This window comes from Marmota monax, unplaced genomic scaffold, assembly GCF_021218885.2.
Source record: "Marmota monax isolate L192 unplaced genomic scaffold, Marmota_monax_Labrador192_F-V1.1 WCK01_AAM20220418_F8-fsc00271, whole genome shotgun sequence".
Taxonomy (NCBI): Eukaryota; Metazoa; Chordata; class Mammalia; order Rodentia; family Sciuridae; genus Marmota; species Marmota monax.
The window spans coordinates 219,422-507,779 of record NW_026694659.1 but is presented as its reverse complement, the minus strand read 5'-3'; the positions used below and the strand labels follow the sequence as shown (position 1 = coordinate 507,779).

Here is a 288,358-nt window from a genome sequence, read left to right as displayed (position 1 = left end):
CAGAGGCTGGAAACTTTATAAAGCAGTTTATGTAACTGACTGTTCTGGATTCGAGAGCATGACACCAGAAATCTTCTTAGTGAAGGCCTCATGGTTACAGCATCATAATGATGGAAGCATGTGCAGAAGATATCTCAGGGCAAGATAGGAAGCAAGAGAGATTTCGAGGAGGAGTCAGACTCCATTGTATCAACCACACTTTTGGGAAGCATGGAGCAGGAATGCACTCCAGGAGGAAATAATTAATACCCTTTTATAGTTTTGGAGCCAGTTGTCAAGCATTAACCAGCAGCATGCCATTGTTTATGATATACACAGGAAAACTATAGTGCAAAGATGGAAAGATGGTTACAATGGATGTGTATGATTGCAACTTCCCCACCCTGTTCAGGAACTGATACAGCCTTCACTCTAAGTGCACAATGAAAGATAAAGGATGACTATTTTGATCCTACAATAATGGATAAAAGAATAATGCAAAGGGAAAAAGCTAAAGAATCAGTAAAACTGGTTAAGAATGTCCAATTCTGACCAAAAAAAAAAAAGAGGGAACAAAATGATAAAATGGCATTTTCACTACAAACAATGACAAAGCATTAATCCCTCTTAGAGATCCAACCACCTCCTCCAAAACCCTGTCTCTTAAGGGCTCTGCCAACTCAACAGCACCACACCAGGGACCAAGTTCAACACACAAGATTTTGGGGGACAAACTCAAACCATATGCAAACTGTAGCACAGTCATTCCCTTGTTCTTTTCCTTCCTCTAAAGTATATTGGAATGAGCTGCTATAAACAGCTCAATTTACAATAGCTAAGCTATGGAGCCAACCTAGGTGCCCTTTAACAGATGAATGGATAAAGAAAATGTGCTCTATATACACAATGGACTATTAGTCAGCCTTGAAGAAGAATGAAATTACAGTATTTGCTGGTAAATGGTTGGAGCTGGAGACTATCATGCTAAGTAAAATAAGCTAATCCCCAAAAACCAAAGCCCAGATATTCTCTTTGATATGTAGATCCTAACACATAATAAGGGTAGGGGAGGGAAGAATAGAAGTTCTTTGAGTTAGACAAAGAGGAATGAAAGGAAGTGGGGATTGGAATAGGAAAGAGAGTAGAATGAATTGGACATCACTTTCCTAGTTCATATGTGAATACACAAGCAGTGTAACTCCACCTCATATACAACCAGAAGATGGGATACTAATTAAAATAAGTTATACCCCATAAAATATGTCAACATACACTCTATTGTCATGTGTAACTAAAAAGAATAAATTGCAATTATAAAAAAAAACAAAGTGTACTGGAAATGTCTGCATACAATTATTCTTAACTAAGCAACTTTTTTTCTTGCAAAAGCTTGAAGCAGGTCAAGCGCCCTTAACAACTCCCTCTCCACCCCATGACATCAGTTTTTGTCTCTGTTTAGAAATGACACACAAGTATGTCTCTCCTCAAAAGTCAGGGACCCAACCAGCCACTTTCCCACACATCAGTTCAAAACTCTTCCATTAAATGTGAGTTTCCAGGAATTAATCAAGGAGTCTTCTCCCCTTCTGTCTATGTGGGGTCCCTTTAGAGTAACCCTTGGATTAGTCTTGTCTTCACACTGCTCAACTTTATATATTTATATTCCTGTGGACACATCACTTGGGTCATTCTTGGCTACACATCTCTGCACTAGACTAAGCTGACAGGTCCCCTGTGAAGGCAGAGCTCCCTTCTACCTTTGCACCAGCTCACAGATGCTCCACGAACAGCCAGTCAGCCCTTCTGTCACTCTCTATTTATCACATGTTCTGGATGTGTCAGGCACAGTGCTGGGCCCTGGGGCTGGACAAATAAAATCTAATCCTTAACTTCAGGGGAGCTAGTCCAGGAGAGAAGACTGAGGAGCCATTAAAGGTCACGGTAGATTATAGAATTATTGCAAGTTGGCATTGTACGTATGGAGGCCGGGGGAGTGTCCCCACTGGGTGTGGTGGTAATCCCAGCACCTTGGGAGGCTGAGGCAAGAGGATAAGCAAGTTCAAAGCCAGCTTCAGCAACTTAGGGAGGCCCAAAGCAACTTAGTGAGAATTTGTCTCAAAATTAAAAATAAGAAAGGGCTGGTATGTGAATCAGTGGTTAAGTAACCCTGGGTTCAATCCCTGGCACAAAAAAAAAGAAAGAAAGGAAAGAAAAGAAAAGAGAGAGAGAGAGAGAGGGAGGGAGAGAAGTGAGGGAGGAAGAAAGGGGTGTCCTCGGCTCCACAGCAGAGCCCCCGGGCAGACCTGCAGAGTTGGCCAGGACGTCATACACGGTGACTTTGGTGTTACCTAGGAGACTTATTATTGTGATTGGGATGAGGGGAGGAAGGAGCTCCCTAGATTCCTTCCTCACTGCAGGCTGCTTAGCAGGAAAGGAGCCCTCTGTCCTGCAGAGTCCCACGGACTGTTCCAGAAGAACAAGAGCAACCCTGCCTGGTGTTGCAGAAGCCTGGCCATGTGACAGGCACCGTGGAAAGACCACTGGCCCCCTGAGGTGGGGCGGCCTCTGTTGAGGTTGCACAGTCTCCTGAGGCCCAGGCTACCACTGCCTGGGCCTCCCACCCACCACCCAGGCCTGGAGCCTGCCTCTTCCCTCCCCGTCCTCCTCCCAGCCGGCTCTGACCAGGCAGCTGCCTCTCCAAGTGCCTGTGACAGTAAACCCCAACGAGGGCTGGAAAGAGGATGTTGGAAACAGGCGAGGGGTGAAGTTCGGGAGAGGCCGGGGGACTGGGAAGCGGCCAGATTTCTGTGTGAGTGGACGCTCTTGGCTGATGGGCCACTTGACCTTTGACCTGAGCCCTGGGAAAGCTCGGCTTCCTCTCTTTCATTTTACTTATGGCTCCGTGCAAGCTTCCTATTTATGTGAACGGTCTGACAGAAGAGGGCTTTCATTTGGCCAGATCCCCAAACTGGAGGGTTGTTGTTTTGTTTTTCCTTCTGTGTGACCAGCTGCCTCTCTCAAGGGCCTGTCCTTCCGCCCACATCTCAAGTGGGTTTCCAGGTCCCCTGCGGGCTTTTCCCTGTGGGCGTGCTGAGACATTCCATACCTGAAACCTTCTGTGGTGTGGTTCTGGAAATCCCTGCTGTGCCCTTCTCTGTTTCCCTATTGTTACTTGGGGGCCACCTTTCCTGTGGGTGGGGAGCCAGTGCCCATCTACTTCTGTGGCAATATGGCACAGAATGACACAACAGCAGATGAATGGGGTGGGCCCTGCGCATGTCTACCTACAGCAAATCCTGCAACCGGGTGAGATGAAACACCCACGGTTTCACTTGGGGTTAGATTTTTTTTTTTGAAGGAGGAGAGGCCCAGGAGGTCAACATGAAGAGCAGTATCTTCCATGACAAAGAATGGCAAAAAGAAACCAAAATCACGCAGCAGGGCTCATCAAGGCCTCTGTCTGAAACTGAGGGATAACCCAGCCCCCTTCTCTGCTCCAGTCACGTGAACCAGAAGGAGCTATAGACAACAAGCCTGGACCTTCCACAAGCAGGAGGACCAGCTTGGCTTCCAACCCCAGCGAACACAGAGCCACCCCCAGGACCCCTCCGCTGACTACCTGGCCCAGAGCACCAAACCAGACATTCCCATGTTTAGTTTGCGAGAGGAACAAGTGAGCTCCCCTAAGCAGGAGCTTGCAAACATAAATCAGGCCTTTGTAAAAGGGCTGAAATCAACCTCGGAGATGGAAGGCACCGGAAATATTTGCTGTGGTCAGTGGGAGAAGACATTCCACAGACAAAGCTATACCCCCCCACCCCTGCAGTGAAGCGGCCCCTTCACTAGCCAGATGTTGGAGGGGTGCCTTTTTTATTTGCAGAAAGGATTTGCCTCATTTTGTTTTGTTAGTTTGCCTTCCATTCAGGAAGCCCTGGGCAGTCTGTTGGGTAATCGCTAATTACTCCTTTACTCTTTGTACCTGTGAGGCTGACACACCCCATGTTTCGAAGGAAATTGGCACGAGGGATGAAGGAATTTGCCCAAGCATGAATCACCTGGAATAGTAAAGTAGAATCAAGACATAAAGGATCTGTTGCAACTGGTGTCCTTTACTGGTCATTACTGGCTCTGGGCCCCATCTCTTTCTGTCCCCTCAGCCTCTGTCCTCTCTTCCATGCTTGGAGACGGCACCGTGAAAGTGTGTTCAACACAGAGGATGCTATTTGGAATCAACCCTCTGAGATCAAAAAAAAGCAACTTGTCTGAATCAACCTGCTAGATCTAGTTCATTCTATCACCCATGTTTCCCAAGAAAAAAATCAGAGATAAAGAGAAATTTGGAAATTTGAAATAAAGGAAGATGATAGAAGAGAAAAACAGTGTCTTCAGCGATGACAAGAAAGGAATGCAGTTTAATGTAGCACAATCTAGTTCCTGAGTCAAAGAAAACTACAAAGAAATGTGAAGAAGCTAATGTGTCTCAAAAATTACAGAAAAATACTATTTCTGTAACCAAATGAATGACACATTAGATAGAATGAGCAACATCTTCAGAGGTTAAAAGGTCGTGAATTATCAAAGAATTTAAAACAATATTTCTTTACTGCTCAAAAATATTTATAGTTTTAAAAATGTTTCCAAGTCTCATTAGGGAAGGAAATACTCAAATTTTCAGCCTAGATGCTGTTTTTTTTTTTAAACACAGAATATACAAGCTGTCCTTTTAAAAGAAAAAAGAATGCCTTTCATGTTTGACTTGTATGATTTCCATATGTTTTAGCAATAATGTAATAATAAATCCCTTGAAGTATAGGGGGAATCAAGGTTAAAGCCAATACATATTCAGAGTTTTAAATAAATATACAATTTTTTGGAAAACTGTAGGTTGGTGGTTAATTTTTCAGTCAGTCATTGGGATGGGCACTTCTGCTTGTTACAGCTGGATGCCACCAGGAACTTGCAGGCGACGAATCCTGGCTTATTCCATGACCCCAAACACTGGCAAGGAAGAAACCCAAACAGCCTTCGTCACTCACTTAGAGATACTTGGTCACTCATACAAATGATTCAGACTCTGACTCCAAGAGCTGGGGTCTCATAGGAACCCAACTCCAAGTCAGGTTTTTCAAATCTGATTTCAGATTATGACACATTGCTCTCCTGCCTCTGTGGGTTTGCTTATGAGGCAATTGCACATAAAGAAGTAGGAGTAGGAATCAAGATTGGACACACACCTATTCTTAAACTGGTCAAACTCTTCTACTTCTCAATCCTAGGGTGGAGTGTCTATGGGGAAAACTGGAAGGTGAGCCACAGTGATAGGGCCCCATTGGATAGGCCGGTCATGACTTCCTATATGGCAGACACTGGACATGCAACCCCCACTTCCCACAGCTAGCTTTCTCTTCTCCCTCAAACTACTCAGCTCACAGCTTTAAAAAGATGGGCAGTAATTTGGAACTCTAGATCTTTAGCCAATAACCATGTTTATAGGTACAGAGCTCCTGCCTAGTCAGCCACAAATCCCAGGTAGTAACGGTAGCCATCAGGGATGAGATGGGTTTACCTATTCCATGCCTGATTTTCTTCTGGAAAATGCAAGCATAAACGCTCACAAATGAAGGTTTATATTTTTAAGTAATATTTGCAAAAATATAAAGATGGAGTAACGCAGTTGTTCCATTGATGAGCAAGGCCATCTTGGAGCAGACACATGAGATTTCTAAGATGACGTTTTCAGGCCATGAATAACCTTGCCCTTGAACATGGAAAGGAAGCCCAGGCAAGGCTTTTTACATTCAGGGCTTATGTCTCGTTGTCCTTCATTCTGGAGCTTAGCACAGTGACAGGCCCAAAGCTAGTGTCCAGTGATTGTTCACACAACCTACTGAGAAGCTTCCTGCCTGGTGGAACTTGCTCCCTGTTCACTCTATACATCACTGTTATATTAACTGTCCTGATAACAATGCAAATGAGAAGGACAGGGACCCATCCATCTGGCCTCCCAAGGCCCTATCTCAGGACTTAGAACCTACTATTCTTTCGTTATTTCCACAGTGTTTTCTGTGAACTTTTCACATACAAGCAGTAGCATCTATTGAGCAGTAGGAAAGACAGAATCTACCCACCATAGAGGGGAACCCACCGCAGATCCGTAAATGAACAGTACAGCATAGAAGGCAAAGTTAACGCAGGAGGAGAGGAATGGGTCAAAAGGCCAGTGGCTGATCCCTCTTTCACCCAACTCTTCTGCTCTCCTCACCCACGGGCTGCCCTAGATTCTCAATTCCTGGCCTTCCACAGGATAATTCTGAGGTTAAAAATAGTATTTGGATATTCACAAATAGCAAAGAAGTGCCCGGATTTGACCAACGCAGAAGTCAAGTAGCCGGTTTCCTCCAGTCATTTGCCACAGTGTGGAGGTAGCTGGAGGACACTAAGCTCAGTGAAGGAAGCCAGGCACAGAAACACAGATCCTGCGTGATCTCGCCTGGGTGTGAGAACAAAAGCAGTCCAGCTTCCAGCAGCAGAGAGTACAACGGGGCTACCAGAGGCCGCAGTGCAGGGGGAAGGAGTCGGAGGCTGGGGAGATGTTGGGTGAAGGATACAGAATTTCAGTTAGACAAGAGGAAAAAGTTCAAAAGGTCCATTGTACAGCCTGACAATTATCATTAATAACAATGTGTTAGGTATGGAAAAACAGGCAAGAAAGTAGCTTTTAAGTGTTCTCAGATTGAAAAAAAAAATTGGCAGCAATATGACTTGTTAATTGATATGTATATTAATATGTATGTATTTCAGAATTTTGCATTGTGTGCCATAAATACATGCAGGGATCTCAGGCTCTGCTTTCAACAAATAGTGTCTATGTCTTGTCCTTTATTCTGAGCCCAGCACAGTGCAAAGTCCAAAGCTAGTTAGTGTTCAATTGTTCGTACAACCAAGTTGGAGAGCCCAATAAACTCTAATATGTAGTCATTAAAACTTTTATTTTGCCCATTAAATAATAATCGAAGAAAAATAATCATTCAAAATTAATTAAAGAAAAAATGAGGGAAAATGAACAGAACCAAAGAATTCACTTTAACTTGAAATAGTACATGCAGTGTGTAAGTTAATGTGCAAAAAATATATACTACTTGAATATCTAAATAAATCAGTAATAAATAATATTTTTAAAAAATTGAAAAAAGATGAATGGTTCCCTGAGGGGAGCTGGAGGAGTAAAGACAAGATCTGTGTTGGTAATGATCTGTTATGGTTTAGATGTGAGGTGTCCCCAAAGGCTCATGTGTGAGACAATGCAAGGTTTACAGGGGAAATGATTGTGCTGTGAGGGCCTTCACCCAATCAGTGAATTAATCTCCTGACAGGGGTTAACTGAGTGGTAACTGAAGGTGGGTGGGGTGTGGCTGGAAGAGGTGGGACACTGGGGGTATGCCTTTGGGGTGCATATTTTATCCCTGGAAAGTGGCAAATGGACTCTCTCTCTCTCTCTCTCTCTCTGTGTGTGTGTGTGTGTGTGTGTGTGTGTGTGTTTCTCGGTGGCCATGCTTTCCTCTGTCACATTATTCTGCTATGATGTTCTAACTCACTTCAAGCCCCAAGGAATGGAGCTGATTATCTATGGCCTGAGACCTCTGAAATCATTAACTCCCAAATACACTTTTCCTCCTTCAATTACTCTTGTCAGGTCTTTTGGTCACAGCAAAGAAAAATCTGACTAAAACAATGTCTATGGGTTCCATGTCCGTGAATTCAACCAAGCATGGATTTAAAATATTTGAGAACCGTAAACATTGAAACTGCTCGACGAAAACATAGGGTCAACACTCCAACATATTGATCCAGACACTGACTTTTAAAATAAGATTCCCAGAGTTCAAGAAATAAAACCAAGAATCAACAGGTAGAATGGCATCTAATTAAAAAGCTTCTACACAGCAAAGGTAACAGAGTGTGAAGAAAGAGCCTACAGATGGGAGAAGATCTTTGCCAGCTACCCTTCCAACATGAGGTTAATGTCAAGAATACATATAGAACTCAAAAAACTTAACTCCACAGAAACAAAGAACCCAATCAATAAATAAGCAAATGAAATAAACAGACATTTCTCAAAAGAAGAAACACAAATGGCCAACAAATATTTGAAAAAAATGTTCATCATCCTTAGCAATCAGGGAAATGCAAATCAAAACTACACTGAGGTTTCAATCTCACTCCAGTCAGAATGGCAATCATCAAGAGTACAAATAATTATGAATGATGGTGAGGATATAAGGATAAAAGTACATTGATACATTGTTGGTGGAACTGCAAATTGCTATAGCCACTCTGGAAAATAGTATGGAGTTTCCTCAAAGACTAGGAATGGAACCACCATATGACCCAGCTATCTTACTTCTTGGTATTTATCCAAAAATCTAGAATCAGCATACTCTAGTGACATGCACACCAATGTTTATAGAAGGGCAATTCATGATAGTCAAGTTATGGAACCAACCCAGGTGCCTGTCAATAGACAAATGGATAAAGAAAACGTGGTATATGTACACAGTGGAGTTTTACTTAACCATAAAGAATGAAATTATATCATTTATTGGGAAAAGGATGGAACTGGAGAACATCACGTTAAGTGAAATAAGCCAGACTCAGAAAGTCAAGGCCAAATGTTTTCTGTCATATGTGGAAGCTAGAGAGAAATAATGAATTTTTAAAAGGTGGGTAATCTCATGAAATAAAGAAGGAAGAAGAGTGGAGTAGATGAAGGAGAACCACAGGCGGGAGGAGGAATGGGAATTCCTCACCAAAGTGTCATGTGCATGTGTGAACATAGTACAATGAATTCTACTTTTATGTATCACTATCATGCACCAAATTAAAAACAAAATGAAATATCTGAGGAAAAAAAATTGCATCTGTACTGAAAATTTCTTGTCATTATTTCCCAAACAATACAGTAAAATAGATACTTATATAGCAATTATATTGTATTAGGTACTATAAGTAATCTAGAGTGATTGAAAGTGTACAGTAGGGTGAATGTGGGTTATGTGCAAATAGTACATCATTTTACATTAGGGACTTGATCATCTATGGGTTTGGTATCTGCAGATGGCTCCTGGAATAAGTGACGTACAGATATTGAGGGATGACTATATTTTTTAACTTATTGGTAGGTACACAGGGGCACATTATTCCTTATATCATGTTTGGGTCTCAGATTTTTTCCAAAAACATATTTTCTAAAAACTAAATCATCTTTCTTTTAACCTCTCTAGGCTCTGTGTTCTGGAGTTGCTGCTGCCTCTCTTGGCTGCTGCTAACACAGACTTCCTTCCTCCTGAAATCCAAGCCATCTCCACGCCGCCAGGTGATGATGCTCTGCATCTGCTTATGCTGTGAGTGCTTTTGCCCCACTGTTATGGTTTGGGCGTGTGGTGTCCCCCAAAAGCTCAAGTGTAAGAAAATGCAAGAATGTTCGGAAGTAAATGATTAGATTGTAAGAGATGTGACCTAATCAGTGGATTAATCCACAAATAGGGATTCACTGGGTAGTAAGTGTAGGCAGGTAGGGAGTGACAGGTAGGTCATGTGCCTTTGGGGTTTATATTTTGTCCCTGGTGAGCACAGCTCTCTCTGTTTCTCGGATGCCATGTCCTGAGATTCTTTCCTTCTACCATGATGTTCTGCCTCACCTCAGAACAATGGAGTCAGATGTCTATAGATGAAACCTCTGAAACTGTGAGCCTCAAATAAACTTTTCCTCCTATAATTATTCTTATCAGGCCTTTTGGTCACAATGACACAAAAAGCTAACTAAAACACCTACACAATACTCTTTCAGCAAATGGAGAGAAACAGCTGTTAAGATGTCTGTATTCTCTTCTGACTTTGTCTAGAAAGATTGTCTCATGGCCCAGACCCTGGTTTCTTCAGAAGTTTATAGTCCCCAAACTGCACTACACACTCCCAAGAACACCAATGCTGGGTCTTCCTTGTATCCCAAGAGCCTTTGCACACTCAAACAAACACAAATCTTGTCTGTGCCACTGAGTCTTGCTTTTGTTTTGGTGATAGGGGAAGAGGAGGGCTAATCTACCTTCTGGTGGCAGTTCCTCTACTTATTGAATAATATTTAAACTATTTGCATCTCCACACCTTCCCAGAGACTCAGCAAAACTCCTACAGGGCATCAGCAGGGATCAAGCTTGGGTAAGGGTATGCCAGGCGGAGCCCCTAACAGCATCTTCTCCTGCACCCATCATGCTGATGCCTTCTGAGGCAGGTTCACAGTCAGAAAAAAGTCTTTGCTTTTCATTTCCCATTTTCTTTGAACCCGTCATTATCAAGAGCACCATGCTGAATAGACCCCAAGATCCCTTTTGGATTGCTCTTTTTAGCACAGAATCCTTTCGCCACAAAACTTTCTCTTCTGACTTTCTGGACATCCACACAGCCCTGTAAATGCCTTTTTCTTGGAGTTCCATTTTGCCTCTTTGCTGTGGTATTTCTTGGCTTGGAAAGGCTGATGTCATCTCGGAGCTTTACAACCTCAGTTCGCCAGCTGGGTGCGGTGGTGCATGTCTATAATCCAAGCTACCTGGGAGGCTTAGGCAGGAGAATCCCAAGCTTGAGTTCGGCTTCTGCAATTTAGTGAAACCGTGTCTTAGAATAAAATTTTTTTGAAAAAGAAAGAAAAGAAAAGGGCTGAAGATGTGACTCAGTGATAGAGAGACCCTGAGTGCCATCCTGAGCATCACCAAAATCAAAACAAAACAAAACCCTTCGTGCTTATGCATTCATCCGTCCTCCATTCACAGCTTCGACATTGAGATGGTCTCTTCCAGGAGGAAGCTGGATTGTCCTTGCAGGGTGCTGCTCATGGTCCCAAGAGACAATCAATGCCTGCTTCTTAGGCCTGCACGTCAGGTGCCAGAATTCATTTTGGCCCCTGCTGTGTGCCAGGGCAGCATTTTCCAAAATCATTTTAGCCGCCGGGACTTCTATACAAATGACATAAGTTAACTACAAACCCGATAAACTGGAAATACAGGGGCGACTGTATCTCCCAGACAGGACCTCAGGGTGCCCACCCATCATCCTGTGCCTTGTCACTTGCTGGCCCCAGTATTGCCATTGTAGCTGACCTTGAAAGAGCTCAGGGACCTTTATCTCCTGCTCGAAGGAGCCTTCCCAGGATGGATCCCTCACTGAACAAGCACCCACTGTGAGACAAGAGGGATTCTTTGGCTACTGTTTGAAGTACTCCATTCCGTTCTCAGACACAGGTGACTCCTGCACCTGGAACCTAGAAATTGACCCTGATATCTGGAACCTGGACCCCTGCACCTGAGACCTGGACCCCTGCACCTGGACACTGACGTCAGGCACCAGGATGCGGGCAGGGTCTTCCAACCTCCAACCTTGCATCCCTGGGACTCCAACTCAAGGATTTTTCCACCGAGCTGTTCTTTTAAATCTACAAGACACAAAGAGCCCTGCTGCCCTCACCTCCTTCCCTCAGCCATGGGGCTCTCCCCACCTTCAGAGGTCAGCCTTCTCCTTGGCTCCTTCTGGGTGACGTTGCCTTCAGTGATTCCATAACAACTGAGTAAAGGACAGCTCAGGAGCAGAACCTGTGCAGAGAGGCCTCCCCACTGCACCAAAGAAGACACACACACACACACACACACACATAAATAAATAAAATAAAAATAAACAAAGCCAGGCAGATTGGGGGTGGCCAGCAGCCACCTGGGAGCCAGGGGGCTTCCTAAAGCAATGTGGAAACCCTTGCCCTAATGGCCGCCCGTGTTTCTTGAGCTGTCGGAGTCTTGCCCTCAATGGGCTTCTGAAGATCTGTACAGTCATCAGCTGCCAATCCCTCAAAATTGCTACTCATCACAGACACGGACATTGGGAATTTGTTCAGGGGGTGCTGTTGTAAAGAGAACAGCTCCAGCTCCTTGGGGTCGGCTCTGCTGATAGACTGGTTGCAACCCCCATGAGAAGCCGAAGCCGTGTTCGTGCCCTCATCGGCTCCCACACCTGGGACTCAGGATGCACCACCTTGCTCAGTCATTCTGCCACTTCAGTCATTGGGCCCTTTTGTGTCTTTCAGCCTCTGTCTCTTTTTCCATTCTGCCGCATGGTATTAGCACAAATGTTCAAGCCACCATAGGCTGAAAATACCCACCCTACATGGCAGAGCATCGGTTGTTCACCTCATGATTGCAGGGCTGATGGAGCTGCAGGCCACTGCTGCTGCCCAGAATCAAGAGAGAGGATCACATCATGTTCCACTGGCCCAAGAAAAGGTCAAAGTTCAGAATTCAAAGCATGGCTTCTGTTGCATGCAGTTCTCTCTATTTTGCACCATTTTAAATTTGAAAAATCATTAAGTTGGACTCTCATAAGCCAGAGACTGTATGTACTTACTTATTGTCTCCTTCCCAAGCCAGTGGATCCCTTTGAGGACTTGAGAATTTTCCTCACCCATCCATTCAAAAGACGTTTGTTTTTTGGACACCTTCCATGTGCCAGACACTCATGGTTCTGATTCCTAGATCTCATTGTCATTCAGCTTTGCACACCTAGAGAATCATCTATTGAAATCTAAGTCCTGCCAAGGGCCAAAATTGTCTTTATTCTATAAAATGGAGCTGCAATCATCAGTATTACAGATAACAATAATTTCTGGTGAGCATGGGAGAATAGAATGCACCAACTCATTGTTGGTATGTGATTAGTATTCCTTCAGAAAGCTGTACGGAGATTCCTCAAAAGACTACGAACAGAACCACCATATGACCCAGTTATCCCATTCCTTGGTATTTATCTAGAAGAATTACAATCAGCCTTTTATAGTGATATGTGCACATCTATTCACCATAGTCAAGTTATGGAACTAGCCCAGGTGCTCATCAACAGATAAATGGATAAAGAAAATGTGCCAATATATTCACAATAAAGTTTTATTCAACCTTTACGGTTCATTCTTTATGAATGAAATTACATCATTTGCAGTTGAAAGGATGGAACTGGGGAACATCGTGTTAAGTGAAATAAGCCAGGCTTGAAAAGTCAAGAATCAAATGTCTTCTCTCATATGTGGAGCTGGAGAGAGAGAGAGAGAGAGAGGAATTAAAAAAAAAAAAAAAAAAAAAAAAAAACCTCAAGAAAATAGAAGGGAGACCAATAGAGTAGAGGAAGAGGGTAGAGAAGGAGGGACATTTTGGAACAAAGTCTACCAAATAATGTTATATCTGCATACAAATATACCATAAATGGAGTCCCATTTATATATTATAATTATAATGCACAAATTAAAATAATAATAGAAGGGAGATCAATGGAGTACAAGCAGATCAGAGGGTACAATTATGGCATAATGAATCATACTGGTATATATAATTATAATGCTCCAATAAAAAATAAATTAATTAAATAAACAAGAAAAACAAAAAATGATGATACTAGTAATAGCCACTGCATGAGGTGAGAACTGAATTAATACAAATAAGGCACACTTGAAATAACGCCTGGCATTTTAGCAGTCCTGATGATCCCAGTATGGACGGTATATGGAAAGAAGGGGACGGCTAGTGTGGAGCATGGCACAGTGCAGCACCCACGTCCTCTTGGGATGAGGCACACATTCCTCCAGGGCCCAGGGGATAGCCAGAGTAGGGGTACAAGGTCCGGACCCCTTCACCTGGATTTGGGATAGTTCTAAAGGGCTTCCTGGTCCAGGGCTCACTATGGAATATGAGCCTTTGGTGCAAATGCATTACAGCCCATTGTCCCCCTCTGCCCAGTCCCACGTCCACTCCCAATGGCCACCAAGCTTCCTTATGCTAATCCCAGGAATCTCAGAACCTATTTCCAGGGACCTACATCCCAGCCCCAACATGGTCACTGTCACCTTCTACAATCAAAATTTCAAAACAAGCCTCCTCCCAGCCAGAGAGGGCCATGACAAAATAAGACACACTTGAACAGGATTTTAAGGAATTTGCAGTTCGAGTTAGGAAGAAGTATTTGGACTAAGATGGTTCTAGAAGGTAGGGTGAACTCTTGTGTTTTGTCTCCTCTCCTTCAAGACCCCCCAATAATTAGTCATAGGGAAGAAATAAACAATATGTAAACACACATTTAATGATAATCACGAACAGACAAGACATTTCTATGAGACTCTGAGAGAAGGAAGGCAGAGATGGTGAGGTGTGGCAGTTGCAGGTTTACCCAATTTGTGGGGGAATCTGAGAAAGATGGGGTGCCCGTGGGCCCAGTAGAGATGCTGAGGCTGGGGCACGGAGCTAAAAACAGAAGAGTCTCCGGGAGTGATAGATTTGTCAACCACCTTTTCTTTCCGGGATCTTACAGACTTTTACTATTTCACTGTTTAACCACCTGCATGTACGCCGCAGTTGATTAACAATTAAAAAGCATTTTATGTCGAACAAGACAACTGTTTTGAAGAGAATTATTTAAAAATTCTCCCTACTCCCTCTTCAGATCAAGTAGAATCTCAAACGAAGGCCAAACACTAGTGTCATCACAGTGACGTGGTCAACGGGCAGGAAGGGGACAGGGTTCTCTCCCCTGCTAGCCTCTCTCCCATCTCCTGTGGGGACCCCAAGCCAGCTCCATGTGGACAAGAGTTTGAAAACCATGGCGTAAACCTAAGAACTAGAGAATTCCTCTACTCCTAAGCAGTGTGCTTAGTCTAGAGGGAGTGTGGGTTATCAATTCTCAGCACTTTGGTGGGGTATCATATGTAGAATTAGTTCTCTAGTCACTTTCCTATCAGAAACCAGAGTCACTGGGGACTCAGAGGTAAGAGAAAAATAACATCCTGAAACAATTCACAGAAACGGAGAGCCCTGAGAGTCCTGTGGGGTTTGCCACAGTCACGTGCCTTCTTCAAAGCCAAGAAGAGGAGAAATATTCTTCCCAGGAGGAAGTGCTCAGGATGCTTTGGAAGGAAATTGTTGGCAGGAATGTTCATCCTAAACCTCCTGCCACTTGAGCTGTGCCCCCGCAAAGGAGCTGGTGCAAAAGTGGCGCAGGAAGGAAGGCATTTCAAAGAGGAGGTAAGAAGTGATGGAGTGTGTGCCAAGCTACAGATGATCTGGGATGATGATTTGGAATGTGATCAGGGAGACTGGGGAGCTGGGAGAAGAAGGTCTGTGTTTTACCCAGGAGAGCTGGTGGGAAAGCAAGTGGGGTCCCTGCCCCATGTGTGATCTGCTGCCCCCAGACATTGGTGGAGAAATACAGTCGTGTGTGCCCTTCAGCAAACAGGGAAATCCATTCCCTTGGCACACGGGACAGCATGTCACGTCAAGGTCATGCATGGATTGCTCACAGCATTATTTTAAAGAAATTACAAAGGTTTGTCAAAGCAAGCTTCAAGTGACCACTCAGGGACAGGAGAAATCAGTGATCCAGGCTCTGACAGTGGTGACAGTTTGTGTCCTGCTGGTACTAATGACTTCTGCATGCTGAGCTCCATCTGTACCTCCCTGTCCTGGGCTCCCACACTGTAGGTTTTATTTGGGTTCATGGCAATGCAGGAAGGTAGAATGGCAGGTCAGGTCTTCACGTTGCATGGATAATCAGAGACGCCCAGGGCCAGAGGGCTTTGCTAGTCAATGATAGCTGCAGATAGCTGAGGTTCCTTTTCCTGCTGCATGGTCCAGGAGCCTACTGAGGCTGGGCCAGGAGGGGTGCATCCTCCCCCAATTTGCCAGTGATACAATTCCCTACCCTTCCCTATGTTATCTAACCGCCAAACTGCCTCTCTTCCACTTGGTTAGCCTCCTCCCTCCACCGTCCACCATGGCTCTGCCACTAGGCCAGGCTTCCAATCCTCTCTGACTTTTCTACCATCTGTCTCCTTGCCTAGCCCCAGCCCTGACCTGAAAACTTACCTATTCTCAGTCCTTCCCCTTCATCTACTGCTGATGGATTAATGGAACCTGATGGATTAATGGTGTGAAAGTGCCCCTCCCCCAGAATGAAGGCGAGTTCATTCTGGCCGATATTTTGTGTGGACAGTGCGTCAGGTCAGGGGTAAAGCTCACAGTGGCAGAAGAGACTTCTGTGCAAGGAGTCATTCCTTGTGTTTCTCAATCCATTCCTCGGGAATGTCCAGAGGTGGCTTCCTGAAATGTGCCTCTTATTTGTGGATGGTTTGGAGGCCGCTAGAACTTGGGTTAATCCAGAAAACCATAGGGCTAGTGGCAGCCACCATTTCTGAAGGAGATCCCCAGAGTGATTCGTGCTGCTAGTTGGTTACCAACATCTTCATGGCTGCTTGTTGTTTTGGTAGCACCTCTTACTTGAATTGCTCTCAGGGTTTTCAGAGGTCAGGAGACAAGGAGTGGTGCACTAGACACTTGTCCCTTCTTTCTCCTCCAGCTATTGGATCCCTATAATTTTCACATTGTCTTCTTAGATGCTCAGAGTTTCGTTGATGAGTTAATCATAGTCCATCTTCCTCTGATGCTGGATCAAGAATGCACTTAAAGCCATCACTCCCTGAGTACTCCATGCTGCAGGCTTTATGTAATAAAGAGGGCTGTAATTATCCTCATGACGGTATGTCAGGCCTCACCACACTCACGGCTTGCTGGGTGGCTATAATGCTGCTGCAGACATGCCTGCCCAGGCCTGGCCACATGCTTATTTAATAAAGCATGACCATTTCCTCTCCTGTTACGGGTGACAGCTGGGTCTTCCCCTCACTTCATCTGCAGGCATCAAGAAGCATGCAACACCTGGTACTGGAAAAGCCTGGTGTTTGTGCCCAAGATTATTCATCTAAAATGGGGAGGTATAGGAGATACCATCGAGAGCATGCCAGGGGATTCCACTGACTTCTGGAAACACATAATCTTTGTCAGATCAATTGCTGCAGATCACTTGTGACTCAAGTTGATAATATTCTTTTTTTTAATTGAAAGAATAAGAAACAGAAGGTTTATTGAACACCATCATTTTAAATTATATGTTGCCAGGCGCGCTAGCACAGGCCTGTAATCCCAGCAGCTCAGGAGGCTGAGGCAGGAGGATGGCAAGTTCAAAGCCAGCCTCATTAAAAGCGAGACACTAAGCAACTCAGTGAGACCCTGTCTCTAAATAAAATACAGAATAGGGCTGAGGATGTGGCTCAGTGGGTGAGTGCCTCTGAGGTCAATCCCCAGTACACCCCCCCAAAAAAGTGAAATTATATGTTTTGGTCCCATAAAACACTATTACGTTTCACATATAAATCTATATGCAACTCAACCCTTGGAAGTTTGGTTAAAAGGACTAAATAAATGGGGTTGGAAACAGCAGATGAAGACATGATAAGAAATACAGAACTGCAGAGACCTCAAAAGGACTGTAATTATCATGACAGTTGGAACAGTAATAAAATGACTGAATTTCTTCAAAAATAAATTAAAGGAAGGAATAAAAGAAAAATGAAAAGCAGGGAAAAGACAGGTTGAAAGAACTCTGTTAGAAGGAAGAATAACACTTAAAATATTAAAGTGGTGAGAATGAGTGCTGAGTCCAAATTTTCCATCCATAATTTCCAGCAGATAGACTTTCTGTTTTGGTCCCTACCGTTTCCTCTGCCCTGGATGGATAGGATAGTGAAGAGGAAGATCCAGATGATGGATTTATGATCGTGACTCTTTGTGGGTATGTGTGTGTATCTCTAGCAATAACGCAGAGTCAATTTACTATCCTGGAGCTGTGTAGGTGGAGTCTCACTGGACTTGCCTTTGGTTTCTTATAAGCAGGCTAGAGTGCTCTCTAATCTGCACCTCCTCAGCCGCTGTTTATCACAGTGTTTGTAATTTTGTATCTTTGAATTATTTCTATGGAAGAACAATGTAGGAACACCTAGGTACTAAAACTAATAGGAGAATTACAGAATTTAGCCAACTCCTGATAATAGTGAGCACTGACCGAAAAATATTCCATGGAAGTAATTTCAGTTGATAATATTCTCCATGCGAATTTATTCTAGGTCAGTGGTTCTCATCACTGAGTTCCCCTGAGAATTACCTAGACTTCTTTTAACACTCTGCTTTAGCCCAGTCATTTACTTTCCCCTGCTGCAGATTGAGCCCAGGCCCTCACACGTGCCAGATGAGAGCTCCAATGCTAAGCCGTGTCCCCACCTCTAGCCTAGCCCTCTCATCACCCGGGAACTTGTCACATACAAACTCTCAGGCCCCACCCCTCAGGTACCGATTTAGAAACTGTGGTGATGACGCCCCGGCAATCCACTTTAACAAACTTTTTAGGTGATTCTAATGCCCACTTAAATTTCCAGATCGTAGCCCCACCTCAGAACAATGAATTCAGAATGGCTGGGGTGGGGACTTGGGTGGAGACAGCATTTGCTAAAAGTCCCCCTGGTGAGCCCCATGTGCAATGAAGTTTGAGCTGTCAAGCATATAATAAATGTGAGTTATAATAGAAATGAACAATAAAATAATGACCCTGGAACCTGAATTGAGGTAAGAAACAGTGAGTCAAATATGACTTAAGCTTTTAAGTTTCAGAAAATCATAGAGCCACCAAGAGAAAAGTAGCAGATGAGTGGATGGGGTGGGCAGGTTACTCTGGGGCAAAACAGTCTGTTGGAGCAGCAAAGGCCCCCCACCGAGGCTGGACGGCATTTGGTGGAGGGAGAAAGAGATGTTAGTGGCAAGGAGACCAGCCATGTCTAGAGACAGTATTTGGATCAAACAGCTTGTAAAGACCATAAAAAGATGAACTTCTGGATGACAAGTAGAAAATTCTCCAGAGAAGTCAAGGAGATCAAAGCAGTCGTATCGCTTTGTTCTGTGATCACCTGAGTAATAAGACCAGGATAACGCCTCCTCTTTTTAATGCACCTGGAGGATCTGCTTGGGGTGGAGACCACCTTGCACATTTCTACTGTTATAGAGCTGACGTGATGTTTAAGGCAATAAAGCACTTTTCCACTGAAGCATTGTATAGGTACATATGTAGGTAGATGTTACCCACCTAGAGAAAGAATCTCAGGATTTCCCCTGCTGGGTGTTTTCATCCCACTTCTTCATGGTCCATGACGCCCGCTGAGGTTGTCAGTATAATGAAATTAAACTGAGAGGATGGGAGCAGATTCCTCTGCCAATTTTTCTAGGTAGTTGGGTTCTAGATATCCAACCTGGACGTGATCACCCCACGCTTGTTTCACCTCCCAGCTCTGTGGACCTCTGAGATCTCAGAGATCTCACACTCACCAGGCTTCAGCATCAAAGTCAGAAAGCAACAGTGACTTTGGAGCGCAGCCTAATAAAATCCTGGCACTTGCCTCTCTTTTTGGCACAGTTGATGCTCTCGAGAGCGTCAGCCAGGACTTCCCTGCGCTCCATTGTGGCCGTGGAAAGATGGCGGAAGAGCTCAGTGGAGAGCTGAATAAGGCATTCCCACCTGAATTGCACTGAAACGCAGAGATAATGTAGGAGGGCCTGTGGCTCTGCCGGGCAGTCCTTGGGGAGAAAGACGGGCTCAGGTCCTTCTGCCTTGTGTGTTTGGACCCCTGGCTTCTGTTGTACATGTGTCACTCTTACTGTAACACCCTCCCCCGCCCCCACTACACACTCACACACACACGCACACACACACACACCCCACAAGTGAAGGGGAAAGAAACTTAATATTGTTCCCCAAGGTTAAATCGCTTTTCTGAACAGAATGGTGCCTACATTTCTTCAAAGCCTGCCCTATCGGGTCGGTTTCTCAGGTTCCCATTTTTCGGGTTCTGGACTCCCCTTGTCTCATCCCTCTCCCTGACTCTGACCTCCTGCCTCCTTTCTTCCCTTATCAGGACTCTTGGGGTGACATTAGGCCTAAGCAGAATCATCTTCCCATCTCAGTGTCACTCGATTGCAACTACAAAGTCCCTCATTAGGGCATATAGTCATGGCTCTGGGAATCAGAACGTCAGCATCTTTGAGGGTGGAATTGGAGACGCCAAGACCACCCACCATTTCTCCATGGGCAATGATACACACACAGGCCAGGCTTATAGGGGAGTCTGCGCTTTTATTAAGGTAGGCAGAGACGTGCAAAGATGGTGTCTATCCTTGCGATTCCTGACTGATATCGTGGAAATGTGGGGACAACTGCTTTTTTACTGGTGGCTCACTCTAGTTTCCTAGTGAGTGAGTATTGATGGTCAGTGACAGTCAGTGTGATAAAAATGTGGTAATTTTGGTTTGTGCGCTTCTGCCAACAGGGAAAGTGACCTTTACCTGAGCTTGGGCGACTTTCTAATCTTCTTATGAATCCGTGAGGGTCAAGAAAAGTCATTAGCTCAAGAATGCACCTTACAGAATGCTCAATCTTCAGATACAGTCTAAGGACCATAAATCAAACAGCCCTGGGACCCAAGACAAACTGTAAGTCCCAGGCTCACCACCTCCTTTGTGAAAACTGAGATGGAAAGAGGTGACAGAAGCTTCCTGGAGCTGGGAAATGGCTTTGAGTATGTTTGACTTAAGTCTGGAGGGTGGGGCTTTGTGTCAAGAGTGGTGGTAGATATAACTGTTCTAGTTAGAAGCATCTAGGAAGAATGAGAAGAAATGAAATTCCATGTTCATTTCATTCTGTTGCAATATGCCATTTTCCCTTGTACATTCATTTGTTTGTATTATTATGACGAAATACCAGAGGAAGGCTACTGCGTTAAGAAAAGAGGTTTAGTTTGACTTACAGTTCTGGAAGTCTAAGGTTGAGGGCCTGCATCTGGTGATGGCCTTCTTGCCGGCAGAGTCCTGAGGCAGTACCAGGCATCTCATGGCAAGAGACAAAAGGTGTGCACACACCTGTGTATTTTCTGGTCTCTCTCTCCTTCTTTTGGTAAAGCCCCCAGTATTCAGTTATGGAGGCTATACTCTGATGGCCTTATTTTATCCTAATGACCTCCTCTAAACACCATGGATTGTTTCCACTCTTTAAATGCCTCACAATGGGGGTTGATTTTAAACACATGAATTTTGGGGGACTACCTTAAAACACATTCAAACTATATCACCCAGGAAGACGGTGTTGTTGGAAAATCCCCAGGACATGTGCATTTCCTCCCAAGGAGTGCTGGATTTGCCACCACGGACCATGTCCAGCCCCCCTTTGATCTCTGCCCAACAAGCTAGGGATATGCATGTCCTCTGTACGGTGCTAAATGGGAGCAAGAAACCACCCAGGGATGTCCTCCAAACTGGGTCTCTGCTCCTCCAGCCCAGGGTCCTCTGCTCTCTGAGATTCTGCACCCAAAGCTCCACCATGGCGCTTGCTCTCCTTTGGGCTAAGCATTGCCCTCTCTGGGTGCACGGTGAACGCTCACCTTCTCTGGGTAGGAAAGATCAGAACCAACTCCTATCTTCATTTACAGCTCTACCTGGATAATAAGGTGGGCTGGTAACAGAAGAAATGCTGAAATCTAGACACGGAAGACCCAGGAAACTCCTTCATTCTAGATCTTGGATCCACTTGGTGCTGTGTTTAGCACACTCATTGAGTCCTTTGGACAACCCTATATTCTTGGGTATTGTTATCCCCATTTTATAGACAAGACAACTGAGGCTCATGAGTCCCCCAGCCCTCCATTAACTGGTCTACCTATGTGGAGAGTTGACCTGAGATGTGGCTCTTCTCAGAAAAGTCTGTAATTCATGAGTCCAAAATATTTGTCAGGACCTAATGCTTCTGAGCAGAGGTCAGTAGACTCCTAGGGTTTATTAGATCTCATGGAACAGGTTGTTTCGCTTTTGAAATGCTGGGAAAAAAATCCCTTTGGTAGAAAATGCAAAAATGAACCTGATTCACATACACACTGTGTGTGGTGTAAGCTCCTTCTGCTATTTGAATGTTATTCAAATAAAGGATTATTCAGCAGCTTACATTACCATTTTCAAATGCAAAAACAAAAACAAAAAAATCCAGTGTTGTGAACAAGGGGTTTGTTATTTGACCATAAGAAAGAAAGGCATCTTTCTGTTTAACTCAAAATAATGGAAACCTAGGTAGGAAAAGCACAGAAAAGAACATTCTAGACTAATCCCTTCTCTTTGCCCTGCCTCCCACCCATACAGAAGCAGGATCTCTTCCCAAATCCCTGACAAGTGATGCTGAACTCCTGCTCCAGCGATTGGGAATTGCCCTCTCTCCTGAGGCCTTTAGCTCCTCTTGGTTTGATGGTAGGATAAGTCTATGATGAATATTTTAACAATGCAGTGAGAAGCAGAGTGGTGGGTTTGGTGCCCTAGTTCTTACACTCTGCCCCTCCCCCAAGAAAAGAGACCTCTCTTCCGCTCCTAGTGCTGACATGACAAGTTCAATGGCTTAAAACAACTGAAACTTAGAATCTTACAGATCCAGAGGCCCGGAGTCTGCAATGAGTCTCTCTTGGCTAGGAACGAGGTGTCGGCAGGGCTCTGTATCCATTTGTAGGCTCCAGGGGATAATATTTCCTGGCCTTTTTAGCTTCTAGAGACCACTTGCCTTCCTTGGTTCATGGCCCTTCCCTTGGCATCAATGACAGCAGCGCAGCATCTTCAGACCTCTCACTATGTCATCTGTAGGGACTCCTGTGACTTCATGTGGCCCACCCAGAAAATTCAGCATACGATAACCATCTCAAAATCCTTGATCGCTTCTGCAAAGTCCCTTTTGTCATATAAAGTCACATACTCATAGGATCCAGGGCTAAGAAGGTGAACACCTCTGGGGGACATTCTTCAACCTATCACTGAAGCCTCACCTGGGTTTTAAAAGCAAGCAGAGAAATTCCAGGTGGAACGCTCCTAGGGGGGAAGGAGATAGTGACAGGCTTGGAAGGGTAGAGGAGGAAGCTGAAGTGGCACCTCAGTACCCCGGGAAGAGGCGGGACCTTGGTGGGAGATGCTGGTTATGCCTCCCTCTGGTGCAGAGGAACCCCAAACCAGCAGTTCTCAACCTAATCCCAAACAGTCCTAATCCCTAATTTAGCATGGAAGCAACAGAGACTCCTTTTAAAGGATTCTAGAACTTAGATGATAAAGACGCCCACAGGGAGAGGAAACCTGCTATCAGGTCCCTTCTTGCACCGCAAACATTTATTCTTCAAAATTCCTACTTTTAACATTCACTGAAAAAAAAAAAAAGGAAAAAGATATCCATAGGGAACAACATAGACTGGAGAACAGGGAACACTTCTGAGGAAAATTCCAGGGCCTTTGCGTGGCTTGGAATGGTGAAGGAGGAGCCTCCTTTAGGGCTAGGCCTGGATTTCTTTGCAACTGAGACTTGAGCATGATTTTACACTGAATAAAAAAAATTTTAAAAAAAGCAAGTACTGTGACATTTCTCCACTCCAGCGCAGACATCCCTCATCTATAAACGCTCCTCACTGATTGCTCTGCACCAAGAATGCTTCTCAGTGGGCAGCTAAGAATCAATCAGCCAGAACATTTCCTTCTACTGACAGGAGTGGAGAAACAACTCAAGACCCACCTGCAGCTGCACATCACCTCCTCTAAAATTCCTTCCCAACTCCTCTAGCTAGAGGGACACATCCCTCTTCCCACAGCACTTACTTACCTTGGCTTTTATTTGGCATGTGGCACGCAGGCCCTGACAGTATAATCACGCTTTAGAGCACACAAGTTTTCCACCTTCACAGTGCAATTGGAAACAACCAGAAGGGCCAATTTTCAAGTTTTTACTCTTGAGCACCCTTGAGAACCTGGTGCCACAGCTAGCACAAAAGTTTCTAGAAAAATATTTGTAAGAAAATATAAATGATGATTCCAAAGAAGCCCAAGAGGATCCCATCTGGAAAGTACAGGTCTGTGCTATGGAAACAGGAAAGCCACAGGAAACTCAGGGTTAATGGCATTGGTCTCCATACCTTTTATTCAGTTTGCAGTTTTCCTGTCACCCCAGATTTCTCCACTGCAGTCCATGTTTGTCCACTCTTGCCTGGCTAGTGTGACCCGTACTTTGCATCACCCCCATTTTTCCCATCCTCTTCCTGCTTCACCTCCCCAAAGTTCCTTCTGCCCTCCCTCACAACTTTTTGCACTCCCACACTTTTGCATTCATCATTTTTCTTAGCAAGCCCTTAAGGGTCATTCAAGACCCTCTCCAGGAGTTGTGCAGCCCCTCCTAAAGCTAGTTACCAGTTCTATCCCCATGCTTCTCAGGCCTCAGAGTGTGCAAATCCCCAAGGGGCCACTTGCTAAAATGCAGGTTCTGATCTAGGAGATCAAGGAACCACACAGAATCTGCATTCCTTTTTTTATAATTTTTTAATTTGTTCTTTTTATATATACAATAGACGAATGGATTGAGAAAATGTGGCATATGCACACAATGGAGACTCTGCATTTCTAACAAGAGACTCAGTGCACCAAGTTCAAGGCACACTCTGAGGAATCAGGGTTTATAGAACAGGCAAGACCTTCACACATTTTACTATCATTTATTTATATGTAAACCTCTTCTACAGAAGGAAAGAGGCCTGAGGCAGAAACTTGAGCTAACTAAGCATCCACCGATATTTATAAATAAAAGAATGAATCTCTGGGTTTATCTACTGTTTATCTCAGTGCATGAAACGCAGCAGGTGTTCATTAGATGTTTATTAAGTGGAAGAATAAATGGATTCCACAGGTTTTTAACAACAGCTGCCTTTAAAATCCTTGGGTTAATTCCATCATCAGTTTTCAAATAAGAATATCTGGGAGTATACATGTATGTTTTAATATAAATCAACTTTCCATTGTTACAACAATAAAAAGTCAATTATTTTACAGAAGAAACCTAAGATGTGTTGAGCTTAGCCTTCATTTGAGTGATAAGTAAAATCAAGCCCTTTCCTCATTCACTGAGATTAGGGCATTAGCAAGGAAGAAGACAGTGTTCCTTGCTTTCCAGACCCTTCTATTCTCCCCCAGTACCATCTAATGCTCTTATTAGATGGGTATCTTATAATTCTAAAACCTCCATGTGCCAAGCAGGCACACTAAAAAAATGTATGGAAATTTCTCATAGTTTTATTTGACAGTCACATTCTTTGACTCTAAAATATGTGGAAGATAGGATCCGTGAGCAGAACATACCACAGTTGGGAAGAAGGAACCCAAATGTGACTGCTGTAGGGTGGACCTGGAGTGTCCCCAAAAACCCGTGTGGTAAAGGCATGGTACCCAGGGTGGCATTATTGGGAAGTGGTGGTATCTTAAGAGGTGGGGCCTAGTGGAAGGTCTTTAAGTTATTGGGGCTGTGCCCTTAGAAGGGATGATGTAAATTGCCCCCAGCCTCTTCTTCTCCCTGCCTTTTACTTCCTGGCCATGAACTGAACAATTTCCTCTGTCACGTACTCCTGCTAGATATCATACGTTGCTTCACCCAAAGTAACAGAGCTAACCTATCATGAACTTCAATGTCTAAAATTGTGAGCTAAAACAAACCTTTTTGCTTTACAAGTTGATCATCTCAGGATTTTTTTTTTATAGTAATGGAAAGCTAACAGAGACACTCACTGAAGAACAGGTACATGCCCATGTCCCTCCTTAGGATGTGTTAGTCATTGATACTTTGGTCAAAATCCATAAAAACTTATTTTGTCTCACTTAATCAGAAAGGACAATTGAATGAAAAATTGGGAAGTAGCTGATAATCAGAGAAGCTGAAAGGACATGACCCTGAGCAGATGTGGGACGGAAGGTGTGGGAACCAAAGGATCAACCGCTGTAGGTGTGCTGTTTGGATCATTCAGCTATGTTCCATCCTTCCATGACTCATCTCAAGAGTCACATTCCCTGGGAGAAAATTCAAGGGGTCCAGCTTATGTCACATATGCCTCCTTTCATCTTTAACTGAAATGCCATCAACCATGCCCCCTGCAAGATACGTATGTAGCGGGGGCGGTTCTCAAGAAAAACCAAGCAGTGACATCAGAAAAAGGAAGAATGAAGGCTGAGACGCTACACACCTCCCTCCATGAACAAAGCTTGGCTTCACTCCTAGAGCCCTGGAAAATGCAATGCCAAATGGGGGCATTCAAAATACAATCAGTCCCCTTTATTTGTAGATTCTGTATTTGTGAATTCATCTACTCACTAAGATGTGTTTGCAACCCCAACTCAATGTTCTTTCAAGATCAAAAATCAACGTGCTCTTGAGGTCATTCACAGACACAGGCAGAGCAGTGAAAAATGTGAGCTGTCTGGCATGCAGGTTCCCAGCTGAGATGGAAGCCGGAGAATCTCTGCCTTCTTGCAGTGCTCATGCTAGAAAAAGTGTCCTCTTCCAAGTCTCGTTAATGCCACTAAACTCGGCAGGTTGTGCTGTTGGGTGTGATTTCACTGTCTACAAGGACCCCCAGGTATAGGCCTGAAGTGCTGTCTAGTGTCTCTAAGTGCAAGACTGTGATTATGCAGAAAGGACATGTGTTAGATAGGCTTCACAAAGGCAAGAGTATGATGCTCTCGTCTGCAGATCCAATGTTAGAGAATTAACAATTTATATGAAATTAGGTGTCTTCAAGCAGCAACACAGGTAAAACAAGGTTTCAGTTGACAGAAATGTCACCAGAAGCACACAAAAAACTAATCCCCTGTGTTTAATAGTTCCGTGTTTGCTAGTTCAGTGTGGAACGTGGCTTTTTGGAATGCAATGTAAGTACTGCAAATAATGAAAACCAATGGGAGATATGTTTGGATTCTTGGTCTTTGGTCTTTTGATGTCTAAACTACATTTTCCTCAGCATTGTGACTATTTCACTGCACTTCAAACCAGCTATTTCTCATAACTCTTACATATTTATGAATTTATTGCCTTTTAATTTAATGCCAAGTTAATAACTGAAGCCTCCTCAGCCCAGTGCAGGGAGGGGAAGCATTGATCAGAGAGACAGGCATCAGGCATGGCCTTCCCATCAGGTTTAGAAGACAGAAATCTTTTTCCCATTTAAGGAAAGCAATCAGCTCAGCTTGCAGAAATGCTCTATTTCCCTTGCAAATGAGCTCCATTACCAGCTTGTATTATGACTCTTCTCTTAGCTAGAGTGAGCTTCGTATGGCTTTGTATCATAGAAAATTGTCCCAGCCCTGAATTATGTTCCCATCTATACCTACATTTAATTATGAACTTCACCGTGAGGGTGTACTGAGAATGCTTTTATGTAAGAGCATTTTAGAAGGAGCTTCTCTGATCCAGAGGGATTTCTCTCAATTAAATATTTATCCAGGGTTTATCAAAAATCTTCATTTTATATGTATTATTTATCTTCAATATTAAACGGATTAATGCAAAACTTAGCCTTATTAAGGAAGATTATCAAGTGACAACTCGAGCTAAAACCAAAACCAAATTCAGGCCAAGAGTTTGGATTCCTGTTATTCCCTACTGGTCTCATGTGACTTCATTATTAGTTTTCTTCTCTGGACATAGAATATTATACAAATATCTTGTTTGTTTTTTTGGGGGGGATTGTCTTGCAATTGTACTCATAGAAGTTTTATTTTAAATAACAATGTATTCACGTTCAAGCTATCTTACTCTATGGATACTCACATAAAAAACCTGTAACAAGAAAGAGTTAGCAATGTACAAAATACAAGATGCAAAGGATCAATAAACATAAGACATGAATGGGTTCACCTAATAAGGACGTAACATCAGAAATCAGACACATCATAATTGCTCACCTATTTGATAGATGCCATTTATTAAATAATTTAAAACCAGGGTGTATGTAAGTATTTTTTCAGTGCATGATGGCTTGGCCTTATTGTTTAAGGCCTGTGGTGATACAGTACATCATAGCAGCAGCACCTGGTGGAAGAGACCAGCTAACCTCACCGAAGCTGAGAAGCAGTAGACTCCCAGAAGTTGCTAGGCAGTGAGTTAATGGGTATGTGCACCTGAGGGGGACATGTGGCAACCTGTCTAAGCACTTTAAGTGATGTACACCTCCATAAGTTTATCTCAAGGAATTGTCATCCATCATTTGGTTAAAAAATTTTGTTCAAGGATATTCAATGAAGCATTGTTTTCACAGTAAAAACTTAGAAACACACTACATGTACAATATTTGAGTCAATAAACCGTGATCTTTTCTTATCATAGAATATTATGGGCTGGGGATGTGGCTCAAGCGGTAGCGCGCTCGCCTGGCATGCGTGCGGCCCGGGTTTGATCCTCTGCACCACATACAAACAAAGATGTTGTGTCTGCCGAGAACTAAAAAATAAATATTAAAAAAAAATTCTCTCTCTCTCTCTCCCTTTTAAAAAAAGAGAATATTATGATGTATTTATTAAAATTGTGTTTTTTATGAAATGGGTCAATGATAATTAAAATCACAGATATGTACCATTTTACAGCCATAAGACTGGTAGGTACAAGTCTGCTGATCTGGGTTTTACTCTAAGTGTTATGGTTTGTACACGTGGGGCCTCCAAAAACTCATGTGTGAGAAATTGCAAGAATATTCAGAGATGAAACGATTGGGTTATGAGAGCCTTAACCTGACCAGTGTATTAACTAACTATAGACAGGTAGTTTGTGGCTGGGGGAGTTAGGTCACTGTAGGGATGCCTTTGGGGTTTATATTTTAGCCCTGGTGAGTAGAGGAGTAGAGTCTGTCTCTCTCCTCTCTTCTCTCTCCGTGTCTCCCCCCTCTGCCCCTCTCTGTCCACTTCCTGGTGGCTGAGCTGCCCATGCACCCCGACTCTCTGCCTCGCCTCAGACCCAGAGCAAAGAAGCCCGCCATTTGTGAATGGAGACTTCTGAAATCACGAGTGCCAAATAAACTTCCCGTCTCTAAAATTGTTTTTGTCAGGTCTTTTGCTCACAGCAGTGAAAAAGCTGGCTGAACCACCAAACAATGTGAATTTTATGCACTGGTTGTCAGAATAAAACCGTTACAACCACTTGGAGATCAATTTAACGATGTCTAGTGAGATGGAACGTGTATATGCCCAGTGATTCCACCACAGGTATATCCCTTAGAGAAACTGGCTCATTTATGTGAAAAAAGAAAATATGTCCAAGAATACCAGAACAGTGGTATTTGTATCAGGAAAAAGAAAAGAAAAGAAAACCTTGGAAACAACAAGCCTATTCATTACAGGACAGAGGAGTGGATACATACAAAGGAAAAATATAAAAAAAAAAAAAACGTTTAGGATAATTACCCCAATCCAAAAAGAAGTGGAGAGCTTGGAGGGACAGACAATCTTTAGCTGTACTGGGATTTTTTTTGGCGGGGAGGGGCTGGGGATAGGGGAGCATGAGCATCATATTCCTATTTTTTTGTAAATGTTAAATAATATATAATATTTTTTAAAAGAATATGATGTTATGAGAAGATATAGTATCAACTAAGAAAGGAATGATATGAAAGTGCATTCCACACAATTTCATATATATGTGCATAAATGTGCAAATATATTTATAATTTATATGTAATATACACACACACACCACATATCAAAATGCCCATAGTTATTATCTCTAGGTATTGGAATTACTAGTAGTATTCATGTTCTTCTCACATTATTTTAGTCAGCGTTCTGTTACTGTAACAAATGCCTGAGATAAATCAACTTAAAAATAGCAAAGGTTTGTTTTGGATTGTGTTTTCAGTGCATGAGTACTTGGCCTTATTGTTTAAGGCCTGTGGTGATACTGTATATCACAGCAGGAGCACCTGGTGGAAGAGACCAGCTAACCTCACTGAACCTGAGAAGCAAAAAGAGAGGGACAGAAAGGGGTCAGGGTCCCAATATTCCCTTCAAGGGCAAACTCCCAGTTACTTAGCTCCCTTACAGAGGCCCCACCTCCTTAAGTTTCACCACCTTCCAATAATAGCACCAAGCTGAGGACCAAGCTTTTAGCACGTGGGCCTCTGGGAGATATATCAGATGCAAAGAATCGCATATGCATTTCTATTAAATATTTTCTCTCTGTCATCAGAACTTCTAGATAGCTTTTATTTGAATTTCTTAAATTTAAAACTCACATCCTATTGGGTCTCTGGTGTTTGCCTTAATCAATTTCAGTTGCCAATTTTCCAGAAGCTTTCAGCAAATATCACTTAAAGTAAAACTCTAATTCCAAGGAAATATCTACGGAACTTCTTAATTATGAGTAATAGTCCCCTTTGAGATAAAAATCATCATAGTGGTCAGAACTGAGGAAAGACACTTAGCAGTCTTGGAAAGCTACTTATTAGAGAGGGACCCAGTGCCGCAGGGTAGAGGGGGGAGTGCTGGCTTCAGTCCCTCTGAATCCCTGTCCACTTCTAAGGAAAGCAGAGGGGAGACAGCTTCTAGGAATGCTCAGGAATACTTCCCAGCAGGCACCTCATTAGCGGAAGGAAAGGAGGCTTTCCTCCTGTATTCTGTTTTTCTGTAGGACCTCTTCACAAAGCTTTCATACCAATCAAAGATTTTAGGAGAGGAAGCAGAGTTTGGTTGATGAGAGGTCTTGAACCCCACCTCTTGAGCATCGTTAGAATTGAGGAGTTTGGGGGAGTTTTACACTCAGACAGATGTACTGATTCTTCACATCTCCTTGCTCAACATACACTCTTTTTTTTTTTCAGAATTGTTTCAGAATATGTAGGTCACACAAACAAGCAGAATAATAGTATTCAGTTAGCTTTGCTTATCAACTGAGGAAGATTTCCAGCAGGCTAAAAATGTTTTACGCATCATTGAATGAGCATTACTTTGTATCCAAAGCCAGTGCAGTAATATCATGAGACTCAGTGTTGGAGAACCGAGAGCATTTTCCCTGCTTTTGTCTGAGGTTGCCTCTTCTTTCCGCCAGGTACACCAAATTGTGTCTGCTAGGAACATGGCAAACCACCTCTCCAGACTCGCTTGGTGACGTGGTGGCCTGAGTGAGCCCAAGAGCATCAGTGTGAACATCAAGGGTGCGACAAAATCAGCCACCTTGCCCTATCCAGGAAGCCCCAAGAGTCCAGTTTAAGCAAGGAAAGAAAAAACGACTTTCCTGAAAGCTGGTGATGCTCTGAGTTGTGTAATATGACCCTGGGTCTATTTTTATCATTTGACTGCAATATAACAATCACAAAAACATTAATATGTACCCCGATTGCACAAGATGGCCCTAGGTTTTAAATGGAATAATATATGCAGAGAAGGACGTACTCATCTTTCCTTTTGTCCTTGAGTGAACATGCCCACTCGTGAAAATCACCGCCACGAAGTCTAAGCCAGAGCTGAGGCAAAGGAAACCAGAGGACACTGCATTTCCACCCAGCAGGCCAGTGGAGCCTATCCAATAGGTACCTGTGAAACTGAGAAGTCTCAGCATGAAATACAAAGCCAGCTGGAGTGGCCACAGGCCCCAGGAAGACCCCACAGCTCCTGCGTGCCAGCCCCAGCCCCCCGCCCGCCTCCCATTTCTCTGCTATCTCCCTCCTTTGCCCTCCCCCACCCCCGCTTGGAAACACACTAGAGAGAGAAATGTGGTAAGAGGATGTGACTGGTGCGCAGCCTCAGCCCAGGAGAGGCGAAGGAGTTGCGGGTAGAGGAACACTCTGCAAGGTGTCACTGGCGGCCTCTTTCCTCCCTGTTGCTCTGATACGAGGTTCTTCCTCCTCCTTCCCTAGGGGCCTGGGTGAGGAGAACCAAATGATGTGGCTTTCAAGTCTGTATTGATGTATTGATGTATTGCTGGGGAGATGTGGGAGGTGGCAACTATTTCACTGCTTTTTAATTCCCTAACTCGGGCTCTGGGTCAATAGAAGTGATGGGAAGTGGGGAGGGTAGCAGGAAGCTAGAGCCATCTGAATGAATGAATGAATGAATGAAGGCAGCACCCAGCACGTGGGCCTGAGAATGGTATGGAGAATGCCATCTGAGATGTGAGTTAACCTTACGATGTCATCTGGCAGATAATGTAAATGCTTCATGTTTATCCTCTCAACCCTGGTCCCCAAAGGCTTTCTCCTGGCAGGGCCACCGTGAAGTGCCACTAAGAACCACGGCCAGCAGCCCTGAGAGTATAAATACTTGAGCTTTCTTACCTTCTCATCAGGGCACTTTTAAGTGAGCCTCACTCTCCAGAGCCCCTTGGGGGACAGAGGGGACTTTGCTTTATCTTGCCACACTGCTTGGCCTTCTTCCTCCCCACTCCCCAATTACACAGAGGTTTCCTGGGAATGCCAAGAGACCCCTCTGACGTCTTGTTTCATGGTCGGCTTCTGGGGAATCTAAACCAAGACTATTTGGACTCAAAAAATAATTTGGATAATCTGACTTTTCATGGAACTCAGAAAATTAATCTTAAACGAATTTCCAATATTGCTGGGTGGCAGACGATTTCCAGCCACAGTTTAATCTGAGGACATCTGTGAGTTTTACCGGCTTAATGATGTTCGTGGAAATCCTGCTCTGAGGCACAATGTAAAAGATGTCTGATGTTTAAAAGGATAAAATCTTTTGCCCTCAAAATCGTTTTAACCAAATTCCCTTCTGATGTGTGACTCAGGGTCCATCAAAATTTAAGACAGAATTTGAGGTCTCTGGAATCTCCATTAGCTCAGCGGGGATGAATCCCCAAAGGATAAGGGTTAGAGCGTGTGTACAGAGATAAGGTTTATCTCTGAGCCTCATGAGGGCTGCATCTGCCCTGCACTAAAGGACCCCTTGCCAGACTCTGCCTCCCAGGCCCCACAATAATCTAGGGTATCCACTCTGCCACCTGCATGCCCATGTGGGACACACCTGACCTTTCACCAGATAGAAAAGTGAAGATGCAGTGGAGGGGGACAGGCCCTCCCCCTGCCACCGCTCTTCTCTGTCCTCTTTGATTTCATCTCCTGTGCCACCTGGGAGCTCCAAGGGAGCCAGGAGCAATTCATCTTCATAGACGGGTGGCGTTTTGCTACAATGGTCCATGCCACCTGTAAAATTCATGATTTTTTTTAAAAGGAGGGCTAAATGGATGAGACATTTTAATCTAAATATCTAGTTCTTTTTTGGGGGGTACTGAGGATTGAACCCTGAGGCGCTTAACCACTGAGCCACATCCCTAGCCCTTTTTTTGAATTTTATTTAGAGACAGGGTCTCGCCGAGTTGCTTAGGGCCTCGATAAGTTAGTTGCTGAGGCTGGCTTTGAACTCAGATCCCCCTGCCTCGGCCTCCCGAGTTGCTGGGATTACAGGGGTGTGCCACCGCGCCCTGCAATATCTCCTTCTTAAAGGGTATTTTTTGTTGTTGTTGCCAGGGAAGCTGTTTGACTTAGGCTTTGTGGGGATCTTATGGAGATGGGAGGGTCGGCTCCGAGAAGGTAAAAGCCAAGGCGCTCTGCTGACCCAAGCAGATCCACTGCTCAGAAGAAAGAGCAGCTGAGCCAGAGCCCTCCAATTTTAGAATAAGTAGGAAATCTTCTTTTACAGTCGCCTCAGCATTGAATGTTTTGTATGAAAGAGTAAAAAAGCAAAGGACAAGCATGGATGGGCCCCTTCAACCCAGGGCCAGGGATTGATGGAAAAGAACAACCTGTGTCCTCGCTCCTTCTTCCCTCTGTTTAGATAAACCACTTGGGAGGTCAATAGCAAGCAGGAGATGGGGTTCCATAAGCATCTAGAATCGAGTTACCACAGGGAAGTCACTACTGCCTGGTTATACCCCATATGCTGTGTTAGGTGGCAATATTCACTGCCTAACTACTGACATTTTGGGACCTATTTATTCTATTTACAATGGCTAGCTCCCCCCCCCCCCCCCCCCGCACACACACAAGTGAAATGATGCCAAAGGTGGAAACATTCCTGCGGAACAACACGACAACGGCAGGACAGTAAAGACACGGGAAAGGAGCAGAGTCCCCTGGTGAAGGGGGACAGTCAGGGCTCCCCTCTCACTGGGTTGAGCTCTGCTGGGACGTGTCTATTTCTTTTACATCAGGAGAGGTTGTGGGACTAGTGCTTGCCAATGGAGTTCAAAGAAGCAAGGTATGTCACTTCTAAGCCAGCCAATGTGACTGTCCTGGGCTCTTTCTCCCCAGCTGCCAACCAGTTGTCAGGGCCCAGGGTTGATTAGAAAGCCGTGCTGAAGGCAGAAGAGATTTCATCAGCCTGGGTCCCTGAGTGACTAAATGGATTCCAGCCCCACAGCACTGCTGATTGGACTACCTGATAAGGAGGCTTCTATTGTGTTAAGCCAGTGAGACTTGGGGTTCACCTGGTATAGTTCACCAGTTTTCCTTTAATACTCGAGCATTTTTGACTTCTTAGATTTTAGCTTCCATGTATTAGAACCACCTCAGCAAGAGAGATACCTCTGGACTTCTGTTCTGAATCTAGTCTACAGTCTTGCTCTGTGAAGATGGATAAAGATACTTCCCTAGAGCTTTGCTACTCAATGTGTGTTCCACAGATCAGCAGTGTCAGCATCACCTGACCTTTTAGGAAAGCTGAGTACCAAGCACTATTGAATCAGAACCTGCCTTTTTATAAGACCCCCCAGATGATTGATATGCACTTTAAAGCTAGCAAAGAGCTATAACCAACACTGAGGTTGTCCTTACCAGCTGGAACATATTCTAGTTATTCAAACCTTTTCACCATATTGAGTGGCCCCCCCAGTATCTGGAGGAATTGGTTCTAGCACCCCCACAGATGCCCAAATCCCCAGATGCTCAAGACCCTAACAAACAATGGTGTAGTGTTTGTATAAAACCTATGCACCTCCCCCTACATACCTTAAATCATCTCTAGATGACTTATAATGCCTAATATCATGTAAATGCTTTGGAAATAGTTGTATTATTTTATTATATAGGAATAATGACATTAAAAACATTCTATATATGTTCAGTACAGAGGCAGCTTTTTCCCTCTCAAATATTTTCAATCTTCTGTTGTTTCAATGAATGGATCCAGAACCTTCCCACATGGAATCTGTATACAGAGAGCTGACTGCATCCTGAAGTGAGCTGATGTACTACTTGCAGAAGTCGGAGGTGATGTCTCTGTGGATAAGGAGGTCTTGTGGGCTTTGGGCATTACTAGGATCCTAGAGAGAAGTGGTGAATTGGCTGGTTGGGGAAAGTAGGATTTCAGAGGCCAGTAAACAAATCAACAAATTAGACCTCCTGTTGTGACTTTAGGTTTGTAAACTTTCTGTTGGATTTTTATACCTAGGCTTTGTGATATAACTACCTGTGGCAAAGTCACTGTTTTTCTTTGGAGAATGTGACACACTCCCTGACACCTCTTAAAAGTTGATTTCTTTCAGAGTAAAAAATTTTGGGAGGGAGTGTGGGACACTGTGTAGATTGTATCCTTGACACACACACTGCTTTGAAGTGTGGGTTCTAGCTGATTGCCAAAGTAGCCTGGGACTTGACTTAAGATAACTGATGATATATTATGCTCTGGAGGTATTTGTTTTGCTTTTCAATGTGTCCCTGTTTTATAAGGCAAAAAAAAAAATTTCCTTTAGTACTGCCACTAAATGTCCTGAACATTTAAGGACAAGCAAGGTACTTGTCCTTAACATCTCATAACTTGCTTTCACATTATGCCAATCAACAAATAAGAATATAAAAGTGAAAAGAATGATTGTTTGAATGGAAAGTAGGTCAAATGCTTTGGAGAGAACTGCTAGCCTTAATTTTCCATAGCCCACAATTAACTTACCTTTACAAGAACAGTATATAACAAATACATGCAGTCATTTTTTTAAAAAAGGTCAACTGTTAAACTCTTTCAAATAGGGGTTAGAGTAATGGTTAGTAAAGTCACAACATAGGCATATGACAAAAAGGGCCAGTTTGTAAAAGAAGCTTCTCTAAACACACAGAATAGTCAACCCCAAGTATTTATCAGAGAGGCAAATTTACTGTTCAACGTAGAATTTACTGGTGGAGAACACGTAAGACTCAATTCTGCTAAGGAAAAAAAAGTGTAACTCTACTCTTGAAATGGGTCTGTACTCAAAAGGTTTCTTAAAAGAGGTTGATCCACACCTATTAAAAGCGCTAAGCTTCATTAATTCCTTTAAACTCAATGTTCCCACTTTGAGTGATTTATTCTAATAAATCATCAAATATTTGGTCAAAGAGGTATGCAAAGACATTCCAGCAAAAGATTTGGCATTACCCAAACATACTAAATAAGGACTGATATACCTGGGGTCCACAGATCCAGTCTGCACAAGCACTCTAGTCTGAAATACAGCCCTGATAGTTAAAAGTGTCAGGTGTCAGAGAAAAGGCTCATTGTGTGCTGGGAAGAACGCAGGGTGGCTCTAATGTCAGTGAACTCATGATCTCACAATATTTCCAAGTGTCTTTTTCCAGATTAACTTCACTTTCTATAAAGAAAAACACCTAGGACTGGGTTTACAGAGCAATTGAAGCCAACTCTTAGATGGGTGAATAATTGACACTACCTTGTCATGGGCTCTGCAGGCTTAAATTCCTCCAGATTCTCCTGGTTGGATCCTCTCAGTATCTCCCTAGCGTAAAACTACCCACCTCTGGTTCTAATGACTTTAGCAAATCAAAACTAAAAGGTCTCAGTGTGCTGCCCAAAATTAAATTCAGCCTGGAGTTAATAATATAGTGCGAGGGTGATTTCTTTCTACTTAAAACCAACAATTCCCCAAACAAGGAATTACCAAAAAAACTACAGATGGATTTCAAAATGTCTCCAAATACAGTAACTACAAAACTTCATCTGTGAGTTTCATAATTAATTTTGTTTCCAATTAAGCAACCCAGAAAGCAGCTGAGTGCTCATTCCAATCAACATCACTTAATTACCAATAGTTGTTTGTTCAGTTATCCTGGTTTTTCCAAACATGACAGCCTGATATATTTGGAATGATCTGTACACTAGAGAAGAAGAAATGAATGAATAGAAGTTCATATTACATTCAGAGTCCCAAAGATCACAACTTCCACTTATTCATGGAGAAGAAACATGAGTGTAGAAATGGAAGTATTCCAAATTGTTCTCTTCCTTACTAAGTTAAAGTATTATTCAAGTAACATAATATTCAATGTTTTTTTAAATTTTTCAGAATTTTCCACTACAAAATAACCACCATTTTAAATTTAAAAAGATCAATAAATTTTATTTAATAAAAAAATTAAATTAGAAAAAATAATGCCTGTTGATGAAACTGGGGAGACAACTTGTCTTTTCTTCTGAAAAAAAGCCCTGCAGGCTTTAGTTAACCATATGCTTATTTGGAGGCAAAAACGGGCCATGACTGCCAAAGAAAGCCTGGGCGATTTTAGGCTGTATTAATGAGTCCAGTGTCCATTACAAGGGGGACAATAGGCCCATTGTTCTGGGTACTTGTTGGAGGACAGCCCATCTGGGGTGCTGTGACCAGCTCTGACAAATGAGGCCTGCCAGGGCAGAGGACCTGGCGTCCCCGGCATCCTGGAAGGACTTCAAATGATGAGCAGATGCAAGGGCTGAGAGGGGTGAGTGGCAGATGACATCCATAATCTAACCTGTGAAAACTTGTCACAGCAGAGGCAGAGACCACTGGATGTGTCCTTCAAAAGACAGCAAAGAGCCAAATGTGGTGGTGCACATCTGTAATCCCAGCAGCTCTGGAGGCTGAGGCAGGAGGATCATGAGTTCAGAGCCAGTCTCAGCAATTTAGTGAGGTCCTAAGCAATTCAGCAAGACCTTGTCTCTTAAAATATATATATATATATATATATATATAAAATATTATATATTATATATATAACATATAAAAAATGTTTTATTATATATATAAATAAAACCCTGGGTATGAGGTTCAGTTAAGCACCTCTGGGTTCAATCCCCAGTATTAAAACAAAGAGCTAAGAACCAAAGAATGGAACTAACCGGTGGGGAATTTGGGGGATCGATGACACAGAGAGCTTAGAGACAGCTAACAGTACAGGCGTGTCATTAACTAGGAGGAATAACTTCCATATTCTCCAGCACAGTACAGGAACCTTGGTGGACAGCAATCAATCACATCTCTCAAAATAGCTCCTAGAGGATTGGGGGTGATCCCAACACAAAGGAATGATAATCGTCCAAAGTGATAGAAATGCCAGTCACCCATTGTAAACATGTATTGAAATGGCATATGTACCCCATAAATACACACAATTAATATTTTGTCAGTTAAATTTTTTCTTTGATTTTTAAAGGCAAGAATTTCAGCTCTACGTGACCAGGCCTTCCAGACAGTAGAGTAAATGGAAGAGCAGAGCCCCCAGTGGCCACAGGGTGGGCAATGATAGGGCAACCACGACAACTTTGAGGCATTCTGATTCTATCATTTCATCTTTTCTTACAAGAAAGAATATTCTCGATATCTTCAGAGGATTGATTCCAGGACTTCCCGGAGATACCAAGATCTGGGATGCTTAAGTCCCTTATATAAAATGAAGCAGAATTTGCATAGACCCTACACTAGGGACCCAACTCTGCACATTGCTGAGGCAGAGTCCTTACGATAGCTTTATGCCTAGCTGGGCACAGTGGTGCAATCCCAGTGGCTCAGGGGTCTGAGGCAAGAGGATCACGAGTTCAAGGCCAGCCTCAGCAACTTAGCAAGGCCCTAAGCAACTCAGCGAGACCTCATCTCTAAATGAAATATTAAAAAGTGCTGAGGATGAGACTCAGTGGTTAAGCACCTCTGGGTTCAATTTTTGGTACCAAGAAAAAAAAAAAAAGAGGTGTGTGGTTTTATTTTCACTGAAAACAAAAAATATCTGTATCTCTGCCATGCATGTACCTGCGGGGTGTGGGATGACTTGAGAATGAGCAAATTCTATCAGGTCCTTAATATTTGCAAAGCATAATGCAAATATTAAGGACCTGATAGAATAAAATGATAAAACATGAACAAACAATAAATTATATTAGTGGTTGAAACTGTTTATTTCAGCATATTGTTGTCATTCTATTTTTCTGTTGTCATGATGATGTCTTAGTGTGCCCAACTTATCAATTAAACTTTGTCTAGATGTGTCTGTACATGAAAAAAAAAAACATAATACATATCAGGTTTGGTACTACATGTGGTTTCAGGCATCCCCTGGAAAGTCTTGGGATTTATCGCCCATGGATCGGAAGACTAGTATACAAGTGAAAATAATCCCTTTGCAAAATAATCTGTTGATTTGGATCTGATTTGCCCTAGGAATTTCAAGGAGGGGAGGCTGGCTGGGGTGAGGGAACACTTAATGACTGAGTAAGATGTAAAGTGTGAGAGAGAAGATTGGAATGGAGTGAGGAGGCAGCCCAGTCAGCCCCATGGCAAATAACACCTTCGATGATCATCACACAGTCCTGAGGTCATTGGGTAGAAAGGTTTATTAGAAAGGAGTTGACCCACAGTGTGGGTAACTGGGAAGGTGTACCTCACGGCACACTTTCACGTCTACCCCTCCTAAGGACTTGCTCTGGTGTGACCTGGGCAGGGGCTCTCAAGCTCCCGGAACTAGATGGGTTTTTTTGCTAGGATGGTTTGGATTTCATACTATGACATGCAAGGACCTACATGCAACACTGTGCAATTGAAGAAAGGAACTGGAAGATGGAAATATATAGTTATCCGTCACTTAACAACAGAGATCCTACTGCGAAATGGGTCAACAGGGGTCAGCTTTTCATCACTGTGACCAAAATGCCTGACACGAAAACTTAAAGGAGGAAAAGTTCATTCGGAGCTCACAGTTTTAAAGGTTCAGTCTGTGGTTGGCTTCCTTCATGGTTCTGAGACCCAAATGGGGCAGGACACAATGGTGGCAAGGTGTGGCAGAGGGAAACTGCTGTGCTCATCGTGGCTGGGGGACAGAGAATGAATCCAGGGACAAGATAGAGTCCAAGACCACATCCCAATGACCTACTTCCCTCATCCCTACCCCACCTGCCTATAGTATCCACCCAGTAATCCATTCAAATTATTAATCCACCAAATGGATTAATCCACTGATGAGGCTACAGTTCTCGTAACCTAAATCATCACACCTCTGAACCTTGCTGTTTTGAGGACCACATTTTCAAAATAGGAGCTTTTCAGGGACCTTAAAAGTCCAAGCCATACAAGGGGGTTTTGTTGTATAATACATACTTACCTGTTTTAATCAGCTTTTTCGCCACTGTGACTTAAAAATCTAACCAGAACAATTGTAGAGGAGGAAAAGTTTATTTAAGGGCTCCAAGTTTCAGAGGTCTTAGTCTGTAGAAGGGTGGCTCCATTCCTTGGGGCTCAAGGTGAGGCAGAACACCTCAGGGAGAGAGTGTGGCAGAGGGAACTGGCTCACATGATGATCAGGAAGTGGAGAGACAGGGATTTGACTCTCCAGACACAACATATATACCCAAAGCCACGCCCCCAAGTCCTGCCTCCTCCTACCACACCCTACCACCTCTGTTACTACTCAATTAATCCCTATCAGGGGATTAATTCACTGATTGGGTTAAGACTCTTATAACCCAATCAGTTCTCCTCTGAACCTTCTTACATTGTCTAATATGTGAGCTTTTAGAGGACACCTCACATCCAAACCATAACATTACCCAAACCTAGATGGTATAGCCTGCCACACAACCTATTGATCATAAGCTTCAAACCTGTACAGCACAATACTTTATTGGGCACTATAGGAAATTGCAACACAGTGGTATTTTTGTATAGTAAAAATACTAGGTGATAGGAATTTTTTCAGCTCTACCTTGGTTTTATGGGATCATTATCATGCGTGTGGCCCTGAATTGATGGCAACATCATGGTGGGTCATGATCATATTCACTTCACCCAAACGCAAACAGGCTGGAGATAATCGTTTGGGTTCATCTTGGAAAGCATCTCCAAAGGACTTTCGTGGGACCTCAGAAACTCAAATTGACAACTTTGAGTACTCCTAGCAAAAATGAGGAGCATATCAAGACATGATATCCAATTACCAGGCGTAGTCAAAGAAAGGCAAGCTGGACGCCTCATTTAGTTAAAAAGAGATTTTTCTTACTGCCAAGCCAAGTCACGAATAAATGACACACTCTGAAAGTCAAGGCAGATGGAATGACTGACAGCAGCCATTAGATTCCCTCAAGGCCAGAGCTTTTCTCTTTCTACAGATAATTCGAATGAAAACAAGACAGAACAGGACAGTAAGTTCGGATTTTACAAGATGCATCTCTTACATGTACTGTCTTTTTTCCCCCAAACTGAGTGATCACCCACACCCTTCATCATGAAGTAATCGCGGAAGCACAGCTCTGTGTAAACGGTCCAGCCGATTTTCACAGCAGAGCACCCGGGGTGTCTATTAAATAGCTGTGAGCTAGGAAGAAATTTTTGAACTGAATTAAACAGCTCCAGGTGTTCAAACGAGGAACATTCCCTCAGATGCTTCTGCCCAGAAGGACTTGGGTGTTTCTCCAGGGAAAAGATTTTTAGTCCAGGGAACAATTTTCTTTTTCTTTCTTTCTTTCTTTTTTAATGAAAGTCTTATTTATCCTCTACTTGGTTGTTTTCTAGCTCTTGGAAGTGGGGTTGTGTGGGAGCTGTACTTTTAGGCATCCTTGAGATGACACTTTTCTTCCTATTTCAAAGCACTTGTTTGTATTTATCCCCCAACAACACAGTAGCAGTTTATTCAGTGACAATCAAATTGCAGTTTCTAAAGGGTCCTGATTCCAGGGAGAGAGAGAGAGCCCTATTGTAGTCCCCTGTCCACATGCCTGTCTGTGGGAGAGGAAATTAATGACTTTGGAGACAGACATTTCGGCAACCCTTGAGAGTGGGGCAATTCCCTGGGTTTTTTGTTTTTGTTTGTTTGTTTGGTTTGGTTTCTTTGTTTGTTTGTTTGTTGTTTTTTGATTGTTTGTTTGTTTGCTGATCAGAAAACCTGGTGTGAGGTATCTATATTGCATATTAAACTGTTCTGCCTCAGGGATGCTATTTTACCAAGCATGGGAGGAGGAGGAGGGAAACTTCTCCCCACTTTTTTGTTGCGATGATGACCCATCCCTGGTATGGTTTCCAGAATCCTGAAGACACGTGTCACCTGTTCATGCCTAAGGACCTCCAACAAACTGCACGTCCTTTATGGCCCAGACTGCGCTCCAGCATGAAAACCCAGAGGGAGAGACATGAGCCAGGCAGTGGGTTCAGGCAGCTGCGCCTAAATGAAAAATTCACTAGACTTGGCGCCTGAGAACTTGAGTGCGAGACAGTGCCTTGCACACAGCAGATGTTTAATTCAAACAAAATCATGTCAGTAATGAAGGCATGAAGCTCACGGTTAGAGAAACATAAACAAAATACCAAACAGGATGACTGAAAGGTTCAACGTCCTTCCTAGTGTACGTTTCCTTCTAGTTCAGCGTTTCTCAATTTTGAAATCCACAGCAGCTCTCCCTCTTTTCGGGCTCACTGGTGTGCACTGTCTGTTCTCCACTGGTTGCATTAGAAATAAACCTGTATTCAAAGCCGGGCTCTGCCATCTTCCAGCTGTGCCACTCAGGATGGCTAATTTCCATCTTTGCCAAAACATGGATAACAGACACCTCCTGGGCAGGTTGGAGAGCCACTGTGACAACAGGGGAAGGGGTGCTTTCTAACTAGGATGTGCTGTGCCCATGAAAGGAAGACTTCTATAAAATTATGTGATGTGGGAAGAGAAGGAGGGGACAAAGAACTCCCTTATACTGTTGAGCACTGGTGGCAGATAAGCCACAAAGATCAGCCCCCTGCCCAGATCTCCCTGAAGGTGTCTATCTGTAGTGGTTCATCATGACCCCAATTTGCTAGCAGGATCCAGTGCGTGCATTTTGTACTTCCCCAGAGGCCATTGCAAACAGAGATCTCTCCTAGGTGCTCTCAAGGTCTCTGAATCCTGCATCCACCAGGATCCCAGAGGATCTGAGCTAAGCCCCTGGCTCCCTCCACTCCCCTCCCAGGCTCAGAGGAAATGTTCACTCCCTTTTCCTCTTTGCACACCCCTCTTCTCTGGCAGTGGCCCTGACATTACTGTTGAGTCCGACAGCTCTTAGCACGCTTAGTGGCCCACATGAGAGAACACACTTGACACCAATCAACATCTTCGGGGACCTACTCTTTAGTAGGTGGCTCTGGGGAAGAGGGCACAGAATTTGTTCAGACAGCAAAATTGTCACAGCCCGTGAAAGCTGCTGGAGAAGTGTTAGTTGGAGAAGTTGTCTTCAAATCAGGGAATCTTCCATCTTTCCTCATATTTCAAATTGCGTCGCAGTCTTGCCTGCCGGCCTGCTTCACAAGATGTCATCTGTATCAATACCAAACAGGATGACTGTTTGGTATCGATGAAACGAGAACGTTCTCAGAGCCTGCGAGGCACTAGGCAGATGGCCCCTGTTACTCTCTTGCCCCACGGTGCCAGGCTTCCTGGCTGGCCTCCATCTCCACACGATCACTTCCTGGAAGGCAAGGGGGGCATGGGAGATTCTTACGCATCTTTTAGTTTCTGTTTTCTAGCACAGGCCTGCTTTACATGAATAAATAATAAATGAATAAGTACTGAAACACACGAATGAATAGGGCTGTTGTTACAAGGACAGGATCCAAACAGCTAGCAAGCTGGAGTCCTTGTCAATCAAAATAACAGGAGGAGTTACAGCAGTCAATGCACCTCTTTAAATGGGCACCTACTGTGTGCAGAAAATACGGTGAAAAGAAAAAGTCCTTCACTAGGTTCCCCTCACATAGTTCAGACACATTTTTCCTTTATTATTGATGCATATTACAGAATAGTGGGTTGCATCATGGCAAACTCTATGTGTATGTACCATAGTTTGATCAAGGTCACTCCCCAATACCTCCCCTTACCCTCTTATTCTCTCTCCACAGACCCCCACCTTCACCCTAATGACCTCCCTTTCACTGTCATCAGATACACATTTTTCCAAAATGAGTATTCTAAAGCATTTCTCTCACATCAGTTTCTCCCTGTGGCCTTGGAGAGAGGCGATAAGAGAGGAATTTACCCATCTGATGAAAAATTTATTTTAAGACTCCCTTGGACTAAATGAGGCTGCCTCTCATCAAATCCCTGGCACACCTGTTTATGATGTGGAACGAACACTGCCTGCTCCTTGGCTCTGGTCTCCAGTGTGTTAGGACTATTCTGCCAGGAGCTGCATCCCCCCGCAGGTATGCAAACTGATCGATGGCATGACAAATGTCCCAATAGATTTTAATATCTTCAAGCCGGGCTACTCGGGGCAACAGTAAACTCCACCGTCTCTCCACACAAGAGATCATTTATTTCTAGTGCCCAGATGGTGGATAAGAACTAGACTGTTTAAGATGGGGCAGAGAAGATTCCACAGCCTTGCTAAAATAAGTACTGACGGGGATCTGTTCCCTGTCTGCGGAGAAGGTCCATGCCAGAGTGGAGAACATTATTGATCTATCTGAAGAGAGTGTGCCTCTCATTTATTTTAGGACTTTGGCTATTTATCTTCAGATGTGGCCCAGGAGAGACTAGGTACCTAATAAGGAGAAAGAATTGCTTACAGTGAAGCCTGCTGGGGTCAGCCCTGGCTCAGTCTCTCCATGTTCTATTTGCATGTTCTATTTGTTGGAAGGTCTCCCAAGGGTTTATCATTGTAAAATAGAGTAAAGTGCTTTTCACGCCGTGGAGATTTATTCAACTGATTCAGTGCAATGATTCTAGGGGCATTGAGTACCCCCGAAGAGACAGTCACATAGTCTTGCACCTTGGCTCTCGGGCTTTAGCAGGCATGAGAATCACATGGGGAGGGAACTTAGAGACCCGCAGTGTGCAAGCCCCTAAAGCAGCCCCCTCACCAGTTTCTGATTCAGTAGATCTGGGGGTACGGCTGATAATCTGCATTTCTAAAGTTCCCAGGTAACACTGAGGTGGCTGGTATGGGACAATGCTTTAGGACTGGAGATGTAGCTTAGTGATAGGGTACATGCCTAGTATGCACAAGGTGATATCCATTGATTCCTAGCACTCTGCATGTGCGTGTGCACACACACGAAGAACAAGGAGAGGGAGGAGAGGAGAAAGGAAGGGAAGGGAAGAGAAGAGAAGAGAAGAGAAGAGAGAATTAGTACCTCGAGTTTCACGGTACTAGAGCGGGTTGTCAGGGGTTGAACTCCTGGTTCCTCTTCTTCCTGGGTTTGTCTTGGCCAACTTCCGCCTACCCTTCAAGGTTCAATTTCTTCATCTGTAAAATAAGGACAGCTTCCCACCTCCTTCACAGATGGTTGTGAGAATTAAGTGAGAAATTGCAAGTAAGGTGCAGCAACCAGCACCTCTTCAGAGATCAACCTGGTTGGTGACACCTGTCTATCATTCTGATAAATAATAGGAAGGTGGAGAATTTCACAACTTTTATGCCTACAGGAGAATTCAAGTACTGCTCCAGAATTTGATGCTTGAGAAGCGAGTGAGAAAGCACCAAAGTCAGAATTTCTGACTCATGAGGCTTAGGGGAGCAGAAGATCAGATGTCCCGCAGGGTGACCAAAACAGGAAAGACGGAATTCCCCAGGAGTAGGAGGACAGAATCTCATGTTGGCTGAGGTCATCGCCTCAAGGGTCAGGAGGTTGGCATCTGGTCCCAGCCTCAGTGCTGATTAGCTTTGTGACCTTGGCTTCCCTTAGTGTCTTAGGACTCCATTTTCTTATTTGCTAAATGAGGAAGTTAAATTGGATGACTTCATTCAACCTTTAAAGTTCTAAGCATCCAACATGGAGAGTCTCCAGCTTGAGTGGCAGGGGTGATGAGCAATTCCTGAGAAAGAGAAGGGTTGCAGCTCTAGGAGGATAGAAGATGTGCCCTAGGGATGGAGGAGGGAAAGTGACACAGGAAGAGATGGCAGGAAACGGAAATTTCCTTCATAATTGTCCCAGTCTCCCTTGATAAATTCCATGGGGGAAGGAGCAGGTTGTCTTGTCTCAAGTCTAAATTAGACTGAATTCCGCAAATGGCTCCCAAGTCTGGTGGGGAAAAAAAAGAGAGGGGACGTGGGAACCATGCATCAAGGCCAATATCAGAGAGACAGTTATTTTTGTACCAAAAGGACTGAGAAAAAGCACCCAGTTTCAGGTATCCCTTAGGGACCTGTGTTCTCCACAGAGCCTGCACCTTCTCAGGAGTCCCTGAGGACCTGGTTTAGAAGCCATAATGATGGAGATGTCGCTAGTCTTGAAAGAAAAATTGTGGGTTTTAAAAATATTCCTCTTATGTTCCAATCTTGCCTTTTCTTCCTGGAGCAAGAGGGTGAGCTATGTGAGGCAAAGCCACGGTTTTCCAATGGCTTAAGTTCCAACGGGCTCTGATTTTGAGGTCAGCAGTTCTTTGCCCTTCAGTCATTCAAAGTAAGTCACAGATAGATGATAATAAGGGGTCTTTGAGGATGGAAAGGGTTCCTTCCATTTCAAGTGGAAACCAGTCTTAGGTTGGGAGGAGTGAGAAGGGCTTCCCGATGGACAGTCTTAGCTGGAAGGGGAGAAAGGTGAAGGAGACGGGGAGGCAGCTGATGGTACTTCTAAGAGGCCACTGATGGACACAGGATCAGAAGCCAGGAAACCAGAGCTTCAGGTAAAAAGGAAATACCTGGGGCAGGAGGGAGGAGAGGTTGCTTGCCCTAACCCTTGGCAATCACAATTGACCCCAGAGTGAGCCTCCTGGAGGTCAACAGCTCTTCTGTGACATTGCATAGCTCATTAGATCCTCAGAATGGCCCCATCTTTATGGTCCCTTCTTCACAGAAAAGGAGCTGGAGGAACAAAGGAGCTTGGAGACTTATCTTAGACACACGGCTGGGGAGGGCCACCTCTGCTCCAGGACCTTTGCCTTGAGCCACCAAGCTGGACTCTTGTCCTTTGAAGCAGAACAAAGGAGAGCAGAGGATCAGAGCTGGTCACTAGGTGGGGTGGGTGGTCAGAGAAGAGAGAAATGCTCGTAGCTGTGAAGGGGAAGCCCCCTGCAAGGGCTTAATTGACAAGCTGGAGAATATTCAGTCTGCATTATCCAGAGAGGAAGGTGTGATACCCATCCCCAACATGCAGGCACTTCTCAAGTCCTAAACCACGTCAGCCTCAGTCTGCATTGGGCACATTATCAGGAATATAAAGCTGGGAGAGACTTTCTCCCTGGGATTCTTCTGATAGCCCTGATTTCTCACGGTTCCCTATGACATGCTCCCATCTCCAGTGCAACAATTGATGGACCAGCCTCCTCCGTGAACTGGTTGCAATTTCAGGGAGCTACAGTGGTACAATCCGATAGAGGGGAAGTGATGGGACCTGGAGAGAGAGGGGAGGCCAAGATTAAGAAGTCAAATGAAAGCAGGCTTTGTCTTGGCTTCATCTGCTACTTTGTCTTTTTCTCTTGCTGGTCCTGTGGCGTGATCATTGGAACCAAGGGTGGAGACCAGGGTGGAGGTGGAGGAGGACTCACTGTCCTGCTGGTTTAGACCTCACCAGAGCTAGAGTCAGGAAGGGTGAGTGTCCCCCAGGAAAGATGTTGACACGAGGTGAGGCCATGTGTGCTACAGTCCCACCCCATACCAGGGCTCCTTGCACTTCATTCCAAGCCTGCAAATAGGCCAAGCATTTGCTCTCCCCGTGCTGGGCTTTAAAGTCAGCCTTCCTTCTCTTCTGGTAGGATGGGTGGCTACTCCTTCTGTGGGTGTTTCCTGGGTGTTGATGTCTTACCTGGTCAGCGGGCTCACCAGTTCCTCCTGGGTGTTACTTCCCAAGAGCCAGCCCAAGGTGAAAAATAATCATAAGAAAAGTAATACATCCGCTGGATAAAGAAGCTTCAGTGCGCCAGACCCTGGAATATTATTTGGTGCTAAAAAGAAAGGAGCTATCAAGCTATGAAAAGAAATGGAGGAAATTTAAATGCATATTACTAAGTAAAAAAGAAAAATGTCCAACTGGAAAAGGCCACACTATGGAGACAGTGCAGAGATAGTGGATGTCAGGGGAAAGACGGAAGGAGGGACTCACAGGTGGAGCAGAGGATTTTGAGGGCTGTGAGACAACTCCCCGGGACACGACAGTGTTGGATACGTGCCATTTTATAGTAGTCCAAACCACAGATCGAATCCCAACTAGAGGGAACTCTACTGTAGACCATGGACTCCAGGTGGTTCTGATAGAACAGACAGACGTTGATAACGGGGGAGGCTGGGCACATGCGGAGGCAGGAGATTTGTGGGCAATCTGCACCTCTTGTTCAGTTTTGTTGAGAACCAAAACCTCTCTAGAAGATAACGCCTACTCAAAAGTGTATATTTATGTAATAGCTATATTAAGGACCCTCCTGTGTCCTCATATAAAGCACTTTGTATCTCATTTAATTGTAACAACCCTTTGAGGTAAATATCATTGTTTTATGACTTATTTTATGTATGGAAAATGGGGATCAGAGAGGTTTAGAAATTTGTTCAGGGTCACCCAGAAAGCACTGGCTCCACAGATTAGAAAAAAAAAAATGTCTTTCTTTTCAAACCTGGGCCAAGCCTGAGTTTTCAAAAGATCCTGGGAGGGTCAGCCTCTGCTCTGCATGTGTGTTAAGTACCTGACTGTGCTGACTGTGCATCTCTGTGTGGATGCAACTGAGGTTTATTACAGAAAACTGGAAGTATCTGTCAGTCAGCAACTGGACAAGATGGAAATGAGATCACCAGGCACTTCGTAAACAAACACTCTCTTCTCCCTGTGCCCGTGATTCACGTCAAGCAGAGAGCTAGAATGTCTAATCTCATCAGACCTAGCCTGTATTTTTTTGTGGGCTGTCTGTTTGCTTCTCCTCTTTTGTTTAGGGTAAACAGCTCCTTAGATAATTTGGTCCACTCTAACTGATGTTTTTCTTTGGTATCTTCGATTTTCTTTTCAGTTTTTTTCTGGAAAGTTCTTTGCCAGCATCTCAATGATTAAAGCGTGGTCTGTAAAGTTTATCGTCCTTGTTTACTCTTTTGATTTCATTCAACTGAATATACAGCCAGGTCAGGTCCAGAGAAGACACAGGCAGGAATGCCAGGTGGGGAGGTTCAGCGGCCTCCCAACCCCAGGTTGGAAGGCTCCCAGGCCTGACTGGTGTGAGCGTCACATTCCTCAGCGGGGACCCAGGCTCTCAGGGAGGTTTTCTGACTTGCACGGGCCTCCTCAGCCAGGGACAGAGACAGAATCAAACCCAGGGCTTCTGACTCTTTCCCCTACATCAGGTCCTGAATCTCTCCCACCTTTTCTCACTCTGAGCCTTATAGCCACCCCTGAGCATATGCCTCCTGGTCCAGCCCAGGGCGTGCCCCTCCCTGCCTCAAACTGATTGGTTTGAGAGTGAACATTTCACATTCCTCAACACAGAGAACTGAGGTCTCACCCAAACTAGCTCACCTAAGAGGAACCTAAGTTCTTTGTAGACAAATGAATTGATCAGTGGAAATGGTCTTAGCTAACCATGCAGGATATTTGCTCCAGATCTTCTTTTCCACCACAAACCCAAGGACAGAGGAAATTGGGGGGCGGGGGGACTTGTAGAAAGTATCAGCAGAAGATGTATGCCTTAAATAGTGTGTTCCCTTGATTGAAAGCTACTGTTTTCCTTTGAGAAATAAAGCAACATCAGTGAGAAAACCTCTAAAGATGTGGGCTGAGCCAGCTGCCACTCAGAGAACTGGTAAGGACTAATGGAGATGCCTCTTTGAAGTATCAGCTAAGCAGACCAGCGTTGCCCGGATGGGGAGGACTGGGAGTGATTCTATATTGGTCCATTTTGTTTACTATGACAAAAACCCTGAGGCTGGAAACTTTATAAGTAATGAGGTTTATTTGGTTCACAACTGTGATAGTTGGTCCAAACAGCACAGACCCTTTGGCTACATGACAACATGGTGGAGAAATAAAAAGGGAAATGACCATATGCAGGAGGGGCCAAATGTTTGGGGTGCCCTTGCTTTTTAACAACCTGCGCTCACAAGAATTAATTCACACCTTCAGAATACAATCCAGTCCGCAAGATCAACATTAAAAAACATTAATCCGTTCACTAGGGTGGAACCCCCATGACTTAATTACCTTCTAGAAAGCTCACCCCTTTTTTGCTTTTCTTCCTTTTTAAACATTTTTGATTCATTATTCTATTTATTTATTTATTGGCAGTTTTAGGGATCAAATCCAGGTCTTCTAGCACATGCTAAGCAAGCACTATACCACTGAACTGCATCCCTCTGATCCCCATTTTCCATACAAATGTATTGTGAAATATATATTTGTAGTTGCATAAGGAGTAAAATAGGTCCTTCCACCTCAACATCACACAATGGGGTCCAAGCTTCCCATACTTGAATCTTTGGGAGACAAACCGTATCCAGATCATAGCAGATCTCTGGCTCCCAGGAGCGGCTTTTTCTTAGACGAATCTAAAAGAAGCTTCCGCTCTCTACAGGAAACGTGAGCTCTCCCTTAAGACCAGCTGGAAGATTCTGCTCATCCCCTTGAAGGGACTTGGTTTGGCTTGGATTCTCCAGCTGGCCCCTTTCCCAACTCCTCAAGTGTGGGGTCCCCACTGACCCTCCATGGCAGAAACACACACCCTTCAAGCCTCCCCCTGCCCATGTCCCTGCTCCTTTATCACCAAAGCTTTGTCGTTCAGCTGCTGTTGCCACCTCCCACCCTCTGTGGACACCAGTGTGGATTCCCTCAGGGCTCTCCCACCTCCTGCTCGGCCAGCAAGCCCTTCACCCTCTTTGTCCGGGTTTCTGTTTTTTGAAGATGCACGTTGTAGAACTAAGTGCTGCAGCAAGTTTTATGGTTCAATGAATTAGTCACTACAAATTCATGATCCGTATCCACACTGAGTTACCCCTACACACTATTTTTATTATAAGGGGTCCAGATGTGCAATTCTAACTCACATCCCAGGGGTGACTTGAGGTTAAATTGTGACTATAGAACTTCAGAAGAGTCTTACAGTTCGGTTTTGGTTTCCTATGACACAGCACTGTGTGTATGTCATGGTTTTGACTGTAAATATCCCCCAAAGGTTCATGTGCTAAAGGTCTGGTCACCAGCCTCTGGCACACAACTGGGAGGCAGTGGAAACTTTAGGAAGTGGGGCCCTGTGGAAGAAGTGAGGTCATTGGGGGCGTGCCCTTGAAGGGAAGAGTGGGATCCTGGCCCCTTCCAGTTTATCTGTTTGTTTCCGGGTCAACACGTGGTGAGTAATTTCTTGCACCATAAACTCCCTACACTGACAATTCTGCCTTACCACAGGCCCAAAGACAATAGTGCCAAGTAACTATGGACTGAAACCTCTGAAACCATGAGCCAAAAATGAACATTTCCTTTTTATAAGTTGACTTTTCTAGGTACATTGTCACAGCAACAGAAATAGGACATTAAGAGTGCCTGCACTGTGTAGTACCTATGGTTGGATAGTAGGTAATTGCATAAGGGGTAAAAGATTAATATACAGACTCCTGGAAGCTGGCTGTCGTGACCAGAGCAGATTCCATGCAGGAACTTGAGACTTTTGTCGGCCAGAAAGTTGCAATGGCCTAAGGCCTGGAAAGATAAGAAACTTGTATTGAATATACTCCTGGGGTAGCCAGTTACATGGCAGCAGATGAGGTTTCTATGGATAAAGGAAACTAGACCCTGACAAGATGACCTCCATGAGATAATCTGCAGAGAGGGAAAATTAATTGTTTTAAAGAAGCAAAGATGTTTTGAGTTTTCAACACCCCGCCAAAGCAAGAATAATTATTAAGACCTTTTCTTTTTTTCTTCCTTTTAAAGTCAATTTTTAGGTGGAAATCTCATTATCCAAAAATACAACCTTATCAAAAACAGGATTCCAGAATTAAGTTGCAAGAATATCCCTGTAATGATAGAAAGTCACGTGATATTTTATTACTGTTTACTTGGTTATTGTTTTCTTTCGCGAAATATATATTTGTAGAGATTCCTCTTGATTTCCAAATTGAAGGTCCATAAACGACAAATATGTTCTTAGTAACTAATATCAGAAAAATCTGGCTGCTGAAACTAGTTCATGCATTATAGGGTCAAAGGACAAGCTTTGAGGAAGACCCTGGTAAAACTTCACTTTCTTTATACAAATCCAACTGGTTTATAAGATAATTTTATGACATTTTAACCACAAGCTGCAGATTCAATCTTTGAGATATTTCCTTTTGTACAAATCTTAGCATTTAGGAAAAGGTTTTATATAATCAAAGAAGAAAAGCCCTTTATTTTTATTATGACTGACAAGACTAATTTGGCATAAAAATTTCCATTGCTTTCTAGTGTGATTTTAAGTGAGAGGGAAGGGGACTCAACTTAATCTAACTTCTATATTCTCTGACTTAATGAATTTAGCTTTTGTTCTAAAGTTGTATTGCTTTTTAGCTAAATATTCAGTAAATATTATTCTCTCTAGCATGTCTCATTTATTATCTGAAAATTTTAGCATTTGCTCCTTAAAAGTCAATTAAATATTTTTGTATAAGCATATAATTAAATATTTGGACATATGCATATCTCATAAAAATATCCAAAAATAATTGTCTTCATAAATTTTCTTCCACATTTTCCATCAAGAACACTTCAAAAAGTTTTAATTCAACTAGGGAATAAATACAGAATGCATTTTAATAAAATAAATCTGTGATCCATAATTTAATGTGTTTTTAGAAGCAAGCTTCTCAAATCTATTTTACATGAATTTCATGCTAGAAACATATTGTAATGACATGGATATTCTAGTACTTTCTCCTCATTTAAAAAAAAAAATTACCTTAACATTGTAATTAAAACTCCAAGGAGGCATAAACCTTATAATTATAGCAAATCATGATCATAGAAAGAATAACTCACACTTTTAAGGAAAAAAAAAATTTGAGTGAATCAACAAATTTCATAAAATATTATATTCTGAGTTGCCAAGCCAGTCCTCGACCTGCTAGTTCCTGTCCCAAAGCTTCACCCATTACACCGGCCAATGAGCGGTCCCTGTCGCCCCCTTCCTGCCTCAGGTCTTGCTCTTCCCTTGAGATCAGTTTGTTGGGAGTGTGAAAGGAGAAGGCCCAGGGATGCCCTGACCCCTTTTTCTGCCCATCTCAATGCCACTATCGCCATGGGCCTCACCATCTCTTCTCTGTTCTCCCGCCTCTTTGGCAAGAAGCAGATGCATATTTCGATGGTTGGATTGGATGCTGCTGGCAAGACGACCATTCTGTATAAACTGAAGTTAGGGGAGATAGTTCCCACCATTCCTAACATTGGTTTTAACATGGAAACAATAGAGTATAAGAACATTTGTTTCACTGTATGGGATGTTGGGGGTCAAGATAAAATCAGGCCTCTCTGGAGGCATTACTTCCAGAATAGCCAGGGTCTTATTTTTGTGCTAGATAGCAATGATCGTGAAAGAATTCAGGAAGGAGCCCAAGTACTGCAGAAAATGCTTGAGGAAGATGAGCTGCAAGATGCAGTGCTGTTGCTTTTTGCAAACAAACATGATTTCCCAAATGCTATGGCTATCAGCGAAATGACAGATAAATTAGGCCTTCAGTCTCTCCTCAACAGAACATGGTATGTTCAAGCCACTTGGGCTACACAAGGAACTGGTCTGTATGAGGGACTTGATTGGCTGTCAAAGGAGCTTTCAAAATGTCAAATGAAACTGGATATCTAACTAAGGACACATTTTGATAGAATTGGTCTAGGCTTGTTACAACAAAATTAGTTTGCATCTTGGATATTAAACTGTATCTGGGACTGGTTTGGGCAGAATATTACAGCGTTTAAACTTATTTTGTTGCCAGTTATTGTTTACCAAGTATAATGTTGCTCTTTACCAATATGCTTGGTTTTAAAGAAATTCTCCTTGGGGGAAAAAAGTATCCTCTTTTAATTTTGACTTCCTTTAAACCTAAATGCCTGGACATAGCTATTGTGACACCTTTAAATAAATCAGTTTTGAATGTTTTTTGAGCCTACAACAAATAATGTTTTAAAGTTATTATCCCCTTGCTACTTTATTGATACCTGTATCATTCCTGGGACAGTCTGCTGATTTGAACATGTAGCATTGCATTTGTATTTATTTCTATCCCTTGCCAAAAGGATTTTCTAATACTGCTTGTACCAGCCAGGGAAATGCTCCAAAACACTATTCAGCTCTCTTGCACTGAGGAACTTAATATTTTTTCCCTATTATTGACTCCTGACTTCCATCAGCCAAACTTAACCTTGGTGTGGTTTGGATTTGATAGCTAATTCTGTGCTGATTGCAAAGAGTTCATATTGAGATGGCTTTTAATACTCAGCAGATTGTCTTTCTTTATATTATTATCTTCTTTATGTTGCATGTTGCTTTTGGTATCAGCCTGACTCTTTGCCCAGTATATGATAGTTCTGCTGGTGTTTTGTTTATTGATGAACATATTTTCATTAAGAGTTTTTTTAAAAACTCAGCAAACACAATGAATAAGTTTTCTTCATAACCCATTTGAAAGTATTCCTAAAAAAAAAAAAAAAAACATTATATTCTAATGGCACATTTTCATGTCATGCACACAGAGGTGAATGGTAAGTGTGTTGGCAGTTGCGTTGGGAGATAAGAGAAGTCCAAGTCCATTCTCTTTGGAGTTGCTTGTTTAAGATAGTTTTCTATTTTCAGAAACGATTAGGGAATTACCTTGTGCAGAATGGCATCAGATGGCATTAGCCCCCCTCTCTCCCTTCCTAGATACAGAGCCAGGAGTTTTCTGTAGTGGGATGGAGAAACACAACAATCAACATGGCCTTGCCTGTGTGTGTGTCATCCTTGGGCCTGGAGTTAGGCACAGCATGTAGATGAAATGTAGGTTTTCTTTTTCAATATATATTTGTAATATGTATGTTTTTAATTTCTATTTTACTCAAATGTTTTTCAATATTAACTGCTATAGAAAAATATAGCTTAATTTATAATAGTTTTTTCAAAATGGAACAGGGTTGAAATAATTGAGAAAAAACAACCTTCTATCTTACTGGTTATCATGAAACTTTAAGAGAAAATGAAGGCATTGCTATAACAGAATGATATGCTCAATGGTATTGAAGGTACACTCATACATTGCTGGTGGGACAGCAAATTGATTCAACCACTCTGTAAAGCAGTATGGAGATTCCTTAGAAAACTTGGAATGGAACCACAATTTGATCCAGCTATCCCACTCCTCCTTTTATACCCAAAGAACTTAAAATCAGCATACTACAGTGAAGCAGCCACCTCAATGTTTATAGCAGCTCAATTCCATAGCTGAACTATGGAACCAACCTAGGTGCCTTTCAAAGGATGAATGGATAAAGAAATTGTGGTACATATACACAATGGAATATTACTCAGTTTTAAAGAACAGTGAAATTATGGCATTTGCTGGTAAATGGATGGAACTGAAGAATATCGTGCTAAACCAAATAAGCCAATCCCCAAAATCTAAAGGCCAAATGTTTTCTCTGATATGAGGATGCTGCTCCATAATTGGATAAGCAGTGGCTAGGAAATAATGAGGAACTTTGTATTGGGCAGAGGGAAATGTGGATTTTTCTATTCCCAAATATAGAGGGCTGGGAGAAGCCTCTGAAAGCTGATTCAACTAGGGTCCCAAGTCTCCACAAATTAGTGGAGGTCTTAGCCAACTTCTTCTGCAGAAGGTAGAAGCTGATCCTGCACCAACACTATATACGGAAAGTGGCCAACTGGAAATGGAAATTCAGTAGGAGTCTGAAGACCTCATTTCTCCCTTTTCCAGTATTTACACATCCACATGATTTAGGGTAAGAATTTACTCTGGGAGTTTTGGGGATTTTTTTTAATCTGTAAAATGAGGGCTAGATGGTCCATGAGGTTCTCCATCCTATTCTACTTTAAAATAACCAGTGTCTGGAATTATGCATCAACTAGAGGAGACCCAGTTGCAAACCAATCTCTGGGTGATAATTCTAAGCTGTTATTTTATTTCTATGTTAAACTTGTTAAACGTTAAGTTTCCTAAATTCAAGTGAAAATTGGAAGACTTGGAGTCAATGCAAGGAAGCATGAGTTGTAAAATAAAAGCTAAAGGAGACAGTCATACCAAATGATAGGAGTGGCTACATGGCATTTTGTATTAGATATATAGAGATATATAGAGTATGTATTTTCATTGTATAAATCATTGGAGCCTGTTAAATAAGAAGGAAAATAATTTTTTTCTTATTGTTTCCAGAGTTTTTTCAGTAACCACAAGAATCTTCAAGAAAGTATTTCTCACTTTAAAAAAAAATGCAACTTTAAAGGGATTATACACCATGATTAAGTGGAATTTATTCCTGGTATGCAAAATGGAGCTCAATATAATATAGTCATTGATGGATTAAAGGAAAAACCCACATGATCATCTCAGTTGGTAAAGAAAAAGAAATGGACCAAATTCAACACCCTTTTATGTTTACAAAAAAGCAAACAATAGGCTACCTCAATACAATAAAGGCCAGATACGAAAAGTCCCACAGTTTACATCATACTGAAAGTTGAAAAATTGAAACCTTTTCCTCTAAGAACAGGAATAAAATAGGATGCCCACTCTCCACTCTTCTTTAAGGTTCTATCCAGTGCAATTAAGCAAGAAAAAAGTGAAAGAACTCATTCTTGCCGTTGAACATCTTTCCTCCAACAACCCGAGCTACCCTGGTCATCTTCCCTAGCACTGGGTCCTAGCCATTGGTGGACTGTAAAACAATTTTTGAAGGTTTGTTCCAATTTTAGTATTATTAACACTAGGAAATAATCAATTACATAATTATATATAATATATGTGGATGATATGTATAGATATAATTAATAATAATATATCAGTAGCATAATTCAGCTGATATTTTGGGTCAGCAAGCATCATAAATGTGCAAAAATTACTTCAGAGAAATCAGAACCAAAGGAACTTTGAGGTGTGGGGAAGCTTGAAGCTATGGTAGGCTTAGGTGGGGGTGTGGAGGGTTCAGAACATCCAGTGGTTACTGAGAGGTTGAAAAACACAGAAACGAGCAGGAGAGAATGTTTTCTAAAAACAGTTTCATTCCTTCCATTCGTCTGTTCTGTGGAGTTGCACTCCCCAACATTCAAACTACCAGCTCAGTCCACCTCTGATTCAGTGATATCATATGTTCAACAGAGTTCTTGTAATTTACTATAGCATCTTTCCTCTAAATCTTAAAATATGATGAAAGAATGTAGATCTGTCATTGACAATTTATAGATTTGTTGTTCCTGTTCTTGAATTTCATATAGATGGAAGCATACAGTATATAAACTTTCATGTCTAGCTTCTTTTCATCAAAATCATTATTTTGAGATTCATCCTTCTTGTTGTATGAATCAGTAATTTATTGCATAATATTTCTGAACATGAACACACCACAATTTGCTTAGCCATTCATCTGTCCATGTATATTTGTGTCTTTGCAAATTCTTAGTAGCTATGTATAAATCTGTACAACATGTAAACATTTTTTTTTCTTTTTTTTTTATTGTTGGTTGTTCAAAACATTACATAGTTCTTGATATATCATCTTTCACACTTTGCTTCAAGTGGGTTATGAACTCCCATTTTTAGCCCATATACAGATTGCAGAATCACATCAATTACACATCCATTGATTTACATATTGCCATACTAGTGACTGTCATGTTCTGCTACCTTTCCTATCCTCTACTATCCCCCCTCCCCTCCCCTCCCCACCGCTCTTCTCTCTCTACCCCCTCTACTGACCTTCATTTCTCCCCCTTGTATTATTTTTCCCTTTCCCCTCACTTCCTCTTGTATGTTCTTTTGTATAACCCTGAGGGTCTCCTTCCATTTCCATGCAATTTCCCTTTTCTCTCCCTTTCCCTCCCACCTCTCATCTCTGTTTAATGTTAATCTTCTTCTCATGCTCTTCGTCCCTACTCTGTTCTTAGTTACTCTCCTTATATCAAAGAAGACATTTGGCATTTGTTTTTTAGGGATTGGCTAGCTTCACTTAGCATAATCTGCTCTAGTGCCATCCATTTCCCTGTAAATTCTATGATTTTGTCATTTTTTAATGCAGAGTAATACTCCATTGTGTATAAATGCCACATTTTTTTAATCCATTCGTCTATTGAAGGGCATCTGGGTTGGTTCCACAGTCTTGCTATTGTGAATTGAGCTGCTATGAACATCGATGTAGCAGTGTCCCTGTAGCATGCTCTTTTTAGGTCTTTAGGGAATAGACCAAGAAGGGGAATAGCTGGGTCAAATGGTAGCTCCATTCCCAGCTTTCCAAGAAATCTCCATACTGCTTTCCAAATTGGCTGCACCAATCTGCAGTCCCACCAGCAATGTACAAGTGTACCCTTTTCCCCACATCCTCGCCAGCACTTGTTGTTGCTTGACTTCATAATGGCTGCCAATCTTACTGGAGTGAGATGGTATCTTAGGGTGGTTTTGATTTGCACTTCTCTGACTGCTAGAGATGGTGAGCATTTTTTCATGTACTTGTTGATTGATTGTATGTCCTCCTCTGAGAAGTGTCTGTTCAGGTCCTTGGCCCATTTGTTGATTGGGTTGTTTGTTATCTTATTGTCTAATTTTTGGAGTTCTTTGTATACTCTGGATATTTTTTATACAAGTATTTTGTGGAATTTTTTTTCCATTTCTCTTAGGCAGATACCCCGGAGTAAAGTTGTTACATGATGTAGTAAGTGCATTTTATCAGAAACTGCCAAAGACTTTTAGAAAATGGTTGTACAATTTTACCCCGACACCAACAAAGTATGGAGGTTACAGCAGCCCCATATTTTCATTGATATTTGGTATTGCCAATCTTTTCAGTGGTAGCCATCCTAACGGATGTGAACTGGTGATTTTTAGCTTGCATTTCACCTTTTCATAGACTGTCCACATATCTTCTTTTGTGAGATGTGTATTCAAATCATTTTCTTTGTTGTTGTTGTTGTTTGAGTTGTTAGTGTTTTATTTATAATCTGGAGGCATTCTTTATATGTTCTAGTTATGAATCTTTTGTCAAATGTATAGATAGTTAATAGTCTCTGCCAGTCTGTGTTCACATTTGTATTTTCTTAATGGTCTTGTAAAGAATAGGTCTTTAATTTTATGAAGTTCAGTTTTTCAATTGTTCTTCTTTTGTGGTTAGGGCTTTCAATGGCCTTTCTAAGAAACTTTTACCTACTCAAGATCATGATGATATTTTCCTGTATTCTTCCAGGAGGTTTAGAGCTTCATACATTAAGTTCAGACTTATTATTGCTCTCAAAGTAAACTGAATATGGTGTGAGATAGGGATTAGCTCTCCTCTGCCTATGTGCACACATAACACATGCACATTTATCTAGTTGCTCCCACATCATCATTTTATTTTTTAATTAATTGCTCTTATTTTTTAAATACATGACAGCAGAATGCATCACAATTCTTATTTCACATATCGAACACAATTTTTCATACATAGAGTATGTTCACACCAATTCATGTCTTCATACATGTACTTTGGATAATGATGTCCATCACATTCCACCATCATTGCTAACCCCCTGCCCGCTCCCTTCCCCTCCCACCCCTCTGCCCTATCTAGAGTTTGTCTATTCCTCCCATGCACCCCCTCCCTACCCCATTATGAATCAGTCACCTCATTTCAGAGAAAATATTCGCCATTTGTTTTTTTGGGATTGGCTAACTTCACTTAGCATTATCTTCTCCATCTGCATCCATTTACCTGCAAATGCCATGATTTTATTCTCTTTTATTGCTGAGTAATATTCCATTGTGTTTATATGCCACATTTTTTAAAATCCATTCATCTCCTGAAGGGCATTTAGGTTGGTTCCATAGTTTAGCTATGGTGAATTGTGCTGCTACAAACATTGACCCACACCATTATTTTAAAAGTCTATTTTTTTCCCGATAAATTGTTTTGGCACATTTGTTAAAATTCAGTTGACTACATGAGTGTGTCTAATTATGTCCCACTGATCTGTTTGTCTATCATTATGTCAATATCACACTAATTTAATCAAGTAGCTTTACAGAAAGTCTTGGAATCAGATATATTAGTCCTCCAACATTACTTACTTTTCAAGAATTTGGCTACTCTAACCCCTATGTCTAGAATCAACTTATAAATTTTAGAGTGAAGTTTAAGGGATTTTGATGAATATTGATTTGAATTTATAGATTTAAAATGCAGAGAATAGACATGGTATCCTTAATGAATCTTCCAATCCATGAGCATGAACTATTTCTCTATTTAACTAATAATTTACTTATATAATTAAAGTGTTTTAGCAACATTTCTGTGTAGAAGTCTTACATGTCTTCTGTTAAATTGTCTAAAGCACTTTTTATCTTTTAGTAGGAAAATAAAATGAAACATATGTAGAAAATAAAATTGTATAGAACTTTTACTAAAATTGTTTTTTGTATATTAGCCTTGTATGTTATGATCTTGTTAAATTTATTGGCTTCTTCTGGTAATTGTTTTGGGTCTCATGGGGTTTTTCTACAGGAACAGTCACATCATCTGTGATTCACATTGGTTTCATACTTCCTTTTAATCTTGGTTTCTCATTTCTTTTTCTCACCCCCCACATACTAGCTAGGCCTTACAGCACATGGTAGCTTGTTTCTGAACATTTAATGTTCACTATTAAATAGACTAAATAGCTATTGGATTTTTCTAGATGCCATTTATAAATTTAAGGAAGTTCTTTTCAATTTTAGTTTGCTGATAATTTTTGCAATGAATGGTGTTAGGTGTTGTTAACTGCTTTTCTTTTTCTTCCTCTCTCTCTCTCTCTCTCTCTCTCCCCCCGCCCCTTTTTGTCTCCACCAGGATGACTACTGGTTTTTCTCTACTTCCCTGTAATATGACAAATTATGCTGACTGATTTTCTTATGTTAAACACAAATACCCATTTAAGCATGTTTTTTTAAGAGAGAGAGAGAATTTTTTAATATTTATTTTTTAGTTCTTGGCGGACACAACATCTTTGTTTGTATGTGGTGCTGAGGATCGAACCCGGGCCGCATGCATGCCAGGCGAGCGTGCTACCGCTTGAGCCACATCCCCAGCCCAATTTAAGCATGCTGATTTTCTCTTTATATATTAATGAATTTGATTCTCTTTTGTTGATGAATTTTTGCATCTGTATTCATAATGAATATTGGTCTACAAGTTTCTCTTCATATAATCGTTATGTCAAACTTTCTTACTAGTGTTATACTGATCCACAGAAGAGTTGGGAAATCTTTCTTCTTTTCCATTTTCTAAAATTTTGTAAGATGAACTACATTTTTCATTAATTGTTTGATAGAAGTCCTGAGTAAAATTATCTGAGCCTGGAAAGGATTTTGCAGGGGAAAGTTTGTTTTGTCTTTTGTTTTTGTGAGCAAGTGTTTTTTTGGTGGGTTTTTTTTTGTTTGTTTTTTTTTTTTTTTTTTGTTGTTTGTTTGTTTGTTTGCTTGTTTTGGAGGGGTACTGGAGATTGAACTCAGGGGCAGTTGGCTACTGAGCCACATCTCCAGCCCTATTTTATATTTTATTTAGAGACAGGGTCTCACTGAGTTGCTTAGAACCTTGCTGTTGCTGAGCCTGGCTTTGAACTCGCCATCCTCCTGACTCAACCTCCAGAACTGCTGGGATTTCAGGCGTGCACCACTGTGCCTGGTTGCAAGTTTTTGATTATGAATTCAAATTCTTGACTTATTGAATTAATAGTCACAAAACCAATCAGAGTTTTCTTTTGCTTTACACATCAGTTAAGTTGCATTTTTCAAGGAATTTGACCATTTCATCCAAGTTATCAAATTTATTGGCATAGTTATTTATAATATTCCCTTATTTTCCTTGCAATGCCCACAGTCTGTAAGGATAGCATTCTTGATATGCACAATTGTGTTTTGTATCATTTTCTCATGGTTAGTGTTGCTAGGGACTGACCAATCTTACTAAACTTTTAAAGGAACTAACTCATGACTTTATTTTCACTACCATATTAATCTTGTTTGTTTCACCGATTTCTGTTTCAATCATTGTCATTTCCTTCCTTCCAATGACTTTGACTTTAATCTGGTCTCCTTGTTCTGGTTTTGTAAAGCTTAAAAAGTTGATATTGGGCCTCTCTTGTTTTCCTAATGCTATAGACATTCAGGCTATGCATTTCTCTCGAAGCACTGCATTAGCTGCTTCCCCACAATTCACTCTCTCATGATTTCATCATTATTAAGCTTAAAACATGTTCTAATTTTAATTTCCCTTGTGATTTCTTTGACACGTGGGTTATCTTGAAAAGTGTCATTTAATTTCCAAGTACTGGGGTTTTTTTATTTCTAATTTAATTCTGTTGTGATTAGAGAAAATAATTTTAACCTTTAGAAATTTTGGTGGCCTTGGTTGATAGTGCAGCATATTTCATGAGCATTCTGTGTGCACTTGAATAAAGGTGTATGTTCTGTGGTTATCAATCTAAGTCAACATTGACAGTGTTCAAATTTGCTACATCTGTATTGATTTTGCATAGTTATATTAGTTTCTGAGAAAAGGATGTAAAAATCTCCAAATTGAGTTGTACATTTTCTATTTCTCCATCAAATATTTCAGCACTACATTATCATCAAATTCATAAAAATAAATAAAATATACTCTTATCTCTGATAATACACCTAGTGTTGAGGTGTTCTTTGACTACTGTATTTTTCTGGTACCAGGGATTGAACCCAGGGGCTCTTAACCACTGAGCCACATCTTCAGCCCTTTTTTATGTTTCATTTCGAGACAGGATCTTGCTGAGTTGCTTAGCAGCCTTGCTGAATTGCTGAGGCTCTGAACATGCAATCTCCCTGCCTCAGCCCCCAGAGCCTGGGATTTCATCTGCTGTTTTTATAGCCACACAGCTTCCTCCTGCCTGTCATTTGCATGCATATCTTCTTCCAGTCTCATTTTTTTGACCTTATTGATTCCTGAGGTGTTTACCATAGAGCTATACCTTGTTTATCCAGACTGACAATCTCTAGTGTTTGGAATGTTTCATTTCATTAGATTAAATTCAGTCAGTTACATGGTAGTATTTAAATTTTTCATTTCGCTGCTTATGTTCTATCTATCCCAAGTGATTTTTGTCTGTTTTTCCATCCTTGCCTTTTTTTGGTTTAATAGGATATTTTTCACCCTAGATTTTAATTTCTCTGTCAGTTTTTAATTTATGTCTCCCTCTATTGTGTTTTATCAGTTTCTTTAGAAAATCTGATATACGACTTTAGCTTATTATATTCTACACAGATCTAATATTGTACCACTTACAGAAAAACATTTTTAAAAATTGCAGTGTAATTCCACGTGCCCCCTCCTCTGTGCCAATGCTCTCATGTACTCTGCATCAGCATACAATAAAAACCTCACAAAGCAGTGCTACGAATTTTGTTTTACACAATTTTCTTTTAAAGAAGTCCTGAGGGACCAGGTGTGGTGGCACACGCCTGTAATCCCAACAGCTCAGAAGGCTGAGGCAGGAGGATTGTGAGTTCAAAGCCAGTCTCAGTAACTTAATGAGGCCCTAAGCAACTCAGCAAGACACTGTCTCTAAAGAAAATATAAAAATGGCTGGGAATGTGGCTCAGGGGTTAATTGGCCTTGGGTTTAATTCCCAGTGTAGAAAAATAAAAGTTAAGAGGGAAAAACGTAGAGGTTGTTGTTGTTGTTTAACATACCAACACATTTGCATTTTGTGTTTCTCTTTCTTTCCTGTAGATGCAACACCAATTTCATCTGGAATCATTTCCCTCCACCCCAAAGAACTTCTTTTGACATCTCTTGTAGCAACAAATTCTCTCAGCTTTCCTTTATCTGGAAATATTGCTTATTTCGCTCTAATGTGTAAAAGATATTTTCCCTGGATGTAGAATGTAGCCTTCACAGTTACCATTTTCTTTTGGCTTTTGGAAGATGTTGTTCCCTGGTCTTCTGGTCATCGTTATTTCGGGTGAAAAGTCATCTGCTTGTAAGGAATCTTTGTCGCTGGCTGTTTCCAAGGTTTTCTCTCTGTTTTTGGCTTTCTGTGGTTTGACTACAGTGTATCTACATACAGTTTGTTTGGTCTTTACTGTAGTCTGTTTTTTTGATGTTTATTCTGCGTAGTTTTCAGTAAGAGTCTTAGAACCCTAAGTGGATGTTTTTCATCAAAACTGATATGTTCTTCCATAATTTCTTGACATATTGTTTCTGCCCCATTTCCTTTTTTTCTCTCCAATTATGTGCACGTTAGTTTGCTCAGTCATGTCCCACTGGTCACTGAGATTGTGTACATTTCTTATGTTATCTTTCTTCTTTCTGTTATTTAGATTGGATACTTTGTTTGTTTGTTTTTTTGTTTTTAATCCGTCATTCATTTGCCACTAAGTGTATCCACTGGACTTTTCAATTTAGACACTGTACTTCTCAATTCCAGAATTTCCTTTTTGTTTCTTTTTAATTTCCTTTTTCTGCTGAGACTTTTTCCATCTGTTCATTCATGAAGTTCATCTCCGTTAGTACCTTGACCATCTTTAGACTGACAGCTTCCAAGTTCTTAACTGCTAACTCCAGGGTCAGATTCATCTTGGGCTCACTTCTTACTGACAGTTTTTATTCTTGGTTCACATTTTCTGTATCTTCATATACTTATGATTTTTTTAAAGATATTACACTAAGCACTATGGATGATGCATTATAGAAAACCTACATTTTTTGCCTGGCTCTAATCAGTGCAACTTTTGTTCTAGCAGGCAATTAAATTACTGGATGGTCACCTTGAACTTGCGGAGTCTTAGTTTGATGCTCTGCTAGGGTAAGTCTGTTATGGTTTTGCTGTCAGTACTAGAATGAATCCTAAAGGGGCACAATATTTAGCTCAAGTTCAATCTTTCCAACTAAGATTCCAAACTCTGTCTCCCTTGATGAGGCTACCAGATAACATCTGGTGACTTCTTTCAGCCTTCCAACTGTTGTTTTCTGACAGACTTTTCAGAGCCTCCTGTAAACATGAACAGCTCCGTGGTCAGCCAGGGATTTGAGACACATGTATGTATAAAATTAGGTCTCCCCCTCTTGCGGGTCTTTCCTTTCTAGGTTTCTCCCTTACAGCACAGGCAGAATTGATACAATAAGCTAATATAAAGTCTGCAAATCCTAGCTCATGGACTAGGAATACTCTTGGGAAGAAGCTTTAAACATGGACCTCTTCAAACATAGTTCCCCTTTGCAAAACCCAAATCCCTTACCATTTCGCCCCGTTATTTATTGCTTTAATGCCTTCAAATAATTATTTTCTTTAATACCTTATTCAGATTTTAGGGTTGTCCTCTGCAGGAAAGTTAGTGCAATATGAGTTATTTTACCATTTACCAGATCACTGAATTTTTATAGCACATCACTATGCTGATGTTCATGGTAGAAATCCTCATAATACAAAATTGCATGTAAAAAACCAAATCAGTCTGCTTACACATTTCAAAAACAATTACATATTTTCAAAATTTAGATGTACAGCTTATCGCTTGAAAATTAGTTTGGATTTTTAATAAAATTATCTGAGCTTGCAGTCAAAGACAGATAAAAAGCTAAAAAAAATGGCTTGAAAGTAGAACAGTGATCACTAGAGACTGGGAAAACGGTGAGGAGGTAGGGGGAGGGTTGGGTCTGATCAGCGCACACTCTATGCATATATGGAAATATCCAATGGAATCCTATTAACATGCATAATTAATGTGTGTTAGTTTAAAAAAAGATACATGAAGATGTTTGCATTTTTTTTCTATTACCGCATGATAAATGGCCACAAATTGAGTGACTTAATGCAACACCCACTTGTTACCTTACAGATTTAGTAATGGCAAGAGTCTGAGTTTAATGCAACCAGTCCCATTGCTTAGGGTCTCCTTAACCAGGCAAGGATTCTCCCTGGAGCTCAGGAGCCCTCCTAAGCTGATTTGGGCCATTGAAAAAATTTAGTTCCTCACAGTACAGAACTAATGGCAGATTTCTTCTTTGAGGCCAGCAAAAAAGTGTCCCTTCAATGCTTCATATTCTTTTAAAGGGTTAATCTAATTAGGTCCAACTCACTCCAGATGATTTCCTTATGATTAACTCAAAGTCAGCTGATTAATGACCCCATCATAGCTCCTGCCAACATTCAATGGGAGGGGTTAGATGCAACTTTTATGATGGGGATGAGAAGCTTGGAATCATTAGAACTCTGCTCCACCACAACGTTCACTGCAATGTTGCCTGTGGTAGCAAAACATGAGAAAATACCAAAGTGTCAATCAGTGGGAGATGATCAAATAAATTATAACAATTTTATACTAAAGTTACTAAGTGAAAAGGATGTTTAGGATATTTCAAGTGAAAAAAAAATACATTCACAGATGACTGTGGTTTGTGTAATTACATTTGTGTAAAAATATATACATATATGCATGAGATGTGATATACGTCTTGTGCTGCTGTTCACTATATGGAGCCCAGAATGATATCTTGCATTTCTCCAAGACTGAACCAAATTTGGCTCACAAATGCTTAGGTCTGCTAGCAGCAGAAGGCAAACCTGCTTATTTTAAATGTGGGAAATGCACATTTAAATTTAAGTCAAGTCATGAGTCTCCCTCTGCCCTGTTTTCTCCTTTGTTCTTCTCGGGTAGCCGCCACCCCTAGAGGGCTGTGTGCACTTAGGTAGCAGAAGGCCTTCCTTGCTACAGCCATCACTGCTGCCCTTGGTATTATCCACACTGATATCTGTGTCCCCCAGAGCCCACCATACACCTACGCAGGCCCGCAGGAAGTGTCCCTCCACCTTTCCATTGTCCCCACCAAGGAAAGAGGCTTCCTAGAGAACTCACACCCAGACTGAACCTTAGCAGGCGCCATATTGGATATGAACTTCACTCTGACACTCACAGCCTCCCAGGATACACCCTGGGAAAATCAGACAGTAGTCCCCAAACTTCCCCGGGCACTTTCATCGCCTTCTCCCAACAGCTTTGCCTTAGGACAGACAAAGTGAAGAGGCTTTTCACAAATGACCCCACAGCCGGCTGCCTACAAACTTCACCCCATCCTGCTCTACATACAGCCCCATAGAAATTCTCACTTTCTTTTCAGAGATAAATGCCCCAATCCACATTCTTTTCTGCTCCATGGATTTGGCCATAAATTACATGGTTTCAGCTATGGAAACAAAGACCACTCTAATGAGAAGAAGCAAAAGCTGTTTATTCAGAGATTGTAGAGCAAGGGAGTCTGCCACCATCTCTTGCATTTTGGCAGAGGCTGAAAAGCAGGCAGAGGAAGGGGAGAACTTGTAGCAGAGGAAAGGGAAGGTACCGGGTCTGCCCTGGTTGGAAGCTGTTGGGGTGCAGGAGCTGCAGTCAGGCTGACTCCGAATAGGGGAGCCTGTCAGGCTTTTTTCCAGCTAGCCCTAAGGTGGAAGTAGGAGGGAAAAATTAGGGAAGGCTGTAGTTATTAACCATGTCTTGCTTGCTTGAATCAATTTATCTGAGAATTGTTTTCTGGCTGTCTGGATTGTTGCTGAGTAGTGGTCTGAATTCCAATGAATGAGATTTATAGATAGTAGGGAGGATTCCTGGACAGGTTACTGTAGAAGCAAGTTGGCTTCCTCTGCCGGTTGGGCGGATGGCGGGTCAAGGACCATTTTTATATAAGCTCTGGCCATTGTGTGCTTATATATTCAGGCTTTCACAGTTTTTAGCTCCTTATGTCTGAAGGCTTATCCCTCCGAATAAAGCCTGGCTTGTGCAAAATCAATCTACTTCTCAGCATCAGTCAGAACCCACTTAGGAAGATACAAACAAACCTAGATCATTTAAACCCAAGGAATGTAATACAGGGAGTCAGTCACGTGGGTGACAGAGGGATGAAGGCACAAGCAGAAGATGCTGAGGTAACAGAATACTAACCTCAGAAGCAGCATCTGCCCTAATACCAAAGGAAGGTGGGGGAAGGCATGGTGTTACCAGGAGTTAGAGCCAGGGCTTTGGCAGGGGCAGCTTTAGGCCCCTGGTGCTCAGGACTCTCAGGCAGGGCTGTGACCCAGGACATGAGGGAACATGGCACAGCTTGTCTTGGGGGACCCAGTGAAGTTGTTACTGGCAGTGAGGTTACTGGCAGTGTTGAGAGAAGCCCAAGTCTCCAGACACATCTGCTACTGCTGGGCAAGGCCAGCATCAAAAAGAGAACAAGTCTGGGTATACACCTGCAATCTCAGAGTCTCAGGAGGCTGAGGCAGGAGGATCACGAGTTCAAAGCCAGCCTCAGCAAAAGTGAGGTGCTAAGCAACTCAGTGAGACAAAACAGGGCTGGGGGTTCTGGCTCAGTGGCCAAGTGCCCCTGAATTCAATCCCTGGTTGGTACCAAAAAAAAAGAAAGAGAACAAAAGTGTTTTCTCCCTCCTTTCATATGCATGCTTCTTTCTAGTGCCCTCTCACCAGCAGAAACCAATTGGAAGCCTGATGGAAAGAGGTTCTGGAAAACAGAGGTTTCAGAGTCCCAGCCTCTGGACTACAGAGCAGAGGCTAGGCTTGGACTCAGCGCCTGTGGTAAAGGAACCAGCACGGTGGCCCAAGAGGGCAGCTCATAACGGGGTTGCTGTGACTAATTCCCTGAGAATATATGTGCAAGGAGAGAGGAAGGACAAACCTTCTCTTAAATAGCACCAAAACCATCCTGTCACATGAGCATATGCAAATTAACATGATCACACATGATGTGTATAGTGCACATTAACATATGCATGAGCTGGCACAAATTTCCGTATACATAGGAAACAACCAGAAGGATATGCACATCATGCTAATAGTTTCCTCTATTGATGAGAGCGAAGAAGAAAAGACAGGGATGTGACACAGTTAATATCAATCTATAGAACTTGGGTTTTCAAAAAGTATATTAATACTACAACTTTCAAAAATCAATGTCCTAAGAGTGCCTGTTGAAGCTCCCTCTGAAATGTGCTGGCGGCTCACTGTCACAGGTTGCTGCAGGAAGGCGTGTGGCAGAATTCCTGTATTTTGTGTTTGGGAGCCAGCGTCTGCCCAAGGTTTCCATTGCACACATCTCAGTGGCAAGAAGGGAGCAAGGAAGATCTCAGATAGATGTTCTGCACAAAGTGCCTGCAGTACACTAAAACAGAACCCTCCAGAACATCTGCAGGAACTATGCATCTGCTGAAAGTCAGGTGAAACATTGATTGTGCAAGAGGGTATATATTTTTTAAAAATTTTATTCAAAGAAAATGTGGTGTGCATATATGAATACATAACAATGAAATGCCACTGTTATGTATAATTATAATGCACAAATAAAAAGGAAAAATATTGTAAGAAATATGATGTTTTTCTTCATTTGGTTTTGCTCATTTTCCAATTTTTCCCATCCCTGCCCTCTCTCTTCTGGCCATCCTAACCTCCCCCAGTACTTTTGTTTTGTGTCCCTAAGTGAACTTGAGATCCATGAAATATGCAGCTAGAGAAGTGGGACTCCTTGTTTATAAATGTATACTCATTTATAAGTCCATATTCCTGAATCTTCACCAGAGATCCCATAAGGAGAGGGTAACCTGTGCTGCAAGTGTCCTGAGTGGCTACAAGGGCAATGCTCAAGGACCACAATTTGCAAAAACCACTTCAGAGAGAAAATTAAAAAATCTAATTCAGGGATTACCAGAATCTATTCCAACATACGGCAACACTATTAGAGGGAACACACTATTTTGGCTCCACTTCTATGGGGCATGTATTAAAAAAAAATAGAGGATATTTAATGTATTTTTGCCCTAAAACTTATGGCTTTGTCAATCCATTTGAGCTCTCTAAAACAGTGCTGGGTTGGGGCTGTAGCTCAGTGATAGAGTGCTTGCTTAGCATGTCCTGGATTCAACTCAAGCACTGCAAAATATAAAATAAAATATTGTTTTAAAAAAGAATTTCCCAGGTGGTTTATGGTAGCTAATGTTCACTTGGTCACATTGACCTTTCCAGGACAGGTTGCATGGTCTCCACACGTCAGGCAGGACAGCAGTTGTAGAAACGGGCAGCTAGGAGGTGATACTTCATGTGAAAAAGCCACTGCAAACATGTCATCACCTGTCAGCTGCGCGTTCATGCTGCTTTCCCTCCTCTTGTATTCATAGGAGTTGATCTTCTAAATTAGAGCTTTTTATCCTGCAGCTAATTCGCTCCTTTCATCCCAGATGGAAGTCATATCCCTGGGAGTGCATCACTGAAATATTGCTGCTTTCATCTCAGCTATCCATAATGGCAGATGCACAGAACGGTAATTTTCCTTGAAGGTGACGTGGAGGTACCATCGTCCATCATCCCCACGGATGCATGGAGTACTACTTTTTAGCACGGTCTGCATGCGTGTGGCCTGCTGGGCAGTAAGGAGACCTAGCAGAACCGTGTTTTATCTCAAGGCAGTTTCCATTTGTAGTGGCACTAGTGAGAAGAAGCAAAGATTTTAGCAAAGAGGATGTGTTGGTTAAGTCTATTACAGCTGTGCATGGCTTAATGGCAGGGATACATTTCAATAAATGCATGATTCATCATTGTCTGAATGAGACAGAGTGCACTTATATGAACCCAGATGGCAGAGGTCAATCATTTGGCACAGCCTCTTAATGCAATCAGGAGACACCATAAGAACAAGAATGAGGCCGCTCCTGGGGTAAGACATCATACCATTTTCCAGTAAAGATTTTTTATAAGGAGATGAGTACAGGCTAAAATAACATTACCATTATCAATTATTATATGTTTCACATAATTGTATTGCTCTACTTTCTTGTGGCGGGTGGCAGAGTTTGGTCACCCCAGGGTCACCATAAACACATGAGGAATGCATTGTGCTGGGACACTAGATGGGACAGTTATGACATCACCAGGAAATAAGCATTTTTCAGCCCCAGTATATCTTAGGGATCGAAGTCAACTGAAATGTCCTTATGTGGCACGAGTGAACCATTTGCCCTTGGTTTCAATTCTGATCATTTTGTTGATCAGTTGCTAATGAGGAAGCCCCAAGCCAATAGTTTCATGGCAACTTTTCACTGAAAAGACTGCACAGTTGGCAGGGGAGCATCATGAAGGACACACTATGTGCGTCCATGTGAAACCTTCATTCAAGAATACAGAACTCATAGACACAGTCTTTGTGAGAACAAATATAGACTCTGCCATCTATCTATCCATCCTCTGTCAATCAATCTCTCTGTCCTCTATTGTCTGTCACCTATCATGTATAGTCTACCTACCGGAAACCAAGTTGTTCATATATAAAAATAATTAAGTGTGGACAACAGGGTTGGAAGTGCTACAGGAATCCAGAGTGGCAAAGGTGTCTGTGAGCTAGAGAGGAGAGACATGGTGAAAATGAAGGGAATTCAAGGCAGAAACCATGAAATGATAGTGGTCTATGTACAAATTGACCACAGACCAATACAAAGAAGAGGCATGGTGGGGGGTGGTTAAAAAGATAGTGAATTTAGCTTGAGCCACAGTGGATCTGAGATGCTACACAGATGTTCCCTGAGGAACAAAATTGACCTCCGCCCATGCAGACCACTGAGTTAGACATAAAAGAAATCCACAAGCAGCGGCTTAAATGAGAAGGCCCCCCCACCCCGACACAAAACAGAGAATCCAAGTGTCAGAAGCCCAGAACTACTGGTTAAAACTGTCTCCATTCTCAAGACAGTTAATACTTAATTTTAAACAAGAAATAGAAATTAAAAGAGAGGGAAGTTCAGAAAATTTTTCTTAATAAAGAGAAAAAAATCATGAAAATTATTTATACAGAAAATTACAAATTCATCAGGTTATATTATTACAAACATCTCAGAAGACTGACTGACTGACTGCTCAACTTGTGCCAGTCATTTTTTGGTTTGGTTAAAACTTTTAACTACACTATTGTAATTGTAAAATTTTTACTACTCATATTTTGTATAAAACCACTTATAATACACAGTATTTTCAAATGCAAAAACATGTATCAAACTACATTTATATTCAATGTTCACAGGCCATTATAAAGCTGTATCTTTAAAATACTTTCAGGAAAATAAAGATTCAACCAGTTTACTCAGCTTTAAAAATAAAATTAAAATATAAATGGGCATTTTAGTGAAAAAAATCAAAAAAGTAATAAAATGCTTATTAATTTAAAAAAAAAAAAAACCTGTCTCCATTCTTGCTCCACCAATCCTCTCTCACAGTCGCAAAGGGGCTGCTTGATCTCAGGCACCACATCCACAGAGCAGGCAGAAACAGAAGGAAAACAAAAACAAAAGGTATGTGGCAATCAATTATATTTACTTTGACAGGGGAAAGCACATAGTTTTTCCATGGAGTCCCAATCTGGGGTCACCTATGTCATCAGTACTACATGCCCCTGCCACCCCAGCTATAGCAAAACTAGGGAAAGAAGAGTTGTCACTTGACTACTCAGAAGAAACACAGACTCTGTTAGGGAAGAAGGGGAAATGATGTTGGGTGGTGATATGGTTTGGATATGAGGTGTCTCCCCAAACTCCTGTGTTAATGCAGGAGGTAAAATAATTAGATTATGAGAGCTGTAACTTAACCTGTGGATTAATCCATTTGACAGATTAATAATTTGAGTGGATTAGCTGTTAGCAAACAGAATCTACTCCTAGCCTGCTAGAGAGGGCTCCTGGGGGAGTATCCTGGGGATGTTGCAGCCCTCTGACTCTGTGCCATGGTTGGCTGTGTTTTCAGTACCTATGCTATGGGGGAGAATCTAGGTAAGTGGATCTGGCCATTCAGCATGAGGTACTGGGCTGCACTGATGTCTAGCCCCTGCTGGAATGAAGGAAGACTTTGTCTACAGGCAGAGGACTAACATGCGGCCATATTTTGTTACATTTGCTACCATCAATTTTCCATCCAATGGGAAAATACCTGTGTCTTGATTGAAAAAGACTCTGGTTTCCTACAAAAGAAACCAGAGCAGGACCAAGAAGATGAGGCCTATAGATGTGGTTTTCAGAGTTGCCATCACTCTGAGCGGGGCAGGTTCTGGAAGCTCTGAAAATGGAGCCCACTAGTCTCTCCCTTCTTGGGAAATTAGGCTCATGTGCATCAATTCTAAACCAGATGTATTTTCTGAGCCCATGTGTGCCCCCCCCCCCATCTGTTGGCCAGGGGCATGGCTGCTGTGGATGGAGGAGCCCTGAGCACCCAGTAGGAAGCCAATCTTCTGCTGTGCACCCTCTCCTTGGACAGACAATCCAGGCCCCTGTTAAGCACTTCCTCTACTCACTGTCCTGCAAATTTAGTTAATTCATAGGTACTGGGCCTTCACCCCATTCATTCTTTTGAAATCTGGATCCATTGCTAAGGAAGAGGAAAGCATTGAACTAAAACATGACCTTTGACACTTGAACACTTTTCTAGGATCCTTGATCTTGTAAATGGAAATCTGAAGCCAGCCTCGCTACTCTTTTCGGGGGGTGGGGGGGGGTGGGGGCGGAGGTTCCCCAGCAACACCCTCAGATAGGAGTCTAGGGCAAGTAGGCAAGTAGTTTATCTGAAAGGAGAGGAGAGAAGTCCCCAAAGAGGAGAAGGAAAGGATAGGGAAGAGAAGGAGCTAACTAAGGGTATGTGCTAGGGAGTGAATGTGTGTGTGTGTGTCCCCCCCCCCCCCCCCCCCCCCCCCCGGCTTCAAATGATGAAGCCCTAACCCTCCAGGTGATGGTTTTAGGGAGGTGGGAGGTGAGTAGGTCTTTGGGGTAGAGACCTTGAGAGTAAGATTAGTGCCCTCAATAATACAGACATGACTCAATAATGCTTGCTTCTCTCTGTTCAGAGCAGCAAGCTGCCATCTTTAAATGAAAAATGCGCTGTCTCCAGGAACCAACTCAGCCAGCACCTTGACCATGGACTTTCCAGCATCCCCAGCTGTGAGAAAGAAATGGGTGCTGTTTGAGTCTCCCAGTCTATAGTATTTTTGTTACAACAGTCCTAGCCGACTATTAAGAACCTATCCTTGAAGGCAACTGGTGCTCAGTCCATCTCTGGGAGACCTGAGAGACCTTCTGGAATTCGTGCCTCTCCAAGGACAGGAAAAGGAGCTGCAGTATTTATTTATCAACTCAGTCGGTGTTTGCAGTTTGCTGGAGGTGGGCAAAGTGTTCATTTGCTGGTCCTTCCAACTTGACAGGGCTCTGGAGATCAGAGAATGTCCTCAGGCTAAGTGCTGTAGCTTTCATCTTGAGTACCCACCAAAGGCTCATGCGTTAAAGGCTGGGTCCCCAGGGTGGTATAACTGGGAGATGGTGGAACCTGTAAGATGTAAAGCCTAGTGGGAAGATTCCGTGTCCCTGGAGACGTGCTCTTGGAGAGGATTGTGGAACCCTGGCTCCATTTTCTTTCCTAGGATAGAAGATAGCCAAGAGTGATGAGAAAGAGTGCTGAAAATTTAAAGGAATGAAGGAGTCAATGCAAGCAGGAGGAAATTGCTTCATCCAACTGATTAGGGTGGTGATGATTTCTACAATAATTAAGTCGGCAACAAACAAGTCCACTTCACAATGCGATGCCATACCGTGGCACTCAGGAGACCATGTTATAATAGTTAGCTGAGAATTTATACTGCATGTGCCATACACTGCTTATGTGATAAAGGCAACAGACAAATATGTAAATACATGGATGAGTATACCCATCAGTCATCCCCTGTTTTTTCTATACCATGCTCATCACTAGCTTCTTCTACCAAAAACCAATAAAGGAAAGGAAAAAAAAAAGTCTCCCTGTCTCCAGACACTAAGGGCTACCTGTCTTGCAACCATCTGAGGAACATAAAAATAAAACTCACAATTCCCATAAGTAATGCAAAGGCTAGATATATGGTACAATTCGAGCATATATTAGCAGGAATGAGCCCAGCCAGGGAGGTTAGGCAAGAGTTCCCCAAGGAAGTGAGGATGCAGCTAAGATTAGAAGAAAGAGTAGGAGGAACCAGGGTAAAAATGGAGGGAGGAGCCTTTAGGAAGAGGGAACATTCCAGACAAAAGGCCGTGAGATGATATTTTCCTGACTTATGTTGTGCAATCACTGCATATGTAATAAAGATAACAGACATATGTTGCACACACATATAGACACACACACCCACCAGCCAGTCTCAGTTGGGAGATGATACTGCAGAATGAGAATGGGGCATTGGGAAAGTTTTCCTTCTAAATATCTTGAAAATATTTAGAAAGGAAAATCAAGTAGACTCAATGATGAGCCGATTAAGGAGAGTACAGCACATATGGCAATTGGCCTGCTGCATCCTTTCAGGCCTGACCCTGTAGCCAGAGCTGTGGACAGCAAACTTCCACATTAGCCTCTCTCAGTGTGATAGTCAGCTGTCTGTAACTAAAACAAAATACCTGAGACAATCAACTTATAAAGAGATGATGTAAAAAGCTATGGCAGATTAGGAAACTTGCTTTTCTATTATAATCAGATAAACACACGGTTGGCTTTCAGAGAACCAAGCTTCCTATCTTCCTGTGGAAGACAATGGCCGCAGATGGTGCCCACTCAACACCTCACATCACTCCCCACTCTCTGGCACCCTGGCTGCAAGCTTCTGGGCATTTAACCCAAGGGCTCCTCCCCCTGCCAGAATCCATGCCACCCATCCCAAAACAGGCCAGAATTTCCTAAGAGTCGATCCCACCTGGGAATAGCCCCTGGCCAATGCCTAAGGGGTCAGGGTAGATTGAGTCCTTGGCCCCTGCACTATGAAGGGCAATAGCGAGGGACCCACAGGGTCACTTGCGTCACAGTGCACCTTGTATTGGCTCCATTCCTGCTCTCTCTCCCCTTCAAAGCCCTGCCAATGTTCCCAGAGAATCCCCTTCCAAATATGGCTAAATCTGAATCTTTGCTTCTGGAAAAAACCCAGGAAGGGGAAAGCAATCTGAGAAGTTTCACATTCACCTAGCACGAGTTCTTTAGTGAGTGTGGCACCGTCTCAAAAACTAGAACCGTCCTGGCTCCTGTTCATTGCCCACCTACTACTTCATTGTTATTATGAATGATTGACAGTGTACAGAATGATTGACAGTGTCCGGAACGCATGGAAGGAAACTGCCTTTCCCCTAAAGGGAATTAAAATCAGGCTTCCCACTTGAGACATCCCAGACTCACCTCTATCCTCTGAGCTTCCATTTCTGCTTGGGGATTTCCCACCACTCATTCCTGTGGCCTCCCCCTGGCTTCTAGGAAGCAGCTTCTCTCTGTATCACTCTCGTCCTGTCCTGAATCCCCAGTGCCCAGCAGAAGCCAAGTGGGAGTGTACTTACAGGACTGCACTCTGCAGATGGCTGCTCATTGGCTGGGTGAGCCTGACCTGTGCCTCCGTGGTCCTTCAATCCCTTAGCACACGCAGCTACCCTCCTCGTCCACGAGTTCCACATCTGTGCATTCAACCAACCGCAGATTGAAAGTATCTTGAAAAAAATTGTATGTATACTGAACATGTGAGATTTTTTTTCTTGTTATTATTCCCTAAACAATACCATGGCAGGACAAAGACTGACTTACATAACACTTACATTGTTTTAGGCAGTATAAGTAACACCGTCCCAATGAATTTTTTTTTTACTAATCAAAATTTAAACTTATTTGGAAAGCATTCAGAATGTCCTCAAACAGCTGCAACTTTTTACTTTTTGCAATAACAGGATTGCACTTGGTTAACAGAAAATTATTTTGTACAAGCTGCATTAGAGACAGCTAAACATGAAAAACTCATATACATCTAATTTGTGCTGTGCACCAACAAGACCTCACTTTAAGTTTCCATGCCAATTTACAACCCCTAGTCTGCACCGGGCAAGGTTAGTGGCTTTTGAAAATACCAGCAAAGCCGGTATTACACCCTGTAATCCCAGTGGCTCAGGAGGCTGAGGCAGGAGGAACAAAAGTTCAAAGCCAGTCTCAGAAACTTAGTGAGGCCCTAATGCAACCAAGCGAGATCCTGTCTCTAAATAAAATACAAAAATGACTGAGGATGTGGCTCAGTGGTTAAATGCCCCTGAGTTCAATCCCTGGTACAAAAAAAAAAAAATAGAAGAGAAGAAGGAGGAGGAGGAGGAGGAGGAGGAGGAGGAGGAGGAGAAGAAAAGAAGAAATAAAACACCACTAGGACAAGGCTATCTAGAGACACATTTGGTCATGTGTTAACTAGACAGAAAGGAAGGAAGGAAGGAAGGAAGGAAGGAAGGGAGAAAAAGAGAGAGAGGAAAGAAAGAAAGAAAGAAAGAAACTCGCTATACAGTTTAACAACAAATTTTATGCAACTTTATATTTCAATTTTTCTTTAAAAGAAGTAAGTTGGGTATAGGGGACTGAAGAGCTTTATATACCCATCCCCCAAAAAATGCATGCACTGGAACCACCTTAGTCATCATCTTCCTGCTCTTCCTTCTTTTTCTTGCCTTCTTCAGCCTTGACACCTCACTCTTTTGCCACACCAGGGAAAGGCAGCAACATCCTCCCCGTGCTTTTCTTTCAATTCCCCCTTCTTTTAGTGAGGCTGCTCGACACCTGCCGCGGTTATTCCGTATCTCTCCCAGTTTCTTTGCAGCATCACTGTTGGGTAAGTCGGGATATTTTCCTCTGATTTGGGGGTGGATCTCAGAACAGAAAGAGAAATGGGCCAAAGGAGGCCTCTCGAATGCATTGGGATCCTGGACCTTCTTTCCTTCATGTGTGTGTGTGTGTGTGTGTGTGTGTGTGTGTGTGTGTCCTTTGGCAAGGAAACAGGTTTTCATTTCTCTCTCCTGATGGGCCTTGTCCACCTTTGCCTTGTCTTCCAAGTTCCCTGTCTCCTTAGCAGACATGGCCTTCCCCTTCTCTGAGCACTTCTTAGAAGTTCTGAGAAACTCACTGAAGCATCTGGGTGCTTCTTATGCTCCGACTGGCAAGTTTTCACTATGAGCCTGTGAGGACATTTCCCCCTCTCCTTTTTTAGTGTCTCCTCTGCCTATGTTTAGTTAGTTTTCCTCAGTGGGACCCAGGATCACTCAGTGCCCATCTGGTTCCCACTTGCCCTGGTGCTATCTCTAAGGAGTGCAATGTACAGCCTAGAGATGATTTAAAGTCCAGATGCTCTTTGACTTATCATGGGGTTGTATCATGACAAGCCCATTGTAAGCCGAAAACATTGTAAGTCAAAAAATACATTTAATATTCTTACCTTCTTCACATCCTAGCTTAACCCAGCCTATTTGCTCATAACACTTCCTTTAGCCAACAGTTGGGCAAAGGCATCTAACACAAAGCCTATTTTATAATACAGTGTTGAACATTTCATGTAATTTATTGGATACTGTACTGAAAGTGAAAATTGGAATGGTTATATGGGCGCTCTTTAGTACCACCATAAATCCTAAATTGAACTATTTTAAGTTGGTAACTGTGTACAGAAGGATGTATGTAGGTTCTATGCAAATACTTCACCATTTTTATATAAGACACTTGAGCACCTGCAGATTTTGGTTTAATGAAATGTTTTGAAACTAACCCCCTTTGATACCAAGGAATAACTGTATTTAATGGGAACCACTCTTTCAAACACTATTCTAGGTGCTGAGATTGAGCAGTGAGCAAAATATATATAAAAACCCTCGCCTTCTAGGAGCTCACAGGAGAGGCAGAGAAGGAGATTAGGGACTGGGGGTGGTGTAGTGCTAAATCAGACGACAGGGAACTCTCACCAAGGACATAACTCTGAAGAGGGGTTCTGCAGGCAGTGAGAGCATACAGGTGTCTGAGGACAGAGCATCACAAAGAGGGGTTTCAGCAAGTGCAAAGGCTCTGTGCAAAGGTGCCTGGTATATTCTGGGCCCTCAAGGATGTCGTTGCTGGTGGAGTAGTCCAAGAGTCCAGGAAAACATGGTTGAGTGACAATGGGAGGTCAGATTATTAGTGCCGTGCAGGACACGGGAATGACTCCGTAGGTTCTTGAAGAGAAGTCATTGTAGGACTTAAGCAGAGCAGTGTGTCCTGATGCTTGGTATACACAGCCCATCCACCCTGAGACTGTACCAGAGGGAGGAAGGAAGGGTGGAGGCAAGGAGACCTCCCTCCGAGGAAGCTACTGCAGGGAGATTCTGGACCAAGAGTATTGCCAGAAGGTTCATCAAAAGTTGTCCCAGTCTCTTTGTGGATATATTTAGAGGACAATTGCATTACAGACATGCATGCAGAATATTCCTGAATATTCTAAGTAAGAGCTGTTTCTGCTGCAAGGAAGGGAAGAGATGAGACTGAAGTTTATTATAACAACTGACCTTCGGGAGGCACGAGATCCAGCCCCAGCTCTGCTATTACCAAATATTTTAGTTATGCAATTTTGGGGCAAATCAATTGATTGCTTTAACTTTCAGTTTTCTCATCTACAAGATGAGAGAGATCACTCTAACTTCAAAAACCCCAGGTTCTTTTTCGTTGGTATCCTCACTGATAACGGGATTTGTCACTGCTGCTGGGATTACCCACAGGGGCAGAAGCCCGCTGTGCCTGCAGCCCTTCATCATGATTCCTGATTCTCTACATCATGTACACTTACTGGTGTCTTGTTTTCATTCTGATGTAGCAACAGTTAAAAATTACATTCGTGCTGCCTGGTTAAGAGGTAAAGCCTGAGGCAGTCACACAGAGCCCATGATGAGCCTCAGCTACCTTTTAATGTTTTTATCAGTGCATTATACGTAATACTTACAAGACTTACCTAATTTTAAAGACCCCAGGTTTGGGGGAGGTAAAAATCTGGAGAAAAAGTAATGGGAACATAGAAGTAGGGGCATCAAAAATACCACGTCTTACAAAGTGGGCTCTAGATTTGAATATGCCACCTTCAAAAACACAGGTGTTGAAACTGAATGGCCAACATGATGGTAATATAAGGTAGAGTTTTAAGCAGTGATTAGTTCATGAGGGTTCCTCCCCTTATGAACAGGATTAAGACTGTTCATGTAGCCTGAAGACTCCATCCAACAGTGGGCTCTCTTGTCCTGTGAAGACACAGCGTTCCTTCCCTCCAGAGGATGCAACAAGGCACCATCTTGGAAGCAGACAACAGCTCGCATTAGACAATGAGACCTGCTGGTTCCTTAAGCCTGGCTTCCCAACCTTCAGAACTATGAGAAATAAATTTCTGTCCTTTATAAATTACCCAGTCTCAGGTGTTTTGTGATAGCAGCACAAGTAGACTGAGTCAGTGGGAGAAAAACAATGGTGTCTGGTAGATAAAACAAGAAATAGAGATTTGAAGTTACAAAGCTTACCAAGGATGCAGAGAGGGGAGGAGGAAGACAGGTGTGAAGTAAGGGAGCAAAATCCTTGTCCATCATAGCTGTCATCAATAATTCAGTCTAAAGTGCTAAAGAAAGAAATCTTGAGACTTGTGTTAGGTGGCCACATGCATAATCCCAAACAGAAGAGTTCAACGTTATTGCCTCTGGGGAGTAGCACTGGGGAAAGGAGGAGAAGAAGTGTTGGGCTTTGGGCCTCTGGGAAACTGCACAAAGCTCTGAGACCTGGGAGCAACATTAAAGAAGATCTCCTTGACTACCATCTCTGAACTCTTGCTAGGTGCTAGGAATAGCGCCAGCAATTCTGTGAGCTCACTTCCTTCCTACTCTTCTGGCCCATGAGGGAGGTATCACAGAGTTATTGGAAACTCTTCCAGGCATGGTAGGTCACAGAATCCAAATTTTTTCTAATTTTTTTTCCCCTGGGGAAGGTGGGTGGAACTGGCGGTTGAACTCAGGAGCACTTGTCCACTGAGCCACATCCCCAGCCCTTTTTTGTATTTTATTTACAGACAAGGCCTCACTGAGTTGTTTAGCACCTCACTGTTGCTGAGGCTGGCTTTGAACTAGCGATCCTCCTGCCTCAGCCTCCTCAGCCACTGGGATGACAGGCATGCTCCACAGTGCCCAGCCAGAATTTTTCTGATTTTAAAATGGAAACAGGATACAAATATTGTATATTTTCCCAAGCCCTGTGTGGAGGCTGGTGCAGCCCCTCAACTCCTCATAACAGGTTGGGATTGAAATCTAGGATGTATTCACTGGGATCAATAAAGATAATAAATAGCCCCTGTCTGGGTCTAGCCAAGTTTTGGCTGGACTTTTTTCAAACTTTCCAGATTTCAAAATTGAAGATGTGGGACTAAGAGTAGTGGTAGCTGAATTTTAAAGATTATGAAAATGGAACAGCAGAGAGTGTCTACAAACTGCCCAAGGTCACAACCACAGTGGGTTCGGAAAGGGGATATGGGTCCAGGCAGCCCAGATCCACTGTTCTCACTCCTTCAGCTATTGATTTCAGACATAACAAAACAAACAAAAAGCAGCCAAATTAGCATTCATGAACATTTTGTTAAATGTCTATAAAATGTATCGTGATGTCACCTTCACCAGTTATTAAATTCAGCAGGCACAAAAAAATTTAATTAACTTGAAAACAACTTATAGATGTTTTACTTGGCAAAAATCCCCTACAAGGTACCATGTTTGCTGAGTCACTTAAAGAGAAATAATTTTGAAAGTAGAACTAAAAATTATTTTAATTTTTTAGAGCCAAAGAATGCATTTAACAGGGAGGTAGGTACACTTTAATATTTTTAATATTTCATATGTAATTTAAAAATAATTAATAAATAATTAATTGTATCTAAAATATTTAATATCTTAAATATCTTACAACTTATTTTGGAAGAAGTAGGGAAATATTTCCTTGTATGATACACTCTTTTTTTTTTTTTGGTATCAGGAATTGAACCCAGGGGCACTTAACCACTGGAGCCATATCCCCACTCCATCTTTATATTTTATTTAAAGACAGGGTCTCACTGAATTACTCAGGGCCTTGCTAAGTTGCTGAGGCTGGCTTTGAACTCGCAGTCCTCCTGCCTCAGCCTCCCAATCCCCTGAGATTAGAAGCATGCACCCCTGTGCCTGGTGATAAACTCTTTATTCTATTTTATTTTGACATTATGTCTGATGTTGAGGGTTTTCTTAAATATAGGAGAACTCTCAAGCAGAGTAGAAAGGTGGTTTCCAGTGGCTGTGTGGTGGGGAAATTAGGAAGTCCTGGACAAGTGTACAAAGTCAGTTATGTGGGATTAATATGCAGCCTGGTGACGATAGTTATCAATACTATTTCGAATACTTGATATTTGCTAAGAGGGTAGATCTTAAGTGTTCTCACCATACACACACAAAAATAGTAACTATGTGTTTTAATCAGCTTTTTCATTGCTGTGACCAAAAGACCTGATAAGAACAACTTAGAGGAGGAAAAGTTTATTTTGATTGACCCACAGTTTCAGAGGTTCAGTCCATGGTTGGCCAACCCCATAGCTCTGGCCTGAGGTGAGGCAGCACATCAGGGCAGCTTAGGACATGACAGCCAGGAAGAGAGAGAGCTCTGCTCAACGGGGACAAAATATAACCCCCAAGGTCACACCCCAGTGAATTACTTCCTCCAGGCGCACACCCTATCTGCCTAGTTACTGCCTGGTCATACCGGTCATAACCCAATCATTTCACTTCTAAAAATTCTTGCATTGTCTCACTGAGCTGTTGGAGGACACCTCATATCTAAACCGCAACACTATGTGAGGTAACGGATATGCCAGTAATCTCCACTGTAGTGATCATTTCACAATGTTTACATATTTAAAACCATCACCACGTTGTACGTGGCACGTCTTAAATTTATGCAATTTTCTTCAGTTATACCTCAACACAGCTGGGAGGAAAGGATAGAAGGAGTTACAAACTTAGAAAATCAGAAATTTCTAAGTTTCCTATATTCTATGATGGCTTATAAGTACAAAACTATGCAATTAGAATATTTTATGATATATTTTTGATAAAATGTGTTTTAACAAGTCTTACCGAATAACTCACATTGAATCTTAATGAAATTATATCAAAGATGATCTGTGCTCTTCGTGGAAAAATGAGTTGAGATTTAAAAAAAAAAAATTTAGAACCATCCTAGACACAGCAGTAACAGTGTTGTTATGGACTTATATCATCACTCATATCTCTAATCAGTCTTAACTTGAGACCTGCAATGAATGGAATGTATTATAATGTTGGATGATAAACTAGTACATCACTATTAAATTAACTCTATAAATAATGGAAAAATCAAATGTTTGTTCCCTGATAGAATATACTGACTGGTTTCTTTACAGTGGAACTTGACTATTATTACCATAGTTTGAACAGGTCACTAACAGGCTCAGAGTATTTGAAGTAATTTGAAGTGCACACACAAAAGCAATCCAATTGGTAATAACATAGAAACCACCTGAATATTAACTCAGGACAGAAATTTGGGGGCCTTCCTGGGCATCTCCCCCCACATTCAGTATATCTAACCATCATACGTTCCTTCCCATGTTTAGACATATCACGTCCCTGCTCCAAACAACATGGCTTCCCACTGTGCCTGGAAGAAAGCTGACTGTCACAGCAAGGCCCACAGAAACCCCACAGTCTTGACCTTGGACTTCCCCCTGTGCCTAGAGCATGCGGCCACTTTGCCTCCCCAACTCGCACCGCCCCATGCAGACCTCAGTTTAAAATGGTGCCCTCCCCCCTCATCAAAGTCAGGTAGCGCCCTACTCTCCCTTCTAAACTACATACTGGAAAGCCACATACACTTCCTGCAGTGTAAATATCTCATTTGGAAATGCATTTCTAATGAAATATTACTGTTTCTAATTAACAAAAAATGCATATCAAAATCTATAATATACTTACGTGATTCAAACAACTGTGTGCAATCTTGTGCCACATAACAACATTCTGGTCAATGACAGATGGCATACAGTTTGGTGGTCTCATAAGATTATGAAAGAGCTGAAAAGCTCCTGTGCTCAGTGACAACCTAGTGCAATGGGTGCTTGAGTATTTGTGATGTTGCTGGTGAAATTACCCTACTGCTGTGCCAGTCAGATAAAAGTATAGCACAGACAATTATGTGCAGTACATTGGAGTTGATAATGATAATAGATGATTCTGCTATTGGCTTATGTATTTACTATATGATGGTTCTTATGGTTATTTAGAGTATGATCCTTCTACTTACAAAAGAATATTTACTATAAAACAGGATGCCATGTGCCAGCAGCAGCCTCAGGCATCCTCTGGTTGTGGGTCCATAGGCCACACTGAGTGAGTGCCCTGTACCGTCTAGGTTTGTCTAAGTGCGCTGCATGGTGCATGTACATGGAGAAAACCACCTAAGGGCGCATTTTTCAGAACGTGTCCGGTGGCTCAGTGATGTACCACTGTTCCAGCAATCCAGTGACAGCAACAAAACTTGTTAACACATGCATGCAATCAAATTTAATTTCCAAATATCGTTTTTGCAGAGAAGTCTACTAGACATACAATGACAGACTCTAAGCATAAAATAGAATACATTAGGATACAATCTATGGGGAAAGTTCTTTGGGTATTCGAGGGCAGAAGGGAAAGGCATCGAATTTCTGTGTATTAAGAGCTTGTCTGTATATTGTGGTTTGTAATGGACGAAGTAGGTATCAAATCTCAGAGCGTTTAGATTCCCAATTGGTACGTTTGAGAGAGAGAAGCGACGGCTCATTTTAAAAGTCAATATTTACAAATGCCGGGGACTTTTTCAACATGATAACATTTTTCAACGTGATAAAAAAATGAAACAGGGAGATGGAAGAACGAACGTACCTGACAGGCAAATGAGGTGTGAGGCTTCACTCAGGGGTGGTTCCAGCTTCATCTCACCTCTCTGCTGATGGCAACGCTCTCAGGCCGGCTGGGCCTGCCCTGAGCTTGCTCAGGTACCCCTGCCTCAGGGCTGCAGTGAGGCAGGCACCCCTTCCCGTGGCTTGGTCACCCACTACAGCTCTGTCCCCTGCTCAGACCTCCCTGTTCCTTTCTCAGGAGCTGAGGGAACCTCTGAGTCCTCTCCCACCTCCTGCACCCCACGGGCAGTCGTGGAACAACTTATAGCTGGTGGCACCCCTTGGATGATGTTGTTGTCCATATGGTCATCCTAGACACACCATGACCACAGGGGACACACACCAGACTCTGCAGCACTGTAAGCACCCCACATGGACACCTAGATGCCAGGGCCCTTCTTCCTTACCGAAGATTTTCTAGAAGCTCTCCTCCACAGGGAGACAAAGGAAAATCTCTCGTGGCACACCAGCCTCCCCAAAAGCTAGAGTGTGCGTGTTTTATGTATGTGTTTATATGTGTGTGTGTGTGTGCTTTGTGTATGCATGTGTGTTGGTGTCTTGCATGTATTTGTATATGATTTGCATATGTGTTGACAATAGATGCTTTTGTATGTGTGTGCTCCATGTGTGAACGTTTATGTGTGTGTCCAGGTGCATGCCTATGTTCATGTGTGTTGTGTTTGTTTTGTGTGTGCATGTGTGTGTTGAGAGGAACTGGGGTGCCCTGCCTCCCATGATGCTTTCAGCTCTAAGTGCTAGTTTCTAACTCTGACTCTGGGCAGCTCACATCCCTTGGAGCACCTCCACTCTTTATCACAATTGGAAATCGTGTGTGATTTATTTACGTGTCAGTTTATTTAGCTCATGTCCCCCAACCGCTGTAAGAGGACAAGGACGGCAGGCACTTGTTCTCTACTGCACGCTTCCTGCTCCACCTGAAGAGCCCAGCCCTGAATGGATGGATGGGTGGCTGGGTAACTGAAGTCTTCATAGGCCTTTGTATGTATGTAGATACCATGTTTTTATGCTTCTTTATTTTTTTTAAATTAGTCATTGTTGAGAAAAATTTTAATATCATTTAATATTCTATTAACAAATATTAAATGCCACTCATTCAAGGAGAATTTTCTAACATTTTTTTGACTCAGCATTAGTGCACTTGCCTAGCATGTGTGAGGCACTGGGTTCAGTTCTCAGCACCACATATAAATAAATAAATTAATTAAATAAAAGGTCCGTTGACAATTAAAAATGTATATTAAAAAAAGAAAATGATGGCTTTCACTTCAATGTCTCTGGTGTGGAAAATGAAATGAAAAGGGTCAGTTATCATTCTCACTTCAAAAAGGAACTTTAAAGTGATATGTCCAAATGAACATAATGCTGCATAGTGAGAATTGTGTGTCATTTTCTACAAGGCTTCTTATTTCTTGTACTTGTCTTTTTTACCCTGCATCTGCAAAATAAATTTAGATCCATTCTTCTCAGACCGCATACACCCGCCTATTGTGAGTGGCCTCCAAATCTGCAAATAAGAGAAAAATGAGGGTGAATTTTCTTAGAGAGTTTTTTCCCCCTTCCTATCAAGAAGATAATGGGGATTGGGGATGAGGCTCAGTGATGGAGGTGATGGTGTGCACTGAGGAAAAAAAGAAAAGAAAAAAAGAAACCATCCCATTTATTGATTCTTGATTTTACTTCTTTTGCTTGATAAGTGGTACTAACATGCAATAAAGGGGGGATAGAAGTTCACTGGATTAAATAAAGGGGAATGAAGGGAATGATGTGAATAGGAAAGACAATAGAATGAATAGGACATAATTTTACTATGTTCCTATGTGAATACTCCACCAGTGAAACTGCACATCATGTAAAACCACAAGAATGGGATCCTAGTTAGGATAAGTTATACTCCATGTATGTATGTCAGAATACACTCTACTGTCATATATACCTGAAAAGAACAAATAATAATAATAATAGCCAAAAACTGACAAAACCTACAAGGATAAACTGGCCTATTCAAGGGAACTAAGCAAATATAAAATCATCAGTTGCATAGTTAACTTATTTCATGCCCCCAAAACTATAACATAAAAGACAGATATCAAGCAACTCTTGTGGGAATTGCACACATCCTGTACAACCGATATTTACATGCTAAGACAATCAGGTCTTCAGTGGAAGGGGGGAAATGACGAACTCTGAGTCACCCCCTGGATTCAATTTTGCTTGTAACAAAACAGACTTAAAATGATGAGATTGGCGATCTGAACTAGAACTAGGGAAGCCCACTGTGTGCGCCCTAAGAAGTCGACGCATGCGCACTGATTTCCCAGAGCAGAGCCAGAGGGAACCGCACTCTGCTCTATTCCCACCGTAGAGCGGCAGTTAGTTCCTCTCCGCGGGATTCGTCTAGCATTCCGTTTGGCGAATGCTGGCTGAATATCCAGCCCATACACAATCACGTTCCAGACATTTGGAATCTGTCAGAGCAGACAGCAAATCCCTGCTCTTCGTGGAGATTTCATTTTAGCTGGGAGAGAATGACAAACAACCACTCCAAACAGAACAAATAGAAAATGCGTTTGAGGTGCTAGGTGAGAAGGAAACGAGTGTATTTGTAAACGGTTTTTTGTTTGTTTGTTTGTTTTGTTTTGTTTTTTGTAAACTTTTTTTAGAAATATGTCAGAGAAGGAAGGTAGGCATGGGTGGGGGCGGGGAGTGTGAGTGTAGCTGTAACAGATTTTTTTTTTTAACTTAATTTTATTTGAGACAGGTCTCACTATATTGCTCAGACTGGTCTCAAACTCCTGGGCTCAAGCAATCCTCCAGCCTCAGCCTCCCAAGTAGCTGGGACTACAAGGTGTGCTCTATCATTCCTGGCTGGTTACAGTTATTGAAAGGGCGGGTAAGGATGGGCTTCAAGGTGACCTTTGAACAGTGGCTTGAATGTGGTAAGCCACATAGGCATCTGAGAGAAGAATCATCTAGGCAGAGGGAACAGCCAGACAAAAGCCCTAAAATTGAAAGTGAGAAGTATCATGGGATTCCCGGATAGACGAGGGTGTGGGAATCAGTGGATTGCAGGTCCTGATGGGGTCAAGGGGTTTCTGGAATGTTTGAGGAAGTTTGTGCACCTGATCTCCATGTGGGAGGAAAGCCAGCCTCTGATCAGGATGTGACTCCATGCTGTTCACCTCCTTAGCCTGGGCAGGGGAGGCTGGTTGCTGAACTCCCTTCAGGGCACCTTAACTGCTTGTGCAAGAGCCCACAGAATGGCTACCACTTCTTCTCTTGGGAGGGAACAGTGCTTTCCTGCTACCCCAGAAGTCTGTCTCTGGGCATCTCAGAGAAGGTTCTACTGGCTCTGAGGACCAGCTTACCCTGACACAAAAACAGTGTGCTTCATTGACAAAAATAAGCACGTGGTTTAAACTGGAATCAATCCCTGGGAACTTGAAGACTTGGAATTTCCCTCAGCTGTATGTTTACTTGCTGATCAAAACAAAATAAATCCTTAGTGTGAGCAGCAGAAAGGTGAAACCAATACAGTAGCCTCCTGTTTCAACAGTTTTGCTTTCCGTGGTCAGCTGAGGTTCAAAACTACTGAATGGAAAGTTCCAAAAATAAACAATGCATAAGTTTTTCATAGCTTTACCACAGTATATTGTTATGGTTGTCCATTTTATTATAAGTTACCATTATTAGTCTCTTATTGTGCCTAATTTATAAATGCAACTTTATCACAGGTATGCATGTATAGAAAAAAAGAATATCTAAAGTTTGGCCCTATCTGAGGCTTTGAGCTGTCACTGGAGGGTCTCAGAACATATGCCCTATGGGTACAGGGGGACCCCTCTATCTACTTTGTTTATTAGGAAACTTCTGAATGAATGCATGACTTTCTGGAATATATTTTACTTGTATTTCCAGATTCTAGATGTGGATGCAGAGGGTATCAGCCACTCCTTGCTTTTAGGCAATATGTCTCACCAAAAATGCTGTAGGCCCTGCTCCATGCAAAAAGAATTACTTGTAATTATTACAAATGATTACATTAAGTCATATTTTTCAATGCAATTTAATCAGGAATCTCTTTAAATTTTTGCTATGGACTCAGGTGTTCATTTAAAATTATGACACAGGGCCTCAAATTCTACATCTCAGAGGTCCCATGGTGTCAGTTGTGCAAGTTTCTGATGTTCTTTAAAATCCTCTACTAGGCAGACAAAATGTCATTCCTGGGGACCATTTGTCTTCACTTGGTCAGAAAAGACAGAGCCAGCCATAATCTCATTATCTGCGCTTCAAGGATTTTTCCCCCTTACCAGAATCTGCAGATTTTGGAGACAATTTTTAATCTAATTTAAAATTCTCCACTCTATAGACCTTTCACTATCTGAGAATCTGCTTGGAGTTTTGATGCTATTTTAGGAAGAAATTTCCAAATTTCCTAATTTGTTCTCTAATTTGAGTGCTGACATCCCCAAATCAAGAACTTTGTTCCCATTTCTCCTGTTAAATCGACCCTCTTTTTGAGGAGGCACTTAGTCCTTAACAACAAAAGACATAAGTTCATGGGTCAACATAGCTCCTGGGCTGATGCTCGGTCAGACTAACCTTGGAAATATTTCTATGAGGATAGAGGTGAAATGGTCTTTACCTTTCTGATAATCCCACCTGATATTTTTTAACCTTCAAAGAGGGTGTCCAGATTCGAGGATTCTGAGTTAATTTTGACCTTCAAATTTTTGATCAAATCAGCATAACATAGAGTGGGGATTTTTCCATCATCTGTGGAATTGTTGAAGAGTAGAAAGTAATCCTTCTAGCTTATCTGGACTAAAATGCCATCCAGTAAGAACTGTTTTCTATATAAAAAGCAACTCAAAGCTACACACTAGGTTTGGTTCAAAAAGAAGTTTCTATTTTTAAAAAAATGAAAGAAAAGGAAAATTATTTAGTATGTTAAGAAATCCATTAATTTTTCCTGTGCAATTTGTTCAAAGGGAAGCATTGGTGCTTCATGGGCGAGTGAACATAAAATGGTGGAACATTGGTGTTGGAAGAGATGATAAATGCTCACAGCCTAAGACCCCACCACCAATGAAGAAAGAAAAGCCCAGTGGAGTGCCCATTGTTGACCCTTTCTAAAACCCCTCATTGGTGGGCTCATCCATCCTTCCACTCAGATCCAACATGGAATCTGTGCACAGAGAATCAATATTCACGAAGAGACCCCCACCCTACTTCCATACTCAAATATGCTTGCAAACTTTAACCCTTTCCATGTCAAAGACTTCTTGCCATAGCTCACTGTTTTTCCTTCTGGTAGATTCTGCCAGAGAGATTGCACCATAAGCCTCCTTCTCTTGTTCAGTAGCCACCCATGTGGGACTCTCACGAGCTTTTCTGAGGCCCCCACCCATGTTCTTTTCAAACTATCATTCTGCTGAGAAAAAAACAATAGGCAGACCTGAAGTCATGGAGTGGGAAGACCTTGCACAACTAAAGGCCATCTTCCCACAGCAGCTCTGGGCTCTCCAACCTTGACGATGCCTCTGAATTCAAAAGGCAGGGTAGGATCTGCTGCTGCTGCTGCTGCTGCTGCAAAGACGTGCCTCCCCCTGCACCTCCACAGTTCACCAGTCTTGTGCCTTTGCAGAACAGAAGCATGTTTTCCCCTAGAAACCAGAAACTTAATTTTGAACAAAACAATCCCAAATACTCAAAAACACTTGACATTGCCCCCAGATTGGTTTCAGAGTATTTTTGTCTTTCCCGCACCCTTGACATCCACTTTTGCAATTCATTTTCACATCTATTCTGATTTCCTTAGTCAGAACAGCTGTTAACACATCAGGTGCCATCTATTATGCTTGACAGAGCATCTTTTTTCCCCATATATTATCCAATAAATTTGGAGTTTGGCTCTGTGTCTGATTTTGACTGTTGCATCCTGAGTATCTGAGTACTGCTAACCCACCCACACTGGGAGGAAGAGAGGTTTTGATCTTCATCATTTGATCTATGCAAGATTTCAAGGGTGCATTCTCACCAGAGTATCTATCCTTGAAGAAAACAAGAGTTTGTCTGTGAAAGGCAAGTGACTCACCGGAGACAGAGATTCAACCAAGAGATTTTATTGGGGGGGGCTGCCTGAAGGGGAAGAAAAGGAGAGGCAGAGAGACCAGAGAGAGGAAAGGAAGAGGGCAGAGAGAAAGAGAAAGAAAGCAGAGAGAGGAGAGAAAGAAGAGGAAGAGGGCAGAGAGCGTGAGCTTGCAAACTTCAGCTTAGGAAGGGTTGTGTAAGTGACATGGCAGGTGCTGATTGACAGGTTGACTCAGGAACCAACCGCAAGCGGACACTGTCCTGTGGGGATTGGTCAAGAAAACTTTTGAATTCGGCGCTCATTGGCTTGGCGCCCTTTGGAGAGGAGGGGGAAAGAGAAGGGATTCCGTGATGTTCTCTAAACTTCACTTCAGTGGGGAGTCTCCCACACACCCAACAGTCTGGATCTCAGACTTAAGAGCCATAGGGAAAACACATATTTCATGGAAGACCTTTTTTTTAAAATTATTTTTTGAAAGTTTCCAAATAATATTTTTTTAATATTTATTTTATTTTTTCCACATTTTAATTGGTGCATTGTAGTCATTCATATTGATGGGATTTTTTTGTTACATATTCTTACATGGACACCGATATAACAATGTAATTTGGCTATGGGCTTGTTAGACATGTCTGTGTAGACTTTATCTTACAACACCTTTATGAGGACATAGGTTGAAGTTGGCTCACCTACCCTCCCCACCCTTCTGCATCATCCTATCTTGGCCCTAAGTAAAATAAAAACATGCTGAGAGCCATAGCCAAGTAGGAATGATGCACAGCATTTTTGGTTGAAAGGTGACCTCAGCAAGCCATTGAGATGATAATGATTATGTTAAGATGCCCATTCAATTGGAGATTAGACCCTTTAGGTCCGCCTAGACCTGCTACTTTGGAGCCCTCGAGGGAGGAGGGATTTCCTGTTGAGTAGTGTGTCCCGGGAGGAGCCACGTGGCGTGGCGTTCGGCATTTTTCCCGGGAGCGTGTGTGGAGTGTGCTGGTGGAGTTCAGAAATAAAGTTTGTTTCTACTTCAGTGGCTCGTGATTTGTGCCCAGCCAGACTGCGGCAAAAACAAGTGGGGGTTTGGCCAAGGTCCAGCTAATTTTATCAATAGGGACGGGTTACCTGAATAATTCCGACTGCAAAGTGGATTTTTTTCTTAGACACTAAGCCATTCCACCTTGCTGGTAGTGCACATTCATCAATTAAGTGGAACAGTGTCAAGCTCCACTTCAGGGCAATGCTGTAAAGTTACAGCCCACGGCACTGACCAGGTGGTCCTGGGTTACTTGAGGTCTGTGATACAGACTGAATGAGAGTTTCAGTTTTTGATCCCATCATTAAAATCAGGGCATATTTCTTTTTGCCAGAGGTTTCAAACTGAGTCTTAGCTGTGACATCTGTTGGGAAAAGTATAAACGGCAGCCATACCCCAGAGAAAAAACCCCAACATGGCGCCTAAGGACCTCTTCTTCCTACCTTCTTCTTTTCTGCAGTGGCGCTAAAAGTTCCCGCCCGAGTTCCCGCCTGTGTGAACTCTCCCGCCGGCGCCAATTTCAAATCTCGCTGGCGGGGAACCTTAGCCCCAATGAGAACTAATTCCTGGGCTCCGGAGCTGATATCTGGAAGAACTTGCCAATAAACGGGTTGCCTGCCATTTATCTAAGCCCTACCATCTCCCCCTTAGTTCTATATAAGCACACAGCTTTTTGCAATAAAATTGGAATTCTCCCGGCGAAGTGTCTTTGCATGGGGAATTCTTTCAACATCCTTCTATGAATGGAATTTTAGGGAGAAGTCCAAAAAGTAAATGGAGCTGCTTTGACTGGCCACACAACCAGCACCCCACTCAGCTTAAAGAGTGTTTTGAAATGCACTAATTTCCAGAAAAATGTATCGTTGACAAATCCAGTGAGAAAATTTGCATGGGCTGGGGGGAAAAGGATAGAAATAGGTGACACACTCAACTAGGGATACATGTAGGAAGTTTCATTTACAAATAGACCCTCTATTAAGATGTGGCACAGTATAGGAGAGCCTCCTGGGTGGTGCAGGGATTCTGACTGGCAGCAGTGGGATTGTCACCATCCCTGTACCTAGAGGAAGCTGGGAAGGGAGAGGTTATCAGAGCCTAGAGGGGAGTCATACAGAGCAGGCCACTTTGAGAGGATCAGTATCATTTTTGGAGGTATAAAGGAGACATAAAGGGAAACCAGGTAATAAATACTGGGATCCCACTCCTTCTAATCTCCCCACTGGTTAAAGCAACCCAGATGCCAGAAGGCCAATGGTGGAGGCCATGTAGATCAGCCTGGCAGAGAAGCCAGCAGGTTGGCTGTACAGAGGGGATCCGGCAGCCTGCTTGTCTTCACGGTCTAGCTCTTCCTTCCCACTCCCCTGACACAGTCTGACAAAGACGGACAGCCTCTCAGATTATCTCAGATTATCTCAATGTCAACTTAACAGCGCTTCCCACTATCGTCTTTTTCATGCAAAGTTGAAATTAATTGTCCTTGACTATCATGGAAGGACAAGGTTGGAAAACTGCATGGGAATGTCCTTGTTTATCACATTTATGTCACTTGGAATGTGCCAGAGCAGTCCAACAAGTGACAATGAAAGGACAAAGAAATTGAAATGTAAAGGATAAGGTTTGTAAAGTTTTTAAGTTGCATTCAGAACCTGAAATTCATGTGGCAGTGAAACAATTCCCAGAACTGCCCATTAGATGTGTGTCGAAATCACCCCTGACCACCTAGTTGCTTAACAACCCCCTCCCAGAAACCGTGCAGTCCAGCACGTATACACCTCAGGGCTTAACCCAATCAGTTTGAATGTATACCCCTTCTTAGTACTGACCAATCACCCCCACCCAACCTGTTCCCGCCAGTGAATGTGCTAATCATGTTTTAGAGTTGTTATTTGATTTTCCCGCGGTATGTGATGATTTGCTAAGGGATGCTATGATGTATGTAAAGTCCCTGCCCTCTCCAAAGAATGTATATAATCTCTGCTTAAGTTGTTCTCGGGGCTCTTTGTTCTTTGCTCCTCTGAAGTGAGCTCTGAGCCCCAGCATGCTGGACCCCCAATAAACCCTTTACTGTTGCATGAGACAGTCTCTTGGTGGTCTTTTCCTCCGACGTTCGCCCGACCTTTACAACAATAAGCTATGGCTTATTTTTGTCTTCACTCCTAACAGAAGCCTAAAGTGGCACCCCCCTTTCTCCACAGAAAAGCCTTCTTCACCATGGCTGATTTTAAGACTGTCAGCAAAAGAGTCCATTGTAGATAAACTTCCTATGTTCATGTCACCCTGTTTACTTGGCCACTGGCTGAGAAGATACCAGCACTCCAGGTGCTGGACACCCCCTTACTAGTTTTTCACAAACATATCAGTATAGTACTTTGAAGAAATGTGCAAACAAGGCCTCTGGCTTTAAACTGAACTTCACAGAGATGTGTACATTTTTTTTTAAGATAAGTTACAAATGGGCTCCATGGTAACAGCTGGCAGGGGGAGGAAAGAAAGGGTAGAAGAAGCTCTCCCCTTCTCAGGTGTTGTCCTTGAAGATTTAACTTGCCCACAACAGTGAAAGAAAAAGCTGCTTTTATGTGAACTTGTGCAGACTGTGAACTTCTGAGCCCCTCCCCTTACATGCTGGGTATAAAACCCTGAAACTCTCTGAACTCGGGGTTCAGGGGATTGATTGATTACAGCAAAGGCTGTACCCTCTGAACCTGGCTGCAGCCAAATAAAACTGTTTCCTGCTGTCTTCGGTGCCTTGCCTCCTTTGTCCCTACAACAAGCCCATTTCAGTTTTCTGACTTTGAGAATTTGATAGGTCCCTAGTGTTGAGCTAAAACCCTCTTCTCAAAAACCTGTGCCCACTGGTTTTAGTTATAGGCAATGTAGAGAAGAGGAAATTCTCTCTTTCACACAGAGCCATTCTCTCAGTAGCGACCTGCTCAGACACTCCTACCTTCCCTTCTGTTGGGTGATCCCTGTCACCTCCCTGCGGTTGCCCTACATTCTGCAAACTGGCCAGCTCACTGCTTGTGGCTTTGCTCTGATGCTCCTGTCACACAGAAATCCCATCACAGGTATCGCTAATGAAGCAATGCAAGTAATTTCTTCTCAGTGTTTTCCTACTATTTAAATTATATAAGGAGTTAAGTAATGTGCAACTGCAGCCGGAGACTCCTGATGTGTTATTAAATGCTAAGACTTGTTATGCTCAGCGTTATTCTGGACCCCAGCAAACAAGCTTTGGTGTTTTGTTTTGTTCAAACTGAATAGTGGAATCTTTTTTTTTTTAATTGGTTGTTCAAAACATTACAAAGCTCTTGACATATCATATTTCATACATGTAGATTCAAGTGGGTTATGAACTCCCATTTTTACCCAGTATACAGATTGCAGTATCACATCAGTTACACATCCACGTTTTTACATATTGCCATACTAGTGACTGTTGTATTCTACTACCTTTCCTATGCTCTACTCTCCCCCCTCCCCTCCCCTCCCCTCCCTTCCCATCTTCTCTCTCTACCCCATCTACTGTAATTCATTTCTCTCCCTTGTTTTGTTTTGTTTTGTTTTTCCCTTTCCCCTCATATCCTCTTATATGTAATTTTGTATAAAAATGAATAGTAGAATCTTATAAAAGAGACAAGTGTATTTGCCAGACAGGTGGCTTAAACAACAGAAATGTATTGTCTCACAGTTTTGCCGTTTTGGAGATTTCCTAGACATCAGATCCAGACATCAACAGGGTTGGTTTCTTCTAGGAGCCTCTCCTTAGCATATAGATGGCCATCTCCGCCCTGTGTCCCTACAGGGTCCTCCCTCTGCCTGCTGCTGTTGTCCTAATTTCCTGTCCTTACAAGGATACCAATCATGTTGGATTAGGACTCACCCTAAAGACCATGTTATCACTGAATTACCTCTTTAAAGATATTATCTCTGGGGGAAGGGAGGGAAGAAGAGCATTTCATTGGATTAGACAAAGGGGAATGAAGGAAAGGGAGGGGGGATGGAAATAGGAAAGACAGTAGAATGAATCAGACATCACTTTCCTATGTTCATATGTGAATACACGACCAGTGAAACGCCACATCATGTACAACTGCAAGAATGGGATCCTAATTAGTATAAGTAATACTCCATTTACACATAATATGTCACAATGCACTTTACTGCCATGTATACCGATAAAGAAAAAAATAAAACAAGAAGAAGAAGAAAAAAATGCTATCTCCATAGAAGGTCACATTCTGAGCTACTAGGTGCTCCCCAAACTTCAACATATGAATTGCGGGAGTAGGGGACATATTAGCATATAGCAAAGAGTCACCTAATCTTCTCATTTGCTCTGGTTCCTTTGCAGGAATGCCTTCCAAAATATCAGACATCTGCTTGGGTTCCTGGGAGGACAGAGAGCCTACCACCTCACCAGGTAGCCCACTCCTTTGTTGGGCAAGTTTTTGCACTTGTTGAACTAAAGGATGCCTCTCTACAATATTCCCCTTTGGCCTTAGTTCTTGCTCCAGGAATAGCAAAAAAGTCTCTTCTCCTCTCCCTGTGTCAGCTCTTCATTGATGGAAGGACTCAGTAGTGAGGCAAAGGAAATGCTTGATTAGATCCTCCACGGAGATCTGACAACTTTATTCCCCAATTCACAACTGCTTAGCTGGAAAAGTCTGAAGAGGTCTCTTTTCTCTTGTGAAAGTAGAAAATCAAGTTATAGAATCAATGCTGGATGTGTGTAATAAGAATTGTAATGCATTCCACTGTCATTTGTTGTTTAAAAAATAAACATTTTATTCTTTCTTAAAAAAAAAAAAAGTTACAGAATCAGGATTCTCTTCCTACCCCTGAATTTTCCCAGGGGGCCACAGTTGTAAATAACCCCCTTCCCTCCCACTCATCTACCAATGATTGGTCCATTCCTGAGTCCCACACAGGAATTCAGAATCTGCAGATCCCTATAAGTTCACCTACATTTTTGTAGGGCTTTGATGTAGACACAGAGTAAACCAATCCATAAACGTTGGTTTATTCCCTCCACAACTCCACTAATAATTAAGACCGAGCTGTTTTCCGCAGTGGACGACTGCAGCTAGCTAACAATGTCAGGGAAGTTGGGGGCAGATCACCCACCGCTCTGCATTTCATGGTCAGGGAGGCAGTGCCTCAGCTCTAGAGCCAAGACCAAAGGGCATGCAAAAAATCTACTTTCTTCTGGCTTTAATCAACTACATATCAATATTTTCTTCCACTTACATTAATTTTTAACATGTGATGGTTTAAAACTTTTTAAAGTATGGCTCTAACCTTGACTTTCTTGCTCAAAAACCACCAGTGGTTCACCATTGCCTCCTGAATCCAAACAAAACTCCTCACAATACCTCTACCCTCCCTGACTATGCAGCTGACCCTCTGCCCCTGCGGTTCTGCATCCATGGATGGAAAAATACCTGGGGGGAAAAACTGCATCTGAACTGAACATGTACAGAACCTTGTCTTGTCATTATTTCCTAAATACACAAGGTGATCTAATAATTTTAGCCTAGCATTTACATTGTATCAGGTATGATAAGTAATCTAGAGATGATTTAAACTATATGGGAGCTATATTTAGGTTATATGCAAATACCATGCCACATTATATAAGAGATTTGAACATCCGAGGATTTGGGTATCCATGGGGGTCCTGGAACCACTCCCCGTGGATCTCTGTGACAGTATTCTATTTGCTCTCCCTCCCTGCCATCTCTCAGGTCCCCTCCTTTGCCTTGTTCCTACCTCTGCTCTTTGGGAGGCTGACTCCTGTGGACTATATTGTAGTCTTTCTCATTCTGTGGCTTCTGACTGCATTTAACCAACTGAAAGAAGCAGAAAGAGATTGACAGATGGGAAGAGAGAGCAGTCATATTTTCTTTCTCTGTTTCCTCCCTGCTCAAAACCAGGGTTCTGGGGCTGGGGATGTGGCTCAAGCGGTAGCGCGCTCGCCTGGCATGCGTGCGGCCTGGGTTCGATCCTCAGCACCACATACAAACAAAGATGTTGTATCCGCCAAAAACTAAAAAAATAAATAAATATTTAAAAAATTCTCTCTCACTCTCTCTTTAAAAAAAAACAACAACCAGGGTTCTGGCAATGGCTTTGTTCTTTGAAGACTGCAGCCCCCACTGTCTGGATCTTCTTCCTGGATCCTGCATTTTCTGGGTTCCCACATCTCTTTCCTTCCCTTTCCTCTTTCTCCTCCAGAGTCACGGACAAGGGGCTTCCCTCTGACTACATCATCTGGATGCCTTAGTGTCTCTTGTTGAATTCTTTAATGCTGCCCACAGCTTCTGCTAAATGATGTGTGTGGGGGGGGAGTGGCTCTTGAAATGCCTGGCTGGGACTCCGTTTCCTTCCAGGACATGTACAAATGAGAATACGATCTGTTTCTCCATTCTTCTCTCTGACCCTGACTCCCACCTTGAACTTTAGTGACCTTGAACTCTTGCACCTGCTGCCCCAAAATGAGAGGTCTTCGACTCTACTCAGATTTACTGGGGAAAAAATTTACTGTCACTCTGTTGGCCCCACCCTCAGATATTGGGGGACTCAGTGGCCCCAGGGCGGGACAGGGGTGGAGAAGAACTGTGTGAGCTTGAACCAGCAGAGTGTGTACAAGCCATGAGGTCTGCCTTGGTCTTCCAAGTTTTCCAGGTGATTCTGATATGTAGCCAAGACTAAGCCACTGTCCTAAATATCTCTTTCCCTTAGGACACAGTTGTCCTTCTGTATGCAGTATGTCCCTTTTTTCATCCTATCATGCAATCCTACTTTCAAGAATATTTCAAATGAGCTTCCCCATGGAGCTTTTCAAATCTCCTTCTCCCCCCATCCCAAACGGACCTGAAATTCTAGTCCATTGAAGACTCTTGGTATTTATTACCCCCTTGTGACATTTTCTTCCATTCACCTCACATGACAGTAGTGGGCCAGGTGGCTTCATTGCACAAGGACCACGTGAGACGCTGTGGTGTGTTTTTTTGGAAAGAACCTCAGAGTCCTGTCATCCAGCTTCCCATTTAACCGCAGGAAGCGCAGGCTCCGGCAGTATTGGGTCTCATGTCTCTGTCTCTGCTTCTCCAAATTAAAAAGCCTGGCATTGATTCCAGTTCAGATTCTAGGCCTACTCTCCTTACATCTCCCTGGCTGTGCAACTGCACATCTCTGTGAAACGTTTTTGTAGAAAATCAATTCTATAATCATGTTGTAGGACAGAGGTGTTTTGTTTAGTTGTTACATGTGAGTATTTATTAATTGTAACAAATCACAATCAATAGATACAAATGCTGTATTCAAAACCATCCAGTTTTTCCTATAAAACCCTGATTTACTGGGGCTGGGGTTGTGGCTCAGTGGTAGAGCGCTTGCCTAGCATGTGTGAGGCACTGGGTTCAATTCTCAGCACCACATATAAATAAATAAAATAAAAATAAAGATCCATTGACAACTAAAAAGTATTTTTTTAAAAAACCCTGATTTACTTGGATTTCTGGCTCTAAGCACACGTACAAGATTGTGCGTGTTTTCTAACCTGCTTCTTTGCTTCTGGGAGGTGAAGTACTGTGACAGTTTTCCACACTGGTCTAGAGCGATAGCTCTCCCCAGATTAACAATGAAAAAGACAGCCTGTCTTCCTTCTTAGCCTTCCTGCTCCCCACACATTGCTATTCATTTAACCTTGTCTAGAAACCTGTGTGTTGGACTCTCATGCTTCCATGATGGGGATCTGACAGCCGTGAGTGAATGACAGCCACCTACTCTTCTATAATGGTCTCCATGTTCTGTTCACTCCTAAGGACTCATCCTTCCATCCAGGACACCAGCAATTGGAACATGCACCATGATTTTTTGTATCATTATAGAAGGAAAAAATCTCCAATAAATGCACTGTGCAAAGCTGTCCACAAGTGTCATCTATTCCAGCACACATCACAGTGTCAGAGATGTTAATATATGACACAATGTGTCTTAAAATCTGAGGACACCACTGATTCCTCCCCGTGCTCTGCACATTGATCCCATTTCTACCTCCAGTGATTCTCCAGGGTGGAGTCTGGGTACCAGAGCAGTGGTCCTTAATCATGGCTGCGCCACTCTCTTCTTGCTCTGATGAGGTTACTTTGCGCCCAAGGAGACATTTCTTTTCTTTATAAGGCGAGTTTTTATTGGCACAAGAAGCTTTTATCTTCTATGGTTATAGCATAGAAAAGAGCAGAAGACATTGTCTTTGAAACAGTCAAGTTCATTGGCAACATCTATCAGTCCCTCTGGGAGTCTTCTCTGACATACTCAATTACTACAGTGATGGGAGCTAAAGCTATTTGCTGTGTCGGAAAAGTTCACATAGTTGATAGCATTTTGAAGTGCCACATTGTTTCTCAGTTGAAAAAGAGTCATAAATAATAGTGCATATTTATTCTCATGTTACCCACAAACTCAAATCTCTTTTTTTTTAGTTTTGACCATTCTCAACTAAACTTTTTCTATGAAATGGAACAGAATATAATTTTTAAAAAGGTATTTTTTCCAATGCCCAATTTTTTTTCTTATAAGATTTCCCACCAGTTCAAAAATGTTCAGAGACATTAAAGCAAATACTGAGTACTTTGGAATGTATTTTCTGCCATTTGACATAGAGGGGCCATCCCCTAAAAATAGAGCTTGATGCCTATTCTAGGCAACGTGTTTCATGAGATGCTGAGAGCACTGTTTAATGCTGAGCCACTCCATAGCAGTCAGTCCTGATTTTCCTTTTTTAACACTCATCATGCTTTCTTTTGATGTTATTTTTTTTAAATCTATTTAATTTGATCTTGTTCTAAAAGGCTAATTTCTGGTCAAAGAAAGACTTGAGAACTTGCAAATGGAGGACCCAGCCTCCCGTCACTTTTTTTTTCCCCCTTGCAGAATATACCAGAGGGACAGTATAGTTCATGAATAAGAGTCAGAGATCTGAATCCATTCAGAGATCATCCAGTTACTAGCTGTGTGCTATTGAGATCCTCAGTTTCCTTGTCTATGAAATGGTGACAGTAATAGTTATTTCATTGTGTTGTTGCAAGCATAAAACAGGATATATATATATATATATATATATATATATATATATATATATATATATATATATATAATTAGTAACAGCTCTCAACCTTTCAAATGCACCTACTCTTTCACCCAGTAATTCCACTTATGGGAATTTGCATCGCAGATATACTGGTTCAATGGCACAAACGTGTGTGCGGAGAGGTTGGATATACTTCTGTATGTGAAAAAAAGTACCAGAAAGAAAATTAACAGGCTAACTATAATGTGAAGAAAATGTGGAAAAGGATAAATACTCTTCATGTATGAGAACTCAACTTAAAAAAAAAATCCTATTAGAAAAATGGACAAAAACAATATGTATAATTGTTTGGATAACAGGACAAATTTAGATGACTACCAAACATGTGAAAATATGTTAACATTCACCAGCAATTAAAACATACACAAACAAGTGCAATATAAAAATTACATCAGTTGGTTTCCAGCTTTTGTCTACCTCCAGAATATAAGCTCTTGGAGGTCAGAAAGAAGTAGGTTCTGTTTCCATCCTAAGGAAGCCCAGTGTCCATAGCAGTATGAGCACAGAGAAGGGGAACTTTTTCTTTAGAAGAAATTTTGGATATTTTATTTTTTTATAGTTAACTCTACATTTATTTGAGTTTTTAATCCATATTCACTATAAGTACAAAGAAACTATAATTAAAGATCATTTTAATTTAATTAATTTATTTATTTTTATATAATTCTAACCCCTGCTTTTGGCAGGGGGCACATTCAAACCATAGCTATTATTTTCTCTGCTGTCATGTGGGGGTAACTTTGCCAAGTCTACATTTTCTAGTGTATAAAATATGATAAAAGGGCCTAATCTTCCATGACCATTGTGAAGAGATAATTTTGAAGTACATTTAACCAAGTAGATAATTGATACATTTGTTGTTATCCTTGGGTATCCTTTCAATGTTTAATTTTTGTTGGTTTTAATTTTTTTTCTACATGGGGCTTCCTAATTTATCATATTTTCTTAACAATGCTATCTGATTACATGTTCACTCCTTGAAAGCTAGGATCCTTTTTTCTCTCAGTAATGGCTAGATCTTCAGTGCCATTCAACTGCGTAGAGTAAGTAATTGACTTTTATTCCTTCCCTTCTGAGAAAAACCTGTAAGACCTCAAGTATGATATTTTCTATTATATTTCAGCTTTCTGATTTTGTTTAGAAAAGCATTTTTCTATATTTTCATATGCATTTTTTCTAACAGTATTAAAGTATTTCTAATCCACATTTTGGTCTTTGATCCTTTAGGAATTGATTTCTGTGTGTAACATGGGAAAGGAATTCAAATTTATCTCTTTCCAAATTGATACCCAATTAATAATTATCATTTATTCAATAGCCCCAGGCACACTGCCTATGTTTATAAATAGGCTTGTATTGAAACACAATCTCATCTAATCTTTCATATATTATTTATGATTGCTTTTCCACCACAGTAACAGAGTTGAAAAGTTGTAGCAGAGGCTATATGACCCACCAAGTCTAAAATATTTATTATATGACCCTTTACATAAAGCTTGACAGTCCCTGGAGTGTTCTATTTTTCCTCCATTAACCTGTAATTCTGTATCTACCATATATCGAGTAACTCATTTATTTCCTACTTTTTTTTGACTGATCTTTCTATTCTATTTAGTTGATCTGATTATCTATACTTGCACTTATTTTATATTTTGTCACTCAATTTAGCATTATTTTAAGTATTGATGTCTAGAATGTAGTTCTTCAAAAATGAATTTAAGTCGGGTACATGATTGTGTGTGTGTGTGTGTGTGTGTGTAAATCAACTAGTCAAGTTATGTGAAAATATTTTGGGATTTTTATTGGAATTTCATGGAATTTATTGAATAATTTGTAGGTAATTTGTATGTTTACAAGATTAATTCTTCCTACGCATAAACATGGTGTATTTATATAGTTCATTTGTCTTCCATAAAATATTTCAATAAAAATTTGGGTTTTTTTCTGTAGAGTTCTTTCACTTTTTTGTTTGATTTATTCCTAGGGATGTTAATTTTTTGTTTCTGCCATTTTAAGTAGTATTTTTCTTAAATTATATTTTCTGTTTGTTGTTATATAGCAATGAAATATTTTCAAAATATGTCAACTATGATGTACCCTTTTTCTAGTTGGATTCCCATATTACACGTGAACAATAATTTTTTTTCTTTTGCATGCTGTTACTTGGTACATATTATTTCAACATCAGCTAGGATTTTTAGTACAATATAAATTAGAAAATGTTATAATGAACATTCTTGATCTTTCATGATTGTAAAGACAAATTCATATAATCTTAACAACAAATATGACATTTATTACAGGTTTTTAATAGCAACAATTTTCATTTTAGCTAAGAATCAATATGATAAACAGCTTTTGATTTATAAACTACACTTTTGAACTAACATATTGAAATGATTACTTTTTCTTCTTAATCTGTAATGCAGTAAAATAATAACATCTCTGTTAATAAATGAGTTTGACCTACAGTTCTCCTGTCTTATAATGTTCTTATCAAATTTTATTATCCATCTTATGACTTCAAAAATGATTTTATGGGGTTCCTGATTTTCACTTTTCTTGCATAAGATTAGAATTTCTTGAATATGGGGTAGAGCTTGCCTGTAGAACCATATAGATTAGTGTTTATTTTGTGGGGAGATTCATAATACTGATTCAACTTCTTATGATACACCCCAGTTTTCTTCTTGAGTCAGTTTTTGTGATTTTATATTTTTACTACCTTTATCTCTTTTATTATATTTTATGAATTATTTACAGATTATCGTGGGACAGAGAGCATGATATTCAAAACTAGCAAACCTTGTAATCAAAATGAAGTTCTTAGTAGTGCACAGCTATGTGTGTGCATGTGTGCGTGAATGTGTATATGTTTGTGAGAGAGAAAGCAATCATTTTAATCTCTACTTTTTCAGCCACAGAAATTAGCAGCTACAGCAATTTGACTAGCTGTGATTCAGACTCTCTTCTTCACCCTGCCTCACTAACAGACTGCTTCTTACAAAGATGGCATATTAATGTGCTTTCTCTGTCACCACTTCCATCTGGGGAAGAGGAATGCCTTCTGAAGGGTTATAAGCTTCTTTCCCCTCACTTAAACCACTTTGAAGCATTCTGTACCACTGACTATGTCTAAATTCAGAACAGCAGGCATCATATCTCTGTGTCTGATCCAATATGCTTGTAGCTCTTGATCATAAATTTTAAGTGGGATTTACTGATTTCTCTATTTTATTTTTAGAAGGATCTTAACCTGTTTGTGATTTTTTTTTTATTTGTAGACATTTCCAAAGAAAGAATGTAGTAAAGATATCTTCAGAACACCAACTTAAAACTGGGTGTCTGGGCTGGGGATGTGGCTCAAGCGGTAGCGCTCTCGCCTGGCATGCGTGTGGCCCGGGTTCGATCCTCAGCACCACATACAAAGATGTTGTGTCTGCCGATAACTAAAAAATAAATATTAAAAATTCTCTGTCTCTCTCTCTCTGTCTCTCTCTTTGAAAAATAAATAAAAAATAAATAAAACTGGGTGTCTACTCTGACTTGAATATGGTTGTTCCCCCAAACTCATGCATGAGTTTAATCTCCAAAGTCTTATATCAGTGATACTGAAAGGGTGAAAACTTAATTCTACTATGGTGTATAAAGGTAGGGCCTTTGGAAAATGATGAGATTAGACTAGATTTTTAGGGGGCATCCCCCAAGATTGAATCCTCATGATTTTATAAGGAGAGGGAAAAAAACCACAGGACATAGAAGTATTCACACACTCCTTCCACGATGTAATGAAGCCCAGGGGCACCCTCACCAGAGCTTAAAAATGCTATTTTGACTTTCAGCTTCCAAATCTGTGAGCTAAAAAAAAATCATCTTTTATTTATAAAGTAGACTGCCTTGGGTTTTTCATTATAGTAATGAAAACTGACAGATTCAGCATCATTCTGTGTTCTTAAAAGGAAAAATATGTCTAAAAAGCATGTCTTAGTCTTTATATCACTTTCCTACACTGTCCCTTCTAATATTTGTTACCATTTCTCCTTTTGCACTATATAGTTGTTATACATTTGTAATGATGCGTTGGTTCCCATTCACTGTTTCACATTTTGCCTATTCTGAACATCATAAATTTTACAACAAATTCTCTCTACCTTTTTTGCTTGCTTTGTTACATTTAATAACAAACACTGAAGTGTCTTCTGTGATGATAAATCCATTCTTTTCAATCACTCAGATACTCAGAGGTCATCAAAGATGATAAGGGGAAGCAAAAGACCAATGGTTTCCTCCATTAGCTGTAATGAGAAATGCAAACGATTTGAGTCCTAAAGATTCTGGTCTCAAATTCTACTTTATCCACTCACTAGCCCTGGGAACCTATTCAGTTATTTATTTTTTTAATTTATTTTAAAGCTCTCTGAACCTTAATTTACTTCGTTGCCAAGTAAGGATAACATTGATGTACAGATGTTGCGAGGATTAAACGATTAAAAATCTCCATCTAGTACCTAGCACGCAGGGCTCGTAAATTCTCCCTTTCATGCTCATCATCACACGTCTGCAATTCTTCAAGTGCTGATGCCACCTTTTTCGAGTCATGTGATTTAGAATCTCCCTGTGTTTTCCTGTGCACTTCTGTTTGTATAAGTTAGAAAGAGCACACATGAAAGAAAGAGTGTGCAGATGGGTTGTGCCAAAGGCAAACCAAGGCTGGGATGTATAGGACGGATTCTTAAGTTCCCACTGCCTCTGCCCGAGAGCTCCTTCTGCCTGAAGGGCTACAGGGGAAGGTTGGGAGCAGACCCTTCTGCAGCTCTTTCAAATTGAATTTGTCAGTAAAAGTCATTTTATAGAACAGCCAAAGACTCCCCATAGATTCAATTATACGGAACAGAATCTGCTGGTGAATGCAAGAAAAATGTTGCTGAATTGAATAGAGGAAATCAGTGATTTGATTCTCACCACCTCTCAACAGCTGCCTTCTGTTTTGGAGACACTGGAAGAAACTTCTGGCACATCTATATTATATTACGTACCTATTGGTTTCATCAGAACAATATGCTTCCCTCGTTCTAGTTATTTTCCTCTGTTATTTTATTATGGTATGGATTTAAAGAGGCATCTGGGCAGGCTCCAGACACTAAGATGGATTAACTCACAGATCAGCCAGTAACTTAGAAGGGGACAGAAACAGTCTCCCTTCATTCTCTGAATTTATCAGAAATCTCCATGGATTGAATTTAATTTTAATTTTTATTTTTTTATTGTAGTAGAAAACACATAACAAAATCTAGTTTTCTAACCATTTTAAGTGTGCAGATCAATACCATTGAGGACATTCATCCTGCTGTGCAACCATCACCACCATCCACCTCAGAACTTTTTTAATCTTCCATATCGGAACTCTGTGCCCATTAAACACTAACTTCCTGTTTGTCTCCCTCCAGCCCCATGGCAACCACCATTCTACTTCCTGTCTCTATGGATTTAACTCTCCTAGGGACCCTGCATAAGTGGACCCAGTGTTGTCCTTTCCCAACAGGCTTATTTCACTTAGCATAATGCCTTCGAGGTCCATCCATGTTGTAGCATACGCCAATCTTTCCTTTCTTTCAAAGCCTAAATATTTCACTGTGTGTGTATCACTTTTGTTTATCCATTTATCCATCAAAGGACATTGGGGTTGCTTCCACTATTTGGCTATTGTGAATACAGCTTTTATGAAATGTCATCTAACTTTTGAGAAAAGATTGGTAAGAACCTGAATAACATTTTAAAAGCTCATTGGGGATATAGCTGAGTGGTAGAGCACTTGCCTATCATGCAAAAGGTCTTGGTTTAACCATAAATTTAAAAAAAAAAAAAAACCTCATTGGGGTGACTGGTTTTTAATCTAATAGAACAAAATAACAGCGCTCACAGGACTACTGGAAAAGGACACAGTTGCATTTCTGGTCTCTGTTCTTAGTCACTGCATTGACTCATCGTTGGCCTTGTCCCAGTTTTCTCCCAGAAATTTTAGGAGGAAATTATCTAGGGGAGGCTTTGTGGAAGCTCTGCTCACCAGCTTCCACATAGCTTTGTGTGACACTAGCAAATACCAGGATCATTTGGAAACAAATTGCACAGGCATTGACACAGCTGTCACCCATGGGACACTGAGAACTTCCAGACACAACTTTCACAGGTGACATGTTTAATATGAAACTCTCAGTGTGTGTATCTTGATTTAGGCCATTTGCCATTGTGGTTTGGGTAGACATTCTCTTTTAAAAGGCACAATCGATACTGAACCTAGCCTTTCATGCTATGGTCTGGTAAAATAGTAACCAAAGCCAAAACGCAACACCAATTTAGATCAGAAGGTTGGCATTTTGGAAGACTTAGTGAATATTATGCAAGAAAGGTGTCACTATGGCAATATTATGCAGACCAAGGACTGGTGTGGCAGAGATCCTATTAACATCTGTAGAATCTATGCAGCCCTCATAGTCTTATAACAATGCTACCGGGTAGGTTGTGTTACCCATACCTTGCAGGTAAGGAAATTGAAGATTTTGGAAGTAATTTCCTCAAGTCCACAAGCTGGTAGTTGGCAGAGCTGGGGGTGTCTAGCCTACATTTGTCTTATTCTAAAGCAATTTTTTTTAATCCAGCTCAACTGGGTTTGTAAAAAGTAGAAGAGATTCACAGTCCATGATCAGTGGTTTTCAAAGTGTGGTCCACAGACCAGCAGCATCAGATTGCCTGGAAATGTTGTAACTGTAAATCCCTGGGGCCCAGGTCTTTGATTTCCAAGCTGTGGGGTGCACTGAGCATCTGTCTTTAGTAAGTCTCCCTATGGAATCTTACACCCACTGGATAGGTGATCCCCTCGGCTGTGAGCAGTGGAGCATCTATTGTTTCACTGTGACCAGGTAAAAGAACAGAGAGGGCATGGGAATCCTGAGAACTGGAACTTGAATGGTGTAATGCAAATGAGGGGCCAGGCAGTATTTTGATCCCCAAAAGATTTGAGCTTATTTAAGATTGCACTGTGAGTTTCACAGGGGAGGGGGAAAGTTTTAACTCTGATCTAAAGTTTAATGTAGCCAATTATCCTCCTCCTCCTTGCCTGCCCCCGCTGCCACTTCCTGTAGTGAGTGACCTCAGGCATCTGGCATTTATTGAATAGATCCTACCTTCCGTTTTTTTGAGGAAGGAATGTAATTCTCATCAGCCAGCACTGTGCTGTGGTCTTTTTTCTGCACTCCCACGTGCTGGAATTTCTGGACAACAGTTTTGGTTCTGTCTATGCATAAAAATTCTGGAGGCTTCTGAGCTTCGGGAATTGCTGATAGAGCCATCTGATTGGAGCTATTTGTTGACAACCTCTAGAGCACCAGAAACAATAAGACAGAGGAGTCCAAATGTTTGAACAAGATTCAAAGGCAGTTTTCAGTGGGTCAGATGTCAACAGCGCTGAAAGAGATGAATCTGGGGCCTTCGCATTTCAAAGCCTCACAGAGCCTAGGGAAGTCCTTGCAGAAGTGCTCTGAGATTTAACACCTTCCAGCATGAGGTACCTGTGACATATGTCTGCTGGCCTAAGGACTCTGACATGCTGACATGCCTCTGGAATGCTTCAAGGCATTGACTTGCTCTGGCTGCGAGCCAGGGGACAGGATGTGACTGGGCGGGATGGTTGGCAGAGCATAAGCGATGGAACTGAAGGAAGCTGTTTCCTAGAGTCACTCTTGCGGGGCTGGGGCACCATAGGACAAGAAGGAAGGACCACTGAATACAACCGTTTGTCCGGGCAGTCCTGCTGCAAATCTAGCTTCCAGGAATGCTTTGCTTCTTCTAGGCCACTTGTTTGCCAATGTCATCATAAGTATAATCATCACACCGGAAGGGTGAAAAATAGACATGTCAGAGTCACTGTGAATTAAGGTCTCTGCATGTGCCTAGTCCACAGGGATGACTAAGCCGGGGCTACTTGTGTATTTGTGATATGAATATCCTTTGATAGGGTCGTCCCTGTCCCCAAGGAGGGAGTGTGCTGAGTAGATAAGCAGTCACAGAAAGGCAGGGTGGTGTAGTGGGCACCAGGCTGTGAGTCAGAACCCTGCGGTGAGGCCCGGGGGTTACATTTCTGACATTTTGGGATCCAGTGCTCAAAACCTGCCATGTTGGTCAGATTTCCATCACTGGGACAAAATACCTGAGAAAAACAACTTTAAGAAGGAAAAATTTATTTTGACTCACGGTTTCAGAGACCTCCATCCATGGTCGGCTGGCTCCACTTCTTCAGGCCTAAGGTGAGGCAGAACATCACAGCAAAAGGGCTTGGTGGAGGAAAGCCGCTCAGCTCATGGTAGCCAGAAAGCTGAGACAGGAACAGGACAAAAATACAGTCCCCAAGGGCATGTCCCGAAAGACCCACTTTCTTCCACTAGGTCTCACTTCCTACAGCTTTCACCCCCCCCCCCAAAAAAAATCCATTCAAAAGTCATCAATGGATTCATGCACTCGTGAGGTTAGATTCCTCCTGATCCAATCATCTCCGAACCTCACTTGGGATGACCAAGCCTTCATCCCATGAGCCTGGGTAGTACCAGTCCAGACTCACCCATAACATCTTGCCTCTCCCGGGTCCTGTCTGCTCCATCACAGGGGCACTAACTTCCTTCCCTGTGACTCTTGATTCTCACTGTTAGCAGAGCAGTGATTCTCTCTTCCCACCTCTGAAGCCTGCTGTGTAAATAGACATCAAGCCTGTGCCCTGGGCTGGAACTATGTAACTGTCGACTGTCGTCACATATATATTCAGCCTGGTTATTTGAGAACCAGGATGAGAGTATAAGGTCTATTTGATATCGACAAAATCTTTTGCAAGCCACTTCCATGGGGGATTTATCATATCAGTAACACCTCCAATGTTATAATATCAAAAGAGGGAAACTAATATTCACTGAGCATGTAATGTGTCACTGACCCACGCATATGTTCCACACACACACACACACACACACACACACACACACTCACTTGAACCCTGTAGGTAGTTTTTATCATTCCAGTTCATAAATAAAGACACAGTGATGTCAAACATTAAGAAATTTGTTTTGTGTCACAGGGGACAAGGACTTGAGGCCAAGATGACTTGTGCTAGATCCCCTGGGTACTGGCACACTCCCTCAGACCCCCCTCTACCACTCTTGTCCCAACCCACCACCAGCAGGTAAAGATCCTGGGCTGACACTTCTCTTCCCACCACCATCTCTTGAGCGCCACTTGAGCTTCTTGTCTAAGAGCTCAAAGTTTCAGATGTCAGGAAACATACAATGAGTGATTCTGATTTATTCGTGACCTGACTCATCTTGGTGGAGGAAAGGAGAGAATCCAGCCGTACTTTGTGAAGCATCACTAGCAACTGTAGGCAAAACAAAAGCCACGCAGTTGTGGTTTAGATATGATGTCCCCAATAAACTCACGTGTGAGACAATGTAAGAAAGTTGAGAGGTGGAATTATTAGGTTCTGAGAGCCTTAACCTCATCAGTGCATTGGTCCCCTGATGGGGATTAACGTGGTAACTGTAGGCCCGTAGGTGGTGGCTGGGGGAGGTAGGTCATTGGGGACGTGCCTTTGGGGTGTACATCTTGTCCTTGTTGAGTGGAGCTCTGTCTCGGATTCCTGGTGCCATGGGCCCAGCTGCTTCCCTCTGGCCCCCCCCCCACCTTCCACCATGATGTTCTGCCTCACCTCAGCCCCCAAGGAACGGAGTCAGCCATCTATGGACTGAGACCTCTGAAACTGTAAACCCCCAAATCAATTTTTCCTCCTCTAAAGTTATTCTTATCGGGTCTTTTGGTCAAAGTAGCAAAAAAGCTGACTAAAATACAGTCCCAGGTCAGACTCTTACAACCAATATATCTGCAGTTAATTTTGAAGGTAAGAAAAATAATGGATTTCTGAAATTTAAGAGTTGTTCAAGCAATGTAAGCCAACCATGGACTTTCTTAAAAATGTAGAAGAGGACTATCTGAAGCCCCCCTGCACAGCTTCTGCCATTTGGGGATATTTGCTTTCTCAAGTTTTTGGAAATTTCACCAAAAAAAAAAAAACATGTAATAAAAAGAGGGAGGTGGGACACAGAAATTGGAGGGCCCGGACAGTCTGAATAAGTTATCAAATTGTGGAATACCATGGCTATTTAGAGGAAGTACAGGGACATGGGTCAACACTGTGGTTTGCATGTGTCCCCCCAAAATCCATGTGCTAGAAACTGAATTCCTCAGTGCAGCAGTGTTGGGAGGCAGGGCCTGGGAGTAAGTTTATAGCTTCCGGAGCTGGATTGATTACTACAAGATCAGGTTGTTATAGAGCAAGACTACCTCTCATGTTCTCTCTCTTCTACACATCCCTTTTGCTTTCCCCATGAGGAAATAGTACGAGTTCCTCATCAGAAGGCAGCAGTTAATGACTCCATGCTCTTGGATTTCCCAACCTCCAAAGCCAAAATAAACTTCTTGTCTTTACAAATTACCCAGTCTCAATATTTTGTTATAGCCACAGAAAAATAGGTAAAGACAATCTGGATGAGTTGCAAAGGGTAGGAGAGGGACAATGGTAGAGATTGGGCCAAAAAGGTAGCCCAGGCCTCATGGAGAATGGGTATTGTCTCCTGTTGCAGTCCACTGGCTATATCATAGAAACAGCACCCAGACTCTTCAAAGATTTTAAGACCTGAAAAGTTGACTTTAAAACAAGGGGAGAACTGCAGTGGAAGTGAAGAACATAACATAGTTCTAACTAGTCAATAAGAAATGACCCTTCGAAGGCTAAGGATCCATATTAACCTCCCGTGCTTCAGAGTCTCCATGCACCCATCTACACCAGACCACTCAAAGGTCTAGCAGGCATCTCAAGCTTCACATGCACACCACAGCTCCGGACAACTGCATCCTTCGTTTGCTCAAGTCATGAAGTTAAAGTCATCCTAGCTTTCTCCTCGTCACTCACATATCTCATTAGGACCTCTGCAGCTCTACTTCAGGAGAGTCAGAACCCGCTCACTTCATTCCACCCCAGCATGAGTCACTGTCTTTAACCTAGACAGCCACCTCCCAACTTGTACTCTGACCCTTTCACTCCATTCTTAGCTACCAGCCCCATCTTATGGACTGCAGCTTACTGGCACCTGTTTCCTGTCCCTCTCTCCGACTGTGACACAAGCCCTGTGAGATCAGAGATCTTGGTTTCATGCAATGAAGCAGACCACACCTCTGTAACTCTTCCTGGTGAAAGATTAGGACTCAATAAATATTTGTTGAATAAACAGTGAATGAATTAATTTGTCAGAAGTGTAGAAGATTCACGGGACAAGGGTAAGGTGTGCCCAGGTGGAAATAGCCATCCTAAATCCAGGAATATGTTGCAAAGACAGAATGGGGCTCAGGATTCAGAATGGACAAGGGAAGCACAAGAACTGTGACAGCAAAATTAATGTTCACATGCGTTTTCTACCTAAAAAAACACATCAATCTTCTTGTCATTTGTTGCAGTTTTGAGAAGTATCATTTTAAATGATTGCTCCATATTCCACTGAATGGATACATAATAACCATTTCTCTTTCCTTGGGCCTCTTGATTCTAACTTTTTTGCTATTAGCAAGGGTATTGGTGTGGATATCTTCATGTGTATAAACTTTTGCTGTATTTTGGACCATTTCATTATAAAAGATTGACAAAGGCTAGCAAAAAACAATTTTACAGTTCTCCAAAAGAGTTGTACTCAAATTCATTTCAACTTCTCTTCTTCACCATAATATTGGCAACACTGCAGATTAACATACAGAAATGCTAGCACTTTTTTTTTTTTGGTGGCACATGTGTTTCCTTTTCTCTATAATCTTTGTGTCTTTTTCTCATTTACTTCCTGAAACGGTTTTTGTATTATCAGTTTGTATTATTTGCCAATCTGAGAGGAAAAAAAAAAATTGTCATTCTATTTTTTTTTTTTTGAGAGAGAGAGAGAGAGAATTTTTAATATTTATTTTTAGTTTTCGGCGGACACAACATCTTTGTATGTGGTGCTAAGGATTGAACCCAGGCCGCATGTATGCCAGGCGAGCGCACTACCGCTTGAGCCACATCCCCAGCAATTTTTTTTCTTATTAAGAGTAAATTAGCCTTCTTGAATATGTTCAAGAGCTACTCTGATTTTCTTTTCTATGAACTGTTTATGTCTTTTGTCTGTGGTCTTTGTTTTTTTATTTTCAACTATTTATTCAATTCCATAATACATTCTTATGGGATAGACAACACTTCAGGGAATGATAACAGGTCAGGATAGGCTGTGGTCCAAAAGATTACCCAGGGATCCAAGCTCCTTCCTCCAATGGCTCTGCCAACCCCTCGGTGTGGTCCTCATACTCATGGACACTGCTGATTCACCACTAGAAAGTCTGAATTCTAAACTATCAGAAGACAGAAAGGAGCATGCAGTTTCCTTTTGTAAAAAAATCTCAGGAAGTTGCACGATTGACTTACCTGCCAGGGAGCTGGGGGAATGTAGCTGGGCATCGAGGTTCCCCACTAAACCCCAAGGATTTATTATTAAGGAAGAATGCAAGATTGAATCTCAGGAAAACTATCAGTTTTTACTACAAGGTCTAAGTGGAATCTGCTCCTTCCAATTGTCAAACCTTCATCCTAATCTCACTTATTAAAGAACACATGACTTTTCCCATTGTTTATGGATAATTCTCTCTTAATATAATATGGATTCTCATAGAGGTGTTGTTTTCTTTGACAATATTCTTATTACACTGCTCTCATTAGTTGTTAATATTTATCAAGGGGATATAGAGTTTTTGAACTTATCAAATTTCACATAAACATATCACCATTAAATCATTTAATTTGAATTATTAAATTTTCCAGGAAAAATCATTTACTTCTTTTTACAGATGCATCAACCAAAGTAAAACATGATTTAATTTCAATGGATAATAACACAGACTCAAAAGACATTTTAAAATTCCTAACTTGTCTTATCAAGGAAAGAACACCATTAATGAAATGTATGTAGGCCTTGTTTAGGGTAGGTATTAGATCCTCTACCCAAGTCCTGATAGAAATTTAATTTATTGGAATCTTGACAAAGACATGATATAAGTAGGCTAAATTAGCTTTTGTAATGTGAAAGAATAGAAGTGCCATCTCCCTGTACACTGAAATGGTACCAAGTGAATGGTGAAGGACAGATAAGATTTAAAATTTGCATAGCAAGGGTGGTAAGGGATGATTTTTTAAAATTAATACAAAATGGGAAAAAACAAAAACCTAAATAAGAAAAGCAATTTGCACTGTCTTAAAACATCTCTACAAAAATGAAGAGTTCTATGTGCTTCTAATTCAAAAATGGCTGCTATAGAGAAGAAAAAGAACAATTTGGTTTGTATTGTAGATCTTTCTGAGAACAGTACATTTTCACTTCTGGGTGCTACTTGCTGTACTAATAACTAGGGCATTTCTTTTTTTTTCACATTGGGCAAAAAGTTAGCTTTTCGTGTTTTCGTATTTTAAATATTTCATCTGTTTTGATAGAATCCACTCTGCTTGCATACACCACTCAATATATTAGCACTATTGTATTCTACTGTTACATATCAAAATCCAGCCCTTCGAAATGCTTAGGGAATGACAATAGTAATTGGCTAAAATAACAAAATTTTATATTACAAAAATAAATGAAGTTGGGAGAGAGGAGGTTTAATGGACACAGCGGTGCAGGAATAGCTTCTCATGTTCTACAGCACAGTGGGGTAACTATGGTTGACAACCATTAATTGTATATTTCAAAATAATAGAGAAGATTCTTTTTTTATTAGTTGCTCATGACAATACAATGATCTTGACATATCACACATGTGATTCAAATGGGGTATGAATTCTCATTAATATTTCCGATACAGAGAAATAATCATGTCCAAGGCATTGGATATGCCAGTTGCCCTGATACATGACACATTGCATATATGTATTGAAATAGTACAGTGTATAAATGTGTACAATTACTATGTGTCAATTAAAAATAAAGACATATATTTTAAAAAATGAAGTCATGTTTCTCCTGAGTTCCCAAGGGTTCAGATCTGTGGCTAGTGGTGGCTATTTTCATACATCATGGAAAACTTCATCTCGTCATCTTGGTCCTAGGAGGAAGCAAGAGGGTAGATATATCATTGCTGGGAATTCATTAAGTATTTAAACATTGGCCGGTAATGCCAGGGGACTGAGACTGGAGATTTTTCAGCACTTTAAAAATAAGAAAAAAAAATATCTTGGAGAAATAATCTCCTAAACAAAGTAAAATTTTGAAAAATGGACCTCTGTGGACTTTTCTCAAAAGTTCGCCATTTAGGACTTTTCCTCCCCTCCTCCAGTGTGGACAAATGACTTGACATCCTACAGTCCCTTTTTCAGCAAGACTTTTTAAGATGTCCTCCAGTTCATCTGGCTGCCATAGGGCAGGGCAGTAATTAAAGTCTCTCATAGAAATGGGAATCTATATTCTTTATCAAACTCTTCCGGAGTTTGTGAGACTTTGATCGACTGGCAGAGGTGTTCTCACTTAGGGATGCATGATGTTCTGGGCAGTTAGAATGAGACACAGAGACAGTAAAGAGTCCTAAAGGGCAAGTTCTGAGGGCCTGAAGGCCTACCGGACATTGCAGGCATAAGAGCTATGGGCCACTCAGCACAATTCCCACACTCCCACAGCGGGGAGTGTGCGGGGTGGGGGGGTGATTTTTTCACAACACCAAATCAGAATGCAATTTCCAGGCTTGACACGTGGCAGCTGCTCCAGCTGCCAGCACCTGTCCCTTCCTAAACTAGAGAGATGCCCAGCATTGACCCACAGTCAATGAATGACTGAGCCAGAAAGTTCTGGTAGATTCTGGCAAAGTAAGCCAAGGTGAGCAATTCTTTAAGAGAACACAAAGTAGGCCATGGGACGAGGTGGTCGGCCCACAAGCCCTTTCCTTCCTTCACCTGTCACAGGATTGACCTAGTGTCTGTCCTCAGAATCAAATGGAACATAGACTCACTTGGCTGGTGGAGGCCCAGTAGTCAGGGCGAGGGAGGGAACCGGCCCAGTGATGAGGTCAGAGTCAGAGAAAGGTGGTGTTTTCATTTACTTTTTATCTTATTTGAAATTCTAGAAAATGTAACAGCTAAACACAGGAGAACCTTAAATAAATGAATCTAATATTCATTAAGATCCTGAGGGAGGAATAAGTTCCTAAAGCACAGAGGTAATGCAGTGTATATATCATAAAAGAAAGTTTTGAATATATAAACATTTAGGGCTCTTTATGGAAAACCCAGAACAAGAAAGTAAATGATTGATTAGAACAAACTCAATAGCAAAATGTTTCTATGTTTATTAGAAAATGTGGTCATAGGTATAAATGATATTATAACCTTGATAGTTCAGTGCAGAAGAACACAAATAGATCATTCACGGACAGTGTGATAGCTTTTTACGACAAAGACCTGAGAAATTCAACTTATAAGGGGGAAGAGTTTATTTTGACTGATGGTTTTAGAGGTTTCTGTCTGAGGTCACTTGGCCCGTTGCTTTGGGACTGTGGTACCACAGTGCACTGTGATGGGAGCATATGGTGGGAAATGCTGCTCACCTTCCCAGGAAGCAGAAGAGAAAGACAGGAAGAGGATGGTTTCCGGTGTCCCCTCAAGGACACGTCCCTAGTGACCCAATTTCCTTCCATTAGGCCCCTCCTCTTAAACGTATTACCCCCTCCCAATAGCACCATGGACTGGGCACCAAGCCTTTTAGACTTCAGGGGAACATTCCAGATCCAAGCCACAAAAGACAGGGAAAAAATGGATTCATAATACAAATTTGAGGGAAAACCCAGTGATTCTAATTTGTACTCAGAGTCAGGTAATAAAAACACCAAAGTAATATTTTTCACTCTTTATGTTGAATTTCGACATTTATATATCATTACTCAGTTCTAAACAGAGCGTAGTAAAATCTTTAAATTCATTGCTACCGGAATTTGGAAATGTGCATAATGAGTAAAAAAAAAAAACAAAACTTCATATCCTTGTTTTAATAATCTCACTTAAAAAATTTTAGTTTGAGAATATTTCCAAATATGGAAAAACAGAGCGAGGAAGACAATTACTAAATAATTTACATATGTCATTGTTTGAATATGAGATATCCTCCCAAAAGCTCATGTGGCAGGAATGTTCAGAGGTAAAATGATTTGATTATAAAAGTTGTATTCTCCATTTGATAGGTTAATAATCTGAATGGATCTCTACTGTGTGGTGCCTGTAGGTAGGTGGGGCATGAATGGAGGAGTAGGTCACTGTGGGCATGATGTTCTTCTTCATCTGGGCACAGAGCAACAGAGTCAGCCAGTCAAGGACGGAAACTCTGAAACCAGGAACCCAAGAGAAACTTTGTCTTCGCTAAGTTGTTCAGGTCAGGTTTTTCAGTCACAGCAACAAAAAGCTGCTGAACACCATGTCCAAAAGTCAGCTGGAATCTGACTTTTGTGCAATGAATGGCACAATGCATAAAGCAAGTGGTAATAAAAATATCAATATGATTTTATTAAAAATTATAATGCAACATGGGGAAAATATGTGAAGTAAAATTATGAGGCATTGTATGGACAATAAAAAGTACGACGCTTTTGTCTTTGGGGACTATAGCAGAAATACCATAAATGGGGAGACCTGTAAGTCCTGGCAAATTCTGTGTGAGGCAAAGGCCCATTCTCTACAGGATAGAAGGGAGAATGAGGCTCCCTTGAACCTCTTTTACAAGAGCATTACAGTGGTTTGGATATGATTTGATTGTGTGTCCCCCAGAGTTTCATTTGATGGAAGCTTGGTCCCCAGTTTGGCAAGGTTGATATAGGTGGGGCCTCGTGGGAGGCAATGGGGGTACCACCCTCATGAATGGATTACTGCTGTCTTTGGGGATTTCTAGCTCTCATGGGACTAGATTAGTTCTCAGGAGTGGGCTGTTGTAGATGGAGCAAGAGCACCCATGTGCTTCAGTTCTTCTGCACATCGCTGTTTCCCTTTCTGTTTCTGTGCCATGTTTTCACATAGCTGGGGGTGGGGGGAGGGGGCTCATCAGAGCTGCTGCCATATAGCTTGGACTTTCAGCCTGAAGTATTTTGTTATGGCAATATAAAATAATCTAATGCATACACTAATCTTGCCCAAGAGGGCTCTCCCTTCATGACCTAACCACCTGCCAAAGGTCCCACCCACCTCTTAATGACATCGCTTTGAGGGATAGGTTTCAACATAAGAATTTGAAGAGTACGCATTCAGCCCACAGCATAAATCAACTATGAAAGTAATATCCAATTGAGGGGAAAAAAAGTAAAAAGAGAACGCCTGGGAGGGAAATAAGCCAGAAAGATAATACGACTGGGTTGTGGCCACTGGATGATCTGAGATTACTCTACTTTCAAAAATTTTGGTGTGAAGCTTATAAAACATTAAATTAAAAAAAAAAAACAACAGATTTACATAGCAGACTTCTTAAAAGTTGGAATTAGGGGATGCTGGTTATTTAAATCATGAGAGTATACTGGGCTGAGAGAGACCATCCCTACTTGGTTGAACATCTCAAGTGACCCTAAGTCCATGTCTTTGGACCATTCTGTCTTTGAACCCAATATAATTGCTATAAAATTATTATTCTGAATCAATCAAAATTCAAGATAGTAATATTGTATTAATTTCCCATGGCTGATGCAATAAATTATTGAAAGTTTAATGGCTTAAAAACAACAGAAGGGCTGAGGCTGTAGCTCAGCGGCAGAGTGCTTGCTGAGCATGTGGGAGGCACTGGGGTTGAACTTTAGCACCACATAAAAATGAACAAATAGAAACGGCATTCTCAGGGCTGAGGCTGTGGCTCAGTGGTAAAGAGCTGGCCTAGCATGCATGAGGCGCTGGGTTCTATCCTCAGCACCACATAAATATAAAATGAAGATATTGTGTCCACCTATAACTAAAAAATAAATATTAAAAAAAGGCATTCTGTCCATCTACAAAAAAAGTTAAATAAAATTTAACAATAAAATAAAAACCAGAAATATATACTCTGCTCTGGAGGTCAGAAGGCCAAAACGAGTCTCATGGGGTTTAGAACCCTGAAGTCAGCAGGGCTGAGTTCCTTCTGGAGGCCCCAAGGGAAAATCTGTTTCCTTGTCCTTTCCAAAGTTTAGAGCGTCATTGCCTGCATATCTTGGTTCCTGGTTCCTGCTTCCATCTTCAAAACCAGCATGTAGCAACCTGTCTCCGACTCTGCTTTCCTCGGCCTGCATGGTCACGTGGACTTTCCTTGTCTCTGATCAAATCTCCCTCTTTTTCCCTCCTTTTTTTTTTTTTTGTGTGTGTGGGGGGGGGTACCAGGGATTGAACTCAGGGACACTCGATCACTGAGCCACATCTCCAGCCCTATTTTGTACTTTATTTAAAGACAGGGTCTCACTGAGTTGCTTAGTGCCTCACCTCTGCTGAGGCTGGCTTCACAATCCAGATCCTGCCTCAGCCCCCCAAACTCTGGTTCCCTCTTTTAAAGGCACCTGTGATCGCATTTAGGGCCCCAAATCCAAGATAATCTCCCATCTAGAGATTCTTAACTTAATCACTTCTGCAAAGACCCTTTCTCCGTATGTGGGAATAGTCACAGGCTCCAGGGTTTAGGACCATAGTGTCCCTGGGGGCCATCACTCATCCTAGCTTCCTATATCTTGTTGACTACAAGCCTTCTGTGCACGGTAGATATGTTTATTTCTCTTGATGGTGATGATCGTTTCTTGAGTGTACAAATGCATCAAAACTACCAAATTGCATAGTTTAAAAAGGTGCAATTTGTCAGGCATGGTGGCACATGCCTGTAATCCCAGCAGTTTGGGAGGCTGAGGCAGTAAGATCAAAAGTTCAAAGCCAGTTTCAGCAAATTAGTGAGACCCTGTGTCTAATAAAATATATTTTTTAAAAAGTCTGGGGATGTGGTTCAGTGGTTAAGTGCCACTAGGTTCAACCCCCAGTACCCAAAAAAAAAAAAAATGGTGCAATTTATGAAATGTCAAGTATATATGAACATAACATAAAAATATAGGCTAGTTTTATGTTACATGGTAAACATTCTCTGAGCCAACATGACAATGTTCCTCTGGAATCAGTTTTGTATGATTTTAGGGAGTTGGGGAACTTGTCACATAGGGGTCTTTATAATAGCCAATGAAACCTGAAACTCGGGCAAGTCTAATTAGTTTGTAACTGATCTGAGTTCTCTTTGGAGGGTGCAGTCTCCAGTGACAGAAATGTAACCTTGATGACTTCAGTGTGCCCCCACACACATGCAAACACATTTATAAACATACAGCCACACTCACATGCATTTACATGCATGCACTGGTGTATGCACATACTCACACATGTGCACACAATTGTACTTGTGCAAGTTCAGGCGTGCACACTCACACATCCACACATGCACTTTTCCTCAGGTTGATCTTCACATACAGGTCAGGGGATGGCACCAGGGACTGTCTGGGGGAGTGGCACCTATCCCGTGGGATGTCCATCCTCCTCAGGTGACATGGGAGTCCCTCTGGAGCTTTCCAAGTCTCATAGCGTCAGGCATCTATTACCAGCACCCATGTCACCACCCTCCACTAATTATGCAAATCTGATCTTACACCCTGTGGAACACAGGGAGACTCCAGAAGCAATCAAAGGCTTCATCAGGCCTCCACCGAAGGCTGCAGAGGAAGGGTTTTGCAGCTTCCTGCGGCTCTCCCTCAGAAGGTGAGCTCCAGAGTTCTCCACTGGGAACCCTCAAACCTCCTCAAGGTTTTCTTCTTCCTTCTGGGCCAAGCTCAAGAAAACCTTGGTCCAGGGCATCCCTGGGTCATTCTCTTCTTATACTCCTCCAACTTGCTGGGAACAGGAAACCACCCTAGAAACTTCCAGATCTGCTGGGTTTGTCCAGAGTAGCCTGAGGTTTCTGCAGTTTACCATGGGTTCAGAAGCAAAATCCTTCCCGTGGGTTTTAAGGGTGGGGTTTTCTACATTCACAGACTGGGGGCGCAAGGTTATGTGGGGAAGTCAGGAAGAGATGGGGAGCTGTGGTTAGTACCTGTCATCATTCGGCCATGTGAGCCTGCTTGTCCATTACTTTCCTCTTACTCTATGGAACAAACTGACTTCACCTCAATAGCTTGTTGAGCACATGGCTATCAATTGCAAATTCTCTATCCATTGGTCTCCATTATGCAGTTTTTCATGGAAAGAAGATTTTCAGGTGCTGAGAAGAAGACATTGATGAGAAAAAGGACACATCGTAGACTACACCCTCAAAAGTATTCCAGTTATTAAAAAAAAAAAAAAACTTAATTCCCTATTTTGTCAGTCCTGAATGTTTGAAATTTGTCCTGTCTTATCACATTGACTTAAAAAGGAACAGTTATTTTAAATGGAAAAAAATTTAATGCTATAAGTATTTTGCAATCTGGAAACAGAAAATGGAGATGCTTAATAATTATTGGAGGCACACAAGGGACATTCCATCTAAATTCTGCCCTCTACCTTCAGAATGTGCTGGCTTCACTTAGCATGTTCTGCCTTTTAATTCTCTCTTTGGTTTTCCTTCTGATCTCTTTCCTTGAATCTGTGGCCACCAGACTTCATTCTCAGTAGAGTGATAGATCCCTGGTGTTTATGGCAAGAGACTAGGAGTGTTGGGTGTCTCCTAGGTTCTGACAAACTTGAAAAGTCAAAAATAATGCAAATTGGAGGAGCTGGTTGAAGAACTCTAATAGCACCAGGGCTTCAGAGTGGGGATCTGGTTGAGGACATGCCACCAGCTGTTGGCATTATGAACAGCTAATTTTCATTTTCCAGAATTTATCTCCTACTTGGTCGAGAAGGTTTTCTAAGACTCAAAAAAATGCTCAGAATGGATGACAAGGACCCATCAGTTCTCCCTGATCTTCAGTCTTAGGTTGAAGATACAAGTTTATACTTTGGGGCTAAGAATAGTTATGCCTCTCGAGTTAATGCACGTAACCTTAAAATAGCTCTTGACAGAACTCTTCCTCCCCCTACAATCTGTGCTGAGGAGAGGCGGAGGAGCTCACATCTCATTCAGGGAGTCAAATTGCTCCTGCCACTGCAATCCCCTGCATTGCTACAGAACTCACAGACTTCTGGCAGGTCGGCCTCACAAAGGCTAGCGAAATCTGAAATTGCAACTTAGCTTTAAGGGGGAAAAAAAATTGATCTTCACTCAGATTGAGTCTGGATCCACATACATGTTTTGAGTTATTATGTTACTTGATGAAATCCAAAGTTCTTCCTTGTTTAGTGATGCTATACCACCCTCCTTGGGTGGTTCTTCACAGGAGTGACATTCCATCTTGTCCCCAGATGGAGACCCTCCCCTCCTCTTTGATGACTCTGCATATCAGGACATGAGTCAACATATGACCCGGGCATTTCTATGTAAATACACATGTTTTTCATGCACACATATCCAGTACTCTGCCTGACCCCATCGTGCAGATGCTATTTTTATTAGCAGTGGTCACTGTCAAGTAATCGAGCTTTGCCCAGGTGGCTCATTGTGCAGCTGCAGTAAACCGGAGGCAGGGACTTAGGCCATCCAGAGATCTTGGCACTTTCAGGTGCTGCTTTCAGTAGCAGCTTGTTTGAGTCAGCTTTTTCACTGCTGTGACTAAAGGATCTGACCAGCAAAACTGCAGGGGAGGGAGAGTTTATTTGAGGGCTCACTGTTTCAGAGGTCTTAGTCCACAGAAGGCCGGCTCCATTCCTCGGGGCTGGAGGTGAGGCCGAACATCATGGTGGGAGAGCATGCAGAGGGAAGCAGTTCACAACAGGAAGCCAAGAAAGAGAGACTCTAGCTCCAGATACAAAATATATACCCCATAGCCATGCCCCCAATTAACCACTTCCTCCAGCCCCACCCCACTTGCCTCTAGTTACCAGTCAGTTAATACCATCAAGGGTTAATTCACTGATCAGGTTAAGACTCTTGCAATCCAATCATTTCTCCTCCAAACTTCCTGCATTGTCTCACACATGGACTTTTAGAGGACACCTCATATCCAAACCATAACACAGTTGAAGCAAGCATGGACTGAAACCTGGGTGCACATCAATTCATAAACTCCAGAAACCACCAAGACAGCTAGTCAGCTCAGCAAAGGTTTGGCTGCTGTGTACCTGCAATCTGTCAACCTCAATTTGGGGAAAGAATTCTTTTAACCTTAAAAAGTCACCTTATATGCAATGAGGCATGGTAACAATCTGACAGCTGGGGACAAGATGGGATTACAGAGGAAGAGAGGAACTCTGGGACTCTTTCAGCAGGCCCTGCAGTTTCACTGAGTGGCTCATCTCTTCAGGTTTGGCATGAGTTTAGCTTATGATTTCCAGTTATGGTGAGGCATCCCATAAAACTCTTTGGTGTCTGGTGACAGGAGCACTGGGTCCTCGAACACCACTACCACCATCCCCGTGTTTGACTTAGATGGCTACAAAATGCTGCCATGGTTTCCATGTCATTACAGGCACAGATGGATGTAAGCCACCTGCACCTATTTCTTAGTCTATTTTCTGTTACTATAATTGAATGCCACAGACTGGGTAACATATAAAGGCTAGAGGTTTATTTAGATCATGGTTCTGGAGGCTGGGAAGTCCAAGAGCATGGTGCCAGATGCTCAGTATATATATATATATATATATATATATATATATATATATATATATATATATATATATATTCTTTTTTTTGAGGGGGTAGAGAGAGAGAGAGAATTTTTTTTAATATTTATTTTTTAGTTTTCGGCGGATACAACATCTTTGTTTGTATGTGGTGCTGAGGATTGAACCCGGGCCGCACGCATGCCAGGCGAGCCCGCTACCGCTTGAGCCACATCCCCAGCCCAGATGCTCAGCATATAGAAAGGTTCTTCACCTTACCTCATTTTCTCCCACTGGTTATCTTGTGATACTTGATTAGAATATTTTCCAATCCCTCCCCGCATTTGTCACTTTAGAAAACCTAATGAGAATATTTCCCACTTCACTTCCATTTGTCACTTCAAAATCTGGACCTGTGGTGGGAGTTGTCATGGTGATGGGATTTATTGCAAACAGGGTCAGGACTCCTCTCCCCATCTTGTCCTCCTTTCTAATACCCTGTCTCCTCCAGCTTGGTGTCTCTGAACTCCTACCTAACAAGTTCACCTGATAACAAAGTCACTCCAAAGATGACCCACTAATCCACAAATGGAGTCATCCATTCATTAGGGCAAGGCCCTCATGGCCCCATCACTTATCCAAAGTCCCACTTCTCCATGGCTTTTTTTCTTTTTTTCCTTTTTCTGCACTGGGAATTGAACCCAGGGGAGTTCTCACACTCAACTACACCTCGAGCACTTTTCATTTTTGGTTTTGAGACAGAGTCCCACTAAGGTTCCCTGGGTAGGCTCCAGTTTGCAATCTTCCTGCCTCAGTCTCCTAAGGAGGTAACATACCCATCGGGGCCCACTTCTTAATACCCTCCAAAGGGGGTTAAATTCCAACAGGAGTTTTGGAGGGGACATTCAAACCAGAGCCACCCACTACGTGATTTGGGACTTCCTTAGTTTGCTCTCGGCTGAGGAGGAAGCTGGATTGTCTGGGAGAGTCGGGACTGTGGGAGAGGCCAGACGTTTCTTCAGAAATCCCTGTGGTCAGGGGTCTCTAAGGCGACCAACAGTGATCCACGCCTCCTGGGGGTAACGCCTTTGTGTCACGCCTTCCCCTGGTTTGGACCCATGACTTGCTTCTAACAGGTGATAGATGTCACTTCTGCTATTAGATTACAAAATGTCTCTGACGAGCCAGGTGCAGTGGCTCACACCTGTAATCCCAGTCTCTAGAGAGGCTGAGGCAGGAAGATTGTGAGTTCAAAGCCAGCCTCAGCAACTTTATGAGACCATAAGCAACTGGGGTTGTGGCTCAGTGGTAGAGCAGTCGCCTGGCATGCGTGAGGCCCTGGGTTCCATCCTCAGCACCATGTATAAATAAAAATAAAGATACTGTGTCCATTTAAAACTAGAGAATATTTTTTTTAAAAAAAAAACCTTTCTATTAGAATCAACAAAATACCAAAATTACCTGATTTCCATTTTTGTTGTTGTTACATATAAATTATTACATTCATATTTCAGCAAAAGTATGGATGAACAGTGAACCCAGGCCAGAGGCCCTAAACAACTGGCTGGAGGGAAAACAGAAGGATCATTCCAAACTGGACAATCAGAACAGTTGGCGCCTCAAATTTAGTCAGTGACTCAAGAATGAAATTGGATTGCATCAGGGAAGGTAAAGCTAAGGCAACAAGGCAAAAACGTGTGTGTGTGTGTGTGTGCGTGTGTGAGAGAGAGAGAGAGAGAGAGAGAGAGAGAGAGAAGTGTTTCAGATTTTGAATTTTGGGGATTTTGGAATATTTGCACTTAATATTCTTGGGAATGGAACCCAAGACTATACACAAAATTAATATATTTTTCATAGACACCTTATCCACACAGCCTGGAGGTGATGTCTATATCTATTATCCTTCTTGTGCATCTGTGTTTGGGCTGTGTGTCATCACAAGAGGTCCCCTGTGGACTTTTCCCTTTTTGGTATCATGTCAATGCTCAGAAAGTTTTGGATTTTGAAGAACTTGGATTTTGAATCTGTGGTTAAAGATGTTCAACCTGTACATCTAATTTGAATAACAAACATCTCAGTCTTTCCGAAAATATAGACGTTTGATTCAAATTCCAATTAGAGGAACAAAGTCTTTAGAAATGAGAGAACCTTAAAAATTAACTAGTTTAGAGATTTTCAAAATCTTCTTTTCCCATAGAAGCTTTTAAAACAATAAAATCTTAAAGTCTAGCTTCAACATGCATAATAGAAAATATGATATTTTGTTAGCACAAATATATTTTATACATTAAAATTCACAAAACTTACTTATAAGGCAATTCTTTCTGAGCACTAATATGAATACAAAATTTAGGAACTTGGGACTTAAGGACATTAGCTGTGGTCTTTTTCGATGTAGTTGTACAATATTGGAACAATTGTAATTCACAAAAAGAAGTAGTTCTAAATGGTTAAGAGATTGAAAATCAGCTTATCTTGTAATTTATTATGCATATCAGTTAAGCCAATACAGAAACTTGATAGAGAAATAGTAAGGCAAATTGTATTTAACAATATCATATAAAATGCTATTCTTCCTTAATTGGTAGTTGTTAAGTTTGAGGTAAAATGCCTTAGTCTATGTTAGTTATCTTTGGGCAGAAAATACTTTTCAAGTGTTTCTTTGAATGATATAAAATATAAAACCTTGTAAAATTTTCAAAAATCAGACACAGTGATATAGTGTAGAGTAAGATCATAATTCCAAGTTTCTAAGAAGTCTAATTTTCTTTGTTTTGCACGTTGACTCCGAACTTAATCTTTCAGTTTCATTGCTGACATTTTAATTGTCATGGCAGACCTGATAACATAGTGGCCTTACACAGCCAAATTTAAAAATATCACCAAGATATGCAAAACAATGAGGTCATGCTGTATTTGAGAGTTTTCACTAAAGAGGCTTTTATTAACAACAGTTATATTTGGTCTCATTTGAAGTAGCCATGCCTGAGTAGGACCAGAGAACTTCAATACCAAAAGTAAATTCTAGAAATCACCACATTTATTTTTGTAAATAGCTGAAAAGTTTGCAATGTGAAGAAGACAGTCCTTTAATAAAGTTGTCAATTTGTATGACATTACCCAACACTTAAAAATTAAAGTTGCCTTTTTTTTGTATTTTGCAGCTAGAACTTGTTATGCAAATGCACTGCTTGTGCACATACTGGTAATGATTTTTATGTGAATATATATTTTTAAACTACTGCTGTTGCTCATTATGTAGACCTTGCTACATTTTAGTACAATTATTTGTGGTGTCTTATTTGTGCCCTAAGCATTTGAAATTTTCATCTTCTTAATAGGTCTGGGGGTGACTGTTTTCTACTGTGATAAATTTCCCTTTTCCTTCAAGAACATATACAAAAACAATCAAAATGGGAAAATCATCAACATCCACACACTTGCCTATTTGAAATGTAAAGATTTTCTTACTCTCAAACTTCAAGCCAATTATATAAGAATCTTGGGCGGGGCACGGTGGTGCATACCTGTAATCCCAGCAGCTCAGGAGGCTGAGGCAGGAGGATCACAAGTTCAAAGTTCAGCAGCTAAGCAAGGCCCTAAACAACTTGGCTAGATTCTGACTCAAATAAAAAAATAAAGAGGGCTGAGATATGGCTCATTGGTGAAGTGCCCTAAGTTCAATTTCTGGTACACACACACACACACACACACCACCTGGGATCTGCACTCCGACTCTAATTTAAACCATCTTGATGGACAATAGTGATCATCGTATGATACAGACCTCCTCTCAGACTACATTTTATTGGCAGTACCAATGGCAGAATTCCTTTTACTGCCTAAAAGAATTCAGTAATATTTTCTGAACACGAAATACCAAGACACCTCTTGACTTCAGAATAGTATCTCATAGTATCATGAATATTGAGAAGAAGACACGAGATCCCCAAATCAGAGGCAAAGAGCTTTAGTACTCACAGTGCAGCAAAGAGTGTAAGCATCACACCTGCTTTGGTTCTCGCTGCCTCCTGAGTCCCATGGGGGTAACACTGAGTGACCCTGGTAGATGCTTGTGCACCCAGAGGGTTTATATCACCACTAAGGGACCCAGGACTCAGGGAAAATTGGATTTTCTTATAATGGACCACAAGCAAATAAACTTGCCCAACAATTGTACTGGAGAGAAACATCATTACATCATACAGCGCACAAATCTACCAGCAGACTTTTGGGAGACACTACCTCTATTTTCCAAGGCTCTTTACTATACAACATTTTTGAAAAGAAAGTAGGAAAAAAAAAAGTTTGCCTGTTTGCCTGCTAATAAGACTTGCAGAAACATAAGAGATCTATGGAGAATTTCCTCTCATCACCCAATGGAGTGTTCTTTCCCTTTATCTGCAATTTTGTAATTTAATTTGAATGATTTTATAAATGCCTTTCATTTTCACATTTTGCTTTTGTCTAGAGAATTCTTCAAGAGTACGACAGGAACTCTACATTGTGAAAATCACTGCTCTAGTTCAAACCTTTATTTTTTTTTTAATAAGGAAACTGAGGCACAAAAACGGCCTATCCAAGTCCCAGCTATTTACATATCAACTCCAAATAATCGAATTATATATCCAAGCAGCGCTAGGCAACCGCCAAAATACATTCTCCTTTGTATTTTTTATTTCTAGATTTAGAAATAAATTGTGTAAAGTACACAAGGGCAGAGAACTTTCCAGGGCATCTTAATGGGGATTTTTCCCTTCAGCAACTTCTGAGAAAAAAATCTGAAGTTGAACAGGGTCATTTGGGAAGGAATCTCAGGAAAGGTCATTAGTGGAGAGGTGAAAGAGAAGCGAGACAACTGAAGGTTTGTCACGAAGCAGATGAGTTCCAGGGACACCTGGATCTTAACCCCTGATGGGGTTAAGTTACCTCTGGGGCCAGCTAGTGGAAAATCTGCATTTCAGAGGTACCTGAAGGAGGAGAGAGCTGAGTGTCCGTCTACATCAGTTCCCATCAGTCTTTGGTAGCCATGGTACTGGGAGGTTAAAAATTCTATACTCTGCCCTGCATTCAGGTAGATGAAACTACAGTGGCCAGAGAGTGGTTCAGGTGGGGACAATTAGAAGATAGGCTGGTGTGCAGGAAATGGCACATGGGGAGGGATATGGTGGCACAAGAGTCACCTGCTACAGTAGGACAGCTATCCATTAAGAATCAGTATACAAGCTGGGCACAATGGGACACACCTGTAATCTCAGTGGCTCAGGAGGCTGAGGCAGGAGGATCACAAGTTCAAAGCCAGCCTCAGCAAAAGGGAGGTGCTAAGCAACTCAGCAAGACCCTGTCTCTAAATAAAAAACACAAAATAGGGCTGGGGATGTGGCTCAGTGGTTGAGTGCCCCTGAATTCAATCCCTGGTATCCCCCCCAAAAAATCAATACACATTCGAGTGAATCCTCCTCGTCTCATTCTTCATCTCTGTGTTTAAATGAAGGTCTTCAACCCTGACAGGGACACATGTGGATGGAGTTCAGACAGCTTTTTAATGAAATGGTGATTACAGGAAGGGGTAAAGAATATAGAAAAGTGTCGATCAAGGAAAGGAGGGGAAAATGTGCCTGAATAGAATGAAAACTATTGTCTGGAGAATAGAGCAAGGCAGAGAAGAGGAAGTAGGGGACAAGGGAGGCTAGGACAGAAGAGCCATGGGCTCAGGCAAATTCCAAGGGAGGACACTGCTCTGGAGGGGCTGTAACAGGAAGCAGGTCACAGATTCTGGTCCTCGTTCCTGCCCACGGAGAGTCATATGAATTAGACTCATCTCTGGGTTACAGAGAACAATGATTCCAAAGTTTCGTAGGAGGATCTCTTTTTACATGAGCAACTCCAAAAACTTGAGTAAAAGCTACAATGAATTCCGTCACCTGCAAAATGAAATGTGTGTTTTATTCATCACCACAGCATGACATATATTTCAAAAATAGCAGCTGGTATGTGTACAAGAGGTGAGGTATGTTCAGAACCCAGGCTGGGAGATGTACTGGTTCTGGTACCACCATAGTGACTCTTGGGGGAAGATGAGAGCTGGTCTGAAGGTGCTCATGTTGGGAGGAACCTGAAAGGTCTAACACTGAACTGGTTTAGATAATGTGTCAACCAAGCACCATGTTGGGTGCAGTGGCGCATGCCTGTAATCCCAGCGGCTCCAGAGGCTGGGGCAGGAGGATCTCGAGTCCAAAGCCAGCTTCAGCAAAAGTGAGGCACTAAACAACTCAGTGGGATCCTGTCACTAAATAAAATACAAAATAGGGCTGGGGATGTGGCTTAGTGATTGAGTGCAATCCCTAGTACCCCCTCAAAAAGAAGAAAAAAGAACCATCATAGGAGGCCTCTTGCTGGATAATCTCCTGAATTTCTTCCCATCAGTCAAGATTAGTTGTACACCCAACTGCTTTAGTGTAGAACAGTGCTAACGGGGAAGCAAGCAGAGAAAGCAAAACCTTTGAATCCATCCTTGCATTCTTTTAAGGAGAAAGCCTCTCCCTCATACCCCTGCCCTGCTTTTATTCCTAGGTTATGCAATTTGAAGCTGCAGGGAAGCTGGCTTGGGATATCAATGACACTTTCTGATGCAGAGAAGAACATCTGTGTCAAACCGAATGTGTGTGTGTATGCATTCTTTATAACAACTTTGGATTGCTGTATGGCCATATGAATTTGAGTTCTAACCCCTGAAGTAAGAATTTGGTGAGAGCAATTCATTTGGAACTAAATTGGTCCTCCCCTACTATGATTTGGATAAATGTCCCCCAAAGACCCATGTGTTGGTCCCCAGCCATGACACTATTGGGAAATAGGAGGTAGAGAGCAGTGGGAGGTCTTCGGGGGCATGTCCTCTAAGTGGGTACTGGGGGACTCAGTCCCTTTCTCTTCCTCTCTCTTTCACCTGCTTGTCATGAGGTAAATTGTGATTCTGACATTATGTGCAGGCCCCAAAGCAATGGTGGTCAAAAGATCATGGACTCAAATTTCTAAAACAGTGAGACAAAAATATACTTTTCCTCTGTTTAGATTGATTGTTTCAGGTATTTGGTTGCAATCATGGAAAATTGACTAACACACCTACCCAAACGCATATGTTGAAGCCGCTAACCTCTAATCTGACTGTATTTGGAGACAGCTCCTTTAAATAAGTAATTAAAGTTAAAGACTGGCATCCTCATAAGAAGAGGAAGAGACATCAGGGAGGTGTATGCACAGAGGAAAGGTCGTGGGAGGACACAGCAGGATGTCCATCTGCAAATCAAGGAGAAAGACTTGGGAAGGAACCAACCCTGCCAACACCTTGACCTTGGACTTCCAACCTCCAGAACCTCAAGATAATAACTGTAAGAAACTGTCTGTTTTCTAAGCCCCCCAGTCTGTGGTAGTTGGTCTTGGAAGCCATGGGCGTGGAAGGAGTGGGAGGCTTGTCTAATAGCACTGCTGGTGACCCTTAGGGAGGATGTGGGGCTGCACTGACAGCATCTGCTATAATAATCTGAGTTAAACAATGATATCTACTTTTAGACCACTTAGGCGTTTATTCAATCAGCGTAGGTTTTTAGACCAGTTTCTTCAACAGCAGTGTTATTTCCTCCACTCTGCTCAGACTAACTGGAGAGGAAAGGTAATTTGTTCAAGTGCCACCTGCTAGGTTCTATTTTATTTGGGGAATGCCTCTATAAACAACACAGGGATTCAGAGGTTTCGGGGTGTAAGGCAAAGCATACCGGGGATTTGTGCGTCTTGTGGAAAGCAGGTTTAAAGGACACTCAGGAGTAGCTTGGAAGAGAAGGGCAGCTTCAGTTACAAAGGTATACAGAGACAAGGTGGAATAAGGCAGGGGAGAGGGCTGGGAAAGACCACTGAGTTTCAATATGGGGGCTCCAACTGGCGGTTCACTTCCAGACCGTGTCACAGTTCAGCATCAGCAGGATGGGGCACACAGATGTGGTATGAGCGCCTCAAATAAGCAGTCCCAAGGCAGCCTCTGCAGGATCTCCACGAGAGATAGGGGAACCAATTTCATCCTCCTCTCTTCCATAACTTTGAGCAGTTACCAAAGATTCACCTGCCAATTTGATAGCCACGGGAACTGTGAAGATGAAGATGCAATATCTCTTCATCTCCAAACTGATGCTCAGATTGTTCCTGAACTCACATCCTAACGAGAAAAATTAGGAAAAACCAAACAAAAATATTGGCGCTCCTCTCTAAGGCTTCAGGAGCAACGCTGTCAGTGTCCAGAGAGAATGTTCTTTTTTTTTTTTTTTTTTTTTTTTTTAAGGAGAGAGAGAGAATTTTAATATTATTTTTTAGTTCTTGGCGGACACAACATCTTTGTTTGTATGTGGTGCTGAGAATCGAACCCGGGCCATACGCATGCCAGGCGAGTGCACTACCGCTTGAGCCACATCCCCAGCCCCGAGAATGTTCTTAAAATGTCTTTTGATCCTTGCACATTCTGTCCTTCATTTCTCTCTGGGCGACCCCTCACATAAACTGCTCATATGCAAGGCTTCTGTCTTGGTTTCTCCAGTCTCGGGGAGCTCAGGTCAGGCTGTCTGAGAAAGCTGCTGTGGAGACAGAGCAAGACCTGAGTGGCAAAGCAAGGGGCCAGGTCTCAGGAGGTCTTCATGTTGGATGCTTCCTCTGGAACAACAGAACACACACCCTCCCCCCCCCCCCCCCCCCCCCCCGGTTTGGATCCAACACGTAGCCAAGTCACTTCCTCCTGTCAAGTGTTATCTACACAAGTCACATCCCTTTTTCTGCCAGTTTCTACTGTGACGTGGGCACTGTTCATCAGTCACATCTGACCCCACCCCAACCCATGGCCTCTTGGTGTCCCCCCATCTGCCCGTATTCTACCGCCTGACCAATTTTCCCAACACATCAACATTTAATACTTCTATTGAGGCATACAGCATACCTACAGGAAGCCACATTAAAATAAATGTGTGTTTTAATGAAGGCCAACACCCTGCTGTGGCTTGGATATGGTTTGAAGATAACCCTCAAGTTTCATGTGTTGAAATTTAATCCACATTATGAAATATTAAGAGGGTGAAAACTTAACCTGACTATGGTGTTTAGGGGCCACTGGGAGAATTAAAGTAATTAGGATGGAGTCCCCATGATTAAGTCTTGGTAGCTTTATAAGAAGAGGGACAAGGATCAGATGGCACACATGCATGCTCCTTGTCTTTTGCCATGGGATACTCTGACCAGCTTGGAACTCTGACAGAAAGAAGGCGTAGCCCCTCATCTTGGACTGGAACCATGAACCAAAATAAAACTCCTCTTTTTGTAAGTACTTAGCCTCCAATATTTCAACAGTAATGAAAAAAAAAATGGACAAATACATACACTTATAGCCACAAACTTTGCCCAGTGTCTCAAAAGTCACTTCTCAAACTCTCTTCTCCTTCCCATCAAGTTAACTCTCTTTTCTTTTACTTTTGGCAAAACATATGAGCACACACCCTGTGATATTCAGCTTTCCATAACTATGACAAAATACCTGAGAAAATCAACTTAAAGGAGGAAAGAATTACTTTGACTCATGGTGTCAGAAGTTGCAGTCCATGGTCAGCTGGACTCCATTTTTTCTGGGCCTGAGGTGAGACAGTATGTCATGATGGAAGGGTATGGTAGGGCAAATCTGTTCATCTCAGGGCAGCCAGGAAGTGGATGGGGGAAGAAGCAGGGACAAGATATACCCTTCCAAGGCATGCTGCCAGTGACCTACTTTCTCTAACTAGGCCTGTCCATCTCCTACAGTTTCGTCCACCACCCAGGAATGCCATCAGCTATGAACCCCTCAATTGCCTGATCCATTATAGAGATCAGAGCCCTCGTGATCCAATCACCTTCCAGAGCCCCACCTCTGAACATTGCTGCATTGGGGACCAAGCCTTCAACACCTGAGCCCCTGGGGTACATTCCAGATCCAAACCATAACACATCCCTAATTACCTTGTTTACTTTGGCCTGTTTTTTTTTTAATGCATTTTGGGTCTTTTATTTTTCCCCAACTGTAGCTAACGTAAGTGTTCACCTCTTTTAAACTTGTAGATTCCACGTCCATCTCTTCTTCACTTTGGTTAGCAGTATTACTGGAAGGAGTCAGATCTTTTATCCTTTAGGGTCCTCACAGTCTGGATTTTGCTAATTGTATTCTTAATATAGTTGGGCATGTACTCTGTCCTATGTATTTCCTGTAATTTTGTGGTTGAATCCAAAATATCTTTTTAATTGTGTCACTTCCTTGCTCAAGAAACCAAGAGCTTCCCGAACTCCTCTGAGTGGTTCTTAAGTGGGGTAAGTCCTGAGTGGAGGTGGGCTTTGCCCAAGAGGGCAAAGAAAATGTCCTCAGTTCTCCTAAACCAAGATGCTTGTTTGGGGCCAGGAGGTGCAGAAAGCCCTCATTTCCATGTACACAGCACACACATTCCCTCCCCCATGGCCCTGAGGCCAGCAGATTTTCCCTTCTGTCTACCCTCAGCATGTGACATCCTGTCACGACCCAAATCCTCCTCAAAATTCCTTCAGGATTTAGAGCCTGTTCCATGAGTAATGTCCCAGAAACACAGTCCTTCAAAGGTGCTCCCACCCTAAACCCCAGACCTCTGACTAGGTCACCATACACAGCTAAGGGCATTTGTAGAGGTAAGTTAGGGTATGAGCCTTGAGACAAGGGGGCAATTCTGGATCCTCCAGGTGTGCCCACTGGAATCCCATGAGTCTGGAGGGAGGAAAACCTTTCCCAGCTGGAGGGAGAGAGACTGCAGAATGGAAGCAGAGTGACCCAACCCTGCTGACCACTTGATTCTAGTCCTGGGAATCTGTGTTGATTTCTGACTTACAGAACTGAAGAATCATGCTCTTTGTGATCCAGGCCCTCATTCTGAGTTCTTATTTTGCTAAGCTGCTGGAGGAGACTAACATTCTACCCAAACAGTGTGCTTTACTCTGGTTAAAGTCCATGCAGGTGAAAGCACCTGCCACATCTGTCTCTTTCCTCCTCCCATAGTCCCTGGCCCAGTATGAGCACCAGATGCATTTAACAAAAGCAGTGAGAAATGGGGGAGAATCAGTAACATTGTTAAGAATTCAACATAAAAGTGATTTAAGTAGGATAATAAAATAAGCGCAATTTATTTTTCTTGGCTGTAGTCATCAGACATCTTGTAAACTAAATATTACATATGCAAGATCATGGGAAAAAGAAAAAGAAAAAAACCCAAAGCACTTGCTAACTTTATGACCTTAAGCAAGTTTCAAGTTTTTAACCTGTTTTCTTATCTATAAAATGGGAATTATTATGCATCCTTCACTGGGCTGCAATGATTTGACAATGTACTTGGCGAGTGGAAGAACACAATGAGTGATGGCTATTAATAACCAGAGTGTTAATTATAACTAACAACACATGTTGAGCATCCCTTATCCAAAATGCTTGAGACCAGAGTGTTTAGGAATTCAGATTTTCAAATTTTGGGATATTTGCACATATATGATGAGTTATCTTAGGGATGGGATCTAAATCAAAACACAAAATTCATTTGTGCTTCATTTACATCTTATATACAGATAATTTTATACTATATTTTTAATGCACCTGGATTTTGACTGTGACTCCACATGAGGTCAGGTATGGAATTTTCTACTTGTGACATCAGGTTGGTGCTGAAAAGTTTTGGATTTGGGGGCCTTTTAGATTGGAGGTTTTTCAGATTCAAGATGCTCAACTCATAGTACTAAACATGTTTGCATTTAAAATTGATGATTCTAACTAGTTGCTATTACTCCACACCTTTCCTTCAAAAACAATGATTAGCTTCTAACTTTATATATGATGTCAGCAAGTTACTCTGGGGAATTCAAAGAAATCATTCTCACCCTGAATCAGTGCGTCATCTTGGAATATCATCAACATATAAATTACTAGAAAACGGGGCATTTTTGGTCACTTGCCCCATGGATATTCAGAGAATAAGAGGAACTCTGAGGAAAGAGAGTTTGGGGACATGTATGTGGGGAATGCTATCTAGTAGGGAGGGCCTAGACCACCAGGTATTAAACTGCATAGCATTAGGACTTAAACCAGCCAATTTCCAGTTTGAAATTTTCCATCAAATATGCAGAAGCTTGCTCTGAGCAGGGAACCCCCTACCCCTGCAGCAGAGTAGAAAGGGGTCATGCCACGGATCTGCAAACCTTGCCTTCCTATTATTTATTCTTCAGTGACAAATGCACCATCCTATTCCCTAGTGCTCTAGTTGGGAACTGCTTTATAGTTTGGAAGTTTTGCCTTTTAAAACATGCATGTAAAGGCTGGATAACTAGATTTGGAATCATTAGAAACCTCATTCAATGGAAATGTCTCTATGCAACACTTCACTATTTTATGGGTGTGTGTGTGAGGGGGAGTAGCAAATGCAGAGAAACAAGTAATTTTTGTTCTTTTTAAAAAGTAATCTTAGGCTGGGCTTGGTGGTGTATACCTGTAATCCCAGCTGCTCAGGAGACTTAGGCAGGAGGATTGAGAGTTCAAAGCCAGCCTTAGCCACTTAGTGAGGCCCTAAGCAACTTAGGGAGACCCTGTCTCAAAAGCAATCAATCAATCAATCAATGGATCGAATTGAAGCTGTATCTCTGTGGTAAAGTACCCCTGGGTACAATCCCTGGTACCAAATAAATAAATAAATAAATAATCTCAGCATATGGCTTGGACTTCATGTAAATTCCCCCCAATCTGCTATACATTTCAATAAGATAAGTATGCATGTTCAGTGTGATGATTCTGAGGCATTAAAAGCCCCCAACCTCAAAAAAGGACTCGTTTCATACTATACTGCGCTTTATAAGTCGTCAGTTTGCAATATATATATTTTTAAAATTTTGCTTTACATTCCAGTGGAAGGGACTTTCTGGTTAATCCTTAACTAATATGAAAATGTCGTTTAGCAGAACAGCTCCTTCCTAAGGCCTTCTGATTAATCAGGAGTTCATTGCAGCTAACAGAAATGTCTCAAACATGATGTACACCTAAAGGGATTTCAAAAGAAATTTGAGTAAAATCCTCTTAGCTTTTCTAAAGTTATAGAGCTCTCTTAAAGTTGCTTTTATCTGAAATAAATTCTTCCCTGCTGCCAACAATCAAAAACAATTTAAGTTGTGATCATTTTTATTTTTCAGAGAAAGCAAGCCTTCAAGTTTTAGAGTTATGATGTATATCATCTACTACCATCAGAAATGTTTTGGAAAAAAACATACTGAAAGATCCATTAATGTCTGAGTACACTTACATTCCTTTTCACCCTGTTACATTCAATTTTTTGATGCAACTTTGTCTTTTCCCCCTTTATTTAAACAAATAGTGCATAATTGTGAGGGCCTGATCATAATTCAGAGCTGGAAGCAGGAGAATTTTATCAATGATAAACAAAAGACATTTCACTTTTGGGGTGGGAAAGCCTTGAGTGAACTTAACCCTTTGCAAGTGTTTTTTTGGCCAAGGCCTCAGGCATGCTAGGCAAACACTCTAACATTGAGCTACACCCCCAATCCTACAGTGTGATTTTTTAAAAAAATGTTACCCTGCGAGTCACTGAGGGATGGATGTTATGATCCGGAATGTTCTTCAAAGTCTCATGTGTTCAGAGGTGGGGCTTTTAGGAAATGATTGGATCATGAAGTCTCTGACCTTATTAGTGGATTAATCCATTGACAGCTGAATGTCCATGCTGGGAATGGGACCTAGTTGGTGGAAGTAGGTCATTGGGGGAATAACTCAAGTGGGTTTATCTTCTTCCCAGCCCCCTCCCTCCCTCCCTCTTCCTCCTCCTCCTCCTCCTCCTCCTCCTTCTTCTTCTTCTTCTCTCTCTCTCTCTCTCTCTCTCTCTCTCTCTCTCTATCTCTATCTCTCTCCCCTTCCTGCCTGCCATGAGTTGAATAGCTTTCCTCCTTCATGCCTTCTGCCATGATGATGTACCTCACCTCAGTCCTGGATCAATGGAGTTTCCCTACTATAGACTGGAACCTCTGAAACCATGAGCCAAAAGACATCTTTCCTCCTCTAAGGTGTCAGATTTTTTGATCAAAGAGATGAAAAGCTAACACAATGGGTTCATAGATTTTGAACCTGCTCCCTCTTAAGTATGAAGAGGTAATAAGAAGGTCAAAGTAGTTTGGGTAAGAAATCACTGTGCCATCCTAATTGCCATTCTTGTGACTCTTCCACTCCCCCTTTGCTAATGTGGATGAAAGGAAGTAGCAACATCCGCAAGTCTACCAATATTTATTTTGAAAATCTTCTTAGTGAGTTCACAAAGTCCTCTCTTTAGGTCACTCCACTAATGCTCACAAGCCCCTATTGGCAAACTTTTAAGAAGAGAGTGGAATTTTCATCCACCAGGAAAGATTTATAGTGCCTCTGCTCGGTCCTGGGTAGACAAGAAAGGGATTTGAGGTTGTACATGAAAATCAGATGTGGTCCCTGCCCTCAGGGTGTTTATATTGATGCAAAGATGGATGAGACAATTAAAGAGCAAGAGGGCTCATTACTCCAATAGAATATTTACAACAGTAACAGCTAATTTTCTTGCAAAAAGTCACCTGAGGGCAGGAGCTGTGGCTTGCTCATTTGTGTACCTCCCATAGAGTTCTCTCTGCATAGGGACTTGGTATTGAATAGTAAATTCAGCACATATCCAAGAGCAAAATATGCTCATTTTTCACCAACTAATTTCTGATATTGGCACTATTAGCTTTACAGTTACCCACATCCAAAGTCTTGGGTTATATTTAACTTCCTGTTTTTCTTCTCTTTCGTCCACCATATCCAATTTTCTGTCAAATCCTTTGAATTCTTCCTCTCCATTTCTCCTAAACCATTTTCCCATCCATTCCCTCTGTCTTAGTTTGGCTTATCTCTCACTAAGTGTTGCAAACTTACACCTGTTCTTCCTACCTCCAGTCATTTTCAGGTGCATGCACCAGAGTTTTCCTGACTGCCAACTGAGCCTGGAATATGTGCACACTTGGCTGCTTCTACTCAGGATCCTCTCCCTGAATCCCCTGCTCCATGAAGGCAAAGTGCCATTCATTCCCTTTCCCATGAAATCCTCACTTATTTCCTCCCTTTGCAGAGTTCTAAAGTCCCTTCATTGGGAATTTCCCTCCTGCCCCCACCTTCCAAAATCCTACACTCTGTATCATTCTGGGTTTGGGGCTATAAGAAGAGAAAGTGACCCTGAGCAGAACAGAAGAGTTTCGGGGAAGGATATCAAGGAGCTCCAATGAAGTAGAAGAGATTAGAACCAAACAGACCATTTAGTTAATGCAGGCATCTTAGGGCTTAAATTCCTCAGCCTTCCTGGGAACAAATGCTCCATGCTTCTGCCATAAAAGGACTTTTGAGGTGGACAATGGGGAGTCATGGAAAGTTCTTGAGCAAGTATGTGTGAGAGGCAAGATAGAAGTGATTTTAGGAAGCTTAGGATGACATTCACCTCCAGCATAAGTTGAGGTGTGGGAAGAAGTGAGTGATTAATGGGAGACCAGTGGATGCAAGGAAGAGACGGAGGCAGGGACAAGGTGTTGTGCCCCAGCGCTTTCATTTCCTGTCCTGTTTTTCTTCATCTGTAAAATGGGGATAATAATATTGTGAGTGGATTAAAGCTGACAGCTACTAGGAACTCAACAAAGCTTCATCATCAGTATTGCTAGGAATGAGGTTACATGTTAGGATGTTGCATGGGAGTCAAAAAGGAAGGTATGGTTAACGATGTTTAAGAATCACAAGGAATCAGAATCATGAAAGTGGATTGAAAGGGGTTCTGTAGTCATCTAGTGTCTACTCCTGCCTTCACTCGGGTAGAAGTGAGAGAGGGAAGGAAGAGGTCTGGTGGCCAATAGGTTTCTCCTGGGAGCAGAAGTGGACTTTGGGTCAAGTCAGAGACTACGGAATGAAAAGATGGATTGGGAAGGAGATTAAAATTTCCTTTTGACTGTGATGATCTAGAAGAGATGATCTGCAGGGAGTGTAGGTAAGCTGGATACTTGCCAAGTCAACAATACTGCGAGGTTCTAGGGAAGTCCAGAGTAGGAGCCTATAACAGATGATCAAGTCACACACACACACACACACACACAGTGCATATCAGAAAAAAAGTAAAGGGCCACAACTTATTCCTTATGAGGAAACAGACAGGTAAGTGAAAATATAAGAGAATCAGAGCCTGGCATGGTGACACATGCTTACAATCACAGCTCCTCAGGGAGGCCCTAATTCAATCCCTAGCCACCCCCCCCCCCCCCCCCCCCCCCCCCCCCACAGAATCAGAATGAAATGTCAGGGTAGGATAGACATTGAGCAAGGACCAGAGTTTAGACAGAGGATGACAATTGGTAACTTTACAAAGAATCAAAGAAGGAAGAGGATTTCAAGAACCTTGACTCCATGAAAGTTTGACAAAGTAAACAAGTTAAAAACGGGGTCAGTGTTATTCTGCCTATATTGAGCAAACGAATTTAAAACCTGTTCAGACTATGGATTAGAATCCTGCTTTCCTTATCAAAAAGCAAGATATTAGCATGATATTGCACAAAAGGATGAATAGAGGTACCCCACCATCCCCAAGGTCAAAACAGAGAAAGAGGCTGTCAGATTTCCTGATCTAGTAGGACCTGATTCTCTCAATGTCCTGTACCTCCTTCCACCTACTGAGCCATGGAGGATGAGCTACTACCAGGCAGCATGCCAGGTACTTTACATAGGAGACAGGCAAATATTATGTCCTCATTTGATAAATTTTAGAAAGGTTAAGAAACACCTGTGTGAGGTTACACAGTTCAGGAAGCCCATAGTCAAACACTTCACGGTCTGACTACAAAGACACACTAACTCTGGTTACCCTTTCTTGGGTACTTCCTTTTGGAAGGTGGCAGGTAATGAGTCAATCAAATAACACTGCTTGGTCACCTTGGGTGAATTATTACTGCCTTAATAATAAGAAGCAGCTAGGAGCCTAGGAAGGATTTTCACTAACATGGATGCAGCCTATCCTACCAGGAAATCAGAATCATTTGAGTATTAGGATTTCCTTTGGGAAACCACATGGGAAGGAGATTGGAGAAAAAAAAAAAAAACATCTGGATTCATGTGCTTGTGAAAGGGAGACGTGTCTTTCCCCTTCCTCCCGGGTTTAATCTTTCAAGTTTATTTACAGGTTGGCCACCACTCCAGGCTGCATGAGCAGGCGGCCCCACTATTAGAGAGGACTCCTAACTGCCTTCCCACCCTGCCTTGAGTAGGCAACAAGAATCAAGGATCCCACTGGCTGGAGGGGGCACTGGAGGTCGGGTTTCCTCTCTTCTTAGGAAGTGCCCCCATCAGGGAGGATGGGGTAAAAACGTGTCTGGTTGGGAAAGTAAATAGATGCAAGGCAGATAAATAAAAATACCCAGAAGCAATTACAGAGAGGAAGTGACATTTTTATGTAAGTCACTTTTCTGATGGACAACAGGCCTGCTTTGCTCAAAGTGCCGTGGGAATGCTTCCAGGAGGGGGACCGTGGCCAAACAACTAGCGCGTCATGATAAGAAAATCAAACAAACAAACAAAAAAGAGGATGGAAAGATCTCCGGGTAGTCGTCTCAGGCTGCAAGCTGCCGCCTGCATTTTCACTCTCGTCCCCACCACCCTGCCCCCACTCCCCGCGCGAGCAGGTTCAGGAGTGGGGACCGTTTTCTCCCTAGGCGCTCGAATCGCGCTGTGCCGCTGGAGCCGAGCGGTTCCAGGGCTGGTGCTGTTTGGGTGCGCGTTCCGGGGCCCGGCCGTGGGGCTCGGCGGCGCCGGGGTGCGCCCCCAGGTAGGTCCAGCCCCCGCCCCCTGCGCGGCGCCGGGCCCGGCCCCTGGGCGGCGTCACGGCGCGGCCGGGGAGGAGCGCGGGAGGAGGAGGAAGCGCGCGGAGGGGGCGGGCGCTGCGCCGGGGGAGGGTCGCCGCCGCCGCCGCCGCCGCCGCCGGGATCGTCAGGCCGGAGCCGCGCGGCCGAGCGAGCGGCGGGCGGCGGGGAGGGCTCGGCGGTGGAGAGGCTCGCGGCGCCCGGGCCGGCGGGGTCCGCCCGGGCCGGCAGCGTCCGCCCGGCGGCGGGAGGAGGGAGCCGCGCAAGACAAAGAGCGGCGCCTGGGCGGGCGCAGCGCGGCCGCCGCCCCGGGACCCGCGCCGCTGCCCTCCGGCCTCGGCGGGCGGCCCGCGGCGAGGTAAGCGTGGCTGGAAGGCGCGGGGCGGGGGCCGCAAACTTGGGGCGGTTCGGCAGAGTTGGGAGCGCGGCGGGGCTCGCGGGCCGGGGCGCACCCGGGAAGAGGTTGGGGGAGCCGGTCCTCTCGTGCCCCACTGGTGCCCTCGGCCCCGTCGCGGCCTGGGCGTCCCTGGCTGCAGATGGCCGGGTACCTCCAGCTGCACACCTTCCTGCCCGCCCCTCCAGGCTCCCCACTCTCCCAGATGGCACGGGGGCGGGGGCGCCCACCCAGGGCGCGGGCGGGGACCTGGGCAGGGGTGCGGGCTGCGGGGCCCAAGACTGGAGACCCCCAGGGACGCAGGCAACGTCTGGCCTGAGGCCGGGCGGCGGACACCGAGCCCGGGGTGGGCGTGGGGCCGTGTGGTGGCCGGGGTCGTCCGGGCGCGTGTGCCTGGGAAGAATAGCCGAGGATCCCAGGGCCCCAGCGCCGGGACTCCGGAGGCCGGTGTGGGCCGGGAGAACTTACTGTGTTTATTAGAACTATTTATGATCCCGCACAAAGCTACCGTCACATCACATAAAGGAGGTTGTTGCCTTGGCGGGCCAAGCCAAGGGCGCTTTTGTGCCCGGTTTCAGCCTCTGCGTCCTGCCTCGGATTTCCAAGACTCTTAAGTCACCTGAACCAAAGTTTCTCCCAATCGCTCTGTCCTCCTGGTTTATTCAGGGCGATTTAACCACCAGGTATTCCTGGAAGCGTTTGTTGTGTGGTTTTTAAATCATCCAGGGTGACTCCCTTTTGAGCGTGGTTAGCTTGGCGTTGTGTGGAGGGGTTTAATTTGCAGAACGTTTTTAATTTGTAGACAATAACGATTCGATTCGTCCGCCCGGGATGCTGGGGGTCATTGGTTAATGGACACCAGGCACCTGACTTAAAACTATTGTAAATAGCTTCAGGGACAAAGCAGGACCGCGTTTGGAGTTGGCTCTGGCCACTTCAGACCATTGAGGCTGCCCCTCGTTTGGTTTTGTTTATTTTGCCAACAGGTTTGAAGCTGATTCTGCCAAATTTGTGTTTAGTGGGGTGAGCAGGCGCCTGTCGGGGTTGGAGGGGCCTCAAACATCTCAGGCCCGCTCCTGCAATGACCCAACAAGAAACCAAACCCAAAGGCCAGAGGGCGTGGATTGCCAGGGCCCCACAGGTAGGGGAGTCCCTTCCTTGTCTCAGTTCAGCGCAAGCTTCTGGAAGGGATTTTGTGTAGAAATGAAAGTAATTCTGGGTGTGTTTCATGTCCCTGCTTTTGATACGTTTATCAACAGTGGTTTTCAACTCTAGAAGTGACTGGAAAAAAAAACAAAAACAAACCTGGGCTGCTTTGACTTATCAAAACAGATCTTAACTGTGCTTCTGAACACACCCTTAATTCACTTACAGAATGTTCAGAGATAAAACGGGTGAATTGATAACAGGATTTTGAAGCATGTATGGCGTTTATAGAAGGAGAATGGTAGTCAGTGGACACATTGGAGAAAGAGGATATTTAACCCAGTTTGGGCTCTGGGTGTAGGATTTACAAGTTGGCAATAGGAATTCCCTAAGAAGCAGGTGGTTATCCTTGTTTGTGAGCGAGAGATTGTGAACGAAAATCCTTTCTTTATATTTCTCTCCTTGAAGTTGAATGTAGTTTTGATCAAAGAAAGTGGCCGGATCTGTGGCCATCCGAGACTGAAATTGAGACCTCTAAGCAGCGGGAAGCCGGTGGAGATGCCCACTCACTTCCTCTCCCTGGCACTTAGTTTCTTAGCTGCTCTATTCTGTCAACAGTGGGGTTGATCATGACACACAGGATGAAACTGAGCCACAAACTGCCACCTGGAAAATTGTCTACTCTAACTCCCTCTGCCCACTTGTGGAGAAACTGATCCTTTTTAAATGGGTGGGGCTTGTGAAGTGTGCATTTGAAGCAGCTGTGGTCAGTTTTTAAGGCTTTGGATTTTGTATTATTAAATGCTACATCCTTACATTTTCCTCATCCTTGCTCCATTTGGCCTTGTCATATTTTCACCTTCTGTCATTTACATTGGGGGTTGCTGTGGTTTTCCAACAAACAGCAGATCTTATGTACACAGTATTTGAGAAATGTGCTGTCATCCATATTAAATGCACCCGAAATCATCTTGCGTGTGCACAGACGAGATAACCTTTCGGACTGCCCTAAGACTCCTTGATTGCCCAGAATGACCTGGAGTTCTTGACTGCTTGCATTAGCGGAGTGTGCCCTGGCTAGACCAGTCTGTGATACTCTGTGGGACGAAAATGCTTCTAAAGGCTCCACCTGGCTTGCAGTGTGCCCTGAGAAAGACAGGGTTTGTGAAAATGGCTTTTGGACATTAAAAATGAAGCTTCATGACTGAAGAACCCAAGATTGCTCTCAAGAACGGCAGGAGAGGGTGGTGAGTGATGTTTGGGAAAAAGTAGTAAGCTAACTTCTTTTCTCAAATGAAGTAGAAACTCCCTGACAGCTCCCCCAGAGGCTTAGGAAATTAGTTTTCTCATCCGGAGGGACTGCAGATGGCACTTCCAAATTCTTTCTCATTCCTAAAATGAGTGATGGAAACACTTCAAAGGGCCTAAGCTAAAAATGATAAGGTGTGTGTTAAATGCTTGAGTTAAGGCAACTCAGAAGGAGGTCAAGGCAGGTTTTCAACAGGTTATCAAAGGTATGTGGTTATAGTTAAAATAATTTGTCACTTCTTTAGGCCATTTTAGTTGTGCAGTTTAAAAGTTTAGTTATTTTTCTTTTACTGCATTTCGCCTGAACATAATGTTTTTTTCCTGAAGGTGCCACATAGGCAAGTTAATCTACTGCCTGATAACACACCAACGACACAGTGGCACAACGGTTCCTATCTCCAGATTCTCAGTCTGGAGCCATGGAAATGAAAGGGTTCTTCTGATTGGCATGGCAGTCTCAAGGTGGTGTCACAGTGGTGACCCTGTCCCAGACTGGCCTTTGTGTTCCCTGGGGGTTCCTTTGCTCCACCCACCCTGGGTGTCTCCAGTTCTCCTTCTTCCAGTGGTCACTTCTTCCCCATATCTTACCAAATCTTCCCCAGCTAGAGGTGATGACTTTGTCCTTGAAGCTTCACAGCACTTTGTGTCTGATTTGACATTTGTGACTTTCTTCTATGGGTTGCTTGGCTTTGTATTTTCTTTAGGAAGTTCCAAGCCCTCTGAGAGCCACAGGTGTTCCCACTTAGTGTAATACCTTATGCACAGTTTATGTGCAACATGTACTTATTGAATCTGAGCCTGGATCACTGGGGCGATGTGTTCCCAGCACGCCAATAAAGTTTGTAATAACAGATCTCCAAAATCCTTGTACCTTAGAACCTCCGTTACACCACTGATGTCTTGGTCCCCAGAATATGCAGACAGTGGGACAATTTGGTCCAGTGGTTTCTCTGTTTGGTAAAATCCCTGTCAAATGAGTCATTTGTAGTCTTGAAGCTAAACATAACAAAAACAAGACAGAACCCTGAAATTCATTTATTTTTCATATGCACCTTACGCACATAGCCTGAAGGTAATTTTATATAATCTTTTTGTGCACCTGCATTTTTTGTTTTCTTGTTTTGGGGCACCAGGGATTGAACTCAGGGGCACTTGACCACTGAGCCACATCCCCAGCCCTGTTTTGTATTTTATTTAGAGATAGGGTCTCACTGAGTTGCTTAGTGTCTCGCTTTTGCTGAGGTTGGCTTTGAACACATGATCCTCCTACCTCAGTCGCTTGGGTCCCTGGGATTATGCACCTGCATTTTGTCTGCAACAAACCAAACCGATCCAACTACATAACCACCTGGTGGGCTGGCAAAGTGTGCAGTTTTTCAGTAGATTAGTCTGTGCATGTCAGCCTGGACTGGAAACTGAGCAAAGCATTGCTAGTTGTTGTCTCCCCACTTCATTTGCTGTTGTAATGCTTTTAAGAAAAGAAGCCGAAGATACACTTAAAATTTCAATAGAGGTTGAACATCCCTAGTTTGAAAGTCTGAAATCTGAAATGCCCCCAAACCCAAAACTTTCTGAAATGCCTAAATGTGGACAGGATGCCACAAGTGGAAAATTCCACATCTGACCTCATGTGATAGGTTGTGGTCAAAATGCAGGAACACTAACAATGCGGTATAAAATTACCTTCATACTGTATATATAAAGTGTATGTGAAACAATTGAATTTCATGTTTAGACTTGGGTCACATCTCCAAGGTATGAATATGCATATATTCTAAAATTAGGAAAAAGAAAAACAAAACAAAAAACAAAATAGAAACACTTCTGGTCACCAGCATTTTGCATAAGGGATGCTCAACCTGTATTACAGTTTCTTCTTTTGAGACAGTTTTGGAAAACAAAATGCTTTTTATGGCTAATGGTTAATGAAGATCTAAAATGCCATAGTGAGATAAAAATAATGTATACTAATGTTTGTGTGATAATTTATAGTTTACAAAATACTCTGCACATCCACCACCATATTTAATATTCTAGATAACATGGCAAAATTGGCTCCAGTCTTTATTTCTAGATCAGGATACTGGGGCTCAAGGACAGCGCCAGGGATTACAGGACTTAAATTTAGATTTAAGTCCTTCCCCTTGGAGTTCTGTCACTGCCAAGCAGGTAGTAGAAGAGGAGAGCAGAATGTAGCTGGGTAGAGTTGTTTTCTTATGAGGCACTAGACAGAGCAGAGCGTCATAGCCCTTGGGTGTGTACCTTAGCCTTATTGCTGATGTGTGCAGGTATTGATGGGAGCAGATCCTATGTGTGAGTTGAATCATCTGAAGGTGAGCCATTGGAGGGGAGGCAGACAGACACTTTCAGTGAACTTGTGTCCTTGCTTCATTGTTGTAAGCTGGAGTTACCCTGGAAAACTTCCTGTTGAAGAGTGCTTATTCCTGTTGGGTGGGTGTATTATCCATAATGGAATACCACAGACTAGGGGGCTGAAGAATTTATTTTCTTACAGTTCTGGAGGCTGGAAGTCCAAGATCAAGGTACCAGCAGGTTGGTGTCTGATGTGGGCTCTTATTCTGGCTCCTCTTCTTGCCTTGTCCATACAAGGCTTTTCTTCTCTGTGTGACCTCATTTAACCTTAATTACCTTCTTTTATTTTTTTATGTAATGGGGATTGAACCCAGGGGCTCTTAACTACCAAGGCACATCCCCAGCCCTTTTTATGTTTTATTTTGAGACAGAGTCTCACTAAGTTGCTGAGGCTGGCTTTGAACTTGTAATCTTCCGGCCTCAGCCTCCTGAGCTGCTGGGATTACAGGCACCTGCCACTGTGCCTTGCCGCAGTCCGGCTGGCTGCAGCAAAATAACCGGGGGGTGACGAATAACTTGTGTACATTGATACAGCAGGAGTAGGAGCCATTTATTGCAGGACAGGAGCAGTATTTATACATTCCACACAGCTTATCTAATTAGCATAAACTAGATACATCAGTCAACCAATAAGGAATCTCCACACTTAATGGCTCGCTTTTGTTACTTCTCAAACCACTCCCTCTGGCATTTTGCCAGGCACCATCCAGACTTGTTTACGAACTCTAACATTCCCCTGGCAAAATGCCAGGTGTTATTTTGACTTGTTTACAGACTCTAACAGTGCCTGGCCTTAATTACCTTCTTAAGTGTTCTATCCCTAAATATGATTGACCCTTTGTATTGTGGGTCCTGCATCTGAGGATTAACTCTCTACAGATCAAAATTGCAGATTTTGTGAATGTGCTGAATATGTACAGGCTTTTTTGGGTCATTATTCCCATAATCTCCCTAGAGATGATTAGAGTATATGGGAGGGTGTGTGTAGGTGACATGCGATTACTGTATGCCATTTTATATAAGGAACTTGAGCATCTGAAGATTTTGGTACCCTCGGGGGTCCTCCATGAAACTGAGGGACCTCTGCATTGTTTTCTGGAGGCAGGGTTTCAGCATTTGAATTTGGAGGGGAACTCTGCATTCCTACACCTGGCTGATTTTAGGATGTACTATTGCTTTCATCACCCGGGTGTGGAATCTGTATATCTGGGAACACCTGCCAGGGATGGTTTCAGAGTAGCAGAAGAAGGAGGTCCTGTCCACTCTTTAAGAGTCAGGCATAGAACCCCATGACAGGCAGGGAGCCTTGGCGCTCCAGGTTTTAAGCAGAATGATTAGAGAAAAAGCCTTGACTGAGTTCCACTTACAGATGCTTCTCCCAACACTCATTTTGTTTGTTTTTTTCCTTCATGAGGACCATGATACAATATCTGAACTGTTGGATAATGTATTGGATTTTGTGTGGAAAGGAAGGGGTTCCCCTGGCTCCTGGAGGAAGGGCACAGTGAGAAGATGGAGCCTGGGGTGGACTGAGCAGCCTTTGTCCCCAGAGTGTCCCATCCTGGAGTGTGCATGAAGGTGTTTGATGAGACGCCCAGGAGCTCTGTGTGGGTGTTTCTGACCCAGGTCAGTTGGCTGCTCCGTGAAGTAGAGGTGCCTCCTGCCTGCTCTCTCTCAAGCTCTAAGTAGTCTGTGTATCCATGGTTTGTTATCCATCCATCCATCAATCAATCAATCAATCAATCAATTCATGTGAATGGACCAGCTTCTCACTGATCAGTTGGTTCCACTGAAACTTTGTCCCAAACTGTATCATTTCCTAGCCTGTCTGTTCTCTGGTTATTTTTTCTCATCATTGATTGACTCATTCATCCTTGAATTCCCCCTTATCTCCAAATCCGGTTATCATCCCCTATTGATTCTACCTCTGAAAGATCTCTTATATCTGAGCCTGGCTCTTCTTTCTCTTTTTGACTTGGACATCAAAACAACTTTCTAATCACTCCTGCCAATCTGTCTGCTCACTCCACCCTCACAATGTAGCCTGACCACCACCTGCACTTGGTGGCTCTCTGTCATCCTCAACTCACTATTCCAAGTCCCCAGCAGGGCAGGTGTGGGCCTGTAGACTGGACTCCCTCACTGGTTCCTAGCCTTTAAATACACCCCAACCCCCAGCCCTTTAAGCTACAAAGTTATCTGTGGTCACATACTGAGCAGCAGTTTGCTAACAATGGTTACAAAACAACAAAGTTTATAATCAGTTTGCTTTTAGAGACTTCTATCTATTGGGGCTGGTTCAGGGTTATCCCTTGTAACAATAGCTTGTCTGCACAGGGACCCAGCATGAGCCTGGCTTTCCCTAAGGGCAGGAGAGATCAGAAGCAGAAAATGAGGTGTGTGCATCTTTTGTTTGCAGTGTCTCCCTGCAAATGCCCCTTGAAGTGATTGTCAGGAGCAACTTGGTCCCAGTGAAATATCCTATGAGCTTCAAATGTGAGCCCTACATGTAATTTGAAATGTTGTTATAATCACATTAAAAATGTAAAAATTAAGTACTTTTCTTTTATCCAACACATCTGAAATATTTTATTTCTGCAGATAATCAATATAAATCCTAATCAGTGCACTAATTCACATTCTTTTAGTTGTGTGAAGCCTTAAAAATCTGATGCTTGGGCTGGGGATGTGGCTCAAGCGGTAGCGCGCTCTCCTGGCATGCGTGCGGCCCGGATTCGATCCTCAGCACCACATACAAACAAAGATGTTGTGTCTGCCAATAACTGAAAAATAAATATTAAAATTCTCAAAAAAAAATCTTATCACTCAATCTTCAAAAAAAAAATCTGATGCTTAGTGTACGTTTACTGTACTTCTTGCTATATTTTGGGTGGTCGGTGGACTACATGTGACTGGGGCTGTCACACCCAGAGAGTTCAGGGCTATAAGCTTTTCATGGCTTAGGGTTCATTTATTCTGAATTTTCCAAAGTTGAGATAGCTAAAAGGACACAGTAAAAAACCCTTTAGAATAATAATTGTGGTAATCATGATAGTATTTTACTGAGAAAGGCATGACCCACGTAGTTATAAGGAATAATGTGATATTTCATATACTCAGTTTTAGAGTTCTAAAATCAGACTTGGTTAAAAGTCAATGCATATAACCAGAATACTTCGTGCACCTTACACATATTTTCAAACGTGTTTTGAATTGTAGAGGTTAAATTGCCAATGTAAAATAGCTTTTTGGGGGGAATCAGTGTTCAACATATTTCTGACACATGTTACGTTTTTAATTTGTAAGTATAGAAGCTAAAATCAAACCTCTTTTTAGTGACTTTTAGCTCTCCCTCCTCACACTTTACACATAACTCATTGATTTCTCACCAGGATTGAGTACGGTGCGTTCTGTTTTTAACCTTGTGGAAAGGAGGAGAAGAACTGTAGGTTGCCTGGTCGTGGGCCCCGTGACTAGGAAAGGTCAGGTCTGGTGTTCACTTTCTGGCTACCTCATTCTCCAAGTCTGGCTACCATCTTTTCATTCAGCGGTATCTGAAAATTCATAAAACAGAACCATAAATTTTATGATGGTATGAGATTTGAGAAACATTGTTGGAAAATCAGTGATAGGGAGTGGAGTGTGGGTAGAGGCTCATTCGGGAATCTCTTATCAGCTGCGTTGTGGAGGAGGCCCTGGACTTTGGAAGGACATGATGAACAATTGGTAACTGTGGAGGGGTAACTGTGAAGGTCACAGAAGAGCATTATTGGGCACTGTGTTGGCCTGGCTGCTCCTCTTCCCTGGTGTGCTGTAGACCTGTGGTCCTCAGACTCTGAAATGAGCATTAGCACAATGTGGAGGGATGGTCCCACCTGGAGAGTCTGATGCAGAGATTTGGGGTAGGGCCTGAGAATTTGCTCTTCTAATACATTCTCAGGAGATCCCTGTTGGAACAACTGAAAACTACTGCTAGAGAGACTTGCAGTACCCCTGGGTGAGTGGGGGGTTGGGGTGGTGGTGGGGTGGTGGTTCTGTTCAGTGCACATTGAGCATCCCTTACCCAAAATGGCTTGGGACCACAAGTGTTTCAGATTTTGGAACTTTTGCATTTGTACAATGAGATATCTTGGGGATGGGATTCAAGTCTAACCACGAAATTTGTTTGCTTCATGTACACCTTATATACATGTAGCTTGAAGGTAATTTTTTACAATATTTTTAGTGAACCTGTGTTTTGACTGTGATCCATCTCATGAGATCAGGTGTAGGATTTTCCACTTGTGGAATTACATGGGTGCTCAAAAAGTTTCCAGTTTTGGTGGCTTTTGGATTTCATACTTTCAAGATGAGAGATGCTCAACCTGTAACTGCATCTTAATTCCAGCATGGCCTGCAGTGTGGATACTATTGCACGGGCCTATGTGATGTACCTCTTCATAAATAGCTGTATGCTGGGCTCTACCCCATCTTCACCACAGTGGCGACTGTGGAAGCAGGAGCATTTTTTCATTCTTCAGTTGGCCTCTAACTGTGGTATGTTGGTCAGAATTGAGAGTAAATTTTTTTCTGCTTTTGGAGTGACAGAAGCCATCTTGGGGACATCAGCATAAAAAACGCAAACTCCTTGAGTTTTTTTTTTTTTTTTTAATTTTTAATTAAAAGTTTTAAAGAGAGTGGAAAAATAGCAAGGGACGTGAGTTATTTCAAAGACAGTTTTTAGAAATTTGCAAAGGATGAATAGTGAATTTCCATCAAATGACTTTTTAAAAAATATTTATTCTTAAGTTTTAGGCGGACACAATATCTTTATTTTACATTTATCTGGTGCTGAGGATCAAACCCAGTGCCTCGTGCATGCTAGGCGAGCGCTCTGCCACTGAGCCACAACCCCAGCCCAACTTTTTTTTTTTTTTTTGCTCTAAGAAACACACTCAGTGGAATCTACCAAGATAAAGAAAACCGACTTTTCTTTCCATTCATTTCTGTTCTTTCTTTCCTTGCCTTTGGTCCCCACCCCTCCACCCCCAATTTCTCAGGTTTGTACGTATCTCGAGGTAGTCTCCATGCCTTTATCTTAAAGCTGGTCTGTATATTACATTCTTGGGTTTTCCTTTAAGTGTTTCTGTTGCCATCTTCTTAGAACCTTCGTGGAGTGGATTTCGAAGATGCTTTTCCCTTCAGTGAAGTCCTCTGTCTTGCCTCAGTTCCGTTTTCATAGTGTCCTTACTAGGTCTTTTGTGTAGGGTGCAGTAGATAAGACCCAGTGGACTATGAAGAAATGATGACCTTATGGTCTAAAACAGAGGACAAAAGTGTCAATCATAATCTCTCTCTCATCATGATCTTCATTTTGAAGTGTTCCTGGGTAGAGCTAACGCTCTACTGATTGACCACCTACAGATGAAGGGTCTAGTGTTTTACTGTTTTGCTTCTTACACTTGACCATGCCCTGAATCCGATGTATCTCAGCCATCCTGGTCAGAGATGCTGAGTTTTTTCCTACAGAAGTAGCTTCTCTTTCTCTGCATGAATACCTCTGGTGGGTCAGGGTTCCATGTCTAAGAAAGAAAATGTATTTTGAACATACTACACTTTATTCCATGTAGCGTCTCATTCATTTTTGGATCTAATTAGCTATTAGATTTGAATTGGGGAAGTAGAAACCAACTCACTTTTGCAAATCCACAGATTTTAGGGCTAGGATTTTTAAAAGCTTAGCTGAGACTTGAACTCCCTCACCCATGTATATAAATTAGTGATTCCCAACTGGGGCAGTTTTGCCCAAATGGACATTTGGCAGTGTCTTGAGGCATTTGCAAAATATTGGGTCTAGGGGGGGATCCTGGCATTTAGTGAGCACAGATCAGGGATGCTATTTGGCATCCTGTAGCACACAGCCCCCACACAAGAGTGAACTGGCTCAAAAATAGGTCAACTTGCTCTGTTTTGCTGAAATATTTACATTAATGATGTAGATTCTTTTACACGTATCCTTTTGGAGATCCGTTTCTTCATTTGAATCAATATAGTGAAAAGTTTTAGATCTTTATAGATGTAAACACTGTTTATACATCTGTACATTGTAAGAAACTTCCTTTAGTTCAATTGACTTAATTGTGGCTTTTCTTCATCTGTAATGATGTTAAAGTATAGCATATACTGCTTTTAAAATTTTAATTCACCGTATTTGTACCTTATACTTAGGTAAAGCTGATTTTTACAGGAAGCATCTTGATATAACTGAGATGGGACTAAACAGCACTTTCTGCTTCCACTGACGTGGAAGTAATGGAGGGGACCTTTATCAGCTACTTTTAACAAGCAATGGATTTACAGAGTTTGGTCTAATCGAAGACATCTGTTTTCTTAGCTCAGAAGTCCTACATTGCTGATTATCTCTAGAAAAAAATTGTGTTTTATTATTTCTGAAGTTCATAGGATTCTGGGTTCAGCCTGATAAATTTTGAACTGGTCACATACATTAGCTTTTGGATGTTTTCTTTCTTTCTTTGTATAGTTCTAAAACCCTGGGGGAGAGAGAACAAAAATACCACAAATTAGACCTTATGAAGGGAAGGGAAAGGGAAAATTCTAATTTGGAAGTTAGTTGCTGACTCTCAGTGTCTACAGAGCTACCTCTGAGCTGGCTAGAGTATGATGTTACTGTCTGAACATTTTTTTTTTTTTTCTTTTTCCTTATAATTAGACTCTTACTTGATCAGTAGGAAAAACCTAGAAATGCAGAGACCTGACAGTTGGGAGTTTCCTTGGCTTTATTGTGATCTATCTGTTTTGTGTAAATTGTTTCCTGTTCTATTGCTCTTCTTTCTACTTTGTTGTTTCTTATCTCCTCTCTTCCTGTTCTGTTGCTAGGATAAACACAAAGTCAGCACTTTGTAAATTTTTGAACTTCCCTTGGTAGAGATCGTTAAAAGTGCAATCCATCTTTATTTTCTTCCATCGCCACGTCTCATGTGGACTGCGAACTGATCTCTGAATATTTAATAGTGACTCTTTGGATAGACTGGAAAGTTCTCAGTTACTACAGAACCATGTAGGTATCTCTTTGTTACGTGTGTGTGTGTGTGTGTGTGTGTGTGTGTATCATTTGCTTTTTACAGCCAGGGTGGAGGGAGACCAATGTTGTGAATCCGGCTGTTTTGAAGATGAGCAGAGTGTGGGTCGTGGGGACTGAGCTTTGGTCCTCAGAGGTCCTGTTGTGAGTGGTTTCAGGAGACCTCAGCAGCAGGTCCAGGCTTGAATTTGGGCACCCCAAGTGTAAAAAAAGGCACACCCTGGACTTTTTTTAAGGCGGTATATTGACTTTATTGTAGTCTCCCCCACCTTTCAGGAAATCAGCTGATTTTATGCAGTAACTTCTTGACTTTTCTTTATGATGGTTCTGGATTGAATCTCTTTCAATCTCTTTTCTGAACTTGAATAATTGCTCCTCTAAACTTCAGCTTCAAAAAGGAGTGGGGATGTGGACTCTCAGGAGGAGTAGAGATGTAGATTCTCCTTTTCCTCTGCTACTGGTTCGGCTCAAGTTGCAAAACTAATTTTCACCCTCTCTCGACTTCTCTCCTGCTTTCCATGCGACAAGGGGTTGCTGCTGATGTTCTCTAAAGCCACTTAGAGCTCCTCCCTACCCTCGTTTTACATGTAATGGTACAGTTTCATAGTTATTAAAACTTTTTTCTTTTTTTCCCTTGAAAGCACGAAACAAGTCAATTTAAGTGGCAAATGTGTTCCTCTGTTACTTTTGAGTGCAGTTCCGGACGGGAGGAGGACGGATGTGGACATGTAGACAGAGTTGCATTCATCTCCATCCCTCCCACAGATTGGCCTGCTGTCCAGATGGTATTTTAACTAAGTTGTATTCATACAATTAATTTTTAAGTGATAACCAGCTCTGTCCTGAGGCTGTGGGGGTACATCCCAGAATCAGAGACCTGCCTTCAGGGAGCCCATAAACCAGTGCAGAGATTTTACAATCTGTAGTCAACTTTAATCTTCATTAACAAGTACATAGTATGACTGTTCATTACCTTTATGTGGGGGGAGACACCATGGGAAAAGGTTAATGTTTCCTTCAAGTTCCTCAGAAACTTAGGCACGCAGGCAGCCCCTGGAGACTGGCTAGTGTCCCCTGAGCAGAGACATTGCCATGCCAGTTGTATACCCTTGTTATTGTCGTGACTGGGGCATCTGTCTTTCCTTCTCTTACTCCAGAGCCACTTCTACTGTAGGGCCCAGGTGAGGGTCAGACCATCTGTGGACATGCCATGAGCCCTTGATTTTTTTAGTCAACTAGTCTGTGCTTTCCAGATAATGGAAGTTCCCTGTATACGTTTCTTCTTTCCTTAAGATCTTTAACTCTTAGAAATCAACAGAGCTACTTGTTGCTGCTTTTAATGGAATGCTGGTATCAGATATACAGAATACTCCCTTATCAGGAGTGGCTTGAATGCATTATGCCATCACATTTACATCTTAAAAAGACTGACTTAATCAGATGACTTCTTCTGGAGTAGTAATGAATTGTGCAAACTAGTCCTATGCAGACGTTTTAAAAGTTGGCTTCCTAGCCTGCTGATGGTCTAATTTGGAGTGTGTTTTCTTTAAAATTTAAAACTATTTCTCACTCTGTTGTAGTGATTTTTTTTTTTTTTTTTTTTTTTTTTAATGCTGAGGATGGAAGCCTGGGCCTTGTGCATGTCTTTTTTTTTTTTTTTAATGTATTTTTTAAACACCGTGTTTCTGATTATTGAGTTCTGTTCAGTCTAGTACTTTGGTCACAGGGCTGTTTTGACAACAAGTCATTAAAAAACAGTTTTTCAAGGTGGACATATTTTAGTGTTTATGTTTAAGCTCTATTTAGCATCTGAAAATAAGTTAACACTACCTTTCAAAATAGAATTATAACTAGCAACTCTCCCTCTGATTCACTCTGAATCAGTCGGTGTTGCCTTTAGATTTTGTTGATGTGGATTAGGATAAAGTGGTTTTCGCGAAATACTATATTAATGATAGACTAGAATTAGTGCTTGGTGTTTCTTATGGAACTTAGTTTGAAAATAACACAAGTTAAACTTAGTTCTTGGGCTTTTTGAAAGGAAAAAATTTATTGTATGTTAAATAAGTCTTTGTTGGGTCTCATTGAAGGGAGCAGTTTTTTTTTTTAAATTTATGAACTCGAAATGTATTTTATGTATTTATTTTACGTATTCAAGTATATATAATATGCTCTTTGTTCAAAGAACAGCAAACAATTGTATTGGGTTTCAACCTCCCCGTGTTGTGTTAAGCTAATCAGCAAGGAGTATTTATCTCATGTTGTTTTTCTTCCCTTTATTTTCCAGGGGATGGAACCCAGGGCCTGCACATGCTAGGCAAGTGCTCTATCACTGGACCCCACCTCAAACCCCCCCTTTTCTTGAGTTCACTAATTTACTAACTTTTGCGAAGTTCAGTTTGTTGTGGTAGCAAGTCAACCATGACACACTATGCATATGTGTATTTTATTAATAATTATATAGATACATGTGTTTTAAAATAGTCTTTAATTTTAGAATGTTTTTGAGATTTACAGAAAAGTTCCAAAGGTAACCAGAGAATTTCCATGTACCCAGCATCTTACTTTCCCCTGATTTTGTTATTTAATGCTACCACTCACCAATCAGTATGGGTGCATTATTATTAGCTAAGCTTCTACTTTATTTGGATGTACTTAATTTTTACCTAATGTCATTTTTCTGTCTCAAGATCCATCCGGGATCCTGCATTTCACTTAGTACTCACATGTTCTTAGCTCCTCTGGTCTCTTACAGTTTCGATGGTGTTGAGGAGCACTGTCAGGTGTGTGATAAGAGTCTCTTAATTGGGAGTTGTCAGGTGTTTTTCTCATGATCAGCGTGGGGTTTTGGCAACAGGGAAAGAGCCATTCTCACCACATCACATCACATCAAGGGTACACTATCAACATGACTTGTCACTGCGATGTTGACCTTGACCATCTGGCAGAGGTACTGAAAGTTACATTGTCTCTCTTACCACCCTGTGATCTTTAGAAGAGGTCACTTATTGATCCACCTCTTAAGGTGGTTGTATCTGTGATAGTTATTTGAAATGCTGTGTGGGAGATTTACCTGTTCTAAGGGAGGAAGATTTAGTGGAGGTGTTGCCGACAGCCCCTCGGCCCCGTTGGGGAGGAGGAGACAGGATGGTGCTCCAGCACCATCTTTCTAGAACACGGTCCTGGGGTATGGAGAAATGCAAGTTCCTGGGACCTGTTGTGCACTACTGACTCAGTCTCCTGGGATGGGTTGATCTGGAATTCTTCATGTTGAACAAGTTCCTCTAGTGATTCTGATGCTTGTTCAAGGTTGAGAACCTCTGCTGCGAATTAGCATTGGAACCATTCTAATTCTTTTTCCTGTATGTGTAAATGTACCACCCTGTAGTCCTTGCTGTACATACCTCTTCTCTGCTGGTGGCATCCAGTCTCCAGGCTCCTCTGCCAAGAGCTGTTGACTGTTCCTCTCGTGATTTTAACCACCTCTTGGAACGTGCTCCAAGTGAGTGGTTTGTTCTTGGCATGAACCTGAGGTCTTCTTTTGCTTCCTGGATAACCTCATCAAACCTTGGTTTGATGTTCTTAGAGTTCTAGATAGAAGCTGGGGATCTAGCTGAGTGATAGAGTGTGTGGCCCTGGGTTCTGTCATTGAGAACTCCGCCCTGGAAAGATTAGTTTTGGCCAGAGTAGGGAGGTCCTTAAATGTGAGGCTTGTCTGAAAGTGGTTTTGTTATGTGAAAGAGAGAGATGGACAGACAGACAGATGGATATCCAGACACTGTGTGAACTGTGCTCAAGTTTGAGCAGATCCAGAACCACTGGTAAATTTTCATAGTTTCCAAAAGCTTCTGATGCCTTGTGCAATCGGGCAGCTCTTGGGCAAATCCCCTGGTCAAAGTGGGAGGGCAGTGGCCTGAAGTGGTTTCTACAGTCTTGGGGTATGGGCAGCCCTTGCCTTGGGCACGATTGGAAGCCTGGTGTGGCCGTAGGGCTGGGACAGTCCCCCCAGCCCAGGGCTCAGGGGCCTGGCACTTGGGACACAGTCCTACTATCTGTAGATTGCGGGGCCAGAGTCTCTCCTGAGCCTGTTCTGGTGACCCTGAGCCTGTTCTGGTTATCCCTGACCTTTGTGCTGTGAGAGTCTTCATGCTTGGTTGGGGTCGGAGCTGGCTTGGGGGAGGGGCTTGAAGGTCCCTTTTTTCTCCATTGACTGACCGAAGGTTTTGGTAGGGATAAGAGGTTAACCATTCTCTTGGGTACATACATCAAGGGTCGTTAAGGCTGGTAGCCTGTTTCCATTTCCTATCATCCTTGCCACCCTCAATAAGGATATCATTTGGGGATGGGGGGGTTATTTCCCCCCCAAAAAAACTACCTAGGCCACAGAGACTTACTTGCCTTTGTTCACATGAATATAATTTATAATTTATATCAATACATTTGGTTTATTAAAAATTACCAAATACAAATGTGCAGTGACTTTTCTGAGCACTATTTCCCTTTACTCCATGCCTCTGTTAGCCTATTGTTTGTGATTTCTATTTCGAACTTCAGATTTCTGGGGGGTGGAACGAAAAATAGATAGATAAATAAATAAATAAATAAATTGTGTGTGTGTGTGTGTGTGTATAAAACTTAAAAAAAATTATTTAAAGTCTTGTCCTTTCTTTGGCTTTTTGCTTTGACCAGTTTGAGGTTGTAAAGTGGGTTTGGGGGCTTGGTATGGACTTGACCCAAGGATGTCCCCTTGGCTGGAGACTAACCAAGGACAGTGTTTCTGGAATCGGCTGTTCTTGGCCTTTTCCTTAGTGTAAGACCGCTGAGAGGCTGGTTTCCATATGTCAGAGTGGGGTCGGACCTGGTGCTCTCTGATGATCTCCCCTAGCTCTCAAGTTGAGCGAGGCCTGGCCAGAGAAAACAGGCAGCTCAAGTGGAGAGAGCCTCAGACAGGGCCTGTGTCCAGGCTGGCTCTTCTGTGCGCAGTTGTCCTCACATAGAGTAGCCATTCCTGATAGTCACAGCACCCGGAGAGCCCTCCTGCTCAGGCTCTCCTGCTGGAGCCTAGGGATTTGGGAAATCATGGCCCAGGTCTTTAAGTTCTGAGTGATTCCATGGAGTAGGGGTCCTCAACCCCCCGGCCCTGGTGGGGAGAGGATGGACTTCAAAGGGGGTCCATGAACTTGGGCTGGGAAAAAGCTGACATTTTACTTTTCTTCACCTTGTAACCCAAATTCAGCATTTCCTTCCAGGCCCAATCCATGGTCTTCTCAGTCACCAGAGAAATGGCAGTGATTTTCCTATCCTGTCACAGTGCTGCTCCGTTAAGGTGCAGACCACACTGATCATTCCTGGGACATTATGGTAGTTCAGACCTGCCGCTTCACCCTCTGGTTTACTGTGTCAATAAAGAAGCACAGAGATGTCCAGATAACAAATTTACTTTTTAAAATAATACACAATAACTGTGTTTTAGTATTTAAATTGTCAAATGCAAACCACGTAAAAGCACCCTGAGAAGTTCCCAGTCCCTGCCATTGTGCCCTGGGAGAAGGGGTGCACAGCACCTGAGGGCTGGACCTGGTTAAGCACCAAATGTCATCTTGGCCTCTGATGACAGAGCTTCTAAGACCTAGGCCACTGGCCAGAGACGTCCCTCACAGGCCCTGTGGACAAGTAATTCAATTTTGTGGTCAAACAGAACTCTTTCCAGCCCTGCAAGCAAGGACACAGTATCCCCCAAGTAGATGAAACCTCCTCTCTAAAGGAACATCCTAAAAGAATCTTATTTAAATTGAATAAAAAGCCTAGTTATTATTTTTGTAAATTTTTAACTCACCATTTAAGTTATCATAGTGGGGAGATACATATTCATTTTGTTAGCTAAAAGAAATGCTAATATAAATTTGTGTTCTGGGATCCGTGGTTATTTAATGTTAGAGCAGTTGGGTCAGGTTGTGGGTTGGGGACTTAGGGGCTTGTAATGACTTCTAGTACCAGGCAAATGTCAAGTGGCTTTAAAAAAATCTCATGCTTAAAAGAATGTGACTTTCTAGTTCTCGTGGGTATTGTGGCAAAGTGTCCCTTTGAGTTTTTGACCCCCTATTTAAAGAAATATGCTATAAAACAAAAATAATTGAGAAACAGAATAGGTTGTGAATTGTGCCTCTCTGCATGCGCAGCTATAAATACCAGCTGCTCAGAATTCCCTTGAAATGATGGACTGCATGAAGGTGCATTCTTAAAGTATTAGTGTGGCAGTGGTAATAGTGGGTATTTATTGAGCACTTAACACGGTTGAGCATTTCATGTGTGTTGTCTAATTCAATTCTCTCTGCAACCCTGGGAGGCTGCCCTTAGCTACATTTAACAGATGAAGTGGCCAACTTGGAGAAGCGAAGCCATCTATCCAAGTGCCTGTCTTGGCAGCTTGGCTTTGGAGAGTTTTCATGTGGGTGTGCTACATTTGCACGCCTGAGCAGTGAGGCTCCGTGTCAGACACAGCCACGACCCTTTGACGGGCTTTGCATCTGTGTTCTGCAGGCTAATAGGAGCATGTGGGCAGACATCCACTCCTTAATTATTTTAGTGATGCAGCTTGAATGAACATGGGTGACTCTTTCTCTTCCACCCATTCATCAGTGGCCACGCCCCAAGTACAGCATTTCCACAGGACCCCGGAGCTTGCAATTTGGTGTTTTCTGGTGGGGTATTCAGGAATACTGGTTAAAAAGATCTTCAAGTGTGAACTGAACACCTAAGTACTTTATCACAAAGACTTCAATTTATGAGATATATTTTTGGCATTGCTTTTTTTTTTTTTTTTTTTTTAAATTTTTTTGTAAGGGGTGGGGGGTACCAGGGATTGAACTCAGGGGCACTGGATTGCTGAGCCACATCCCCAACCCTATTTTGTATTCATTTAGAGACAGGGTCTCCCTGAATGGCTTAGAGCCTCGATTTTGCTGAGGCTGGCTTTGAACTTGGGATCCTCCTGCCTCAGCCTTCTGAGCTGCTGGAATTAAAGGTGTGTGCCACCATGCTTGTCTTGGTACTACTTTTTGTTTTGGTGGGGGAATGTGGATTTTCTTTTAATGATAAGAACAACACACCAACTCTTGAAGATAGTGTTTGAAAAGGGAGGCACCTTTTGTAATCTTACCATCCTCAAAAGAGACTTTTCGTAACCACATCGTCTTTGTTTTTGTAACCGTTTTGTAGCATTTCGTATTCATTTCTTCTCCATGTGAACATTTTCTACTCTCTAAGTTTTATAATTTTTGTTCCTGCCGGTGCATCATGTCCCATGGGGTTGAAAGTTCTATCCCTTGTGTGAGCTTGACTACTGAGTTGGACATTTAAATTTTTGCTCCAGCAGATAAGGTGTTTGCACATGTTTGACTGGGTTTTCCTTCTCCAACAGAATGATTTCCTTGCTATAAGTTCCTTGGTAGAGCGTTCCAGAATGACACGGTATGGACATCATTACGACTCTTGATTCATCTTGCCATAATGTGACTCCAAAGGGTTGCACCGATTTCCAGGAGCGTACAAGTATCAATTTCACCCAAACTCTGCTGCCTTTGAACGTCAGAGTGCAAAGGCCCCTCCCTCGAGGCCTTTTGAGTCTATCTGTTGTAGAGGACCCTGTCTCAGCGTGATGATAAAACAGTGTTACTGCTCTGTAGAAACAAAGCCACTAGAATTTGTACACACTGTGACTACTGCATCCTTTAAAATCCGCTGCGTCTAGAACAGCCCTTGAGTTTTTACGGCTCACTTACTTTGCACTGCCACATGGTCACCCTGAGGCTGGCCCCCCTGCCAACTCTTGGCATTTACTTTTTGAGCAGGTGGCCCATTCTTTGAAGGGACTCCCTGACAGCAGATGGAATGTCCTTAGACATGGCATGGGTTCTCCCTTTAAGGATGACTTTAGTTCTTAGTAGCAGGCTGTTCTCTGGAGCCTTGTTTGGTGCATAAAATCTGCAATTGGAATTGGGTTATCGTGTTTTTAGCCACTGGCCAAACGAGACAGAGGGACACCCCATTCTTTAAATCCATAGTCTGTTCTCTAAAGACCCTGTTAGAGTTGCATCACTTACTGACGGAGATACATTGTGAGAAATTTGCTATTAGGCAAATGTTGTTGTTGGAACATCCTAGTGTGTACTTCCATGAACTTAGAATGTATAGCCATCGACGTCTGCCAGATAGCCACAGTACACACCTAGGCTATGTGCAATATATATGTGGGCAGCCTGGTGCTCCTGGGGCCATGAGAGACAAAATAACCCAAGATTTAATTAAGCGCAAGAGAAAACAAGGCAATCGAGATATAGTAAACACAAGATGGATGAGGCAGCTGCTGCTGTGTAACAACTAATATCCTGCTTTACAGTCAACTTTTTCTTTAAGTAAGTAGCAGTACACTAAAATAATGACAAAAGTACAATATGTAAACCAGTAGCAGTAGTTCGTTATCATTGTCAAGTGTTATGTACTGTACTTAATTATATGTGCTCTGTTTTTATAAGATTGGGGCTCAGTGGGGTTTTTTTTTTTTTTTTTTACCAGTGTCACTGTAGGCATGTGGGCAGTGAATCATGCTGTGACATTGTGATGGCTGTGACGTCTCTGGGTGACAGGGCATTTTCAACTCCATTATAATCTTTCAAGACCACCATTGGATATGTTATCTGTTGCTGACTGATACTTTGTTTTGTGGTACATGACTATTTTTAGTCAATTTGTCATGCCTGTAACAGATGGGGTGTGTGTGTGTGTGTTTCTGTGTTGGCACATGGATTACTTGTTTCTTACATTATAAATTAGGAACTCAGGTGAGCTGTGCCCACACTCCAGCTACTAACTTTTCTGTGATTTGTTACTCAGCAGGAGGTGACTAATACACAATATGAGAGAAACCTGTTCCTATTGCTCCTGGGTCAGGTTTTACTTGCTACTGAGCAGGAATTCCTGAAATGCTCCTCTACTTCTTCATACACTTGTTTTGCTTTGTTTTTGCAATGCTGGGGTTGAAACCCAGGGCCTTGCCCGTGCCAGGCAAGTGCCCACACTCTCTTTTAGGTCTTCATGGCATTTCTCCTAATTGGCCCAAGAAATAGTGGGAATCACTTCAGAGCGTACTCTTGCCATGTTTTTTAAGGAGACAAGAGAATGAAGAGGGCAGGGCATCTGTGGGAGCCAGTGAGGAAGAAAGGTGGGTGTGAAAAGCCCCAGCAGCATCAGGAAGCCTGCCGATGGTGGGTGCCCCCTTCCTGACCATGAAGCGCCCGGGTTGCGGATGATCCTGGAAACAGTGGAAAGATGGGAGGAAGAACTTGATGCATTTCTTTCTCCCTCTGATCTGATTTGGATTTCTTTTTCTCTAACAGGCGTGCCCCTTCGTGTGGTCTGCTAGGAGAGCCTCTGTCTCCTCGGAGGGCACGTGCAGGTTCACTGCCTTCCAAACTGTTTCCACCGGGTAATATGGAGTAGTGGCAGTTAGATTTAGGAACTGGTACCTTGTAAGGCCTTCAGGTTAGTGTAACAAGAATGCTCCCTTTGCCTGCTGCCTAGGATGTTGGTCAAACTCGGGTGTGGAGAGAAGAAAAGAGAGAGAAGTTGGTCTTAGACCCTTGACGTGCTTGAGTGTAACTCTGGCCACCTGACAGACACCTGTCCAGGTGTGTAACACCCACACAGGGTGGTCAGCCAGGTTGGGTATGTGTACACACACACACACACACACACACACACACACGAGACCAGCCTGTCGCACTTTCCCCTTTGCTCTGTGGTAACACAGCTGGCCCAGGCCTGGAAGCCTCAGTTCTTTTCTGCGTTTGATCATGGATGGATTTTACTCTATTCCCTTGGTACACATTTTTAATTTTATTTATGTCACATACATCATTGAACCAAATATAATGTGCTGTTCACTTAATCGCTCTAGTGACAGTACCTAAGTGGCCAACTTGTGAGGTCCAGTAAAAGCTTAGAAGCTGAATGGCAAGTAAGTGTGCAGAATTTCACATCCCTTGTTCAACAGGAATAACCCAGTTAGGACTGTGTGGAAGGTGTCTTCTGTAGATGATGTTGTATCTGTAAATTGATTCGGAATATCTGTTTCTCTTCATGGTGTTTCAGAATAGGTTGGCAAACTGTGGCCCTGGGCCAAATCCAGCTTCAGTTTTATTAAAACATGGCCAGACTCACTCATTTACATATCAGCTGTGGCTGTCCCTGTGGCACAGTAGTGGAGTTGAGTAATCGCAGTGATGTGGCCCACAAAGCCAAAAATGCTGTATTAATCAGGCCCTTTCCAGAAGGAGCCTGTTGACCCTGGCGTGCAGGAAGGAACAGGAGTGAAGTCGGAAGCCGCTGTGTTTGAATCCCTGCTCTGTCCCATTTGGTGCCTGACCCCTTTTCTGGGACAGAATGGAGAGGAGGATGCCTTTATCAGAGGGGTTGGAAGGGGAGGTGCTGGGTGGTTCCTGGCTTGGAATAAACACTTAATAATTCTTTTCCCTCGGTTCACATCCCTTGCTGTCATCCCCAGGCTTGATTTCTTTCTAAATGTGAAAATTCAAGATAAAAAAATTACTTCAGTGTCTAAATTTTCAGAAATGAAAGCCTCTGAAAACATTTTCTAGTAGAAACAGAATGCAAGCTACAGAGGTGAACTGGATATATAACTCTCAATTTCCTAGTAACTGTATCTTAAAAAGTTAGAGAAAAAAGCTTTACTTTAATAACTCTTGGCCCAATAGAACCACAATACTGTGCCAACATGCCTTCACTGTAAGAACTGACTATATAGATGTTGTTCCCCTCCAGGAGTCCAGAGGCCAGTATTTTGCCTTGTAGCACAACACAGCTTAACTTGCCACCTCTCGAGTGTTGGGTCGCTTTGTGTGAGCAGTGGCCACCAGGGTGGACCGTCTCTGATTCTCTGACACCCGCTGGGTGTCCTATACAGCCGTGACACTGACTACCCAGAGCTAGTGCAGACCTCACGGGATTAAAGACTGAGCCCCACAGGACAATTCCCGTTTAAGATTCCAGTGGCAGGTCATGGGAGTCACCTGTATTTTTGAGTGGTAGCTGTAAAATGATTATGAAATTACTGAACAACTTCCTCTTTGCGTTCAATAATTTGCTCTGATAACTCTCAGAACTCGGGAAAGCACTTCATTACCTGTTGCTGATTTATTATAAAGGATACTATTTAGGAATAACCAAAGGAACAGATAGATGCATAGGGCAGGGTTGGGGCAGGGGTGGCTGAGCTTTGGTCCCTTCTAGTACTCCACCTGCCAGCACGCGACCCCCTGGGTTCACCAACTCAGAAACTCCTGGAGTCCCACGGTTCAAGAGTTTCTGGAACCCCCGTCTCCAACTCTCCTTCCTCTCCCGGTTGAGAAGCTGGGGCGCAGTTCCCACTCTCCAATCACGTGTTTCGACTTTGTGGTGTCTGGCTCCCATTCTAAGACCTTCTAGGCCTTGTGTCCCTGTATGAGCATAGTCAGTGGCGGCACACTGGTGAGGGCTGATTATGAACAGCAAAAGACGCTGCTATCATTCAGGAAATTCCAAGAGATTTAAGGAGCTCAGAGTCAGAAACCAGGAACAAAGTCCAGAGATGCTTTGTATCACGCTGAGCAGGGTAGCCTTAGCGTGCCACCCTTCCTTGTGTCCCCAGCTGGCTTTGTGCTATTTAAAACTCCTCTCCTGGAAGCAGCTGATGCCTCCTTATTTTACATTCTTTCCCTGCTCTGACTAATCATGACTCTCACGGTGCTGATAGCTCCCCCAGTTCTTGGTTCTCAGGAAGCGAATGTAGGAAAAATATAGTAACATTTCTAGGGAAGCTTAGAGCCACAGAGTGTTTAGATGGGGGCAGACACTGTGACTCTGCTTGGAGAAGCTTACAGAAGAATCACTGAGCCCAGAAGATAGGCCACTCTTTGCTATGGGTTTTCTAAGAAATGGGGGCTGTGGATGAACCCAGGGCTGCCGTCTGGAACCCCCTGCCCAGGCGCGGTCAGTCATGAGCGATGGAGGTGGGGGCTGCGCCATGGCATGGGATGTGTGCCTTGAACATTGTTAGTAAAATTACCTAGGAGGAAAACCAGAGAAAAACTAGAATTTTTAATCTCCACGGTAGTCTTTGGCCTGTTTTCCCATCTTTGCGTTATGTGTCTGCATTTTTTCTTCTTCTTCAGTTCCTGGGGATCAAAGTCAAGGATTTGCACATGCTAGACCATTTTCTGCCACTGAGCTATACCCTCAGCCCTTGGAATTTTAATGTTTACTCTTTTCTGTGATTTTTGTATTTGGGATTCTGGAGTTTGAGCTCCTGGGTTGAGGTCTTGGCTTTGCCATCTGGTCTGCCAAATGGCAGGGTTGGTTACTATACCTCTTGGTGCCTCAGTTGCCTTCATTGGAAAGTGAGCCATTATGTAAATGGAAATGAGTTAAAACCTGGAGAGGGCTGGAGGTGTAGCCCAGCAATCGAGCCCTTGCCTAGCTAGCATGGGCAAGGCCCTGGTTCACAAAAACAAAACAAGACAAAAAGTATGTGGTGTTATTTAAGCATTTTTTGGCCTTTGTTTGATTTTATAATGCAGAATATTGATAGGTAAAGAAAAGGAATATTCAAGAATAAGATGATGAAATAAGGGACTTGAATGTCCTTGGATTTTGGTATGGAGCTGTGTAAGTAGAACATGGTCACTCAAGGAATTTCTGCTTCAGAATTTTAAAAAATTTATTAATCTGGACATGGCTTTGTACAAAATGCTTTAAAGTTGAAGGAGAGGATTGCAATTTCTGTTACAGTATGACCTCAGTTAGAGGTACTTAGTGGCTCTATCTAATGCAAAGATCTTTTTAAAGGATGGTTTTCACATCTCGATTTTAACTTTCTTGAGAGGTAAGGTCCGTGTCCGCGATAAGGGAGCATTTCTCTGTAACTGGGAAACTTATGGCATTTGTTTGCATAAGTGATCATTTAACATCGTTTCCTTAGACGGGGAGGGCGGCAGCGTCTGATTTTCACAGTGTGTAGATGTGCTGTAGTGGGAGCATCACTCTGAAAAATGGTCATGGCAGGATTCAGAATTTGATCTGCATGTGGCATCACGGCAGGCAGTAGTGCCTACCACGTAGACCCGGAGAGTCGTTCAAAATATTTTTCCTTATTTTTAAATTTTGGGGTTGAGGACAATAACATTTTTGTAAATGTGCCTTTTTAAAATCTTTCTGATATTTCCAAGGAGTCATTTTGGGTAGTAAACCAAGCAGCATATAATATTTGGTGCTTGAGATCGTTTGTTCTTTAAGTTTTCAGTGTTGCGATTCTGATTCTAGACTCAAAGCCTTCTTTGCTTTGTCAGGCTTGCCTGTCATTCATTCAGTGCTATATTTCCCCCTACAGCTGTTCCCAGAGGCTACCAGACCCAGGGACAGGCTTCTGACTTAGCTCTAAGTTGATGGTCTCAAGGAGGTGGGAAGAGTGGTGTTTGCAGCACAGGGAGGGAGTGGGTCAGTGATATTTTCTGTTGTCTTTCAGTAGCTTCTCATTGCTTGGTAGGAATTCTTGATCCCTTTGGTTCTGAGTTTGAGAATCACGTATTGATTTAGTCTGTTGAATTTGACTTTCTCAGGGCTTAGCTCAGATGCTTAATTCAGTCAGTAGCCCTCAGTGTTCGTAGATGAACCAACCTCAAATTGGGAATGTTAGATTGTAGCTATCACCTACTGTGTAATGAGGCCTCTGAATTCCCTGACACCCCCACCCCCTTTTTCACCATTATTCCTTACACAATGTAGTAAACAACCATTTACATAGCATTTAAGTAGGTATTTAGTGCATAACACTGTATTATGTATTATAAGTGATTTAGACTTTATAGGTTATATGCAAATACTGCACTGTTTTATATAAGGGACTTGAATGTCCTTGGATTTTGGTATGTTGGGGTTCTCCTGGAACCAATCTCCTGTAGATATCAAGGGGCCATTGTAGGTATAGTCTATAAAGCTTTCTTTCCTTCTTCTTCTTTTTTTTTTTTTTTTGAGTTGTGTGTTTAGTTAAAGTAGTATGGCCTAAAAAGTTTCATAATGGAGTAGTACAGTTGGAAAAATGCTTTCTAGAATCACTAACAGATGGAGTCACTTAGAAATCAAGTCATGCCATACTGTTTAAGTACCTTGTCATCTGAGGATAGCTTAAATTGATTTTGTAGAAAATAATAACTAATGACAGTTGTTGAGGGATGATGTTTACATGCCCGTCCCGTGCTAGGTAATTTGCCCTGTGTGTGGCATGTGGATGCTTCTTGGATGTGAATTTGCCTGTTCTTTTGTGGATTTCACTTTTTTAAATAATTTTTTTTTAGCTGTAGATGGACACAATATATATATTTATTTTTATGTGGTGCTGAGGATTGAATCCAGTACCTCACATATGCGAGGCAAGTGTTCTACCACCGAGCCACAACTCTAGTCTAGATTTCACGTTTAAAAAAAATTTTTTTTTAGTTGTAGATGGACATAATATCTTTGTTTATTTTTATGTGGCTTGCCCAGTGCCTCAAGCATACTGGGCAAGTGCTCTACCACCGAGCTACAACCCCAGCCCAGAATTCACATTTTTCATGATGGGAAATTTTAAAATCCCAGGTATTGAAGTTTTGGGCATCCCCATCACTGAACTCATCCACCAAGTCTTAGTCTTGTGTGGTCTTCACCTTCACTCCCTGCCCCATTTCTGTGTTCCCTGCAGGGTTAATTAAAGCACATTCCAGATTTATATGGTACATAATTTCTTGATATTATTTTTAACTAGAATGTTCTTTTTAAAACTAATTTTCACATTGGTTTTGTTTGCATTGTAATTATTTTCCCTCTTGCTTATTTTTCTCAATTGTCATTGTAGCACCTTTGATAAGCTCTTTAAATTTTTTTTTTTAAATTTTACTTTAAAATTTTAAATGTTTTAATTAATGCATTATAGTCATCCATAATAGTAGGGTTCATTTTGACATAATCATACGTGCAGGGAGTTTACTTTGGTCCATTTCAGTCCCTAGTGCCCCATCTTTTCCTCTCCTTTTCCCTCCCCCGTTTCCTCTTCCTCTGCTCTACCAGTCTCCCTTCTATTCGTTTATTGTTTTTTAATTGGTGCTTTCTAGGTGCACATAGAGGTGGAATTCACTGTTATATTTATACATGCACATAGCACCATTATGTCAGATTCATTCTGCATGTCCTCCCCTCCCTTTCCTGTTCCTCTTCCCTCCTCCTCAATCTCCTTCTTCTGCCCCACTGATCTTCCCTCGGTCCTTATCAGATCCGATGGCTAGGTTCTTTCTTGTCTCCTTTTGTGTTTTAAACATTACTTATGATTTCATAGCTTAACTGAAGTAGCTTCTGCTATAGACAGAGGATCTGTCTCGTGCTCCTTTCAAGTGAAGAAGCAGCAGCTAATTATAACTGCTTGAAAATCAACTCTGTCCTTTTCTTTTCTCTTCCTCGCCTCAGAGCCTGGCTTTCCTAACTGGGAGTATCTTGAACCTCCCAGGGCACAGGTGTCCAGGGCTTGCCTGAGTCACTTGGGTTCTTCTATTGTGAGTTTTGTTTTCTTTGTATATGAATCATGTTCATTGTCTCCTCATCTGTAGATGAGAGGGCTGGACAAGCCAGTTGTCAAAGTTCTGTTTTGGTTACCGTCTCCTCTCTCCACCCCTGTACATCTAATAGAAGCCATATCACTGATTCCCAGTTGCATGTGAGGTTAACACTTCCACCTAGGAAATAACTTGGAAAAGATGTACCCATCATGTTTTGGTGTGGCCCTTTTGGGGGAGGCGCTGCATGTGTCCTGAATTGCAGGGAGAAGTGCTTGGGCCCCTCCTTGGGGCCCTGCTGTTCAGGCTTACCATCAGCTCCCATGTCCTATGTCTTGTTCAGTGCCGGGGGGGTGGGGGTGGGGGACACCCCAACTTCTGTTCCTGCTGTGGCAACCACACATCTTGGGTTTTCTTACCTTTTGCTCTCCAGATACCTTGAAATTTCAAGATCTCCTGGAAGCAGCCAAAGAAGGTTTTGGGAAACGACAGGACTCTTGATCATTGCACCCATGATGGTGCAGGGTAGCTACCCTCCAGGATCTGCTGTCCCCTGGCTATGGTCAGGGGCTATCTCCTGTGCCTTGCCATCTGCCTGTAGATGGCTGCTGCACTCTGACTGTCCTGGGTTGTCCCCTAGCCCACCTGGGGACCACTGTGACATTTTATATATGAACAGCAAAAGGAATATGTGAATTTGTTGAGGCTAGCCAGCTGCCCTCCTCCTCCTCCTCTGACTGACCTGGCTGGTTTTGGCTCACCCACCCCAGTAGGGCTGATAATCCACCCAGGCTCCGGGGATCATACCACAGGTGACTCTGAGGAATGACACAGCCCTCAGGTCTGTTTCTGTTTTGATTGAATTGTGAGTCATCACTTCTGGCTCTTGTGTTCAGATGATCTCTGCCCTACTCTGCTGCCCACCCCCACCCTGCTCCCTGGGAGTGCCCAGAAACGTCTCCTGTGTTTCACACTAGCAGACTCTAGTGCAGGGAATGGTTGTGAACGAGTGTGAAGGGCTGGAGGAGCAAAGATCAAAAACTAAAAAGCTGTCCCTGTTCCTAGGCTGGATGGAGATCAGATCAAGGACAAGAGAGTTTCCCAGAGTCCATGAGCAGTTACGCCCCACTGCCCCCGCCCCCCCACCGTTCCCCACTGCTGCTGTTCCCGGAGCCGTGAGCAGATATGGGGTGCAAGGAGAAGGTTTTGCCTTTCCTCCTGCCTTTTAGTGTCGCACCGGACCCTCCTTAGCAGACTCTAACCGGAATCCAGTTGGCAGGGGTCTGGGAATTGTAGCTGTCAGGTTCCCAGCCCTGGCCAGACGGAGGAGGGCCTGGGCGGTCCTGACACCAGCAAGGCACATCTGGCCCATGGACTCCCGGGAGTGTGGGCAGGATTAATGAACCAGTGTTTGGCCACCTGGCATGGTGTGGGTAGATGGTGATGGCTGCCATTCATCCTCTCTCTATTGGTCGGTGGAAGCAGGCTGTCACAAATATGCTAATGATGCAGAGTGTATTCACCCTCCAAGACTGGACAATGTAGAAGTTGAAACGGCCCACTTTGACCTGTGAGAATGTCTACAAATGATTAGTTGCAGCTGACTTCAGGGACTAGTTAGCACACCCACCTACGTGCGCCTCTTCCACCAAGGGCTCGTGTGCAAAGCATGAGACACAGTGGTCCCCTCTGGGACAAGCATCGCAGGTGGAGGGACAGCATCACTCTTTGGAGCCCTGGTTCAGGCTTTCACTCCTGCTTGGGGGAAGCAAACGTGATCTTGGGAATGCTGAATGCTCCTTCTCTGTTTGCTTTGGACCTGGCCTTTGCGAGTCTCTCCAGCTGGTTTGTGTCTCTGTCTCTTCTCCCTGTCTTCTTCAGCCACCCACAGGAGCTGCTGGGGTAGCAGGTAGCAACCTCCCTTGAGCTTCCTGGGCAGAAGAGGAATTTGGCCTAAGGATAAGGTGTCTCATGGAGGGGAGGGATGTCGGCAGGCCTCCAGGACAGGGACCAGGGCTTGAAGAGGGGTTTCGGAACCTAAAGAGCCCCTCGCCCCTCAGCACTTCAGTCTCTTTGCTTTGCACATGGACTGCTCCTCTCCTAGTACATGGGGAGGCAGCAGCCTCCACCAGCAGCGTGGAGGCAGTGTCCAGCAGAGCCTGGAATCCTTCTGGTCTGCTCAGTCTCCCAGCCCTCAGGAAGGGGCTTCTTGGGCCCAGTTTGGTCAGCTGCCCACTTCAAGGCAGTCACTGACCACCCTTCATGGGGACGGGTGGTGTTGTGTAAGAACACACCTGCCCTTGTTACCACTGTGTGCACGGGGACCCGGAGAAGGGCTGCAATGGCTGAGGGGGGAGCCGTCAGTTTGGGGCAGAGTGTGCTGGGGTTCTCCAGCAGAGCACGCTTTCACAAGTAACGTAGGAGGTTGCCACTGCGACAGTTCAGCCTTCATTACCTGGAGTTTCTACGCCTTTCTTAGACAGGAAATAATGCCCTCGTTACTGCACTGGTTGTGTGTGTACATCAAGATCAGAGTTGCCAAAAGAGAGCTTTAAGAATGTGCTCTGAGAATACGTTCTTTCCAGCTCAAATTCAGTTTCCTTAAGATATTAACATCGAGTTGTAATCTGAGAATAACTTTTTATTAAGAATCAATAGTAAAGTGTGTTTCTTAGAATCACTCCTGAAGAAAAAATAAAGATACAAACTCCAGGTGTTTAATCTTTCTGTATATAATTGATTAAAGGATGTCTTGGCTTGTTTTCTGTTGCTAATAACAGGGTAAGTTACAAAGAATGCATGTTTATTTTGGCTGGTGGTTCTGAAGGTGCAAGGTCAAGGGACTGCATCCGGTGATGGCTTCTTGCTGGCAGAGTGCTAGCACGGTGCAGGGTATGGCATGATGAGGCAGAGTGGGTGTTTGTGCGTGTTTGTCTTCTGGTCTTTCTCCCTATTCTTGGAAAGTCACCAGTACTCAGTCATGGGACTCCACCCTGGTGACCTTATCCAATCCTAATCACCTCCTGAAGGCCCCCTAAATGTCATCATTTCCCAACCTCAGTACCTCACAATGGTGATTAAATTTTAACTCATGAAGTCTTGGGGGTATTCAGACCATATCTAAATCATAGCAAAGGAGGTGCTTTGACTTGATTGCCATTTGATTGTCTTGCAGAACTTTAGAATACAGCAGCATCCCCAGTCACCCTCATCAAACCATATACATTGCAGGATTCTCTTTTTTTTCTTTTAGATGGATCCCTTATTTAATTAATTTACTTATATGTGGTGCTAAGGATGGAATCTAGTGCCTCATATGTGCTAGGGAGGCACTCTACCACTGAATACAACCCCAGCCATACTCTGTGCTTCATACTTGACTTTGGGGCCTGCAAGATTAGAGAAAGATCCTACTCTTCACCACCCTAAGAGTGGTATAGGTGGAGGAGGGGCGCAAAGCGCACTAATTTTATTCCATGAACAATGCAGCTTTTGAATAGGGTATCTTGTAGCCCCTGGTTGGAGACACACTTTCATGCACCTGTATACAGCAGTTCCTTGTAGATTCCGTGGTGTTCTGTACGATGGGATTCATTTCCTTAGCTGTTGAGGAGGAGGAACCAACTTAGGACAAACAGTATGAGGCCACCACTGGCTATGGTGCTGACATGTGGCCAGCCCCCTACCTCATCCCCCCCCCCCCCCACCGCAGTAGGATGTCACATACGAATCCTGCCTTTCACCACAGAGTGGATTGCTGCAGCTCACTTGCGCGCCCTTCCCCGACTCAGTGCTTCTCTTTTCATAAACCACCTCTCTTCCCATTTGTTCAGCTCTGCCTTTTTCTTACTGGATGGCATTATTTTAGCATATCTTGGATGTATTGGAGCCAAAGTTTCTGGTTGCAAGATTAATCAAGAATAATAATTATTTATTGTAGAATTTTTGAACAGTTTTCAAAGTGAAGATTTTAGTATTAAAACCCTTGCTTTTCGGCATCTAGATTAAGTTGGAGACTGAGAGTCATAAGTAGTTAGATATCTATGCATTTATTTCCATAATGCCATTTTCACATATCTATATTTATCCACAAGAGACAGACTGACACACACACCATTTTTGCATTTAGTGTCTGGATTTAAATTCTAATGTTCATCCTCAATTCTTTTTCACCTTCATGCCCTATGTCATGTCCAAATGGGCATAGAATAGGGATAGGGCGGATTTTTGTCATCTTTGCCTGGGTTCCATTTACAGTGGTGAACACAGTGGTAGATCACAACACATGGTCACTTCCTGGCCCGAGTGCTTGTGTCCCTCTGACCTTCAGTTGTTGTGATTCTCCTCCACAGTGACGGGGTTTGAAGGTGGAGCTTTGGGGAGGTGTTTAGGTCATGTGTGTGGAGCCCTCATGAATGGGAGCAGCACCCTTGTGAAAGAGGCCCACGTGAGGACAAGGACAGGAAGAGGGCACTGTCTATGTCCTTGAAGTGGGTGCTTACCAGGCATGACTTCCAGCCCTCAGAGCTGTGAAGTCCAGTCTGTGGTGTTTTTTTGTAGCAGCCCAAATGGGCTAAGATGGTGGTGCCCCTGCATTTTACAAGTGGCTCCTGACACAGGTGTCTCTGTGTTGCCTGCAGGGATGTAGTTGTGGAACCAGGTAGATGGACAGACTGCCTTCTGGGGCCGCTGAGCAAGTGCCAGCTACAGAAGGTGAGAGCTCTGAGTGGTGGTTTCAGATTCTGTCCAGTTTTACTTTGCTTTCTGCTAGTGAGCATCCGGACAAGCAGAATGCGGCTGCTCTGGTATTAGCGCTCTAGAGGTGGCAAGCCCTAAATCTGGGTGTTCTTTGAAGTTATGTCTGTCTTTCTGCCTCCCTACCTATCTCTATCCACATACCTATCTACACCTATATATGTATTATCATTATTACTAATTCTATTTTTACTGTTGTTGCTGTTGTACTGGGATTGAACCCAGGGGGTTCTTTACCAATGAACCGTACCCCTAGTCCTTTTTATTTTGAGCTGGTTTCACTAAATTTCTGAGGCTGGTCTTGAACTTGTGATCCCTCCTGCCTCAGCCTCCTGAGTAGCTGGGATTGCAGGTGTGCTCCACCATACCCGGCAATATGTAACAATTTAAAAATGGAAAGTAATGTCCATGCAGTTGTTCTAAATGCTGATTTTAGCCCAGCTTGAGCTTCGGTGTTCCCTGTTTCCCTGGGGAACCTCTTAGCTTGTCACTGGAAGAGACTGCCTGGGCTTGCTTTCTTGCTGCTGTGTGGGTCGGGGTGTGTGTGTGTGTGTGTGTGTGTGTGTGTGTGTGTGTTTATGTCTGTCTGTTTTGAAGGACCTGGTTATCCCAGATCCAGGAAGATAGATGGCATCTCCACAGACCGGAGCTGGCAATCCAGTCTTGCTCCACATGGAATGTGCTCAGAAACGCTGATAGCAACTTTAGGATTATCTGGTGGGGATTCTTAGTCCATTTTCTGTTACTATAATGAAATACCTGAGGGTGGGACTTTGTAAAAATGGAGGCTTATTTATCTCCCGGTTCTGGAAACTGAAAGTCAGAGACCTGGTGGTTCCTTTGTTCGGCCTCTGGTCAGGATGTCCTGGTGCACAGCATCATGGCAGGTGAGCGCATGTGCAAAAAAAAAAGGAGAGCGGACATCGTGAGACAGGAGTCCAGAGACCGGGCAGATGCCAGCTTCTCTCTTTCACGACAGCTCGCTCTTGCAGAACAAACCAGGATCTCATGCGAGTTATTTCATTCCTTCTAAGGGCGGCACCTCCCATGACCCAGTTCCCTCTCACTAAACCCTCCTCTTAATGATCCGGCCACCTCCCAAGATAGACACACGGAGGACCAACCTTTCAATACACAAACCCCTGAAGGGAAGGACCCACTCACACCATATCTAGATCATAGCAAGGACTGTCATAGAGCCTTTGAAACCAAGATCCTTGGTTTGTGCTTTATACAACACTTCACTACAATTTTATGTACTTGTGCTGGGTACTTTATGTGCTGGGTACTTTTGAGGATAAATATCAAAATGAAGATATGGATCATTCCAGGACATCAGCCACCCCACTGAGACCCCCTCTCCCCACAGGTGGCAGGGGTAGCCTGGGATATAGTTCAGGACAGAATCTAACATGAAGATGGGGTAGCCTGGGATAGAGCAGGGTAGAATCTGACATGAAGGTGGGGGTAGCTTGGGACTGTGCAGGGCAGAATCTACCATGAAGCTCCCATTGGCAGCTCTTTGCTGCCAGTATTTCCTAGTAAGAATTTAGGACCTATTAGGATGTGAATTGGCTTTAATCCCCAACCATTTCTGAATAGTTCTTGGGATTTGTAATGTGCTTCCTGTTATATATAAGATTATACATACTAGTAGTTATTGATGCTGGCACTGTTCATTTTATCAGTGCTGATATTTGTTGACCAAACTCGAGACCTTGCACATGATAGCCAGGTCTCTGTCACTGCTGCAGGTCCATCCCAGTATTTCGCTTTAAAAAAAAAAAAAAAAAATATATATATATATATATGTTTCAGAATAGTTTTGCATTTACAGAAAAGTTGCAACAGCAGCCCAGGAGTTTCCACATACGCCACACCTGGCTTTTCCCTGTTGTCCACGTCTGCTTGATGTTGGATCTGAACTGTTCCCTCCAGGCCATGTCTTAAGGCTTGATCCCCAGCGTGGCTCTCTTGAGAGGTGGAGGGAATGTAAGAGGTGGGGCCTAGTCTTAGGTCCTGGGGGTGGACATGGCAGGACCCCAACCCTTCTCCTCTTGTGTTCCCATCCTGGCTGAGAGGTGATTCGTTTTGCTTTTTTGTGCTTCCGCCTTGACAGGCTGCCAGAGGCCCAGAGCCAGGAGACCAGCCAGTGACACACTGGAACCGTGAAAGCAACCCTTTTCTCTTAGAAGTTCTTATCTGGGGGCCCGTCCCAGTGACGGGAAGCCTGACACAGCTTCTCACATCGTCTCAAGTACGTTTCTCTCAATGAAGCAGCCCGTGATGTTTGCATTCTCTACTTACCCATGGAAGTGATCTTCCATCTATCGATTTCCCCCCTTTTAAAGCTTTTAATTTTATGTACATGATTGAGTTGTTCCTTTTGGTGTTTCTTAAGAGCTTCATAAGCTCCAAAGAGCATTGTTTTGTGGTCAGTGAGTCTAGCGTAGATATTGATTGCAATATCTTCCTTTCCCCAGAGATGGAAAAGCTCTTGTCTGATCACAGATGTTTTAATTTCGTTGAGCTTACGCTAAAAATATACTTCTTTATGCTTTGTGTATGACCATGGGATCCTTTTTAAAGCCCTCCCCCGAATGTTAAAAACGAAGTGAAAATTGACGGGTTCTTTGGCCTCCATTTGACTTCTGTGTGTGTGTGTGTGTGTGTGTATTTAGTTGTTGATGGGCCTTTATTTTATTTATATGCGGTGCCGAGAATCGAACCCAGTGCTTTCCACATGCTAGGCAAGCGCTTTACCACTGAGCTACAACCACCGCCCGCCCCTCCTTTGACTTCATGATGGCTTTTGAACCTTCTGAAAAGCGGCTGAAGTGAGGAGGCGCAGTTTGGGCAGGAGTCCCATTCATTTGGCACAATGGTCAAAGTCTCTTGCCTTGGAAGCAGTCCTTGTGTTCCCAGAAGCCAAGGTTCCTGGTGACAGCACCACCAGCTGGGGAGCTTCAGCCAAAGACTGGTTTGTCAAATCACCATCCTGGTACTGGAAGGCTGAGGCTGAGGTGAAGGTGTGGGGAGGCTGCCCTGCCTCTTCCCCCTTCTGGTGTTTGGGACAGTCTCTGCTGTCCCTTGGCTTGCAGCTGTTCACGCCAGTCTCAGCCTTAGTCATGCTCTGGTGTCCCCCCTGTGTGTCTGCGTCTTCCTGCAAGGCTCCATGTGAGGGCTCCAGGCATACTGGAGGGAGGGCCCTACTCCAGCATAAGGACATCTTAACTGGGTAACAACTCTCGTTTCCAGGTAAAGTCACATTCTGGGGCAGTCCAGCTTAAACATCTTTAGGGGAGAACACATTTCAACCCGTAGTAGTCCACCCTGTCTCCCCCAAATTCATTTCCTCCCCACATGCAAAATATACTTTGTGACATTCCCAGAAGTAACCCATTCTGGCAGCAGCTCTGAAGTCCCAAATCTCATCCGAGTCTGTTGAGAGCCACAGCGGCCCCAGCAACATCTAGCTGATTGGCTCCTCTGCGGTGATGCTCATTGGGCTGTTTCCCTGCCCTTTCAGACCACGGAGCTGCTCATTGGGGGACTTTTTTGGCTCCGCCCACGTGACCCAGCCAATCGGCCTCAAGAGCAGGAGGATTGTGGGAGGTGGAGAGAAGCTTGTGTGGGAGAGAGAGGCTTGTGGGAAGCTGGTGGTGGCAGTTGAGGCTCTGAGGGTTTTTCCTGAGAGGCTGTTTTGTTTGGCGTGTGTGGTTCTAAAAATAAAGTTAGTTTCTTTTGACAAGTGGCTCCTGATTGTGCCCAGCTAGACTGCGGCACGAGTCTCGTCTAAATCAGGGATGGGTGAGACTTGGTGGATGATGCATCCTTGAACACAGTTCCCCTCCATCTGTGAACAGCTTGGCCTGCTAGAGTGAGCACAGCCACGTTTCCTCTGAAACTTGTAGGGAGAATCCTTTCTTGTCTGTTCCTGGCCAGTGGTAGTTTGCTGGCCACCCGTGGCCTTCTTTGGCTTGTGGATGGACCACCATGTGGCTGTGGTCACGTGCTCCCCCTCTTATAAGAATAGCAGCCATGGGGTCAGGAGCCTGCCCCTTGTGCTCTGGCTGTGACGGGTTGAGTTAAAATATGAAAAAGAGCATTTATTGAATCTCCTTCTCATTTTGGCCTTACCTTGGCTTACCTGTGAGGAGCTGCTTATTCCTCCGCTGGGCAACTCCAGCTTCTCTGTGGCAGATAGGAAACCGTGAAGGAGTCCATCACTGTGCTGAGCCACTTTAGGTCTGTGAGGAGGACCAGCTTCCTGTCAGTTAGAAGAGAGAATGCTGGAGAAATTCATGACTCTGTTGCAAATTTCTTTTTTTGTAAATAAAACTAGCATAAGTAGCAAAAGGTAGCGTTTGAGTGTTTCACTTTCTTGGTTTAAGAGTTAACGTGTGTCCCTTTACTCCCAGCCTTGGGTGGTGTGTCCTGTGGTCCTGATCATTGGTTCCCGAGGTTTATGTGGACCTTACAGGCCACATAGTCAACATATCAGCTACGTTGCATCTTTAGCAAGTAACAGAAGTATATGTTCTTGTCCAGGCATGAAAAGAGCTGAAGACATGCTTGTTCCAGGTTTTGAAAAGAGCAATGACGTGTGAACTAGGGCTTTGGTAATTGGTGGGTTGGAAAGGGTCGAGACTGTTCTTAAGGAAAACACATCTTTTCTCAGACTTCTTGTGTGATGTCAGAACTTCCTGCCCAGAGGCCTGGATCTAGTGAGCTAAAGGGGACCCTGGGGATCATTTAATTGTTTGGTTGTTTTTCCATTTTCACTTAGTGAGGGTTATGTCTTAATTACAGAAGTCACCCAGGGCACAGGGCCGAGCTGCCGGGCTGCCAGGCCGGGAGATTGCCTCTGCTCACACTGTGTTCCCACACGCCTGCCTGTGGCTTCCTGCCTCCTCCGCCTTCTCGCTGTGCAGCCCCTCCTCTCTTCCTGACGGCCTTTCCTGGTCTGCAGCTGATGTGTGCAGCCCCTTCCTCCCTCTGGCTGCGTGGGACCATGCAGGGACCTGAAGAGGGGTGGGTGTATTTACCAAGGTTCCTGGCAGGGCCCTGGGCGTGTGCAGACCCCTAGTCCTCTCTGGGCCCCTCTGATGATGCTCCATTCTGGCCGGGCAGGCTGCCCTGGCGCGAGTTGTGTGAAGTGTGCCCGCGATCAGCTGGAGTTGGACTCCTGCTCTTGTCTGTTCTGTCAGGGGCAGTGCTGTGGCTCCTCTTGCCCCTTTTAATTTCTTGAGGTTGAGCCCATAAAGACATTGGGGTTTATCTGCTTCTGTCTGCTGGGCCCTAAGTCTGGTGATAATGATCCTGGACAGCTGGTCACATGGGGACACTGCCCTCACCGTACTTTATGTGCATGGTCACGTTCACTTCTTAGGGTGGCTCCCAGAGGGCCAGCCCCTCAGCCAGGAGCATGCAGGGCCCAGCTAGGGAAGCTCTGGGTTGTCTGAGTCCTCAGTTCTTCAGAGCGACCTTCTTACAAGGTGAGGTGGGGTTTGGAGCATTCTCATTAAGGAACACTTCAGCCATCAAGGTTTGCTCACCATGTGGAACCCAGAGTCATCTGGGTCACAGGCTGGCCTGTCTCTGTCACCGCTGTCACCACTCCTGCTCAGGTGTTGCTGAGTCTGGGTGGAAGGGAAGCGATGGTGAGAGGGTGGGGCGAGGAAAGCCACCGCCTTCCTCAGAGACAGAAGGGAAGAGGTGCAGACCCTTGGAGGGTGTCCTAGGAAGGCCGTGACAGCTCTGCTGGGGTGTCCCACTGAGGTACATTACTAGCATCCCAGGCCTGCTGGGGTTCCAGGTGACTGGTTTTGGTCCGATGCAGTCAGAAGCAAGAGGAAAGGATGTATGTAGGAAAAATGGATTTAGTCACAGTTTGGTCAAAACTGGGAAAGGCAGCTAATCTGCCTCAATTAGTCCTGTGGAAATATTGCTATTTATAACAACAAAAGCCAGGAAATACATATCTGTAGATTTAGCCAGGCCAAGCTAGCCAGAGGTCTGCTAAAGTTCCACTCTCATTGACGTCCTCAGGCCAGGGAACAGCCTCCCAGTTCCCATTCTCAGTATGAGGAAGCAGGGGTGGAGAAATACAGGTGACCAGGAAATGAAGGGGCTTATAAACAAACAAAATAAAAAAACAGCCTGGGGTTTTTAATCCAGAGGGGCCCTGTTAAATACAGAGGGGCGATTCCAGCTCCTGGGGTCTGGGGGTCTTCCTTGCGGTGCACAGCCACCCTGTCGCCTGGAGTTGACCCTCAGGTTCCAAATCAGTGGATAGGAAAAAATTAACGTCTGTGTAGAACATGTATAGACTGCTTTTTTCTTGTCGTTTTGCCCTAAACAACACATAGTATCATAGTATGACAACGAACAGTATAACAACTATTTATGGAAATTCGCACTGCATCCAGTATCATAAGCAATCTGGAGATCATTTAAAGCATAATGGGAAACTGTGTAGGTTCTTGTAGGTACTGCATGTTGATCGATGGCACTACTGGGACTCCTGTAGGTCAGTTCTGTGCAAATGCTACACCATTTCATATAAGGGGCTTGAGCATCTGCTGATTTTAGAACACAGGGGAGTCCCGGAACCTTCCCCGTGTGGCTACTGAGGGGTGACGCTACTGCACGATCCCCACGTGGCCTGGTTGCTCAGCGTGTGGACACCATTTGTCTTTCCTCAATGTCTGTCTAGCTCAGAGCACTTGGCCTTGAGCATTACGTCATGTAGGACTCTGTCCGCAAACATCCAGGGCAGGCGGCAGAGTCAGCAGAGGGTTCTGGGGAGCAGAGGCCTGCATCCAGCTGGGGTGTTTGGACCGGGTTGGGGATCAGGGGAAGAGCCAAAGTGGTCTGGGTGAGTTGGCAGGCGCCTATAGGCTTTGAGTAGGGATTGAGTCACGTGGCTTTAGGCTGAAGGCCTTAGGCCCAGACCTCCTTCCCGGACCTCGCTTACTCTGTACCATGTGCCTCCATTCAGACCCAGGTTCCTTGTCAAGAAATTGGGTGAGTGGGAGTCATGGGTAAATGTGGCATATACTGTGCCTTCTTGGGGGTCTGGCCTCAGCTCCTGGGGGAATTTTGTAAATTAGGTTAACAGTAGGAATAGAGGGAAAGGGCAAATCACCCAGAAGTATTTGAAAGAATTAAGAATGAGGGATTATAGGGTAGGTGGGCTAAGGAAGCAGGGTAGGGTTTTCGTCCCATGAATATTTTTTCTGTTAAGTTTTATTGGTGTGTTATACAAAATAGTGGGATTTGTTATCACATTGTCATACATGCACACCATGTACGTGACAATATAATTTGGTCAGTATTGTTTCCTGTTATTTTTTTCTCCCTTCCCCTGTTTCCTTTCTTCTATGGGTCTCCCTTAGATTTTCATGAGTCTAACCCCAACCCCCTTAATTTCCTTTTTGCCTCTAGCTTCCACATATAAGAAAAAAAAAAAATTAAAATGACTGACCCTTGACTTTCTGAGTTTGGCTTATTTTACTTAATATAATTCTCTTGAGTTCCATCCATTTTCCTGTAAAAGACGTAATTTCATTTTTCTTTATGGTTGAATAAAGCTCCATTGTGTGCATATACCATGTTTCTTTATCCATTTAGCCATTGACAGGCACATGGGCTGTTCCATAATTTGGCTATTGTGCTGCTATAGGCATGAGTATGCATGTGTCACTGTATGTGCTGACTTTCATTTTTTAGGATAAATACAGAGGAGTGGTATAGCTGGGTCCTACGGCGGTTCTGTTCCTGGTCTTGAGGAGCCTCCACACTGATGTCCTCAGTGGTCGTACTAATTTACAGTCCCACCAGCGGTGTGAAGGGTGTTCCTTTCCCCTCACATCCTCTCCAGCATCCATTGTTTGTGTTCTTGATGATTGCTATTCTAACTGGAGAGGGAGGGACCACGATTTAGCTTTGAGTTGCTTTTCCCTAATTGCCAAAGATGCTGAACATTTTTCACATTGTTGTTGGCCATTTGTATTTTTTTTTCTTCTGAGACGTGTCTGTTTAATTCATTTGCCCATTCATTAATTGGGTTATTTGTTTTTGTTTTGTTCTTTATATATTTTTGAGGTTTTTTTTTTGAGTTATGAATATATTCTGGTTGTTAATCCTCTGTCAGAAGAGTAGCTAGGTATTTTTTCCCCCATTCCTTAGGTCCTCTCCACGTTTTTGCTTCAGTTGCTGTGCTGAATCTTTTTGATTCGATGCCATCCCATTTCCTGAGCTTTGTGAGTTCTGTTGAGGAAGTCATAGACTGTGTCGACATGCTGGAGTGCTGACCCTACATTTTCCTCTTTGATCCATTTTGAATTGACTTTTGTACAGGGTGAGACATAAGGATCTAGTCTTATTCTCCTGCATATGGCTAACCAGATTTCCCGGCATCGTTTGTTAAAAAAGGTTGTTTTTCTCCAGTCTATGCTTTTTGGCACCTTTGTCAAGGATTGGATGACTGTGTCTGGATTTCTGACTTCCATTCTGTACCATGGGTCTGTGATCTGTTTTTATGCCAGTACCCTGCTGTTTTTGTTGCTGTAACTATGTAGTGTAATTTGAAGTTAGGTATTTTGATGTCTCCTTTTTTTCTTATGACTTAGAATTCCTTTGGCTATTTTGGGTCTTTTATTCTTCAAATGAATTTTAGGACTGCCCCCCTCCCCCCCAGTTCTGTGAAGACTGTCTTTCGTATTTTAATGGGGATTGCATTGAATCTATATTTTACTTTGGGTAGTTTGGCCATTTTGACAATATTAATTCTGCCCATCCATGAACATGGAAGGTTTTCTTCAACTTCTTTCTTCAGTGTTCTATAATTTTCATTGTAGAGGTCTTTGACTTCCTTGGATAGATTTAATTCTAGCTTTTTTTTTTTTTTTTTTTGAGGTTATTGTGAATGGAATTGTTTTCTTAGTTTCTTTCTTATTAGATTCATTATTGGTACATAGGAAAATTGATTTTTGTATGTTGATTTTGGGTTCTGAGAAGAGTAAATTTTAAGTGAATTTCTCTTTTAGTCTGGGAGATGCAAAGGGCCAGAGGCAGGGTGGGAGAGCCTTGAGGGTTGTTTGTTCCCAGTGAGATGTCATCTCTGTGTGTCCTGCAGGTAGATTTGAGTTACCTATGATACGCTTCAGAGTAAAAGGCAGAGCTTTTCACTGTGCCCAAGGAGCTCAGGCAGCCCATACTTTTTATTTAGGGTAAAGATTGCTCCAGGCCAGGTTGGCTTTGAACCCCCTCACCTGTCCACATTCACACACTGATTTACCACTAAACTTTGTACACCTGTGGCTCGTGGTTATTTATATTAGTTCCCTTTGTGGGTGCAATTACTGGGAAATAGCCATTGGTGGGGAATAATGGTGGATTTTATCCAACTTGTTCCTTTGAGGATTATAAAATGTGTTAATGTGAAGAAACCCAATAAATAGGCCAGGTAATAAATAGCCCTACATAAATGCGTCAGATTAAGTGTCTTTTTTCCCCCCAGAAAAAGACTAAAGATGAAGACCTCCACACCTTTCAAGAGGGAAATAGGAAGGTGGTCTGTTCTCAGATGACACACTTGGGGACTCACCTCTGGAAGTCCTAGAAAGTGGGGTCCTTTCTCTTTTCCCTTTTTACTGTTGCATTGTAATGGAAATGTTGATGTGTTTGGAATTTGCAGGACAAAAGGAAACACCTCCTCCTCTGCAGAAGGTAGTCCACCATTGTCTCTTTGGGTTACCTCATTGCTTTACCCCATTGCATTTCCCTTTTGGGGTCTGTGACATGGCACCGGCAACCGTGCTGCAACTCAGTGCATGGCATTTGGCCATGATGTAATTCATTTTTTTGTCAGGGAAGTGTCGATTTGTGCTGTTTTGAGTGGAAACGTGCCATCCCAGGTCTCACCCCAGTGGTGTCCTCCTGGGGCAGTGTTCCCACTTGGTGAGTGGACTTGGGCTTGGGCTGACCCTGGAGGCGAGGGATTAGTTCTATGCACACCGTGCTGCATAGCAAGCTTTTCAGGCCCATAGTGTTGGTGCTGGTTTTAGTGAAGCAAAGGGACAGGTTAAATTCAAGAAGCATTCGTGTTTCTACTGTGGGCCAGAAACCGTGCTCAGAATACACAAAGGCGTGACGCGCCATCCTGGCCTTTCCATCCCGCTGAGAAAGGGCTAAGGGGTGCACAACCTGAAGAGGTTTGGGGGTCTTTACAGTGTAGGTGAGCACAAATGTATTTGTTATCATTATAATATAATGATCACTGTCATTTAAATCAAGCATGCCTATAGGTCTTGCCGCTGTGAGTGTGTGAGGGAGGATGCTGTGTGTCCCTGCGAGGGGCCTGATGTGTAGTCGCTGTTTGGGACCCTGAGTGATCCCAGGTTACTGTGTCTTGACATTTCCCATTTCAACATTCTTTTTTGGGGGGCCTGGGGGTGGTTCGGGGCGGGGTACCAGGGATTGAACTCGGGGGCATTCAACCACTGAGCCACATCCCAGCCCTATTTTGTGTTTTATTTAGGGTCTCACTGAGTTGCTTAGTGCCTCACTTTTGCTGAGGCTGGTTTTGAGATTGTGATCCTCCTGTCTCAGCCTCCTGAGCTTCTGGGATTACAGGCGTGCGCCACTGCTCCCAGCTTCAACATTCTTACAGTGTACAGAAATTGTGCAACCGTGAATCCTGAAATACCCATCCTGTGGGAGACGTGGGTGAAGTTAGGACCATGGGGAGATTAGGGAGCCTCACAGTTCAGAAGGTTTTCTGAAGTAGGCGGTTGGTTTTATGCAGTGTCACTTGGGGTCCCAAGTATCTGTGATGATTGAGTGGGAAAAGAGCCAGAGGATGGTCTCCTTCCCATGCGCCGAGGAGCTTTGTTGAACCGTGTCTCCTCTGAGATGTCTGTGGATGTAGAAGGAAATAGTTCCAATGCTGTCACGTGGAGAGACCTGTTATCCAAAAAAATGAAATTGAAATATAAGTGATTTGAACAAATGATAGACTATAGGAGATCTTATTTTCACTCTGCCTGGAGAGTTCTCATGAGCCAGGTGCATCCACAGACAGATTCTGCTACCATCAGCCAGTGGGGAGGGTCCATCTCAAAGAACATTGGGGAGTGGAGGTGCTTGGGTGTCCTGGGTCTGCCCAGCAGTGGGTCTGGGGTGGTCCTGTGTGTGGTCATGTTTGCCTTTGTGCTCTGTAAGCAAACGCCTGGGAGAACTTGGTTGTACACAGAATGTCACTCTCGGGGTTAGCGGGAGGCTGGACGCAGGATGCATGATTCCTAGTAAGTGCTATGTCTGTTTATTTATCTGTTCTTATCTGGTGTACTGAAGAAAATAAATGTTACAGCTGGCAGTGGTGCAGTGTTTGGTCTCGATGACGCCTTGGGGAGACACAAACTACTTAACCTTGGATATCCCTTTCCTTTCACTTACTGCATGTTTTTGGAGGGGGTATGTCTTTGTAGATGGGGTATGTGTCTACTCTGGGCCCATCTGTCGATTTTCTCATTTCCCTTCTGCCTTGTTTACCTTATTCTCACACCCCTTCCACTGCACGTCTACCAGTTAATTAATCCGTTCATCAGCCAGCCTTTTATTGATCATCTGTTCTGTTGAGGCACCGTGATCAGTGTTGTGGACAGAGCGGTCAGTTACAAACAGTTCCAGGACCCAGTAGAGGGAAGAAGGAAGTGTATGACCAGATGGCTCTGAGAACAAGTACGCTCTGCTGTCAGTATGTGCCACAGTGGTCACCATGACTGAGCTCTTGCTGTGTGCCAGGCTCAGCCCTGGCTCATTTCATCAGCCCAGGAAGCAGCCATGGGCCAGTTGGGTGCAGGGCAGGGGTTCAGGGACACTGGGCTGATGTGGAAAGGTCTCTGCATTGGAGATTCAGCCCCCAGCCTTGGAATTGGTCCTGGCCTCTGCTTGGGGGTCTCCTCCTTGCTAGACATGGACACTAGGTGGGCCCTTCAGCTCACATCGTGGTCCATACGTTAAGGCAATGGAGGGAAAGCTGGGCTCAGTGCACTGATTCCAGGAGGCTGGGTACGTGGTCGTGGCTTGGCCTGCTGTCCATCTCCACAGTTGTTGTGTTCCCTGATTCTCCAGATCTGGCCTCGCCTGGCCTCTTCTCCCTCCCTCGCCCTCCTGGGTTCCTTCCCTTCCCTCCTTTGGAGGCCCAGCTGCCTCCTCTCACTCCTGCCCCCATCTTTGGGGTTGCTGGCCTGGGCAGGTCCCTGACTTGCTCTGCACAGCTCCTTATGTCTGGAGATGACAGCACCATGCCCTTAGGACTGACATCACACTCAAAGGAGGTGACATGTGGCCAGCCTCGGTGTCTTGGTGCCCTCCAGGGGTTCAGTAGACCCCACAGTTCTCCTGGTTGTGGAGTCTGTTCCCTGCTTTTCTTGTCTCTGCCCTTTGCCTGGACCTTTCCTTGGTCCTGCTCCTGCTGTAGGTGGTGGCACCAGACAGCCATCTTACTCCTGCTCTCCTCACCTCCAGCCCTCGACTTTGTCTTTTGGGCTGGTCCTGCCTCACCTCACAGTGAAGGAACCTCAGTTTGGTGCAGTGGAGGGTGTAGACCCGGCCTCAACTGTGACGAGGTTGCACCTGGAGCCTCGGCTGTCTTCTCTATACTGAATGTCTGTGTCCATATGGCAAAACAGTGTGGATGTATCTGGAGATGGGCCTCTAAGGAAGAAGTTAAGGTTAAAGAAGGGTGGAGTCCTCTTGACTGCAATTAGTGCCCTTGTAAGACACACCTGGCGGATCATCTCTTTCTCTGTGCCCTGTGAAGATACTGTGAGTGGGTCGCTGTGAGCCAGGAAGAGAGCCCTTACCAGAATCTGCTGGCACCTTAATCTAGGACTTGGAGCCTCTGGGACTATGAGAATAAAAACCTAGTTGAGCCCCTAGTCTGTGGCATTTTGTTACAGCAGCATGTGCTGCTCAAGTCAGTGAGCCTTATTCCCTCCATTGCTGTGTGGAGACACTGCCTCTCCAGGTGTCCTGGCATTGGTTACCTCCCAGCCCACACTGGTGTCCCCATTGGCCAGGCTCCTTCTTATCAGAAAACAAGATCTTGCTCTCTTTCCTCTGGACAGTCAGGGGTGGGAGGGGAAAGCTGAGACTGTGGCTTTTTTGCTGTGGTTTTGACTCCCGCCCACATTGTAAGCCGAACGCCTGCTGTGAGGAACACAGGTAGGCCCCACCTGGGACTTTGGGTCACTTACTGTTCCTTCTCTGGTCTCTGCTTTCCTAAAGGAGCAGTGACAAATTGCCTTTGGGGTGCGCCCACTTCCTAGGTCTCACCTGCTGTGTCAAAAATGGTGGTGTTCACCATGGAAATACTCACTACATTTTTTGACTTTCTTGTTTCATTTTTTTTCTTATCTGAGTTACTGTAAAGAGTTAAAAGTGGGGTTCTGGGAAGAAGGAAGGTCAATACTGAATAAAAGGGTTTTTTTTTTGGGGGGGGGTCAGTTATTGATTGCTTCCCTACGGTTCTAAAGTTAAAAAAAAAGTAAGTCAGCCCATCAAACCATTATTGAGATGGGACTATCTGTGCTTGTAGTCGTTAATAGGGACAGATTCTGAAATTACCATTGTCTCCAACTCCTCTTGACAAATACACATGCATGTTTCTGCTGCTCATGTCTGCCTGGAGCTGCACTGTATCATCACAGTCACTGTACTGTGTGTTATTATTATAGGTCATTTGAAACATTTCTGTTGGCTCATGAAGAATTTACCAACCTCAGGTGCTTCCTCCTAGGATTTTCTGGGGTTTTTGTTTGCTTTATATTCTGTCTTAAGACAAAAGCCATCTGCACTCATTCTGTTGTGGTTTCGACAGAGGAAGAAGATAGGCAGGGCTGTGGATCTCTTGATTTGCCGGTTTGAGTTCTTAAACATGTATTTCAGTGGTATTGATTTTTTTCAAAATCTAAACTGATACAGCTTGTGATTTAAAATATATAATGACTGTCATATCTATTCAGTGCACTTCTCTGCCTGGGTCCCCAGCCTCACCTGCACAGACTGCCCCAGGCACAGAATACTCCCCCCCTCCTCAGATGATAGACCAGGAGGAGCAGTTACTCTTGAACCCAGGTGTTTTAGCAACTTTTATTTAATGGAGGAAGTTTCCCAGCAGCTTCTGATGAAAAGGATCGCCCTGCTAGATAACATCTTCATAGGGGCAGTAAAACCTGCCAGGGGCAAGTTGTGAAGTGTTTTATTGTCTGTCCTATCTGCCTGTGAGGATCTGCCCTGTGGTTTGAGCTTCTCAGACTTGGGTTTGCTCCAGATTAAATGGAGGGCTTTTAAAGACACTGAGACTGCCCCACTGGTCTCCCCCACTTTCTGCTTCAATAGTCTGGAATGGGCCCCAATAATTTGCATTTCTCAGATGTCCCCAGGTGGTGATCAGAGCAGGGCTCACCACTGCCTTCTCTCGCCAGATAGGATCCGAGCGGTCATTAACTAACTCAGTTGCCAAAAAAGGGATTTTGAATTTTGCGTTTACCAACTAGAGGAGTAGAGGAGGAGAATGAGCGTCGGAGTCTAAACGGAGTAGTGTGTTCACATATTGAATGCAAAGGAGCAGAACTGGCTCATCTTCAACACATCTTGGTTTTTATTGCTCCACTATGCAGAATGTTGTTTCTTATTTGTAGAGCGGGAGGAATTAGAAGTTGATTTGTGAACTAAAAATACCGTCAACGATTTCTTCTTCCTCACAGTCCATAAATAGACCTGAACGCGTAGACATAAAAGTAATCCATTAAGAAACAGTGCTCTTGTTATTAGAATTTGTTGATAGGATGAAAATGACAGACTGTCTCATTACCTGACTTCCTGCAGTGGGGGTAATTGCTTACCGCCTATTTTCAGCCCATCTTGTCTGGTCCAGTCGAAGGGGGAACAGTAGTGAGCTCTGGGCTTTTCGATGCTGCAGGCTGGCAGGTGGCCAGGCTGTCAGGCTGGGTCATGTTCAACCCGATGGTCCTGTAAGAGGTGGGGTGTGTGTGTGTGTGTGTGGTAACCCAGGCACCTCTGCTTACCCTAGAGGAGCTATAGCTGGAGTCTCCGTTTCCCCAACCCCTTGAGAAATGTACCAGGCAGAAGTCCTGCACGCCATAGGATGTCTTAATGCATTTCAGGTGGAGGTGCTTCATGTCAGGTGGACTGTTGGAGTCCCTGGCCTCTGGCCTCCATTTTCTGCACACCCTGGAGGAGAAGTGTGCATGGATGGAGCTTGTCTTTCTCCAGCTCCTCCTCTTTCTTTGAAGCTGGTGGCTAAGTGAGTCTCTTGCCTCCAGGTGATGCACGTGAGGAACAGATGGCTGGAATATTTGGCCTCTGAGTTGTGCCAGAGGAAGGTCTGGCTGGTCAGCTCCTCCCCTCCCCCACGGCTGGCCAGGAGTGCCCTTGCTCTCAGGGCTTGGGAAAAAAGCCAGCGAGAACTCTGCCCGATTTTCCATCACCCGTGATAGAAAGCTCCAGGATTGTGTTCTTGGCGTTTGAACTTGATGAGGATCAGACAGGACCACCACATGGGGTTTGTTGGCTCCAACTTAGGGAACTGGGGCTCTGGAACAGAAAGTGGCCGATGCATGAGGGTGTCACCCTGAGCCCTGGGTAGCCTGGCCTCCACATTTCTGTGCCCTCCTTTTCCTCCTCTGTTAAATAAAGGGGTTGGATCTGAAGATCTGTCATCCTTCCCTTTGGGATTTAAATTCTAATAGTTTCTCAGAGAATGTTGGTTTCATCTAGAGAAGTGATGTGAATTACAGCTGTACTGATAAGACACTCATCTTTTTTTTTTTTCTCTCTCTCTCCCGTGTAACCTTGGGTGCCTTCATTTTGTTCTTGCCTGGGCGGAGAAGGGCCCTGGTGTGAAGGAAAGCTCCGGAACTCCAAGATGGCTGCTCTTTGGGGCAGGCAGGAGCAGTGTGTGTGTGTGTGTGTGTGTGTGTGTGTGTGTGTGTGTTCTCATGGTCTGGCTGACAGTTTTATCTTTGCTTCCTTTTCTTGGGATGTCCTTGTTCTTTGGGTGGATTTCAGCATAGAGAAGCCCATTGTGTTTTTATGCAGCACTCTGATGTGTTAATTTGTTTCTTGGTAAACTTCTCTAGAACAAGGAGCGTTTCCCATTGCCTCATTTACAGTAGCTCTCTGAGACCTCTATGAGTAAGTGCTTGATACAGGCTTTAATTTTTCTACTTTGATAATTCAGGCAAATCAGTGGCACACATTTGGCTTCCAGCCCGAGTCGTGTTTGTTGTTGGATCCATGTAAAAATGATCCAGAACTGTGTTTTGATAGGCCACTGTGCGTTTACAGATCTGTTACATGTTTAGCGTCTGAATAATCCTCAAGATTTTATGGAATGAACTGATTTTTACCCCCCTCCTGGGTGATTGGAATTCAGATTACCAAAAAAAAAAAAAACCTAAACCTATTTTTTTTATTTTTGGAAGTAAATTCACAAGCAAAAGAAGAGCCCTGATATAATATTGCCTTGGCAAGTCAGTTCTAAAAAGCAAGCTGACGAGTTCCCAGTGTGTGACAGGCGCTGTACAGCAGGTCTGAAACCTCTGTCCTCTGTCCCAGTTGTGCCTTGGTGATTGGAGAGGAGTGAGACTTTAAATTCCCTTTAGCCTCACCACTCACTGACCCTGAGTCCAGGTGGGGCATTGCTTTGCTGATCATCCTGTGTACACCAGCTGGTTTGCATTCTACAGAGGGAAGAGGGAATGGTGTATATTTGTTTTTAAGCACAAATATACAAAGTGCCTTTGATAGAGTGCCCTTTAAAGGTCCTTCAAGATGCCACATTGTGCTGTGACCTTGACTCTCACTGTAAGATGTGATTTCTTAGCAGGATAATCTCATTCAGTGTCAGTACCCAGAGAGAATCATAGAAGGAATCTCCCAGCGTCCACAGTTATCAGTTAATGGCGTTTTCGTTTCATCTAAGCCTCCCTATGATTATTTTATAAGTGAATCCCAGACATCGATTAATATCATCTATAAATATTCTGGTATTTCAGTAACAATACTTCCTTACTATTATCAAATATCCAGTGTTCAGATTATCCCAGTGGTCTTTCAAAAATGTTTATTTATAGCTTAGTGCAAATGAATATCCACATGACATCCAACTATTGCAATAGGATGATCTATTGATTTGTTCACCCTCCTTTCCCTCCCTTCTTTTGTAGAATGATTTTTTGGGGGAGGAATTGGGTCTTTTTTTCCTTCTGGCTTCCCACAGTGTGGAGTCTGCTCACTGGAGCCCTGTGCTTCCTGTAAACCGCAGGTCAGATCTAGACCTAATGTTTTGGCAAGACTGCTTGTTGGATGGTGTATGTGCTTTTCTCTGCACGAGCAGCCTGAATGGGCACTGCTTCAAGTGACATTCATGAGACATGAGAAGCAATGACTGTCAGATCCCACCCTTCCCTCTGCCCTTTGTAGGCCAATCAGGAGAGCACTCCTCAGCCTTCACCCTGAAGCACACTCTACTTAGGAAGGTCTTCCCTTTATCTGGAAGTTTCCAGATAAGTCATTCTGGTTCTCCAGCATTTTTTTTTTTTTTTTGTATCGGGGATTGAACTCAGAGTCACTCAATCACTGAGCCACATCCTCAGCCCTGTTTTGTAGTTAATTTAGAGACAGGGTCTCACTGAGTTGCTTAGCGCCCTGCTTTTGCAGAGGCTGGCCTTGAACTCATGATGCTCCTGCCTCAACCTCCCGAGCCTCCAGCATTTTGTGAGAGCAATCAGTATATTTGTTTTTGAGCACATAGACAGTCCCTGACTTAGGATACTTTGATTTAATGATTTTTTTTTTTTTTTAAATGTGAGGATGGTGAGAAAGTGATAGGCATTCAGTAGAAACTAGGTTTTGAAGTTTTGAGTTTGTTTCTTTCTGGGGCAAGTGCTGTGAGGTCCAGTCCCCTTGGGATGCTGGGTGGTGACCACAGCTGCCAGTCAGCCCCTGCTCGTGGGCCACAGGGGCGCTAGTGTGCTGGGTTGCTGAGCTAGGATGTGCAGGTAGGTTAGCAGTAGTGGGCGTGTTTTTGCTCACAGAACTCTGAACTCAGGATGGGTTTATTGGCATGCAGCCTCATCACAAATCAAGAAGATCTGTAATTGCGAATTGTGATTTAAGTTATGTCTGAAGTGTCTGCACTTGACACTCACCCTTATTGCTGCTCAGGTCGCCTCGGCTCTGGCCCGCGAGCTCTGGCCTTCCATGTGCTTCTGCCTCATGCCCACATCTCTGATGTCACACGAGAGACAGGGAGCTGTGCGCTGTGGGTTCCTCCAGACAAATCCTGTGGTGGGTTGGGGACTGTATTTCTTCAGGTGATCATGGTCCATTTAGTAGGAGATAGAATCTGGGATCCACAGTTTGGGATGAAGGATGCTCGTGGCTCCTTGATTGATTACTCTTTCTGGGCTTTTTCAGCAGGTTCGGTTGTTGTTGCTTATTCAACACAATTTATTATAAATGCCTACTGATATTTCTAACTCAAAATTAAAATTAGAAAATATTTAATTCTTTGATTTTGTTTGCATTTATTTTCTCTTGTGAGAAATCTTTGTCCCTAGGTATGTCTCATTTGCTTGCTTATTCTATTTTATGTGTACGTAGCACACAGAAAGCAATGATATTGGTAGCTATTTTAAACCTAACAGCGAGTACAGAAAATGTCTTGTCCTTTGGTTACCCACTAGGGAAAACAGTCAAATTATTATTTCAAGTCCTGTCTTGTTTTTGCCATCAACTCAGTATGTAATTTAGTTTGTTTGATTCTGCTTTTCATATTTTGAATGTTAAAAAAGTTAATGTTAGGTTATAATTTTGTAAACTGTAATTCCAGAGCCAAAAAAGGTGTAGTCAGTTTGATTTTGTATTCCAGTCAGCCTTGGAGATCCACAGGTCAGAATCACCTAGCAACCAGCCTTAGAGGGAAAAGGTTACATTGTTACTTACGTGTTCTGTGTAGTTAGTCCCTGTGATGGTTGTGTCTGTACTGAACAGGGATAGACTTTTTCTTGTCTTTACTCCTTAAACAATGCAGTGTAACAACAATTGCCATAGAATTGATGTCATATTAGCTATTATAAGTAATCTAGAGTGATTTAAAGTAAATGGGAGGGTGTGCATAGCTAATTGTTGGGCTGTGTGTGGGCTGGAGCCCCACGTGGTCAGCCTCCCCTGTTATCCACAGCTCCCACCACAGTGAAGCCCATGCTGATACCTTATCACCCAGAGTACAGGATCTACCTTAGAGTTCCCTGTTAGTTTCATGGGTTTGGACAAACATGGGATAATTTCTAATCATAATTTCGAATGTCAGCAAATCCATGTATTCATAGACTTGTTTTTCCTCATTTCCAATAGCATACTCTACACACTTTTTCCCAAGCTAGAGTTCCAAGGTTGTCTCCTAATTATATGGCTTTTATAACTTGGTTAATCATGACGTTGGGTCATATTGAAGGTGCCTGTTTATTCAGTTATTTTGGAAGAGGTAATTATAGCTATTGCTGTCTAAATATTTAAATCATATGCCAAGATAGTTGGAAAATACATGAATATTCCTACCGAATTTCTGCTGTTGGTGTCATTTACCTGTATTCTGGTTCGGTGGTTCTCAGTCAGGGTGCTTTTGACCCTCAGGGATGTTTGGCTGGTCTGGAGACATTTTTTCCTTGCCCTGCCTTGAGGCAGGGTGGAGATAGCTGCTGAACGTCTTGCAGTGCTTGGACAGCCTCTGAACCAAGAGTGGCCCCTCCCCAGGTGACAGCTTGTCATTGGTGAGGAACCCAGCCCCAGACCAGCCAGGCATTTGAGAGTTTGGGTTCCTCCCTTCCTGTCCCCTTCCCTGCCCCTCTCCCTTCCTCTTCCACCACTTCTTTAGTAAAACTGGATATTTACATCTAGGACTTTAGGAAAACATTAATCATTTGAAATGACAAGACACAAGAACATCAATTGTGTATTCTTTACCAGGCTTGTATACAGAAAAACGTAATTTTAGCATCTGCGAGCTCTGTTGTCATTTACCATGGTATAAATCATATGTGAAACTAAGTATATTTTTGAAAGCCAGTTCTCCTTTATTACAGGTCTCAGGAAAACAGACTTCCTTGTTAGGTGCATGCTCGTGAAGTAGCAGCTGCAGGGTTCAAAGTGACTCAGGTCTGTTGTTTCCCGAGCTGGTAGCACTCTAGGCACTGTGGCTTCAGGGTTGATGTTGGCACATTTTCTCTTTCTTGTGAAATATGGTGATCTAAAGGCACGTGTGAGTGTAGGTAATAGGTGGCAGCTCTGCTGCCGCTCTTGCGAAATTGCTTTGTTATTAATGACATACTGGAGAACTCTGGGGGTCAGTGTCAATACTTCCTGAACCTTCCCCTCCCTTTACTGTCCTGTGCAATGCAGCCATGTACTATGTAAAGACATTCCAGCCAACAAGGGGCCACGTATGTGGTGGCGAACCCTTATGATTCATCATGGTGACATTGTAGCCATCTTAGATGGTGTGAATATATTGTGATGTTGACACTCTGAAATCACCTAAGGACACATTTCTTAGATCCTATCCCTGTTGTTAAGAGACATGTGACTATATTCAGTCTTAGCTACACTGAGATGTGAATAATTCAACCTCTTTGCCTTTCTTAGGGCCACATAATGTGAACATGAACATGGGCATGCTCCTTTCTTCTTTTGGAGAGTCTGAGGGGGTATCAGCTATGTGCTTGGTTGGTTGCAGAGAGCATGCCTGGGAATGGGAGTGCTTGGCATGGAATGCAGGCCACTGGGTGGGTGTATCGGGTCTTTGGGAGCTAGATGGCTTCAGTGTGGACCCTCCCTTTTGCATTTGGTCAGGAGGAACATATCCAGGAGTTCTCAGTCTCACCCCGCCTCCCGCCCCCACCACATTCTTGCATTTAATCTGGCATAATAAATGACCTGGGGGAAGAACACTCCTCAGTTTTTCTCTTGGACACAAGTTAATACCCTGCAAGTTTGCTTCCATGGAAGGCCAGTGTTTATAATTACAGTAGTTACAGACTTGGATGGTGACCGTTCATAGGCTTGTCCACTCTCAGGAGTTGGTTTTATAGAATATATTTTATGAAGCATTTGAGTTGGGATCTTTAGCACTTCTGGCCGGTTCAGTGCCCCCAGTCGGGGTGAGTGTGTGCTACGATGGTGGCTACAAGGGCAGTCTTTCAGAGGTAGACTTAGTCATCAGAATCCCTCTTTGACATTAACTTTATGTCTCTGAGACATTAAACTTTATTACTGTCTTTAGGCCTTTGACTCACAGCTTGTACCAGTGACCTTTATCTGTCAGCAATTCCCCTCAAACCCCAAGAAAAATATTGACCATTGATTTCTAAGTCTTCCTCTCTGGTCAAAGTCAGGATCTTGAGAAAGACTCATTTTGAACTCTTTACTAGTTTTTTTTAATGACGTGTGTAAATGTTGACTGACTGGATTACAAGACTTCAACTGATTTTTTCTATCTAGACAGTGGGGAAAACATTTTCTGTTCTTTCTGGGTGGTGAGGGTCCATGTCATGGTTCTAGGAAGGGAAGGAACTGCCAGCCATAGAGTTCCATGCTCCAATGTAAGGGCAAAAGTGGTTTCCAGGCCTGACAGAGGACAAAGAGTTGGCATGACCAAGCCGGGAGTTGCCCACTGTGTGGGCTAGCAGAGGGTGGTCCTTCAGTGCTCTTGCCCCTGACAATACCGTGGGGTCAGGATGGATGGGAAGGAGCCTGGGCCCCCCTGGGCCTTCCTGAGTGGCTCTTGGGAGAGAAGTTTGCTACCAGTGAGGTAAGAAGTCACTGGGTGGCCAGATTCCTGATCAGAGGGGATTCACGTGATTCTTCATTGAGGCTTGGGGAGCAGATGCAAAGTCTTCCCTCACCACAGCCAGTTTAGACAGAGCACCCACCTGGTGGCTTCCTCCTTGCCTGCCCATAGACTTGAAGGGCTCCTAGTAAAGGAAACCAGTTGGCAATCGACTGGCACTCAGAAATGCCTTCTGTCATTTGGTGTGGACTCTGCTACTTAACTTTTTAAGCTTCTGGTACCACCTGCAGATCTTTAGGACATTGCATCTTTCTGAGTGAGGTCTGACTGTTGGATGAAGGGAGGGTATTGATTGGATTCAGTTCATTGCCCAGGAGAAAAAAAAAATTATAACTCTACTTTCTTTCCTTTATGGATTCAATCCATCTATTTTAGAACCAATATTAAATGATCTCCTTCCTTTAGAATATATGTTTTTTGAACATATGTGTCTAGGATTTACTATCCTGTGCAAGGAATAGCAACTAATGTTATCTTGTTTTAATAACTATTTTCTTCTCTCCATTATGATTATTTTGTTGAAAAAAATTTATTTGAAAGATTAACACATAGTTTAAGAAAAGAAGAAAAGATCCTTCTTCAAGGGAAGCCTTCCTCCCATTCCTGGCACTCAGATGGCTTCATGAGAGGCAAGGATCATGGTTTCTTCTGTGTATGTCCAGAATGTTCTAGAAACATCTAACTACTGTGTTATCTGAGCCATTTCCCCTTTTTCCAAGGGCACTCCCTTTTTTATAAAATAAAGATATCTATCCATCAAAGTCTAGCTTTTGAAAATAGTAAAATTACTGAATTGTACACTTTTTTAAACACCAAATTTTTAATGGTGTGTGAATTATACTTCGATTTAATAGAAAGCAACCTTAAAGCTTAGGGACTGGTTTAGATAGAAGAAATAAATGTATAAAGAAATTTCATCTTTATATCATCAGCTATGAAGAATGAAGCTCCCCAAAGATCTGTGTGGTTGGAGTGAGAAAAAAAATTTTTTTCTTTTTTTGATTCCTTAGATGGGGAACCTGGGGTTACACACTAAGATTTTGGTAATTAAATTCATGTGGGTAATGAGTCTTAGCATAATGAGAATAAACTGCAGGTATAGCCTTTGAAGCCCCTTAACCAGGCAGCAAAGTAGTAGTTACGTTTCTTCCTAGATAAATATATTTGGGGATAAGAATATGAGTATTCTTACCTTATTTCTCTGAGTTAATATCTTTGGATTATTTCCAACTGGGAGCATAGAAAGATTCTTCCTGTTCTGCAAGTGAAGAGTGTTTCAGTGTTCAGGTGAAATGCTTCACTCTTACCTATTGGTGCACACTTAGGGTATTTTCATTTTCACGTGTCCTACCAGTTGCCCTCTCTGCAGTCGGCCAGTTGTGCTCGCCCATCCCCAGGTAGGAAATGGGCCTCTCACAGCTTTGACAATACAATGTTCTAATCACTCTTTAAGATTTTCTTGCTTGTTTATTTAGCTTCTTTTTTCCTTTTGGGTACCAGGGATTGAACTTGGGTGCACTCAATCACTGAGCCACATCCTCAGCCCTATTTTGTATTTTATTTAGAGACAGGGCCTCACCTAGTTGCTCAGTGCCTCGCTTGTTGCTGGGGCTATCTTTGAACTCGTGATCCTCCTGCCTCAGCTCCTGAGCCACTGGGATTCCAGGTGTGCACCACCATGCCTGGCTGTTTGTTTCTCTTTTAATTTCGCAATAAATTTAGACATACAAAAAGTTGCAAGGACGAACAAAGAATGCCTGTCTGCCCCTCACCTGGCTTTTTCTCAGTGTGAACATCTTAAATTAACACAGTCCAGCTTTTAACATCAGGAGGTTCACCTTGATCCAGGGTGTCCTTTATCATCTCACTGTCTACCTCTGCCAGTCTGATAGGGGAGAAGTGATATCTGAGTGTCCATCCTGTTTTAGTTTTCATTTCTTTTATGGTGAGTGAGGTCCAGCGCTGTCTCATGTTTGAAAGCCGGCTATTTCCTTTCCCTGATTTCCTTTGCCCATTGTTTCCTTATAATCAGTTGTAATTATAATTAAGACTTTCTTTGCATCAGCATTCCACAGCGCTCCTTACCTGTTTTCTCCTCAGCACATGCTCCGTGGACAGGAAGGGTCAGTGCAGCAGATCAGCGTTCATCCCTGCCATGCTGCGTGGTCTGGGCCTTCTTGGTCTCCCGGGAGCACAAGGGCCAGTCAGCACAGGTCAGGGTCGGGGACCCTCAAGTCAGCGGGCTCTGCATTCTGATTGTGAGGCCTGCTCTCTGTCTGCCCTGTTCACATTACCTGGCTTCTCTGCTGTTCCTGGAGGTGATAAGGTATCACCTGTTGGTTAGGACCTAGTGGATAAAGTGTGGCAAGTGCCTGATCCCACTTGTGGAACCCAGGATCCACTCAACAAGTGGTTGACATTGCCATCGGTCAGTTTTCTTTCCTTTAGCTTGTGAAACTTGGAGGCATGCAGTTCCAGAAATTTAAACACGAGTGCTTAGACCAAAAGAAAATAGGGTATACTGTAGTAGCCCTCCTTTTCCACAGGGGTTATGGTCCAAGACCCCCAGTGTATTCCTAAAACCATGGGTAATACCAAATCCTGTATGTACTATGCTTTTTCCCCCATATATATGTATGGTCAAGTTTAATTTATAAATTAGGCCCAGTAAGAGATTAACAAAATGACCATTAATATAATGGAGCAGTTATAGTCATATACTGTAATAGAAGTTATGCAGATGTAGTCTCTGGGAAAGAGTCAAGACACATATTACGGTGTTCACACTGTGGTCAGTTGCAAGTCACCACAGCAGGTGAGACCATAGATGAGGGGGGACTACCATAGATCAGGATGGTACAAGAGAGTGGCATGTACACATGTGATATGCCACAGAAGGCTGAGACCCAGCTGAGGTGGGGTTAGTTTCAAAGTTCTCAGGTCTAAGGGGAAAAAAAAAAGTTCTTTCTATTTCTGATCTGTTTGAGACAGATGAACCGGGAGAGTAGGCCTGGCACTTGGGTATGATGTGACTGGGTGCAGGAGAATGATTGATCAACTTTCATGTACACTTGGTTTTTGTTGTTGGTTTTTGTCAAAAGGAGTAGTCTTCAAAGTGGAGCATCAGAGCAGGTGTCATGAAGGAGTCCAAGTTCCCAGAGGGATGGAGGTCGGGAGGAGGGCGCCCTGCTCCTCTGCATTCAAAGCTCAGGGTCCGGATGCTCTATGTGCGTTTGCAGGTGGGGAGCAGCGTCCCTGTTGGTGATCCGAGTGGCCTTGAGAGAAACGCTAGAAAATTGGAGCTCCGCAGATGTTCTAAGTTGCTAAGTGGAAAGGGGGCAGAATTGTGAAAGAGCCACCTAAAGAGATTATGAATGGGGACTGACACAGGGAGCTTCAAGCCTCTTAGCACGTCTTCCTATCCCAGTGTGGCTGTCGTGTGGCTTGGTCCTAGCAGGTATCTGCATGAAGTAGGACCAGCCTCTGCACATGTCCCTCCATCTGTAGTACGAATGTGCCTTCTTACCCGGTCCCCTCTTCTCATTTTGGTCACTCTTCTAGACCATCTTCTCCTTAGGGGCAAGCATGGGGATCATCTCCCACTCATCTTGGTCACATGTCACGCTGAGAACTTTCCTGCCTTACATCTGTTGACCGGCTCTCTGGGCTTGCCTCCCCTTCCCCCACATCATCCTGTTGTCAGAGGGACAGACAGTTGACTGAGGGACATCATCTTCCTTTTTGAATGTTCATTATGTGTACAAAAACAGCATTAAGACAACAGAAAAAGAGACAAGAGTGGGGGACAAAGTATGGAGAGACCTTCGTCAGGGCTGTTGTAGCAGAGTGGAGGGAGGGTAGCCATGGCACAAAGGAAAGGGGGGGCCATCCAGCCACAGGGAGGGAAAAGGTGCCTCTGACTACCACCACTGCCCACTTGTCTCCCGGGGATTATTCCTGTGGAGGCCCAAGTTTGGAGGCAGGGTGGCCCTCAACTGAGTCCCCCATTATAAAAGGGAAGCATTTCTGCATCCAGGTAAGAGAGAGAACAAGGGAATGTTTTCTTGGAGTACCTACTATGTTGGAAGAAGCACTTTGCTGGATGCTTTTTAATGTCATTTATTGTGTTCCCCAAACATGCAAGGTAGTCTGTTCTCTTGATCCTCCATATGACAGGTGAGAAAACTCAATCATAAACAGAATTCAGACAGTAGCTCAATGGTACCCATAAGTCTGGAGCTGGCACTTAATCCCAAGGCCAGTGTTGGTTCACTGTATCACCTAAGAGGCCCGTCTCTCTGTGGACAGGACTGTCGTGTGGACTAGTAGTGGTGCGTGGCTCCTCTTTGAGGAAGGTCTCAAAGAGGCCGTGACTTGGACAGCCACTTGGACGAAGATGTGTTTGTCAGATGTGCAAGTGGTGAATGTGTGGACACCAGCGTCATGCAGGAGCGAGTCAGAACCTAGAACTCTGGAGAAGCGAAACATGGGCAGAACCAGCATGATGAAGGGGAGTGGGGAGGTGGGATAGCACCTGCCTTCTGCCTCTGCTTGGAGATTGCTTCACCAGGGCAGGCTGAGAGGTCGGGCCTGCCGTGGGCATGGGGCTGCCTGCCTGGTGCTGCAGCATCAGGCATCGTTAACTTGCTTTTAGCAACAGCATGTTTGTCTTCCCTGGTGGGCCGCCCTGCGTTGCTCCCTGTGCCACACTCGGAGGCCTTGGCTGCTGACTGACCACCTCCAGAATTCCCTGTTAGGCACTTCACCCCATTGTCTGCCTCATTTGCTGGGTGATAATGAGGCAGGTGTCAGTCTTTGTCTGTCCTATGGCTGCTACCAGCTTCCTGCTGTAGGGGTTTCTGCAAGTACTGGCTGGAAGAAGGAAGGTGAGAAAGGTTTTACTTTGAGAAGAGTCTTAAGAGATGTCATAGTTTTTCTTGGTTTGAGAATAAATTGTGGGAAAGCAAGATTCGATTTTCTCCTCTGTTGTAAGTTAGTTTTTATTTTAAAAGACTCTGTGGCCATGAACACTCAATGTTTGCTTGTCTGTCTAGACTCAGGCAAGTATTTTGGAGAACACACATGTTTTCCTAGTTACCTAGAAAGTTTAACTGGTATCTTTTAAAACAGGAGTGAGTAAAATAAAGCAGCCTTGCCGTGTGGTGTCTTCCTTGACTTTGACCTCCTCTAGCCAGAACGGCTTAAGAGGAGCAGCATCTGTGCCATGCCTTCCTTATGTACAATGTTTGCACATAGCAGATGTGCAGCAGTTTTTAATGGAATGAGTCTGACTTTCATTTAATTTACCAACAAGGTAGCTGATGTTGGCTCCAAGGGAACCTGCTTTCTGAGGTTAAGTAGCAGCCTTGATCATATAGCGAGGAGCCCATAGAATTGGATTTGCATCAAGTTTAAAATGAAGACTGCGTGCCCTATGCATCACATGCAGAAGCATTGCCAACTTCATTACCTGGCATCATAACCATCTAAACTACAGATATTGTAATTTGGTAGGTATCTGGAAGGATCTGCTTGTTAGGATAAAGAAGCCATGACCCTTTCTGTTTCTGGGCTGTCTGGTTAGGTCCCTGCTTCAGTACGTAACCTGCAGAGGCTCCGTTTTGTGAGTGGTAGCTCTATGAGGGTTGCAAGGTGGAGGAGTAATTTGGCTCATTAATGAGGTTTTGGCTTTGCTTGCATGTTTTATGGGATGAATTATGCACCTAAAGGCAGTGGTGGGTTTCAAGATTTACTAATTTTAAGGATGTACTTAGGAAGGCAGTGATTGAATAAAATTATGAATTCAGAGGAAGCTTGCATTCTCTTCTTGATCCTGTTTCTTCAGTGCACAAAATTGCACTCTAAAGCTGAAGTCAGTCATTTCAAAATGTGTGTCCGTGAAGGGACCACAGCAGTTTTTGACACTTATGCTGGTTGGGGGTTATGGGAGAAAACCTGGCTGGACGAGGAAGTGGGCTTGACATTCTGCCAGATGGTCACTGACTGTCTTTTCTTTTCTTATGCCTACTTAAAAGGCCACGCATGTAGATTTTCGTGCCCTTGTCTGGCTTCAGCTCCACAAGTGCTTACACAGCTAATCTGGCATTTATGATTATTTCTACTTCAAGCTCAGCGGCTGGCTCTTTGGGGATATTCAGACAGAAATGGCTTAATTGGATTTCAGCCCAGACACAGTATTTGAATGGCTTTATGGATGGCATTAATTGGGCAACTGCCGCAGGAAGTCATGTATATGTTGTTGAGCTTTAGAATTTAGAGGTGCTCTTTGATTCGGTCCCTCTCATTGGCTCATTGCTAATTCATTTAAAGAGTAAAATACTTAAGAAAAATAAATATAGAATCCTGAAATTAAGAAATACGGTTTGTAAGTGGACCAGTTGCTTGGATTAGGCATGGTTGCATTATTGTCTATCTGTAAGGCTCCATGTTGATACTCGTGGTCTGGCTCAAACACACAGTCATATAAAGGATTTGGGGTCTCTTGGATTAAAATTTGAGAGGCGATTTGGGGCCTAACATGGCACTAACTGCTGAAGGATGCTGGGCAATTTTTCCAGATCTTATAGTTGTAATTAAGGAAGTGAACATTATTGACTGGTAATGCATGATAAGGGATGCTTTATCCAGAGCCTGCTGTATGCCTCCCCATATGAAAACCAGCACCGGAAAAGGTGAAATCCCTTCCTGAAGGCTCTTTCTGTGTGGATGGTGTGGGAAATGACAGTTTATCTTGTAAAACAGTGATTTCTAAGGGAATAGAAGTCACATGGTTGAATTTGCTCCTGAACCATGAGCCGTGAGCCATAGCACACACCTGTAATCCTAGCGGGTCTGGAGGCTGAGGCAGGAGGATCATGAGTTCCAAGCCAGCCTCAGCAACTTAGCAAGACCCTAAGCAACTCAGCTACTTGGTGAGACTTGTCTCTAAAATTAAAAAAAAAAAAAAAACTGTGGATGTGATTCAGTGGTTTAATGCCCCTGTGTTCAAAGAGAGAGAGAGAGAGAGAGAGAGCGCGCGCGCGCCTGGGAACCATGAGTCAGATTTGCTCAATAATGTCATTGGAAGCTGGCGGAACAAAGATGTCTCCAGGAGAGGGGAGAAATAGATATGAAGGCACATCATTGTGAATGGATCTAACATTTGGGGAGAATGTGGGCAAACACACTTGGACAATTTTAGGAATTAATTAGTTAATATTTATTTATTTTTGAAAGTGGGGACTGAGCTCAGGAAACTCAAGGGTGCTATACTCCCGAGCTATATCCCAGCCCTTCTCCTTTTTTTTTTTTTTTTAATTTACTTTGGGATAGGCTCTTGCTAAAATGTGGAAGCGAGCTTCGAACACATCTGATCCTCCTGCCTCAGCCTCCCAGATCACTGGGATTACAGGTATATATCACCATACCTGGCAATTTTAGGAATATTTTTTAGATCATAAAAGCACAATAGTATTAAATTGTTGTATTCAATTGGGGATTTTTACAACTATTAGGCATTCAAATTTTTATTTATTTTTGAATTAAATTAGATCTACAGAGTTTACTGTCTTTTAACTGAAACTTTATTCCTGTTCATGAATCCCTTCATTCTCACTGGCCCCAAGCAAGCCCCTGGTGGCCAGCTTTCTAATCTTTGTTTCTGAGTTCAGTTTCTTTAAATTCCACATATAAGTGAGATCTGGCAGCATTTGTCTTTCTGGCCTGGTTTATTCTACGTAGCAGAATATCTTGTAGGCTCCTCCATGTTGTAGCAAAAGGTGAGATTTTCTGTGGGGCTAAATAATCTTCTAGTGTATGTGGTCGCTCTCATTTTTGTCACTTATTTATTCATCAATGGACACGAGTTGTTCCCATATTCTTATTAACCTTTTATGGAAAAGAGTGGAAAATTTAAAATTTCCTTTCATTCCACATTTTGTGGCACTTTATGGAATATATTTGTAGGGTAGTATGCTAAGAATCACCCCTACCTAAGAATGAGAAAACAAATTAAGTTGAGACAGTGCTTGTCAGAGGTGGAAGAGGATAATGTGCAGTGAGATTGTTTTTCAAAGTCCATTCCATAGAAGTCTTCTCGATTACCAGTAATTTTTAAAAATGGAAAAAAATACCAGCAAACCTTCTGACAAAATCTTTCTCAACCTTTTGCGCCACTCTCAGGGAGTGTGGATAGGGGAGTGGTTTCAGTCTTTTTTGTAAAAGTTATTTGTGTAATTGCTGTAAAAATTATACCCCCAATCCTCACGCCAGAGTCCACTTCTGATTTCTTAGAAGACCAGTAGATCGGTCAGCTTTCTGTTATTTTGATAAATACTTGCATGAATCATATTACAAAGCAAAAGGCTGATTTTGGCTCCCAGTTTTAGAGGTTACAATCCATGGTGATTGGCTCCATTGCTTTGGATTTGAGTTTGACACATCATGGTATTGCAGAGTAGAACTACTCACCTCAGGGCTAGGACATGAGAGAAAGTGGAAGAGGCTGGGGTCCCCTGGTCCCCTACAAAAGCACACCCTCCATGACCTAAGGACTTCTCATTAAGCTCTGCTCTTAAAGGTGCCACCACCTCCCAGTAGCACAAATCTGGGATCCACGACTTTAGTGCATGGGCCCCTGGGGATTGTGAAAATACAAACCATAGCAACCAGTGACATGATCTGGGATTAGAGTCTGAGCAACACTTCAAATCTGGGGATGGTAGAAAACCCCTATAGCCCACTCATCAGGGGGCACAGTGGCTTAATCCGGCCTTAATGAGGATTCGGGCCTTGACCAGAACATCTCCTCTGGACGTTTCCGTCCTGGAATACACACGTGTGTGAATAGCAACCTTCATAGATTTAATATTTTCTCTCTAAAATTAACATATGGCCTTAAAAGAACACCCTGGGGCTGTTCTTCTTGAAAGGCAGAGGATATAAAGGTTCTGGGTTTTCTCATTTGTTTAACTCTGGGCTATGGGGAAACCTTTAGATTTTTATAAGACAGTAAAAATGTTCTTTTTTGGATAAAATAAGCACTTTTCTTTCATAGAACAAAATGGAAGATTGTTGAATGGCATATTCCTGATATCAGCATGCGTTTTGACTGAAGCATAGAATGGTGATACGTTTCTCCACAGGGTCATTTGTGGGCATAAAATGCCACCTTTCTGGGTAATATGAAGCTCCGCTTCAGTGGCGCTCTCCTGCCTTGGCGCAGTCGCAGCTGTAGCCCTCAAGTCCCCGAATTGACTCTTGCGCCCCATGGGATGATATTTTATTAAACAATTTTGTTAAAAACAAGAGGAGCATCATTTGATATTTAAGATGACTTTGTAACTTTTGTCCTTAAGTTTCATATACATTTTCCCTGTAGGAAAAATAGAGTGAGCTTTTCTTTACTTGTGGAAGGACTCTCAAAGCTGGGGTCAAAGCACTGTACCCCTGGGCCTGGGTGGAAAATCCTGTTTGAGAGTGAGGGCTGGGGAAGGGCAGAGGAGAGGGGCGGGACTTCTGACACCTCAGCACCTCTGGTTCCTTCCTTCATGTGCTAACTCCCTGATCAGTGGGCTACTCGCAGTATCTAGGGTGCAGGCAGCTGTAGGCCCCTGCTCTTGAGAAGTTAGTAGTCCTTAGGGGAAGCCATCATTTCCTAGAAATGTCAGGGTTGGGGAACATCAGTGAGATGGAACCACAGAACACCCAGACTCAACGTGTTGTCATAAAAACAAACAAAACACAAAAGCAAAAAAAAAAAAAAAAACACTTAAAAGAGACATTCAAGAAATTATAATTTGTGCACATGATTTGGATCCTGAGTCAAGCAAATCAGTATAAAAAGGCATTTATGAGATGGGAAATTAGGACACAGACTAGAGATGAGATTTACATAAAGGAATTAATAATGGTTTTTGATGTCATAGAATCATATTTAGAGGTTGGGGGTCTGCCCTGTGGGGTTTACTGCATTTGCTTGCTGTGTGCTTTAAAGTCATCTGGTGGTGACTTGAGGGGGTGTGTGCTTGTAATTGCTGAAGTTGGGTGATGATGCATTTGTGGATATGACGTGTTTTGTGTCTGCTCTGGCGTAGAAATATTGCCATTAAAACACCATGAATGTGTTGCAAGGAGATGGGTGCTATCCCAGGGCTTTGCACACGAGAGGGAAGGTCAGAATTCCCATATGGCAGGATCTCCAAGCCGCCATGCTTCATCTGGGTTTTGGAGGCTGACTAGGTGTTGAAAACTGGAAAATCTGTTTATTTTGTGCACAGCAAGGAGGGGGGGTGCACCTCTGCAGGGGAGTCTATGGTTTTGACACTGGATCCTCCCCATTTGGGTATTCTTGTGTCCTGGGGTTGTCTGGTGATTTTCACAGACCCCCTCCCCACTCCCCCACCCCTGACTCATGAAAAGTTTGAAGTTCCTTGTTGTTTGTGTCCTGTGTTGTGAGACTTCCTGCTTGACAGTCTCACGAAACACCTGGCTGCCATGGCAAGTGCCACAGGTGGGGGTGGGGCTGGGGCTTAAATAAGAGACCTTTGTTCCCACAGTTTGGCGGCTGGAGGTCCAACGTCAGGGTGTCCAGGATTCTTACTTCTGGGACTTCTCTCTTGGCTCTCAGATGGTCTCCTTGCTGTGACGTCTCGTAGCCTTTCTTCTCTGTGCTCACTCTTGGTGCCTCTTCTGCTTGTAAACACATTCGTCCTGTTGGACTTGGTCCAGCCTAACTGCATCGCCTTTTGAAAGACCTTATGCCCAAATATTGTCCCATTCTGAGGTCCTGGAGGTTCCACATGTGAATTCTGGAGGGGACACAATTCAGCCCATGGCAGGTGGGACTTGCAGACCTTTCCTGTGTAATAGGTGCTCTTTTGTGCTGAGGGAACCCAGAATAAAATTAGTTTTACTGACCCTAAAGCCATGTGGGATGTCCTTCCAGAGTGCGGCTTCAAAGGGTTCTTCTTGGAAAAGGCTGAATTTCACCTGGTCCCGTGAGCACTGTCCTCAGCTAAGGTGGAGAGGGCGAGGCACAGGGCGTCCTAGGCTTTCCAGATGGGGAGGCGGCTGCTCTGTTGGTAGTGGACATCTTACATAGTGATAGAAAAAGGGACCAAGGCGGGGCTGATGTCAGCGGGACTTCCTTAGTGGTGGCCAGGAGGTGATGAGAGGGAGGAATGAAGGCTACCCACACCCTTACCCTCACCCTCAAGCCCAGACTTCTGCCAGGAAGATGATGCAGGAGGGAAATGTGGGAAAGAGCGTGGACTTTCATCCCATAGCTGTCCTCCTCCGTTACTCAGGGAAACACTGTCAGAGTTCAAATGTGACAAGAATTAATGAAATTGAAAAGTAAAACAACGCTTCTCACCCCCAGTTCGTCTCCTTCAATGTGTTACAGTAAGCTCGTGTCTGAGCTCCTGTCCTGCTTTTAAAGATTCTGTTTAAAACAACAACAAAACGTGTGTGCGTGTGTGCATGCGTGCGTGCATGGGGGGGACACGTGCAGAAGTGGGGTGTGCAGAAGACAGGATGTGGTCCCCTGACCTTCCTCCCCCTTGTTGACTTTGGCCTTTCTTCGCTTTCACTCTTTCCTTCCCTCCTTTACCCTCGAAGGTGAGGGATGTGAAATACGCAGAACATGCTTGTTGCACAGACTCATTGGAATTAGTTAGAAGAAGCCCCCGTGGATCACCTGGTACACTCAGATAGGAAATTGATGTCTCTCCTTCCTGCCCCCTTCTCTTCCTTCTTCAAAAAAAGGGTTTGCACAACGTTTCTTCAGTGGTGTGTCAGATTTATTTTTTCAGTGTGCTTTTCATGGGTGGTGTGACTGCCTGGCCAGTGACTGAATCCTGTGGGGGCTACTAAAGAATGCTGGTGAGCCTCTCACCAGTGCTGCATGGGATTGAGCTGTCCAGGGAGGTCACGGACAGCTACCGCGAGACTCTGGCTAATTGTGGAAAGCAGGGCTTGGTCTAAAGGATGTGGGGTGTCCTTCCCTCTTAGCTGAGCTTCTGGAGTAGCGGGTCCTCTTATGTTCAGGAGGCTAGCATTCAATGAGTAAACTGGAAATAGTATCTAATTCCTCTAAGTTAGAATTGTTAGGCCACAGATGATGAAATTTAAGTTCATATTAATATTTGCATATGATGTTCTTGTTATTTTAGAGAAGTTTCGATATGTTTTCAATGCTACATGATCCAGTTTTGGTAATTTCTAAGGTCCATTTTCACGTGCGTCGAAAAGCTACAGAGCTGGAGTTGAGGGGCCCCTTCGGGCACTCAGGGTTGGTGATGAGGGAATGGAAGCATTTGGTGGCTGAGCCAGGCCTGCAGCCCCCTTGTCCTGACCCACCGCCTTGTTTCTGTGCCACTTTGTCCACTCCTGGGGTTGGAACCCAAGGCCTCAGGCATGCACCATTGAGCGGCATCCCTCGCCCTCGTTGCCACTTTTCTGGTCCATATTTTGCTTCTCGGTGTGTGTCGTTGACCCACTCTCTGGCTATAGTTTTGAAGGCAGAAATCATGGTTCCTGTATGTAGAACTGTCAGAGCTTAAAATCTGACCTTCCTGCCCAGACACTCAGCCACTCATGATGTCTCTGTGGCTACTTCGAGGGCTGGAATCAGAACTAGCTTTTCCCTGCCACTGTCCTGAGCAACTTCTGCTCAACCTGATAACCAGCATTGCTTCTTGGAGATGATATAATTCCAGCCCAGAAAAATGGTTATTTTTCCTTTTCAGGACAGCTTTGTCCAGAGTTAAAACCCTGCTTCCAGTGGGGTTCTGAAGTTTTGGAGGTAGTTGATGGGCATGTGTCCTCTCTGGGCCTTGCCTGGTGCATGGGGTGATAAAAGAGCTGAGGTCACCTCCTGGAAGCCTTTGAGTTTCACATTGATAAACCATCTAAGCCGCTCAGTATCGGTCCACATAGGGTTGAACTTCAGCCAGCCTAATCAAGGAGACAGGTGTGGCTTTGTTCAGTGTCTGAAATCAGCAGCTTTCCCTTGAATAAAGTTTTCTTCCAAGTGGTTCAGGAGGAATGAGTTGTAGCCATTTCTGCCATCAGTCACTCAGACAGCACTGGTGGCCCCTGTGTTCTGGTCAAGTGACTGACAAGTTCATTCTGAACTATAGACCCCCTTAGAGATGACTGCTGGGGATTGTGCTGAGGACAAGCCTTGTGTTGGGGAAGAGGGGAAGGGAGAGAGGAGGCATTTGAGAGCTCGGAGGCCGGTGCCAATCTTGTGCTTTTAGCTCTTTCTGCAGGGCCCTGGGGCATTTCTCTTGGTGTGTTATATAGGTTGAGCATCGTTAGTGTGAAAAAGCCTGAATCCAGAAATCTGAAACACTTTGAGGTTGGTGCTCAAAATTTTTGAATTTTGGAGCAACTTTGCGTTTTAGATTTTTGAATCAGGGATGCCAAACTGGTAAAGTCTATGTAAATATTCCAAAATCACAAACCTTCAAAATATGAAATACTTCTGTTCCCAAGCATTTTGGGCCAGGGACACGGAACGTGTTTCGGGTTTAGTTATGACACACACCTGATTCTCTAGGCAGTGGGCATTACTTAAACCTGCCAGATAATGTATTCAATGTCCCCCACCCCACCCCCACCGCCCTGCACTGCCATCTAAGACTGACAGTACCTTTGAAAAGGAAGGTCATACGTGCGCTCTTGGCTTGTTCTTTGATGCAGCCTGACACTGCCCCTGCTTGATTTGTGAGGTTGAAGCAGCCTTCCAGGGTGGCTGATATTTCAGACAGATGGCAGCAACAGATGCTGTTTGCTGGCCCTTTCCTGGTAATCTTTGCAAGGAGAAAGATCACGGCTAGCTTTCAAACTGGACAAGCATGTGTTTACATTGTGGCTATGAACTTCTGTTAGGCTGGTTCCTGAGCTGGAGGATGAGAGTCGCCTCCCAGAGTTGCCGTGAAGCTTGGTGAGGCTGGAGTTTGAGGGAAGCCCCCGTGAGTGTGGCACGGGGGTCACACGTGATTCTTCTCTCTGCCTGTTACGGTGTTTCAGTCAGGGAGAAAGAGAAGTGGGTCCCCTGAGTTTTCTGGAGGTTGACTGGGCTGACTCTGAAGCAGACGAGTCATAGTGTCCTGCAATATCGTGCCCACAAGGCACACAGCTTTGGCTGTCATCAGAACAAGGTGCACAGGTGTTTATTAACCCCGAGTGGCTGCGCTGGAATGAAGCATGTTAGTGACGGATGCTAGCATTGGCCATCCAAGTCAGGCTCTGAGGTTGCCAGGAAATAGCCAGGACCACCCAGAAGACAGTGACATCAGGAATTTAGGATGAACAAGACAAGCTTGCACAGGAGCTTCTTGATGCCCGGCCCTGTACCTGGGGCAGGTAGCACAATGAAGTCTGCAGACCATGGGACCCATGCATGCAGCATAAAGCATGCTCTTCCGGTCAAAGTAGGTGATCAGTTAACTCCACACCTCCTAGAAGTCTGGAAAAAAGTTTCTAGGTGTTAAAGAATTCAGACAATCCTGCAGTTTTTGCAATGGTGAAATTTTTTACTATTTCGTATCTACATTAAAGTGAAGAAAGAGATACGTATGGTATAGGTATTAATCCCTGTTTTCTATTATTTCGTGGTGCTGGAGGAGTATTTTTAAAGGAAAGCATAGAACCTTTCATTATATTTCCACCTGCCTGAGTCTGGCTGTGTAGAAAATCCTTGAATAAATTCTTTTGTGAAGGCCCTCTGCAGTGCAGGTGACCTTGTACCTGATAGTGTTTAGCTTGCATTCTGATGGTTTTTTGCATAAAAGTGTCTGCTTTCCTGATGGGTAGAGGTCACATTTTGTAATTAAGACCTGATTTGAGTGTTCTTCCTGAATAGAAGTTTTGAATCAGCTGATAGCCTCACGTCCCTCAGAGGCAATGGCAACTTTACTTAGGTTCACAGAGAGAGGTTTTTTCTCCACTACATTTATTTCAGTTTCAGGTGCATGCTTAGTGTGCTGATTGCCAGTGCCATGCTTTTCTTGAGGAAAACACTGCACCCCTCATTTATCACACTTTAATCCAAGGTGGCCACTGCAATCTGGAATGGATTTCAGGCAGTTTCACTTCATGTCCCCTGCTCCATGACATTGGTTCAAGTCTTGCTTCATTCCGTCTGCGACTTCCTTTACTGATTGTGCTCAGAGGCTTTGTGTTCTGACTTGTCCAAGTATCAAAGGACCCAGGTTCCCAGCCAATTCACTGTTACTTTGCTTAGGGCTAGCCCATCAGTTGTTCACATTTGGTTCCCTGTTGGCACGATTAGGGTTTCTTCTATAGACCATCAGAAAGAACAAGGGGTGTGCAAAACCCACTGAGTTTGAAATTTAACAACCTAAGTGATTTTCTAACTCAAAGCCTATCAAGGAAAACCTTTGATGTCTCTATTATGGTTTGAACCTTAAATATACCCTAAAGGCCATGTACTGAAGGCTCATTGCCAGCGCATGGTGCTGTTAGGAGATGGTGAGGCTATAGGAGGTGGAGCCTAGAGGGAGGAAGTTAGGTCATTGGGGGCATGTCCTTAAAAGAGATACTGGGGCCCTGGCCCCTTCCATCTGCTCCCCATCTTCTTCCTGCCATGATGTTCTGCCTCACTACAGGCCAAGGAGCCAACTATCCATGGATTGAATCCTTTAAAACCATGAGTGAAAATAAATCTTTCTTATTAGTTGATTGTCTCAAGTATTTTGACATAGCAACAGACAGCTGACTAACACAGTCCCTGAGAAACACCTCTGTAAATTTAGGTATTAGTATCTATCCTGGAAGGTTATTAGAAAGATGAAATAATCGCACTCATTTGAGTGTGATGCATTCAAGGGAGGCCCTGAATTTGGACACCTCAAATGGCCACACGGATTCTCCCTGGCATTGACCTAGGGAAGCCTGACTGGGCAAATTTACTTGTCAATATCTTAAAAATGCAGCTTCTTTTTGGAATAGTAGCTGGAACTACAAATACCAAAGTAATTTGGGGTCATGGCTGCCCAATACACTGCCATGTGTTGATTACTTTTTACAGTAAGTGGTGTAAATAACAAGACATTAAAATATCAGCATAAGAAATAAGAACTCTGGTTTCAGACCTGAGACCAGATACAGTACTTGCATTTCCAGGGGACCTGTCATTGTAAACCCCTGACAGAGAGAAAGGTGTAATCTTTCAGGTATGCTTTTAAATCTTGCTCACATCTAGTATTCCCATTGTGTTTGGTTATCAGCTTTTCCTTGAATGAAGTCATACCTTTTAAAAAAAAATCATGCAGCTTTTAACATGATTCTAGAGAATGCATAAAGAGGGGTTAATTTTTAAATCATTATTTATGAACTTGCCTTATAACATTTTTATGATAGCCCTGCTTGAATTATCTTTTTCTATTTGACTAAAATAGAATTCGATTTTTCTGTGGGGTATTTAACATTTTGGGTCATAATCATGCTAGGAATGAATTAATAGATCTTCTCCAAGTGAACTGTCAAGACAGAGCCCCTGTGGGTTTGAAATGTAATTAAAAATGCCAGTGAACTCACTCAGAAGTCCACCGAGTACTTCAGGGTCCCCTGGAAAATGTTGGTCAAGGACTGGAAATGTTTACCCAAGTGTAGAGCACGTACTGCAGCAGCAGACTCACCAGCTGGGAGGGATCTGCGGTCACCTTTGTCAGGCTTCTGTCCTCTTGACTTCGTGTGGTTTTGAAGTATTTCTCTCAGATTTCCTGGGTAGGGTGGAGGGGGTGTCTTCAACCCAGGGAGAGAGATCCCGGCCATCTCCCAACGAATGGCTGGGGCAGGACTTCCAAGAGAGGAATGTGTCTCAAAGAGGACCCAGGCCCTCCTGGTCCTTGACCCAGGTTCCCAAACATGCCCACTTTGCACTTGGGATCCATTCTGTTATTTTTGGCAAGCTTTGAGGGGTGCAAGCAGTGGCTGTTGAGAGGAGGGCTGAAGGCACTGGGGAGCTCAGATCCCCTCTCCCAACCCTCTCCTCCTGTTGAGGGTAGTGGAAGGTGGAGAGTGGTGGGGCGCTGGTTTTAGGGGAGAGTCTCTGGACACAGCATCTTTCCAGTAGAGCCTGTTGGTTTTGGCAAATCAATAACCAGTCATTTTTTTTAAGTGATTAAAATCAAACAAGCATACCTGATACATGTTTCTTTCTATCACTTTATAGATTTTTATAGGTTCCTTCTATACAAGTGACGGCCCAGGTCATCCATCTCTGCTGAGATTTGCATTGGATTGGAGAGTTTGGAGGATCCCAGAGGCCTTGACACTTCAGAGGCATATTCGGCTGTAAAATTCATCTTTTTGAAGAGTTCTGCATTTTGCCAGTCACCTCTTGTAACTGTGTGCCAAAGGTAAGTGTGCAGATTTCTGCAGGAGACCAGCGGAACTTGCCGCTTTTACCTTGAGTGCTTAATTGACATGGGAGGCTTCCAACTAGCATTTTGCAAGTAACCATAACCCAAACCACACTAAATTTAAGTTTTCAAGGAACCTGGTCCTTAATCCCCTACTGACTGCAGTGTGTGACGGTGTGGAAGTATATAGAATCGTGGGTATCTCTCACCTACAAGCTGGCCTCTGCTCATCCGCCTCCCCACATGGTCTGATGTGGGGGGCAGTAGGGGGTAGGGGTCTCCTGTTTACTGTACTGGGCCAGGGAGTGCAAAGGTAAATAACAATTGCTCTTAAGTGCTTTCAGTGAAATACATCTTTGATTCCAGCTTTGATGTTAAAGCTAAGTCTATATTAAAAGTGCAAACAAATAAAGGATTTTAAGGAAGGTTTACTTGTCCTGTGAAAAATCTGCTCCTGTGCATTACAACAAAATTACAACAGTAACATGGATGTGGATTTTGGGATCCAGGGTTCATTTAATAGCAGCAATTGGGGGACAAAAACATGTGGTTCTATAACAAAAGTCCTTTTTTTTTGTTTTGTTTTTATTTTTTATTTTGGCCATGCTAAAGGCTGATCCCAGGACCCCATACCTGGTTGGCAAGCGCTGTACCACTGAGCTACACCCCCAGCCCACAAATATATTTCTTAGCTTTCACGAGTTGTTTGGGGTGTTTGACTCAGGGTATGAGTTAGTATTTGGTGGTCTCGTTAATCTGGTGTTTCATCTCAGGCCGGGCAGAAGGAAGCGCTTTATGACCAAGTAAAATTTCACCTCCAGAGCATTGTCTCAGAACTGCCAGGATAAAACCCAGTACACCAGCTTTCCTTGCAAACATTATTTTGTTTCTGTTATTTCCAGATGGTTCTATACTCTGAAGTCTCTCTGTGTAGTGGTTTCCATAAATCCACTACCTTAGGATAAATTAGAATTTCCTTTTACTTGGTCTAGAAGGACTATTAAAATTGTGAATGTCTCTTTTTCCTTGACCACTTGTTTTGTTTGTTTTCTGTCTTTTGGAACCTGCTGAGTGTTGGTTATGTCCATCTGGCATTCAGAACACCACAGAATCAGTAGGTAGTATTTCTAAGGGTAGGATTTTGTCCATTGTTTTCTCCTTGGTACCCTTCATGATTTCCTTTAGAGATAATGACACATTGTCCATTTGTTTAGGGTGTCGTTTATCATGAGTCCAGAGCTAGGGTGTGGTTTGGGGTTGAGCCCTGGACTCTCAGCTTAGGTCTCCTGATTCGCAGGCTTCCCTGCTGACCTTTACCACACTGTGATCCCCACCCTCCCCGCTGAGGGCGCTGTTGCGCTTCAGACCCCTCATGCTTTCACAGGGCTTTCCAGGGTCTCTCTTCCAGACCTTGCAGAAGATGACCACCACTGGGGCGTTCTCATCCTGGGAGACTTAGGAACATAAACTCTTCTTAAACCCCTTGTGATCTAAAAGAAAAAAAAAAATCATTTAAGTGGAACCTTTTCAGACTTGAGCATTTGCAAATATGGTCAGCCCCATGTCAATCTGATTGTCAGGTTTCAAGGGAACATAAGCTGGAAATGACAGATCCTTAGATCTATTCAGCAGAATTCATTAATAATTCACCTGGAGCAGTCTCTGGCACATGCTCCTGAGGAAGTTCTTAATCACCAGTGACATTAACAGACTTGGAGTTCTCACTCTTCTTTCAGAAAGCCAGGAGGTGGGGAAGTAGCGTGCACACGCATGGCTGCATGTTCAGCATCAGCACCACAAAAGGGCAAGTCACAGGGTCACACAGGCTGGCTAGACTCACATCTGGGGCTGCGCTAAGGGAGCAGTTAAAGGAAGTGGGGGTCCAAGGTATCAGGGAGGGAACTGATGGGATCTCTGAGCCCCTGTTCCATGGGCTGCATTCTCTGCCCTATATTTTGTCTTCCCATTGAAGTAAAGGGGCATAGTCTTGGGATATTCCCTGTCTCTGACCTGCCTACTTTGAGGAGTGAAGAGTGTGGTAAGAGATGGAGTCCTACTTCTCCTTTTCACACCTTCATAGTAGGATTTTTTTGTTTTGTTGTGTGTGGGTACTGCGATTTGAACCCAGGCGTGTTTTACTACTGAACGGTCTCCCCAGCCCTTTTTGTTTTTTGAGACAGAGTCTCTAAGTTGCTGAGGGAATTGCCACTGCTGAAGTGGCTGCAGCTGACTTGGAACTGCAGTCCTCTTGTCTCTTGAGTTGCTGGGATGGTAGGTGTGTGCACGGTACTCAGCCAAAGTGTTTGCACATGTACAACCTGCCTTTAGTTCCTCCAATTCATGCTTGAAAATGTACTTTAATTCCCTGTTGTTGGAGGCTGACTATTGGCTACTGGGGATGGAGGTTGAGAAAGGCTTGACACTCTGCGCTGAGAATGTTTTACCTTTTTAAAAGCTGTTGGAGGCTTTTCCAGAGGAATGGTGGCCTCAAGGGTTAGAAGGATGTTGGTACAGGGAAAGGTGATGGCTTAAGTGACGAGACTTGAGGACTAAGATCAGTAAACAAAACCTGGATTTCACAAAGTTGTCAGTTGGTGACAGCAGTATCCAGAGTGCAGATGTCATCTATGATCCTTTACACATCCTTTGCCCTTCTACATAGAAGCAGCAGTGACTTCGTTTAATTGAGCAGGAGAAAATGAAAAGTTATGCCTCTCTGTCATTCTTACATTCACAAGAATGCTATCCAGTAATAATTCTTGTAGTGAAGAAGAGTTTTACTACTTATATTAGCCATAATTTACATAAGAGTAAGGTTTACACATATTTAGTCTGTTTTGTTTTACTATAACAAAATGCCTGAGTCTGGGTAACTTTATAAAGAGAATAGGTTTATTTACTTCACAGTTCTAGAGGTTCAAGGACTCTGTGGCTGGTGATGGCTTCTTGCTGGCAGAGTTCTGAGATGGCAAAGGGTGTTGCAAGAGATAGGGAGTATGGGTGTGCCTGTGGTGTATTCTCTCCCCCTCTTCTTATGAAGCCACCAGAATTCAATTGTGGGGCTCCACCCCGATGAGCCTATCTGATCCTAATCAACCCCCAAATCCTCACCTCTAAACACTATAATCAGATTAATTTGCCACCCTCTTAATACCTCACAATGAGGATTAAATATTCATCCATGAACCCTTGGGAGACACACTCAGACCACATCCTAGGCAGAGCAGTATGCTTGGGAAACTTGCCTTCCATTTGTTCCTGCCATTTACCATGTTCCAGCTTTTTGGTGTTTTGGAGAATGCAGCCAAACTTTGCCCCACCCTCAGGGATTATTTGGAAAGACGTTTTACATACAGGGCTCCGTGCTCAGTCCTTGAGTTTCTAGGGCTACAACTGCAATTGCCTGTGTGGAGCTGGAGATCCTCTGGTGCCTGGAGGTGACTTGTTGGGTTTCTGCTGAAACAGAGGTGACCAGCCCCCTTCCTGCCACACAGTGGGGCTCCTGGGAGCTGAGGGAAAAGGTCTGTGCAGTGTGGACCAGGCGCTTCTTCCTAACGTGGCACTAGAGTATTGAGGGACGGACGGCCACAGCCTCTGGGTCTCCAGGTTTATAACTGGCCCAGGAAAGTATTGACAGCTGCTTAAAAAAAAAAAAAAAGAAAAGAAAGGGAAAAAGAACGCTGCTTCCACCGCAGTGACCATGGCATTGTAGCTGGTGGAGGCAGCCACACCCCGGTGGCAGGTGCCTTGCCCAGGGCCCGCCACCTCCGGCCCAGGCAGAGGTGTCAGCCCCGTGTGCTGGGTGGAGACAGGAGCACAAGCCTTTTCACCAAGGTCTGCTGCTTCTGAGCCCAGGTTCTATTTGCTGCCCGTGCTGCTGTCTCTGACATACCTGGATCATGACACGGTGACCCCCGTTCTCTGTGTGTTTACCTTGAACTGGGACTTGAGCTCTGAGAGGATAACAGCTTGGTCAGAGCCCAGTGCCGGTGGGAGGGAGAGCAGGCTGGAAGCTCCACCCAAGGCCTTGCCTTCTACTGCAGCATGGATTCCATTTCATTTCTTTTTCTCTTGGAAAAATCTCCAGCATGTAAGTATGATTTGGCGGAGTGTCCCTTTTCACCACTGAGGGAAGGCTGTGGGAGGATCGGCACGGTGGGGACCGGAGCTCCCAGTGGCCGTTCCAGGTGATCTGAGGGTAGGACCCGGGCCTTCCAGCTCCATGGGGCTGGGACTGGGCTGGGCTCAGAGCCGTGCTGGATTCAGGATTCCCAGGTTCCGATGAGACCGGCTGAGAGAGAACCTATGGATACCAGGGGATGACCTCACGTTTAGTAGCCACTTCCTGGTCCTTTGTGCAGCACCTCCCCACAGAGCAAAATTACCTAAAGCTGTGATTTAACATTTCTGCCATGACCCGTGAAATAGTCACTTTCTCACAGCTGAGATGATCATCAAAGTTAAGTCCTGCGTTTTTCCCTCCACATTTTAGCTAGCATGCCCTGGCCGGGGCTTCCTAGAAAGCTGGAGAAAAAAATAAAAAAACAAAAGAGCCAAGTCCCTGACTGCTTCCCCCACCACCACCTTTTCTCCATGACAGATTCTAGAGATTAAATAGAGAACATTCTGGTACATTTTAGCTACCTGTGTCTCTCCTCTCCCCAATCTGAGGTTTCGTTTTCTGCATTTTCAGTTACCCATGGTAAACAACTGTTTCAATATTAAAGGGAAAATTCCAGAAATGATTGGTGGTTTTGGATTGCGTGTGGTTCTGACTAGTGTGAGGAAGTCTTGCTCCATTCCACCCCAGGGATCATCTTTTTGTCCAGCCTCTCCATGCTCTATGTGCCATCTGCCCGTTGGTCATTTGGAAGCCTCCTGGGTTATCAGTCACTGTCACCGTATGGCCGGGCTTGTGTTCACGTATCTCATATTTTACTTAATAATGGCCCCAAAGCACAAGAGCAGCGATGCCGGCAAGTTTGTTACTTTATACTTTATTAATTTATGTTGTTATAATTATCCTGTCTTATCATTAGTCATCATTAATCTGTTTCTGTATCTAATTTATGAATTCAGCTTTGTCATAGATATATAAGTATAGGAAGAAACAGAACAGATAAGAGTACATTCTATGACTTTAGACCTCCACTGGGAGTTCTAGAGCCTATCCCCTGAGAATAAGGGGGATCTTTAGTACCTTAGAGTTACAAAGGAATAGTTCCCCACAGCCTATTATGTAGAAGAAAATGAGCCCAGACAGGTCCTGTATGTACCGGACACAATGCTGCATGGTGACCTGTGGCTCACACCTGAATGTTGGTTCGTGGATATCTGGGGTAGTACGTGCTCTGTGTTGCTTTAGGAATCCCCAGGCCTGCCACATAGGTGATGGGACAGGAAAAAAACTACAGTAAAGAAGCAGGCTCGGAAGAGCCTCCAAGGAGAAGATTACTGCTGTTGAAGTTCCAAAATTAGGAAAAGTAGACAGTGTTTTTTTTTTCCTTGACTTTATTCCTCCAGAAAAGCAAGAAAGTAGACTCTCGCTGTGCATGTGTCTCAGGGGTGGGGTGTAGGCTTTTTTGCAAACTAGAACTAGAATAGGTAATTAAAAATAAATTGCTCTGCTGGTATGAGAATACTCTGGGATGCCACCAGAATGCTGCTCCAGAGGGTATGTTGGGAAGTGGTAGCAGTGCCTGCCTACTCGTGTCTGGCGGTCCTGGAACACTGGGGCGTGGGTGTACCAGGGACATCCGTTGTGCCTCCACCTCCACCTGCCACTGGTGGGCCTCACTGTGGGGAGCCAGAGCAGCCTGAGACTTCGATTTCTGCTTATCATAGTCAGTTTTCCCCTCTGGCTTTTATTATATTATTGTCAGTGTTTTCTTTGGAAATGTCGTTGGCTCCAAGATATTAAAATGGCTTTAAAAACATTATGAATAAGTCGGACCACGACAGATCAGTTTAAGGGGGATGATCTTGGGGACTGTGTGAACTAGCAACATATGAATGAAATGCATGATTCAGATGGAAACAAATGATCCTTAACACTCCCCAGGGTGGAATGGTGGCCAGGTTCTCCTGCCAGATCTGTGACAGTGGAGCCAGCCCTGTGTCCCCCTGTGCAGCGACACACACCCTCCAGACCCCTACAGGACACTGATGAGCTCATTTGTAAGCTTTGAGTGTGACTTCTGTCTGCAGGAAGTAAGAGTGGCCCTAATTTTGAATGGCTTTGCCTGTTTCCTGGTCACAGCTCTTGCCGTGTGACTTGTCTGAAGGCCTGTAACAGCCATGGGGTGCACAAGCCATGGTCAGAAGAGGCCCGTGGCTGGCGTGGACTTCGAGTCAGAAGTTGCAGCAGTGGTGATGTCCCTCTCGAGTGCTCAGACAGCTAGCTCATCCCCTCCAGGGACATGGAGGGTGTCTCTAGGCTTGGTGTTTTTAGTAGTTTTTCTAAATAGCTTGTCACTTCTGCCGACATGCCATCTCGGGTTGGGATTGCTCTCTCTTTATTCCGTGTGTGAGTGGCATGCAGTGTTACATTTCTACTACCAGAGTCCTTCCCTGCCTGAGGGATATATTCTAAGACCTCCGTGGATGCCTGAAACCGTGGATAGTACTGAACCCTACATACACCATGTTTCCTACTGCAGGTACCTGCCCATGGTGAAGTTTAATGGATAAATTTGACACACAGAGATTAACAATAATAACTAACAATAGAACAATTATATCAATTCACCATAATAAAAGCTATGCAGATATGGTCTTTCTCTCTTCTCTCTCAAGATTTCTTAATTCTTCACAATAGTAATATTTGGGCGCTGTGATTGACCATGGGTAACTGAAACCTCTGGTGCAGAATCTTGGCTAAGGGGTGACTACCATGCTACTTTCTTCCTGGGCACCCAGCAGCACCCCTGGGTAATGATTGGGACAGTCAGTGAGCCCCACCATGCCCTCAGGCTTGTTTTGTTTAGAGGGTCTGGGGACAGGCAGCTTTAGATCCTACCCAGGAGTTTTTTCATAGATTTGTTGTTGTTGTTGTTGTTGTTGTTGTGCTCACGCAGATTTAAGATTGGAGGGACTAGAGCGTCATCAATTCCAGGATGTGGAAACAGGACCGTCTTCCCTGTCCTCGACCCACATCTGGTGGAGGCCTCTTTTGTGAGAGAAGCTAAATGCAGACTGTCTTCGAGTGACCGAGTCTCCTAACCTGAGAGCCCCTTTAGTGGTTCCACAGATACCACGCCTCCCAGCTGGGCCCAGAACAGAGGTCTCTGTGGAAAGCACTGGGTGTGTGTCTCTGTGTGCATGTGTGTGTGGGGGTGTTGTGCTTTCATGCCTTTCTCTGGCCTTGTCCTCTGTGCCATTGACGTACAGGGAAAAGGTCGATGATGTTGGGATTCTGAGAATTCTGTGGGTGGCATACTCCCTCACTTATTTGTCTGCAGTGGAATCAGGAGCTCATCGGCCACCTTAGCCTCCATTTCTGGAAAGAGGACCGGAAAGCTCCCTGAGCTGCAAGCAGATGCTGCTAGTTTGGGGTAGCTTAGTGGGGGCTCGGCACAGACTGTGGGAGACGAGTTGGACGTGTCTGGGTGCTTGGGAATGGAGTAGAGGTAGACATGTTATGGTCTCTGCCCCTCTCGACTTTCTCTGTACCTCAGTGCCTTCTGCTGCACCCCAGGTGGGCACCTGACATCTGTGTTGTTGCCTCAGTCTTCCGTGAAGGGACCTTGATATGGTTTAGATATGAGATGTCCCCCAAAGGCTCATGTGTGAAACAATGCAAGATGATTTAGAGGTGGAATGACTGGGTTATGAGAGCCTTACCCCAGTCAGTGCATTAATCCCCTGGTAGGCATTAACTTGGTGGTAAATGTAGTGTGGCTGGAGGAGGTGGGTCCCTGGCGCTGTGCCTTAGGGGTTTATGATTTGTCCTTGTTGAGCAGAGCGAGCTCTCTCTGCTTCCTGGGTACCTTGTTCCCAGCTTCTTCCCTCCGCCACACTCTTCTGCCATGATGCTCAACCATACCTCACCCCCCAGGGAACAAAGCCAGCTGTTTATGCACTGAGACCTCTGAAACTGTGAGCCCCCAATAAGCTGTTCCTCTAATTGTTCTTGTCAGGTCTTTTGGCCACAGTAGTGAAAAAGCTGATTAAAACAGATCTTTACTGAGAAGGTGTCCATTTGAGTGTTTTCATATATTCACTTTTTAGGTAATTCATTAGACTTTTAAAAAATCCCATTCCATGCCTAGTGTTTATTGGCCATTCCAATCTTTGATCCTGACAGTGTGCTGACCCTCAGTGGAGACTTTGGAGAAATAGGAAGCAGCACTGGGCACTGAAGTGCCAGAAGGTACCTGAAGGGGACCTCCATCCAGTGCCCTCTTCCCGTTCTTTGTACTTTCCACCTTGGGAACCCCGGTTTCAGGCATGGTGGTTCCTGGAAAAGAGACAGCAGAGAAACCACACAGCCAAGTCCATATTATTCATACAGAGAGAATGGTAATTTCTCTTCTTTCAGGGTTTTTTATGAGGCCTGGTTTTTGCCCAGTGGGACCATTATCCAGGTTACCTGCAGAGTACAGAAGGATGGAAAGTATCTGTAACTCTACAAAAGGCAGTATGTACACACCGTTAGTTATGTTAGACCCCCAGAGACGTTGGTCATGTACTCTGCTGCCCAGCCAGGCCCTCTGGTGCTCAGGGTCAGATCCCTTATATCCTAACATCCTGATGACTGGGATCACAGCTGCTGGCTCTGAATGATCTCAGTGGAGCTTCTGATTAACCAGCATGTTCTGTCCCCTCAAGTAGTTTGTTTGAGGCGTGCATGGCATGTTTTATGGGGAGGCCTGGCATTTTGACTGTGTCGGGAATGGAAAAGATTGATACAGAATACCTGATCACTATTCCCCACCCTGTGTAAAAGTGGAACTAATAAGCCAGAAATGTCTTAATCCAAATTAGCATCAAGGTTCAAGTAGATTAAGTGGTAAAGGGCTTTGAACCCTGGGCCTGGATTCAGGCCATTCCTGACTACACCCCACAGTTCTCCTCCATCTCGACACTAGTGACTGGCCACCTAAAGGTCCTTCCCTCTGACAAGCTCTCCTCTCCTGTCTCATCTTGGCACATTTTAGAGACATTTCACTTATGTTGTAAATAAAAGGGTAAAAAAAATGATATTAATTAAAATAAAGGAGGCAGGATTATATTAATATCAAATAAGGACACTTAATAGAGACAGTTATCAATCAGGGACAGAAAGGGGCCACAGTCCACAGAGAAGTCAGCATTCCTGAGTGTGCGTGCTGCAGCTTTGAGAGGAGCAAAGCTTCTGCCAGTAGAATCAGAGGGAGAAGCTGACGAATTTACAGCCATACTGGAGATGCCCCAGCCCTGTCGGTGGTTCTTAGAGCTGCACAAAACCTCAGAATTCAACACCAGCATCAGTTAACAAGAGCTAACTAACATAACACCACACCCAGCAGTGGCAGAATATGCATTCTTTTCCACCAGCCACTGAACACATGCCACATTTGATTTGACCATGTCCTTGGCAAAAAAAAACAATCATAGCAAATTTTAAAGAACACACACCAGTGTATTCTCTGAACTCCCAATAAAATTTCTCCTTTTCCTTTAAAACATCAAAAAAAAAAAATTCAATCTCAAAAGGTCACATGTGATTCCATTTACATAAAATTCTCAACATGACTAAGTCTCAGAGGTGGAGGTTGGTGTTTATCGTGGGGTGGGGAGTGGGGAAGGAGGTGGGTCTCACTTTACAGGGGCAGCAGGAGAGACAGCTTTGCCTGGTGGGATGGTTGTGTATCTTGATCACAGCGTTGGCTGCGTGGGTCTACACGTGACGAAGTGACAGAATCATAGTGTCCTGGTTGGATATTGTGCTAAGGGGTTGTAAGACGTCACCCTTGGGGGGAAACCAGGGGAAGGATACACCTCTCTGTACTACGTTTGGAATTTCCCGAGAATCCGTACTTACTTCAGAGTCTTAAACATTCTTGAGAAGAAAAAAAAATTTAAAAGGTCAACTCATTTCCTCTTATTACAATAGGCTATAGTTGGTGATCCAAGAAATTTCCAAGTTTACAGAGCAAGCGTGAGCTAAGTCATAGAAGGAAGACAGAAACGGGACGGGATGCGGGGGGTTAGGCTCATTTCAAGGTTGCTGTGGGATATGTTTTCCTCATCAACAAATTTCCCTGTTCTCTTCCTGGGGACTGCTTTGTTTTCACATACAGCTTTAATCTAAAATAATTTACCTTGTATCTGTGTTGATTGAAAATAAAAGCCATGCACACAGACCATATGAATACTGCCCATATCAACACCCACACACAGCGTACCCTCATGTATACATACATGGGTGCTCATGTGTGCATACACATCACACTAACAATGCAGTATGTAAGCTCTGTTTTGACTTTCTTTTTTGGTACCAGAGATTGAACCCAGGGGTTCTTAACCACTGAGCCGCAGCCCCAGCTCTTTTTAATATTTTATTTAGAGACAGGGTCTCACTGAGTTGCTTAGGGCCTCATTAAGTTGCTGAGGCTGGCTTTGAACTCATTGTCTTCTTGCCTCAGCCTCCCAAGCCGCTGGGATACAGGTGTGTGCCACTGTGCCCAACTGTTTTGACTTTAAAATCTAAGAAATAAGAAAAAATAGAAGGCTCTGTAACTCATGCTAGCTATTGCATGGATCTGTACGCAGGCGCACTAACCCTGAGGTCAGGAGACCCTGGCTGAGGTCTCAGCTTGTCCTTGATTGTCTGTGGCATCTTGAGCAGGTCACCGGCATGCACGGCCTCCATTCCTTGTTCTGCGTTGGCAGAAGTAATGCTTGCCCTTCGGGCTGTCGTGGCATGTAGTACGATCCCGCACGTGTGAGCTCTGGAGAAACAGAGCTGCTGTGTGCAGCAAGGCCATCACTCACTTGCATTTCCAGCTGCACCTTCACAAAAATAGTAGTCCCTCTCTGAAATGTCATCTGTGATAGAAACTGTAGCTCCGAGTATGTGTTGATGCACTCATCTCTCTGGGGCTTAGACCGTTCCAAAAATAAGTATGATTTTTTCCAACACGAGATGAACTGTTGCCTTATTTTGGGACCTAGCGCTTAGTGGCAGTCAGATGGCAGTGGAGCATAGGGCTGAGGGGGCACAGCCACACTGGCCCATGCCCTGAGAAGCTCCAGCAGTGATGAGACTGTGAAATACTAACTCTGAATGCCCCTTTCTGTTTGGCCTGTGTGCTTCATGGCATTCCACTTGTGATATTTGGTAGTTATTAAAATATCATTTATGAACTTATGGGACACAATAAAGTAAGTACCCATTGACTTAAAAACCTAGAAGGCTGTCAGTACTGGGAAAGCTACAGAGTTCTCCACGGCTTCCTACCCCATGGCCTCGCCCCCTGCTGAGGTTATTTTAGGCTTCTTTCAGATTTACAGAAGCATTGAGGAGACAGTTCTCCTGTCCTCAGCATCTGCTTTCCCCTAACTTTAGCAGCTTACACGAGTACATTACATTGGTCACAACTAAGGAACCAATATCAGCACATTATGATTCACTGAAGGCCATACCTGATTTGGGCTTTTAATTTTTTTTTTACCTACTATCCTTTCCCGTCGGGGCCCATCCTGGACGGTATCCCGTTAGGTTTAGTTCCCATGTCTCCTTACGCTCCTCTTGGCTGTGACACTGTCTTGGCCTTTACTTTTTTTGACAGCCTTAACTGCTTTGAGGGGTGTCCAGCATTTGGTAGAAGTCCCTCTGTCCAGAGTTATTGGATGTTTCTCGTGGTCGTCTGGGGTTATGGATTTGTGGTTGGAAGACTCGATGCCTCTCTCATTACATCGCGTGAAGGGTTCATGCTGTCTGCGTGACTGTGGGTGTTGACCTCGGCCACCCGTCAGGTTTCGCCATTGCTGAGTGGTTCTTTTTCCACTGCCCAGCTGTGTCCACGTCTCTAAGCATGGCCTAAATCAGGGGGTTGGGAGTAATGCTCCGCCTTCTCAGCACAGAGTATTTAAGTTTTTAGAAGCCTTCTGACCATGAGACCTGTCTCTTCTCCCCCATTCACTTTCTTACATTCATTCCCTTGCTTTTTACAATTAATTTCACCACGTACACCTGTAAGCCTAAATAGTGTTGTTTAGTGTTGCTTATTTTAGGGCTTTGTAAAGATGGAACCAGGTCCCAGGTAGCCCCCCTGGACATGCCCCCTCTATTCCTTATCATTTCCAGGAGTCACCCATTTGCTGTGGGAAGCCGCTGTGGCTTCATTTTTATGGCCATGTGAAACTGAATGTCTGCCTGCTCCACCCATCTGTCCCCTCTGCTGTCAATCCGGTTGTTTATTGCTCTCCTCAAATCATCATGAGCAGTGCCCTTGTGGCCACTGTGGTGCATGTCCCCTGGTGCTCTGAGGGTGACTCTGTGGAGCATGAGTAGGAGTGGAATTGCCACCTGTGCCCAGCCTTCTGTATAGTTCTGAATTATTATTCCATTTTACTCTCCTGCAGAATATGTCTATTCCTCTGGCTTCCTAACTTCCCAACGCTGACCTTCTTGACCTCTGATTTTACATGGCTGGCGCTGCTGAGGCATCCTGCTGGGGTTCTAGAGATCAATGAGTTCACTGGTTGTTCATGTTCATTCACTGTTTGTGCTGCTGGTCTGGGCAGCGACTGGACTGTTGGCCTGCTTTTCACCAGGCGGCTGGTCTTCTCTTGTGGAATCGTAGCTGTCCTTCTCTATTCTAAATACTGGTCTTTTTCCGTTATGGGTGTCCCAGGCAACAGTTTTTACAACAAGTATATTTAATCATGTTATTGATGTCTGAAAACCTGTGATTCCCACAGACAAATCCACTGTTACCCCAGACTCACTGTTTACCTAGAATACAGTTTTGTCCTGTACTGTGCCAGTGATGGGTGCCGGTATTTGTAAACTTCAGAATGTTCACACAAAAGAGAACCTTGTGTTCTCATAGTTGTACTGATTGGGCCATGTGCATTTTGTGTGGTTTCTGTGCTCAACAGCCTGTTTCAGTTAAACTTTGGGGTTGATAAAGATAAATAAAAGTTTATTCAATGCTGAGATTTCATTTAAGGTATTTAAATTATTTTTTCATCAGGTAAATCATCAAGTCTCTGGCTGTGCCTTCTCAAGAACTTAATATGTTTTGCTAAACTTTAATCTTCCATTATCTGTTGCTGAACGAATCAGTTGCTAGAAAGAATTGGAAGATTTGCTCTTCATTATTGATCTATAATTTCATGAATATTAATGTATGTTTCATGTACTTTTACCCTTTTATTCAAAGCAATTGAATAATATCAAATTCGAATTTTTAATGGAATTATTTTATGGTAAAAGATTTCTTATTATATAGAATGACAGTGAAGATTGCAAGAGGTGGGATTGTTTCGAGTGAAGTATTTTAATCTAACTATAAAACAGTACAGCAGTGTAGAACACACAGTTCTACAGATACCTTAAGTCCCTGTATTGCCTGTGGTGGTGGAGACCACAGCCGCCCCCATAGAAGACTTGGCTGCCCACCCATTCACTTTTTCTGATGTTTGCTGAGCATGTGCCTATAACTGTCACCCTGCTAGCTGCTTGGTCTATGAGAAGACCCAAGGCTTTGGCTTCTAGGAATTATGTTCAGCAAGGGAAATAGATGATTAGTAACTAAAAATATGTGTGAAGTACTGCTAAGTACCACGGGAAAGAGGAAATGGACTTGGATCTAGAGAGTCATGTGGCAGCTGTTTTAGATAAGAGGGCCCTGTGGCCAGCCAGAGAGTTGGATTTAATCAGGGATGGATCTGAGAGAGGGAGAAAGGAAGGAGCAAGGGAGGTGACTATGGAGAGAGGCCCACACAAAGGCAGGGGACAAAGACACTTGCCCAGATCTGGGGAGGCTCCTCCCAGGCCACTGCACCACATACAGAAATCCAAAGTCAAGATGAGTTTGGGGAAACAGACCAAAGTCAAGATGTTTTGGCCTTGGATTTGATGCTGGTGTGATGGGAGGTGAGTGGGTTTGAGCAGAGGAGGGCCACAGATCACCTTCAGTTCTGAAAGAAGCACAGGGCTGCTTCCAGGGAACTGGGCTGGGGTGGGTGGAAAGGGGAAGGGTGCACAGCTTGGGAGGAGCTGCTGGCTTGCAGCGGGATACTCGGTGGAATGGGAGGAAAATGGTTGGATTTGGGGCACATTTTGAAGGCAAGCCTGTGGGGTTTGCCGGTGCGGTGGATGGGGAGTGGGAGAGAAGAGTCTGAGGCACGGGTCTGGATTTTTGGCCCAAGCTTCTGGGTGAGTGGTTGTCTAGTATGTCATTTACTGTGAAGGGAATCCTGCAGGCAGCTCAAGAGGGTTGTCATTCCCTGCTTATTACTTTGCCTCTTTTCAGTTTTGGTGGAGAGGATCAAGAGTTCTTGTTTGAACACATGAGGTTTGAAGTGCACACTGGATGCGTGTGGAGATGTTCTGTGGGCAGTTGCGGGTAGACATCTGGCAGATGGAGCTGGGCTGGAGATCTGCGTGTACCCATGGTTCTCAGGGCCAGGAGGTTGGATGCAGCCTGGCTGTCCCTGACTCTAGGTCAGAAACAGAGTTAGAATCAATAGCAGGGGTGGAAAGAGAAGCCACAGGGCAGCCCAGGGAAACATGCTGGACATGTTTGGACAAGAGGTTCTGCTGTCACTGAGCATGCAGGAGAGATGAAACCCACTGGGTGTGGAGACATGGTAAGAACTGCCAGTTAATGGGAATAAAAGAGCCCATGGGACAGGGGGTAGAGCCTGCAGTGTGGACCAGTCACTGGCAGAGTGTTGTGTTGCCCTAGAGGAGAGAGAAGCTGGGGGGAGGGGTGAGAGCCAGTGCTTTGGGGTGGAGGCTACTACTGCATTTCTATGGAATGGTCCAGAAAGACACAGCAGCTGGGGAGCTGAGACTTTGTGGGATTCAGTTGATGGGGAAGGAGGACTGGCTTCACAGGGAGCCCAGAAGCTCACTCTAGTGACCAAAGGTCTGTGGGGTATTCATAGGCACAGCAGGGGAGGCACCCTCTTCTGATAGCTTCCTGAGCATCAGCTGAGAATGCAGGAGGGGAGCAGCCATTAGAGGGGGGAGGAGAAAGGCGAGAGAGGGCCCCTCTGAGTGGGGAGGAGGAGCACCCAGTAGTAGAGATTAGAGGGAGCCGCCTTAGAGGCAGTGCGACTGGCTGTCCCAGGGCAGGTGCAGAGTAGGTGAGAGGTGGACTTAAGTGGAGCTGGGATGTGGGGAAGGGAAGTAGTGCTTGTGAGGGTCTTTTTTTTAAAACATCTGACTATAAATATAATAGAAATCCAGAACACTGAAGAAGGTTCTTAGCACTGGTGTCTGCATACCTCCAATCCTTTTTGAATGACAAATACACCATTTAAAAATCAAAGCCTGGAACATATTACGTGTGTCATCGTACAGCCCGCTGTCACCCGTACCTTGATCACGTGTCCTTGCAGTGCAGCACCAGGGTTCCTAAGTGGCTCCTTGCTGCTTTCAGTGCTGTGTCAGGCAGTCAGTCTGTGGAGCTGAAGTCTCTTTAAGTGCCCCTGACACATGTTGCCAAGCGTCCTCTCACCCAGGCCAAAGGTGGACGTGGCCAGGGCTGTAGCACGGGGTGAGGAAGGTGTGGTTGGTGGGACACATGGCAGGTTGGTTGGCAGGTGGGAGGCTGGTGAGTGAGTGAGTGAGTGGGGTTGGGGGGGGATGGAACCGAAGCTGTGTTTTTGGAGGAGATGAGTTTTCAGGGGGATGAGCCCTGAAAGTATGTTAGGAACCAGGAAAGATATTATCTATTTAAAATCATTGCTTGGCAAGAGGGGCAGCCTGGTGGAATTCAGATATCATCAGGCTCACAACATAGGTTTTTGGTTTTGTTTTTTTTTTTACATTTTTCAATGACATATGACCCAGAATTCAGGCTAGAGTCAGCATGGGAGAATTTTAAGGAAATCTACACTGTAGTCACCTTACAAAAAAAAAAAAAAAAAAAAGAAGTAACCTTCCCTCTCTCCTTTGTAAGGGATTTGTGTGGAAAGTGTAGAAAAAGTGGGTATGGATACTGCTGTTCTCTGTGAAATCAGTCACACTGATTGTGAGACTGTGGGGAATATACAGAATGAGCCTGGAGCATATTGTGGTGCCAGAAAGAAAAGAAATGCTCAAAAACAAACAAACATACAAAGAATGAAACAAACAAACCCCCAGAGATGGTGGTCTATCAGCAGGACACAGGAACCCCCAAAAGAGGTCCCAGTGGCCAGACTGGGAACAATTTGAGCAGCTCAGTGAAGTATTATTGAATTATAGCCTGAAGTATAATATAGAGAGCCAAAAGTTCTTATTGATGTAAATAAGCGATTGAATAAATTAATAAGTGAGGGAAGAAGGGGCAATCTCCCATGCAGAAGAATTTCAAGTGACTTCCATAGCTGCGTGTCTCCCCAGGGTGGAATGTCACTCTGTGTCCCTGAGTGTGGGCTCTGCTTAGATAATCCTCCCCACAGAGTGCAGCCTGGATGAAGAATGTCTTTACAGAGGAGCAACCTGGCAGGTGGCCAGCGTCAGCTTCACCTTGATGGTTTGCATCCTTGATGGGTTCTGATGAGAAGGGCACTTTCCCTCCGTGGTCTTAGTCCCTACAACCGGACCCCTAATCGGCTAGTTGGGAGAAAAATTTCAGAAAAATCCCAGTTGAAGAACATCCTACAAAATACCTGACCAGTGTTCTTTAAAACAAGAAGTCTAAGAACTGCCACACCCAAGAGGTACCTAAGGAGATGTGATGACTAAATATAGGATCCTGATGGGATTCTAGAACCAAAGAAAGATATTGGGGAAAACTAAGGGCCTGTGAATAAAGTATGAACTTCAGCTAATAATATAATTAATTGTAATAATTACACCATATGGATGGTAGATTTTCATAAGAAGAAATTCAAACGATTTTAAAAATAGAATCAAACATAAATGCTAGAAATCTGGTTTCCTCACTTTGATTTCTTGGATGGTAGGATTTCTTAAAAAGAAGCTTACGTTTGGAGTAAATAGACATTAGCATTTGTCTTTCCAGAATCACATGCAGAGCTGTCTGTGTGGTGATTAAAGCCACAATAGCCAGTTCCTCTCATCTGTGCTGGGACCCCACTGTGGGCCTGGCTCTGATCTAAGCATGTAAATAAGGGTCCCTGTCCCCAGGGCTGGGTACGGGTTGCCTTTCTACAATTTTTTTCTTCTATTAAATAGGAGGTTTTAAAACAGACATGGTGCTAGGAATCATGGGCTTAGCCAGTTAAATTGTTAGAATTAAGATGCTGCAGACATTGTAAGACCCAGATGATATATCATGTGCTTTTAAATCAGTATGCTTCTTGTTTCAGCGTTGCATATTTCAAAATTAGACAAGGAATCATGAATAGTAAGGTGGGAGGGGAAAAGGTCAGGTGTTGATGAACGTAGCTGAACTCATGCGTAAGAATTGAGGAAGCTGCTGACATTTATACTTGCTACCTTTGTGAGTTGGATATTTAAGTGGTAGAAGTCACAACTCCTTTTATAGTTGTGGTGGGGGAGATAGAAAGGCTTAATAAACCACTAAAAATGGTGACTGGTTATTTGCTTTGAGAACCGTGGGTGTGCATTGTCTGAAACTTCTTCACACACTCTAGTATTCTAAAGGAGATCACATTTCACTAAAGGCACTGATGTCCCTCTTCATTAGTGACTGCTTTTCCATTGCTGTTATTTTTTTCTTTGCCCCATTGCTCTAAAATGTTTCCAAGTTGGCAGAAGACAGTGGCCATGCTAGTAAGTCTAGTGCAATTTAGACGACAACTTCTTTTTTTTTTTTTTGGTCTTGGCGACTTGACTCAGAGGTACAATATTTATTTTTTACTTTTTGGTTTGAGCAGGGTCTCGCTAAGCTGCTCTGGCTGGCCTTGAACTTGGTGATCTTCCTGCCTCAGCCTCCCCTGTCACTAGGATTGCAGGATGGAGCCACTGCAATTTGGACTTTTCTTGCTTGTCAGTTATATTGTGTCACAGAATTGGCTTATCACATTGACAGCGAATCTCCAGAATGACAGCACTTGGGCATCACTAGCCTCCCCAGCTTTCCAGGGCACTCAGTGTCTGAGATGCCTACAAGGAAGCAGAGGAAGCTTAGAAAATGTGGACTTCGGTTTAGTATTTGGAACGCTGATTTGCCTGAGCATTTCACCCAGTAAAATGAGTTGATCCACAATGAGCCCCTGAACACTGGTTGATAGCTCAGGTTTTCAGGTATTGTTTTTATTTAATGTTTAATTTAGACTGATCCTGGCTGTTAAGATGAATTAGTGATAGATTCACTTAAAAAAAAAAGAAGAAGAAAAAAGAAAAAGATGGGAAGGAGGGTGCAGGAGAAAACTTCAGATTCATTACTTGTTAGTATAGAATTTTCTTTTTATTGAGAATAGCCATGTGCTAATGAATCCAATTGAAAGGGTAGTAAAAAGAAAATTCACTTAAGAGATTATGTGCACCAGGCATGGTGGCACATACTTGTGATCCTAGGGACTCCGGAGGCTGAGGCAGGAGGATTCTGAGTTTAAAGCCAACCTCAGCAACTTAGTGAGGCCCTAAGCAACTCAGCAAGAACCTGTCATAAAAGAGTTGAGGAGTGGCTGAGGATGTGGCTCAGTGGTTAAACACCCCTGGGTTCAATCCCTGGTATCAAAAAAAAAAAAAAAAAAAGTGCACCTCATGTCCAATAAGATGGCTGCTGTCAAACAAACAAACAAACAAACAAAAAAACCCAAATCAGAAAAATGGCAAGCAGTGGCAAGGACATGGAGAAATTGATTGGAGCCCTGGGGCACCATTGATGAGATTATAAAATCATGCAGATGCTATGGAAAAGAGTATGGCAGTTCTTTAAAAAAAATAAGAATAAAGTTGCCATGTGATCCAACTATTCTGTTTTTGGGTAATACCCAGAAAAATTGAAAGCAGGGACGCAAAGAAATATTTGTATCCCCGAGTTCATAAAATACTTTCACAATAGCCAAAAGATGGAAGCAGTCCAAAAGTTCATTGACAGATGAATAGATAAATAAACTGTGAATAAACATACAATGGAATATTATTCAAGTTTAAAAAGAAAGGAAATTCTACATCAGCTGTAACATGATGAACCTGAAAAACATCATGCTAAGTGAAAATAAGCCATTCACAGAAAGACAAATATTCTGTGTCTCCACTTCCACGAGGTCGCTGAAGTGGTCAGATTCACAGACACAGAGAGCAGAATGGTGGTTTCCAGGGCTGGGGGGGAAGGGACATGGGGAGTTTTTTGTTCTGTGAGCAGAGTTTCCGTCTGTGAAGATGAGGAGATTGTGGAGATGGATGGTCGCATAACAGGGTGAATGTACTTAATATCACTCGACTGTGCACTTAAAAATGGTTAAGATGATAACTTCATGTTGTGTGCATTTTCCTACAATTTAAAAAAAAAATGCTATGTCATATTGAGCCTTTGAAGTTGTGCCAAGTACTCTAATCATTGTTTAAAAAGTGAAATGACCTCAGTGATGCTCTGAGGTCATGAGCATGTCCAGTGGGCAGTGATGCCCTGTGGTCATGGGCATGTCCAGTGGGTAGGGGTGATGCAGTTGTTTCCCTCTACAAATGGAGACCTGGGAACAAGAGCCCTGCCTCCAATGGGAAGTACATGTGCTCCCAGGTGGGCCTGGAGGGCTAGGGACACTCTGGGCAGACCAGGGGAGGAGGAGAAGCAGCAGTTGAGCATCCATCCTGTCTGTTTTAAGTCTTTTCCCATTGGTTGGTTGTGTGGAACCAGCATCAACAGATTTTTTTTTTTTAATTTACATTTTAATAATGACTGGGCTGCACTGCATTTCTTGTCTGGGAAATGTGTTCTAGTAAGTGGTTTGAACACATAAAAAAATCCCACCCCCAACCAGATACATGCTGATGTCCTTCATATTAGCCACAGCAGGAACATTAGGGAAGGGACCTGGGAAGTCCCCAAGATCCACGGAGCCCTCTGTAAAAATTCCCAGAAAGGATTCATAGTACTGTGGTAGCCCAATTTTAAAGCTCTGCCTTTGAGCCTTGGCTTGTCCTTTTAAGCCTCCTCTTTCTCTTTAAATGAAACTTTTAATCTAATGCAAATGTATTTTTGATCCCTCTGAACATTACATTCAAGTCCAGTAAGCTCCGTGATTTTGGCATTCGGGGATGTGGGATAGAGCAGTGTTGACTGAGAGTCATGCACAGGGTACTGGCTACTTCCTGTGGATTGCCTCTGCCTCATACGCTCCTTGCAGAAGCCCTGGCCTCACCTGCAAACACAGAAATGGCAAGTGTTCAGGCATCTCCCCCCAAGGTCACCCAGCCTAGTGATACTGAGGCTGGCTTTCAAACCCTGGTCTCTTCTAGCGAGAGAGGAACATTCTTAGATGTGGTCACACTGGTGGCTACAGAGAACTGTCACAGTTTCAAAGAGCATAGAGACATCACAGGCCACAATCTTGAGCCATTATCTGACACACCCAGAAAACAAATCATTAAGGACCCTCTCCAAGATAACGCTTCAAGCAGAGCTGAGGTCTTACTGATTTGGAGGTTTTGTCCTGCTTTGCTCCTGACAATAGCAGTGTGCAGAGGGGCCTGTTCCCCACTCCTACGGCAGAGAGACTGCGAGGGAACTGAGCCCTTCAGCCCTGTACTGACTGTACTTTGGAGTCAACTTTACAGTTTGACCTGTGTTGCCTCCCTTTCCCCTTCCCCAATAAAATATTTAAAAACAAGTAAATGCCTTCGCAGACCTTTCCTGGAAGCTCAAGGCTTACTGCTGTTTCTCCCTTAGTCATTTCACCATTTTACTTCCCATTTATCAAAAGGAAACTCTGTTTTTGTTTATCAGCATCCATTTGTCACCTTGGGATTTATTTTTTTAAGCAATGCAGCAAAATTCTGCTACCAAGGAATACTAGCAGGCAGTAAGAACAATAGAAAAACCTGAGCTTTGTGATAAGACCCTACTAGTGAGTTTGGATCCCAGCTTTAGCAACTCTCTAGCCTTGTGGTTTGGGGTGAGTTACTTAGTATCTCCAAGCCCCAGTTACATTATTTATAAAATATACTTATAGGCATAATCTCTTTTTAGAGAGTTACTGTGAACCTCTGGTGGGCTCATCCATGTTAGTTTCTCCAGCTATTGCCATGCACCCCTGAACCACCTGGTGGCACTGTGTTCTGGCACCTCTCTGTCTGTACAGGGAAAGGCCTATTGTTTATTTTCTCTTTTACATGTGGTGTATTTTTATGTCTTCAGGAAGAAGTAAGACCTTGACTCTTGTCATAGCTTAATTAACTTATTGAGAGTTGGAACAGCCACTAGGTTCCATATTGTGTCCTAGTTAGAGTTGAAGAGTATTAGCTGTAATTAGTGATACTGAATGTGAAAAGCCACCAACTGGCCTTTCTGTTCCCCCACAGGAGACCACAGGTTCCTGCCAACCCCTGTCAATTTATTTGGCATCTGGCAAGTCTTATCTGCAACACAACTTGAAATTTTAATCAGGAGTTTTAGTATTTTTGTTGCTCTTTCATGAGCCAGTCTCTTTAATGCAATATGCACAATTTTTAAATATTTGCAAATATATACTCAGGAAGGAAAATATTTTAATAAATGAGGGGAAACGTAGAAAGTATTCCTTTCTTCAGACCGATCTTCGCATGATTACTCACACATGAGTTTCATATTGCTGCTGGAGCAAACTGCCACAAACTCAATAATGGCTTGAAACCAGTTTCTTCTCTGAACAGCTCTGCAGGTCACAAGTCCAGCACAGGCCTCACTAGGTTAAAATCAAGGTGTCACCAAGGCTGTGTTCCTTCTGGACGCTCCTGGGGGAGAATCTGTTCCCTTGCCTTTTGCAGCTCCTAGACTTTCCTTATCCCCTGGCAGCCAGGTAACATCTTTAAGTCTCTCTGACTTTCCTGCCTCCCTTTTCCACCGACAAGTACCTCTGTGCTTCTGTGGAGCCCTCCTGGATAATCCAGGATCATCCCCCATCTCAAGGGGAGTTGATTAGCAACCATAATTCCCCTTGGCTTTGGAATCTAACATGTTCAGGTGCTGAGTATTAGGAGGTAGACATCTCTGAGAGGCAATTATTCTGCCTGCCACATCTAATAAAAACTTATATTTGAGTTTGTTTCCATAATTTGGTTAATTGCATTCCCCACACTCAGACATGAGATACTGGTATTACAAAAAATCCTAAGGATCCTTAGTGAAATAGATTATATTATTTGAATAATCCAAACTATGTGTTGAAAATCTAGGGGTGACTTTTTCAAAACATGATTCCAATTTCTTCACCTGCCTGCTCACTCTCTATATAAATTAGTTATTTTGCCACATATATAGACCAACGTATTGTGGTGTGTCTATATATACAAACACACATAATGCATTTTTTCTGAAATTTTAGGTGAGTATCCTGTGTTTTGTCTACCTGTGCACGTACTTTAAATTGAGTTTAAGGAATCGTATGCCATCTACCTGAGGTTTATATTGCAAAATGGGACTGGAAGTTTTTAAAAGCTGTATGAGTGTTTTATGGGCACTAAGTTTCTCTGGAAGCAAAGGGGCAGACTGAAGATTCAAAGTTAACATTCATCTGCCAGATTGGTCTTCTCTGTGGAAGTCCATAGTGGTTAGTCTGGTAGAGGGTGAATGAGGCACATGAATGTTAACTTTGAATCTTCAGTCTGCCTTTTCCCTGAGCTTCCATTAAACCAGGAAGCTGAAGCCTCAGTTGCTATTGTCGACACATAATGAGGCCTCCCAGACCTGTAAGTGAACATGTCATCCCCTATGGCACTAAAGGCTCCTTAGGAAGTAACTCAGAGGCCAGAACAGGATAGTAATACTGATTTCTATGGATAAGTCAGGAGAGGTATTTCTCTCTTCCTTCCTCCCTTCCTTCCTTCCATTGTTGCACTGGGGATTGAATTCAGGGGCAGTCTACCACTGAGCTACAGCCTAGCCCTTTATTTTTTGAGACAAGGTCTCACTAAATTGCCCAGGCTGGCTTCAAATTTAGATCCTCTTGCTTCAGCCTTTTGAGTCACTGGGATTACAGATGTGCACCACTGCACCTAGCTTCCAGGAAAGGTATTTCAGAGTAGGTGACACTTATTCTCAGGCTTGGATCACAAGACAGCAGACACCAGGTTCATCTTGCCCCCCAGAGAAACTTGGTGCCCATAAAACACTCAGCAAATCCTTGTTAAATGATAGAAGAATTACACAGAATGCAACCCCAACCTTACGTGTAGGAATTACCCTGGGTTTTTTGTTTTTTGTTTTTTTCTTTTTCCCAGAGTGTCTCATTGACTGCAGTTGCCATTCTTGAGGCTCTTCTGTGCCTAATAGCAAGCTCAGGACTTTCTTTAGAAGCTCTTGAGTGAGTCATTATTATGCCACCTGGTAGGAGAGGCAGCTGGGCTAAGCAGGACACCAGCCCTTGCCTGTTGAACATATAGCCCCACTGTCCTAAACACATTGTCCTGCTTTCCCCAGCATCTTGTGTACCTTTTTGGGCAAGTATTGCTATTCCCTCTTACAAAATAAGCTCATGTCCAAGGTGGACTCACAGTGCAGTTAAGTTTAGAATCTCAGATCCCTGACTCCTCTTCTGTTTGCCTTTATGACCAAGCAGTTTAGCTTGGACCCTTGATGTTGTTAAAAGTATCTGTGACCACTTAGGGGTGTTGTGCCAAGAACTGGCTGTTATGAGAAATATATAATCCATAAGATACAGCTAATGGGATTGCTTTTAGAAAGAAAATAGGGTCCTAAAATAGGATCAGTGTTATTTCAGGGGGTAGTGAAAACTGTTGAGCTGAAAATGTTATGTTTTATTCTGTTTGTTTTAAAACTTCTTCCATTGAAGACTTGAAAAAGCAGCCTCGTTTGTAAGATTCTCCAAGAGCTGATTTGTTTCAGCATAACTTGGGTTTTTTGCCAAGCTCTGTTCTAGCACAGTCACCTGACATAAAAGATGTGATCTAGCTATAGAACATCAGATTTGTTGGCTCTTCTCTCTGGGAGCTAGACCCCCGTGATAAACTAGTTGTAGTTAATGAAGGCAAAAATTAAATTGTCTTGACCTGAATAAGTTGGAGAGAGAACCAGAGAACCATACATTAGGCTTTGGATTTGACCCCTATGAGTCTATCCTTACTGTCTCTTGATTTAAACGTTAAGTAGTTTTTAGAATGTACATTTCAGACCTTTTTTTTTTTTTTTTTTTACCCTGTTGGGGCTTATCCATATTGGAGATCTAAGTCCGTTTGCATGTCTATTTTATTATGAATAGTGACTCATATCCAGTTGCTTCCTGTTCTGGTGCAGCCTATCTTATGCCATAGCAATTTATTCTTGACCAAAAATACCATGTTTTTCCCGTTGGATTTCTAAGAAATACCAACCTGAAGTTTCAGGGGGACTTCCACTCTTGTCCAGCATGCAAGACCCTCCAGAATGGGCTTCCAGCCAGCCTTTCCAAGCCATGTTGGCAAAGAGCTGAAAGAGTAGTTATCTACAGGCATACAGAAAAGATTGGTTTTAATTTTATTTTATCTGTGCACGGCTACAGCTCAGAATCAGAACAAGGAACCAATTGGATCGGTTCCACTAGTTAACTGCAGAAAGCAGGACCACCAAGTCGGCCTCCTATGCAGAGAGCTGGGTTCGCCATGGATTTGGGGGAGCACGGCTTCCAGGGGCAAACGCAGTTATACCAGTGGGGCTGTCTTCGATTGGCTGGCGTTCGGGGGCATTGTAGTAAGGCAGTTGTTGATTGGCTCGTTCACCAAAGCGCCCTCACTGGAGTTAGGCCATCATTGATTGGTGGACTTCTAGAGTGAGGCGGTTGTTGATTGGCTGGTCTCGGAAGCCATTTTTTATTGCTAAGAGGCCATTATTCATTAATAAGAATAGGGTTAGATCCCGCTGCGAGGGCCAAGGAACAGTCCCTAGATGCTAGGGTTAGGGTTAGGGTCATTCCCAAGTGTCCTAGAATCTTAGATTTCCTGGGTGGGAATAAGCCTGCTGTACAGACGGGACTTTAGGCCTCCCAGCCCCCCACCCCCAGAGGCGAGCTCCTTCCCACAGATCTGGGAGCAGCAGACCTGGGCTCCAACCCTGGCTCTGTCCTTGCACAAGTTACTAAATCCCTGAGATCCTCAGTCTCTTACAAGACGGCACCTCTCTGACTTCAAACTGCAGGTGTGCAGTGTTCTCAGAATTAAACAAGTTGAAACATCATTTTCTGAGTTTTCCTAAACCAAAGGAACATTCCTCCCCCATTGCCACTGGCAGTGTGACCCCTGCGATGCAAACTTGAGTCCAGTGAACTTGGTTTTCACCTTCTAAAGCCTGACAATCACTTGGAAGGTTCTGATTGGCTGGTGGTAGAGGTCAGGCAATGCTATATTTTATGTTCCTATGTGACGTACAGTATGCATTGAATTGGATTGTCCCAAGCAACTCCTTATTTGCTGATCATGTAGAAAAAAATTTTTTGATAGCCTTTGTTGCCTAGATTATGATTGGTTTCATGTGATGGGCTGTTATTGTCAAAAACTATTTTAGAAATTGTGTAATTAAGAAGCATAGATAACAAAAGTGTCTCTGGTTTAGACATAAGTGTTGTATAAACTGCCCTCTTGGATATTATGTACATATGTGTAAGATTTACCTTTCTCTTTCCCAAAAAGTTTGTTATCTCCAAATTTGGAAGTTGACCTATGAAAGAGATTATATGTTATTTATAAATGTCTTTAGTACAGTGTCATATCATTTAAAAATGGTAGTATCATAGGTTCCCTCCATAATCCTGAGCTCGACCCTATAAGACAGTGAGAACTCATTGAGGAGGAAATGAGGTTTATTGAGCATCTTTTCTTTATTCCTTCCTTCCTAAGTTTTGGGAACTGTCTAGACAGTGGAAGGACTGAATATTGATTTTTTTTCTCTTGAAAGAACACTCACCCATCTTTTACCTAACACATGAAGTTGCTGAAAATATATTCATTTAATTTATTCTGACATATTTTTGGTATTTATTGCTTCCCATATTGACTTTACTAGATACATAGTATTTTTATTGCCTTAATTTTGGAGTACTTTCATATTATGTTCACTTTTGGTGTTGGATATCTTATGTCTTGACAAATGCATAGTGACATATGTCCACTCTTATAGTGTTAAATAGAGTAGTTTCACTGCCCTAAGAATTCTCTGTCTTTGCCTACTCACCCCCTCCCCCAACCCTGGTAACCACTGATCTTCCTACTGTCTCCAGAGATTTGCCTTTTTCAGAATGTCATATAGTTGGAATTGCTATTCATGACATTTGTTAAAGGACTGTAAGGCAGACTTTATTTATGATGACAACACAGTGGAATTTTGCATTGAGGAAAGAGATTGGGTTCAACTCTAATAAAAACCACGAAAAGGCCTGGGGATGTAGCTCAGTAGGGTAGAGCACTTGCCTCACACGTATGAGGCACAGGGTTTGATCCTCAGCACCACATAAAAATAAATAAAGATATTGTTTCCATCCACAACTAATATATATATATATATATAACCAAAACAGGAAAAGTTGAGCACGTATGGTTAAAGGGGCAAGAAAATTACTAAGAGGAAACTTTGTGGGAAAGGTGGGGTTCTGGCTTAATGGACCTAAAAGAATTCTTGCTGAAACAGGCCAGGGCAATCAGACATCATATGGAGAAAGGGGGAAGATGAAGATCCTGATCAGAAAGTGAAGGTGGGAGGTTCTGTGAAGATCAGCTCAGCAGGATTCTTGCTAACACTGGGTGATACAAATATAGATATAAATATATAAAAGTCAAGGCCTATTGGGAAAAAGATTCAGAGGAGCCTGACCACAGTGTGATCCGTGAAAGCCTGTCAGAATCATCTAGTATGCAGGCTTCACAGATTGGCATCCTTCACCTAGTGAAAAGCATTTACTGTCTTTTATTTTTAAATATTTATTTTTTGGTTTTGGTTGCACGTGGACACACAATATCTTTATTTCATTTTTACGAGGTGCTGAGGATAAAACCCAGTGCCTCATGTGTGCTAGGCAAGCACTCTACCACTGAGCCACAACCCCAGCCCACATTTAATGTCTTTTTGTGGCTTGACAGCTTGTAATTTAGTGCTAAATAGTATTCCATTGTCAGTATATACCTCAGTTTTATATATATATTCACATGCTGAAGGACATCTTTACGACTTCTAAATTTTGGCAGTTATGGATAGGGCTTCCATAAACATCTCTGCTCAGGATTTTGTGTGAGCATCGTGTTTCAAGAATAATTTACAGGGAAGTTGTAAAAATAGCACCGAGCGTTCCTGTATACCCTTTGTTTAGTTTCCACTAATGTTGTAATGTTCCACTTACGTTAACATTATATTAACTTTTCCACTTATGTTGCACTGACAAAACCAAGAAATTAACGTTGGTATATTACTGTTACCTAGACTTTATTCAGATTTCACCAGTGTTTGCACCACTTTCCTTTTTCTGTTTCATGATCCAATTCAGGATACCACATTGCTTTAACACTGCATTTTCAATTTAATTTCTCAGAGTAGTTTGGGTGGGTTATATTTATTAAGTGCATTCGTGACCTCAGCATGTACCCAGAAAATGAATGTGAACTTATCAGCTATGAGGAGGTAGAGTTATTTAATTCAGTGAGCACATTTAATAATAACATTGTTATTTAGAGTGATTTGCAAGCTTGTGTTCGGTTTTGGTGGAACATGCAGGATTCCCAGTGTTCAGCAAGCAGTAGCGCAGGATTTCTTTAAGCTTGCCTTTTTAAGCAAAATAGTAAAGCTTGTGGAAAGAAGGTCATTTCAAGGTTGAGGCCTTCCATATCCTGGAGAAAACTGGTGGCAGAGCTGTAATAAGAGCTGTCATTGCCTGATTTTTCAAGTTGGTCAAAGGATAAAGTGTTCGGGTGGTCCTCTAATGAGTGTCTCCAAATGTTTTGCTGGCAGAAGGACTCCATGAAAGATGACAGAAGAAGTCATTGTTATAGCCAAGTGGGACTACACTGCCCAGCAGGACCAAGAGCTTGACATCAAAAAGAACGAGCGCCTGTGGCTGTTGGATGACTCCAAGACGTGGTGGCGGGTGAGGAACGCAGCCAACAGAACGGGGTACGTGCCATCCAACTACGTGGAGCGCAAGAACAGCTTGAAGAAGGGCTCCCTGGTGAAGAACCTCAAGGACACGCTAGGTGAGTGGCCCACGGGTGGGAACCCCATCTCAGCCAAGCCACTGCCTCAGTGGAGAGCAGGAGATCTTGTGCACTTCAAGGGAAGATGTTTCCTCTTTCTGATCGTTTGATTTTGTTTTTTTAAAAAGATTTGTTTGAAATGTTGACATCTTCCTAGTTGCCTTTTCTGAAATCTATTAGAACTAAGAGATCAAAATGGAGAAATATGTTGTGTGTCATTTCCTGGAGATTTTAGAGTTTGGAGTGTTATGTAAACTGACACTTCTGGGCTTTGGACCCTTGCACAGGTATCTGTCTCCCTGCATCAAAATTCCAAAGGACACTGAAGTGGAATTACCACCTCCAAAAGTGTCCTCAGGGCTGACTCTGTCATTGTTTCCATCACATCTTCTCTGTCCTACAAAATTCCATCCATTTGGCTTTTAGGCCTAGAGAAGGAAACAGCAGAAGTGTTCTCCCTCTTGGAGATTGATGGTGTTTCATGGCACAGTCCCAGGCACTGTTGCTTAAGGGGGCAGCTAAGGCAAGTAGCAGTGTGATGTCCGTGGGATAGGTCCAGGAGCTCAGTTCAGTTACCACCTTACCTGGTTCTCTGTCTTCATGCTGCATCCTTCCCCTGCTGTGTTAGTCTGTGTTATATCACTATAATGAAATAACCTGAGGCTATGTAACTTTTATTTTTTAAAAAAAGAGATTTAATTTGGCTCTGAGTTTGTGGTACAGGTTGAAGGCTGGATCTGGCACAGAACATCACATGCCATGAGACAAGAAATGTGTGCATACATGCACCTGTGAGTGTACATGCACTTTTTGTGTGTGTTTTCTAGTCTGTCTTATAAGGTCACCAGGATTCAATCATGGGGCTCCACCCTAAGGAATCTGTCTAATCCTAATCAGCTTTCAAAGGTCCCACCTTCTAAACACCATGGTAGGATTAAGTTTCCACCCTCCTAATACCATATTGTGCGGATTAAATTTCAAAGACAGATCCTTGGTGGCCGTAGTCAGACTACATCTAAATCCCATCACTGGGGTGAGGACGTGGGAACTGCCATTTCCCATTGTGTGACATGGATGATGTCTAACCTTACCTTTGTGTGCACATTGGACTTGCTTGCAGTAGTTATTGCTTCAGGTTATCTAAGAAAATAATTGTGAGGGCTCTTTTGAAGAATAACTGATCTGAGCTGACATTTTAAAACCCATCGTTACCTCCTTAAATGAGTACAGAGTTGTACTGATACTGCTAGGTTATCACTTACAGGCTGGCTATTGAAATAGTATTATCACCTGTACAGCATTTATTTAGGTCTTTCTTTTTATTTCTAACAAATGGATTTACTTCATTTTGAGGGGGATAGTAAGGAATACATGGGAAAATTGAAAAGAAAATGATACACCAAATGTCATCAGTGTTGCAAAATGTTCATCTTTCATTTTCCGCAATCTTGGAAAGTCTGAGCTCTCTGTTGAGAATCATTTAAAGTCTTCATTTATTGGATAGTGTTTTTGTGTTATGGTTTTTCTCATGCTTTGGAGAGAGAAGTGAGATGGAGAGCTTTGTGTGAATCACACCAGGTTACTGGCCATCAGATTGTGAGCCTTGTGTAGAAATTCCATTTTTTCATTAGGAGTCTGTTTTTTTCCAATGAACTCTCTGCCCTTTGTCATTTTTTTTTTCTTTTCTTTTTTGTCCTAAGCATGGCATATGAAAGAAGCACTCTTCCCACATTTGTGACTCTTTTCGGGGGGCTTGACCACTGAGCCACAGCCCCAGCCCTAGTTTATATTTTATTTACAGACAAGGTCTCACTGAGTTGCCTAGTGCCTCGCTTTTGCTGCGGCTGGCTTTGAACTCACAATCCTCCTGCCTCAGCCTCCCGAGCCATTGGGATTACAGGTGTGTGCCACCGAGCCCAGCTCTATTTGTGACTCTTAATTAACTCTGTGGTAAAGAAATGATGGCAGTAGGAGTAGATAAATACTTTAAGATTGTTTAGAGCTTAATTTTATTTATTTTTTCCAATTTTAGCCTCTCACAAAGTACCTTCCTCTGGTGGTCCTAGACATTATTGGCTTATTTTGTTTTATTGTTCTTTTATTTTTTTAATCTCAGGATCCTAGTAAAACATGAAATGCCAAGAAATTGGTAGGCAGTAGAATAAGGCAAGGCATGCCCCTCTGGGTTATCTGGAAGTTCTTTTTGAGCAACCCATCATTTCCCTTCTTGGGTTTCTCAGGACAAAAGATAAGCTCACAAATTAAAGCTGTGGGTCTGCACCCTCTCCCCAGTGTGTTTAGTTTGCCCTGAGATGTGATCAGTTCAACACGCCTATGTACACCCAGGCTCTCAGACTGGATTCACAAGCTCGGCTTCAGGCCTGGTGCTGGCCAGCTCCACTGTCCCTGACAGATGGCCACCCAGCTCTGCTGGAACACTTAGACTTCTAGAGTCAGCCAATTCCATTTTTGGAGAACGAACGCAGATTGTTAGAAAGCTCTTCCTTAAATAGAATCAAATTTTTGCATTTCTTTAACTTCCTCCCTTTGGCTCACATTGTGCCCTCTAGGGCTGAGCTGAGCAAATCTCTTTTTTAGAGTGACAGCTGTCCTATGGGCTTCTGTCTCGTTTCAGGCGCACAGTTCTTTGGAAACATTTGTGTTAAGCATTATGTATTGTAAAAATACAGACAGAACTATGTTTTGACCATCTATGTTTATTAGTATCCATTGATATTTATAGCCTCAAGTCCCTTGGGGTCAGTACCCCATCATCAGGGAAAAGTAGCCCCATATTTAGTGTGTTTCTCGTTTGTGACTCTTTTGGGGGGGCTTTATCATGCTCACCGAAAGCTTGCTATTTGTTGATGACAAGGGACTTGTTATTGCTGTATGAGTTTTTCATTAGTCCTCTTTGAAGCAGGATCAAGTGGAAGGGGAGGCCCCCTGACCCGAAGTCCCCATGTGGAGTGACTTCTTTCTTCATACCCTGACTTCCACACAAAGCTTGAGACAAGAAGGAAGGTTGAAACCTTTCTGTAAATCCCTTGCCCCCTAGTAATCTCTTTTGCAAAGATTGAAGCTAAAATATTCACAGATTCCTGTTTAAGTATTGTCACCAATGTACCCTCAGAATGACAGTGTGATTTTTTTTTTTTAATAGACCACTTGTGCAGAGAGCAGAAATGATCTCCTCATACATTGGGAATAAAAGCAACATTGAGAACCATCCTGCATACTCCAAGCTTCTATTATCTACTCATGGTGTCGTCCACATTTGCTTCATGGGAATCCAACTGATACCAAAATCCATGGTAGGATTTCCCTGGCAGACCCATGATTTGGAATAAGAAGCTCTGGACACCCCCCTACACACACAAACACACACACACACACAAAGTCACAGTGTTATGTTATAGTAGCAGATGATGGCAGCCCTGTACAACTCCCTCCTGCTCTCTTGTACTCAGTGACTGAGCTGAAGTTGGTAATGAACTTAATTTGTTACTTACAATACTTTGTTAGAGCAACTTGATAAAAGCAGTACCTTTAACAAAAAGATCTCTCTCTGACAAAAACCATTAACATTCTTTTCCTTTAATAATTTATCATTGAATAAAACAATATGAGCTCTTATTTTTATACAGGCAAAACATTTGCACACTGAATCTCTTCTCATATTCAGCTTATGATCATGAATAGTCAAGAGAACTTTTCCACAGATGACAAGGAACAATTGTCAAGAACAATTTCTGTGAGCAGAATCCACTCGATATCTTGAAGGGTGCAGACTGCATAGGGCTGAGCTCAGCAGTGGGCGGTCCCAGGCTACCAGCTGGCCTTGACAGTACAACTTAACTTATAAAATCCTGTGAGCTGTGTGTTGTAGAAGCACCATGCCAGATCTTTTGAGGTGGAAAGATGCTCCCAGAGAGGTATTTTTCAAAGACTTCCTTGAAAGTTACTGAACAGCAGTTTTTAATATCAAGCTGATACTAGCTGGAGTCCACCACAGTCCTAAAGGCCAATTCTCTTTTCAATGGCTCACTTGGGTTCCTGGGAATGACCATAACCAGGAAGTTCCAGTTCCATTTATAAGCTAATGGTATCTTCCTCGGGAGGGTTTGCTCAGAAGCACACATGCCCACTGCTCAACACCTCTTTGATGTCTGTAGCCAAAACTGACCTTCTCTGGTGGTTGCTGGTCTAGCATCTACTCCAACGTGACCATCAATAAGGCCAATAGAAGCCCCCCAGAACTCCCACCCCAGTGATTCCAAGCCAGACCCTGGAGCACAGACAGGCTGCTGAGACGGGCACCCTAGTGGTTGCCCACTTTTAAAAAATAGCCTTTGTACTGGTTTGAGCTTCGCTTTTGGACCCAGAATCGGGCAGTTTCTGTGGGAGAAGTTGATACAGTTATCAGAGGTTGGGTTTGACTTTGGCATTGAACTGATCAAAAATGCAAAGGAGTACAGCTGTTTGATTCCATGATAGGAAGTCCAAAAATAGCTACAGCAAATCCTTGGTATTAAAGTCAAGATTACTCTGCTCTGAGGGGAGGAAGGTTGTGCCTGAGGGGGCACAAGGGTCTCTCAGTGGTGGTGTTGCTCTGCCCTTGGATCCACCTGGCAGGTTCGTGGACACACCTCCTGACTGAATACATAAGCTATATGCTTATATCTGTAGCTGCATTTCTTCTGTTTTTAAGAAACTTGCTTCAGGAGAGTATCAGTTCAAAACACCACCACAAGATAAGGCGGTTCAAGTTGCCTTTTTGTTGGGAAGAGGGAAGAAATGAACACACACATGCCCACACACACTTTCTCTCTCGAAAAAGAGGTTCACAGTAGGATGGCTGCTATGTTAAGTCTAATGGAGGCAGAGGAGGGACAGAACCCACAACTGCAGGGAAATCCTATACAGAAGGAAGTTTCCAAACCCAGACTCTAGGAGGGCTCAGAGACTGCTGAGCAGGGAAGATGTCTTTCAGGAAGTGAATCATTATTGAATGTGGCTGCCTAGTGCCAACATCTGTCTCACAAGTCAGATGTTCAGGGGCTCTGCTCTTGAGGAGCTGCTCAGGAGTCTGTGAGGCTCTGTGTGTCTCAGAATAGAGCAGCAGAATGTTGCTAGAGCATAAAGTTCACAGCAGGGAAGTAGCTGACGAGGCCTATTGGGTAGCCAGGACTATGCAAGCAATCCCTGGGGGCTGTGTATAGGAGCTGAGCCGGATTTGTGCAGAGGCATTCCAGATCCTTTGCAGGGCTGAAGAGGAACTAGGAATGAAAAAAAGTGGAGGGCCAGGAGACAAGCATCCACTGGTCCAGACAGGAAACCCAGGCGTAAAGCAGGACAGGTAGAGGAGTGAGTGGGTAATTTGGCCAGAGGATAGGCACCATGTGAGGAGCTCTTAGGAGAGGAGGAGTGTAGATTGACTCCTGCTGCCTGCTTGTGCATTGGGGGCAAGGTGACATTTACCAGGATGCTTGCCTCTCTCAACCCGCTTGACGATTCTCTGCCCTTTGACTTATGAGACATGCTCAGGGCTTTGTTGTTGCTCTCTGGAGGAATGAGGGATTGTGGGCCAAGTGGCCAAGGAGGGTCTGTCCTGGTGCAGGAAGCCTATAGGCACAGGCAGGAGCAGTGTACACAGAAAACCATGGAACGCTTTTAAATGAGTTTTCCATGAAAACTAAGGAGACGTATGCCTCTGTTAGGGAGAAGAGAGCAATTAGAATTGCATTCATAGTGACTTTTTGTACCTTTATCAAGTCTGATTTTAGATTTGGGGCAGACTAATAAATGAATTCCCCATTTATATAAAAAATAAACACCTGCCTAGTTGTGCGTGTGTGTATTTGAAGATGGAACATGGGGCCTCTTGCATGGTGCACATGCTCTACACTAAGCACTAGCCCAGACTGAACCTGCCTAGTTTTAACAATAGATATCCTTAGAGCGTTTTTAAGCATTACGATCACTTAGTCTTGAAGGAACTTTGCCCTTCACGTATACATTTAACTTCATGTATTGGTCAAAGGAAGTGTGACTGTTAAGCCTGGTCCTGAGCAACCCTCTGGGGAAGAATGCCCAGCATGGGACTGGGTGCTGAGCCCAGAGGCAAAGCACTTTCTGTCCTCATGTGGCCACTGACTTAAAGCTGTACAGCTGTTGGTGCCATTTATTTTTCTCTCATTTTAAAGCATACCCGTTTTTCACAAAAGGCACTTACTCTGAGTGCTTTAGTCATACTCCTCAGTTCGTCTTAAGATCAGACTGGTCTGGAATTTTCTGATTCAGGGCTCTGGCTATAGAAAGTAGTAGGCAGGAACCAGAGTGGCAGGGCCGTAGGATGGAATAGGAGACAAGCTCTGCCCAGCTCACTAGCTGCAGGCAGCCCTCGCCTGCATTAGATAAACATAGTAAGAGCGACAGCGTGGAATTCATACAGAACTTTGCCCTTCACCTGGCAGCTTACCCTTTCATGCATTTTTCATATCAACAATAAAGACTCCAGAATTTCATCTAGGAAGGATTTGGGGATGTCAGGCAGTGGGAAGGGGCTCTCGAGCCTGTGTTTCATACTAAGCACACCAGTGTGACTCAGATCAAAAGGTATAGGTTCGCAGAATTGTTAAGTAAAATGCTTTTCATTACATTGTACATGAATTTGTGAAAATATCGTTCATATATTGTTCATATAAAAGTAGGTGATACTACCCCGGTCTTGCCTTGATAGCATTGCTAATTACAGATGAGAAAATTTAGCCTGAGAGTGGCTGTGTGGCCACCGTAAGATCTCAACATTTGCAGTTAGGAGGCCCAGAGAGAACTTCAGTTCCAATCTGAAACTTTTCTACACCAAGTTGGCCGTCTAGATTAGAGGGCGGGCCTCGCTGTGCATTTGATGGGAGACTGTTCCAGAGGCAGCACTTGTAGAACGCTGCAGTGCCACGTTCCTCATTTTAGAGGAGAAGCTCAAACCCAATTTGTAAAACGTGGGTGGTGATAATGTATCAGTGTAGAATTCCCAGGTCCAGTGAATGTCCTTGCTCAGTGAATGTCCTGCTCAGTATGATTCTGGGCAGAGGCTGGGGATGAGTCTTCAGAATCACTCAGGGATGACATGGGGTGGCATGAGTAGTCTCACCAGCTTAATCTCAAATGGGTCAGGGAAAGTCACGTTCTTTGCACTGTTCTTATACCCCTTCTCTGCATTAAAACATGGATACACCAAGGAGTGACTTAGAGATCCCCCCCAGGACATAAAGAAAGCTCATAGCCCAGGAGGTATTGTGACCTGGACTTCCAGCTCTCTCGGGACATTTACAGTGCTGCAGTGTCTTAAGTTTGGTATAAGCTTTTGAGAGATCAGAGAGTATCCTTGAGTATCTGCTGCTATTGGACCTAAAATGTGAGAAAAACACCAAATATCAGTGTGTCCAGCTGATTCTTCCTCAGAGTGGTTCCCCACTACCTGACTCAGGATTTTCTCTAATTATTGAACGCTTCTCTCCACATCTCCAGGCTGCAAGTGAGGAAATCCTTGCTTCTTGCTGGACCCACGCAGACTGTTCTGAGCCAGTTCCATCTGTGCACTTGGTTTTAACAGAGGTAGGGTAGGGGTCACTGGGGGAGCTCCTGGGCTCCCAGCCTTCTGTGGTTGCAGAGAGAGGTCAGGGAGTTCTCATTTTGGCATTCTAGGACTGTGGATCTGTCATTGTGATCATAAATGTTCTCACGGGTCTGAACAAGGGCAGAACTGTTCAGGTCAGAACTGAAATGTGGGTAGTGAATGCCACAGCCTGGTTATTGTGGAAGCCAAGTCTGAGTTCGGGTTGATTATTCTTCTCCCTGTCCTCTTGAAATCCCTCCTAAGCCACTGCCTTTCCTGCTGAGTGACCTTTAAAACAATAACTAAAGACTTTGAAATGGGGTGCAAGCATTATGTAGGGGTCACCAGTGTGACAGGTTATGTTTGGATCAGACATGGGGGCCTGATCTGGTATTATTTTGTCTGGTTGGGATATGAAAGGAGATTAAGGTCTTGTCCCTGACTATCTGAACTTGTGATATAATTGGGGAAATAATACTGGCACAAAGTAGTCCTCATTCAAACTGTACAACTGTCGCTGCCTATCTCAGTGGATGCTAGGACTGAACAGCTTAGTGTGGCACCTATATGTTCAGAAAGCAGCATGACCTAGTGGTTATGAGGACTCTAGAGTGTAGAATACCTGCATTCAACTAGCATTTTGTCACCTGCCGGTTGATTGACTTTGGGTAAGGTGTTGAGCTCTAAGCCTCATTTGCATGATCTATGAAATGGGCAAAGTGACTGCTTGTCTCTGTTTTGAAAATTAAGGGAGGTCATTCATGTAAAGCATGACTCTGGACAGGGTCAAAGCTCACAGAGTTGGGGTTGGCTGACAAGGGGAGCCTCAGCCTGGGCACCTGCTGTCCATCCACATGGCAGGGTGTGTGGAAGATACTAAGTGAGCCAGTGGACTCGATTAGTGGGAGCCCTGGGGAGGCCTCAGTGTTTGGGGCACCCTGAATGGCATGAGCCCTGGCCAGTAGACTTGATTCCATTTGAAAAGGGAATCCCAAAGGGTTTCTACTTGGCTAGTAGAGATGACCCTGGCATTGTGTGGTGGGCATCCTGAGCCTGGCCTTCAGTCTGGGACTGAGCCGATCAGCAGAGGCTGGGGATGAGTCTTCAGAATCACTCAGGGATGACATCTTCAGCCCTGAGCTCAGCAGTGGGAATGGAGGGTGACAGAGAAGAGGGGATTTTTGAAGGAAAGCCCTGGGACACTGTGTTGATTGAGTATGGGACATGTAGAAGGATCAGTCACAGATGACTCAAGCATTTTGCTCTTGAACAAACAGCAGAAAGACTAAGAGAATTAGGGAAGCAGGAAGAGAAACTAGCCAGGAGAACAGGTCTCCTGTGAGTTTGAACTGAGGGCAGGACACCAGTGGACATGACGAGCAGGAAGCTGCAGGTCTGGATCTCAAGCTCAGGGGACGCAAAATTCCCATTGTTGTTCTAACATCCTGTCTTAGTATACCACAGACTGGGCAATTTGTTAAAAAAAGAAGAAGAAGAAGAGAAAGAAAGAAACTTGTTCTTCACAGCTGTGGACGTGGAGAACTCCTAGAATGTGGGGTGGTATCTGGCGAGAGCCTTCCTGTACTTCATCTCATGGTGGAAGGCAGAAGGGCAGGAGAGTGAGCACCAGAGAGCCAAGAGGGAGCTGCTTTTGTAACGGGCACATGCTCATGGTAACTGATCCACTCCAGTTAGCACACTAGTCCATTGATGAGGGCAATGCTCATTGGCCATTGATGAGGGCAGCATCCCGTGGCCTGATCACCTGGAGGTCCCACCTTGCCTCACTGTTACATTGGGGATTAAGTTTCCAACACATGAGTTTGGGGAACACATTAAAACCATGGTACATACTTCTGTTGGTTCAGAAGTTTTATTTTTGTAAATGATGGAAATGACAACATGGTAATGTGAACATGGAAATGATGTTACCTATCAACTGCTGCAAAGACCTGGCATTTCTGAGGCAATGCCTTCCTCTTATCTTGAGGAGTGACCTCAGGCCTTCTGTCCACTTCTGGGTATTTTCCTGTCCCCTTTGGACACAACTTTGGCCTACCAAACTGAGAATTTGTGAACTTTTAGGAAAGATCTGTGACTTCTACCTAAGATCTTACCCTTCCCCTTTTCTTTGCAAATGGATGACTTTGGACACAGTTAATATCCATAGTGTCATACTACTATGAAGAGCCAGACAGGAGGGAAGAGCTGGTTGGTCAAAAGCCATCCGTGCTGCCTCCCCTGCATGAAGGCCCACGAGAGACCTGAAGATAACATCTGTGTCCTCACCAAGGAGTATGTGGGCCCCCACCCCAAAACAAAGCAAAAGCTCCTACAAGCAGAAAAGCCCTGGCCAAATCCCCCAATGGGGTTTGCATGCATTTCCCAATAAATGGACAGCAAGAATCTGTTCCTTCTGAGCACTGAATTTGTATCAGACACTGCTCCAGGTTCCCACCCACACACTTCTTCACTATAACTCTAAAAGGCACATAATAGTAACCTTGCTTTCATGTAATAAAATTGAGACTCGAGAATTAAGTAATGTACCCAGGAACATAGCACAGTATGTGAGGGGGTTGAAACTTGAACCCAGATTGGGCAGACTTCAACCCCTGTTGTTTAGTCTCAGGAATTGGGGATTCAGATTAGGGGAGGAAGGAGACATATAGCACCTACTTTGTTGGTTCCTGCATGACACTGACATCAACAAACTCAGTCACTCCCTGGCCCTCACCTGTGTAGTTGATTATTTGTGGCCCTTCCACAGCCTGGAAAATGCTTGAGAACAGCCCCTTCGGTGAGCGTGAATCCTGGCCCAAGGGATTCATTTATTAATAACGATGCCTGGTTCTTTATTGCTGAGGTGAGCAGGGGCCATTCATTCAGATGACTCAGAAGCTGGGTGTCCCAGGGACACACCTCCTTTTTCATGATCGGATTTGGATCCAGGCAGTTCAAGACACGTGTGTACTGATGGTGCACACCTAGTATCTCAGCCATCTTTGCCCTTCTTGACTTCTTTTCATGATATAAGTTTTTGCAAACAGGCATTTCCCAGGATCATAGTCTTTGAAATGCCTTTGTTTTACAAAACTATCAGGCGTCCCTGCCTTAAAGACAGATATACTTGCAAAAAAAAAATTGGAATATATGGAAAAGCATAAAAAAGAAAGTGAATCTCTTGTGACCTCATCACTCAGAAATAAATGCAGTTGGCCGGGTACAATCACACATGCCTGTAATCTTGGGAGGCAGAAGGATCATGAGTACAAAGCCAGGCTCACCAATGGCGAGGCACTGAGCAACTCAGTGAGACCCTGTCTCTAGATAAAATACAAAATAGGGCTGGGATGTGGCTCAGTGGTGGAGTGCCCCTGAGTTCAATCCCTGGTACCCCCCCCCCAAAAAAAGACATTAATGCAGTTAACATTTGTGTCTGTTTTCCCAGTGTATGGGCACGTATATCGGCAGGACCACATTACAGATGACTGTTATCAATATTGACAGTTACTGTAGTTAGTCCAGAGAATACCTGGATTTTTACAGGATGCTTGATCCTGGCACTTGCTGGGAAGCCAACTCTTCTCCTTGAAAAGTTTGTATTTATGGAAGAAAAAATTCCAGTATCTTAATTCTGTGTCAGATGTTCAGCTTCTCCTGAAGATTGTTTTATTGTCTCTTCAGCACGTGAAGACAGGGACTCTGGCTTCTCAGAGTTGCACTTAACACCTCAGGTTTACTTTTTCCCTTTCTATTGTATAATCTACCATTGTGTGAACATGAATTAAATATACTGTATCATAATTTAGAATTCATTACCATTCTGTCTTGTGAGATTGTTCACAGTAGAAATGGGCTGTCACGTGTATTGCAGAATACTATGGAAACTTCAATAGTGGCCTTGTGCCAGCCACCCAAAATAAACCCGAATTTGTTTTTGTATATAATAAGCTTTCAAGTATTTAAAACCAAAAATGTAAAACAACTCACAACAGATTAGTGGGTGGATAATTAGAGAGAAAATAGAGACAGATTGTTTTGAAAGAAATTACTAATGGGGCAAAAAAGCCAGAAGAGACTGTGAGAAGTGGGGGCCCGGGTGGGAGTCCATACCTTATAAAACCATGAGAAGCAGGTGTGGGGTTGATTGTGGGGTGTGTGAAACCCAAACTTGTGTGTCCAGTAGTGCCAGTGGGCACTAGTCCGGGTGATAACCCCTGGTATCCTGACAAGGGCAGAAGGTCAAATCAAGTACCGTGGGCCCACGTGCCAGCAGATCTCACACCTATGGATTCCAGCAACTGCAAGAAGATTGAAAAGAGTCTGGAAAAAAATTGCTTCTTTTTCTCATGGCATGATGCCCTAAACAACAGAGTATAACAATTATTGACACAGCACTTAATATCGAATTAGGTATCAAAAGCCATCTTTTCAAACACCAGGCCCTATTATATAGGGGCCTTGAGCATCCTAGGATTTGGTGTCCATGGGGGAAATCCCAGAACCATCCTCTGAGGATACTGTGGGATGACTATATTTCCCAATGACTAGCATCTTGATCCATCGCTTCTTATCATCTCAGTCTTCTTCAGCTTTTTAAAGAACAAAAGAATGCCCTTCCTCACTAAAGAGTTACTCAAATTTTAGAATACAGGATTTTACACCAAAAGTTCAGCCTGGGAGTGCCGGTGAAATCTTCTTAACACGTTTCTGTTTCCCCATATGGCACCCCCCCACCACCTTTTTAGGTTTTGTTCATTTTTTTTTTAAGTGTTGTCAATTTTTATTTCCATTATATAAAAAGTAAAATGTTTGAATACAAATAGAAGACAACAAGAATAGTAACAGTATTAGTAAAACTGATAGGATTATGAGGGTTTTTTTTTAAAGCTCATTCTGTGATTAAAAAAAAAAAAATTATAGGGCTAGAAGGATAGCTCAGTAGTGGAGCACTTGCCCAGCATTCGCAAGGTCCTAGGTTCAAAAAAATTTTTTTTTTCCATTATGAACATATTTTAATTTTATAATCAGGAAAGAAAAATCAATGCTTTCTTTAAAGCTGAAAATTTCTGTTAATATTTCTAACATTTTATAAAACATCTTTTGTTGACATTCTACTAATGATACCACCCAATAATGTCCCAATCTTTTTTTCTTCTGAAGACACTTTCTATATCTTTTTGACTTCAGAAATATTCGTTATTTCAGAAAGATTTTTCAGAGAAATCTGGTGACCTTCTACTTGAAATATTAGGTATTTTTTATTTACTTGTTTTTCTCCCTCTTCAACGTAAACAATTAAAATTGAAGTATTATCTGCTGAGATACCAAATTTTTTCAAAGCCTCTGAAATAGTGTTGTTTGGGGAAAGGTTGAAAATAATTTCAGTAAACAGAGTTCTTCATTTTTCCCAGTTTGTAGAGGTGAACTGCTCTATTTGCTGCCACAAGTATCTGAAAAGGATCAACAATCACTGAAGGATTTATCAGTGCACCATCAATGGTGCCTTCCATGGCCTTTTTCCTCAAGTCTCCAGCATTTTTTACATCTTTAAATAACAGAGGAGTCACTCTGCATTCAGGAAATAGGTCCAGCTGATATGTTAGCTGCATTTCATAGATAAACAGGATTGTACTGCACAAAACCAACTGGTCCTGGTCCAACTGGGCTAGGTTCTGTCCATATATCTAAAATGTTCCTTTACTCCATTTTAATGTCTGTTCCAGACATACGGCTTCTGAGGGGCATTGTTGACTGGCATAGTGCTCAGTGATAACTAGGAGACCCTCGAGACCCTCGCATTGGAGCCAGGCCTCACCCAGCTCATGCTGGTGGCCCTTGTCCTGTTCAGTCCCCTGCCTTGTGCTCACACTGCTCTCTGTAGGGGAGTGCAGGGGGCATTCAAGGATTCCTGTTGGCCCACATGGGGAAGGGCTGGATGGACTTTGGCCTGAGTAGGTGGGGCTGGGAGTTGTTCTCCACGTCATCCTGTATGTTCTCAAGTGTCACCTTGTGTCCAGAAGTTTGTTTCTCCAAGATGCTTTGGCTGCCCCTTCTCTGCTTTTGAATTCATGGGTTGTGTGAATGCACCCAGGCTGCCCTGTGTTCTCCCTGCCTTTGAAGCCACGTGGAAGGCAGCTCCTTGTGAGGTTCTGAGGTTTGAAGCCACCTGCGTTTTCTTCAAGGAAGCAGGCAGGCTGTTTGCAAGAATCTTGCTTGCTTTTGTATTTGTATTTTTTTCCTCTTTCCACATTTTTTTATTGGTGCATTATAGTTATACATGACGATGGGATTTGTTGTTACATATTTACACGTGCACACTATATGATAATATAATTTGGCCAGTCGTTCCCCAGCACACCCCCTCCCTCCCCACATTCATCCCGGGTCTCTTTCCTCTACTGATCTCCCTTTGATTTTCATGAGATCCCCGCCGCCACCTCCTCTTCTTTTCCTTTTCCCCTCTAGCTTCCATACCTGAGAGAAAACACATGACTCTTGACCTCCTGAGTTTGTCATATCTTGCTTAACATATGGCCTTTAATTCCTTCCATTTTAAGGGACCTAGATAGCAGTTGATTGGTCAGCTTATAAAATTTACAAGTGGGCATTTGTAATTAGAGCACAAATAATAGTAAACATGCAGTCATTGTCAATTAGTCGTTACTAATTCAAGTTGATCACATCTGTAATGTGTAGCCGGGTGTGCTGATAAGAAAAACTCAGTAGTGGCAAAAGTTGGCTATGTGATGCCCTGAAGGACCACTTGATTCCCTTGTGGTGTTTTTTTTTTCTTTCGAGTATACATAGTTAGGTTTTAAAAGTGAAGTCTATTCAGCGGTCTGCACAATCTGTTGGATTCTGGAACAGGCCAGGGCTGCAGTCAGTCACAGCAAAGCCAGGAGCAGGCCCTTCATGCCCCAGGCTGGACACGGTCCACCACAGGCCACCAGAGCTTTGAGGCAGGAGCCCAGGTGCATCAAAGCAGCAGGTAGGAAGCCCCAGGAGTTCCAGAGGACTTGGCATTTGTCACCTTTGTCCACCTAATCCAAAGCAGCAAGAGAGCCATCAAGCTCTCCTGCCCACCTTTGCTTGGGCAATTGGACTGGTTTATTCCCTCCACTAAGACCTGTTTTGTGTTGACTGAGCATTCGCTCTGTGACATTCACAGACAGCCTTGTATCTTAGCTACCCCTGACTCCAAGATCAGGAGGAGGTGAGACCTGTCTCCAAGGAGCATTTTAAGGACAAAACAAATGCATACACACCTCTGTCAATAAAGCCCACGTCACCAGGCACGGTGGTGCACACACCTATATACCCAGCGGCTGGGGAGGCTGAGACAGGAGAATCGGAAGTTCAAAGCCAGCCTCAGCAACTTAGCAAAGCACTAAGCAACTTAGAGAAACCTTGTCTCTAAATGAAATATGGAAAAGGGGCTGGGGATGTAGCTCAGTAGTTAGGTGCCCGGTTCAATCCCCAGTACCCATCCACCCAACCCCCCAAAAAGAGAAAGCCCACCTATTCTGTCTTCCACTGGATCCTCCTCTGCCCCTACCCTAACAGTTAGCTGATCTATTGCTGACAGCGGCAGCTGTCATTTGTGCTCCTGCTGTATGCCATTCACTGGTCTAAGTACTTTCCTCAGCTGTCACTCCCTCCTGACAACGCCACACTGCTGCCCACATCCTGTGTTAGGGAAGACAAGTGTATAAAGAGAGATGCTGTAGCATTCCAGAGGTCAGGAACTGCAGGGCGTGGAAACCAGGTTCCCAGCGGGGTCTGAGAAAGTCAGCTGAAGTACAGTTCAGCTGGGTTTTTGCCAGCCATTGCCACCTGCCTCTTCCACCATGAACGTGCTGTCCCTGTACTTGTTTATATTTGTCACATTTCATTTTATATAGCAGGTGTGGTCTTGAAAAATTGCATGCATGTTAAACTTTTGCTGATGGATTGGTACTTGAAGTCATGCTTCAGAATGTCACATCTAATCCGTGTCACGTCTTGTACACCCTTTTGCATATTCAAAAATGCTCGTGCTCCTGGATCCAGTATATGTGTTGAGAGGTACTAAATATGTATTTTTAATTAAAAGTTATAATGCAAAAAACTTTTAAGTTATTTTCCTTGGCATCTGTGTTACTGCTTGACTTTCACATTTGTGAGAAAAATCTTACATTTCTAAACCATTTTTTTTGTTTGTTTTCAATCTTAAATATTCAGTCATATTATTTGTCTGCTCACAAAGAAATGAGATTTCTTATCACCAAGGATGGAAATTCATATTATGAGACTTGGACATGGGGACCCTGTGTCATGGTGATGAGGGTGGGGCCCTGGGTAGGCCTTTGCCCCAATACCTCTGTCTCTAGATGTGTCTACCTGTTGGGAAAGGTGTCTTCTCCTGGCCTTTGGTACCCTCTCCCTGAACTTGGGGATAATGGCAGTCACTAGGATGTTTCACTGTAGGGTGCATATACCTTGAAATAATAAAAGTAAATCTCTAGCTGAAGTGGGGAATGGAGAACATGGAGATGGATTGGGTATTAGTGTACCGTGGAGCCATCAGACAGCCCAGCACCTTCCCACCCTCACCAGCAGGCAGTAGGGTCTAGAAGAAATAGTTGCAGGGGGAGGTTCGTGTGTTGTGTGCAGGAGGTGATGATCTACCTACTAATGCTATGGCTACTATTGTTACACACCAGTGTGGAAAGACTGGTGAATGTGTGTGAGATCACAGTGATGAGACTGGAAGTGGAGTTCATTAATTGAGCAGGCATTTATTGAAGCCTGTTCCCTGCTGGGCCCTGAGGCCACAACAGTGACAACAGGTGATCTTGTGGGAGGAGAGACACACAGTGAAGTGAGGCGGCTACTGCAAGGGCCCGTGGGAGAATGACCTTTATATGAGGTCAGTCCCTCAAGGGGCATCCCATAACTCAGTTTAGTGCTATTTATAGGTCTGGATGCTCAGCCGGTTGCCGGGTGAACTCTCCTTTGCTGTGGAAGAAAGACCTGTGCTTTCCTCAAGACACTGTCTCCCTGCTCATGTACCCAGGGCACTTCCCCACAGCTTTGCCACCTGCCATCTACTCAGGGAGATGGGAATCCATTCTGCATTTGGAAAACATGGTTGGTTTTCATTTGTAAAAGCTGGAATTAACTTACTGGGGGAACAAAGGTTACTGGGCCAAGTTCTTACCCAACTCGTCATCTCCTTTGTTTGTAGCACATTCTGACTATCAAAGAGTTTACTCTCCCCTCTTGCTGTTCAGACTTAAGAAAGTGTGGATGAGACTCTCTGGTCCTTAGCGACCATAAGGTGAGGATGGGAGGATCATCAGGATTTTGTGTGTGAAGTTGGTGCCCAAAGAGACATTGAAGACCCAGGAGGGTGGTGGGGTGCACTTGGTACTCTGGGTCTGCAGTGGTTTGGAGTTTATAGTTTCTCCTTTAAGCATATCCGTTTCTAATGGCTAGTCCACAGTGCCAGGTAGAGAGTAGCTCCTGCTAGCAGGACACTTGGAAGAGAATGTTGATGGACAAGCTTTTGTTTTGGTTTTACCAGCCTCATCTGGACTCTCTTGCTCCTGCTGTGCCTGGTCTCCTCTCTGCAGTTTCTAAGCTGCCTCTGGAGCCAGCTTCCCATGCTTCTGCCCTTGCCAGCCCAGTCTGTGTCCTATGCTCTCAATCTCCACACGGCACCCTGGGGCCTCCCTTATATTTTGGAGCATCTCCAAGTCCTGCTCATAGCACCACAGCTACCTTCTCTGCCATGTGCACTTCTGTCCTCATCAGGCTCCTCTGCATTCTGCAGACTCAAAATTCACATGCTTAGAGGACCTGCCAGACCTCTTTTCCTTATTACACTTGTTACAGTTGGTCACCTGGAAATTGGGTGTGTGTGAAAAGGACTTTCTTGCACTAGTGCATGAGGTTTGTAGGGTTAGGGGGCCATTTTCTTCAAGATTTATCTAAGACTCAGTGCAATAAATGAACAAATAGGTCATTCTTAAGAGCATAGGGAAGAAAGGAAGAGGAAAGGCACAGCTTGGAGTCTCCATGAATTCTTGGCTGTATCTAGCACAGTGCTTCAGAAGGCATGGGAGGTCAGCTATAGTCAGACAGAGTTTGCCCCTCAAGTGCCATTCATTATTAAGAAAGACTCTGATAGTTTGCGGAAACCTCAGAAAAAGTGAACTTGTCCCCTTGTCTCTTGCCTAAGCTCATATTATTTGGGCAGTGACTACAGTCAGAATGTTCTTTTCAGGGTGCAAACACTGAGCATCTGTGTGTCCTCTGCCTACCCCCAGTGACAGCTGCAGATGAGTTGAGCCAGGCCAGATGTATCTGGTATCCTGGCCTGATTGCCAGGAAAGCATCCTTTTCCTTCCACGTCCCTCTTCCCACTGCCTTGTAAGCAAGCAGTTAGTGACATCCTTGAGCATTTCTGTGACAGAAGAAATTGATAGCTTTTGTTTGTGAGTCCATTTTGACTTGAATTTGACTTTGTTTGAAATTAGCTTGTATCAAAGAGCCTGTCCCACTTTCTTGAGGCACTGTTGGCATTTCTCTGACAGCTGGTACCTAAGCTACTGGCCATGGTGAATTCATTGGTGCCCATCTGCAGCCAGACCTGAGAATCACAAGACACTAGAGTTGGACTGCATGGGTGGGTGAGGCCTGGTGACTGGGGCCACACAGCATCACAAGACAGCCCTTGCAGTAAACCCTTTACACCCAAGATCCTCTGAGCCTAGGAAACATGTGCCCCATCCATCCCCTCAGCTCATGGATTCCATGAGTGAGCATCATCCCATCCTGCTGCCACTCACCCTCACTCCCTCACCCAAGCTGGGTAGCCCAGAACAAGTGCCATGCCCTTTTCAACTTACCCATAGAAAACCCCTTTTCAAGTGGGAGTCAAAAGGCTGGACCTTTAGGAAGATGCCAGGGAAGAAAGTGAGGGTGTGTGAGGGGTAGATTTGTTTTTTAAGGGCTCTTAGTTGAGGGGCCAAATGTAGCTAAAGGAAAAAAAATTAAAGTAAGCTCACATCATCGGAGATGTTTTGGATTCAGGGGGTCTGTTCATAGTGTGGGTCCTGTTTTTCTCGGGCTTTATTCTGCTCACATCTGCCCTGTCATTCTGTCTTTTCTTTTTTTGTTTTTTCAATTTTTTTTTAATATTTATGTTTTTGGCTGTAGTTGGACACAATACCTTTATTTAATTTATTTCTATGTGGTACTGAGGATTGAACCCAGGGTCTCACACGTGCTAGGCATGCATTCTACCGCTGAATCACAACCCTAGCAGCCTCCCACCCCCGCCCCTAGTCTTTCTTGACGTGGCCTCCAGGGGACAGTATTTTCCCCTTGACTGTGGCATGGTCCCAAGAGTGCTGGGACCTCACAGGAGTCTTGGGTCTCTCTGGGCCCAGCAGGGGTGGAAAAGACACATGTGGATGGTAAGCCAGGTGGAACAAGACCCTTGGAAGAGATGAGTTTTGTTTAACAAGAGAAGCAATGAAGGGTGCTGACCAGAGTAAAGCAGCAGAATCACTGCAATAATCTGACATGGTCACCCTGTCCAAAAGTCCCCAAGTGTTTAGTAAATTTGAGTTTTGTCTTTTTACTAATTCTCATATTTTAATGATGAATTTTTAGACTGGATACTCTCTAAATAAGTGGAAACTGATCTTACTAGCATACCTGGAAAACTATACACAAATCAACACGAAAGGCTATTAGAAGCCAAACATTGAGTATATCCTAACACTTATGTGAAAATTTGCTTTGGTCACTTTGTATCTTAGTCAAATCTTCTTGGCATTTGATAATAAAGGCTTTTTATAATTTGGGGTTGGGGGGTTAGGAATATAGCTCAGTTGGTAGAGTGCTTGCCTTGCATGCACAAGGTTTGGGGTTCAATCCCAGCACTGTAGAACTAATAATAATAATAATAATAATAATAATAATAATAATAATAATAATAATAACTACTATTATTATTATTATTATTATTATTGGTTGGCTTTACAAGTAAGTCCTTACCCTGAAGGGAGGAAATCCCCACAGATCAACCTCTAATCATAACTCAATATAAATAGTATATTAAGAACAAGTAAGTTTCTAGTTAAACCTGGTTGACATTACAGATCTGATTAGTAGCGGAAGTTAAATGATTTTGCTATAGAACTCCTAAAACCTGAGTGCACTTTGTCTAAATGAATTGGCTTGAATATATTTCCGAACTATCAAATTCATTTGACGTTTTATCTTGAATCTCCAGAACTCCAGCTGGAAGATGACAGAGCAGGTTTTAAAGGCGTCTGTTATAACATCCCTTCATCTTCGGAGGAGTATATAAAAGATTTTGACTTTAAAATTGCCAACATTAATAATGTATGACATGTTCAAGCTTTTATTAGAACTCAATCTTTAATGTATGTAATTTTATTCGGCAAAGTTAAAATGTACTTATTATTGTCAATAAAAAAATGTAACTCAGGATCAAAGATCTAATAGCCCAATGCCAGAAAAATCATCACAAAAGCAGTATAGTGTAGTTTACCTTTTAATGCAACTCCGCTACTTGCCACTTAAAATGCTGCCATCTGTCTGCTCGTAGAGCAAGAAATATCATTCCTGTAGTGCACATTATTTTATTAGTAATAGTAATAGTATTAAACATGGATAAAGTCATTGCACAAATTGAGGCTGGTCTTGTGTGTGATGGCTTCAGTGGTGGATGTGTTAAGCAGCTTGATCACACCCTTCCCTGGCCACAAACTCCACTCATCTTAGTCAGCTACTTTGCTCAGGCTGGCCCTTCTAAGGCTTTGTCACCTGTCTCATCTGCAGAGCACTTGGTTGATCACCTTCCCACCCAGGATCCTGCATGCAAACACCATTGCAACTGCTTGAGGTGAAGAAATGTGGGTACCGGATCTCCTGGCAATTCATACCTGAGACCCCAGTGCCCAGTCTCCACAGCAGCAGCCTGGAAAGCTCTAGCCAAGCTGCTCTGGTCTGCGTGTTTTTGTGTCCCCCGGATTCACATGCTGAAATCTAAACCACCAATGTGGTGATATTAGGAGGTAAAGCCTTTGGAAGACTATTAGTCATTGAGAGTGGAACCCTCACAAAGAGGCTCCAGAAAGACTCTCTCCCCCTTCACCATGTGAGGTCACAGGAAGGGGCCCTCACCAGACACCAAATCTGTCAGGACCTTGATCTTAGACCCCCCAGCCTCCATAACTGGGGGAAAACTTCCGGTTTTTTATAGGCCACCCACTCTGTGTTGTAGAGCCACCTGAACAGATCAGGGTAACACAGTGGAATTTCTTCTCCATCTTAAACACTCTAGTTTTTTTTAAAAAAAAATTTGGTTCTAAGGATTAAACCCCTGACTTCACGCATATTATAAAGCACTCTTACCACTGAGCTGCACTCCCAGCCCAACACTGTAATTTTAGGATGATCAGTTTAAGGAGATTGAGGTTGTGTCTGAGCCTAATCTTTAATGTAGGCATTAAAATCCTGCTCGCTGTAGAGCACATGCCCCAGGAAACAGAATCTTGCTATTTTCTGTTTTGTTTTTTCACAGTGATATCCATTCTTTCTTTGTTCTTTTTTCATGCAGAGGTGTTGTGGCTTATACATTATTGAGCAAGCCATATATAAAGTCATTACTTTGAAAAAATAAAATGTCACTTCTCCTGACCTACACACAGCTTGCCAGCAATTAGGAAGATTTGATAACGGTCACATTCTAGACATTCTCATCCATAATACAATTTACTAAAGCATGTTGCAGGGACACCCCCAACCAAATGCTCACATACTGGTGAATTCTGTACAGTGGGATTTTCTGGCTAAAGTGAGACTTGAAAGAAGAACATATCCTTTTAATTCTCACCTAATGTCTGGCTAGAACATTAGTGTACCCCACGCCTGGGTAAGTACACAGATGGCAGGCATTGGGCTATCTGGGTGTTCTCTTGGGCGAGGGCTCACGTACAGAGACAGTGGAGACAGTGGTTCTGCCTGAAGCACATGTTTGTGGTCCATCCATCCTGGGCCAAGGCTGCATCAGGAACTCATCATTGGGCCCAAAGTAGGCAGTTTGCTACAGACAGCCCTGGGATGCACTTGTTCTCCTCACATGAAGTGTACATAAAGGCTGGTTGGAAGCTCTCGTGGGGCCACATTGGGGTTACTTTTGGTGTGTTCTGGTCGGTAAGCGTGGACTGAGTGAGGATTGGGTGTGAGGGCTTGCCTCTCTTGTTGAGCACATACATCAAATTGAGGGAGGAAAAATGTCATGGTACCTTGTTAAAATGAAAACCACATTGGAGTTCAAATTGTGCTTCCATTACAACTAGAAGAAGTAAATGATAGGATTTCAGTGAAAGAACAGAGGTGAAGCAGATGCTCAGGAAAAACACAAGAGAGAAAGTGAAGAAACAGTGGAATTCCCATGCTCCCTCTTTACCTTCAAGGTCACAGGTTTGCCTTCAAATTAGAGCCATTCACTGGCGCCTAGGCCCCTGGGTGCAGTCCAGGGACTCAGGTCTAGTGCTGGGCTGAATTTTACTCCCCCATGTTCACATGCTCAGCAGCACTGTCCCCGTCTATAAGACACACAGGCAGGCTAAGTTCCAGCTCCAGATGAAGAAGAGTGACAGGGAGTCACCGAGCCCCCGTAGCCTGGTCCCACATAGGTCATGCGCTTGCAGGCTGGCCTGCCGCTCACCTTGCAGTTTACACAGTTATCATCATACAGAAAGGAAGGCCACCCTCACTATTGGAGTATTTGCCTTTCTCCTCGTGTCCCTGGGACATTGCTCAACCACCTCTGCCACTTCCTCCCCCAGGAAGCTGCTTTGTTGTGTTCCTCCAGCATCCTCAGCCAGCATGAAGGGTCTGGTCCCTTCTGTTCCAGATGACCCTGGCTCTGGCCATTGGGCAGGATTAGGGTAAGGAGAAGACTGCAAGAGAAAAGGGATTCCTTTTCTCAGTAGCCCAAGACTTTGCCCCACTCACACACTGCCCACCCAGCACCCACCCCTCCAGCCCCTCCCAGGAGGCCTCCCTGCTACTCCAGGGCTCCCACCTGTGACTCGCACACACATCTCTTATTCCAAATACTGCATCTCAGCTCACTCCCACCTGGGGACACAGGGACTCTTTTGTTTCCCAGAATCAGAGGAAACATCTCTGCTTGGGCAGGCAAGTGGTTAGGGAGGGGGACAGGACCTTGACACTCCAATTCACAGTCTTGGGAGCATTTTCTATAGAAAACATGCTATACACCAGCTCCGACAGAGCTGTGCATCTTGACTGTTATGGATTAAATAGGCTCATTATTGGGTACACGGGTCTGTATCTCTTTATTGGCTGGTGCATTCAGCTGGTTCCCTGACCTCTTTCAGCCTCAATTTTCTCATCTACAGAAAATGACCTCATCCCAGGACTGTCGTGAGGGCTCAGATAATGTCAATTTCTATCCCCAGACAGCTGCTGCCTCTTGAATTTCACTGCACCAGTAGTTACATATGGCATCCTGCCATGAGAGAATGTCCGATTCCATGTGCCAAACGCCTGGCAGGAATGCCTTCTATCTTGGTGGCCATCTGGCACCAATGCGATCATGGCCCAGAGTCTGTAAAGAGAACTTGGGCTGTCTTTTGGTGCAATATTGTTCTGAGAAAAAAAAGAGATTCAAAGTTCCAACTTGTTAGTACAGATAATAATATTATTTTAATAGAATAGTTCGTGTGTTTCATGTACATCCTTAGAACTTAGATACCTGTGATGGGCTGAATTGTATACCCCCTCCCCGAGATTCACGTGTTGAAATCCTAATCCCCAGTACTTTGGAATGTGGCTGTAGAGACAGGGACTTTAAAAGGGGTAATTGAGTCAAGATCATTAAGGTAGGCTCTAATCCATTGTGACTGGTCTATAAGAAAAGATGAGGACTCAGTCACATGCATAGGGACGACCCTGTGAGGATGCACTCTACCATCCAAGGAGAGAAGAAACCAATCCTTCCAGCACCTTGATCTTGGATGTTTAGCTTCCAGAACAGTGAGCTGCCCAGAGTGTGGCACTTTGTTATGGCGGCCCAAGCAGACTAAGACAGCAGGACCATTGCTGTCCCCTTTTTAGAGTTAAGGAAACAAAGGCAGAGGTTTAATAAGTAATCTGATCAAGAGCACACAACTGCTACGTGTTGGCCTCAGGATTCTTTCCAGGGCTGCGCTGGCAGTCATTCCAGTTACCTTAAAAGGGGCTCAAAGACTGTAAGGTCACATTGGAGCCAGACAGGTTTTTGCTTCACATGTTTGATATGTAGAGTGTTGTAGTCTTCATGAGCTCTAGGAGGGCAGGAAGTATGACTGTCTTCATTCAGAGTCACACATGGCCAAATTAAATTATTTTGGTTTGAAACAAAGCAGTGAAGTAGCATAATCAACAAGTCAATTTTGAAGTATCTTCAAAGACGTACTGCACTGGCCAGTGTCTGTATTGTTTTTTTCTCCTTATCCGGGCTCCTCTATCATTCTGTCCTGATGTGTACTCTGAAACTTGTTCTCTCAAGACTTTCTCCAGTCATTTTTATGAGTCACACATTTGACAAAGTTTATTAAAATAATATTCCTATTTATTTTTTTCTTTGCAGTGCTTGGGGGATTGAACCCAGGGGTGCTTTACCACTGAGCTACACCCTCCTCCCTTTTTATTTTATTCTGAGATAGGGTCTTGCTAAGTTGCTGTGGCTAGACTCAAACTTGTGACTCTTCTGCCTCAGCCCCTCCAAGTAGCTGGGATTACAGGGATGGCCCACTGTTTCTGGCTCTAAATGTTATTTCTTGACATTTTTGATATCTATAAAAGTTATATGCTGCTCTGCTTGGTCATGCTCTTTCAGCCTGCTCTTTGGTGAGGGTCTTTATTTCCTGTTTGATGAGCTTCTGGCAGTGCTGTCTTCTGGGCAGAAATTTAAGTATTCCATATCTGAAATTCTTGGGACCAAAAATGTTTTGGATTTAGGATTTATTTTGGATTTTGGAATATTTGTATCTACATAATGAGATATCTTGCAGATAGGACTAAACACACAATTTATTTGTACTTTATGTACAACTTATACCATGACCTGGAGAACATTTTATACGATATTTTTTAGTGTGTGCATTTTTACTGACCCATCACATGAGGTCAGGTGAGGAATTTTCTGCTTGTGGCATGTTATTGATGCTAAGCTTCAGAATTTGGAGCACTTTGGGTTTCAGATTGTTGCATTAGAGTTGCTCACCCTTTACTGTCTGTGAAGCAGCAAACACCCATTAGTTCAAATGAATTGGTGTATTTACTTTAAATCCCATGTGAGTGACCATGTCTTCCCACATGCCTCCGGGCTCTGAGCTGGGCTTGTGTCCACGGCTGCAGGATCTCAGGCCTGGGCTGCCTGCTATTGGGGCAGCAGCCCCAGTCTGCACAGCTGAGGATGCTCACTAGACAACTTTTAACTTTTTTGACCTCCTGCCCCAGCAATGTGGTGGAAGGAAAATTAGCCCTTAAGAACAGCCTGTCTTTACTTCAGGCTAAGGAATAAGAGGAGAGGGAGATAAGCTACCCATTAAAATCCTTTGGTAACATTTTGGAGGGAAAAAGGTAACCTTAAATGCCTGTAGTTTCCATACCATCAAAACCTATACCTTGACTAAGGGTTGAACAGGACTGGTGAGCCTGCAGCCATATCTCAGGAAAAGCTGAGACACAAGGCCAGCCCTCCCTGGGTTTATGGTTTGTCCCCAGCTCCAGGGACCACTATGCTTTCTTCCCCTAGAATGTTCTGGAATTCTGTGCATTTTGATTAGTTTAAAACATTTTTTCCTTCGGGCTTTTCACACTTTTTTCCTCACAGAAAGGAATATGTTTCTCATTGCAAGTTGACACTGATTCACACATGTGGCTAAGGAAACCAACCTTGTCCTATTTTTGATGCACTTGGAGATTTTCTGTTTTATTCCCTTAAACCCAGTATATACCTGCAAGCTGGTTGCAACCCATTCAGTCAATTTAGTGACCCACCTGTGGGCTTTGAACCACAGTATGAAAAATTCTGCTTCCAATTTAACACATCAGCTAATTTTTTCTAATTCAACTCAACACTGGGAAACTAGGCCACTGTTTTGAGAGAAGACAAAGTACAGAAGGGGAATAAAAGAAGTCTCTGGGTGTCTGCTCAGAAGGGCCAGCATGCCACCAGGCAGCCTGGGAAGACAGATTGGCCCAGGAGTGGAGAGGAGGGGATGCAGGCTAGAGACTGCAAGTTCTGCTGACTGAGACTTGACCCAGGTAGAGTTGGAATGGGTCTTTAAATTTAGATCATTCAGTCCACTTCCTGCCTGGCAAGAATGCAGAAGATATTTCATCGAAATGCGCCTACATTTATACCTTATTTTTCCCTCTGACAAGTCCAGGGTTTCTATAAAACTGAATAGTCCTTTCAGAGTTAAACGAAGCTTTCCAGGGTGTTTATTGTTATCTTTTGTTAGAGGTACTCCCGCATTTTTTAATGCGTAAAGGGTAGGTCAGTTCTAGTTAAGTCTCATCTTCACCATGCAGCTGTCAGCATTTTATTTTTCAGATGGTCTTTGTCATTTGCAGCAGTCCATATGCTGCCTCCTGATGTACCGACACAGGGCGGTGCACCGGAGGCTGTAGAGTAGGAGTTGGTGCCCACTGAGCCCTTGCTGTGTCTCCACAGGCCTCGGCAAGACCCGCAGGAAGCCGAGCGCCAGGGATGCATCGCCGACGCCCAGCACGGACGCCGAATACCCCTCCAATGGCAGTGGCGCTGACCGCATCTATGACCTCAACATCCCTGCCTTTGTCAAGTTCGCCTACGTGGCCGAGAGGGAGGACGAGCTGTCCCTGGTAAAGGGCTCGCGCGTCACCGTCATGGAGAAATGCAGTGACGGCTGGTGGCGGGGCAGCTTCAACGGGCAGATTGGCTGGTTCCCCTCCAACTATGTGCTGGAGGAGGCAGACGAGGCTGCCGCCGAGTCCCCGAGCTTCCTGAGCCTTCGGAAGGGCGCCTCCCTGAGCAACGGCCAGGGTGCCCGGGTGCTGCACGTGGTGCAGACGCTGTACCCCTTCAGCTCCGTCACCGAGGAGGAGCTCAACTTTGATAAAGGAGAGACCATGGAGGTGATCGAGAAGCCCGAGAACGACCCAGAGTGGTGGAAATGCAAAAACGCCCGGGGTCAGGTCGGCCTGGTCCCCAAAAACTACGTGGTGGTCCTCAATGACGGGCCAGCCCTGCACCCTTCGCACGCCCCGCAGATCAGCTACACTGGGCCCTCGTCCAGCGGGCGCTTCGCAGGCCGGGAATGGTACTACGGCAACGTGACGCGGCACCAGGCTGAGTGCGCCCTCAACGAGCGGGGCGTGGAGGGCGACTTCCTCATTAGAGACAGCGAGTCCTCGGTAAGTGCCCTCCGCTGCAGGCTCTGCCCGGCCTGGGCAGCTCCAGGAGAAAACAGTAAAGGTACCGTAGTCACCCTTATCCCCGGTTTCAGTTACCCACTGTCCACGGAGGTCAGAAAATGCTTCCCAAAAAATTCTGGAAATAAACTATTCATAAGTCTTAAGTTAACTTTTATTATAGCGCACTGTTATAATTGATCAGTATTACTGTTGGTTAGTAATCTCTTACCATGCTTAACATACAAGTTAAACTTTATCTCAGCTCTGTTATATACAAGTTAAACTTTATCTCATATAGGAAAAAACAGGCGTAGCAGGCCTCAGTACCACCCGAGATTTCAAGAATCCATAGGTTTTGGAAAATGCCCCCACCAGAGGAGGACTGCTCTATGTAGGTTGCACAGTAAAACTCCTGTGAGCCATTCCCTTTTCAAAGCATGTGAATGTCCCTGAAATAGAAAAGGGTGTTTGAGGCTTCATATTAAGCAGAATGGATATGATTTGGTATAAGGTTCGCTACTCACAGTTTTTCTAAACCTGTGTTCGCTGTACTATCTGTCCCGGGTAACCACTTGCTCTCTTGGAGATGGGAGGGTCAGTAAAGTGGGTTTTAGTTCATGAAAGTTGTTTTTCCCCTTTACTGGGTTCCCCTTTTTCTATTTTAGAGACTCAGACATGCTTTTCTCTACCAGTTTTCCATTCTGCTCATGAAAAAGGGCCTGGTGATTGACTTAGTTTGGAGCTGTCTGGGTCCAAAGCACTCAGAGGGTTCTCTGCGTGACAGGCACCTGGTTTCTGGAGAAGCCTTTAGTTGGTCGATTAGTTTTTCTTTGTAAAGCATATAATCCCAAGGTCATCTCTGCTGCAGGCAGTGGCACCGAGCTCATCTCTGAAAAGGTTTTAAGGCACTTACAAGCTGAATCAAAAAGAAAACTGCAGTGCTTGACTGAGATGAGTTTTGTGGGTGTGAAGGGAACCTAATGGATGAAGCCACCTGCCTAGTGGCAGCGGATCCACTTCCAACAGGCAGCCGATTGGGGGTTTTTGTTTGGGGTGGGCCTGCCTGGAAGGACCAGACCATTTTCACCATACAAGGGAGACTACTTGTGTGCACTTATGGAAAGACTTAACTGCTTTTGTAGACATCTTTCTAAATATACCTTCTATATAATAAGACTCACCAAACAAGAGTTTTGAGCATAGTGTCCAGCGTATTCGAGTTTTACTGGTTCTAGCAGACTTCGGTTTCCTCTTTTAAATGTAAGCCATAAGGCGTGTGTGTGTGTGTGTGTGGACGTGTGTACTCAGCTATGATTATCCTCTGAATAGGTTAATACCATAGTGTGTGCACATCCACAACTCCTGGGACTGATCTGAGAACAGTTCACAGTCCTTCAGAGAGAGGAGCAACTGTGATCTGTCCTTTGAAGCAGAAGGGGCATCCTGGTGGTGGAAATCAGACCCGTTTATGGTGTCAGCATCTCTGCAGGGTCAGCTGTGGCCTTAGAAGTGCTTGGACAGGCAGGCTGAAAGTCGAACTACTTCTGAAATCTGAACTCTGAGATTTGCTTATCAAGCTGCCATGTTTTATCATTTCTGGCAAGACATCACGTGAAATTGTCCTCACGCGACGCAAGCTCTGTGCCTGGCTCCCTTAAGATCGTGTTCAAGGCCTTCAGGAAATTAAGGACAGCAGTGTTTCTAACTGTGGAGCAAAAACTTAGAGAAGAAAATTCTCAAAAATCTATTCCAATGTAAAGGGCTGCATCCAGAGTGCTTCTCAGAGTCAGAACATAAATCCCTGAGCTGAGTCTGAAGAGGCTTCTTGGAAGGGAGGGGAGCAAAAGAAAGCTCACAGTGCGGAAGCACTGGTCCCCTTCCTTGTTCTTTGTGCGTAGGGAAGTCTTGAGAAAGAGGGTGGGTGAGAAAAGTGTCCTCCAGGGTTGCTGGGCCTCAGAGAGACTGTTGCTGTTCTGTGGAATGCATACAGGTAGTCATCACCATCCGACTGCAGGACAAATTCCTTTTTGATAAGGAGGGACATGTATTATCCAGGTTCCTTCTCAGAACTTGAATATACCCCACTGCCTTGTCCATCTCACATTTTTTAGAGAACAAGCAAACTTTATCTAAATAATGGAAGTACAGATTGTTCACATTTTGTTTGAACTCTTTTTATGGACACCTTCCCAGATTTTTTACCTCTGCCTTAGGAAACTGAGGTAGCACACACTGATTGTGAACGGGCCGAGGCTCTGCTGGGACTTGTATCAGCTCTGCCTATGGGGCAGCTCTTTCCTGGCCTGCAGCTCCCTGTGTTCTGCAGGTCAGCCTGTCCTCATGATTCGTGCTGTAACACGTCCTGCTTTCGGCTGTTAGCATGCATGCCTCGTGCCAAGGGGATGCTGCAGGGGCTCTAAGGCGTGTTGCTTCCTTACTGCTGACAGAATAGGCCAGTTTTGCTGCATTTCTTGTGTATAACTAGGACTGTTCTCGGCTGTCATCTGCAACTGCGTAAGATCTTTCCTGTTGGACAAGTGGACAAATCCCCTCTTGTTCATTTTCTGTCTTCTACTACCTCCTTTTGCTTCCCCTCCTCCTCCCTCCTCCCTCCTCCCCCCCCCCTTCTCTCTCTCTCTCTCTCTTTTATTTTATTTTCCTGTCATTTCAGCTCTTCTCAGGGGTAGCCTATATTTTGCAGCCTGGTTCATCATGTAACATAATTGCCTGTCAAAGTATATGGGGACAACAGGGTGTCTAAGGGGCTCAGACTTCCTGTAGAACTCATAGGCACATATCTACATATCATTTCCTGTTTCTTCCTTGTAATCTTTGGCCAGGGACTTCCTTTCAAGGGTGTTTCTTGACCCCTGAAAAGCATAATTTGGTGGAGCCCATCTTCAGGATGTGTATCATTTGCAAATGCTTCCTGAGAGATTGCAAATATACAGGAGCTAGACTCTTGATTGAAGACATTTAACATTTTAAAGTGGCTACGATTTTTCTCCTCTGAAGAACAAAAATATAGCCATCTCTGAGCACTAAGAAGTCTGTGCTTTTTGAGGAGAGAGGTGCATACTTCAGAAAAAAACAAGGGAAGAAGTTTGCCATATCTGTGCTGTCTATCCAGTGTCCGGAAGGTGCAAGGTTCATTGGATTCATCAAGGAATGAAGGACCAAGCACACCTGCTGGACTCCTTCCCAACCTGAACCTCCACACCTACCAGCTAGTGTTCGTTTCGGCCTCTTTTCCTCTGATTCTCCTCTCCCATCTCCAGCCACCATTTCTCCTTAGCAGCTAAAGGGGATGAAATATTGTTTCTTCCTCAGATTTAATTTAATTATCTGACCTCTACCTGTGAACTAAACCTCTTGAATTTAGAAAATTCAGATATCCCCCCTGCCCCGTACACTCACCTTACATACATGTCCACATGGATTCTTTGGATACCATTAGGAAGCTGTACTCACAATAAACTTGATTTCTGGCCAGCTGTGTGAGCTGTATTTAGTTTTCTCAGTTACTACATCTCTCATCCTTGCAAAGGTGGTTGAGAAAGTGACAGGTCACATGTAAGATGAGGTCTGAAAAGGTACAGAGCTGACCAAGGTCATGTGCTGAATAGCTTCAGCTGAAGGTTTAGGAGGTCCTGTCCCTGTGTAAGACTTGACATCCTGAGGAAGGTGGGTTTTCCCTTGTGTGTGTCATGCCTACAGTAAGTATTTAGATACCTTTTTTTTTTTTTGGGGGGGGGGGTCACACAACAAGTTTGTTTCAGAAAAGAAAAACTGTCTTGCTTAGGAAAATGTAACATGTATTGTCCATACAAAAAATAGATGGGCCTTTTGTTCCTCTTATTATTTAAACCTCTTAATATTACTTGACCAGGAAATAAAAGAATTAGAAGAGTTTCTTGCTCTAGTTTTAAGATTTCTTATGGAAATCATTGCTGAACACAGTTTCATAATCCATCTATAAACAGTGATTCACACACTGTAGTATGTGTCTGAATCCCTCGGAGGCTTGTTAAAACAGATTTCCAGGGCCCACCTACAGCATTCCTGATTCAGAAGGTCTGGGCCCGAGAATTTGCATTTTGGATGCATTTCCGTGGTGACACTGCTGCTGGTCTGAGGGCCACACTTACATTCTCAATGGCTTATACTTTTTTTATAGCAGTTTTAAGGTCTGGGGACCACATTTTGAAAACCTCTGGTTGCTGTTTTACATTCTTAATGGTTTTATTCATGTTTATAATAGTTAACTAAAAGACAATTTCTGCACAATACTACATTTCTAAGAATTGTTTAAAAAATGTTTAAAGGTGAAAATTATAACTTTCTTAAGGTTTAATTTTGGGTAGGACTATTAGCTCTTGTTGAGTGGAACTCATCTCCCGAAATGTTTTTTCTTATAACTTTTCTTTTTACTCTTTTGAGTTTGAAAACAAACTATCATCTATATTTTCTTTTGGAGAATTGGAAAGAGCTCAATTGCCAGAGCAAAGTGTAAAGCTGCTCCCAGGCCAGCTCAGCAGATGAGATGCAATTGGGTGAAGCCCTTCAGTGACCTACTAATCAGTTCCCCTGGCCTGGGAATTGGCACTGGGACCTCTAGGTGTTTCCTCACACCTGAGTTAATGTTAAGAAGAGCAGATTACTGTGAGCAGTGCCTGTCGTATCTTGCATCTCTCTTGTTTGAAAGATACCAAGTTTTGGGGGGGCAGAGGGGTACAGGAGATTGAACTCAGGGGCATCAACCACTGAGCCACATCCGCAGCCCAATTTTGTGTTTAATTATTAGAGATAGCTAGGGCTCACTGAGTTGCTTAGCACCTTGCCGTTGCTGAGGCTGGTTTTGGACTCATGATCCATCTGTCTCAACCTCCCAAGCCACTGGGCTTACAGGAGTGTGCCACTGCACCTGGCTAGCAAGTTATTATTTTTAAAAATTTTTTTTATTTGTTCTTCTTAGTTGTACGTGACAGCGGAATGCATTTCAATTCATTGTACGCAAATGGAGCACAACATTTTAATTCTCTGGTTGTACACAGTGTAAAGACGCACCATTCGTGCAATCATACATGTACCTGGGGTAATGATGTACATCTCAGTCCACCATCTTTCCTATCATAACTCCTCCCTACCCTCCCCTTTGCCCAATCCAAAGTTCCTCCATGCTTCCCTTGCCCCCCACCCCCATCATAGATCAGCATCCACTAATCAGAGAAAACATTCAGCCTTTAGTTTTTTGGCTTACTTCACTTAGCATAATACTCCAACTCCATCCATTTACCTGCAAATGCCATAATTTTACTCTCTTTTAATGCTGAGTAATATTCCATTGTGTCTATATACTAGTTTCTTTGTCCATTCATCTATGGAAGGGCATCTAGGTTGGTTCCACAGTTTAGCTATTGTGTATTCAGCTGCTGTAAACATTGGTGTGGCTGTGTCACTATAGTGTGCTGATTTTAAGTCCTTTGGGAATAGACCGAGGAGTGGGATAGCTGGGTCAAATGTTGGTTCCATTCAAAGTTTTCTGAGGAATCTCCACACAGCTTTTCCAAAGTGGTGTGGCTAGCAAGTTATTTTTAATCGTCAGGCTTTTTGCCCATACCAAAGAGAAGTTTTAAGCCTGAATTTTTCTACTTTTCTAACTTTTAACCCATTTAATCTTAAAAGTGGAAGGCTCTGTAAGATCATTTAGTGTGGACTCTTTCAGGAGTTCACTGCTCATCGCCTGTTTCCTTCACTGGATGCTCAGGTGAGCCAGACCCTTAGAGACAGACCCCTGCCCCTCAGTCCCACTAGCTCTTCAGTACTCACTACTGAAACACCACCTATTAAAGAAGCCATGAGTCTCACTTAATGGTGAGTTCTTCGGATGTAATCAGTGGCAAACCTGATGAGTATGTTATTTGTGGTTTCTTCTGGGCCAGTGGTCTTTCTCCGGAGGCCTGGATATGCTAGTCCTGGGTGGAGTTGCCTGTCATCTTCACACACTGGGACTAAAATCACACGTAAGGAGCAGGCAGAGAGGAACTGGCCTTTCAGTAATGCAGAATACACCTGAGAATTTGAAGACTTTGACCTTAAAACCATCCTTTCCTATGAAAATTTTTGGATCGAGTTTTATTTGTGCTCTATTATATGTAAAAGAAATAAACCCAGGTTAAACATCCCTAACCCAGAAATCCAAAGTCTGATAATTTTTGAGCAGTGACAGGGTGACAAGTGAAAAAGTTCCTTGCCCTACCTCACATAACCACTTGAAGTCTCAATGCCAGTGCCAAAAAATACATACATAAATGTGTGTGTGTGTGTGTGTGTGTTAAAATTATCTCCAGGCTTTGTGTCTAGGGTGTATATGCAACAGAAATGAATTTGGTGTTCCATCTCCAAGATTCTTCTTTTTTCTTTTTTTCTTTTCTTTGAGACAGAGGGGATAGAGAGAATTTTTTTAGTATTTATTTTTCAGTTTTCGGTGGACACAACATCTTTATTTTTATATGTGGTGCTGAAGATCGAACCCAGCGGCCCCGCGCATGCCAGGCGAGCGCGTTACAGCTTGAGCCACATCCCCAGCCCAAGATTCTTCTTATGTGTGTGCAGATATCTGTACATGTGGAATTCCTGGTCTTCAGTATTCCAGTGAGGGTATTCAGCCTGTAGTACTCACTCTGCTTTTACTTGTATTGAGGGTGGGTGCAGTAAATATAGTAAACAGAACAGACAGCAGTGTGTTCCTGAAACTCAGACCTCAGGTGAGTAGGGGTAAACTGGCTCACCGAATGGTTGCAGTTAGCTCTGGGGCGTTGCCCATCATCCCCGTCACCACACATGGCTGGTGGCAGAGCGTGGCCCCTGGTTGCTCCAGCGGTCCACCTAGGCTCCAGTGCCTCGTCATTTTCATTCACAGGTGTTCCTGCCACACTGGGCTTCTGTCTCCAGGATCTCCTGTGTTCAGACCTTCGCTGCCTCTAGAACACAGCCCCTTCCTCCTGCTCCACCCCTTACAGTGTAAACCCTCTGAGGATTTTGGTGGTTTGGTCTGAGTTCTTAGCGATGGCTACCGAAAACTCTGTGTGTTTGTCTTATAGATTCAAATCGTTCTTTGGTTTACAGAGGAGGTTAAAGGCTTAGCTCCCTAGCAATTTGATGATCAGTCTGCTTAGAGTAGCAGTGAGATGAAATCAAAGAAATGGTCAGAGTTTCTTTGAACTGCCCTTTTTTTTTTTAACACACATGCAGAGAAGTACAGAATGGGAGATGAGCAAAGGGCCCGGCAGGTGTACCTGGTGGGTCTTTAGGGTTTCCTGCTGAGGGTGTGTTTGGAGTGAGTGACTGGGTTCATCAGGTGTTTCTGGGAAGCATCATCCACTGTGGTCTCCAGTGAAGGAACATGAGGCCTTGGTCCTGGTGGCCCTTGGGGAGCATTTCTAGCACAGCTAGCATCTGGGGGACGGGTGCACATGGCTGCTTCTTAGCATCTGTGCCCTGTGCTTTACCAGTGTCCTTTGAAAACAGTGGCTTTGCCATTCATAGAAGAAATTTCACAAGCAATGTTTACATTTTGATCTCAAGACGTATGGTAGGAAAGTGCTTGTCTCACAGAGATGGCCTCTAAAGTATCTTGTTAACATCAGTGACTCCAAACAGGCACAGTAAGTACCCCAGCCTGAGCCAATCAGTGTCACTGCAACATTTTTGAAAGGCAAAGAAGAGAGGTTCAGAGAAGAACATGCAGCCCATCAGCCAGCTGAGGCTTTGATGCTAAGAAAGCTTAGGGAGCATTGCCCGGGGTCAGTTTTCCTACTGTCCCCTGATCCCCAGGGAAAACAGAAACTAGTCACCAGTGCCACAGGTGATCTCAAGACCAGAGCTTGACTTATCACGGCTGTGCCCTCCCTAGGAAGCATGGCTCGGAGTCTGTGCTTCCTGTTTTCTTCAGCATCTCCTTTGGCCACAGACTGCCCACCAGCCACTGCTGCTGGTGGCTTCTGTAGCAGGAAGCACACAGTGTCCCCGCCCATCATGGGACTTTGGTTTCCTGATGTTTCCATCACAATTTTGCAAATCTTTTAAGATCAGCACAACCTTTATCAATAATTCTTTCATGATAACAGAACATACTTAAATTTTTTTTTCACAGTCTCTCCCAGGTACTGTGGCACACGCCTGTAATCCCAGCTGCTCAGGAGGCTATGCAGGATTACGAGTTCAAAGTCAGCCTCAGCAAGCTAGTGAGGCACTAAGCAACTCAGTGAGACCCTGTCTCTAAATAAAATACAAAATAGGGCTGGGATGTGGCTCAGTGGTAAAGTGCTCCTGGGTTCAAATTCCTAGTACAAAAAAAAAAAAAATCTTTGAGTTTAGGGGCATTAAGTTCATTACAATGATTGTTGTACAACCATCATAACCATCCATCTCCAGGACTCTCGTTTTCCCAAACTGAAACTCTATCCCCATTAAACACTAATCTGCCGGTTCCTCCCTCTCCCCAAGAAGAGTGCCGTTCTACTCTCGGTCTTGAGCTTGGCTACTCCAGGAACTTCATGCATTTTTCTTCCTGTGTCTGGCTTATTTCACTTTGAATAATCTCAAGAGTTGGGGCATGTGTCAGAATGCTCCTCCTTTTTAAGGCTGAATAAAAGTCCTTGTGTGTGCACCACCTGTGGACACGTTAGCTTCTGCCTTCCAGCTTCGTGAACAATGCTGCTATGAACGTGGGTATATTTAAATATGTCTTCAAGCCCCTGCTTTCAATTTCTGTTACACATATACCCCAAAGTGGAATGGTTGGAGCAAATGGGACTTCTGTTTTTCAGTGTCTTGAGGAACTGCCACACAGTTTCCCACCGAGACCACACCATGGTACATTCCTGCCTGTCTGCGTCCTTGCCCACCTCTGTTTTACTGTCTTATGTTTTTGTAGTAACAGTAATTCTAGGGCGTGAGGTGGTTTTAATTTGCCTCAGCAGGGAACCTGAGTTAACTCATGTTTCTCACCTTTCGTTGCATATTTTTGTTTGGTAGGTGATGTTATCTGGGAAGTGTCATGGCCCTGTGGCTGCGCATTTCCTCAGCTGGCCTCCTTGGCACAGCAAGAGCAGCACAGGGTGGTGAGGCCCAGTGTCACATTCCCGCCCCCTTGGAGTGTATAACAGAAAGCCCTTCGTTGTAAAGGGGGTTCAGAGTGTAAGAACCAACAGTGGAATCCTTGAAATGCTCTGCTCACCTGCCTTCCCCACTGCATTCTATTTCACCGTTTTAAAAAATCCCAATTAAAGGACAGATACTGGATGTATGCCAGAATCAAGCAGAGGCACTTCCTCAAACAGATGGGGGAACATTCTCTTCAGCCTTCATGGAGGTAATTGGAGGTAATCCCCTCCCAGCAGTATCTGCATCACCAAGGAACCTGCTAGAAGCCCAGATTGCCCTGGGGTGGGGCCCTCTGAGCAATTCTGATGCTCAGTTTTGAGAGTTTGAGTCTTGATTCAAGCCCTTTTGAGAACTGTTGGATCATACAGTAAAATTCTAGCTTGAATTATCATTTAGTTCCACCAGGTATGACATCATGAGAAGAAAAAGAATGAAAAGGACAATATTCTAAGGGTCTGTCCACTGAGATATTTGCATTGAACTTCAGGAAATGCGTTACTGGGGGCAGGTCGGGGGGATGAACACCTGTACCCCCTAATTTGAAAGTGGACAAAGCTTCATTTATTTGAAGATAAGATAAATGGGACTCTAAGGGTTATTTTTCTATTGATGATTGATTTTTCTTTATTTATTAAGATGAATATTTCATCACATCACTTGTGAATTGATTAAGACCTCTGGAGTATTTCAGAGACACGTTTATAGGAGACTAAAAAATGCCAGTGAGGCAGGTCATGTTTGGGGATAAGGAAGAGAGAATCTGATACAGAAACGGAGAGTAGTATCAGTTGACAGCCAGTGGCATTGGTGTAGACAGTGAGTCCCTTCTGAGTTAAAGGAGGCTACATTATACGGCTAGGGAGGTGACCTGACAGAACAGTAAACCTGGAAGCTGGTTTTTCTGAGCCAGGAACAGAAGGAGAGTTCTCAGTGCAACACAGTTCGCCTTTCACTTACTGGTTCCTCATTCTGAGAAGGGGGTCAGCGAACCACTTCTCTGAACAAACAAATGCCTTCCTCAAGGAAAAAGAGAAAAATGTGCATTTATTGAACTGGAAGAAAGAAGGATGCCGCTTTTGATAAGAAACCAACAGGCTTCCCTCTCTTTGGAGAGACCCCTGGGAGCAAGACCCCTCCCTCCCCTCTTATTTCCTCCAGGCCAACATGCTTAGAAGAAAACCACATTAACACTCAAGTTCCTAGGTCTGAAGGATGAAAAAAAGGGTATTAAAAACTGTTCTTGGTCTGGGGATGTGACTCAAGCAGTAGTGCGCTCGCCTGGCATGCGTGTGGCCAGGTTCGATCCTCAGCATCACATACAAACAAAGATGTGTCCGCCGAAAACTAAAAAAATAAACATTAAAAAAAAATTCTCTCTCTCTCAAAAAAAAAAAAAAAAAACTGTTCTTGGCATTCGTTTTTTTCCCTCAATTAAATTTTGAGTGAGGGAGAAAAGTACCTAACCAGTTTATCTACTTTATAAAAACACTAAGGTGGTTTTGAGCAAGTATTTGGGGCCTGGATGTGAAGCTGTAGGAACTAGTTGATCCTATAGACAGCATCACTGAGCATATTCTCTGATCTGGTCTAAAAACAATCACTTGTGAGCAGAAGTTGCAGAGAGATAAGGTGTAAGAATTACTTAAAGGAATGAATGAATAGTGAAAGGTCAAAATTGAAATTCCTGAGTCATTGTATTTATTGAACACCAGATAATCTGAGCCCAATGCAAAGATGTAAGGTTAAATCAGATTCTTGCACGTGGAAGGATTATCTTTGAATAGGGGACCTAAAATCTGAACAAAAACACAACTATAAAGAACCTGGGAGAATTTGGTTTTCTACCAAACTATTAGTCATCTGCAGATTTCACTTGGAAAATGACTTCCTAAAAAGAAGAGAGGAATGAATATGTTGTACCAGTTGTTAACTCTCCAGAACATCTGATTTGGAGTATGAGAACAGAAAACTCATTCCTATGACAATTCCAAGTCATGGGAGAAGATAACAAGAAGTGGTCTAACTATGGAAAATGTGAAGAATTAATGCAGTAATCAGCAAAGAGAAGTGGTACCTGGTAAGTGTTGAGAGAAGGGAAGGGTGGGAACGACTCAAGGAAGTGCAGGGGCAAGTACAGAGGGGCAGTTAAACAGGAAGAGAAGGTAGATGTTTCAAAATAGAAAAGAAGGTGCTAGACTAAGTCTAGTTACATCTTAGTCCATCCATAGAACAGTTTAACAAGTGCGGTATCTGAATGGCTTAAAAAGAGGTCCACAAAGTCTTCAGTACCCCTCTCTTTGAAGTTTGAAGCCTGATCCTCTCCCTCGAGCAGAGACGGTACTTGGCATCTCACTTCTAGTGAAAAGAATGTGGCAGAAGATTCCAAGACTGGGACATAAAAGGCATCATGGTGTCCTCTTGGGTCACTGGATCTGGAGTAAGCCAGCCGCCATATTATACAGATACTCAACTAGCCCCACCGGAATGCCCATGGATGGCTCCTGTGAGCATCCCCAGTCAAGCCTGCTGACTGCAGCCTCAGCCTGCATCTTGATCACACATTTCAGAAACATGCTTCAACCTAGAGTACTCCATCCTACTATCAGTACCCTACAGCTCATTGAGCAGTTGCATGTGACATGGTTCTTTTTCCTCTGATTTCCCCATGTCTGATTCAGAAAACCCGGCGTGGAAGGATGGGGAGAACAGGACTGACAGCATTGCCTTCAAGGGAGCTGTTCCCTGCCTCGCACTCTCCATGGCCAGAGTTGTTGGAGGTCTCGAGACACTCCCTCTCCAGCAGATCGAGGGACTGGCTCCATCTGAAGTGAAGAGATGTCAGTGTTCTGCTCCCGTGTGTCCCAGCTGTCCCATCAGGGGAAATTCCCCACAAGGAATGTCTGAACAGAATCAGAAAGCCATGACAGACTGGGGTGACATGGAACACCGTCTGTCATTGGACTTCTTTGCCCATTAATAATTCACAACTTTTTCTGGTGGCTTTGGACATTTGTCTGTGTTTCCATTACTGCTGGTGGTTGGCATAAATTTTATTTCAGTTCTCAAACTACATCAGATTCACAGCAACACAGATGGCCAGGCCCCACCCAATAAATTTCTGCTTTAGCAGGTCTGGGGCAGGGCCTGGGAATCTGCCTTTCTAGCAAGTTCCTGGGTGGTGCTGATGCTATGCTGTTGGTCTTGGGAACATGCCTAGAGAAGCCTTCAGATTTCCCTTAAGGGTGTCTTACAGGTTAAAAAATTTGAAACCATCTGACTGCTAACATGAAGCCACAAGTGAAAAATTCCACACCATGAAACTATTTTATATTATATAAAATTATTTTCCTATGTATATGAGATATCCATGGAACATAAATGAATTTAGTGCTTAGACTTGTGTCTTATCCCCAAGAGTTCTTATCATGTGTTATGGTTTAGATATGAGATATTTCCCAAAAACTCATGTGTGAGACAATGCAAGAATTTTCATAGGTGGAATGATTCCATTATGAGGTGTAGCCTAATTAGTAGATTAACCCACTGATGTGGATTAACTGGGTGGTAACTAAGCAGGTAGGGTATAGCTGGTAAGTAGGTCCTTAACAGCATGCCTTTAGGGGTTTTATATTTTGTCCCTAGTGAGCAGAGGACTTGTACCTTCATCTTCTGCCTCACTCTGGGCCCAGAGCTATAGGAGTCAGCCATCTACGGACTGAGACCTCTGAACCATGAACCCCAATTAACTTTTCCTCTATATTGGTCTTGTCTTTTGGCCGTAGCGATGGAAAATCTGACTCATATATTATGCATGTGCATAGATTCCACATTTTTTTCTAAAATTAGAAACATTTCTTGTCCCAAGCATTTTGAATAAGAAATACTCACCCTGTAATGTGTGGGCTAGTGTGGATTATTCATTGTCAGATTTCCTAAGGATTGTTTGCTCAAACGGAATAAAGGACACTCCTAAGCTTTCAGCACTCCTGTTTGACGTAAGTTGGTGCTGTGTCTTTAAGGTTTCTGCTCAGGAGCCCATGAATTTAAAAATCGCCTTTTCTGCTACATCAATTTTTACTGCTGTAACGCACATGTGCACGCAAGAGCACGTGTGCACACATACCATGAGGTTAAGTTGAGGAGCTCAGATTAAACAAATCTCCCCACTCAGAAAGTCATCTGTTGATCATTTAGCTTAATTAGCATCAGGTGTAGCGCATATTTACCGTGACTCACTCCTACCTCCACTAAAAACCAGGCTGCTTTATGTGTGGGTTGATTAAAGTATCTATCAAAGTAGCTCAAGGCCTGGCTCCTGGTAAACCTCAAAGTGAGACGCCTGCATCTTAAAGGCTCAGCTTCTGACAAAACGCACACATACTTACAGAACATGAACATCAAGGGACCTGGAAGCGCAGTAAAACTTGGGGAAACCTGGAGCCTTAGGAGAGGGTGGAGCATTTCATGTATGCTGTTGTACACAGTGCTGTGGCTCGCCATGTGTTTCTCCTGTTTCACTGGGGTGGGTGACAGAGTCACAGTGAGGATGATGATGCTCATGCCCAGGCTTTGGGAGTAGGTGATATATCTTTGGGGCAGTATCTGTTTTAGTTTGTTTTATTTTCAGAATTATACATGGCAACTAACTTGGATGGTAGCACTGAGAATACTGAAGCTAACTGTATCCTTCTTGTTGTTCACCATGAAAATAGTCATAATTTGAGAATTGTACTGTCACGTGATTAGTTAAACTGTTGATTTGGGCTGTTGAGAATACAGTAGGTTTCTTTTTATCCTCAGTTTTGCTTTCTTTGGGTTCAATTACCCTGTCAATGGTGGTCCCAAAATATTAAGTGGAAAATTCCAGAAATAAATTCCTAAGTTTTAGATTGCCCATTCTAAGTATCATGATGACATTTCACACTATCCTTCTTCATCTTGTGCGAGACTTGTCACCTCTTTGTCCACTGTATCCATGCTGTATACACTATCCACCAGTTAGTTTCTTAGTAACTGTCTCAGTTATTAGATGGACTATCAAGGTATCACATTGCTTGTGTTCAAGAAACTCTTGTTTTAATTAAGAACGGCCCCAAAAGCAAGAGTAGTGATGCTGGCAGTTCAGGTATGCCAAGAAGAAGCAGTGAAGTGCCTTTTTGAAGTGAAAAGGCAGAAGAAAGTACAATAAGGTATTCTGAGTAAAGGGAGTCTCCATTCACTTAACTTTTTTTTTTTTAATAATACATTGTTATAATGATTCTGTTTCACTGTTAGTTATTGTTGATAATCTCTTACTGTGCCTAATTTCTAAATTAAATGTTATCATAGGCATGGCTGTAAAGGAAAAAAAAAAAGACCATATATAGGGTTTGGTACTAACTGCAATTTCAGGCCTCCATTGGGGATCTTGGAACACCTGCCTGCACATAACGGGGGCTTGATATATTATAGTTGAGCATGGGCTGGTTGGCATGCTCACACACACTTCATCCTCTTACGCACACACAAAGCTATCTCCCTAACTCAGGATTCCCTCTCACTTCCAGTGGGGATTCACTCCCCACCGGAGTGCCACTGGACAGAGCTTACATCCCAGACACACCTGCATGTGTGCACACACAGGTCCAATGCTGTGTGGGCATGGAGCATAGCCAGGGTTCAATACATAATTGTTACTTGTTAAACTGATCAATATTTCTTGGTTTACAAAGAGTATTTCTTAGTGTCCTTCCTGTATGCTTTTCAGTAAATGAAATAAAAGGCCAATTTTAATAAAAATAATGACATTTCTAAAACATACTGTAATGCACTAATGTAATATAATACAGAATTTGAACATTTCTCAATAAAATCTGTGTTCAAACCCTGGTGCAGCCCCCTCTGGGATGAAGTATGATTCAAATGTCACCAGAATTTTTCACTGTCCTTCAAGTATTTATTGTTAAAAGCTTAGAGTTAGAAATTTTCGATGGCTTAATTTCTAATAGAAGTAAAATTTCTAGCTGTGCTTTGCAGGCAAACTACTTTGAGTAATTCCTAGTTTGCCACAAACTGTCTGGGAAATGCACACTTCATGTTCCTCCAGCACCCGGGGAGCACGGTTGGTCTTACTTCTATAGCCAACAAGCATTTAGCACTGCAGCTGTGCTAGGCCAAATTCCATCTGTCTGTGATTCGGAGGGTGCGATCTTGGTGGCCCCTGGGTCACCTGGTCATCAGGCAGGGTGTTCCATAGTGACCTGAGACCCAGCTTGGTGAGCTGGATGGGGATCTGGATTTAGTAGGCGGGTCCCGCGGGCCCCAGCATAGTTAAGGGTCGGGCCGTCCCCGTTTTCCTCTGTGCCCGGTGGTAACTCTCCTCCTGCTTCCTCCCCAGCCCAGTGACTTCTCCGTGTCTCTCAAAGCGTCAGGGAAGAACAAGCATTTCAAGGTGCAGCTCGTGGACAATGTCTACTGCATCGGGCAGCGGCGATTCCACAGCATGGACGAGCTGGTGGAACACTACAAGAAGGCGCCCATCTTCACCAGCGAGCACGGGGAGAGGCTCTACCTCGTCAGGGCCCTGCAGTGACAGTGACGGCGGCGGCGGCGGCCTCCCGGGCCCCAGCCTCCCGGGCCCCAGCTCCAGGGCTGCGCTGCCCCCTCGCCTCCCTCCGGAGCCCTGCGGTCGCCCACCCGGCCGTCCTGCTGCAGCTCCGCGTGCCAGGCACTCATCCCGATCGGCCTCCTTAGCCTCTTCCCCTGCGCCACCCAAGGCCCTCACGGCCACGCCCAGCCCACAGCCTCCTGGGCCACTCTAGAGGACGGGAGGCAGAGGGGCGTGTCTGCCCACCTCACTCCTTTTCAGCTGGAAACAGCCGTGGTCTGTTCAAATCGGTCACACTCAGAACTCCCCACTCAACGACATCGGGGGCAGTCGGGGGGCACCGGGCTGCGCTCAGCGTGTGAGTGAACCACAGCACACTCAGGATGAAATGGCCTGAGCTCTAGCTCCCTGGGGACCAGGTGGCAGGGGCCCGGGGCCCACCCAGCGGCCCTCCTTCAGGGTCCTGGCTCCAGGCTGTGCAGGGAGCAGTTGCATTTGAGGATAGCAATACTGGAACGTCGCGTTGGTGGCAGTGAGGAAACTGCTCAGTGCCTTCGAGGCTGTGCTTGCAATAAAGAGAATTTCTGTGAGAGTCAGTCTACAGAAGAGGGAACCGGTGATGCAGAAAGAGACGTGTTTTGGTAATTGACCCCCAGATGTGCCATCCGCATAGTGCTTTTTCCTCTCGCCCTTTGGCTTGTTTGAATTTCACAATTATGTATTTAATTCTCAGAGTAATATGTATCTGTAGCCGTTTGTTGACACTAATAACAGATGATTAAGGAAAACAGCTGATCTTCGGGGAAGGGGAGATACGAATACTTTATACACACTCACTATATATATATATATATATATAATACATGTATATTATATATATATAATTTGCTTTACAGGGAAATTTTTCAGGGTTTACAAAAGAATATGTGATTGGTAGTAAAAGACACAGAATGTTTATGAAAAAATTGCATTTTCTTTTTTCTTTACATTTGAACTTCTTTATAGTTGAAATATACAGTCTTGAGATGGCACATTCCTACAATTGAAGAAGGGGTCTTGAGATCCCCTAAACTTGCATACCCAGTTTTTTGGATATTGTAATAAAAAAGAAGTATTATGACAAGACTGTGTGTGTATTTATCTTGGGGGAAAAATTGACTCAATTATGGGTGAATAATGACGGCAGTGTTTTATTAAACCTTCATCACCAAAAGGACATCCTTTAGTGCATTTAACTCTTACACATTTTCTTTTTTCTACTGCTGCATTTTTGTATATTGAAATACTAAGCTCTAATTAGTTGAACTCCCATGAGAACCCAGAATGTCAAACTTGATCTTTACTCTTTGGAAATTATTGGCTAAGAAATATGTTTCACTGGACTGTTGTCAGCCAGAGTTCTCACACTCGGTGGCCCTGCCAGCTGACATTTCACTTGGCTCAATCTGTTTATTGTTCGGTAAGCTACAATGTGCCAGGCACAGGGAATGTGCTCACGTAACGTGGGGTGTGTGCAGGCATGGCCCGCGCACAGAGTGCTCTCCCTCTGTGCCAGGCAGAGTGTCACTGTTGGCCTTAGCACAGTCCTGTGCGGTGCCTCATACTGTCACCCCCATTTTGCAGATGGAGACAGGCACAAAACGTTCCAAGGCACATGGCCACTGCAGGGACAAGTATGGATGCCAACTCAGGATTCTACTCTGGGGCCCCCTCCCTTTCCATCCCCAGTCTAGGCAGAAATTCTAGAGGAATGAGGTATTTCCTGAGAGTTTGCACTTACTCTGCCATTCGTGCTTCCTTGAGTTTGCTGTTATCTCTTTTTGCTTTGAGTTATAATCTATTAGAAGTTGGGCGTCTGGTACCTGAAATTGGCAGCACCCAGTTATAGCAAATAGACTTCCAATTATTACCTCAGATAGGTCCATTCTCTACCTTATCCATAGAGAAGCAATTCCTGTGCACATCCAGGTCTCACTGGTGTTTATTACATTTTGGCCCTCTAGAATCTCTCTAAATAATGAGGCTCTTGTTTTATAGGTGATTGAGGAAGAAATGAGCAACTAAAGGACAAAAGACAGCTGCACATTTTGGCTTCAGGAACTTAAAGGCTCATGATGTAGCTCACAGCAGTGTTTTGTAACAAACTGCTTTGTGAGAGTCCTCCAGCTATGAGGTAGATCAGGACTAGATTTTTTTTTTTTTTTAAACAGGTACCCTGGGACACTGGCAGCAGGATGTCAAAACAAGATTTACATGTGATGTGGAATGTGGATCACTGATGCTCCACCCAGGTGGCAATATTGCCATCAACCTTCCTGATTGTCCAGAGATTTCCTGGGCAAATCTTGTTTTCCTGTCCTGTTGCCTCTTTGCAGGAACAGCACACAACTATAAAGGTCAGTCACTCTGGGGTTGGGTAATTTTGGTCACTTGTTTACATCCCTGTGTGCCTTTATTTTACACAAGCCAATACAATAATAATTTGTTTTTAAGTTTCTTTTTAGATAATATAACAATAGAGTCATACGAAGAGTATAAATTAGGATCCCTTTTTTTGGGGGGGGTGGTGTGGTGAGCCGCTTCTGCCGTTTCTGCAGATTATGGTCGCCATTACAAGATGGCGCTGGCTCCGCTGTGGTCTGTGACAAACAATTTCTTATCTGGGAAAGTTGGCACATGATTTTTCATCACCCTGTGAGAAAGTTCCACGCGGCAGCTTTGCATTGGGGCTTGGGATGCTTTATTAAGGCTGGGAGGGGCACCCGAGGGAGAAGAAGAAATATCCAGGGACCTGAATAAAACTGTTGAGAGAAGATTCTCGAATTGCGTCTTCCTTGCGGGCAAGGGGGTCGCGACAAGTGGCGCCGAGACCCGGGAACCAGAACTTTCAACAGTCAGGGGTGGTGCACCGGTTAGTCCCAGGTAAGTGGGATCCGCGACCAAAGCGGGGTTAGTCCCTAGTAAGTGGGATCCGCGACCAACGCGGGACAGCTCCTCTGTAATGAAAGAGAGAGCCTTATATTTTATTG

General features: G+C 43.5%; 2 protein-coding genes and 2 pseudogenes across 5 annotated transcripts; 2 read left to right on the top strand and 2 right to left on the bottom strand.

Moving 5' to 3' along the window:
- Positions 1–19,020: 19,020 nt before the first annotated feature.
- Positions 19,021–19,391, bottom strand: LOC124078477 (small ribosomal subunit protein uS8-like; annotated as a pseudogene).
- Positions 19,392–53,163: 33,772 nt separating this feature from the next.
- On the top strand, positions 53,164–54,544 carry LOC124078476 (ADP-ribosylation factor 4-like). The gene has a single exon (XM_046423286.2). It carries the CDS (start codon positions 53,171–53,173, stop codon positions 53,729–53,731), a length of 561 nt encoding a protein of 186 aa, XP_046279242.1. The 5' UTR covers positions 53,164–53,170; the 3' UTR covers positions 53,732–54,544.
- Positions 54,545–142,205: 87,661 nt separating this feature from the next.
- On the top strand, positions 142,206–286,452 carry Nck2 (NCK adaptor protein 2). 4 transcript variants are annotated; one of them, XM_046423303.2, is made up of 5 exons: positions 142,206–142,331; positions 213,815–214,001; positions 242,213–242,451; positions 268,854–269,575; positions 285,120–286,452. In XM_046423303.2, exons 3-5 carry the CDS (start codon positions 242,226–242,228, stop codon positions 285,312–285,314), a joined length of 1,143 nt encoding a protein of 380 aa, XP_046279259.1. In that variant the 5' UTR covers positions 142,206–142,331; positions 213,815–214,001; positions 242,213–242,225; the 3' UTR covers positions 285,315–286,452. The 4 variants fall into 4 exon arrangements, with proteins under 4 accessions (XP_046279259.1, XP_046279256.1, XP_046279257.1 ...); XM_046423300.2 differs by having other exon boundaries at positions 142,207–142,331; positions 242,210–242,451; XM_046423301.2 differs by lacking the exon at positions 142,206–142,331 and adding an exon at positions 142,801–143,508 and having other exon boundaries at positions 242,210–242,451.
- On the bottom strand, positions 255,092–255,684 carry LOC124078486 (EKC/KEOPS complex subunit TPRKB-like; annotated as a pseudogene).
- Positions 286,453–288,358: the final 1,906 nt, after the last annotated feature.

What these genes read in the sequence shown, in the direction of transcription:
- LOC124078476 (XM_046423286.2), top strand. Translation starts at nt 53,171, where the DNA reads ATGGGCCTCACCATCTCTTCTCTGTTCTCCCGCCTCTTTGGCAAGAAG.
- Nck2 (XM_046423303.2), top strand. Translation starts at nt 242,226, where the DNA reads ATGACAGAAGAAGTCATTGTTATAGCCAAGTGGGACTACACTGCCCAG. An exon ending in GAACCTCAAGGACACGCTAG is followed by an intron (nt 242,452 to 268,853) that starts GTGAGTGGCCCA and finishes GTGTCTCCACAG; the next exon opens with GCCTCGGCAAGACCCGCAGG. An exon ending in TTAGAGACAGCGAGTCCTCG is followed by an intron (nt 269,576 to 285,119) that starts GTAAGTGCCCTC and finishes CTTCCTCCCCAG; the next exon opens with CCCAGTGACTTCTCCGTGTC.